We start from the raw sequence: 281,164 nt of genomic DNA on the forward strand, positions 1-281,164 counted from the left end.
CTAGCTGCTAATGCAGGGCAGCTGGAGCGCAGAGAAGATCCCCTCTGTGCTCCTCCTGCCATACATTAGGTAGGCAGTCACCTCTGGGTTCAGAGGCAGCCACCTATCCCAATAGGATTGTGCCCTCCACTGCTTATTCCATGAAATAAAGGTCAGACCACCGATTTCTTCATGTTACGGCAGCTACGGGAAACATACACAATTCTAATAAAGGTATGCTTAAGTTTTCTCCCCTCCCCTCTTTAAAAACAGGCTCATTTGGATACTTTTGCATTGGCTGTAGATGGGATGGGTGGGACGTTTAGCTTTTATATATTATAAAGGAAAGCCCATCCAAAAAATTTAAAATAAGAAAGCAAAAGGAAAGTAAATGTAGCATGCTTATCCATTTCACAATTTAACATTTACTCATGTGAATACACATATAGTTTTAATAGACTTTTGAGTTTAAAAATATACAAATAAAGTTTTATATTGTCAACATTTGATTACATACAGCTCTTTGCATAAAAGTTCACTCCTACTTTAGGCATCGTTTCCTGCTTTATCCAACTGGTGGCAGTAGAGTACATAGAACAAAATTTGACACACACTCAAATAGCCAGCAGCACATTTTGGAAGTAATGAGGAAGGAAGAATTCTTTTTTTTAAAAAAGCCTGGTTTTTAGTTTTACCAATAATAAAAAGCATGTTTAGTTTTAAAAGGTAAAGATGAATGAGCCATGCTTGAACCAAGTCAATGTGGTCTTAATTTGGGGGGCAAGCGGGGCCGGGGAATCTGATTTCAAGGTTAATAAGTTGAAAAGATCTTTAAAAAACATGTATTTAGAGTGCTGCAGTACAGATTACTCATGCAAAGAGAAGAGTACTCAAGACTAGGAGTAGACTTTGCAGCAGAGGTAGGGCTGCCCTGAAAAAAAAGCAGTTCTGTGCTACCACCACCTCTCTTCTCTGTAATGTTTAGTGTAGCCTTCCGCAACCTTGCACCCTCCAGATGTGTCGGACTGCAACACCAGCATGGCTGAACTGAGAGGGAAGCAACCCTCAAATAACCCAACAAGAATGCATGGGTTATTTGAGGGTTGTTTCCTCCTCAAAACAAGCCATGCCACCCAGACTCAGATGACATGACAAGCTGCGCCCAGGCAGGTAATTGGGCGAATGGCCACTGATTTAAATAAGCCACCATGGCTTGTTTTGATCCATATTCAGTGGTTGAGTGTGGGTTGTTCGTTGAACAGTGGGTTAGCGTGTTGTCTGAACCCAGGGTGGCTTGTTAACTATGCACTATGGCTTACTAACCACCCTGAACAACCCAACGACCATGGGTTCTCAAGGCGGCTTGTTTGAGAAAAACAAGCCACACTGCATGGTTAACAAGCCACCCTGTTCAAAATGTCCAGGGTTCAGACAACATGCTAGCCCATGGTTCAACAAACAAACCACACTCAACCACTGAGTCTGGGTTAGCTTGTTGGGCGAACCCAGTCAATGTGTACTGATATCATGCTGTGAGTTTTCCCTACCCATCACAAGCAGCAGTCAATGAAGTGGAGCAATGGTGGAGAAATTTTTACAGATTTGCAACTGCTATGGATTTTCCCAATTTGAACATTAAAGGTCTTTTTAAGATGATGGGATACACATGAATTAGATTCTGCACAATCATGAAGACAAAATAACATCGCATTGCCAGGTGCATTCAGCATTGACTTTGGGAATTGAGGAGCAGTGGCAGAGTAAAGTGTGTTGACATTTAGCTTATTTAGTGAAATCATTAACCTTTTTCATGCATTATTGAAGGTGGCCATACAAGATAACTGTACATAATATTTTAAATACACTTTATGTTTTTAATTAAACTTTAATAAAGCTTAAAGAACTTAAACACAGTACCTGTGGGCAGGCAGATGTTAAATGTGCATTATCAAGGCGGCATTTAGCAAAACAGTATGAAATTGTATTGCAGATACAGATGTCCTCTGCTGAATTTACACATGAATGTTGCCCCCTTAGTTCATGTATGCATCTTTGCCTGGCTCTTCTCTCCACTCAGGCTCCAGCAAGCCATACAAAATTGAAAGCAACCACAGAGAATCATCCTATTTTGCCATCATCAGCATCCTGAGTGGCAGGGTGTCTTCTACCCATGTGTTTGGAGAGTCGATCATCCTCTCCCATAAGCTGGTTTCATCTAATGTAGAGTCCATCCAGTCTACTGGAGTACCATAGCTTTTACCTAAGGAAGTGTTTAAAGAAATGAAATCAGTAGTGCCTGTTATCTATCATTTACATGGCAGTAAATGCAAATCTTGAAGATGAAGTTCAAATATTTTGGCCACCAAATGCGAAGAGAAAAGTCACTAGAAAAGACCCTGATGCTGGGAAGACTGAAGGCAAAAGGAGAAGGGGACGGCAGAGGATGAGATGGCTAGATAGCATCACCGATGCAATGAATATGAACTTGAGCACACTCCGGGAGAGAGCGGAGGACAGGAAGGCCTGGCATGCTGTGGTCCATGGGGTCACGAAGAGTCGGACATGACTTAACGACTGAACAACAACAACTGCAAATCTCCCTTAAACAAAGCACAATGCCTCTGGGTAAAATTCAATATAAGTCCTACTAAGCACAGACCCACTGAAATGAATGGTACTTAAGGTAGTCCTGAACAACTTAAGTTCCATTACTTTCAATGGGTTCTACTCTAAGCAGAACTTATGCTGGATTTTACGCTCTGGATGCAAGCCTAAACACTGCCACAGAATGATCTTCAGTTTACATTACTGCCACATCCTGCTTTCAGTTGTATTTATTCTGCTCCATTATTTATGTAGGTAAAGTTTAAACTGGCAATCCTGGAGATTTTTGCTGCTTCCTCCAGTAGGAGCATCCCATGAGCAGAACTCCACTCAGTCTGGATCCAACCCTATGCCAATTTACAAAAAGGCTACTCAGTGAAGAAGGGTTGCACCAGAATCAGATACAGGACAGGTGGAGCTAAGAATTGGACACGGTGTTTTAAAACTATTATTTAAGAGCACTTGTTTTAAATCCACTGGGTCTTCCTGATTCTTTTTGAAATAAATATCCATTTACATACGACTTGGATGGGGGGACAACTTCCACTCAGCTGCAAGTACCTGTTCCAAGTCCTATCCTGAGGCCTCCCAGGAAGTGATTGGCTAGCTTGTTGTGGTCCCAGACAGTGAGTTCTATGCAAGCTTCTTTCAAATCTTCAGGCCTGAAGCCATCATAGACCATTGTATGGTTGAAGACTGGGTTGGTTGTCTTTGCCACAGCTCTCGTTTTCTGACGGCTTTTTCTACTTGTATCTGGAAGAATGGTGCTTCAGACAAAGGGGGGGGGAATTACACTGACAGTACACTTAGACTTTAAGGCTTGCATTGGTACAATATGAGGTTTATAAAGCCATTGCCCCACTGATAATCTTGAGTCGTGTTTGGTGGCAGTTAGGTGCTGTTTCTGTATCCAAGAAGGCTTGGATAGAAGAGGCGGGGGGACTAAAATGCTCCTGTGAAGCTCTCTATACCAGGGTCGGGAACCTCAGTCCCGGGGGTTAAATCCAGCCCTCCTGGGGGCCAAATTTGTCCTTCCGGGGTTCTCCAGCTGGCTACACCACTTTTCTCCAACCACCAATCATCTGGTGGTTTCTCAGTTTTTGTGCAGTTTTCCCCCCTGTTCTAAGAGGCTGAAATGCCTTTTGTAAGGCTTAGGTACTGTCAGCAAGAACTTTAAACTACAGCATGCTGGAATGTTTTGTGTTGCTGGCCCCACTCCTTTGACCTTCAGCCCCACCCACCACTGGAATGCAGCTTCTCCAGAACTGAATGTGGGCTGAAAGGGGTTCCCCAGCCCTGCTCTATGCAATGCACTTTCCCACCCCTTTTAAGGTCTCCTCTTTCCAACAGCTGCTTTAAAACCTATTGTGAGGAGGAGTTACAGAAACAATTTCCTACTTTCCCAGCTGCCACCAATCACAACCTGTCCCCCATTTTTTACTCAGTGTTAAAGTACTGCTTTTAAAATGTCACCGTTTTGCTACAGCATCTAATTCTCAGCAAACAGAATGCCAGCACAGCATCTCACTTTTCCTCACCCGCTGGCTGACCAGTCACTGTTGCTGCCTTTCCCCCTTGCTGGGGAATGAAACCCCCAGCAGACAGTTGCACAAGGCAGAAGTGGAGTTGCATTGCTTTGTCTTGAGTCCTCAGCTGTGGTCGCTCTCTTCCCCAGAAACAGGAGGTGGCTGCAGCAGTAACGAGGGGCAAGCACGCCAGGAAAGTGCTCCCCAGTCAAGGGCCTGGGATGCAGCAGCACCAGCCTCCTCTTCCATCTCAGCCAGCTGCACGGTGCTTCATTCCTCAATAGGACGAGGAAGTGGTGATAGCAATAATCAGCCAGTGAGGGAAAGCAAAATGATATACTAGTGCTCAATTCACTGGTATGCTAACCCCATATGTAAGAAGAGGCTCACAGTGCTGTGAATGTGCTTGACGTCTTGCTTTTGTATTTCATCTATATGTTCCTACAGTGATTTCTCAACTGCGCCAGCTCAACCTCTCAAGAGAGAAGCTATGATGTCATGACTGAAGTTGCCACACATATGTGGGGGACAAATCACATAAAGAGCTTCCAATTATTTCCGTCCATCTCTGTTCCGAGAGACAGCCATATTGCCAAATTAAGCCTTAGTTCTGACAAATCAATGATCTTACCACTTGACAAAGGAGTTGAGTTTATTGCCCCTGAGGATTGGGAGGTCGTTGCATTCCTTCACCCAAATATGGACTTCTCCAGTGGCTGGAGTCTTCTTACCTTTGAAACAGACCCCCCGCTCCAATCAATCAGAAGCATATTTTTGTTCCTTCTTTTACAACACACACACACACACACACACCCGTATTAGAAAGAGGGCGGACATGCAAACCCAATACATATTTGGATCACAATAGGGATGAGGTACTTCTTTAGAGCCTTGTCCTCCTAAGCATCCTCCCTCCCCCAATTCCACCCCCCAAAAGCAAACTTCACCTGCTTTGTGCAACATCCTTCCCCCTAAAAAGCGTACCAAAAATTACTTAATTTGTAACCTTGGGAGGACAAAAAAGGGGAAAGATGGGCCTTGACTGTCTCTAGTACCACAAACAAGGTAAAGTCTAAAGATTGCGCCACTGACTGGGGAGAGTGATGTCAGAAATACAGAACAGCACATGCCAAGAAGTGAAAACATCCCAGACAAAAAGGCGATAAAGTAGCACATGGCAGTTTTCATGCCAACAACACATCTTCAGGGAGTGAGGGCTGTCAATTAGCAGACAGGAGACAGCCCAGGATTCTCTGATTCTGGTGTGTTTAACGGCCAGGGTTCCATCTTCAAAGATTGTATTCACACCTAACACTGAAAGGCTTACAGTAAAACTTAAGGTGGTGGTGTGCTTTCTTACATCAGGTGCCTCCATCTTGATGTTGGTCCTGCATTGTAAGTTAATTGTTCAGTCAGTGAACAAAAGATTAACTGCAGCAGGCAAGCAGGCAGTCAGGAGTAGAACCTCCTAGCAAGCAAGCAAAACAGTATTCACGATCCAATACTGTACAACACCTGCAGCTTCTGGGAGTCTCTCTTTAGGAATAAAAAAGGCATTGTCCCTCTGAAGTTCATAGCCAGATGAACTTATGGGCAGTTCAGACACAACCTTGTTTTAGCATTAGAAGCACAACCAGCCTTAGGCTGACTTACACTCTCCCATCCTCACCTTGCACTTGAACATTAGAGGCTTCTGTTCCAGATTTGCAACAAACCACATTTTGTACTATTTTGTCTGAATCTGGAATGCTGTAATTTCCCTCCAAACCACAACGGGAAGCCGTGGTTTTGTCCTGACTGGTTTGCAAGCTCTAATTTCTCAGGATTGGATGACATGGTACAAACTATGGTTTGCCACAAACCAGGAATGGAAGCGTCTTGTCTCCATATGAAAGGGAAGAAATGACTGAGTGAGCATGTGAGTTCAACTCTGCCTGCACATGTAAGCAAAAAGGCTAAGCCATGTCCCTTCATCTTTAGACATTCCAGGTTTATTCTCGGGAGGAGACTGAAGTTGGGAGCAAAACACCCCATGAAGCAAATCTGAGATGTGTGTAAAAGGAATACTTACCCCCTGCAGGCTGTGGGATGTATTGGAGTGCTATCTTTATCTCCCCTCGGTTCTCTAGGTCAAGAGCAGCTAGCGGAGTCTGACCGTTTATGAAAAAACAAAAAATAACCACTGATGGTGGAGTCTTCTGTATACAACTGCGCCCATTTTTGCAGCATCTCTTATTTATGTATTTTCTCAAACAGCATGCCAGAAACGGTTTCAAATTAGGCTTATCGTGACTAAGGAAATTTCAAACTCAATCAGCTAAAAGTCTTACCACTACAGCACAATCCCATGCATGTCTACTCAGAAGTAAGTCCCATTGGGTCCAATGGGGTTTACTCCCAGGTAATTCCATACAGGATTGCAGACTTGATCTACTAAATTTGCATCAATTTGCACATAAATTAAATCATAATTTTGAGTGGGGAAAATAAACATCTCTGGGCCACTTCACATGACACAGGGATGGTTAATAAGCCACAGTGGCTTATTAACCATCCCTGTGCATGCCATCCCTAACTAACCTCACCAGGCATGGCTTGTACGTGCAAACCCTGTGAGGGTGGGCAGGTGGGTGGTTAACAAACTACCCAGACCCCATGCTGTGTTGTAGGTTGCTGGGTGGTTTGTTAACCATCCCAGCCACCCACCCTCACCGCGTTCACACGTAACAACCAGCTGCGCCCAGTGAGGGTAATTAGGGAAATCAGCTGACATATGATGCGCAAGGGTGGTTAATAAACCAACATGGCATGCGCAGGGGTGGTTAACAAGCCACCATGGCTTATTAACCACCCTCATGTTGTACAAACTGGGTCAGTGTTTTGAAGTCAGCCTTACCCAACCTGGCGCTCTCCAGCTATGTTGAATTACAATTCCCATAATCCCTGAGCAGCATGCTGGCTGGGGATGCTGTGAGTTGAAGTCCAACACAGCTGCAGGGCACCAGGTTGGGGAAGGCTGTTCTAAGCAACATACCATGTGTCACAGCAAGTTCCACCTCTGTGAAAACTTCTAAGAATTTTTAACTACTATATTATTACGCTTAAATCTGATGCCTGATGAAAACTCAAGTCATCTTTTAAAATCAAAACATTTTAAATCAATCAGTGACATGCTGCAGTGCCAGTTTACTTCTTGACTGAGAAGTAGAAATTCTCCACACTGGGCAATGTTATTAATTTCACTTTTAACAGCAATCTGGTGTATGAAATGGCTTGGAGCCAGGTTATCTGAAGGAACTCCTCCTCCCATACATGCCTGCCTGGACCCTAAGATCATCCTCAGCAGTCCTTCTCCATAAGCCCCTGCCAAAGGAAGTGAGGCAGGTGGCTACCAGGAAAAGGGCCTTTTCTGCTGTGGCAACCCAACTGTGGAATGAGCTCCCTAGAGAGGTTCGCCTGGCACCTACTTTGTACTCCTTCCAGCGCCAGGTGAAGATCTTTTTATTGTCTCAGTATTTCAGCATTTTGGCTTCCCAGTCTTTTAGCTTTGGTGTTTTAAATCTGTATTTTCAATCTCTGCATTACTGCTAGGTTTTATTCTGGTTGTACTGTTATATGTGGTTTTAAGCTTTATATTGTTTCATGCTGTGCTTGGAGGTTTTAATTTTTGTGAACTGCCCAGAGAGCTTCGGCTATTGGGCATTACAGAAATGAAATGAAAGAAATAAAGAAAATGAAATTTATTGCTCACACTCCTTTAGGAAGTCGGAACATTGAGGGGCTTGGTGGGGAAGAAGAGTGTCTGGCACAAAGACTCATGAACTCACTCGTGGTTTAAGTGGGTACCAGTTCATCTGTTTCTTCTGCCTGTCATTCCAGTCCCAGTCGCCCAGGTCAAGCTCCACTTCACCCAAGAAACTATTGCGCCCAAAAGTGTCGTTGTGCCAAACGGAGATATTCAACCTCTGGGATGCCAAGAGGGCCTTGTCAACTTTATACTGCAAATAAGACAAATTGATGCTTAAGGACATTGACCTGGTTTGCATGTCACGACATCCCACCTTTGGCTTCATTTACCTCCAGGGGCTGTTGCGTTGTGCCGGGCACCCACGGGCACCATTTTAGCATGGCGCCCGCTGGTACCCGGCCTGCCGTCATTTGTCATGTCGTGCAAACCCAGGTGAGACAGGTTGCTTGCGGGTTAGACAACCCTCAAATAACCCTAAAACAAGCCATGGGTTATCTGAAGGTCGTCTAAATGTCAAACAAGCCCTGCCGCCTGGGTTTGCACAACACAAGCCACAGCAACTGCCAGCTGGGGCCTGCATGTGCCCCAGCACCTCGAGAGTTTATTAACCCATGGCGGCTTGTCGTGACATGCAAACGGGCCCATTATCTACAGTACGAAATTTAAAATCTAGTTTAACTTAAATTTTAAGTGTCAGCGCTTCTCCACAGGAATCTTGAGCACCGTAGTTCAAGGGATCTGTTCCAGGCAGCTCCAATAAAGGAGGATTGGATTTGCTTCATCAGCACATTGTATTAAAAAAAAAACCACACACTTCTTGTTGCCCCCTCCCAAAAAACACTGGATCCAAAGGTTTCCTCCTTCTGTTGGAGAAAGGGAAGCTTTGGAGGCAATCCACAGAACAGAATCTTCCTTTTCTTTTTGCTAAGGCAAGGTACCAAAGAGATCTGGAGTTTTCCTACTCTACAATATGTGGTGCATTTATTCTACTAGCATGAATTACAATTTAGATGGCTTTAAAAGGGGCTTATACAAATTCCTGAAGGGAAAGGCTATCCATGCCTACTTGTCCTGATGGCTATATGCTACCTCCCATATCAGAGGCAGTATGCCTATGTACACCAGTTGCTGGGGAACAGAGGCAAGAGGATGCTGTTGCACTCATGTCCTGCTTGTGGGTTTCCCATGGATAGCTGCTTGGCCACTATGTGAACTAGATCTGATCCACCACACTTTTCTTACGTTCTTAAGTGGGACCTGCAACAAAATGTTGTGGAGCGCTGCTGTTCAGGATTCCAGCCACTCCTCTCCATTCATCCTCATTCCTCCCCCCGGCCCACTACTCCACCCGACAGTCAGCCAACATTCTGCAGCCACTGAGCACACTCAGTCCTCACTAGGCTGGTTTGTGGGGTTTTGTCCCCTAAAGGTTTTTGTACTTTTGCCAATCTATGGGCTCCACTGAACCTGCTGATACCTCCCCTTGTGCGTGAATAGTGTTGTTTTGACTGGATAAGCAACAACACTCACAACCGGAACATCAATGATACAAGTTACCCGTAATATCTCATTATAGACAGGGTTCAATGTTTTTTTCTTCACAGATGTCTTTCTTTTGCCAAGCTTGTACTTTTCTGGTAGCAGGTAACTCTTCACATACCTAAAAAAGTTTTAAGAATCAGTCTGGTAAGATAATATTTGAATGCAGATGCTGATTTTCAACGGAGTTAAAAAGCAAAATAACAGCCTTTGGCTGTAGACCTCTTGTCTTAAAATTGAATAGGTCAGTCTTATATAAGACATTTCAAAATGGAATCTATCATCAACCCAATCAACTCAAGTCACAAGCTTCTTTACAGGTTTCTTCCCAAGACTGAAAGGCCAGAGATAGAATGCTCACTCACATGGGGAAGACTTCATTAGTAATTGTTCCACACAAATTCATTTCAGCCCTGTTTGGTTTGGCCTATTTATTACTTTTGTATCCTGCTTTTCCTCCTTGGTGCTCAAGGTTCGTTACATACTCCCAGTGGAGGCTGGTGGCTCCGATGTCAGCGGAACAGTGAATCTGCTCCAGTTTTCAGTCAGAACTAGTCAGAACTCTAAAGGAGCATCCGCACCTTCGATAGTTCCTATAGAGTTCTGACTGAAACCCAGAGCAGATCTACTGACATCAGAGCCACTGGTCTCCACTGCATGATCCTCTCCTTACAACCACTCTGTGAGATAGGTTAGGCCAAGACACAGAAATTGGTCCAATGTCAACCAGTGAGCTTCATGGCTGAGTCAGCATTTGAACCCAGGTCTTCCCAATGTTGATCTAGTACTACCCCACACTGATTCTTACATGGTTACTCCTGGGACATATGATACCCTCTCATAAGGCCCATGCCCCCTACTCTTTCATTTTAATCCTCCTAAAAAAAAAGTTTTAAAAGATAATACACCCTAGATTCCTGCCTTGAAAACTATGCTTTTTGGCTGTCCTTGGTTGCAGGACTTATGCCCCTTGCCTTCAAATGTCTTTTATTTCCCTTTTCTCGTATAAGTCAGGCAGCCTTTTTGTATTATTAGCAATACAGGTAAATAGTAGAGGTACACACACCGAGTGTCCTCCCTATGAAGCTAACTGTGGAGAGAAAAGGAGAAATTCAGCGATTATAAGTCCCATTCCCTTGTTTTGTACTGGCTTCAAACGTGCCCACACCTGGGCTGGAACTGCTCCATTTTCTGGCACAGTGAAGCTATCAACAGGGAAGTAGGCAGTGAAGGCTGGTGGCTTTGATGTCACTGGGACGATGAATCTGCTCCAGGTTTCAGTCAGAACTCTAAAGAAGCTATCCAAGGTTCTGTACCCATTTTGGTGGTAGGGTTCAGCACTTTGGATAGCTATTTTAGAGTTCTGACTAGTTCTGACAAAAACCTGGAACGGAAAAACCACCCCACTGACATCTGATCCACCAGTCTCCACTGGAAGTAGGTCTCTTGGAGTAGACTTAGAAACATTTCATTCCTCAAGGACCAAACATTCCTTGTTTCATAAGCTTCCTTGAGTGCCATCTTTTGGTAGAAAGGTGGGGTATAAATCAAATAAATAAATAAATAAAATGCAGATACAAAACCTTACATCTGGTAACCCCAAACTAACATAAAGCTTCATTTTAGCAGCTCACATTCAACTGATCATGTCACATAGATCACTGTCACCGTTTACAGTTGATTGCAAGAGCATACTATGCTACTGAGTAGTACTGGGCAATCAAGAACATAGGATGAGGAAAAGCTGAGGAAAAGGCCATCGATGGCTACTAGTCTCGATGGCTATGTGCTACCTCCAGTACCAGAGGCAGTGAGCCTATGTACACCAGTTGCTTGGTAACATGGGTGGGAGGGCGCTGTTGTGCTCATGCCCTGCTTGTGGGTTCCTGGTCAACAGCTGGTTGGCCACTGTGGGAGCAGAATGCTGGACTAGATGGACCCTTGGTCTGATCCAGCAGGGCTCATCTTATGTTCTTACCCATTGGGTCAGTCTGGACATCACTGGATCTTATCCCCCACTCACTAGGAGTCTACAGCAGGGGTGTTGAACCTCCTTCAGCCTGACAGCTAAATTTAATTTCAGAGAAGCTCTCAGAGGCTGCATTCGAGTGGTGGGCAAAGGCGAAAGGGGTGGGACAGACCGTACCAGCACATTTTAGCTTAATGCTTTTACTGCCAGTAACTAAGCCTCGGGAGAGGTATTTCAACCGTTTAAAATGCGGGGAGGGGGAGTGTGAAAAGCCAGGAATAGGCATTTGAAGGAAAGGGGGTGTGGCCAGGAGGAAGAGTCACGGCCATCTGGGGAACCCCAGAACGCTGGGCTTGGCCCACAGGCCTGAGGTTCAACACCCTTGGTGTAAAGGATTTTAGGCTGAAAGGCCCATTCGACTTTGTGTACAATACAGCAAAGCTTTTTGCAATGAAAGCCTCGGGTATCCGCCCCACCTCTCACCCTGCACTTACGGATCTGAACGTTGCTTCTTAACATCCGCGACTGCCAAGTCCTTGCCCTGGGCGATGAAAATATGGAGCTCCTTCAGCTGCTCCACATAATCAATGGCAAACTGGATATTCCCTTTCACATCCACATTGCCAAAATCTCCACTGTAGATACTCATCACACTAGTGCTCACCTGTAGACGTCACAAAGCGAAGAATAGCCGCTTTTAAAATTATTTATTGCTTGTTTACTTTTAAGGTGGGAAATAAATTTAAGTACAGGACAGAATTCCATCTGTGCACAGCTGGAGGCAGTTAAAAAAATTAAAAGTCCCTCTACAGATGTCACCAAGTGGGAGATATATGGTATATTTAAAAATGCATGCTTGTTTTCAAACAATAGGGGAAATCATTAATAACATACATGCAAAGAGTAATTTTATAGAGAGGATCCAACAGAAGCATTTTGCCTACTACTCTCTCTCTAAGATCTGCTAACAGGTTTCCCCATCTACTTTCCTGTCTGCATTCAAAGACTATTGGAAATTTGTCCTCAGACCTGTTACATTATAGTGGTAGCCTTATTATCCACCATTATGTTTAGTACTTTCAGTACTAAACAGTCAATATTTTCAGTATAGCAATTGCTCTACAGTCCTCATCTTATCTTCAAACAATGCTATGAAAGAGGTCACTACTATTACGGATTTTTTTTTAAACCTGAAGATCATAGGAGCTCACTTAAGCCTGTGCAGGAAATACATTGCTGAGATAGGATTTGAATGCTTGTCTCCAAATACAACCGCACACCTTGCCCCTTGATTATGCTGGCTGTGCAGGCATGGACTGAATGAAGCCTGGACAGAAAGATATAGGAGTTCATGAACTTTCTATGTTCACTCCTGCCTTCATAGTGCAGCGGCCTCTGCAAGTACAGCAATAGCCCTACCTATGGTTTGCAAATTCAGTCATCCTTCCACAAACCATAGTTTCCAATTCTGGTTTACTGGCCCATCAACAAGCCATGATTATTGGTTAAATTACACTAAACCACAGTTAAGCCTCCACCATCATTTGGCGCAATGTCTGCATTGAGCCATACACTAACTGGGTTTGCACAACATGCTAACCCACTCAGTGGTTGAGTGTGGGTAGCTGTTGAACCATGGGTAGTGTGTTGAACTATGGGTTAGCATATTGTCTGAACCCAGGACATTTTTGATATGGTGGCTTGTTAACCGTGCAGCATGGCTTATTTTTTCTCAAACAACAAGCCATGTTGTGAACCCATGGTTTGTTGTTGGGTTGTTCAAGGTGATTAACAAGCCACACTTCATGATTAACAAGTCACCCTACAGAAAATGTCCTGGGTTCAGACAACTCACTAACCTACAGTTCAATAAACAACCCATGGCTCAACAGCCCACACTCAACCACTGAATGTGGGTTAGCGTGTTGTATAAACAGTCCCACTCACTAGGAAGCCAGGATTGCTTGTAGCTCCCTGTCAAGAGTACTTTCCATGGAAAACTTGGGCACAGGCCTTCACAGGAGACCATAATTAGGAACAGTAGTGACAAGCACTTGGAAGGGTCCCCAAAGGTTAGGTGGAATGGGGAGAGACAAATGAGTGGTTAATTTAGATAGAAGCGTAGTACTTTTTAAAATAAGAAATCTGGGTGTTATAACTAATTAACACGCATTTGTAATGGCTTCAGGAATTACAACAGCAAACAGGAGCTCTGCTACTGATGTTGGGGTTACAGACATATGAATATTAGTAAAAGCAGTGTTGTTAACTGAAGCTTTTCTTTACATACAGAAGACAAGGACGCCAAGCCAGAAGAGCCACTAAGATTGGTTAGCGAACTGGGGCTCTTCTTGATTCTGCCAAGTGGGTAACTGCTGTCTGAGGCTGTATCGGTCTCTCTGTCATCGCTCTACAAGATATTACACAAAGAGGGAAAAAAGGTTTGCGCAGGTGTTCAAAAAGCGGCGGCGAATATTGCCATGTGGTGCAATTTCAGGGAGGAGATTTGCCGAGGCTCGCAGCTCTGGGACACAGCATCACTGGGCACAGAGTTAATGATGAAAGCCTCAAGTCGCATGCATGTTTTGCATGCAAGAATTTAGCTGTACTTTTAAGAAAAGACACAAAGCAATTAAGTAGAAAAACAGACAGTTCCGTGTTCGGTCTATATGCTGCCAACACTGCCACCGTTTCATTCTTCAAACAAATGTTTTAATTCCATTCCAGTCAACTAGAGCAGCAGCCTCAGTTTCATTTGTTAGTTCAGCAGACTAGTGACACATTTTATGCCTTGTATTTTTTGGTCCCCTTCTGGGCTCATAGAAATAAGCAAGCTGCATATCTATATCTAAATCTATCTGTCTAGAGGAATCAGTACTGCAATCTTTTTATTAAAAAACAACTGCAGTTGTTAATTATAAACCCAGTGTTTAAAATGCTTTTACATTCCATATTAACTAGGCACCAGTATATACTGAACTGGGACATATCGTCTATATGTCATGGGATGTAGGCCGTTTCCCCAAAGCATGTAAACATCCTATATTAACAAACGCCTATGTGCACACATATACAAGTATGTCCCAGCCACACAATGCGTGCACTCTTTTTTCTTTTCTTTTCCATGCTGTGGATTGACTGAGTGGCTGGGACATACTTGTATCTGAAGGTAATTACTAGGCCTAAGGTTCACTCCTGCACCATAATATACACTAGGTTTGGTTATTTCCTCAGGGTAACCAGACTGCTACAACTTGATGTAACGTGTTTCAGGGTACAGAAAGGGCAAAACCAAGTTAAATATTAGGCAGACCTACCTACCTACTAAGATCATTTCAGCAATTGGCTAAATGCCTTAAAAGGTTTTCCAGAGAAAGTATGGATCTGACTGCTTTTGTTCAGGTTTAGTTGTATTTTGCCTCTGGGCAGGATTCTCTACCCTAAGACATGTGAGGTCACTACGAACAATAACATTCAATTGCCTTGGAATATGTCCCTTACTTTCAATAGACCCCATCCACTTCATTGCCAACTTTCGCTCTGGGGTAATATTTTATATTAGCAATTATTATTTGATCAAGAGATGATTGCAAAATTGATTCGAAGTTTGATTCATTCATAGATTCAGGTTTCTGGTAAGCGGCTAATTTAAGTTGTGGTGTTTACGAAAGAACGCACTTAGGAGAAGCGGGGAGGCTTTTGTTCCAGTAATTGCAATAGTTATAAAAGCTGTTTAACACAAAACAAGAGAAAGATGCAAAAGCCAGAAGTGAAAGAATCAAGGGGGATCTGTTCTAGTTCACATTCACAACTATCATCATCTTTTCCTATCATGCGTTCTTCATTGTTCAAGGCTGAAATTATTGCCAACCCTGGTTCCTCACAGCAAAACCAGGGTGACAATAAGCAAATTGAGTAAATTCAGGGTTATCTTGAACACATGGTAAAAGCAGTCATAGGATTGCTTCACCTTGCACCTAAATCTACATTTTTCACTATGCAGCTACAATTTTAGATTGTGGGCTCATTGTCAAACCACTGTGGGCCTGGGCACATTATCTACCACATCCCTCCAAAATCTTCCTGGGTCCACTGAATCCCTATCTTGGTCAGTTTGGACATGAATAAGCCCCCAATAAGTCCAACTGCTACTTCAAGACAAGATACTCCACATTTATACCCTCCATGCCCTCACAGTTTAATCTGCATAATTCAGAACATAGTGCATCAAAGGCAGAAATCCCCAAGACTCACTTCTTCACCCCATCCCCTCTGGAACAAGTTTCAATACATTCTTACTTAGTGTCAGTCTCTACATTACAGCTTTTCTTCATGGGCATGTCAGCACTCCCTTAAAGCAAACTACTAAGATATTTAAGAAATGCAAAAAAGTAAGAACTTGCCTCATCCTGCAGAAATGCTGGGACTGATTTGCTCATCCATTTGATTTTTTCCGGATGTGAGAACTGGCTATCAGGGAAAGAAGGTGCTGTGGAAACTAAAGAGCAGCAATTCATGTTTAGAGAGCTAATTACATTCTAGTACAGGAAAAAAGTGCTTTCGAAACAAAAATACATTTACATGCATAAGAAACTTCAACATGCAAGATACACATACTATGAGCAGCAATTCATGCTACAAGGAAGCTGCAACAGAGGATGTGATAATGACTTGTTTTATGTTCTTTCCATATTTCCAGGTATCCTATCTACAAGGAACTCTCATCTCTCCCCCATGGGAAGATGTGGGCACATTTCTACTCCTGATACATGTACTGTTCAGCTTACAAAAGGCCCCCCAACACACGTTAACCAGAGCGCAGAAAAAGGATGCAAAAGTCTACAGCTATTGACTGGGTTCTCATGACATGACAACCTACAGTGGGTATCCAGCCATGGTTGGTTGTCGTGTTGTCCAAACGTGGAGTGTTTTCTGCGGGGTGGCTTATTTTTCAGGAACCAGCAATGCTGAGAACCCATGGCTTGTTGTAGGGTTATTTTTACCCACAAATGGTCGTTGTGTTGTGCAAACCCAGGAGATTGATTCTATCGTGGGTTGCAGCAATCGGCTACTGAGGTACTCCGCGAGAGCAGCAAAGAAGCCCATGCCACTGCTTTTTGTGATCTTGCCAGTGACTGTCTTTCCAACGTGCCAAAATGCACTTTGGAAGGTCCATCACTCGTTCCCAGCATTTTTTTCGGTGCCTCAAAAATGCGCAATTGGAGCCATAATTTTTTTGTTATTATTTCTGTTGGTGTTTCATAAGTGTGCACTTACAGCTGTCCGATATGTGTAGTCTTGCCTGGTCAATTTCCTTGTCTATTTCAGCTGTGAATGGGAGCCAGGAAGGGGAGTAGGTAACATACAAGGAACTGACTTGTCAACTGACTTGCATATCGGCTAATTTGCATACAGTTGTGAAGTACCAGGGGAGAAATAATACTATGGCGAAGGAGGGACCCAGTAGTGCAATTCAGAAGCACTGAAAATGGGGAAGGGGAGGCAAAGAGGTGCACCAAAAGGGGGGGACAGTATCTCTCCCTTGACAACATGATCCTCTCATTTTTAAGTGGTGGACTGACACTTTTCAATATCCTCCACCTTTTCAATGATTCCCCAAGTCTCCAGCTAGTCCAGAACAGGGGAGATATTAACTCCCCCCCCCCCTTTTCACAGCTCCTTTTCGGAGCACTTACTGCTGCAGTTACTGCAGTTCCCTGACAGTTTTTTTTTAAAGCCTCATTATTGAGGAGTTTGAATCCAGTCTCCTTCATCCAGGATCAACACACGTGTCCACTATACCACACTGGCTCCCCAGACATTTGATTCCAGATAATGCATTTCAAGTATCAATTCTTGGAAATCTATAAAGATGGATTCTCAATACAGAGTTAAATTCAGTTACAGTGCTAGTGTATTATTTATTCAGTGCCTAAAATAGCTACTGTCCCCCACACCCCAACAAAATAATAATACATGTTTATAATCCATGCTCACAGGCTTGCATTCCAACCCTCCCCCCAACAATTAACACAATAAAGAATGGAAAGAGAGAAGTGCTTTTCCCATAGAAGTGGATGTCTGCCATTGTCTCCTGGAGAGGGGGCAAAAAGCCTGCACCAGTACAAATCTGCAGTGGAGGCAAAGCTTGCAACTGACACCAATTGAACCAGCCCAGTGTCCACTGAGAGGGATACCCATGTGCCTTTGTGAAAAGAAATGGAGGCCCCAGAATTTCTTCCCCACCTGGGGTCCTAGCAATATACAGGGCCTCCTTCTGCTCCCAACTCCCATCAAAACAACCAAGTATTTTGCTACTATAAAGTGTCTTTCCTGCACTGGCACGCCGGTCATGCTTTGTACCAACATCAATGTTAATATTGCAAGAACCCTAGAGGTAGTTCTAAAATGTTTCATATGTGTGGTTGGTTCCTATTCCACAGCAAGTCAGAAAATCATGACTTTGGTTACAAACGGCAAATGGAATCACAGCTCACATTTAACAGACATGAGCTTTCAGCAATGCAGTTGCTTTATGAGATACAAACAGTTAATATAACAAGGACAGACTCCAGATATATCACTGGTTAGTCAAGGTGTGAAGCCACAAAACATTTTAGCCACTATAGGCAGGAAGGGGCTTATTACTCACTTCCTGGAGCATTCTCATTTGTCTCAACTGGCTGATCTCCTTTCTGGTCTAGTCAAAATGCAACATTAAAGAACACACAGTCACACTCAACAGTGCAGATATTGGGTGTGCTATAATTGCAGATGAACCAGATACTTTGCATGTGACGTTCCAGGTACTTCTCCCTGCCCTCACTTCAGAATCTTTGCATTCTGCGTTTCCAATCAACTGTAATCTTTTTATATTACATCAATTTGTCATGACAAAGCCCTATGAAGAGAGACTGCAAGAACTGGACATGTTTAGCCTTGAGAAGAGAAGACTGAGGGGAGATAAGATAGCACTCTTCAAGTACTTGAAAGGTTGCCACAGAGAGGAAGGCCAGGATCTCTTCTCGATCATCCCAGAATGCAGGACATGGAATAATGGGCTCAAGTTACAGGAAGCCAGATTCCAGCTGAACATCAGGAGAAACTTCCTGACCATTAGAGCAGGGGTCCCCAACTGGGCTGTACAGCAGGAGGTGAGTGTAGGGGTGTGCGAAACCCCCTTACCTTGGGTCCGCGGGGGGGGGAGGTGATCCATCCCTCCCCCTCGGAATCTTCCTCAGCCCCAGCCGGCTCCATGGCGAGTCCGCGGAGCTGCCAGCCGGCTCTGGCTGCTGGTGGACTTCCGGCTGCTGGGACACAAATGGCATCCGCGTAGTGGATGCCATTTGCATCCCTCCTCTTTGCAGTAATAGGCTATGTAAATCTTTATGTGGCCTATTACTGCAAAGATCACGGACGCAAATGGACCCCCCCAGTCCATGGAATTGTCTTCCACGAAACCAGTCCCTGATGCCAAAAAGATTGGGGACCGCTGCATTAGAGCAATACGACAATGGAACCAATTACCTAGGGAGGTGGTGGGCTCTCCCACACCAGAGGCATTCAAGATGAGGCTGGACAGCAAACTGTCAGGGATGCTCTGACTTGGATTCCTGCACTGAGCAGGGGGTTGGACTCGACGGTCTTGTAGGCCTCTTCCAACCCTACTATTCTATGATTCTATGATTTCAGAGGAGGACTAAAGGTAAGACAGACTGCCAAGTGCTAAGGTGGAGAAAAAACAGTGAAAAGAGGGAAACTGCAGGGCCTAGTTCCTGTTAAGATTGGCATGACTTTTGAGAATGAACCAAACCCAATTTTTGGTGGATGGCCCAAGTTAAGTTTCCAAGCTGGATAAGGGATACATCATTATGGTCAGCCCAACAGTGCTTATTCCAGCTAAGAAGTTGGCTCACTTGTAATGCAGCAGCTAGCTCCTCATTGTTCCACAGTAGCCAGTGATGAAAGAATGGCTACTGAGAACTTACTGCATGTCTATCAAACAAGCCCATAACAGAGTTGGCATGCTGGTCAATTAATCAAGGTTAAATATTCCATAAAGCTGAGAATGTTGCTATGTAGGTGGAGTCCATTTTAAATTTCATTATGGTATCATTTGTTATTTTAGCTAAGGCAGATGTAATTTTTGGCACACATTTATGCATACTTTAAGTCCTACTGAAATCAGCTGGGTTCAAGCATGGGTGACTTGTGCTAGACTGCAACTGATATTGTTCACAGGCAGTCTTTCGACATAGCACCATACCATTAACACAGATGAACATTATCCAAAGGTCTAAGTCATGCAATATGCAATATTCAACTATCTAAAAATCTAGTGATAAGCTATCATAGAAATTGGACAGAAAAGTCTCTTGCTGCTGAGAAACACTACTAAACACTACTAAAGCAGAAGGTTACATTCATGCAGCCACAAAAAAAATAGTTACCATCTTCAGCACTAAGCATTAAGTCATCCTTTGGAAGGTTTATTTTTCCTTTATCTGTGCAAGGGGGGAAATAGTGACACAGTTAGATATTTCATCTGTCCAGAGGTCACTGTGGGATCTCAACAGAAGCCTCCAGTGGTAGAAGAGAAGCAAGAAGAAAATTGGGAGCAAAGCCAAGGTCAAATGCCCAGAAGATGCCTTCTTATGAAACATTCTAATGTAAGGAAAAGTATCCTAAAAAAAAAAGAAAAGAAGAAGCAGCAATCCCATAATTTCTAGTCCTGTCTATCTGGCAGGCTATCAGAGATATTAGATGCAAGCAACAGCAGGTTATAAAAGGCCAAAGGTGTCATTAAGAAGAACCATTCTCGTAAGACATTTGACAGGATAGGACAAGCATCTTCTAAAATCCAGAATGGTACTTTGAAGCAATGAGATGAAGTTGCATTTAGCAGATGTACCCAACTCACCCATGGCTGGAGACAGACCATAGTTTGAGAATGTTGAAAGTGGGTCAAGAGAGTGATCATTTCTCAAAGGATACTCACACATATATGCACACTTTTATTTTGTCCCAGTGCAGCCTCTGGTCAAACAGATTTTGATTTCAAAAGCTTGCCTAAACCTGTTCGCCAGAGGAAGAAATAGGACTAGCATATGTGAACAGAGGTCCATCTTCCAAACCACCTTCAACACCTGGGAATGGGGGGATAACTATGGTCTGCCTCCAACTACTGATACCTAGCAAGACCCACTGCAGGGGATGCATCGTGCCTACAGCCTCTCCCCCTGGACTTTTCTATTTTCCTCTGAAATCAACATTACTACAGGCCAATTAAGCCATTCCATTACAAAGGCACTATTGACACACCAACAGATTCGCTGAGAACAAAAACAACATAGAGGTAATGAAGCCTGGCATACCAGGGACATGGCTCTGGGCTTGCAAGCTGTTACAGGATTGCTAGAAGCAGCTGGTGAGTCAAGAGCAACCCCAGAATCCTCTGCAACACTGGAAGTTACTCGAATAGCCCCAAACCCCACATATGCCTTTATATGGTTCCTTCAAACCCTAAATATGCAACCGTTAGATACATTTTTTAAAAAGTTGTTTTGGATGCTTAATCCTTCTAAAGGCAATGTTAAACTATTTCTTGACAAATGATGGGCAGATGGGAAAAGCGTTTTAAGAAGAGGCTTCAGGGACATGGAAGATGTCAGGCAAACGTTTTGCTCACTTGATGTGGCTGATGGTATGTCCTCTAGACTTTTGGAAGGAATTTGCCTATTTGAACTCCTTTTCAAAGCCTCCAAAACAGGGTTTATATCTTCTTCCGAACCTGTTTCAAGACAAAACACATGAGCACTGCACAACGCATATGTCTCAAGCAAGCATCGCCTAAATTTAAAAAAATGTATGGGGGGGGGAATACCACTACCAAAATGTTACAAGAAACATGGGGCTGCTGCCAAAACTGATGGTGTCACATCAAATCTCCTCCCATAACGTTCCTCCATAACATAATACAACTTGTACCTTGTCCTGATGCCATGTACTGTACATAAAATCGTATAATAGTAGGGTTGGAAGAGGCCTACAAGACCATCGAGTCCAACCCCCTGCTCAATGCAGGAATCCAAGTCACAGCATCCCCGACAAATGGCTGTCCAGCCTCACCTTGAATGCCTCCAGTGTGAGAGAGCCCACTACGTCCCTAGGTAATTGGTTCCATTGTCATATTGCTCTAACAGTCAGGATGTTTTTCCTGATGTTCAGCCAGAATCTGACTTCCTGTAACTTGAGCCCATCATTCCGTGTCCTGCATTCTGGGATGATTGATAAGAGATCCTGGCCTTCCTCTCTGTGACAACCTTTCAAGTACTTGAAGAGCGCTACCATATCTCCCCTCAGTCTTCTCTTTTCAAGGCTAAACATGCCCAGTTCTTTCAGTCTCTCTTCATAGGGCTTTGTTTCCAGTCCTCTGATCATCTTTGTTGCCCTCCTCTGAACCCTCTCCAGCTTGTCTACATCCTTCTTAAAGTGCGGTGCCCAGAACTGGACACAGTACTCCAGATGAGGCCTAACCAGTGCTGAGTAGAGGGGAACTAGTACTTCCTGGGATTTGGAAGCGATGCTTCTATGAATGCAGCCCAAAATACATTTTCTTGCCCAACATCACTGGAGAACCACACAGCATAATGACATCAGGTCATGGCATAACATGCACTAGATGTTATGGTTGGGCTAACTCAACAGTGGGCTGCTATTTTTGGTGGCAATCCCGTGTTTCTTATAATATGCAGTTCCACCCTTGTAATATGGTTTCGTCGTTTCTCAAACAAAAAACCAAAACAATACAGCTCTCAGGAGCTGGAAAGCCTGGATCTTAATGTACAGAATATTTTAAATGTAATCCCTTTACACTTGAACTCATAACTAAATATATTGGTCAGTATTTGGGGAGCGGGGGAATTCTATGCATGTGTGTGGAGAACCATGCCCCCAGCTGGAGCATCATTTGGTGCTTTTCACTACAGCAGTTCTTATTGCTGGAACAGACGTCATTTTTCAGTTTAATAAACAGTTTTGAGATCATGGTGGTCAGATCTACTACAGAAGAAAGTCCCAATGATGCTATCTATTCTTGCCTGCAGATGGATATCACTTCAGTGGGTTCTGGCCCATTTGTGGAGGAAGTGGGTGGGGAGAACCTGACTCACTAATTCAAGCTTGATGAACAGTTTCCCCATAATCTCTTTGATGGGTTGGTTTTGGGGGGGTCTCTTTTTTTTGCACAACAGTGATTACCAAATTGTGTGTCATGAGAGGGGCTAAAACGTGCCTTGAAAAATAACCACTTAACCACTATGTTAAGATGCATCACCACTTTATGCCCCTTGAAGTGAACGGCCCTGTCTGGTATTGATCCCCTCTCTCTGCTATCATATGGGCAGAAAAGTTATCTTGTGGGAGGAAGTAAGTATGCCTAGATCCCCTAACACAACCCATACTAGAACTGACAGAATTTAGGGAATTCCTAAAGCATCACTGTTGCCCAGAGTTCCAAATGACTGGACAACATAAGAGCTTAAGAAGAGCCCTGCTGGATCAGACCAAAGGCCTATGAAGTCCAGCATTCTGTTCCCAAAGTGGCCAACCAGATGCCCTAAAGGAAGCCCAAAAGCAGGACACGAGCACAACAGCACCCTCCCACCCATGTTCCCCAGCAACTAGTATACAGAGGTGTATGGCCTCAGGTATAGGAGGCAGCATATAGCCATCATTACTATTAGCCATTGACAGCCTTATCCTCCCATGAGTTTGTCTCATCCCCTTTTAAAGCTTTCCACATTGGTGGTTGTCACTACATCTTGTGGTAGCAAATTCTACAAATTCCAGTTAGGATGCCAGGAGGCAAACCTTAATTCAACTATTGTGGAATTGCGAGGAAGAATCCTGACCATTTTTCTAGGAGCTTATTAAGAAAATGCATATGTATCTTTGAGGACAGAGTGACATGGATCTCTCATTTCCATCTAGAGGGAGAAAACTGTGCCCCAAGTATCAAAATCTGGAAATGCTGCCTTACAGAAACGTTGCCCAAATATTTGGCTTGGGCGACTAAATTTGTACTATTCAATTGGTTTTCTAGTAATCACTATAAAAAATACACATACACACAAACTCAGAACAATTAAGGAATTCAAAACTGCTCACGCGTTGAACTTCTTTGGATTCTCACAAAGGAACTGCTTTCATCTAAAAGATCTGATCCAAAACTCCTGGCATCTTCATCATCATCATCATCATCTTCATCATCATTGTCACCAGCACGAGGGGTGGCAAGCAGAAGCTCAACTTTACTTGTTTTATGAGGGCTTTTGTTTTCTGCAAGTGGGGTGCTTGACCTTTGGGATCCATGTACTACATCCACTTTTTCGCCCGCATCATCTAGGGAAGCACTTGCACTAGAAACCTCTGTTTTTCCCTCTCTTTCAAATTCGTCTTCTCTCTTATCTGCCCTGGAAAGTCTAGGAGAATCTTCTCCTTTTTCCAGATGTGGTGCTTCAGTTGATGCTAGGTTAACATGGATAGTTTTTTGGAAAACCATCTTCCTTTCAGGGACACCAGAAATCTGTGCTCTCTCTCCTGTTTGGTTATCTTGTTTGAAAATCTTGCCCTTGAAAGGTATTTTAACCTCGGTATGATAGTCGCTTGATGCGCTCTCAACCAACGCTGGCGTTTTTACAGATAAGCTTTGCTTTTCTAATGGAGGTGTGGACTTAGTTGTTTCTTTTTGGTTGCCTTCCTTGGACAGTTGCAAAGCAGCATCACAGCTTTCCCTAATTAGCTTTTCTAAGCTGGAATTGTATAAGGCATCCTCTTTTGCTGGGGCAACAGATTTCATTATAGTTTCATTTCCTTCTTCAGGAAGGCCCACTGTGCTCTCTAAGCCATGACTAGCCTGCATGGTCTCTTTCATCTTGGCATCTACACATCTCAGTTGAGCAGGTTGAGTCCGGGCAGCTTCTTCAAGTAGTTCCAGTAAGCCAGAATTAAATTCTCTTTGCTTCAACTTGGATGGTGCCACAGTTTTGTCTACAGTTTCATTAATTTCTGGACCACAGATCATTTCCTTTTTGCCAACCAAATCTACAGTCCAATCAGACTTGCTCTCGATTTCCGACCCATTGCTATGGTCTGTGCTTTTCTGGCCATATGGGAGGATTTCAGAGCCTTCCTTGAGCAATTTTTGGAAGGTGGCTTTGAACCTGGCCTGCTTGGAATTGGATGGAGTGGTAGTCTTTTCTATTGTTTCAAATATTTCTTGAGGATATGGTTTATCTTTATCATGAACTGGGCTCACACTTTGACTGGGCTGTAAGGAAGCATGTATTGGTTTAGGAACCTTTGTGTCTTTGAGCAACCCAGAATCCTCATTAAGTAGTTGCATTAAACTGGGTTTAAACGCTGCATGTTCAAATAAATTTGGTTTAATGGTTTTCACTACTGTCTCTGCCACTTCCACCAGTTGCTCACCAACAGAAGCACCATGCCCTTGACCACTTGCATTTTTCTGGTCTTTAAATGGTAACACTACAGCTGCCTCTTGTGTTGGTTCACCTTGCACTGTAGTCAGTATATTGCCACAATCTTCATTTGTATCTCCACTTTTCTCAGTTGTCTCACAGATGGCCTCCCCTGGAGGATTTGCCATTTGGGGCAAAGCAGGAACTGTCTTCTCATTCACCTGGTAAAAAGACCTTTGCTGACTTTCTCCAGGAATACTGTCAAAGGGGGTTTTCAGAATATTCTCCATAATTGGTGAAACACAAGGTATTCTTGACGATTCTTTCAGAAGGCAGGCTAGTTTGGCATTCAAATCATTACATTCCCTTTTTGACGTAACATGAATTTCTGTCACTGTCTCAGAAACCTCTTTCCCAGGATGGTTTGCTCTATTCTCAGTAGTGAGACAAGCATCAGGTAGTATCAGTTTTGGTGATGGAATCTGGAAGATTTCTTTCTGAGAAGGAATATCATCAAGATATATTTGGCCTTTCACCCTGTTAGGAGCTTTCCCAGGCATTGAATTTGTTTCTTTTGTTAATCTAGGCAAACTCTCTACATCTGTTCTATGTTCAATGGGTTGATCTTTGGACAAGATACATTTTTGTTGAGTTCCTTCCATTTCTTGAGACTCCACCAGGGTCGTTTTTTGATCACTGGGAGAAGAATGATGGCTGCGCTCCATTACCTTATTAAAAAAACGCTTCTTCTCTGATGCAGAAACTGCTTGTTCAGAAATAGCCACCACTATAGGATGACTGGTTTTCACATCTGGGACTTCCTTTAGCATCCTCTCTAAGCTAGTGTTAAAAGCATCAGTATCAGCTTTTCGTGGGACCAAAGTTCTGTTTACAGTCTCTGTCAACTCACTTGCTGTAAGTTCAGCTTTTCTATCTGTGTCTGCAGGAACAACCCTATGGTCAGCCTGGTCAGCATAAGGCATTTGCCCCTCTGCCGCTAATTCCACCTGTGCAATTCCTTTCTCATCAGCCAGTGGGTAAACCAATGAGGACTCCTGAGATGATTCTATCAACAGTTTCTGCAAGCCATTGTTAAACAAACTACGTTGTACTTTTGATGGAACAACTGTTTTTTCTATATACTCTTTCACTGGAAGCACAGTTTTTTTCTCTGAGTGGTTGCCCTCTGTTAGGGCAAATTCTAAACTTCCCATCGGCACAGTACTCACTGATAGAGAGATAACTGGTCGTTCTGCTTGCTTTGAAGTCTCCCTTCTTGCTTCTAGAGGTGAAATCTTTGCATTTGGTTCCTTCATTCTCTCTTCTTGAAGGATCTGTTTTTGTTGTTCACCTTCCAGAACTGCCTGGCTAGTTCCTACTCTAAATTCTTTTAATTCCTCTGACTCTTTCGGATAACTTCCTGTACTACTATTTTTACTCCTCGGGACAACCATCTTGGCCTTGGCCTCATCCTTCTGGCCTTGCAGCTTAGTTCCCACATCCCAAAAACTTCTCAGGCTCTGAAACTGTGATGGACTGAGGATCTGAGCCTTCAACTCTTCATCTATTTTTTCCTTTAAAGAATGAATTTTAAAATGAGGCTCCTGTTGTAGAACAGGGGAAGCTCTCTCTTTCCCCAAAGCAGTTGCTTGTAAACCTCCATCCTCTTTGGAAAGTGGCACTGCATTGTGTCTTAGGTGCATATTATCTACATCCAGAAGTTTTGTACATTCATTATTCTTCTGGTCACTTGGAAGTATTTTGCCAGATCTGTCAACAAGATGGCTCCCTTTGGATTTAGCCATTAGGCTTGGTCTAGTTTTTCCTGAAGACAACTTCATGTCATTATCTTTAGGTTCGGAGTCATCGTCACTGAATTCAACTTTTCTGAAGGTAAACAGATTAGATTTGCCTTGTTCATTGTCAGATTCACCTGTAACATATCCTGAAGATCCACCTGTTGGCTTTACTCTGCTGGATTCCTTTTTATTGCTGGGAATCATGTTACTAACTGATGTATTTTCATTTAAAACATCTTCCTTATTTGCAAGCTTTGGAGTCATCTTCCCTCCTTCCCAGAAAGCCCTGATGTCCTTGACCTTTTTTTTATCACCTGTCAGAGACAACTGTTTGAATTCATCTTGCTGCAAAGTAAAAATATTCCCTTTGTTGGTATGTTGCATATTTTCCTCATCCAGCAATCCAGATTCCCTTCCTTTAAGTTCTTTAAGAGTCTCTCCAGATTGAGGCTCAAGGTTTCCTTCTTCCAAGAAAGATTTAACATCTCTCTCCCCATCAACATATCCACATGTACGCTTTCCCCCTTTCATTAATGTTCCAAAAGAAGAATCAACACTCTTCAAACCCAGCTTAATTGTTTTATCTTCAGCCTTCGGTTCTCTGCATGAAGTATTTTCACCCTCTACTTCACACTTGCCATTCGTAGCAGTTTCATCTCTCTGGTCCATGTCCTGATCAACAGTCAGGATATGTGTTCTCTCACCAATATGAATGCTTGGCCTTTGGTTGACTGCAACCTCTTCTGCGCTGCCTTGATTGAAGCTTCTTTGTTTTCCTACCAACAGGCTGCTTGGACGTCCATTCTTTGCAAATAATAACGGTTCATGGAACGGATAGCTCTTTCTGTTTGGCTCTTCTCTCAACACATCTGTACTTGATCTGTTATCTTCTCCAGTTATAGGCAACTCTCTCGCCTTGGGCATGCCCATCTCCTTCGCAAGCTCCCTCTCTTGAGGGGTTAACAGAACTGTTTCTTTACCACCAGTACCGGAACTTCTTTTAAACCAGTCTAGTACTTTTGATATGGACTCATCAGCTGCCTTCAAGATCTCAGCAGCATGTTTGTCAGGTTTGGAAGCGGTTTTAGCACTTTGACCCTCAACAAGAGCAGGCTTACCGTGTTCAAGGTCTGCAGAGCCAACCTTTGGCACCTGAGGCTCTTCTGTCTTAGCCAAAGGCAACTGCTGGCCTGCAAGAGACATAGCCAAATGTTGTTGTGAAACCAGGGCTGACATTCAATTTAAAAAATCTCAGTCCACCAAATGTATTTTAATAAATCTACTAAATCTGCCTAAATTTGTATATGGGAGAGTAATTTTAAGGGGGGAAAGTATACTTATTTTTAGATGGCACAATGTCACAGTGGCAGCTGTCTTCACAGAGGCATCCCTTCCTGTGTGTGAGAGAGAAGGGAAATGCCTCTTCCAAGGGGGGATCGTCACAACAATGGAATGAGAAGCGCGTTGGAGTAATACCCGGATTTTCATAGAATCGGCTTTGGTCCATCAGGGACACACGAAACAAGATAAGCCGAGTGCAGCATACCTTTAAAAAGTACTGGTTTTCAGTACCTGAAAGGAACATATTTACGGGTGGGGTGGGGGGAGTAGAACTGAACATCATCAAACTAGCAGGGGCTGCTCAACCAATGAGAGGCTTGTTTCCTGCCCCTGTCCAGGCTCCCCACTGCTACTAGATTATGAATGGAGAGCAACTAATTTTCCCCGTGTGTGCAGATTTCCCTGAAGAAACAAAAATCCCCAGTTCTCCAGTGTAACATCTGAAGGCTCCTGAGAGCTCACCGTCCAATTTCACTGCATCCCAACAGCAGACTGGTGACCATGTCATCTGTTGTGAAGGAACTCAAACTACTCTAACTTCGCACTAAATCACTCATGAAGACAGCCCTCAAGATGTTGCCTACTACCTGAAGAACTTGTATATAGAAAAATAAAATAAAACATGTTGCCTAATTTAAAAGTTTTTAATCAGTTGATTAAAGGTTGCAGCCCTAGTTGAAATACAAGCTTCCACAGGAAAGCTTACTTACCAATTATATGAAATGTTATTTTTGCCCCAGTAAAGGTTTAATAGCCTGCTTGTCCCAATTGTGATTTGATTCAAGTCATTTACAGCACAACAATCAACGGAGTGCATCCTAAACAGCAAAATAATCAGCAACTATGTGAGGATGTGGGTGGAGGAAGTTAGAAAAGAAGCAAATGGTTAGCATCCACGTTAAGATGGTAAAGCAATAGCATACTTCCAAATGGAAGATTGATAGACAGGATTATAGGCAGCTGAAAAAGTGACTAGTCGTTAACTCATTGGGATACACTGTATTTCTTACCAGTTGTGCTTTTTGAGAAGACATCTGGCTCAGGGCTTAGCTGTTTCGTTTCGATCTGAGGCTGCGTCTCATCAGTTTGCTCTTCCCTGGCACTGGGAAAGATCTTCCTGGAAGATTCAGTTGGAAGTATAGGTTCCACAGGAGGGCTTTTCACAGACTGCAAGGGGCCAGATGGCAGACCTGTGCTGTTAGTGCTGCAAGAACTTGGAGCCTTTTCCCCTTCTTGAAATACTCCTCTGTCCTCAGCATTACCGTTTAAAGCTGGAGAATAGGATCGAGGAGGCTTTACTGGCAGAGAGTTCCCACTCTGAAGTGCATTTACACCACCCACTTGGTCTTCATTGGTCTTAACACAGTCAGTGTCTAACAAACTGAACTCCCCAGATTCTTTGCCCTCATGTGACTCACAGCTCCGGGGACGCTCTTTTCTACTTACACTGGAGGAGAACCTGACTTGCTTTAGTCTTTCCAAAGAGTTTTGAGAGAATCCTTCCAATTCTCCTGCAGGAGGGTTCTTCTCCGCAACACCTTCAAGGATAGTCGAGGTCGGCAGTCCAGTTTTATTGGTTTGGTCCAAAGTTTGGTTCAAACGGAGCACTTCAGAATCTGTGGAACTTGAACTTGAACTGCGTTTCAGGATGCCTCTGGGCGGCGTCCCTTGGCCATTAACCTGCTTGATCCTTCTAGACGTTTTGGGGAAGGAATCTTCGTTTTTCAAGCTGACATCTGAGGTCTTGCGGATGTTTCTCCTAGCTCTTGGTACAGGAGGTTTTCCTGCCTCGCTCAGTTCTACAGGAGCCTGCTCTGGCCCTTCTACCCTTTTGTCGTGTGTTAAGCTTACCCTGAGTTGGTTTTCTACCGAAGGCAACTGAGTGTCTGCAAGACAAGACATGCAGACAAAGGAAAGGGTAAAAACATACCACAAATAAAGACTCATTAGTTGTAAAACAAAATACCATGCAGCTAAGTAAAGGCATTATTATAAGCCTTGGCGAAGAAGTGACATTAGCTTTCTTGTTAAGACAAGGATGCAGTGTAACAAGACAGGAGCAGTTTAAGCTTTAACTTAGGCTTGACCTACACTAGTAGCACAGTGAGGACTACCACTTCATGCAGCAGGTTGAGTTGCACCTTGCATAAAAGGAACTCCCTGCAAATTACCAAAAAAAACAAAAAAACTAGCAGAGAGAAAGATTCTAGCCCAGTTCTTGTTATGCTAGTTTTCTACTTTAAGGGAGGATTTTCTGCAAGGGAGTGTTCAAAAATGTGATTTCTCCAACGCATAGTCTGAAGTGGTACATTCCATTTCGACTACCATAGAACTCTTACCACCTCATTCTGCTGCATGCTTAAACTAAGCCACAGATTGAGAAAGGGTCAAATTAAGGTAGGTTATCTGATGCAGAGACAAACATTTCATAATATAAGAATAATATAAATGCTTTGGTTAGGATTTTTTGTAAAGCATGCTCAGATGATGGGGACATTTACTCACACTATACTTAAGGCAGCTCTACAGTGATACTTGGAGAGAGTGGCCAAGTTCGCACGATCAGCGGGGGAAAAAACACAGTATGGGTCACTTCCCCCTCCCCCACGTGTGCCGCTCACACACCCATCATTTCACTGCATCGTGGGTTGCAGTGGCATCCAAACCCAGCACACAGCATGGCAGGGGTGGTTTCTAACCCACCATGCACCCCCTACAATAAACCATAGGTTGTGGAAACCTGGCCAGTGTCTTAGGGTGCAAATCCTATGCATGTTTAGACAGAAAAAAGTCCTGCAACTCTCAGCAAAAAGCCAGCCATGCTTTTCTAGGACTTTTTTCTGTCTAAACATGCATAGGATTGCATCCTTAGACTGTTAATCTTAAGGATGGGCAGGGTCCCTGTCCCCCACTCCCAACTAATCTGATTTAGAAATTATCCAGAGAAATGGGATTAATTTTCTGGACGTCCCCTGGATGACAAGGAAGTCAGTCTAGACTCTGAATCAGGACCCTAGGCTATTCCCATCTCTTACCCAGAATATATAATTTTAAATCTTCTGACACAGAGAGAGAAGGCAGTTGTGGCTTGTGAGGGCAGATGAAGGATAGGAGCAGATGACAGGAATAGGGAGCTAATAGCTGGGCAAAAAGGGGGAAAGTAGATAGAAGCGTGAAGCAGTATTTAAAGAGGCCTCTAGTGGTCAGGCATCAGGATTTTCTGCACCCCACTAAGAAAAGTTCCCAAATCTTTCAATGTGGCTCAGTTTGATATTCCAGCTTGAATTCACGAAGTTAGCTCAACTTAGCCATCATCACTAGAAGCACTGAAAGATCTAATTAACTCTCAGCAACAGAGGGAGGGGTCAAAACTAGCTATCAGTGTTTATAATTTGGCATCATCATCCTATTATTATTATTATTATTATTATTACTGATTTTAAATAAATGAAAGAAAAAATGCAAATCATAGATCCCACATACAGACCAGTCCACTCAACTCTTAAACTGTACCCAATATAGCCAATACAACAGACTCTCCGAATCAAAGAGAGAGCCTGGTTCTAATATCGGATGAACAAAGTATTGGATAAATATTATACAGTTCTTATGCATATTATGTATGTTCAAATGTTTTGTTGCTATTTTGCACTGTGCATTGCTCATTAGCCACCTTGAACATGTCAACAGGAAGTATGAGTGTCAATCAAAGGACAGGCAAAAATACAGTATGTTTCTGGGAAACTCCTTTTGAAAACTGAGTCATTAATGCAACACAAAAAATGCCAATAAAAGGTTTTGTCACACTTGTTCAAGTTTTTCAGCAATTCCACAGAAGTAACACAGATTATTTTTTAAAAAATTCTTCACCTTTCTCTGTTGTCTCTGATAAACCCCTCATTCCATTTTCAGGCTGCTCACTTCTTGCATTATCTTCTGGTAAAGTTGAGTCATTAAATGGATTTTTCCTTTGCTGAAACAAATAATAACGTTCAGCTTAAATTTACAGTTTTAGAAAAGAGCATTTCAAGAAAGAAAAATGGTACACATCACAACGGAGAGATCCATCAGTTAGATTAATAATGGCAAAATTAAACAAAACAGTCAGCAGTGTGTTTTAACTCAGATGTAAATCCCACATTATTGAATGGGACTTGTTCCCTAGTAAGGGTGTTTAGGATTGTTACAGTTGAGCAAGATAAGCAGAAAGGCTATTGGGGGTGAGGTCACAGCATTTAACAGTGGAACAACAATTTCCTTCGTATAAATTAGAGGACAACAGATAGATAATGCAAGGATATTTTAATGGTACAGCTGCAGCCAGCTTTATTATGCCAAACATATGATCACATGTGAGATCTTGTCATAAAGAAGCAATTAAAAAGGCACAGGAGTAATTGTTAAACTACAGACAGGCAAATATTTCAAGAGGAAGGCTAATGCTTTATTGTTTGGGGTGGGGGTTGTTATTCATTCTATAAAAACAAACAATGCAGGTTTTAAAGGTGGGGTGCAAAGCCATGTTATGTCTAAAAAAGAAAAGTGGCCAATATCCATGAGTCCAGAAGTATGTCACTTCATCCAATGTTCCAAAATGAAGAAAACACAAGCAACAAGATCTAGAAGTTGCACACAGGCATCTAGGCATCCATAAAAGCTCAGCAAGACCTGGGCATTTTAGTAAGATAAACTTGATCATCAACTGATCACTGCATTGTCTGCATACCAGTGAGGACTTCCCCTTCAATAAATACTGGAGTGGGTGGGACACACATCCAATCTGTCCCGTCTAACCTGAACTTCCAGACTATAATCCATGGCTGTTATTTAGGCTTGACCATGGCTGTAGTTCTGTTTTTAGTTCAAAAAAGTGTTCTTTCTTCACTTCTGTATATACAACTCATGTCTAGGTATTATTTTTTTAAAGAGTAAAATGATGACAAGAAAACTATTGCATGTTTACTGATCCTGCAAGGTGATGGCAGCATTCCTTGCCCTGGTTGGACAAACCCAATGCTCTTTATAATAGCTGTAACCATGAAACTTGGGATATCCATTTGGGGTGTGGAGGAAGGGCCTGCTAAAACTGCTGAAGGACTCTATTGTTGGAAACCAACTTTTGCAGTTTACTTGTCCATATTCTGCTTTTAAAAGTGTTCTTGCTAAAACACTGACATCTGAAAAGACAGCATTTTTGTTTGTTTTTAGAGTGATCCAGGATATTCAGCTCTCCTTCAACCCCATGCAGAATCATTCAGGGCCTAGTTTGAGGCCCTTTTGCACTGCTTCGTTTGATAGCAAAAGGCTGATTCACGCAAGTATACTCAACATTCACACTGACTGTACATCAAGCGATGACGTGCATGGGTGAATAAATCACCACAGCCAGAACTCTCCTAATACCCACTGCCAACTCAAAAACATAAAGTTCTTCAGTGGAGACAATTTTCACACTTGGCCAAGAGTCAGTAATCAAATGTTGTACATGCATGTTTGAGCTGGGCCAGAGTCAGCCCACACTGCACTAGTAAGACTCCAAGATGGCCAAAGCACGGTTTGAGTGCTCAGGTATTAAAACATCAAAGCAGAGACAAAAGCCAGGTCTCTCTGGGAGGAACTGCATATATTCTCTGCAAACCTGTGTTCCTAAATCCTTATTTGCCAAGATAATGCACATGTGAAGAAAGAGGAGGCATTTACAGGGAGAGAGGCGAATGTGCTTCACTCTTCCTGCTCACACCAATTCTGCACTGCCCCGAAAACGTGCCCCAAGGCGGGTTCTTCCATTGGCCAGGCTTGCTTCCAATTTTGTCTTATGAGGAAAAGGAAGGGTTGGGGGACCCCAGGACTTGATGAGCATGTGGATGCAAGTAACGCTTATATGGTGATAAAAGACTATCATCCCTTCCTCCTCTGCCCAATGTTAAAATGAGCAATTGATTTTAACGGGTCATTGCCAATGAACCCACCTTAGATGGCGAGACAGCTGGCTTTCTTGCATCGTCCTTGGTCTTCTCTGATGTGTTAGAGGGTGCACTGAACACTTTAAGGCTGTAAAAGAAAAGAAAAAACAAGAAATAATATCCCTAACCATAGCCCATTACTTAGGCCCTGTCTATGTCACACACCTACACTGACTTAAATGTTAGGGCTTCCCAACAAGGAGCCATAAGCATTTGAATTATTGTGAGATGTCAAACCAAATTCAATAAGGAGTCAGCTTTATTTATTTGATTTATACCCCGCCTTACTACCAAAAAATGGCACTCAATGCATCTTACAAAAACAACAATAAAACACATTGAAATTCAATAAAAACACAACCATTTCAGAATAAAAACAGCACCCAACCCACAGACGCACTTACAGGCCAAAAGCCTTCTTGAATAAAGCGGTCTTTGTGTGCCGGCAGAAGGACAACACTGACACTGACAACACCTAGCCTCCCTTGGGAGGGAGCTCCACCGCCTGGGAGTGGTCACCGAAAAGACCCTCTCTCGTGTCACATAAATGTCCTAAATGGTTTGGGACCTGGATACCTAAGGGATCACCTCCTTCCGTACTATCCTGCCTGCTCCCTAACATCAGAAGGAGAGGCCATTCTCTGTGTCCCGCCTAGGGTGGAAGCAGAGCTGATGGCGATAAAAGACAGAGCCTTCTCAGTGGCTACACCAATATTGTGGAACACATTGCCCTATGAAGCATAGATGGTCCCCTCTCTGGCTGTCTTTCACTGCTTGGTAAAGACATTTTTATTCTGGCAGACTTCGTCTGCTAGCGTCTGCTGTTTTATGTAAATGTTGTATTTTATCAGTATTTTGTTCTATTTTTACTGTATTTCTATTGTTGCATTTTATTGTATTTTAAATGTATTTTTATTGTATCTTATGACATTGTGACTTAAAATTATTATAAGCCGTCCTGAGTAGTGCATAGGCACTAGAAAGGTGGGATAGTAAACTCTATAAAAATAAAATGAGAAACCATTTGAGCACTGACTGTGTTTGCAAAGGAGGGAACATGCATGCAGCTCAGGTGTGGTCCTGAATCACAGCCTACTTTTAGGCCACGTATACACAAACATAAACACACACGCACAAAGGGGCAGCACCACAGAATGGGAAAAATGGAAATTCAACAGGTACAGGAGTCAAAATAATGGATACCTGTTGTATTACTGTGTCTTGAGCAAACAGCTTTTCATTAGGGAGCCCTTGTAGCTTCTTAGCTAAGTTGCACCTAAAAGAACTAACCAACCTTCTGTCTTTTCCTGCATTTATATAGGCAAGTGATCTGTGGCTGGAAGTACAGTCCAGCAGCTGCATCCAATTCCAGGTAAGCAGCACCACTGTTGAAAGATGGAACCACACACCTTTCATCCGTTCTGTTGTGATCTCCTTGTTTGACTACCATAATGCTTTCTACTCTGGACCATCTCTGATATGTCTTTTAGGGTGCTATAGGCTCTCTATGGATGGGAGGCAGGCCTGGCTGCACAGCTATAGCCAGTTGACCTATCACATGAAAAGAACAGCTGCACCCTAGCCATTCAGGTGAAGGCAGGTACCACGGTAGTCTGGAGGAAAAGAGAGCCTCACGTTCTCTAAAAAAAAAAAGATAGACACGTTCTCTAAAAAAAAAAATTCAATTACATAGATTTCCATCTTCAACTTTGTGTAACACACCCATGAGACTTCAAACTTAAAGTACACCTTTCTCTCTCCACCCACAAAAAGGTAGGTAAATACTATTTTAAAGAATAGCACAGTTCATGAAAAAGGACAACCCTTCCCTCACTTTAAACAAGGGTGCTTCTTATTTATGTACCCTGGATTGCAGTCCTCATCTAAGGCACATTCATTTTCAACCTATAATATCTATAGGTGTGGATGGGAAAAATTTGCTCTTCAAAAAAAAAATCCATTTGACATGTGAACGTACTACATATTAAGTTACCATTAGGTAACACATTCATACCCATACAAGAAAAGTACAAGTCATTTTAAGAGACCACCAACAATTTAATCTACAAGAGAACAATAAAAGGAGCTTCTATATGTTTTATCATTAAACTTTAATGCATTATGCTGGTACTCATAATCAGGTAAAATGCGGCACTGATACAACACTGTTTCTGACCATGCTGCTCTGTGATTTTCCCCAAATAGTTTCAGTAATATTATGGAGGCTAGCAAACAGGCATCTGCAGCACAGAGACACAGGCCTTTGCCTCCCTTCTTAAGAACAGTAATCAGATTGTCCCACTTCAGTTTGAATTATGCCAAAACTGTGCATAGCCAATTAGAACAGAGCCCATGACAAGACCACCCCCAAAAAAGTGTACATCTGTACTGTGGGTAACAATGGTGCTATGTAAATGATCCCTCCCAATCTTGAAGCATCTTACCTTCTTCCAGCTTCAGTCTCTCTTGGTAAGCTTAGCTGCTTATCTGATCAACACATTTATAAAAAACAAAAATAATCAGCAAGTTTCTTTGGGCATCTAACCTCTGACTAGATTTTGATTCTCCTTCTGTCTCTCCTATGGCACCCAACAGTTCTGGTGGCATGAAGACTTCTTTATTGACATTGTTCACCCAGCTGCTCTTTGTTTTGTCTGACTTCCTTTGGCTCATCTCTGCTAAAAGATAATACATGTAGAAACGAAACAATGAAAAGGTTATTTTGCATTTTGGCTGTGCATGCTTAAAACTACAGCTGAGAAACACCAAAACACCATAATTAAGTTCAAATCCTCAAGATCTAAATTCTTAACGAGATCCTCTTAACTACCTTTCAGTACTACCATCAGCATATCCAAGATTCCAGATGTTTAAAACGCAATTACACAATTCAGTTACATTTGTTGTTTATTTTTTAACAATTGCACTGTTTTTAACCATGCAAAATGCTTTACGAGTGCTGGACACAATCCACTGGAACAAACCCTATTGCAACGAATGGGACTCATGCAAGAGCAGAGATGTCCTCTTATGTAGCCCCTATTTATTTCAGTGGAGCTTGGACACTAGAAATTATCAATACATTGTTCCTTTTATCTTTTTAGTCTCATGGTAACTCTATGAGGAAGGCCACCAAGTTGCCCAAGTCAGCCCAAAGATTCCAGTGGTGTCATTTAGCAAGGGCAGAATAGACAAGTTCTCCCTCCAACTGCTCTTCAGACAGCTTATATTTCAAGAGCAACTCTCTGGTTATTATGGCCTAAATACAACACCGATTTAGGCATGCTCAAGCCCTCTAAAATCAACTCTGTGTTGGATTTAGGCCAATGGATTGGATCCAACCTTCGTGTGACTGGAAATCCACATGCACAATGGGACGTCTCTATCTAATCTTTCCCACGGCTGTCCCCCACCATTCCCTGCAGTCATGTTCCATTCCATGTCATGGAATATATAATCCACTGACGACTTAAGTGCATTTGCTTTTGGTAACAAAAACATAGTAGGTTCTTGACTGAAGCTCTGCACAAAGCATCTTTCTTTGCCCCAAATGCCCTACTATTTTAAAAAAGTTAACACTCCATACCTATTGTCAAGGGCTTCCTCCTGATTGATGCTCGAATGATGTCTGCTCCATGTATTTTCTCTCTGTGCCTCTTGGATTTGGCTTCATAAAACCATTGCCCACTCATGTTCTTTACCTGGCTGTCATCTTTCACTTTTTCAGGTAAATGCCTGGCAAAAGTGGTTTAAAATATATTATGTTGTCTTGCAGCAAAGAAAAGTTGAATTATACTTCTATGGAAACTATCAGACCAGACAAGGAAAACACACTCACACAATTTTTTCTGACATGTTTTCTTCAGGGCAGCTTTTCCCACAGAACTACCCAAAATGTGAGACTTCTTTAAAGGAAAACTAGGAAGGAAAAAGCACACAGGCACTTGTGGCAGGCAAACTGGGTGCATGCATGTCCATCTAGGACAATCTTCCCCAACCCAGTACCCTCCTGATGTTTTGGACTACAAATCCCATTGACCCCAGCCACCAGGGCCAATGGTCATGGATGAGAGTTATAGCCCAAAATATCTGGAGGACACCAGATTGGGAGAGGCTGCCAAAGAAGCCAACATTTTAAAAGATTTAAGATTGTTGAAAAAATACCAAAAGAGAGAGTAGCCTATTGTTGTTGTTCAGTCGTTCAGTCGTGTCCGACTCTTCGTGACCCCATGGACCATAGCACGCCAGGCCTTCCTGTCCTGCGCTCTCTCCCGGAGTGTGCTCAAGTTCATATTCATTGCATCGGTGATGCTATCTAGCCATCTCATCCTCTGTCGTCCCCTTCTCCTTTTGCCTTCAGTCTTTCCCAGCATTAGGGTCTTTTCCAGAGAGTTTTCTCTTCGCATTAGGTGGCCAAAATATTGGAGCTTCAGCTTCAGTATCTGTCCTTCCAATGAGCACTCAGGGTTGATTTCCTCTAGGATGGACTGATTTGACCTCCTTGCTGTCCAGGGGACTCGTAAGAGTCTTCTCCAGCACCACAGTTCGAAAGCATCAATTCTTCGGCGCTCAGCCTTCCTGATAGTCCAGCTCTCACAGCCATACATTACTACTAGCAAAACCATAGCTTTGATTAGACGGACCTTTGTCGGCAAGGTGATGTCTCTGCTTCTTACTATGCTGTCTAGGTTTGCCATCGCTTTCCTCCCAAGGAGCAAGCGTCTTTTAATTTCATGGCTACAGTCACCGTCTGCGGTGATCTTGGAGCCCAAGAAAGTAAAATCTGTCACTGCTTCCATTTCTTCCCCTTCTATATGCCAGGAAGTGATGGGGCCAGATGCCATGATCTTAGTTTTTTTTAATATTGAGTTTCAAACCAGCTTTTGCACTCTCCTCTTTCACCCTCAACAAGAGGCTCTTGAGATCCTCTTCGCTTTCTGCCATTAGGGTGGTATCGTCTGCATATTGGAGGTTGTTGATAATTCTCCCAGCAATCTTAATTCCGACCTGTGATTCATCCAACCCGGCGTTTCTCATGATATACTCTGCATATAAGTTAAATAAGCAGGGTGACAATATGCAGCCTTGTCGTACTCCTTTCCCAATTTTGAACCACTCGGTTGTTCCATGTCCGGTTCTTACTGTTGCTTCTTGACCCTCGTACAGGTTTCTCAGGAGACAGGTAAGGTGGTCTGGTACTCCCATCTCTTTCAGAATTGGCCACAGTTTCTTGTGATCCACACAATCAAAGGCTTTAGCGTAGTCAATGAAGCAGAAATAGACGTTTTTCTGGAATTCTTTTGCTTTCTCCATGATCCAGCGAATGTTGGCGATTTGATCTCTAGTTCCTCTGCCTCTTCGAAACCCAGCTTGTACTTCCGGTAGTTCTCGGTTCGCATACTGCTGAAACCTAGCTTGTAGGATTTTGAGCATCACCTTGCTGGCATGTGAAATGAGCGCAATGGTGCGGTAGTTTGAACACTCTTTGGCGTTGCCCTTCTTTGGAATTGGAATGTAAACTGACCTTTTCCAGTCTTGCGGCCATTGTTGAGTGTTCCAAATTTGTTGGCATATTGCATGCAGCACTTTAACAGCATCATCTTTTAGGATTTTAAATAGCTCAGCTGGAATACTGTCATCTCCGCTAGCTTTGTTGTTAGGAATGCTTCCTAAGGCCCACTTGACTTCACTCTCGAGGATGTCCGGCTGAAGTTCAGTGACCGCACTATCATGGCTATCAGGGACATTCAGATCTTTCCTGTATAGTTCTTCTGTGTATTCTTGCCACCTCTTCTTAATCTCATCTGCTTCGGTTAGGTCCCTGCCTTCTTTGTCCTTTATCATGCCCGTCTTTCTTTGCACAAAACGTTCCCTTGAGATCTCCGATTTTCTTGAAGAGATCTCTAGTCTTTCCCATTCTGTTATTTTCCTCGATTTCTTTGCATTGTTCATTTAAGAAGGCCTTCTTGTCTCTCCTTGCTATTCTCTGGAACTCTGCATTCAGTTGGATATCTCTTTCCCTTTCTCCCTTGCTTTTCACTTCCCTTCTTTCCTCAGCTACTTGTCAAGCCTCATCAGACAGCCACTTTGCTTTCTTGCATTTCTTTTTCTTTGGGATGGATTTCGTTGCTGCCTCCTGAACAATGTTACGGACCTCCGTCCATAGTTCCTCAGGCACTCTGTCTATCAGGTCTAATCCCTTAAATCTATTCCTCACCTCCACTGTATATTCATAAGGGATATGATTTAGGTCATACCTGAATGGTTTAGTGGTTTTCCCTATGTTCTTCAATTTAAGCTGAAATTTTGCAACAAGATGCTCATGATCTGAGCCACAGTCAGCTCCAGGTCTTGTTTTGACTGGCTGTATAGAGCTTCTCCATCTTTGGCTGCAAAGGACATAATCAATCTGATTTCGATATTGACCATCTGGTGATGTCCATGTATAGAGTCGCCTCTTGTGCTGTTGGAAAAGAGTGTTTGCTATGATCAGCGTGTTCTCTTGGCAAAACTCTATTAGCTTTTGTCCTGCTTCATTTTGTACACCAAGGCCATGCCTGCCTGTTATCCCGGTGATTTCTTGACTTCCTACTTTAGCATTCCAATCCCCTATGATGAAGAGGACATCTTTTTTTGGTGTTAGTTCTAGAAGGTGTTGTAGGTCTTCATAGAACCGATCAACATCAGCTTCTTCGGCATCAGTGGTTGGGGCATAGACTTGAATTACTGTGCTGTTGAATGGTTTGCCTTGGATTCGTACTGAGATCATTCTATCGTTTTTAAGATTGTACCCCAGTACTGCTTTTCCCACCCTTTTCTTGACTATGAGTGCTACTCCATTTCTTCTAAGGGATTCTTGCCCACAGTAGTAGATATGATGGTCACCTGAATTAAATTCGCCCATGCCTGTCCATTTTAGTTCGCTGATTCCCAAGATGTCAATGTTCAATCTTGCCATCTCATGTTTGACCACCTCTAGCTTACCTTGATTCATTGATCTTACATTCCAGGTTCCTAAACAATATTGTTCTTTACAGCATTGGATTTTCTTTTCACCACCAGACACATCCACAGCTGAGTGTCCTTTCGGCTTTGGCCCAGCATAGCTATATGATGGAACTTTATGGAGTATAGTTCTTACTGCTATGACAGAATTTGTCCAGTAGTTCATGCATAAGCACTATGGAGAAGCATAGTATGAAGTTTGAACCAATGCAATTGAAGGAATTGAAGAGTAAAATTATTGTCATCCTGTTCTCTATTATCTGGTTGGTTTGTGCAGAGTACTTTATCTTCATCCTCAATTATGCTCTCTCTGTATCTTTATTGCAAATGGTTCTCTCTTGTCTAAGACAGCTTGGGATTTTATGGTCACTACCGTGAGCATGGTTCATTAATACCTTAATTAATACCTAGCCCACCACATGTGGCAGGACATACACTGGACTTGTTTTCCCCCCACACCAGTTTTCTGTACTGGTTCAGGGGGAAAGGATCCATGGGTGTGGGAACTAGAAGCAGCTCTGTTGTCATGGACAGTTAATAATCTGATCAAGTTTGACCTGTTGGCTGTTCTTAACCCTTGCAAGGGTGGTGGACCAATTTTAAAGGTCCACCTCTGGAGGCTGATGGATCCAGATAGTTTCATGAGGGGTCTTGGAGCGTTCCCTTAGTTCTGCCAAGGCCCTGATCAATTCTTAAAATGGGGAAATGCCTCGGGCCATAAATACGATCACTCCCAGGTGTCCTCGGCCCAGTCATAGAGCCATATCAGCATCTTGGTGTTCTGAGGAGCTGGAAGTCTATGAAACAGCTGGGTCATCATCCAGAGCACACGTGGCAATCCTGTGATAAGCACGATGAGAAACCACCTGTGGTGGTGATGGCAGTGAAGCAATCTTGTCTGCCACATTGCTTCTGCACAATGGAATGCAGGTGAGCTTTTTCCAGTCATGAAAAGCATCAGAGATGGATACAGCCAGGATTCCATCTAGTTGTGTTGTTTTGGGAAGGTTTCAACTTGTGCAACCTAATGATGTGGACAAGTTATTTACTGGTTTGAGACCCAATGCTTGCCCTTCAGCTCCATCCCTTCCTAGATTTTAATCTGCCAGGACTGGGTTTACCATATGGACCTCAGAGTTGGTTAATGCCTCTCCAAGAGAGGGTGTAGTTCCCAGTGCACTTAAAGAGGCAGTGGTTAAACCCTTTTTTATAAGTCAAATTGTAAGCCAAAGGAATTGCTTCAAGAAATACTCCAACTTGGACTTGCTGGTGTGTTTCCTAATGTCACCGTTGCATTGAGGATTTTTCTCAGTCTACCTGCATCAGTAGCTTCAGGTGAATGGTCTTTCGGTGTGCTGAAGCAGCTCAAGGATTACTAACGTTCAACTGTGGGACAAAATCATTTGAATGCTCTTGCTATGCTTAACATAAACTGTGACACTGCAAGAAAACCAAATTTTTCCAGAGTAATTGGTGAATTTGCACAGGAAAAAAAGCTAGAAAAGCACTCATTAGATAAAAAAGGAACATTTATTACAAATTATTGCATTGCATTTTTTGGGTTAAAAGCATTAATTTGTTAAATGAAAATATTTAAAATATACCACAATTTCAGTAACCCTTGTTTTGGCATTTCTTCATTTTTTAATATACCAAGAGCATCACAAAATGGAAGCAGCCCAGGCCGCTCTCGACCTCTGAGAGGGCCTGCAGGCAGCACATGCCGCAGACCCTCATGGGTAAATTAACCCACGATGGGCTGTCATGCCATGCAAACAGCCCCCCTGACTTCTGAAGGTATGTGTGCATTTGTTTTTAAAGGACCAGATTGTTTATTTTCCTGATGCTTTCGTCTTTTTAACTCTCCTCCTGCAATGGGAATGTCACCATCATACTTCCTGGCTGATTCCTTCTGAAGTCCCATTACTCACCTTCTCCTGCTTTCTGTTAGACGTGAAAGGACTTCAATAGCAAGCAGAGGAATGGGGTGGCTGGCTGAGGAATGCTGGGAGTTGCAGGACTTTTTTCTGTCTGAACGTGCATAGGATCGTGCCCTTAGTGATCTTGGAACCAATGGGGAAGCCTGTGATTTTTGAAGGCTTTTTCATTCTTCAAGATACCCCAACTATAGTGTTGACACAGCCCTGCCCTAAACGATCAACTTGCCTCCATGCACTGATGAACCTAATGTTGGATTTGGGGGCCAAAGTCCAAGGCCTCACAGCACAGAGGGCCCCAAATGTGCACCCAGACTGCAGCAGAGGATGAGGGCAGCAGAAGCAAACTCTCTTGTATTCAAAACTGCACAAGCTCGGGGTATTTCCTCTGCTTTTTATCACAATCCTGTTGACAGGAATATAGAAGCAGTTGCAAAGCATGCGATGACAGTGGGGTGGGGGAGATATATGTTAGTTGTGAACTTCACAACTAAAGTAATACACATCGCCATCTAAAGAGGACCCCCATAAGACTATTAAGTCCAGGGTCTAACATTACCTAGCTGCACCTCTGCTTCCAAGTCCTGGAGAACAAGGGGCAGAGCCCAGTGAACTGTCCTTGTGTTTTGCCATCACTGTCCCTGGTATGGTTGCCAATTCACCAGTAAAAGACACCCGGAGGGTTACTGTGCAGCACATTGCCACAAAATAAAGACTAGGGAAATGGCCAGTTGTGCCCCCATCTCACCCATTTGCTTTTAGCGGTACACGTTAGATGACTGGAACCCAGTGGCCCTCTTCACACGTAATGCTAAGCCATGGTTGTTAGGGAATCTGTGCTAACCACGTTGGCTTAGCATGTTGTGTGCGGGGAGAAAATAATGCTGACCATGGTTCCGGAACAACACTGGCTAACCACCCCCCTGCAGCATGGTTAAGGGGCCCTGGGGCGGCTTATTGTTACGTGTGGCGGGCTCATCAGTGGTTAAAATGGGCTCCTGGCGGTTTCTAGGCCACAAGCATAGAGATCGTGGCCTAGGGTGTACCACACTTCCAGCGACGCCTTAGCTAGCATAGACTTTCTCTATGGTCACCGTTGCATGCCGACAGATGGAGTGGCCAGCACACACGTTTTCACGGCGCAAGGACCACTGGAACCACCAGCAATGGCGGCGAGAGGATGGTTATGGTAACTATGGAGGGCATAGTTATGGGAACCACATGGCACCGTGTGGTTCCCGGTCATGTGACAGGTGCACGCACTGTGTTTTTGCTACCCCTGCTCCGTAGTTACCCTAACCGCCCTCCCCTCATGCACGTCTGAACAGGGCCAGTGTGTCAGCTGGTATATTTGAGTCACGTCAAAAACTTCTGGACTTCTCCCCAAAAACCCTCTCTGGGATTCCTGCCCCCCGGCCCCACCCAGTTACCAGAATTTTCATTTAAAGCATTGTCAGCCCTATGCCTGAGGCAGATGGAGGGAGGAGGCTCAGAACCCTGATTTCTCTTGATCTGATTATGTTGCTATGACAAATTGAGAATTGCTTTTAATAGAAAAGCTACTGACTCAGGTCATTATGAAACTGAAGAGTGTGATTCACTCCAGGTTCTTCAGGCTGACAAAAGGTGTGGCGCAGGTAGTCAGACAAAACCTGAGTCACTTCATTCCAAACTACATGCAAACATTTAAATTCACCTCTGCATTAAAATGCAGGGGTGTTGTTGTTTTAAATGCAAACAGTTGGGGAAGGGGATGATAGCTTATCTGGAGCATGTAGGGGGAATTTAATCCTTTCCTCCCCTGCTGTGGTCCAGAGGAAAATCCCTCTCCAGAAGCTGGTGTTTGCTTTGGTGCAAAGGCTCCCATTGCCACCATAAACAGCCCAGTTAGGACTGAGCATGCTCATTTACAGAATGCTAACCCACATTTGGTAGAGGTGGGGAGACAAATAACCAGGGTGAATGGAATGGAGTAAATGGAAAAGGGCTTGGCTGGCTGGCTCCCTGACTGGCTCCACACTGCAACATTTTGTTGCAGGTCCCACTGGTTACTACTGTTGTTGAGCCATTTAAATGCAAACCATGTTAGTCCCACAGAATAAGAAAGAGGGCAAGTGAGATGGCAGCATTTGCTGAAGCAATTCAACATCAAGACACACTGGTCTGCAGTAAGCCTTCAAGTTCAGAGCTCATCATCATGCATCACTGTCTATTTTATTTATTTAACATTATTTTTAGACCACCTTTAAGGTAAAACCCTCCCAAAGTGTTCAAAATGACAATTTAAAAAATCAAAGATGTTAACCTGAATGTTTGTAGTGATCTTCTGAAAAGAAAAGAAAAATGGAACAGAAAAATTTAGAATGATCTTGCCTAGCTGAGACTGGCCTGCCAATTATGACCCTTCCTGCAGGACAGAGATTTATTTATTTGGCCATGGAGACACATACCTTAGTTACATACAATAGTCCACATTATTGCAATGTGCCCCACATATAGCTGCATTTGAAGAGTACTTGGGAACTTCAACTGGTTCAGAATGCAGCAGCCAGGCTGCTAAATCCCACTGTTTTAACTGTTTCTGGTAGCTACCCTTCATAGTAACGACGGATACTTACTATGCACTGGGCAGAGACTGGTAATATTTGCCATAAATTACAGTGGCTTCACAGTACTACATAAACTCGTTACCTCTTACTGAACAATGAGATTTTGCAACTGTACGTGTGCATCTGGCAGTTTCAATGTTTTTATATGGTTTTACGACGTATTTATATATCACTGTTTTTATCTGAATTGCTGCACACCATCTTGGTAACATTTGTGGAAGCACAGTATATACATAATGATAACAACAAAGTAAAATGCCTTAGTTATATCCACACTGGACTACTGCAATGCTCTCTGCATGGGGCTGCCTTTAAAGACATTTCAGAAACTGCAAGCAATGCAAAACGTAGCAACCAAAAAATTGGTTCATGCTCAATTATAAGCACACTCCAACTGATTTTGTTGCCTATTACAAGAGAAGGCATTGACCTTTTCAATCCTTAACAGCCTGGGATATTACCTAAAGGACCGGTGGAAGAATTCTGCCACTGAACACACATACTCCTTTCTGCAGTCTGAAGTGATTGAGTTGAAGAAAAGTTTTACAGCCTCATTCAGGGTTTGTGTGAACTAACCCTGAAAGGATTTATACCTAGGAGGTGCAGATTTTGTAAGTATCAGGACTTATTTGCACAGTAATTTATACCAGATAACAGCCCTTTAAACAAATCGATGACTGAAGAGAAGTAACACTCCAAAAAGTAAATATTGATCTTAAATGCACACCACACCCTACCACATAGGCACAATGCCACTTGCATCCATGGGGGAGAAACTTGTAAAGTGATTTAACTGAAGTAGTACAAAACCTTATGCTTTCCTACTGCCTGGATCACATGTCAAAGGATGTCTTTTACCCCACCCCCATTGTTATGATCCCCTGCCCTCACACCTTCAGCTCTCCAGCCTCACAGAAGGCTCAGGCTACAAAATTAGGCAACAGCCCTTTAACAATGCAGTCAACTCCACCAGCAGGGGCAGAGCTGACCACACTACAGGCTTTCTCAGCCTACATAAAGCTTGACTTGGCTTTAGCTGCCTGCTGAAACAACATCCTCCTATTTTCCTAGTACAGGGTGGGCAACCTGTGGCCCTCCAGATGTTTTGGCCTACAACACCCATCACCTCTAGCCAGCATAGCCAATACAAGGGATGATGGGAGATATAAGCCAAAACATCTGAATGGCCAGAAGCTGCCAATGCCTGTCCTAATAGGAGAAAGTTCCAGCCAGGAAACCCCACTTGGAGCTATTCAAGTTCTTACTTTCTCCCTGCCTTGGCCCACTTTCCTGTTTGATCTTGCTCCCAGATTCCCCAGCAAGCCTCAAGGGGCCACAGAACAAGACACCCCTGTTTGATGGTAGCAATATTCTCTCATATAACATCGCAGGCACACAAACACGTTCCACAACTGCATTTTGGCACCTGCCACATTCATGAAAATTAAATGTTTTCTTCAGTGAATATGATACATCATGAGCAGCATCCAACAGGGTGCTTCCAACCCCGCCAATTCCGTTGCACAAGTGGCCCCCATCATTTGTGGAACAGCAATTTAGTGCTTCCAGGGCAATCCAAAAAGAGCGGAAACACTCATTTCTGGAAGGAGGCAGGTCAGCAGAGTTCACATAAGGGAGCTCTGCCAATCTGCCTCCTTCCAGAAATGGGGCTTCCCCTAGGAATCACTAAATCTCCTGTGCATAAGTGATGGGTCCCATTTGCCCAATGGAACTGGAACGACTCACCACCTGTAGAAGGGAATCGGGGGGCGGAAAGGAATCGGTGGGGGTATAAGCACCCAGTTGGATTCTGCCCCATGATTGCAAGCGTGATTAGTGCATGTATATATGCAGGGTGGGGGAGAGAAAGAGAGAGAATGAATGAACACACCCAGCCAGGACAGCTAGACTGGTGGGGACGAGGGAGAGGGCCTTCTCTGTGGTGGCCCCCACTCTGTGGAACTCCCTCCCTAGGGAACTCCATCATGCCCCCCCTTTAATGAGCTTCCGTCGTGCATTAAAAATGTGGTTGTTCAGGCAGGCATTTGGGGTGGGTTAGGGTATTTAAAAAAAAAAATTATGGTAAAATTTTACTGTTTTAAATTGTTTTATGGTGGGTTGTACATCGCCCAGAGTGGCTGGGTGACCAGTCAGATGGGCGATTAATAAATTTAATAAATAAATAAATAAATAAATAAATAAATAAAGGTAGAAAGCAGGTTCTGTGGCTCAAACTACACATCTTGGCAGCAGAACTGTGAGCTGAAAAGCAGATCTGCTTCAATCACATAGAAAGGAGAATTGGGGGTCTGATTTAAAAAAGCAAGAGGGACATGCAGAGACAAGGCAAGGGATAGTCTGTGTCCAGAGGCAATTGTCCTCCCCAGCCAGGCTCCAGTCCTGGAAGTAATCCCAGCATCAGAGGAGATTGCTCTGAGAGAGGGGCTGAGGGAAACTCAGTGGTGGATACAAAGAGTGCTCAGCACTCCTCACCTGTATGCACCTTTCATTTATTGTTGGATTATTCCCACCCCCCTCCTTACATTATTGGGGCAGAATTGGATTTAACACGCACAGATCTGCCACCATCACATATAATTTGAACCTATTTTGCAAGCTCCAAAAGCTCTAGTATACAGTTCTTCATTGACTACAGCAGACTCTTAGCACAAGGCTAACCAAAAAGCAAGGCAATGAAGCCAGCAAATGTTCAAGCACACAGGTTTCAGTCCAATGGGGTTCAGACTAGGCAGGAGTTGTTGAGATAGCAGGCAAAGGTCAAAGCACAGGCAAGCAGTCAGACTAAGGCAAGAGTGGTCGAGATAACAGGCAGAAGTCAATACACATTTAGGCAGTTAGATACAGTATACAGTCCAGAAGCAGAGACAAGAAGGAGCCCAAGGGTCAGTAACACAGAGCATCAATCACAGAGCAAGATCCAGGAGGCAAGGTAGATGACATGGGAGCTGGAAGAACAGCATTGTTTCCAGCACTGGCTAGGCAGACACTGAAGCTTTTAACACCAAGGCCTGCTGCCCCACCCAGGGCTCAGCTGCAGTACATTACAGCTCCCTGGTCAGAGCCCTACTCATGAGCAGTCACTTTCTCCTGAAGAGTCCTTCCTTGCAAGCAAGCACTCCTTCTCACAGGAGCCCTACTGGCCTGTCACTTGAGGCAACGACGCTGCTGGGGGCCAGGGGATTGCTCAGCCTCTGCCTAAGAGGCAGAGGCCCCTCCACCTGACAGGGACAGACCTGCAGCCCTCTCTCCCGAAGGCCCAGGCTCCTCCTGGTCTGGTGACAGTGACTGTTCGGGGTGCCCTCAGTATCTGGGAGTTCTAGCTCTTCTGAGGAGGACTCCTCTGGGGGGGGGGCATGACATACAAACAAATATGGCTCAGTCACAGACTTCCCACCACAGGAAGGGATAAGGAGAAGTGGGAGAGAGGAAGTGTATGACCCCAAGATCTACTCCTAATCTTGTTGCACAAAGGCTGTGGGCCATGTGGTGGCCATAATATTCTAAACCAGGGGTGGGCAACTTGTGGCCCTCCAGATGTTTTGGCCTATAATTCCCATCATCCCTCACCAGTGGCTATGCTGGATAGGGCTGATAGGAATTGTAGGCCAAAACATCTGGAGGACCACAAGTTGCCCACCCTAATCTGAGCTGGCCAGAAAGAGAGAGGATTAATGAGAGGGCTACAATCAACTCAGAGAATAAAAACATTGCTTAAAGCAACCTTCCCTAACCTGGGCTAGATCTACATGAAGTGCACTGATAACTGTTGGGGCACATTACAGACTCCACATATCGCTTCTGTAGCATTATTTCCCACTTTTTATTCTATATTATCCAAAATACCACAGAGGTCATTGTGTGTGTTATGAGGTATAAATGCACAAGAGGGATATAGCATTACCATGATGGGATCGTATTAGCAGGACAGGAGGTGTGAGTCCAAGCACACTCCAGATGTGTAGTCCAAGACATATGGAGGGCACCAGGCTGGAGAAGGGTGGCTTAGAGTATTGAACTGATTGATACAAGGCACAGGTTTATAGATAATGTTCCTATGCCACATCTATCGTAGGTGTGTTCGGGCAGTGCAATCTATTCTCTGCTGCTGCTTCACCTGGAGTGAGTTCAGTCAGGTCTCCTGCAGTAATCTACTACCTGGTAGGTCAGGTAACTGAAGACTAATGTGCACACTTTTCATTCAGGGAAGGCCGGAAGTCAGTGATGCAGAAAGTCCCGGGTTCAATCGTTAGCCATCTCCTCTCCAAGTAGGGCTGGGAAAGACCAATGCCTGAAACTATAGCTGTGCACAAATGGCCTCTCCAAATTCTCCAGCGTATTTGTGGGCAGAGAAATTGGGGGGGACAATTTCAACAAATTTCTCCAAGGGGAGGAGAAATTCTCCAACAATTTCTCATAGATAGGATTCACAATTGGCAGGGGTTGTAGCACAGGTTCTTTCTTTTTTCCTAATGTTTTTGGGGGGTTTCTACTGCCACTATAAGTGCTGAAGCTTCCGCTTTCCTGCATCATTCTCAGGGCATTTTATAATTTATTCTGGTGTTTTTGAACTTACCTAATCACTCCGATGCGGTGAAGGGTGCTGCGTGTATGTGTGTGTTTTCTTTCTATTACACATCTCCCAATTGCCCTGCAGCCTCCCAGGCTGCCTGTGCTTCCTGGTCTGAAAAAGCCCTATGGGAGGAATTATTTCATTATGTCTCCCCTTGGGCTTTAGTTGAAGTGTGGGAAGCTGAGGAGGCGACAGGCTGCCACAGAGATGATTGTACAATGACAGGACACTTGTGCTCACTCCTCGGCCACCTCCTAAGTAAGGGAAGCACAAGAACCCTGAACCCAACCCATGAGAATTTCTCCGAAATTTCTTCTCCTTTGAATTCCTTTTCGAAAGCAATTTCCTTTCTATCAAATTGAATGAGAATGGTTGAAAAAAATATGGGATAAATTTTCGGCACAGCACTACCTGAAACCCTGGGAGAGCAACTGCCAGTCAGGGTAGATAATGCCAAGGGAGCTGGACTGATGGTCCAACTTTGTAGAAGGCAGCCTTCTCAGTCTCTCATGTACATCACATTTCATTGAAATAGGTCTCCACTGAACATGTGAACGGCCTTCACTGAAACGTATTATGCCAGTGATTATGTAAGCCAATACAGAAGCTCCAACCTGCTGTGTTTACACTTTTTTTTAGTCATCCTTGTGATGAATATTACTTAATCTCACTTCTGCAGAAACAGTTAACAAAGAATTTAAAGCCCTGGTGTGTGTGCCAGATCTCCTGACTTGCATGCTGTATTTATTTATTTATTATTGCATTTATATCCCGCCTTTTTTCCTCTTGCAAGGAACCCAAGGCAGCTTACATTATCCTCCTCCTCTCCATTTTATCCTCACAACAACAACCTTGTGAGGTAGTTTGGGCTGAGAGTGTGTGACTGGCCCAAAGTCACCCAGCTGTAGAGCCACTAGACCACAGGAATTCTCCATCACTAATTCTTATGCCTGGGAAAACAATCTTTAGTTTTTGCATCCCTTCTCTGCAAACCACCTATCACAAACATCCCTAGAGTTCCTCATTTCTCATAACTGAAGAGACAGGCTTTATATGCAATTTTGTCCTCCAATATAATGGTGGTACAGCTATCCATGCCTGGTTTGTTTATCCACTTACAGAAATGGGATTAGCAAAACAGGACATGCATCAGCATAAAGCTCATGCAGATTGTGGTCTAAGACAGGATTCCTGACTTAAAGTGTTGTGCAAATATACCTTCTAAACTGAAGAATGGATTATTAGATAACGAATATCGGGGGGGAGGAATATCTGACTTTAATCTTTTTTCATAGTTGGGCGAAGAGTGGTAGTGCTAGATTTTATTTGTTAAGCATTTTTACCCTGCTTTTCAGCCAAAATGTCTCCCAGAGCACCTTATAAAGACCAGTTGTCAGACCGCTGCAGCCTGATGGAATTTTGAAAGCCAACGTACTGTTCTGAATAGCCCTGCAAGGAGACTTTTCAGTCCATGCTGAACCTTGAGCAAAAAGGCCTTGCAAAGTTTCCAGATAGGTGAGCTTCTCAATTTCACCCCAACAGTCAAAGCTTCTAGAGCTTATGCAAGTAGAAGCCAGAGCGGTGTGGTGGCTAGAGTGCTTGACTGGGAGTCGGGAGATCCGGGTTCTAGTCCCCACTCAGCTATGGAAGCTCACTGGGTGGCTTTGGGCCAGTCACTGACCCTCCACCCAACCTACATCACAGGGTTGTTGTTGTGAGGATAAAATGGAGAGGAGGAGGATTATGTATGCCACCTTGGGTTCCTTAAAGAGGAAAAAAGGTGGGATATAAATGTAATAAATAAATAGGAATGGAACTTTGAGGAGTTTTCCCATGCCTTTCTTCACTCACAGACCATAGAAAGTAGGACTTCAGTTGTGCTTCAGAGCCAGCATGAGTCAGGGGATGAGAAAATGCAACAGAACAGGAGGTGAACATCCTCTTTCTACAGACACCATGGCTTAGGGAAAACATTTCACCCCCTGCTACTAGCGTTTGTTATGGGGCCTACAAGGAGGACTGTACCACACTGAGGTAAACATTAAGGGTGTGCACAGGGATGCTATTGTAGGCCAAGCATCAGCCATGTCATTGTTCTCCTTCTCAGCTGACATGATCAAACAAGCAAATGAAAAGCAGGCTTGAAAAACAAAAAACAAAAAGCATTGCTTGCTATTCTAAGGGCTTCAGCCAGAGAGGAAGGCCTGAAAGACCAGAGGGTTTTTTCCTAATGTAAACACATCCACAACATTCCACTCTTACAGACTTCGTGGTGCCAGTGGCCAGGATGGTCAAAGTCCCAGGGCACCAGATTTATTTTTATTGTGTGTTTCTAAGTGTCAGGGATTCCTACACTGCAATTACTTAGAACCACATAACAATGAGTCTTCCACAGTGCGCAAGCTGGATCTGCACATCTTTCCATGTTTTATCATCCCAAAACCAACCAGTGCATGGATGGGACATTCTGCTACTGTCATCAAGAAGCATTTATTTTGCAAAAGGGGACATTTTGCAAAAGATAAAACATGGTGAGGGCATCTTGCTGTGGTTGATCATGCAAAAAGACCTAAAAGCTGGAATGAAGGCATTTGCCATTTACAGATATGATCCCAAGCAAGGGTGTCACTCATGTCCAACCCCTCAAAAAAGTCACAAGTAGCCAAAGAACATTTAGCTTAAAGTGAAGACAGGCAATAGTTTTTCCACAAAGCTAAAGGCATTATGAAATGGAGATCACTGCATGGGGTCTCTGTGCGCTTATCCTACCACCATCCCTGTTCATAGGTTTTGCAGCATTTCTCCAGATACAAAGAGTGGGACACGATAAAATTCTGTATGCCATGAGTAACAATCCTGTGTCATACTCCCTGAAAATAGTCGAAGAAATCATCACCATTTTCATCCATGCTTTCATGGACTGCAGCCCTGTTCATCAGATACTTGGAGTATTATGGAGAGTTTCAGGTTTGTTTGCAGTACAGATGGGTGGGGGGACAGGATGGTAAACAGTGAGGTTAGAAGGAAATTAAATGTAGAAAGTGACAATCACGTTGTTGACAGTAGTAATTCAGAGTCAAGGGGCTGGAGCATCTCTCCTATGACAGAAGGTTACAGCAGCTGGGATTGTTTAGCTTGGAAAAAAGGAGGGTAAGGGGAGACATGACAGAGGTCTACAGAATTATGCAAGGTGTGAAAATATGGATAGGGAGACATTTTTCTCCCTCTCTCAAAATACTAGAACCCGGGATCATCCTATGAAGCTGATTGGTGGGAGATTCAGGACAGATAAAAGAAGTACTTCTTCGCACAGTGCATAGTTAAACTATGGAACTCGCTACCACAGGGTGTAGTGATGGCCACCAGTTTGGATGGCTTTAAACAGGGGTTGGACAAATTCCTGGAGGAGAAAGCGATCAATGTCTACTAGTCTTGATGGCTATGTGCTACCTCCAGTACCAGAGGCAGTTAGCCTATGTACACCAGTTGCTGGGGGACATGGGGGAGGTGCTGTTGTATTCGTGTCCTGCTTGTGGCTTTCCTGTGGGCAGCTGGTTGGCCACTGTGTGAACAGAATGCTGGACTAGATGGACCCTTGGTCTAATCCACCATGGCTCTTCTTATGTTCTTAAAGTGCAGTATGCGCATTGGAAATAACGTGACTGTCACTTTCTACATGTAATTTCCTTCTGACCTCACTGTTTGTAATTCTTCACCCCACCGCCATATGTACCCTACATAAACCTGAAACTCTCCACAATGCTCCATGCCTCTGATGAAGTGGGCTATAGTCCATGGAAGCTTATGCCAGAATAAATTTGTTTGCCTTTAAGGTGCCACAAGACTCTTCATTTTGCTGCTACCCTCTGGAAATCCATCCATGCTGACTTTGATGCTACAGAATTCAAGAGCATTAATGCATGGATTGGCCTTGTATGCACAACTATTAGATCCATTAGAAAAACACTTCTTTACTGATGGCAATAAACACAGCAAATCTGGAGGGAGCCAAGGTTTGAGCAAGTTAATTTACGCACGCACGCACGCACGCACGCACTTGCTGTGAGCTACACCCCCAAGTTGCCCACAGCATGGAATATTTTGCAGTGCTCACCTGACCCTCTCCTCTTCGACTCTCTTCAGATCTGCATCCCGCTGGAGCACCTTCAAGATTGCCTCTTGCTCCTCATCCGTGAGAAAGCTCAGGTCAATCATCTTGCTAGTTTTGTATTGAAAGAAAAAAGAACCCTAGCAAGCCTTCACCAAGAATGTGCGTATGAAGTACCACAGTGCACCAGAGCAAACAGTATTTTAAAAAATCCCTGCATTTGGTTTTCTTGTTTGAACAAGGAGGTGCGCTTCTCTAGCGAAGAGTCTCTCAACAGGGCACTGCATTCCCAGATTGTTCACATCACATGCACGTTACAGGAGAGTCTTGCTTCATGCTTTGAGAACTCATTGGATTAGCTGCATGCTCCAGTTCAATGTGAGCATCCCCTACAGGAGAAGAAACAGGAGAGAAACATTAAGTTCATCATTCTATCTCAGTCAAGGGAGCAGAGCTTTTTGATGATTGTGATGGTGGAGAAATTAAAGCTTAATCACAAGGTTCTATGAACATGCCAGGAACAATTTACAGTTTTGAAACATCTCTTCAAATCAAAGCTGATTTAGAAAATGATTAATTTTACCTTTCCTGGGGTGGAGGAGAGAATAAAATATTCCAAACTAGGATTCTCTTCTGGAATGAGTTGCCACTTGGGGTCTGTCAGGCCCCATCATTGCAAGCTTTTAGGAAAACCCCGAAGACTCATCTGTTGGGGGGGGGGGTTGCTGCTTCTTGTTTGTGTTTTATTCGAGTGTTCCTGGTTTTAGCTGAAGTTGTGCCTTAGAACTGTAGTACTGTCTAGGCTGAATGTTTGTTATTTTTGCTGGTATTCATTAAAAACAAAATCAATAAACACCAGCAATAACAAACATCCAGACCAGACAGTAATAAAATCTAAGACACAAATGCAGCTAAAAATCAAGACCCAATTGCAGCTAAATTACACTGATTTTAGTGTTGATCTTTAGATATCTGCTCAAGGCCTACCTCTTCATGTGGGCTTTCCCTGAGGGGTGACACAGCCAGTACAGTTATAATCAACTTGTGATTATTTTATTGTGTTTTTATTGTTATATGATATGTTTTTATTATTCATGTACACTGATTTGAGAGTTTACTAGAAAGCAGTATATAAATGTATGTAATAAAATAAATAAAAAACAATAAAAAATGCAATATTTTATTAATTTTGGCTGTCTTGTTATTGTATTTCATTATGTAAGCCACCCTGAGAGAGTTTTTGCCCTTAAAGGGCATCCTAAAAATATTTTAAATAAATATTCTACTTACGCAGTTCATATGTAACAGTGGCAAATTGTGGGTTAATCAACTTGTGATTTGCCATGATACATGCCATCTCTATTTCGCATATGCAACCTCTGATCACCCTAATCAGAGGTTGCTCCGTGATGTCCAAACCCAGCCACTATGGGTTAATCATGTGTTAAATGGTTTGTTCTTAGCTTAACTGTGGGTTGTTTAACCCACAATTACCCCATAGTGTCCAGGTTCAGATCTCATGGAGCAACCTCAAGGTTGCATAGGTAAAATGGCAGCGGCACATACCATGGCAAATCATGGGTTAATTACGTACTAACATCCCCATTCCATACTTCTAAAATGTGCTATACATATGTCTGGGTGATCACTAAATCTCAGGAGGGAAATTTAAAAGATATACCATTATTAAACCTTGCAAGTATTATTACACTTACATCACACCCTTCCTCCCAGTAATTCTGTGGTATATGTGGGATTTGCACCCTTTTTCCTTATAACAACTCTATGAGGTAGGCTAGGCTGAAAGAGTAAATGGCCTAAAAGTCACCCACTGAGCTTCACTGCTGAGTGGGAATTTGAATTTTGCATTTGTTAAAGATCTTCTAAAGCGTGCTCCACATAGTTTTTTTCTTGTGATCATTACAACAACCCTGTAAGGTAGACTCAGACACATAGACAGAGAGAGAGAGAGAGAGAGAACAAACAGTTTGCCTAAGACTACCGGATGAGTTTGTGACAGGGGAGATGAGTTCTGAATCTCCAATTTCCAAAAACTTTTGCTCAGACTCGTAGCCACTACACTACACCACAGCTCTGAAAACAAGTCTCCCCAAATGAAGATCCAAATTGTGCTCTCTCTCAGCCTAACCTACCTCAGCAGGACTGAGGAGAAGATAACCTCAAGAGATGCCACCCTGAGCTCTTTGAATGAAAAGTAGGCTACAGGTGTGAAAAGTTAAAACAAGCCGTGTGACCACTGTCCTTCAGCATCCAGCAGAAAGGGGTTTTCTTTCAATGTTTTCACTTCAGCCCATTTATTCTACTTCAATGATACAAGCCTTCAAAAGAAAGGAAGCCAGAACTATCACATCATTTATAAATACACACATAACTGACCACAGCAAGCAAATGGTGCTCACCTCTATAATACACCACATCCTTGTCGGTTTCTGCCGTGCTAACCTGAGGGTGTAGATGTTGACTTAGCCGTTGGTGTGCATACACTTGTCAAGACAATAGCGGAGTTAAACCATTCTCAGAAACTTGCACAACTCAGAAAGGCTGCTTCTGTGGTTTGGTGTCTTTGCCAGCCACCCCCACCCTGCACCCAAGCCCACCGGCAGCTCCTGCAACTACTCCCTCTCTCCAGGGTAGAGCTGGTAGCACTACATCAACATCTTACTTTAGGACACTTACGTAGGAAGATGCCATACACCAAGGCAGACTATTAGTCCATCTAGCTTAGCACTGTCAGCACTGACAGGCAGCAGGATCTCAGTCCTGTGTTTTTTCCAGCCCTAGATGCCAGGGAGTGAACCTGGGACCTTTTGCATGAAATCATGGCTTCTATGAATCTGCTACAACTCCGGACAACGCTGTCCTCGCAGCGGACTGGGGTAAGAAACTGCCTACTATGCAGAGGTGTTGCTACACGTCTAAAAGAGCCAGGGCCCAATCTTTCCATTGGCATCAATGGAAGTTTTTTTTTTTTCTACGCTTCATTGCCAAGTGGAAGGGGATTTGGGGGGGGGCAGAGTGCACAAGGAGGGGAGAGTTAACCTTTTCCTCCCTGACTGTGATCCCCCAGGAAATTCCCCCTTGCTTGACAGTTAAGGTTAGAAAAAAAATGTCCCATCGGTACCAATGGACACTTAGGGCTCTGGGGAACAGACTTGGGCTGTAGGGAAAAGATTAGGGGCCAAGATGGAGATCCTCTCCAGGCATGAACCTACCTATACACTACTCTCATCATCTAATGCCCTCCTACAGATGCCTCCTCCGAGGGAGGCTCAGAAGGTGGCAACAAGGGGAGAGGGCCTCCTCAGTGGTAGGCCTCCATTTGTGGAACAATCTCCCCAACGAAGCCCACAAAATAATAATGCTGGCACCAGGTTAAGACCTTCCTCTACTCTCAGGCGTTTGGCAGCATATGATGGGTATTTTTATCAGGTCCTGGATTTTTCTTACTGTTGATTGTTTAAAATTGCTCAGGGGTGTGTGTGTGTGCACTGTCTTGTTATATGTTCGTATGAAAATGGCTTTTATGCTATGTATAATCTTCTATTTTTAAGGTTTTTAATCTTTGTAAACTGCCTACAGAGCTTTGGCTATTGGACAATATAGAAATGAAATGAGAAATGAAATGAAATGCCCCTTGGGCCCAGGCATAGCAATGCTAGCAACTTGTCCCTGCTGCATGTCATCTGCCATGACGCACATGTGCAAGGGAAGTGGGTGCAGCAGCAACCAAGAAATTCCTGTTCCTAGCTCTAGCTCCTCTCCCCCCACCCCATAATGAAATGGCCCACACAGTGCACTGGGAAATGGCCAGGAGGCAGTAGGGATGTCGGAGAAATCCACAATGGAACCAAATGAGTTCGAATTTTCATGAATCTGACCTGCAGATCCTGCAGTGGATTGTCTCCCCCTGCCCCCGGGGCGAATTCCGGAGATTTGTGGACCAGCTTTCTAACTCTCCGAAATTTTTTGTCATTAAAGAAAAAGCAACATTTAAAAAAAACAGCCAAAACTGTGCATTTCCCCCAAAGGCTAAAGCAGGAAAATGTGTATTGGGGGGAATTTGTGCACTTTCGCACGTGCGACATTACACAAATGTGCATTCAGGCACGTGCGAATTTGTGAAAATTTGGAAAACAAAACAAAAATCCAATTCCAGCAATAGACGGATGAAGGAATGAAAGGCGCCTCATGAGACACAGACAGAATGGATTTTACACAATCTATACATCCCTAGTAGGCAGTCTAGCTTTTTTCTGCAGCGAAGGGTAGGTGGTTGGCACAGAAACAGGTGTGGAAGGCAAAAGGATCCATGTAGCTGAGGATGGTGGTGAGTCCCAAACTTCTGCCCCAAAGTCCATCGCTAGCAGCACTACTTAAGTATATTGTGGCATAGCTCAATGGCAGGACACAAAAGGTCCCCAGTGCTATCACCAGCATCTCTAGTTAATAGGAACTCAGCAGCAGAGTTGAGACAGATCCCTGCATGAGACCTTGGAGAGCTTTATTACTCTGCATCCTAGAGTAATAAAGGAACTGGCAGAAGAACTCTCAGAACCGCTGTCTATTCTCTTTGAGAAATCATGGAGGACCGGGGAAGTGCCAGATGACTGGAGGAGGGCTAACGTTGTCCCTATCTTCAAAAAGGGTAAAAAGGAGGAACCTGGGAACTACAGACCAGTCAGTCTGACATCAATCCCTGGGAAAATTCTGGAGCAGATCATAAAGCAATCCATCTGGAAGCACCTTGACAACAATGCCGTGATTACTCGAAGCCAACATGGATTTGTCAAAAACAAGTCCTGCCAGACAAATCTGATCTCATTTTTTGATCAAGTCACCTCCCTTGTAGACCGTGGGAATGCTGTAGACATCATATACCTCGACTTCAGCAAAGCTTTCGACAAAGTGCCCCATGATATCCTGATGAGCAAACTAGCTCAAAGTGGGCTAGATGAAACAACGATCATGTGGATCCACAGTTGGCTACAGAATCGGACTCAAAGAGTGCTTATCAATGGGACCTTCTCAAGCTGGGGAGAGGTAACGAGTGGGGTACCGCAGGGCTCAGTCCTGGGCCCAGTGCTCTTCAACATTTTTATTAATGACTTGGAGGAGGAGGTGCAGGGAATGCTGATCAAATTTGCAGATGACACAAAATTGGGAGGGATAGCTAATACTTTGGAAGACAGAAACAAAATTCAAAGTGATCTGGATAGACTGGAGTGCTGGGCAGAAAACAACAGAATGGCATTTAATAGGGACAAATGCCAAGTTCTGCACCTAGGAAAAAGAAACCAAATGCACAGTTACAAGATGGGGGATACGTGGCTCAACCACACTACGAGCGAGAAGGATCTTGGAATTGTCGTCGATCACAAGCTGAATATGAGCCAACAATGTGATGTGGCTGCAAAAAAGGCAAATGCGATTTTGGGCTGCATTCATAGAAGCATCGCTTCCAAATCCCGGGAAGTACTAGTTCCCCTCTACTCAGCACTGGTTAGGCCTCATCTGGAGTACTGTGTCCAGTTCTGGGCACCACACTTTAAGAAGGATGCAGACAAGCTGGAGAGGGTTCAAAGGAGGGCAACAAAGATGATCAGGGGACTGGAAACAAAGCCCTATGAAGAGAGACGGAAAGAACTGGGCATGTTTAGCCTTGAGAAGAGAAGACTGAGGGGAGATATGATAGCACTCTTCAAGTACTTGAAAGGTTGTCACAGAGAAGAAGGCCAGGATCTCTTCTTGATCATCCCAGAGTGCAGGACACGGAATAATGGGCTCAAGTTACAGGAAGCCAGATTCCGGCTGAACATCAGGAGAAACTTCCTGAGTGTCAGAGCAATACGGCAATGGAACCAATTACCTGGGGAGGTGGTGGGCTCTCCCACACTGGAGGCCTTTAAGACGAGGCTGGACAGCCATTTGTCAGGGATGCTCTGACTTGGATTCCTGCATTGAGCAGGGGGTTGGACTCGATGGCCTTGTAGGCCCCTTCCAACCCTACTATTCTATGATTCTATGATTCTATTGCCAGTCACAGTAAACAATACTGAGCTAGATGAAATTATGGTTTGACTCAGCAAAAGGCAGCTTGATATGTCCATTGTTGTTGTTCAGTCGTTCAGTCGTGTCCGACTCTTCGTGACCCCATGGACCATAGCACGCCAGGCCTTCCTGTCCTGCGCTCTCTCCCGGAGCGTGCTCAAGTTCATATTCATTGCATCCGTGATGCTATCTAGCCATCTCATCCTCTGCCGTCCCCTTCTCCTTTTGCCTTCAGTCTTTCCCAGCATCAGGGTCTTTTCCAGGGAGTTTTCTCTTCGCATTAGGTGGCCAAAATATTGGAGCTTCAGCTTCATTATCTGTCCTTCCAATGAGCACTCAGGGTTGATTTCCTTTAGGATGGACTGATTTGACCTCCTTGCAGTCCAGGGGACTCGTAAGAGTCTTCTCCAGCACCACAGTTCGAAAGCATCAATTCTTCGGCGCTCAGCCTTCCTTATAGTCCAGCTCTCACAGCCATACATTACTACTGGGAAAACCATCGCTTTGATTAGACGGACCTTTGTCGGCAAGGTGATGTCTCTGCTCCTTACTATGCTGTCTAGGTTGGCCATAGCTTTCCTCCCAAGGAGCAAGCGTCTTTTAATTTCATGGCTACAGTCACCGTCTGCGGTGATCTTGGAGCCCAAGAAAGTAAAATCTGTCACTGCTTCCATTTCTTCCCCTTCTATATGCCAGGAAGTGATGGGGCCAGATGACATGATCTTCGTTTTTTTAATGTTGAGTTTCAAACCAGCTTTTGCACTCTCCTCTTTCACCCTCAACAAGAGGCTCTTGAGATCCTCTTCGCTTTCTGCCATTAGGGTGGTATCGTCTGCATATCGGAGGTTGTTGATAATTCTCCCGGCAATCTTAATTCCGACCTCTGATTCATCCAACCCGGCATTTCTCATGATGTACTCTGCATATAAGTTAAATAAGCAGGGTGACAATATGCAGCCTTGTTGTACTCCTTTTCCAATTTTGAACCAATCGGTTGTTCCATCTCTGGTTCTTACTGCTGCTTCTTGACCCTCGTACAGGTTTCTCAGGAGACAGGTAAGGTGGTCTGGTACTCCCATCACTTTCAGAATTTGCCACAGTTTGTTGTGATCCACACAATCAAAGGCTTTAGCGTAGTCAATGAAGCAGAAATAGACGTTTTTCTGGAATTCTCTTGTTTTCTCCATGATGCAGTGAATGTTGGCGATTTGATCTCTAGTTCCTCTGCCTCTTCTAAACCCAGCTTGTACTTCCGGTAGTTCTCGGTTTGCATACATATGTCCGTACATGGTCCTAATTAAGGGCTGCATCACATTTTCAGGCGTACCTGTGAAACATTTTGACATGCACTTGAAAGGTGTAAGATATGAATGTCCAGCATCCATTGTCTTCAAACATGTGCATCACACACATACATACACACACTTGTTAGGGAGCCAGAATTTGCTTCAACTCCCTGTACTCCATGCAATCTGTGAAACAGAATTGAATGTCAGTGCTGCAACTCAGCAAGGCTCAGGATTCTGCCCTGAATGACTACCACTTCTGCTGTCCAGAGAAAATACTTCACGTCAGAAATTAAGCAGGAAACCTACCAAGGCCTTGAGCAGTTGCTACTACTGATTAAGCCACTTTAGATAAGAAGTAGGAACAAAAAGCAGGAAGCCACTAGACCCTAGAGAGCTACTGCTAGTTAGACAATTCTGCTCTAGTTGGACCAATGGTCTGACACAGTATAAGGCAGCTTCATATACTTATAAGCTGGAGGGAAAGACAATTAAAATGTTTGCTGCAAGCATTTAAAATTAATGCAGTAAACATCCTGACTTTCCTTTCAGCATTTTTGTAATGATGCAGTTATTGTTTAAGGCAGTAGTTAACAGGTTATTCACATGTCACATTAGAGGTAAAGATAATCAAGATTTCAACAGTTGCCTTGGGATTTTTCAGTAAAACACATGCATTGTATTTGTGCAAGGCCATGGCTAAAAGGTCACATACTTGCAGGATTGATTAGTTAGTTGGTTGCCCTGAGCATCTTGGGTAGTGCAGGATAGAAGTATAACAATTCTGAATTTTAACATTGCACATCACCTTCGGTTCTTTCAAGCAAGGAAGCAAGCAAGGAATACTTAAAAATAAGTATTCCTACAACACCGCTGTCCAGGGTATTTGGGAGAACAACATAAACCAAACACAAATCCCTGCCCCAGAGAGCCTGCAATCTAAAATTTCAACACTGGAGGATGGAGGTAGATAAATAGGGAAGGCTAAGGCAAGAGAAAGGAGATGAATATGCCAAGTTGTAGCTGCATATGCTTTTGCTTCATTTCATTTAAGAATAAGGTCTGCACTAAAGGATTTTACAGGGATGGAGTTTGAAGAAACCTGACATGAAGATGCCCTGGAGCAGCATCTCCACAAAACCAGTTAAAATAAACAATCAAGTAAGCCACCGACTTGGATGCAACCTATTGGAGATTTTCTGCTCTGCTCTTGCACAACTCCCACTCTTTTCCAGGGGGTTTGAACACAGGAGTTCCCCACAAAGGACTTTACAAAATATGCAACCATTGCATGCCAAAGTGAACACCTCAAAACGGTGGCTCCCAGAGAAGCTGGCTCCCTGCACCACGGAGCAGGCTGCCACGGAGCTGGCTCCCAAGGAACGCCTGAAGTGTGCGTGTGTGTGCATAATTGTAAAAGGGAGAGAGAGAGCATGCGCACGCGCTCACGCAGGAGGGCTGCTAGAGGTGTGAGTGTTCGCACATGTGTGTAAGGGTCCACACAGATGTGAATGGTGCGTGTAAATGGAATGTGTGCACTTGGGATGGGAGGAAGAGTGGGGGTGGCTGCAGCCCCCACTCACTGCTGGCATATGGCCCCCATTATCCATCCCCGGTGCAAATGTGGCCCTCAAGGCAAAATAGGTTCCTCACCCCCTGCTTTAAATACTACACAGTATATGCAAAGTGGTATCTAACCATACTTTAAGTGAGGCCAACTACAAACATCCCTCACCCCAATGAAAAATTAAAGGAAAAATTACAAAAAATATTACAGGATAAGCAATGCAGATTGATAGTTCATGTTAAAAATCCTTTAAAGAAAATTAGAGCAACATCCAGGGGGGAAATTCCAACAGTGAATAACTGACTTTGAAGCAACATAAACAAACTGGAAACCAATCCTATCCTTCCGGGCTACCAAGCTTTTGGCAAAGACACAACTATACAAGACAGCCAGCTCCAGCTAGGAGGAAGGCAAAAATATTAACACATCATCCTGCAAGCTAGACTGATAAGCTGCTTATATATATATATATATATATATATATATGCGCTAATTACAACAAAAACTGCCTCCTATATAGTAATTCTTGGTGTGAAGGAGTTTGAACATTCAAAAGCGGGCTGAACACTGTTTTAGCAATCCTCACAACAAACCTGAAAAGGTAGGCCAGGTGAGGGGGGGCAAGGGAAGCAGTCGAATGCTGAGAGATAATGCCTTGTCTAGTTTGCCTACCAAGTTCACGGTGGAATCCAGGCTAGCACCACATGGAGGACACACCATGTAAAAAGACTAGCAAGTTCCATGAAAAGGTTTCAAGTGATCCAAGGCAGAAGGCACATTTCACAGAATCTACATCCAGACCAGCTGTTCCTATAGCTGACACACTTATCAGAAAGTTTGTGACAGGATCTAGTCCAAAGGCAGAGCTCATAAAGTATATCACAGAACTAACAGGGCCTAAGTTTATCACATTATATGCAGATTAGTCAAAGAGTTAAAGAATTTGTCCTACTTGCGTGGTATTTTTTGCTCTATTCCTCCCAGCTAATCATTTTACACACATGACTTAACGTTCAAGCTGGGTTCAGACTGGGGGGGGGGGGTAATCTACCACCACGGTCACTAAAATATTTCATATGAATTTAAAACAGAAAACACACACAGAGACAGGGTTTCACCACATGGATACCCCATGTATTCAGTTAAATAAACAGATGAATATTCTACCTATCCTGCTGAACCAGAGATCTTACCTGCTTAGTGCAACAACTGGATATACTGTCCTGAGTCAGAGAACTGGTCCCAAGTCACACACTCTGTAGCGTATATGGTTGCCAATCATCCAGAAAGTCTAGTCTGATTGTTTTGTTCACCTCTGGACCAGTTGCCAACAGACTATTATGAAGGTGGAGCTTTGGGTTGGTTGACAGAATTATTTTTGAATAAGTGTGTGTGCACTCAATTAAAAAAAGAACTTTCAGTTTAATACCTTGCGTTAAGGCAGGGGTAGGCAACTTTTTTGGACCTGTGAGAACATTTGGGAATTTGAGAAACTGTTGTCTTGGGCACCACAACAAAATGGCTGCCACAGAATCCATGGCAAAGGAAAAGACTGAGTGAAAGTCAGAAGTGGGGTGTGAGCTCCTGTCCTAGGTTTTAGGAAATAATTGGTTTTGCTTTCTTGGACAGGCTGGAAGACTATTGAAAAAATGCTAATCTTCCTGTCTTAAAACAATATGTCTTATTATGAAATGCAAATGTTAAATATTAATGAAAATTAAGTATGTGAAAATGTAAATAAGTAAGTATTGTATTGTTGTTGTTGTTCAGTCATTAAGTCATGTCCAACTCTTCGTGACCCCATGAGCCATGGCACGCCAGGCCTTCCTGTCCTGCGCTCTCTCCCGGAGTGTGCTCAAGTTCATATTCACTGCATCGGTGATGCTATCTAGCCATCTCATCCTCTGCCGTCCCCTTCTCCTTTTGCCTTCGATCTTTCCCAGCATCACGGTCTTTTCCAGGGAGTTTTCTCTTCACATTAGGTGGCCAAAATATTGGAGCTTCAGCTTCAGTATCTGTCCTTCCAATGAGCACTCAGGGTTGATTTCCTTTAGGATGGACTGATTTGACCTCCTTGCAGTCCAGGGGACTCGTAAGAGTCTTCTCCAGCACCACAGTTCGAAAGCATCAATTCTTCAGCGCTCAGCCTTCCTTATAGTCCAGCTCTCACCGCCATACGTTGCTACTGGGAAAACCATAGCTTTGATTATGCGGACCTTTGTCGGCAAGGTGATGTCTCTGCTTCTTCCTATGCTGTCTAGGTTTGCCATAGCTTCCCTCCCAAGGAGCAAGCGTCTTTTAATTTCATGGCTACAGTCACCATCTGTGGTGATCCTGGAGCCCAAGAAAGTAAAATCTGTCACTGCTTCCATTTCTTCCCCTTCTACATGCCAGGAAGTGATGGGGCCAGATGCCATGATCTTCGTTTTTTTAATGTTGAGTTTCAAACCAGCTTTTGCACTCTCCGCTTTCACCCTCAACAAGAGGCTCCTTAGATCCTCTTTGCTTTCTGCCATTAGGGTGATATCGTCTGCGTATCTGAGGTTGTTGATAATTCTCCCGGCAATCTTAATTCCAACCTGTGATTCATGCAGCCCAGCGTTTCTCATGATGTACTCTGCATATAGGTTAAATAAGCAGGGTGACAATATGCAGTCTTGTCGTACTCCTTTCCCAATTTGGAACCAATTGGTTGTTCCATGTCCGGTTCTTACTGTTGCTTCTTGACCCTCGTACAGGTTTCTCAGGAGACAGGTAAGGTGGTCTGGTACTCCCATCTCTTTCAGAATTGGCCACAGTTTGTTGTGATCCACACAATCAAAGGCTTTAGCATAGTCAATGAAGCAGAAATAGACGTTTTTCTGGAACTCTCTTGCTTTCTCCATGATCCAGTGAATGTTGGCGATTTGATCTCTAGTTCCTCTGCCTCTTCGAAACCCAGCTTGTACTTCTGGTAGTTCTCGGTTCACATGCTGCTGAAGCCTAGCTTGTAGGATTTTGAGCATCACCTTGCTGGCATGTGAAATGAGCGCAATTGTGCGGTAGTTTGAACACTCTTTGGCATTGCCCTTCTTTGGAATTGGAATGCAAACTGACCTTTTCCAGTCTTGTGGCCACAAATTTGAGTGTTCAAAATTTGTTGGCATATTGAGTGCAGCACTTTAACAGCATCATCTTTTAGGATTTTAAATAGCTCAGCTGGAATATTGTCATCTCCGCTAGCTTTGTTGTTAGGAATGCTTCCTAAGGCCCACTTGACTTCACTCTCGAGGATGTCTGGCTCAAGTTCAGTGACCGCACTATCATGGCTATCAGGGACATTAAGATCTTTCCTGTATAGTTCTTCTGTGTATTCTTGCCACCTCTTCTTAATCTCATCTTCTTCTTTTAGGTCCCTGCCTTCTTTGTCCTTTATCATGCCCGTCTTTCTTTGCACAAAACGTTCCCTTGAGATCTCCGATTTTCTTGAAGAGATCTCTAGTCTTTCCCATTCTGTTGTTTTCCCCGATTTCTTTGCATTGTTCATTTAAGAAGGCCTTCTTGTCTCTCCTTGCTATTCTCTGGAAATCTGCATTCCGTTGGATATATCTTCCCCTTTCTCCCTTGCTTTTCGCTTCCCTTCTTTCCTCAGCTACTTGTAAAGCCTCATCAGACAGCCACTTGGCTTTCTTGCATTTCGTTTTCTTTGGGATGGATTTAGTTGCTGCCTCCTGAACAATGTTACAGACCTCCGTCCATAGTTTCTCAGGCACTCTGTCTATCAGGTCTAATCCCTTAAATCTATTCCTCACCTCCGCTGTATATTCATAAGGGATATGATTTAGGTCATACCTGAATGGTTTAGTGGTTTTCCCCACGTTATTCAATTTAAGCTGAAATTTTGCAAGAAGTAGCTCATGCCACAGTCAGTTCCAGGTCTTGTTTTTACTGACTGTATACAGCTTCTCCATCTTTGGCTGCAAAGTACGTAATCAATCTGGTTTTGATATTGACCATCTGGTGATGTCCATGTGTAGAGTCGTCTCTTGTGCTGTTGGAAAAGAGTGTTTGCTATGATCAGCGTGTTCTCTTGGCAAAACTCTATTAGCCTTTGTCCTGCTTCATTTTGTACACCAAGGCCATGCCTGCCTGTTATCCCGGCTATTTCTTGACTTCCTACTTTAGCATTCCAATCCCCTATGATGAAGAGGACATCTTTTTTTGGTGTTAGTTTTAGAAGGTGTTGTAGGTCTTCACAGAACCAATCAACATCAGCTTCTTCGGCATCAGTGGTTGGGGCATAGACTTGAATTACTGTGATGTTGAATGGTTTGCCTTGGATTCGTACTGAGATCATTCTATTGTTTTTGAGATTGTACCCCAGTACTGCTTTTCCCACCCTTTTGTTGACTATGAGTGCTACTCCATTTCTTCTAAGGGATTCTTGCCCACAGTAGTAGATATGATGGTCACCTGAATTAAATTCGCCCATGCCTGTCCATTTTAGTTCGCTGATTCCCAAGATGTCAATGTTCAATCTTGCCATCTCATGTCTGACCACCTCCAGCTTACCTTGATTCACTGATCTTACATTCCAGGTTCCTAAACAATATTGTTCTTTACAGCATCGGATTTTCTTTTCACCACCAGACACATCCACACCTGAGTGTCCTTTCAGCTTTGGCCCAGCCGCTTCACTCTTTCTGGCGCTACTTGGAAATTCCCTCTGCTCTTCCCCAGTAGTATATTGGACACCTTCCGACCTGAGGGGCTCATCTTCCGGCATCATATCTTTTACCCTTGTAATACGTTCCATGGGGTTTTCTTGGCAAGAATACTGGAGTGGGTTGCCATTTCCTTCTCCAGTGGACCACATTTTGTCAGAACTCTCTGCCATGACCTGTCCGTCTTGGGTGGCCCTGCACGGCATAGCTTATGGCTTCACTGAGTTACGCAAGCCCCTTTGCCACAACAAGGCAGTGATCCATGAAGGGGAAGTATTGTATTAATGTGTATTAAAAGGAAGACACAAGTTCACAAGCAGGCTCATAATGAATTCTGGGTAACTGGCATAAAAACAATGGTCAAGTTGACCTGGTATCCAAAGAAAAAATGCTGATTTAAAGCCCTGTCATTTAGGCCAAAAAGTTATTTGAGTAATGAACAGGTATGAGACTGCATTATTCTAGATAAAAAGTGTACTTAAAGTTTTCATTTATCAATTAATGAGCAAAAAATATTGTAGAAAATATACATAAGTATACATAAAGAAGCTTGATATACAGATGTCTAGAAAAATTTATGTACTTAAGTTTAATTGGCAGATTTTGAGTAAGAGTTATCTTCTCACAGGTATAATTCAAAATTAATCTCATCTAGCCTGAAAGGTGTACGTGCAAGCCTTTTACATAAGTTCTACTTTTGTAAGACTGTTTAATAATAATGAAATAATTAAGACTGTGAGCCCTAATTTATGGGACAGTTGATAATATTAGTTATGAAGTAATTTCTACACAAACAGTGTAAATATGTGCTGAATTTACAATTCAGGAGCTTCTTCTTAGAAGCTCACCAGGCCTGCGTACCTGTTAGCTGAATAGGCTATTCAGTAGTGAATAGGGAACTTGGTACTTAGAAGGAGATCTCTTCTTTTTTTAAAAGTACAAAGACTAGAAGTCTAAGAAAAGAAATAGTTAAGAAATTCTATTTCTTGTTAAGCTATTAAGATCAAAAGATTTTTAGCAGTGCTCTGTTTTATAACAAAAATGGTTTATGTTATTTTATGCAAGTTATATTCTGATATGATGCTATAAGTGTAATTCTAATAAAAATAAGGCATGGATCAAAGGAGGTTTTCCTGTACTAATTGTCAGTACAAAACCTGGATTGCAACCCATGAAAAAATCCTAGGAGTACACTTGATTTAGAAGTATTTTATTTGCTAAAGGTGGTAAACAGGCAGCTAAATGATCCCAAAGTACTTAACTACAGACAGATAGCTCAAACAATGTCCAAACGGTAACACTCCAATGCACTAAACAACTCCTCTGAATCCAGTTTTCAGCACCAACTGAAATCTATTTCCCAGCGATCCTAGCCGCAAGTATGAAAATTGGGGGGGGGATTTAAAATGGGAAGAGTACCCCATCCATGAGCACCTAGTTGTCTACCCCTGTTTTAAGAGGTTTCAATATTCACTGAAGCTCCAAAATGCTGGAAAATTAAAGCTGTTAACAACCACACACTTAACAGATGCGTTATTCGGGCACTGTGCATATGGTATGGTACCCTATGTTGTGACTAGTTCCAGTTTCACCACTTCCTTGAAGCTGGGTTGCTGTCAGTGGCAGAGTGGTGGAGCTCAGTCCCAGATTTGTCTGTTTGTTGGAATACACACATGAAGTGTATGCAATTGATGCTAGCATTCCACGTTACAAGTACCCACCTAACCACCAGTAACATCCACATAGAATTGGAAGGGATCTCGAGTTTCAAGAAAGAAATATCGTTCCATATATGGTCTCAGAAAGTGGCTGTATCAGGGAAAACAACCACACTCACTCATGCTATACCTCCTCCTTCCTGCAGGATCATTCTAAGCATGCCCAGGGACAGACCTGATGAATTTCCATAGGATAAAATGGGCCAGAAAATCACATCTAATAAGAACTACAAACATTTTACGTTACTACTAGGGCAATATACATACTAGACCTTCCCTCTGATCTGCCACAATAAATTGTTTCCTGAAACATGCTGTACAAATGGAGAAATCAGCTGATAAAGTTTAACACCAGCAAAGTCTATAAAAAGAAAACAGACAATACCAGTCAAACTCCTGGGGGTCATCTCATCAAACTTTAAACTCCTATAAATAAGCCAATTCTTACCCTTTCTTACTCAAACTTGGCATAAACCCTCCCCAAACTGACCTCTCCTACATTGCCAAGTTTCAGATCAATCCTCATAGCCGCTTTCTGAGTATAAGCCACAGAACATACTGCCTCCCATTTCTGGTTACTAGGACAGAATGCAATTCATCTGATGCACCCTTAACTGTGGCCCTATAATAAACATGCTCATACGCTGATGTGTACCCATGTACATACATACTATGACATGAGGTAGACAATGTGGTGTCCTGCAGGTGGTTTAGACTCAGTTTCCCCACCCACTCTGGCTGGGGCTTAGGACAGTAAGGAAAACCAAAAGAAAGAGTTGGTGGCACAGAACAATGGCCATTTCCATCACACCTACATCCATGGGCAGTTTCTCCTGCCTGACCCGAGTCCACTAGGCAGTGCCCACTGGATCCGCCCAGGTACCAAGAGTTTTGAAAATCAGAAGTTGGCAATCCCAGTAGCACACTTACTTAAAAAAAAACACCCTTAAATCACTGAAGCAAGGTCTCCTGAAAAACAAAAGAGCACTTTTGTTACACTCCTGTAAACAAAAGGCATAATTTTAGTGTTGTTTCCAAAAAGAGCAGAAAACATAATCATATGGCAATGGGTTAAAATGTAACCAAATGGAGCAGCAACCTCAGATAACAAGATATTATGGATATGATTGTGAACAAGTCAGAAAGCCAATTTTGGGTCCAGAGACATTTAACAAGTATTTTGCAGTTAATCTTCAGTGCTATTTTGACATCAGCATTCCATGGGCGCCCTGGCTCAAGTAATCCAGACTAAAAACCACACTAGAAATTCACATTGGAAAGGGATTTTCAGATTGCTGGGTTTGTGAGATTATGTGAGTGTGAGCAAGCAAGCAGGAATGACGGAGAGCAAAAAAGATTAAGAGTGCCAGAAACTGCTCTCCCACAAACAATGGGAGGAATTTGTCACAGTCTGTAGTGTCTTTCTCTCTACTGTCTTCACATTTTCTCCAAATATATAGATACTATACTTTATCCTGAATCTCTCATGTTTTGCTAAAAAGGGGCATAAAAGTCAACTCTCCCTCTCTTCCCTCGTTCCCTCAATTCAATTAAGTCTTGTCACTGTCTTTTTTTCTGCCAGGTTGTTCTTTTTTTAAAGCCTTTCAGGCAGGTAATGTGCTTTCACATCAAAGATGCTAAATAAATAGTCATACTAGCCACTAACATTAAACTTTACATAGAAGTAGAACACTATTCCTTTCCAGACTGTCAACACCTCACATTAAAAAGGACTTAAGACATAGTCTTCTTCAGAATTTCTTACTGCAAGAAAAGCCCTTTTGTGCATGCTTTTCCACAGCATAAAGGACAAGACGTTAGGTAGTCTAAGGGACACACTAAAACAGGGGTGGGGAACATGTGGTTCTCTATATGCTGTTGGACTGCAACTCCCATCATCACTCACCATTGGCTATGCTAGCTGGGGCTGATGGGAGTTGTAGTCCAAACACAATCTGGAGGGCCAAATGTTCTCCAACCCTGTACTAAAGGATCTGGCCAGAGCATACAGTTACAGCATCAGGACTGCAGAATACAAGGCCCAGGTAAGTCCAAGCGTTACTTGATCCAAGAGTTTCCATAGACCAGTGGTAGAGTTTATACTTTTCATTCAGAAGGTCTCTGGTTTGATGCTTGGCATCTCCAATTTAAATGGTCTTGGGTAGAAAATATTTCTGATTGAGACCTTGGAAAGCTCCCGCTGGTCAGTCCAGACAGCACCCACTAGTCCATAATCCCTGACCATTGACCATGCTGGCTGGGGTTGATGGGAGTTGTAGTCTAAAACATCTAGAGGGAATGAGGTTACCTAACTGTGGACTAGATGGACCAACTGGTCCAACCTAACAGCTTCTTATTAGAGCTTGAGTTCAAAAAAGTCTAAGCTACTAGAGCAATGACCTTCTCAGTGGTGGCTCCCCAGCTGTGTAAAACCCTCCCCAGGGAAATCTGCCTAACACCAATATTGTTTTCTTTCTATCACCAAGTTAATACTTCGTTGTTCTCCCAGGCCTTTTAAATCTTTGCTATTTTAATCTCTCTAACATGTTGGTGGTTTTATCTCTTTTATTTCTTGGCTAGTTTTAGCTCCTACTTTTTTTCCTTATCGTTACATTCTGTCGGGTTGGCTTTGTATTGTATTTTTGGTTTTTGTATTTGCTTCTGTATTTTTATCATGTCAGTTTTACTGTTTCAGATTCTGGTTTTACTGTTTCATGTTGGCTTTACTGCTGTATTTTATATTGTATTATTGTGTTAGTTTTAATGACACATAGAGAACTTGTTTTATAAGAGTCGTATAAATACAAATAATAAATAAATAAGCTAGAGATATTTAGTCAGTGTAGAGAGGGATCCACACAGCTAACAGGAACTGAAAGATGCAACAACAGTACAGCAAAAGCTGACCAAGTTGCTAAATGGACAACTGGCAAGAAATGTGGTTCCCATTTTCTGTGGGTAACTAGGAGGCTAAGGAGGTATCCAGATAGGAGTGATGAAATCAGCAAACCTCGCCTGCAAGGTGTAAGATTGAATCTCCCATCACACAACAGGTCAAATAAAAGGAAGAAAGCCACATCCACAGCTTTCGCCATACAAGGTTATGTAGTTGACCGCCTTCAAATCCCACCTCTATATGCCATTCTTGTCATAACTATACCAGCTAGTAGAAGAGGTTGCAAAAGGGGGTGAGTGAACCGTGCAAAAAATTATGTGCAAAGAGAGCCAGTGTGGTGTAGTGGCAAGAGTGTTGGACTGGGAGTCAGGAGATCTGGGTTCTAGTCCCCACTCCGCCTGGAAGCTCACTGGGTGACTTTGGACCAGGCACAGACTCTCTGCCCAACCTACCTCACAGGGTTGTTGTTGTGAGGATAACACGGAGAGGAGGAGGATTATGTATGCCACCTTGGGTTCCTTAAGGAGGAAAAAAGGCGGGATAGAAATGTAACAAATAAATAAAAATTAGAGAACTTTCAGTATAGATGGACAGAACAGTCTTAATCTGTTTCATATCCATTTCACATTTCTTTCCCGAGACGTTTATTCCATCCCATTTCTGTGTCTTGAGGGAGCAGGAGACCCTCGGACAGTGGACAGTGATGGAGCTGGAGGAGAGAAGATCACAAGGAGGGATGTATCTGGTATAAGAGCAGCGAAATAACAAGCCCATGGAGAGATTTTAAGGCAAGGACAAGGAGCGTGTTCAGGACCTGGGAATGGACAGGAAACCAGTGTAGGGGTTTAAGGAGAGGCATCATGTGATCAGAGCAGCGGAGGCTGGTGGCGCCGATGTCAGTGCGGCAGTAAATCCACTCTGGGTTTCCGATGTCAGTGGAGTGGTGAATCCACTCCGGGTTTCTGTCAGAACTCTAAAGGAACTATCCAAAGTGCTGAACCCTATCTCCAACATGAATTCAGCACCTTGGATAGCTCCTTTACAGTTCTGACTGAAACCTGGGGCGGATTCACCACCCCACTGACATCGAAGCCACTGGCCTCCACATGATCAGAGCAATACCTGCACGTACATTTAGAAAAGATTTATAGTGGCTCTACGAATAACTATAAGAAGTTATTTGCATTTCATTATATGGGTAGTATTTATTTTTCTTTTGAGCAATTTGTATCAGTACAATGATGGAATAGGACCAAGTCCATTGGTTTCAGTCTTCCATCACATATGGTTTGGGTGGAGTTTTCCAGTTGCCACTCCCCCGGGGACTCTCCCTAAACCAGGAGTGGGCAACTTGTGGCCCTCCAGATTTTCTGGCCTACAATTCCCATCATTCCTCGCCAATGGCGATGCTGGCCGCAGGATGGGAGTTCAAATTGCCCACCCCTGCCCTAAACACAGTGCAAAAATGTTCCTCTTGCAAGGAACCCAAGGTGGCTGACGTAATCCCCCTCCTTTCCGTTTTATCCTCACAACCCTGTGAAGCTGAGAGTCAGTGACTGGCCACAGTCACCTAGTGAGCTTCATGGCTGAGTGGGGACTAGAACCCAGATCTCCCGACAATCAGTCCAACACTTTAACCACACCACCACACTGGTTCTCAATGGTATTGGAGTACAGGTAATGGAACACATGCATTTATTAACAGGCATGGCTCTATATTCAAAAACCGAGGGAGAAATGTAGCATTCCTGTGCACATTCAGCTCTCTTTCCCACAGCTGACACACACTTTTCTTTTTCTTATGAGTAAAACTGTGTGAAAACATTTTACCACACCTTGACAAAATGTTGTTTAAAGCTTGATTTGTTTTTAAAGCCTAGACTGTCGGCCTAACTGGGCCGGGCCTAACTGAGCCGGGTGTGAGCAACTTATTCAGCCTCAAAAGGGCCATACTAGAAACATATTGTAGGCTGGAACAAGTCTGCATGCTTTAATTGCACATAATTAAGGCTCTGAATGCACATTTCACGAACATGAATGATGCAAAATTACAGTTGGTGAGCATGTTGAGCTTGCTCTACAGTATTATTTCCTCCTCAGAAATCGTTACTCAGACCATTATGAACTCAGGGCAAACCATGAAAAATCTTGATACGCTGCCTTCTAAATTATAGGAGGAAGAAAACTATAATAATTTGGCCTTTTAAAAAAGCCAGCTTGTTTCCAATCCTTTAGCATGATTGAAAGTCTCCACACTGAAGTCCATTCATGAAGCCAGGAATACTTATTTTAAATAAAGCTAGTACGTGCAGCAATCTGTCCACACCAATATGCTTTGGGGGCTGTTGCATTTAGTCCACAAGGCTTCACATTACCCACCCTTTCACCCAGGAGTGGGGAATCTCTTTCAGCCCGAGGGTGAATTCAATTTCAGGGAAGCTCTCAGGGGTCACATTCCAGTTGTGGGCAGGGCCGAGGGCAAAGGAGGTGGGGGCAAACATATTTTAAAAGCCAGCACATTATAGCTTAAGGGAACAATCCTATGGCCCGTAGACAAAGATGGGGAGGGGGCACAGGATAGTTCTGATCCGTGGATCTGAGGATGGGGACAGAGCTCCAACTTCAGAGCCAGGAATTCAAGCTCCCCACCCCCACCCCCTTGCAGTTGGTGCAGAGAGAACCACGTTGACTCTGTCTCCAAACTCACAAACTCGGAGAGGAGGAAAAGGGGAGGTGCTGGTGGCGGGGAGGGGCGGGGAGGGGATTGGGGAGGTATCCCCAGGCCCCTCCAGCCTCCTTCCCTCCCATTCCACAAAGCCCCAGCTAGGCAGGCGAAAAAGTCCATCTAGCCAAAATGCAGAGTGGGAGGAACACAGAGGTGAAGATCGCCTCTGCCGCTCTGCCCACTCTGCACTGGATGGTTGTAAGCCTCTGAGTTAGAGGCTTACGGCCATCCCGATAGGACTGTGCCCTAAACCTCTTCCAGCCAGGAACGAAGCCTTAGGAGAGGCATTTCAACGTTTTAGAATGGGAGGAAAAACTACACAAAGGCCGGGATGCCAGCAAATGATTGGCAGTTGTGGGAGGGTGGAAGGGACATGCCATCTGGGGAAACCTGGAGGGCTGGATTGGGACCCCACACACACTGGACTGGGACCCCAGGCCTGAAGCTCCCCACTCCAGCATTGGCGGTTCTAAAACAACTGCGGGCTGTTACACGATCACAAGATCAAAGCTTGTGATGGTGTAATCTCTATCAGATTTTGCAGCCTCATGCAAAGGCAGATAACTTCTGTCATAGACAATAAAAAATAAAGGGAGAAAAACGAGCATGCGAAGCCTTGATCAGTCAGTCAACTGCATGTACACTTCCACAGAATGAAAAGCCCAAACCAGCCGTTGAAGCTGTGGGCATATAGCCTCATTCAGGTGGCCTGTGACAAGGCTAATCATCTGCATGGTAGGCAAGAGCGGAGCTGAAGGGCTGGATTTCTCTTCTCCACTCACAGCTACCTTATACTGAGTCCATTTAGCCCAGTATTGTCAGCACTGACCAGCAGAGACACTCCTGGATTTCATTGCAGGATTCCTTCCTAGTCCTACTTGGAGATACAGGGGATTGAATCTAGGACTTTTTGCATGCAAAGCAGGTGGTCTGCCACTGAGCTACTATGGCCACTCCCCTGTTCAACTCCCCTGAACAGATAATCAGAACTACTGCAGTCAGGGTGCCAGTACATATGTGCAGCCTCAGCTTCTGAACTGGCCCATCAGCCCAAGAAGTTCATACACAGCACTGCGCGTGCACAGTTCCTCTTCTAGTTGGGGAAACACCATGTACGGCCCAAGTGGGATCAGGGTAACAATCGGTTTTTCAGAGAAAGCTTACTGGTTGAAACAAAGCATACCAGACAATGCAACAGAAAGCTTTTCCTATCGATTTGCTTCCGCTGTATTCTCCAGTGACCAGAGCATGACTTTTGGTATATCTACCCTACAAAATGAAATCAGTTGTATATGATTTTTATTGTATTTACTTACTGTACTTTACACCCTACCCAACAGCCAATGTTCTCTGGGCAGTATACAATATATTAAAAACATACAGAACAAACATTAACATAAAAAAAATAAAACCAGTGCAGAATAAGATAAACCAGCAGCAAAAAACAAAAGAACAATACAACATTTTAGGGAGGTGGTGGGCTCTCCCACATTGGAGGAGTTCAAGACGAGGCTGGACAGCCATCTCTCAGGGATGCGCTGACTTGGATTCCTGCATTGAGCAGGGGGTTGGACTCGATGGCCTTGTAGGCCCCTTCCAACCCTACTATTCTATGATTCTATAAACCAGCAGCAGAATAGAGTACTAAAAGCACTAAAAACAGTACTTAAAATGCCTGGGAGAACAAAAAAAAAGTCTTCACCTGGCACTGGAAAGTCCATAACCTAGGCAGCAGGCCAGCCTCTTTGAGAAGAGCATTCCACAGCTGGGGTGCCACTGCTGAAAAGACCCTCTCTCTTGTAGCCACCCACCTCACCTCATTTGGTGTGGGGACCTGGAGGAGGGCCTCAGAAGATAATCTTAATGTCCAGGTAGGTAAATATGGGAGGAGATGCTTCTTCAGGTAAAGCCATTTAGGGCTTTAAAGGTTAAAACCACCACTTAGAACTGGACCCTTTTAACTAGCACAGCTTCCACTCTAAGATTCCTCAGAAATATTGCTTGATGTGAGGTGTTAAGAATACTCTGCTAGCTTTCCACCCATGCATGCAGAGAAATACAATTCCAAGGTACCCTAGGGAGAGGGAACTACTAAACCAGTTTATATCTGAAGTGCAGATACAGCCTTAAGATAAAAGTACTCCATATTCACTCAAGCACTCCTGAGAGGAGCAAGTAAAAAGATGGGATACTGTTCTGGAAATATAATACCGTCTTTGTTATAGAGAAGAGAATTTATTTTTATTTATTTATTTATTTATTTATTTCTATACCGCCCAATAGCCGAAGCTCTCTGGGCGGTTCACAAACCGCCCAGAATTGAGTAAAATTCTCAAATTTTACTGAGAATTCAGTAAAAGAACAGCACAGACACAACTGCTTCACACGCCATTGTGTGTTTTTTCCTATGAAATCAATTTTACCAATTTTTTTGCACAATCATAGCCTAAGTATAGAAGTGGACAGAGAGAAAAGCCATCATGCTACCAGTCAAAAGGCATTATGCAGCTATTCTGTCTTTCCTTTGTTAACAGATACTTTTGTGGTAAGAAAAAAAGACACAGAAAGGGTGGACAGCACGGGAAGGTTACAAATGGAAGCAGATAAAATTCCATGAATGAGGCAGGGCAGTTGCAGAATAAAAGCTTTGTCTGGAAACACCCCAAAAGCTCAGTCAGAGGAATGTTTAAAAGGAGGGGAAGAGAGAGAATAAAGCTGCAATACTAAGCACGCTTAAGGAGTAAAACCTACTGAACTCTGTGGGATGCCTCTGAATAAGCGTGCTTAAGATTGTACAGTAAGTATTTGAGCGTTTGGCAGAAGACCACAGGGACTTCATTTTGGTGTGGCGACAAGCACTGCTAAATACTTAGAAGTTGACATGTTAATGTGTACAGTAGAAAGAGACATTGAAAAAACGCCTAGCCATTGAAGAAATAAGTGACATCCTATTTTACATCTGGAAGGATAAACAAAGGCAGTCCTTCCAAAAGGAGAGCCCAATCTTTATTCTTAGTGCGGTGACATCTACATACATCCCTTGCCAAAGGCTCTGAGACAGTTAAACATGCCATGGCTTTAAAAGTATTTTTGAAGTTGACTGCCAATTCCTGTTCATGTGCAAAAACACATCACATCTGAGTTACAGAGATAAAGGGGCAGGAAATGTAGAGTTGTGATGATAGGTCTCTCTCTCTCTCTGAAATACGATAGGTCTATCATTCATGATGAATCTAAGAAGGCAGAGATTCTACTTTGCGTCTACCACTGTACCCATTTCCCACAAAACAACTGTAACACAAGTGCTCAGGTAAGCATAAACTTCCTGCTCATTCCCCAGAATCTTACAGCCAACAATACATTTACATTTGCACCAGGACTTCCTTAGGATTCTTAAAAGATGTCACTCCTGCAACAAGTTCCCAAACTGCTTCTTCTCTAGACCCAGAGTCTTTCCACTTGGTCCAGTTCATCATTACAGAGTTCACATACAGGTATTATACAAAGAAGAAGAGAAATGGGCAGCCAGAGACAGGTTTCATCTGAGAAGACAGTCTCTCACACAAGCAGGGCCAGCCCAAGACATTTTGCTGCCTGAAGTGAACAAAATGGCACCCCGCCACGTACAGAAGCCAACTGACCTGGTGGTTGAAGCTTACTTTAACACTAGGAATGGGACAGCATCCTGCACAATCATGCGAGTTTGCATGTGCAAAAATGCACAAATCCCCCCCCCCCAATGTGCATTTTCACACTTTAGCTTTTCACACTTTATGGACAAAATGTGCATTTTGGGCCTGTTTTTTTTTTTTCTTTTGCATATTTTTCTATGATTAAATTTGTGCAAAATTCAGGAAAGTTAGAAAACTGGTCCACGAGTCTGCAGACTCTGCCCCAAAGGGGAAAAGCCAGTCCGCTGCAGAATCCTTGGGCCAGATTCATTAAAATCTGAACTTACCTGGTTCCGTTGTGGATTTCTCCGACATCCCTACTCTTAGGCTGCAATCCTATACCGACTTACCTGGACCTGACTTCTGAACAGGTATGAATAGGATTGCACTCTTAATTCCCCTCTTCTGGATTTTCAGGGATGGGTTCCAAATGAGACTAACGAAGTAACCCCAGAAACAGCACTTTCCACCTACATCCAAATTGTTACCTGCAGCATTCCAAAAAGCTCTCTCTTCTCCTCCTGCCTATTCATTTATCTCATTTTCTCACTTTCAGGGTTTTTTTTCCTCCCTAGGACAAAGACAGCCTAAAAAAAGAAACTGCTTCCAGTTTACAGAAATTCCAAGTACACACTCCAGACCAACCTCTAGCAATTCTACATTTCCAAACTTTCAGCACTATCAACTGACCCTGTATTTTTCATGCTTTTGAAATGGAAGTTGGTCCCCATGGTCTAACAGTGACTGCCAAGTTTTAGGCACGGAACAAATTACTATCACATTATTCCAAGTGTTTTATATATAGTTTCAAAGCGTTAAAATGCTGGCAGCTTTGACTTCTCTGTGGGTACAAACCCTTATAAGAGCTTTCCCCAATGTGGTGCCTTCCAGATCTTTTGGATATAACTCCCAGCATTCCTGACCACTGGCCATGCTGGCGGGGAATTATGGGAGATGCAGTGCATCTGGAAGGTACTGGGGAAGGACACCTTATACATTTTCCTACCAGCACAGTTTCAGCAGCTTCCACAGGAAAGGATTCAGAATGGGCCCTGGCCTCTGAGGCTCCTCCCTCCAGGAATTCAGAAATCAAGCAGGAAACGTGGGTTCTCTTTCCATTTTGCAGTGATTTTTACAGCTTCTTGTGTAGTGGGAATTTAGCAACTAAATTCTGGAAGGAATCACGGAGGAACAGCAAAACACAAATCCTGAAATGATTTGGCTCTTACCGCTTGAGAGGAGAAATCTTTTTTGTTTTCTGTAATAACACCGATGCTTTAAAAAGAGTGATGGAGGAGTCCAAGCTACTCAAAACACTAAATTCAGTATCAAGCAGTGGAGGCTGGTGGCTCCGATGTCAGTAGGGTGGTAAATCCGCTCCGGGTTTCAGTCAGAACTCTAAAGGAGCTATTCAAGGTGCAAAGCATGCACCTTGAATAGCTCCTTTAGAGTTCTGACTGAAATCCGGAGCGGATTCACCTACCCAATGACATTGGAGCCACCAGCTTCCACGGGTATCAAAGAGGGCTCAGCCAAAATATCACCCATGAAAAAAATTAAGGCTAAAATGAGGAAGATGCAAAATCCCCCTAAACAAACATATGTTTTTTCAGGGGCTCTTCACAAGCTCTTAAGTCCCAATGATTTGCCCTTGGTGCCCCACGATACCTTTTTGTCTTCTCCATCACAATGCAATTCCAGCCAATCAAGAATCACATAGCAAGAGAGATTAGTTGCAATGTCAGGGCTGACCCAAGACAGTTTTCTGCCTCAAGTAAAGGACAAGATAGCACTCTGCCACCCCCATTCCACCTACAGAAGCTGACTGGACTGGCATTTGAATCTTATCTCAACACTGACAATGGGTTAATGTCCTCGACTAAACCCAAGGACAGCAGTCTAGTAGGGAATTTAGAATGGACTGTGTAGCACACACAACTTTGTCCTGCAGCAGGGGGGGGAAGTGGCCAGGGAGCTTAGGAGGAATAGTCAGGGGGCTGTCACTGCTGCCCCCCAGCATCTGTCACCTGAGGCAGTTGCCTCACTGTTGCCAATGGGTAGGGCTGTCCCTGCACAATGTCAGCGTCAACAGGGGGGCAGAAGGACAGCATCTCTGCATTGCCTATCCAATACCCAAAAATCTGCTCCCTTCCCTCTGCGCCTACAGAGGGGGCAAACTTCTCCCAGACGCTCAAAAGAAAGAAGAGGGCCCAGCTGTGAAGCCATGAAGAAAGCTGCGAAGCCAGAGGGTCTTTTTGGTTCACCCCTGGTATTAGCTATTAGAGGAGGAATGGCTCATTGACAACTTTTCCCATCTTAGTAATGATTCCTGCAGCACCAAATCTGGGAGCCAACAGTTCACACATAGGTCTCAAATGTGGTAACTGAAACCTCTGGTAAGGAGGTTCGCTTCTCCCGCAGACCCAAGACTGAGGGAAGACATATTATTACAAATATCACCAAAAGTCATTAAAACAGCCAAGGGTGATACATTTCAGGGATGCAAAAGAGCCTTCAACATTTCAGGCCCTGAAGCAAATGCCAGCTGCCTAAGGCTGGAATGATGACTTATGATTTGCATGTACTAATTGACTTATACAAGCAGAAATGCTCCACCTTCCTTGGAAGTGAGTGACTGGTAAGCAGGAACACCAGTCAGTTAACACCCAGCACCCAACAATTTCACCTGGGAAGAACCAGGCAGTTTTGGCATGCGACAACCTGCAATCTTTGCATACTACACTGAGTACACACCATAACCATCCCAGGCCAATCTTTCCTTATGCATGCTGACTCTTGCAAAAGCTGCAGTTAGCTACTTTTCAGCCTGTTATTATGGCCAATGTCTCTGTTAACATGACTAAAAGTTCCACCTTAGCAGATGACTCTAATGCACTCAAAACACACCCTGGCCACTGAGAGGTAATAGCTTGCAAGTAATTAAATAGCAAGCCTATTCCCATGTTGTATTTTACCAGTAGCACGGCAGTTGCTGAACCCAAAGCTATTGCAGCCTTTGAACAGGCATTAACTTTCTACAGCTCTTTTAAAGCTTTAAAGCATACAAAAGCTTTACAGTTTGTCTATTTGTTTGCTCTCTGCTACATATGCATGATGAGAAGGAAGCAGATGATACTGTAGTTATAGTCAGAGAGATAGAAAAATGTATGAGTCACACCCCATTGCAGTCCTCATCAGCACTTCTACTCCAAAACTGAGCTTGTTTTGTACTCATCGTAGTAGATGGGTTTTTCATCCTAGAGATGCCAAGGGATAGGGGAATATGAACACATGAATGACAAAGAATTACATTCAGCAATCACACACATGATGAAATGAACATCAGTCCATGAAAGCTTATGCCATAATAAATGTGTTAATCTTTAAAGTGTAACAAAAGTGTTTTTACAGACAAGAACAGTTTTAGTTTTTTTACTTATATTTAGACTGTGTCCTCTCTCCCCACTTCTATATTTTTCTATCCCTGTGGTTACAGTGGCTAAAGAGAGTGAACTCCAAACCAGGAAGATGCTGGTTCAAATCTTGTAAATTTAATAGACGGTCACCCTAGGCAAGCTACTCTTTCAACCTCAGGCCCCCAACTGCCATAAAGCGATATCAACAGTGCTATCCTATTTGGTTCATTCAAATCACCACCAATGCAGCAATAGCAGAAGAGCCTACCTTTGCAGAAGGCTGTGAATTGCAACCCTGCATGAGTTACTGCTCTGGGATTCTATTTGAGCAGCACAATCAGAACAGTGGGGTGTATCAAAAGGTGGCTTTGGCTTAGTGGAAAGGACTTCCACTCAAGGCACTGCATTAAGGGAAGGCCAAAACTATTGTTTACCACTTTGGTGAAGCTCACTGTGACACCACTGGAAAAACCTTGCTTTACCCCATTCATATTTATGGGGCAACAGGACAATAATTCTCATAATGCCCTATATGATAGAATTAGTTAAGAACTAATGCACTATGAGAACTTGTTGTTGTTGTTCAGTCGTTAAGTCGTGTCCGACTCTTCATGACCCCATGGACCATAGCACGCCAAGCCTTCCTGTCCTCCGCTCTCTCCCGGAGTGTGCTCAAGTTCATATTCATGGCATCGGTGATGCTATCTAGCCATCTCATCCTCTGCCGTCCCCTCCTCCTTTTGCCTTCAATCTTTCCCAGCATCAGGGTCTTTTCCAGAGAGTTTTCTCTTCGCATTAGGTGGCCAAAATATTTGAGCTTCAGCTTCAGTATCTGTCCTTCCAATCATGTAAATATGAAGATACTGAAAGCGCATAAAAAAAGCAAGCCTTAGGGTTATTTTTCTCAGAATACCTCTTCCTTTTACCACCATTGGTGCAACTAAGAAATCAAATCTAAAGGTTTCTTAAAACACACACATACACACACACACACACATACACGAAGGGGCCGCCGCATACTTTTGAGAGAGATTAGAATCGAGAACAGCAGGTTACCATGCCTGGGCAGTTAGATGACTGCCTACTGCAGGAATGAAGAATGAACTGAATTTGCTGCTTAAAAATACAGCACTAACAACCAATCCCACAAAGTACTCATACAAACAGGTAACTAGAAACAGCCAACATCAGTCCACTCGGATGGGAGAGGAGGGAGAGGAGATCATTCAAACAGCATATATTGAAGTAAAAGGTGGCTCATTAAAATGATTTGGTGCTAATGAGCAAGGCTTCTCAGCCCTAAAACAAATAGATTAACTCTGATCTTGTAAAAAGTGAACTTCTTCCACTTGGGTAAAGTCCTACAGGTCTTAATTGCAGGTTTCAGAAAGAAATAAAACTTGAAATTAAGAGTCGCATTCTAGACAATAATGTATTGCTCATGTATTAGATCACTCAGATTTTCATACCCTGAGTTTACCATGAACACTACCTCAACATATTAAGCAGCCCACTTTAGGGTGCTTTCCAAAGTACAGGCAGAACTCCAAGTTTGCTCTGGTCTAGTTGGCTTAAACTGCAGCCCAAAGTTGTGAATCCCAACTCGACCCAGACAGCCTCAGACTTTTGATTAGGTATCATTCCACAGCTGACTTCAATAGTGGTTTCTGAGCTAGTTATCTGCATAATGCCATCTTCCAGTTGACCTGTAACACAAGGCTTGTTCAGTTCATACTTCACATCCATCACCTGCCTCTGTGTGCAAAGCAACCAGTCTTTAGCTACTCCCAAACCTGCTAATACCCTGCTGGGGTGGAATAACACACTCAAATAAATCCAGCATCTCCAGCTCAGGCATCAGATTTTATGGGGGCAGATATGCACGAGCGCTAAAGAGCCTCTTGTTGAGGGTGAAAGTGGAGAGTGCAAAAGCTGGTCTGAAACTCAACATTAAAGAAAACTAAAATCATGGCATCTGGCCCCATCACTTTCTGGCATATAGAAGGGGAAGAAATGGAAGCAGTGACAGATTTTATTTTCTTGGGCTCCAAGATCACCGCAGGCAGTGACTGTAGCCATGAAATTAAAAGACGCTTGCTCCTTGGGAGGAAAGCTATGGCAAACCTAGACAGCATAGTAAGAAGCAGAGACATCACCTTGCCGACAAAGGTCCGTCTAATCAAAGCTATGGTTTTCCCAGTAGTAATGTATGGCTGTGAGAGCTGAACTATAAGGAAGGCTGAGCACCGAAGAATTGATGCGTTCGAACTGTGGTATTGGAGAAGACTCTTACGAGTCCCCTGGACTGCAAGGAGGTCAAATCAGTCCATCCTAAAGGAAATCAACCCTGAGTGCTCATTGGAAGGACAGATACTGAAGCTGAAGCTCGAATATTTTGGCCACCTAATGCGAAGAGAAAACTCCCTGGAAAAGACCCTGATGCTGGGAAAGATTGAAGGCCAAAGGAGAAGGGGACGGCAGAGGATGAGATGGCTAGATAGCATCACTGATGCAATGAATACGGACTTGAGCACGCTCTGGGAGAGAGCGCAGGACAGGAAGGCCTGGCGTGCTATGGTCCATGGGGTCACGAAGAGTCGGACACGACTGAACGACTCAACAACAACAACATGTGCATGAGCGCAGGATGCTCCTGAGCTCACTGTATGTAGAGATCCCACTGGGGAAAGGAAAGACTGTATCTTCCAAACGGTCCGTAGTCGGTTAGTTTCAGGAAGACCCAACAGAATGACAAGCTATCCCTTCCACTCATGCTCTCAGTACCAGGCCAACATCACATGGAGTGCTGTGGATATGATGTTTATCCTGATACCCAAGAGCACCCATAAAAGTGCACTGTGGGTCAATTTCAATAGCTCACTCCATTTGTCTGAGGTTCACATATACTGAGTCAGACTGTTGGACCATCTAGTCCAGAACTGTCGACACTGGCAGCAGCTCTTCAGGGTTTCCAGCAGAAATTTTTCCAGACCTACCTGGAAATGCTGGGGATTGAACCTGGGACTTTTTGCTTGCAAAGCATGTGCTCTGCCACACTGAGCCACAGCCCCTCCCGGCAGGTTTTGAACATCCTACTTGCTTAATACCTGTCCTCACAGACACATGCACATTCCAAGCCACTCATATAAAATGCACAATTTCACCTGCAGATATGCAGTGTGGAATTCCAGCCCTTAAGATTATACTGTAAATCAGAAAGAATATCAAACTTTTGACAAGCGAATCGAGACATGACTGTTCAGTTCAAACAGAAGGTAGATACATTTCTGTCATGAGTGACAGAAACTTGATAGGAAAGGCTGGAGAACAATGGACTCCCTTGACTTCATCTTTCTGTTTGGTTTCTTGGTTAATCTCTGTTTCATTCTAAAACATTAGCTGTGCCTCAGTCTAAAGCAGAACTCTCACACTGCCCTCCACCACAAAAAAAAGTAGTAACTTGGAATTAGACTTGTTGGGATGAGGGGAGAGGAGAGAGAGAGATAAGACAATCACAACCAGACAAACATTCAGATCAATCATTCCTCTCATAGCTAGAAGGCTAAAATAAGTTGACGCTATCGCTAGATAATGCACTCTAAAGAATTTTTGGTATTATTGCTTTCGACATTTGTATTTTTCCTTTAACTAGAGCATGAGAAAGAGGCAAACAGTTTGAATTTTATAAAGACTCTGAAGTAGGTAAAAGGAGATAACATTTCAATAAAAGTTATGTTCCACAGAATGTGAAAGTGCATGATAGATGCCGATCGTCTCAAGTTGGACACACGTTACACCACAGGGCCAGGTGTGCAAACATTTCCCAGAGATACACCCTTGCAAACACTAGGAAGTCGGTATGCAAAAGACACAGAGAGCACAAGGACTTCTTGAGTTGTTCAAAAGAGGTGGCAAGAGAGGAAACATAAGTGAGATACTTCCAGGTCTTATCTGAAAGGGTGCATGGAATGCACATTTCTCTCCTTTAGACAACACCCAAAGGCACAGGCCATTTTCATTTCCTCTTTTGCCACTTTTTAAACACCAAAAATAAAAGGAGCTTCGAGAACTCATTCGTTGCTATCACTAAAACCATCAAATAGTGATTCTCGCATAACAGGTAAGGATGCTATCATATGCCACAGGAGCTTCATGATCCATATTAGGACAATACCTTTATTAGGCCAACCCAAAGGACACAAAAATGTGCAAGCTTTCGAGATTTCTAGATCTCTTCATCAGGCAAGATGTTAGAAAAGCAGATAAGAAAAAGGGAAATAGGAAGGGGAATGAAGATTTGATGTTGAAGTCATGAAGTATGCATGGTCAGAGGGTTCATCCACTCCAACTACCAGCAGTCCCAGGTGCAACCTGAAACCATCACATCACCTGGAAGAGCCTAATATGAATGTCTGCAAACCCCCTCCCCATTTCATTTTAAGACGTTAGCTTAACGTCTGTTCTGGGTAAATTGGTTGAAGGCATTATTAAAGATAAAATTAGTAAGCATATAGAAGGACAAGTGCTGCTGAAAAAGGATCAACATGGTTTCCGCAAAGATAAGTCCTGTCTCACTAACCTTTGAGAGTTCTTTGAGAGTGTCAATAAACATGTAGACAGAGGTGATCCGGTAGACGTTGTTTACTTGGACTTCCAAAAGGCTTTTGACAAAGTCCCTCACCAAAGACTCCTGAAAAAACTGAGCAGTCATGGAATAACAGGACAGGTCCTCTTATGGATCAGTAACTGGTTAAAGAACAGAAAGCAGAGAGTAGGAATAAATGGCAAATTCTCCCAATGGAGGGAAGTAAATAGTGGGGTCCCACAGGGATCTGTATTAGGACCAGTGCTTTTCAACCTGTTCATAACTGATCTGGAATTAGGAGTGAGCAGCGAAGTGGCCAAGTTCGCTGATGAGACAAAATTATTTAGGGTGGTTAAAACAAAAAGGGATTGTGAGGAGCTCCAAAAGGATCTCTCCAAAGTGGGACAATGAGCATCTAAATGGCAAATGCGGTTCAATGTAAGCAAATATAAGGCAAAAAAATCCCAACTTCAAGTATAGCCTGATGGGATCTGAGCTAGCGGTGACTGACTAGGAAAGAGATGGGGTTGTGGTGGGTAGCTCAATGAAGATGTCAACCCAGTGTTCAGCTGATATAAAAAAAAAAAAGCCAACTACATGTCAGGCATAATTAGAAAAGGGATTGAGAATAAAACTGCCAATATCATACTGCCCCTATACAAATCTATAGTGAGACCACACTTGGAATACTGTGTACAGTTCTGGTCACCACACCTAAAAAAAAAGATATTGTAGAGCTGGAAAAGGTGCAGAAAAGGGCAACTAAAATGATCAAGGGGCTGGAGCATCTCCCCTATGAGAGAAGGTTACAACAGCTGGGATTGTTTAGCTTGAAAAAAAGGAGGGTAAGGAGAGACATGACAGAAGTCTACAAAATTATGCATGGTGTGGAGAATGTGGATAGGGAGATTGTTTTCTCCCTCTCTCAAAATACTAGAACCCGGGATCATCCTATGAAGCTGATTGGTGGGAGATTCAGGACAGATAAAAGGAAGTATTTCTTCACACAGCGCATAAAGTATGGAATTTGCTACCACAGGAAGTAGTGATGGCCACCAGTTTGGATGGCTTTAAAAGGGGGTTAGACAAATTCCTGGAAGAAAAGGCTATCAATGGCTACTACTCTTAATGGTGATGTGCTACCTCCAGTACCAGAGGCAATGAGCCTATGTACACCAGTTGCTGGGGGACATGGGTGAGAGGGTGCTGTTGCGCTCATGCCCTGCTTGTGGGTGCCTGGTCGACAGCTGGATGGCCACTGTGTGAACAGAATGCTGGACTAGCTGGACCCTTGGTCTGATCCAGAACCGCTCTTCTTATGTTCTTAAGACCCTGTCCATGCAGACTTCAGCATGAAGTCAGCCTTCTTTTCCCTCCTATTCCCCTCCTCAAAACCTACTATTTGTAACATCTTGCCTGATTAAGAGATCTGGAGATCTCAAAAGCATGCACATTTTTCAGAACTTGGAGTTGGAATTTTCCTTGTGGCCGAGTCTGATGCTGCTACCTTTGCTTTTTGTAGGAACTTCATGGATGGATTTTCCTTTGCACCAAATCAGTACTCAGAAGCCTTAGTCATGAGTATCCAATCCATAAAAATCTAATCCTACATCAGGTGCTCATATCTCAATCTACATCTCTGCATACTAGTCAAGATACTTTTTCCTTCCTGTTGTGATGGGCTTGTGTTGACCATTTCATTCTACTTTTGGAAGACTGGCCACTGAACTGTTTGGGTTTTTTCTTCCCTTTTTCTTTCAACCAGCTAATTTAGTTTTTCATTCAAGGAGCCATGTGCCAGGAATGCATTGCTATTAACATATGATCCCTTATCATACTCTGATTAAGACATTGTAAGACCTCAGCAAAGCCTTAAGTGCCAAAACATTCAACTTGTTTACCCTTCCATGGCAAAAATGGCTACTACACCATTGCTTTTACCTTTGTTTAACTCTTGACCCTTTCTGAATATGTTATTGCAGAAGCAGTAACAAGGGCCCAAACAGGCATTACTTTATCTAGCAGGTACATCTCTTTTCCGTTTTTACTTTAGAGTACGTGCAGAAGGCCAGATACAGATATTAAAAACCCCTTTACGCCCCCGCTAGAATCCCAATCTGGATCAGGCTGCCAGCACCTACTCTAGTGAAAAAAACCAGGGGTGGGAGGAGATGTAGCTGCTAGATAAAGATTTAATGTGCAATCCTATGCAAGTTTAGACAGAAAAAAGCCTACAACTCCCAGCATACCCCAGCTTGCATAAGATTGCACCCTTAGGACACAATCCTATGCATGTTTAGACAGAAAAGAAGTCCTACAAGTCCCAGCATTCCCCAGGTAGCCATGCTGGCCAAGGAATGCTGGGAGTTGTAGGGCTTTTCTTTATCTAAACATGCATAGGATTGTGCCCTTAATGTCTGTTTTGGCCTTGAAATGCGTTTTAATTTTTGAAGTCAGTTTCTTACTCTCCACTTGGAATACTTTCATCTACTGCACAAATTGTTGCACTGGGGTGGGATGGGGGGGACAGAAAAGGAAGTTCAGCTATTGGGCGGTATATAAATGTCATAAATAAATAAACAAGTTCCATTACCTTCCATGAAACAACGTTAGCGCAGTCTCATGAACACATCCACAAAATGCACTAGCCCATAAAGTGAAGAGCCTACCTGCCAAGATGCACATTTGTCATCTGTAGCACATTTCCTTCATTCTAGCCAAGTATGTTTCCATTTCACAAAAACTTTCTTGGTTGCTCACCTGAAGCAATGCTTACTCACCACAAGCAACCCAGTGAATTTCTGTTTGCAATTCACCCTACCAGGTTTTAGCCAGGCAGTGAAACCTATACTATTTCACCAGGCCTTTGGTTTTTGAGATTGTTTTAGCCTGTTTTAAATTGTGTTTTTATTGGATTTTATATAAACATACATTTTTTGAGAGACCAGGGGGCAGACAAATGATTAAGAAATACTTTTAATACAGAAATAAACAGAAGCCTGACAAAGCCTCCCCCCATTTGCCCGTCGGATGCACAGCACACTGTGAAAACATGAAACTTGTGTTTATTAGCTTGCTTGTTATTAGCTTGTGTTTATTAGCTTGTAGGGGCCGCGGTGGCTTAGTGGTTAAGACGCTGAACTGCAGACTGGAAGGTCGGCAGGACAGCAGTTCGAGACCCGAGTGCTGCGTGATGGAGTGAGCTTCTGTCTTCAGTCCCAGCTCCTGCCAACCTAGCAGTTCGAAAGCAAGAAATTGCAAGTAGATAAATAGGTACCGCCTCGGCGGGAAAGGTAACAGCGTTCCGTGCACCTCGGTGTTCAGTCATGCCGGCCACATGACCACGGAAGTGTCTTCGGACAGCGTTGGCTCTTCGGCTTAGAAACGGGGATGAGCACCGCACCCTAGAGTCGGACACGACTGGTTGGGGACACCTTTACCTTTAATGACATATATCTGTTGAATTTGTATCCCATGTTTCTTTTCCAATAAGAAAAAAAATCAAAGTGGCTAATAAAATAAATATACAACACAAACAGGTGCATGGAAGGGCCTTTTCATCCCTCCCATTCAGCATGGCTGGCTGGTGGAGGCTGCTGGAGTCCAAGAAAGAAAGAGCCAGAAGGCAGATGGAAGAGGCAGCAGGATAGAAAAGGCCAAACTTTGGGGTAAACAAAACCTTCAGGGCAAACAGCAGCCAGGCAGGGGCCATTTTCAGCAGAAAACTGGTACAGGGGCCCAAGCTGGATCAGAAGCATATTCCAGAAAGTAGCCCCATCCATGGCTTTTTCTCCAAAACAGATGTGGCCAAGTTAAGCACGCTTGTTTAAACACATGACTAATGTCATATGTAGTTTGGCCCTCACATTCTCCCCCTCTGTTCTAGAGGGCTCATTAGTTAACTGCAGAACATTTGGATTGCCACAATCTTTCTCTAGTTCTACAACTAGATAGGTGCATTCATGTTTTCATTTTATATAAGAGGAAAACCAAGATCCAGAGGGTATTTCAGTACATCCAGCTCATACTGATGTACTGAAATGCAGCGGTACACCAGTGTTCCATTAATGTTTGATGTGATAAACAGGTAAATGCCTGAAAGGGAGGCACAATGCCCCCAAATATGCAGCAAATACACTCCAGAGGGCTGGAGTCAACCATGGCTTCTAGCGCATACACTAATATTTAGAGACATATGCCTCTGTGGTGTTCCAAGCAGCCATAAAAAGTGAAGCAGCTCGAAGTTGAAGGGAAAGCAGGAATTTGGATCAATGCTTCCCAGATACAATTCTAGTGACCCATCCACTGGATCATACAGTGGTGAGAAAAAGTTTGTGAACCCCAATGGTAATTCTGGAAATTCCATAGTTTTACCATGATAGCCTTCGTGTATCAAAACCAGTCCTTTCCTAAATATCCAACAGGGTTTATATTAACCAATTCTGTGTCTTATGAAATAAAACAATGTATAAATTAGACAAACAATGACTGGGTTCACACGTCATAATAAGCCACGGTGGTTTACAAGCTACTCACAGTAGCTTGTAAACCACCATTGCTTATTGTGTCATCTGTGAGCAGTTTTCCCCTGCCAGAGAGGCTTATTAAACCAAAATAAGCCACTCTGATAAGCCATGGTCTGCAATGAGTTTTATTTAAACCACCATGGCTTATTGTGTCATCTGGGGCTCCACAGTGGCTTAAAGAGTGGTTTAAAGGGCCCCTACAGAGTTCCTTAGCAAGAGCAGTCAAAACCACTGCCGCTCTTCTCTGGCTGACAGATCTGTTTTTTTAGATCTACCTAGCAGCCAGGTACAGATAGCCAATGGGAAAAGCTCTAAACCACCCCTGAAACATGACAGCGTGAAGTAAAAAGAGAGCTGCTTTACATAGCTCCAATTGCCCTATCTTCCAAACATGCAACAGCAAGAAAAGAGCAGCGCACTGCCACAACACAGTGCGACGTGAAAAGACAGCTCCTCTGTATAGCGCCAATTGCCCTATCTCCCAATTGCCCACCAGCAAACTACCACGCTACTGCAACACAGTGCGAATTAAAAAGAGAGCTGGTCTATATAGCGCCAATCGCCCAATCTCCGAATCGTGCAACAGCGAAATAGCGCTACCGCACTACTGTGACATAGCGCAAATTAAAAAGAGAGCTGCTCTACATAGTGCTAATCACACTATCTCGCAAGTGCGCAACTACAAAATAGTGCTGCCGCGATAACACGACATACTGCAAAGTAAAAATAAGGAGCTGTCAAAAGTGTGCTACCGCCAGCGGGGGGAAACGGAAGGATTGGTAAATGGGAAAAAGGGATGCAGGGTTTTGACAGAACATGGGTGCCTCCCTACTATGCGAAGTTCTGTTCCGACCCTGCAAATTTCCAAGGGTTTATAGACACCACCCCCTTTTTTGGTGCACACAGGGGTTCTGCTCCTCTATGTGTAATTCTGCAGGGGTCTGATGGTGCTTCAGGTGCCTCCCTACTAGGGGAAGCTGTTTGTCAAGTTCTGTCCTGATCCTGCAAACTTCCAAGGGTTTATAGACGCCACCCACTTTGGGGTGCAAAATGGGGGTTTGGCTCCTTTGGGTGGCTCAGAAAGAGGAACTGCAGTGCGAGGGCAGGGAATGGTATCTAGCACAAAGGTGGCTGGGATACCATCCTGGCCAAGCGGGAGGAGGGGCGAGGGCGGTGAGGCTGGAACATGGAGGTTGGAACATAAGGACTGCCTTATGCTGAGCCAGAGCATCAGTCCATCTACCTTAGCATTTTCTGCACCGATTGACAGCGGCTTTCTGAGATTTCAGGCAGGAGCCTCTCCCAGCCCTACCTGGAGATGCCGGGAATTCAACCTGGGACCTTGTGCATGCAAAGCAGGTGCTCTGCCACTGAATGTACCTGGCATAGCAAATAGCTGTAGATACTGTATTAGGAGCAAGACATGGGATATCATTTATAAAGACATAGATGGAAGTAGGGGTGTACAGACTGTGTAAAATCCGCCTCATCATTATTTCACGGATTGTCAGGCACCTTTTGTTCCATCATCCGCTCACAGACAGACGCGAATGGCTATTTTTTCCTCATGCAGAAAAATACGCAAATAATTATGTGAGAAGTTTCGTAACAATTTACATAACTTCCGTTCATATGCAACATTTAGTGTATTGTCCCCCCTTTCATTCAACTTCTCTTCAGCAGAAATTTGTGAATTTTCCTATGAATAAATATGCATAAATTTCGGGAAAGTTAAAAAAAAAAAATCCGAAACTCCACAGACGTCACGTGGCCTGAGGGGGTTCCTCCGCAGTGGATTCCACAGGTCAGATTTGTAGAAATCTGAGCTCATTTTTGTCCATCCCAAATTTCTCCAGATGTCAGGGTGGACACTGAGCCCATAGAATCCCAGAGTAGTTCTGATTCTGAGGAAGAGCAGTCGCTCCTGGGAGAGGAGCGCGCTCCTCTTTCCCAGGGCCAACAGCTGTATGGAGATTCCTCCCACCAGCATTCCTAGTTTAGTTAGCAGTCCAGGGAGTGAACAGGCACAGATAGGAGACTTGGTGGATACACGACGCAGACGCAGAGAGCGGCGCCAGATGGAGGGCGCAGAAAGGAGGCGTAATGCCAGGTTGGCGCGGAAACAACGGCTGCGCCCAGAGGATCCAAGGGAAAAGGGGAGGGACTCTCCCTAGTCCTTAAGTTCAGGGGTCTGCCAGTAATTCCCTTTCAAACGGGGACCAACTGTTCCAACATAGGGCATAGGTACTGTGCTGCTCAGATCTAGTTGCCATCAGTATAGTTGTTAAGTTGTAAAAGAAGAATAAAGCTTTGAAAGGAATTCCTTTGTCTGTGTCTGGACTTGGCTACTGGATTAGACTGAGAGAGACCTCCAAGGAGCCCTTGACACCAGCATCCCTAGGTGGAGGACATACCAGCCAGACATCCAGACATTACTCTTGAACAAGGCATACACATATTAGTGGTCAGAGGTGACCCTATATTTCGGGCGAATGGGGCAGTGACCCTCTGCCTCTTCCCTACCCACTTGTGGCAGAGAAATCCCCCCACAACCAGGTACATCTGCTCCAATGGATGGCATGCAGCTGATTGCCACGCATGATGTTCTCCTGCCCTCCTCCAAAAATCTCAGTAGAACATTGTGTATCTGCCCTGCCCTCCGGCCCACGAGCCCCAAGGGCCACCAGCTGCCGATGCTGGTGGATCTTCTTAGGACAAAGCCCGAGGAATCACTACTGCGCACTATTGCCTTACAGAAAAACTGCTGAAAGGATCCAACTGCTAAAGATACCAGGGGCACAGGAGTGTCGCATCACCCCCCTCTCTATAGTTCACATATCTCTGAGAGTGTACAAGTGTGTATGCACATCAGTCCAGGCCTTACTAGGAGATGGGCTGCCCCAGCACTTGTCTCATTAATTCCTGCCCTGCTATATAAATAGAGCACTATATAAATCACCAAACAACATGAAGTACAGGAAATTGCAGTGTAACAAAGCAACTTCTACTTACTCACTCACCTCTCTTCATTTATAAAGGCAAGAGTTAATTTGTACCAAGCGGCTTCCTTCTCTCACCAGTCTTGTCATTGTTTCTTTATTGCAGAGAAAGTTCTATTTAGTTTTGTTTTCCCTTCCATGCCAAGCATGACATCATAGAAGTTTAATGTTGAAAGGGAGATCCCACAAGGCACCAAATAGTACTTGATTCAGGTATAACTGAAGCTATCATGCTAGATGCAAATTATAACTGAGGCTATCATGCTAGATGCAAATTATAACTGAGGCTATCATGCTAGATGCAAATTATCTCTGCCCTCTTCCAGCACACACACACACACACACACACACACAAACACACCATCAGTGTCAAGTGGTGTGCCTGCATGTGACTACTGAATATGGTGGCTTAGCTAAATTGTTGTTCTTCTACCAGTTTGAATTTGTTTTGCATTGGCGGGAAATGCAAGACACAAGAAAGCCACCTGAAAAAAGTGACCATCAGTAAATCTGATCAATAGTTCTTATACTACTTGTGTGTCAACACTCCTCTAGTCCTGTTTTATCCCTTGGATTTAATATTTGCAAAGAATAAGGAGTTAATGGACAACATTTAGGCTGGAATCTTATATATACTTACTCAGAAGTAAACCTCGTTCAACTCAATGGGACTTACTTCTAAGTAAACACTGCACTTTGCTTCAAACACAGATCAGTATTTAGAGGACTATAGCAAACCTTCTCCTCCTATTATATCAAACACTTGTAGAATACTCTCAAGATGCAAAATAATCTAGTAGTTAGGGCATCATGTTTTAAACCTACTTGCAATATGAAAATTAGGGAAGATACTCTAATAGCATAGTAACACTCAATATTGCCACATTCATGTTTAAAGCAATGACCTGGTTTGCATGTAGCAACAAACCATGGTTAATTAACCATGGTTTGTTGAGCTGTGGGTTGTGATTATGTGCAAACCTGAAACTATGGGTTAACTATGGGTTGTTAACCACAAACAACCCACAAAAAGAACCAATTGTTTGTTGTTGGGTTGTGAACTGTGGGTTTTTAAACCATGGGTTGTCGTTATGTCTGAACCTGGAATCGTGGGTTGTTCATGGGTTATTTCACCAGGCTACAGAGGCAGTGGGCAGGAGCAGTCAAAAAACTCAGCCTCTTTTCATGCCAGTACTGCAATGCTGCAAAAGCAGTTGGGATCCAGGGAGTGCGTGAGGGAAGGCAACAGACAGCCCAGGGGCTGAGAAAACAAAACACGGTTTGTTCAATCATGTGCTAGACAAACCCTGGGTAGAGCAACAAACCATGGTTTCAATAAGCCATGGATTTGCATTACATGCAAACCAGGTCAGTGTGTGCATTCCAATTCTCTTGGTTCCCACATACTATTAACCCATGGCATGGGTTATTAAATTCTGGGTTCTCGTTAACTGTGAACATGGCCAAGTTAACAAACCATGATTTTGTAACCACAAACAACCCAGAAAGAGAACCCATGTTGTGTTGTTGGGTTGTGAAGTATGGGTTGTTAAAACCATGGGTTGTCGTTAAGTGTAAACCCAGAACTGTGGGTTGTTTCATCAGGCTACAGAGGTGGCAGGCAAGAGGGGGAAAACAAACATCAGACACTCTACATACCAATCCTACAGTGCCACAAAGGCATTTGGGATACAGGGAGAAAGAGAGTGAAGGAGGAGGGAAGCAAACAATCCAGGGATTGAGAAACAAACCACAGTTTGTTCAAAAGACTACCAGACAAACCATGAGTAGGACAACCATGGGTAGGACAATTTGTGAACCAGCCCAATGAGTCATTCCAGGTTAATTAATCCAGAATAAAATATGGAAAGTAACAGAATTGTTGAATATTCCCATAAATACTATGAGGGGGGGATGACAACTGCTATTTCATCTGCTCTACAGTGGTGATCCTAATCCATGTTAGTAATTAAGAAAATAGAACTAAAAACGATATGTATTCTGTATTTTGTCAGCAATAAATCATAACAATGCCCTAGAGTGGGGAAAACACACAAAGAGAGACATGTAAAAGATATTCACCAAGTCTCCAAAGTGTACTTTCAACAGGAAATTCTTACAGTGTAGTGTAGCGATCCAAGTTTTGGATTTAGGAGAGACCTGTGTCAAATCCTCACCTAGCCATAAGATTTGCTGGGTGATCTTGGACCAATTACCATCTTTCAGCCTAACCTACCTCACAGGGTTGCTGTGAGAATAAACCCAATGTACACTAGTCTGAGCTCCTTGGAGGAAGAGTAGGATAAGAGTTAAACAGAGTCCAGGTTCAGACAATCAGCAGGGGAAACACAGAATCAGTTGTTTCCCCCGCCCCCATACGTCCCAGTCTTGCGACTCAGATTACCCTAATTACCCACACAGCATCATAGGTTGCCATGTTGTCTGAACCCTGTGCGCGACGTGGGCATATAGTATATTTTCACCCACCCTACAACCCACAGCTTCCAGTATGGGTTGTAGGGTGGGTGAAAATGCACTACTCCTGCATTGGGTTCGGACAACATGATAACCCACAATGTGGCGCAGGTAATTAGGGTAATCCTGGTCATGCAATCAGCACGCAGGGGTGGGCGAAACAACCGATGCTGCGTTGTTTCCCCTGCTGATCATCTGAACAACCCCACAAAGTTCTTAGTCAGATACTCCTGCACAATCTGTAATATAATTGCTGCTGACATGACAACAATCCAAACGATTAAAAGACCTCCTCCTTAGCCCAACACACACAGATTAACCCCAGTCCAGCAGCAGCAGCGTATCCTGTCCATATATGACTGAGGATCTACTGGTTGTCAATGGAATAGCCTGTTCACTAGCATTTTCTCCCACCAAAAGTTACAAGAGATTGTATGCTGTTCATGCAGAAGATCCCAGGTGCAATTCCCAGCTTCGGGATTCCTGTCTGAAAGCCTAAGAGCCAGTGCCAGTTAGCGTTGACAGCTAGACAGACCAATGGTCTCACTCAGCTTAAAGCAGCTTCCTACGTTCATGCTCCAACAGTGGAGAGCGGGAACATAGATGCTTCACAGACTTAATGCAATTTAATGTAAGGACATTCTTGTGAGGGGAGGAGATGGCCGTACTCACCTTCTACACATTGTCTTTTTCCTTGTCAAAGAGCAGTGCCAGGAAAATTCGAGACCTAGCCACAGAAGGATCTAGCACCTTGAAGACAATATGCCCGTTTGCCCCAAAACATGTTGTTACTTCCTATTTCATGAGATAAACACGTCTGAGTTGGCCCTAAGAAAGCATAATGGGCATAATTTTGCTTTGAGACCTTGAAAAGTTGCCACTAAGGCAATGACATTCATTTTGCGGGAAGTAAATCAAGTGCTGGCATTTATTCTTGGGTTACTATTCTAGGGTAACAATGTAAGGGTGGACTTATTATGCAACTTACACTATTAAGACGTGCCTTCCTTTTTCTTTACTCCCTCAGATGGAAACACTGGCAACCTTCTTACAGGACCTATGTGGAGATTTCCATCTGAGATATTGATTCACAGCAAATATCAGTTCTTTCTTCCCTTTGTACCTTTGCTGGAGAACTCGCTTGTGGTCTGAAGCATCCTTAGCTTCAAGTTAAGTTCCACAGATGCAGTAAAGGCACAGTCCGATGCATATTCCAACAGAAAAAGTCCTACAACTCCCAGCATTCCCCAATCAGCATGTTGTAGGACTTTTTTTCTGTCTAAACATGTATAGCAGCGGTCCCCAACCTTTTTGGCACCAGGGACCAGTTTCGTGGAAGACCATTTTTCCACGGGGGGGGGGGGTTTGCTGGTGGACATCCGGCCACTGGGACACAAATGGCATCTGCTACGCGGACACCATTTGCATCCCAGTGGCCAGAAGTCCGCCAGCAGCCAGAACCAGCCGGCAGCTCCGCGGACTCGCTGCGGAGTGGAGCCGGCCAGGGTCAGCGAAGATTCCGGGGGGGAGGGACAGATTGCCTTCCCCCTCGCGGACCCAAGGTAAGGGGGTTTCGCACAGCCCTACGGCCCGGTTCCTAACAGGCCACAGACTGGTACCGGTCCGCAGCCTGAGGGTTGGGGATGCCTGATGTATAGGATTGTGCCAGGCAGCTTGAAGATTAAAGAAAAGAAAAAGTCCTACTAATCTTTTCAGTGCTAAGTTTAGATAATTTCCCATGTGTTGCAGTTGCACTTGAGACATGAAGATGATAGGGTGGGGATGATGTGGGGAGACAAACACTATTTACTATTTTGTTCTAGGTCTGGGTTTGTTCGGTATTTGCTGCTGTTTTGCCTCCTGCGTTTTTTAAAGTATTAAAGAAACCCCACAGTACTATATCTTTGTCTGTGCAAGCCCTCTGAACTTGAATATCTATTTTGTATGGTTAAAGAAAAATGAACGTTTGTTTTATCAGTTTATTCAAATGGTCTTTTTTTAAATCTTTGGTTTATTTGGAAGGGGGGGGGAATGAACAAAGTGTCAAAAGAAAAAGAAAAAACAACAACATTCAAGCTCAGCAGTATTATCACCATCACCACCATCCCAAACCACCCCAGTGCATATCAACAGCCATTCTGAAACCCCAATGCATTCCAAAGGCTATGCAGAAGGAAAGCCCATATAGATCTATTTGGAAGTGGCTCCCAAAGACTACACAGCATATGCCAGCAGACATCCTCATATTAAACACTCAGAAAAGGAACGCTTCAGTGCATTCTTTTTCATGTGTGTCCCAGACAGGAGTGAGTTACCCAGCTGCAGCAAGTCCTTGAAGGGCCCTGTGGCAATAGTGATATATCTATACCACCCTTCCCCAACCTGGGCCCTCCAGATGCGTTGGACTACAACTCCATGCTGGCTGGGGATTATGGGAGTTGTGGTCCAACACCTCTGGGGGGTGCCAGGTTGTCGTCCACCACATGCTGTCTGAGGGATTATGGGAGTTGTGGTCCAACACCTCTGGAGGGTGCCAGGTTGTCGTCCACCACATGCTGGCTGGGGGACAATGGGAGTTGTAGTCCCACACATCTGGAGGGTGCCAGGTTGTCGTCCAACCATGCTGGCGGGCGGATTATGGGAGAGTTAGCCAAACACATCTGGAGGGTGCCAGGTTGTCGTCCAATCATGCTGGCTGGGGGATTATGGGAACTGCGGTCAAGCAGAGCCGGAGGACGCCAGGCTGGGGAAGGCTGATCCATACGCACAAGTCCCCTCTTTCCAAGTGAACGGGAAGCGACTCGCCCCGGCACCCTTCCGCTCGGCGGGACGGGTTTCCCCCGCCTGGTCCTCCCCTCACTCCCAAACGGGGTCCACCCCCTCCCTCCCCCCCTCCCCCCCCGCTCCCTCAGCGGCGCCCCTCGGAAACCCGCCTGAGCCGTCTCCAGGCAAGCCGCAGGGGCGCGCTGCCTCTCCCCCTTCGCCCCGGCGCCCGCCCGGGTGTCCTTCCTGCTTCAACAGGCTTGCGCGGAGAGGGACTTGGAGAGAGGCGCCGGCAGCCCGCTCCCCGCTCCTCCTCTCCCCTCCAGTTCGGGGAACCCTCCAGGCTCGCTCCGCCAGCCCCTCTCCCCCTGAGGGGAGCCCCGGACGTTACCTCCGCCCCGCCGCTCTCCTCCGGCGGCCGAGCTGCACCCTCTCCGGCAGCCGCCGCGCGCGCCTCTGCCGCCCTCAGGCGCCTCGCTCAGGAGAGGGGTGGGGAAGGTGCGCCGCGCGCCCGGCCCGCTCTCGAGGCGCAGCGCCGCCCGCCCGCCAGCCCGCCGTCTGCGCCGCGCCAATGGCACAGCAGCGGGGCCTGGGAGGTTCCCCGGCGGGCCTCTCCTGGGGCTCCGACCGGGGACTCCTTCCCTCTTTCTCTCAGCCAGGGCGCCCTTCTCACCTCGAGCGCCGCCTTGGCCCCGCCTGGCCGGACTCTGCCTTTGGCTGAAAGCGATCTGTCTAAAAGAAGTTCTTTCCGAGCCGCCTTTAAGGATGGAACCCGCTCAGGGCGGTGTGCAAGATAAAAACCACACAAATTGGGTTCTGTTTTTTTTCAGTCCATAAAAAAAGTTTTAATCCATAAAAGAGTGGCTGGGCGACCAGCCAGATGGGCGATTAATAAATTTAATAATAAATAAAATAAATAAAAGTTTCAGTGAAACCCATTGTCAATTAAAATCAATAGAAACTAAATAATAAAATAACTTCCCCACACTCACATGTCTGTCACTGTGGTTTTCTGCTTGTTTTTGTTAAATAATTTCTTCTTATCCAGATAACAGTCAACATAACCTGGTTACTGACTATATTCAGCCCCCATTGGGCTCTTGAGGGGGGGTGATTTTTGCCCCTTTAGGTTTCTATTTGTGTGTGTGTGTGTGTGTGTGTACCTGTTCAAATCTCAGGGTTCACCAAGCATCCTGATACTTCCCGTTTTTCAGTGGTTTCATTTTGGATCCTTTTCTGTTGGCGCTCTCTCCTGCCCTCCTCTTCGGAGGTTGCTATTGGAGGAAGTGATTTACTTGCTTATTTTTTTAAAAAAAAATAAGAGTTATACAAAGTGGCTTACAACACTCATAAAAGATACAATAAAACAGTCACAAACTCATCAGGGAGGGTGGTCGCATACACACACACACACAGTGTCTTGTACCTTTCACAGCTCTGCAACAAGCAGAAATCCAAATGGTGCAGCGTTCCCCACCATAGAGGTGATGTTGATTCCTGAATGTGTTTACTCTGGCCTTCCCTGATTATGTTTTTTCAGACTATAACTATAATTGTGTTGTAGGTTCTGTCTTATGCTGGTGTTTGTTGTTTTTTGGAACATTTGCTGTTCTTATTACTTTTATTATATGCATTTTATTGTTGTACACTGCCTTGGGAGGGCTCCAGCCCTCAAAGGTGGCCTAGAAATATTTTAAACAAACAAATAAATAATGGATTGATTGATCACTGCAGCTTGCATTCTGGAAATCTTCTTCCAACCTGGGGCTGATTCAAGTGTGTGAAGGGGAAACAGAACACTCTCAATCCAACCTTTCATCCCATCTGTGATTTGGTTTGCTTTGTGCTTGCCTCAGTCATGAAGTATTCATGTCCGGGGGGGGGGGGTTGTTAGTAAATTGGGTATCTCTGGATTTACACATGTACCAAATTTCGGCTTTCTGCCATGCATCTGTTAAAAGCATAATGTGTCCTGACGGGGAAAAAAAGTTGGCAACCCTACTCATGTCTAGGACTGGAAATAGAGCCATGGCTTGCTTCCTGAACCCTGACACTTCATTTTTCACAAATTAGACACTGGAAACTAAAATCCCAGAGCAGCTGGCCCAGTCAGGCCCAAATTTGACATGTCCATCACAGTAAAACAATTGTACTAAGGAGGAAACTTGTTAATAATAAATGGATTTGAGAGCATGCATAAATTGGGATAAGGAAGTTAAGTTGATTTCTGTTTGTTTTAGAAGGAACTAATTGCATTTCTTTCTTGAGCTTGAAACTGCTGTCATCATGGGAAGGTGGAATGCGGTCATACCAGTGTCCTGAGCAGAAAGGCAACTTCTGCAGATAGGAAGTGTTGTTGTTGTTGTTGTTTTTAACCAAGTGAGAATATTTTCAGCCAGGAGTTAAGAACTGGCTGGGTGGCAGTGGGAAAAAACTTTCCGAGTATTGTTAGGAAACATTTTAAATGCTTCCCCAGCAGACAGAGGCCTAATCTACATGTGTAACAGAATAAAGTAGTACTGAGGTGGCAGTCTTAAGATGGTAGAATCGGCTCTTACCATTTCAGATTGCGGATGAGGGGCACACTTTGGAAAGCTCTCCTACATTAAAAAAACAAACTTGCAATCAGAAGACAAGCATAGGAGACTGTGACAGCCTGCTTCTCATGGAGACACTCTCATAACTTAAGAATGGAGCGCAAGTGTCACAAAAGGGTTAACGTTTCTTCCTTTTCAGGTCATGCTTGTTCTTCTTTTTAAGTATTTTGATTAATTATGTACGGGAACAAAATCAGGATTCAAGGCTCTAGGGAATGCTTCACCTATGTGGCATCCTTCCCAATAGGGAAGGTGGCACACAGGTGAAACCCTGGAGTGGCACACACTGCATGAACAGACTTGGTTGGCACTGGGAAGATCAGCTCCTTCCATTGCTGGCTGAGTCTCCCACTGCCTGCATCCCCCAGTGTTATCTCCAATTGTGAGTGGAGATAATGGCAGGGATTCCTCCAGGGGGTGGGGTTTGGAAGCCAAGCACCACACCCTGGAGGGATCTATGAAGGCTTCATGGGCTAGATAGGGAACCTCCACGGTCCAGATTAGGTTCCCCATCCCTGCTCTAGGCCAAAGGCATGGTAGAATAAAACTATTTTTTACAAGGGATCAAAATGCCATCAATTACAGTTCAGCTGGGCCTCCTGGGGCAGAGGGTTTCAAAACCAGGGTGCCACAACATAGAAGACCCTGTCCAACTGAGCCTATCAATGGCCACTAGTCTTGATGGCTATGTGTTACCTCCAGTACCAGAGGCAGTGAGCCTATGTACGCCAGTTGCTGGGGAACATGGGTGGGAGGGTGCTGTTGCGCTCATGCCCTGCTTGTGGGTTCCTGGTCAGCAGCTGGTTGGCCACAGTGTGAACAGAATGCTGGACTAGATGGATCCTTGGCCTGATCCAGCATGGCTCTTCTTACATTCTTATGATGGGACACAGAGTAGGTCCTCCACCAAACACTTGAGTAGGCAGGCAGAATCATGTGAAGAGTTGGCCCTTTAGGTACCATGATCTATTTCGCTCTTTAAAGCGCAACAATCAGCACTTTAAATTGGGTTTGGAGAACAAACCGGAAGTCAGTTAACCTGGTACAACAACGGCAGAGTCACATCATCCAAAAACTCAGCCCTGGTCAAAACTTTGACTGTCACCTTTTCCACCAGCTGAAGTTTCCAAATGCTTTTCAAAGGTAAGCCCACATAGCATGTGTTGCAATAATCCAACCTGGTTGCAATTAGGACATGTACATCGACGGTATGTTCCAGACAATACATGAGAACATCAGAACTCACCTCCCAAGCAAATATGACTTGTTTTAAAGCTATTTATGAATACCTTTACATTATTAATAATGGATTGAAAACAAGGCATATTCGTAGGAATGTGGAAGATGAAATAGGAGGCTAAACCTGAAATGAAATCTGACACAGATTTGAACCTCGGTCACTTATCTCCGCAGACATCTTCTTTCTTTAGACTATATGTCACTCCTTTAATGACTTTTCTTCCACTTTTAAGGACTTCATAACAGACAGAAGATAGGTATGGTAGCCAAGTGTCAGTCTAGTGTTGCCTTCCCCAACCTGGTGCCCTCCAGATGTGCTGGCTGGGGGAAGTACTGGGAGATATGGTCCAAAATATCTGGAGGGCACCAGTTTGGGGAAGACTGCTCTAGAGTCTAGGTCATCTAACTAGTAATAGACAAAAGGGAGAAAAAAGAACCTGTATCAGTTTGGAAGGGGCCCAGTTAGAAAAAAAAAAACAGAAGCAGGGGCAGCTTTTCTTTTCTTTTTTTAAGGGGGACAACCTTACAGGCACCTAAAACTTACTTTATTTTCAAAGCATACCCTATTTAAGGTATTTTGTCTACATCTCTAATTTTATAGGATCGCTGTCCCACATTTTAAAATCCAGGGCCTGAGAGAGGTAATATGGATGGAGGGGATTTGTAGAGGGACAAACCCTGTTCTAGTTGCATTCAAGGTAAGTTTCACATTCAGGTGTGCTTGTAGGACCTTACTTCTTTGGGTTATTTAGCAGCTCAGGTTTAGCCAACCTTACTCAACATAATTTGTATTGCAACTAAAGTATTGCCAGATTGGAGCCTCCAAGCAGTTCAGATTTAGGGCCCACCAAACCACCCCCTTCTCCCCTTCTCTGAGGTCAACTTTCAACCTTGGAGAGCAACCACTGCAGTTCTTTCTGCGCTGGTTGCAAGGGGAGGGGGCGGATTTCCAGTTCCCCCTCCAAGGTCAGAGCATTGTCTCTGACCTCAGACCAGGGAATCCAAACTATCCTATGGCCCCCCAGACGCTGTCTAGGGGCCATTGGATTGCTCCCTCTGCAAACTTCACCCTAGCTAACTTGCAAGGAAGCTGAGGCCTTGCCAGGGACTCCTATTTGATCTAGCTGTTCAAGTTTCTACAAGGCAGAGGTGCTTTGCAAAATGGTTTGCTTTGATACAGCGACATTGAATGACATTGTTGTATCTTGATGAATATGAAATAGGCCAAAATAAAAGCGAAGTTGAGGTATTAGCTGTCACAGTGGAAAAAAGAAATCAGCCCTGGAATTAGGTTTCTCCACTTGCTGAAATTTGGGAAATTGGCAGGGCTAGCATTTGGGCCTGGAACTGGCAAATTTCAAAGTAGGAGTGAACTGTTGCATGTCCCAAAGTTTGCCCATCTCAAGTTTCTAGTTCTCATTATTTTTAATGGGCTGTATGTAATGTTTGGTTTATCACTCCTGCAAATAAACGTTTTAACCGTGGATTTTGAGCTTGCTTGTTCTGAGTCATCTGTTTACAGGCCAAGCCCAGCATATGCCACCTGATTAGAAAGTGACGTGCCGGCCATTTACTTGTGTTCTCTTTTTCCCTGTGACTCCCATTTTTGATGCAATAACAGACTCACACACACATACACACACACACACACACACACACACATTTGACTTCTCTGCTGAGTAACCCTGTGCACTGCAGATGATTATGGGAAGTGTTCCAAGACAGGGTGGGCAGAAGGTAGATCTCCAGATGTTTTAGATAGCTCCCAGAAGCCCCTGCCAGCATGGCCAATGACCAGGAACTGTGGGGGCTGAAGTTCAAAATTTCTGGAGAGCTATCTTCTACCCACCTCTGTTCTAAGACACCTGTTGTCAGGATTCCTTTTACCCACACTGAACTTCAAACACCGAATCAAACACAGACAAGAGGTTTCAATCTATAGCTTTTAATCCATTACCACAAAGGGTCATACAGATGCAAATTCTCAGTGACTCTCAGTCTGCAAGGAAATGCCTTCAGGGGGTTCAAAAGGTAGCCATGAAAGTTGCCCACCAATTGAAAGAAAGGCGGTCTCACTAGCCTAACTTAAGAGGTGGGGGGAGGTCTCTCTCTCTCTCATGAGGCTTCTAAGCACTGCTGTTCATGCAGGGCCAATCAGGTAGACCTTCTAAGTTCCGCCCCAGCCTTCTCGTTCTTGGCTCTGTGTCTGCGTCTTGCATCTATTAATTCAGACTCCCCAAACCCCACCTCTCCCTGTTCGCTGTCTCTCACAGGGGAGCGTGAAGAGGGACCTTCCTCCTCCAGCTGGACCTTTGAAACCTGAGGAGCCTGCCTAGCCATATCTTTCAATAAACTGAAACTCAATCTAGACAAGACGGAGGTACTGTTAGTGGGTGGTTCGTCTGCCCGGCTAGGTGATATTCAACCTGTTCCAGAGGGGGTTGCACTCCCCCTAAAGGATCAGTTTCGTAGTTTGGGGGTGCTCATGGATCCAGAGCTGTCACTTGAGGCACAGGTGAACTCGGTGGCACAGAGCACTTTTTATCAGCTTAGGCTGGTATACCAACTACGCCCTTATCTGGTCAGAGATAGCCTTGCTACAGTTATCCATGCTCTGATAACTTCTCCTCTGGATTACTGCAATGTGTTATACGTGGGGCTGCCTTTGAAAACGGTCCGGAAACTTCAGCTGGTCCAAAATAGGGCAGCAAGATTGTTAACAAGGACTGGCCTGTGAGCTCATATTACGCCAGTACTTTTCCAGCTGCACTGGCTGCCAGTCCATTTCCGGGCCCGATTCAAAGTGCTGGTATTAACATTCAAAGCCCTTAACGGCTTGGGGCCAGGTTATCTGAAGGATCGCCTCCTCCCATATGTGCCTGCCCGGACCTTAAGATCATCGTCAGCGGCCCTCCTCCGTGAGCCCCTGCCAAAGGAAGTGAGGCGGATGGCTACTAGGAGGAGGGCTTTTTCTGCTGTGGCACCCCGGCTCTGGAATGAGCTTCCTAGCAAGGTTCGCCTGGCACCTACATTGTATTCCTTTCGGCGCCAGGTGAAGACCTTTTTATTCTCCCAGGCATTTTAGCATTTTAGCTTTCTGAACTTTTAGCTTTGCTGTTTTAAATCTGTATTTTAAACTCCTGCACTGCTGCTAGGTTTGTGGTTGCATTGTTATATTGTGGTTTTAATGTTCTATATATTTTAAATTGTTTTATTGTGTGCTGTTTGGTTTTAATTTTTGTGAACCGCCCAGAGAGCTTCAGCTATTGGGTGGTATAGAAATAAATAAATAAATAAATATGTCTGGACTAGCCTGGGAACATACCTCCCCCATGTCTGGCGGTTCTTCTTCAGAATCTGAACTACTCTCCCCCTCCCTGCGCTCAGAAGCACTCCTGACATCTGTTCAGTTTATGCAGGGTGCTGACCAGGTTTGTAGAGCTTCACTGTGGTTCTGCATGAATTGAGGGTCAGTGTGTACTCAGCAAGGCTGGCTCCAGGCATGAGGAAGCCTCCCCTATGTTGGTGGGGCCCCTTACAGTTCATGGGGCCCTCTATTTTGAGGCACGGCAATGGGCTTTTTCCTGTTTTTAACTGTAAGCAGCAGCAAAGCTCCTGAGAGGCAGCTTCCTGGCAGCTGCCATTTTGTTTTCCACACAATCCACCAGATATTGTGTCTGCCCAGTGCATTGTGGGAAAACAAAATGGTGGCTGAATTGCAGCCACTAAAGCTCAATCCTGCTAGGGGAGGGGTGAGGAAAAGCCAGCCCCCTACCCCAATCTTTGCCAACCTGGCGCCCTCCAGGTGTGTCAGGCTGGAACTTCTGTCATCCCCAGACAGCATGGCCACTGAGTGAATAAGGGGTGGTTTGCTGGGACTGGGAAGCAAATAGAAACTTCATAGGGGCTGGAGTGAGCCCCACTTATGCCAGCGACCTATCCCTACCACAGAATATTCAGGAAAATGACAATGGGGTATGACTTAAAGGCATGATCCTTCCATCTTCACAGGATCCAGAAGCTGCAGGAAAGTGAACAGTTCATAGCAGAAAGCCAGTATAAACAAGAGTCCTCCTTCTCTTGCAAAGTGAAATTAACCTTTGGCAAATATTGATGTTGTAGGAGGGGATACTTGTAGAGAATGTGGTAGCACCGGTCAACCTGCAACACAGATCTTGAAAGGAAAAGATAGTTTAATGAATGACTCAGACAGGGCCACCTAGAATCTCTGGTACTTTTTACCAAACGGAAGGGCATGTTTGTGTATCCTATTTACAGCATTTCCTTTGAGACTTGACTGCTTTGGGTACACAAACATGTGTTCTCCAGTTCGATCTAGGCTCATTCATAGATTTTTTTTGTTGTTCAGGGGTAGGAAAATTGTGGCCTTCAGATGTTTTGGCCTACAACTCCCTAGACAAAAAAAAAATGGTGAGGAATTATGGGAGTTGTAGAACAAAAAAAAATCTGGAGGCCACCTCTGCATTGTTTCATAGAATCATAGAATAGTAGGGTTGGAAGGGGCCTATAAGACCATCGAGTCCAACACCCTGCTCAGTGCAGGAATCCAAGTCAGAGCATCCCTGAGAGATGGCTGTCCAGCTTCATCTTGAATGCCTTCAGTGTGGGAGAGCACAGTACCTCCCTAGGGAATTGGTTCCATTGTCGTATTGCTCTAAGAGTCAGGAAGTTTTTTCTGATGTTCAGTTGGAATCTGGCTTCCTGTAACTTGAGCCCATTGTTCCGTGTCCTGCATTCTGGGATGATCGAGAAGAGATCCTGGCCTTCCTCTCTGTGACAACCTTTCAAGTACTTGAAGAGCACTATCATATCTCCCCTCAGTCTTCTCTTCTCAAGGCAAAACATGCCCAGTTCTTTCAGTCTCTCTTCATAGGGCTTTGTTTCCAGTCCCCTGATCATCTTTGTTGCCTTCCGCTGAACCCTTTCATTAATCTGGGCATCAATCTATTCTACCTATTGTAGTCCATATGCTCTGAGGCATATCTTCACCATGCCTGGGTGTGTTAAAGCAAAAGAGAAGCAAAATTTGAGGTCTAGAAGGAACAAAGCAGAGCTGTAGGCTGTTCTTCAGAGGAAGTCCATGAGCCCAACTGCAGCAGCTGGCTTTTATGTCGGGATGGGATGTGGTCAGAAGCCTAACCCCATTTTAGGGGACTGAAGGATGGAATTCTGGCCACTGAAAGCTTCCAAAGATTATCTAGAGTTCAAGTGCTAGAAGCTGGTGTTAGGAAAACGGTTGTAGCAGCAAATGCTAATGCTAACTCTCCACTGAGGTTTAAGTTCAGCAGGACCAGGCCTGCTCCTGCTGTTCAGCAGGGAGGAACAACCTGCTTTGGGAGGCACCATGAGTGGAAGGGCATAGGTGAAGATAGGAATTTGTATCTATTGCAGCAAGGCTTTTTAAAGTGTTGGTCCGAGAAGGAGAGGGCTGTGCCATATGGGTTCCGCCTCAGGCAGCGAATATCAGGGTTGGATCTGAGCCCATAGAGCCCCAAAGCAGCTCTGATTCTGAGGAAGAGCTACAACTCGTGGGAGAGGAACCCACTCATCTCTCAGAGGCGCAGCTGCAGGGAGAGGCCCCTGCAGTTCGCATTCCTGAGAGAGATAGTGACCCTGGCAGCGAAAGAGCGGGAGAGCGGTTGTTGCTAGACGCTAGGTGCCGGCTCAGAGAGAGACGCAAGGTGGAGGGCACCGAGAGGAGGCGCTCGGCCCGCTTGGTGCTACAGGAACGGTTGCGTCCCGATGCCCCACGGGTAAGGGTGGGAGCCTCCCCTCCTAGCCCATAAGTTTCAGAGCTTTTCCCATCCTTCTCCAAATGGGGACCAACTGCGTACATGGAGCTTAGGTTACTCTGCTATGCAGTTCCTTGCTTAGTCGCTGGCAATTAGCATCTGAAAGAGTCATTAGGTTGTAAAGGAATAAAGCCTTGGAAAGGATCCCTTTTGTCTGCGTCTTGTTTTGGCAACTAGAAGGCACTTTAAGAGGCAGCTAGGGCGCTCCTGACAGTGAAATATCTTGGGTTGGCACTGTATATGTTCAGTTTCACCCTTTAAGTCCACAATTCTGCTAAGTCAGTGACTTGCTGGAAATTATCTTAAGGGAGGTGGTTCTGAGTAACAAAACAGATGCACCTTGGGCCAAACTACACATGATGATAAGCACACCTTTTTTAAAAAGTGTGCTTCACCAGATTTGGGCCTTGAAGCTACTTTTTCCTCAGAATCAAAGCGACTACTTTAACCAAAGTGACTACTTTAAATGTATATGTATCTTAATGTGTACATTTTCTCTCAGAGGTGACTCATCTGTCACCTCTTGTTGGCAACTCCATGAAAATAGGATGAAAAGGAGTCCTTTAGAGCCTGACTCCTATCACAGTACCAGGTCCAGATAGAATGGGTCCTATGCAGCACCAAGCATGCAGTGGCTAGGTCTGATCTTCAGAAGGAAACTGAAATGGATTGGGTTCAAGGTGGAGGTACAAAGACAACCAAACTTTTACAAAGCAAACTTGAATCAGCTGCTACCCTCTCATTTGTTTGATCAGACCTCTGAGAATACTTATATATCCCAAATAAAAGGGCTCCAAAAGAACCTAAATAATTCAGGGGAGTCCAAAACTTTTATAAAAGAATCCCCTATTTATTACAATTATTTATATGCTATTTACGGGATGCTAGGGAAAGTGGAAGGCAAAAGGAAGAGGGGCCGACCAAGGGCAAGATGGATGGATGATATTCTGGAGGTGACGGACTCGACCTTGGGGGAGCTGGGGGTGGCGACGGCCAACAGGAAGCTCTGGCGTGGGCTGGTCCATGAAGTCACGAAGAGTCGGAAGCGACTGAACGAATAAACAGAAATTTACGGGATACAAATACTACCAAGGCAGCTTACAACTAACATAAAAATAATAAAATTTTAACAAATAAAAACTTATCAGGTGCTTCACACAGGGCAACTGGTGGTAAATGCAAGGGAAGAGAGAGACCAGGTGGAACAGGAGCAAGTGTGTTCTGCATCTACCTCCCTCTCTCTCCTGGAATCCTTCCCACAGCATACAAAACACAACTCAGTTCTATGCATGTCTACTCAGGAGTAAGCCCCACTGCAGCAGCTTTCACTCCTGCAAAGTACAGCTCAGTTCTTCTAACCCAGTCTAGTCAGGAGAAAGACCCAGGGCAACAGCTCTCATGCCTGCAAATCATAGCTCAGTTCTATGCAGGGTATTGGAGGTTTAATTGCCTTTAAATACCCTTGTATCTCCAAATGGAGATAACAACAGAAGTTTGTGAGGGAACCCAGGGGCCAAGAGGGATATGGCATGTAGAGACGGGGGGGGGGGGGGGGTCTTTAACCAGTGGAGGCTGGTGGCTCCGATGTCAGTGGGTGGGTGAATCCACTCCAGGTTTCAGTCAGAACCAGTAAGAACTCTAAAGGAGCTATCCAAGCTGTGCCTTGGATAGCCCCTTTAGAGTTCTGACTGAAACCCAGTGCGGATCCTCCGCCCCAAGGACATCGGAGCCACCAGCCTCCACTGTCTTTAACCCTTTCCTTCTGCCACAGTCCCAATCCAAATCAGCCTCTTTAATTGGTTCCAGTGGAAGCTTGCCTCCCAGGCAACTAGCAGGCTTGGTTCAAGTCAGGGCAATGGGAACAAAGGCCTTTCTCCCGCCATGTCATAATCCCAACCTGGCTGCCCCTGCCCCTGCCCCTGCCCCTGCCCCTGCCACCCCATCCCCACCCCACTGCAATTTATTAAATGAAAAATATCACTCAAAGACTAATAACAGTATTAGGGGGCAATCCTATAGGTTGCACCCTCGATGATCGTAAGCCCCCGATCTCAGAGGCTTACGGTCATCCTATGCAGAGCGAGAAGAGTAGCAAAGGCAATTTTCACCTCCTCATCTTCCTGCCCTGTATTTTTTGCTAGATGCACCTTTTTGCCCGTCTAGCTGGGGTGTTTCAGGAACGGGGAAGGAGGCTGAAGAGAGCTCAGGATAGTTCATATCCTGGCCTCTCCAGACTCCTCCCCACCCACTGAAACACTCATTGACTCATAGGGTTGGAAGGGGCCTACAAACCATCGGGTCCAACCATCTGCTCAATGCAGGAAGCCTGATTCCCAGGTGGTCTCTGATCCAAGTACTAACCGGGCTGACCCTTCTCTCCTTTCCTGACTCAGAGGGCAGCTGGCGTGGTTCTTTCTGTGCTGGCTGCGAGAGGGCGTGGGAGGGGGTGGATGATATTGGTTCTCTAATTCCCCACTCCAAGGTTGGAGCACTATCTCCAACCTTGTGTTGGGGAATCCAAACTATCCTATGGCCCCTCAGACACTTCTAGGGGCCATAGGATTGCTCCCTCCATGTCACATCTAATTTGGCCCTCTGTCAAGGCAAAGGTGTTTTATTTTTTCCTTTTTTAATCTTTTCATGGCTAGAAACCTCCTTTATAATTTATTGGTTGGGTAGAAAGGGTTTAGCAGCCAAGTTGAGAGTTGATGAACTGACCCAATTGGAGTGAGGGAAAAAGACTAAACTCCTAATCATACAGGCTGTCCAGATGGCGTTGTCTTCAACCCATAAGCCTCCCATGTTTTCCCAATGTTTCTTCTAATTTTTCTCTCACTGCAGATAATCCATTAAGAAAGAACAATGCCTTCTCATTGGTAGCGCTAGGAACCCTTCATCTGGAAGCACCTACTTACCAGGGGAAAAGTCCCTGAGAACTCGGTTGGACTTGCTTCTGAGTAAATATGTTTAGGATTGTGCTATAAGGCTGTAATCCTATAAACGTGGGAGCAGTGGATTAATAAAATTACTGCCTTGTTGTGGCAAAGGGGCTTGTGTAACTCAGTGAAGCCATAAGATATGCCGTGCAGGGCCACCCAAGACGGACAGGTCATGGTGGAGAGTTCTGACAAAATGTGGTCCACTGGAGAAGGAAATGGCAACCCACTCCAGTATTCTTGCCAAGAAAACCCCATGGAACGTATCACAAGGCTAAAAGAGATGACGCCGGAAGATGAGCCCCTCAGGTCGGAAGGTGTCCAATATACTACTGGGGAAGAGCAGAGGGAATTTCCAAGTAGCGCCAGAAAGAGTGAAGCGGCTGGGCCAAAGCCGAAAGAACACTCAGCTGTGGATGTGTCTGGTGGTGAAAAGAAAGTCCGATGCTTTAAAGAACAATATTGTTTAGGAACCTGGAATGTAAGATCAATGAATCAAGGTAAACTGGAGGTGGTCAAACATGAGATGGCAAGATTGAACATCGACATCTTGGGAATCAGTGACCTAAAATGGACAAGCATGGGCGAATTTAATTCAGGTAACCATTATATCTACTACTGTGGGCAAGAATCCCTTAGAAGAAATGGAGTAGCACTCACAGTCAACAAAAGGGTGGGAAAAGCAGTTGTTGTTGTTGTTCAGTCGTTCAGTCGTGTCCGACTCTTCGTGACCCCATGGACCATAGCACGCCAGGCCTTCCTGTCCTGCACTCTCTCCCGGAGCGTGCTCAAGTTCATATTCATTGCATCCGTGATGCTATCTAGCCATCTCATCCTCTGCCGTCCCCTTCTCCTTTTGCCTTCAGTCTTTCCCAGCATCAGGGTCTTTTCCAGGGAGTTTTCTCTTCGCATTAGGTGGCCAAAATATTGGAGCTTCAGCTTCATTATCTGTCCTTCCAATGAGCACTCAGGGTTGATTTCCTTTAGGATGGACTGATTTGACCTCCTTGCAGTCCAGGGGACTCGTAAGAGTCTTCTCCAGCACCACAGTTCGAAAGCATCAATTCTTCGGCGCTCAGCCTTCCTTATAGTCCAGCTCTCACAGCCATACATTACTGCTGGGAAAACCATAGCTTTGATTAGACGGACCTTTGTCGGCAAGGTGATGTCTCTGCTTCTTACTATGCTGTCTAGGTTTGCCATAGCTTTCCTCCCAAGGAGCAAGCGTCTTTTAATTTCATGGCTACAGTCACCGTCTGCGGTGATCTTGGAGCCCAAGAAAGTAAAATCTGTCACTGCTTCCATTTCTTCCCCTTCTATATGCCAGGAAGTGATGGGGCCAGATGCCATGATCTTAGTTTTTTTAATGTTGAGTTTCAAACCAGCTTTTGCACTCTCCTCTTTCACCCTCAACAAGAGGCTCTTGAGATCCTCTTCGCTTTCTGCCATTAGGGTGGTATCGTCTGCATATCGGAGGTTGTTGATAATTCTCCCAGCAATCTTAATTCCGACCTCTGATTCATCCAACCCGGCATTTCTCATGATGTACTCTGCATATAAGTTAAATAAGCAGGGTGACAATATGCAGCCTTGTCGTACTCCTTTCCCAATTTTGAACCACTCGGTTGTTCCATGTCTGGTTCTTACTGTTGCTTCTTGACCCTCGTACAGGTTTCTCAGGAGACAGGTAAGGTGGTCTGGTACTCCCATCACTTTCAGAATTTGCCACAGTTTGTTGTGATCCACACAATCAAAGGCTTTAGCGTAGTCAATGAAGCAGAAATAGACGTTTTTCTGGAATTCTCTTGCTTTCTCCATGATGCAGCGAATGTTGGCGATTTGATCTCTAGTTCCTCTGCCTCTTCGAAACCCAGCTTGTACTTCCGGTAGTTCTCGGTTCGCATACTGCTGAAGCCTAGCTTGTAGGATTTTGAGCATCACCTTGCTGGCATGTGAAATGAGCGCAATTGTGCGGTAGTTTGAACACTCTTTGGCGTTGCCCTTCTTTGGAATTGGAATGTAAACTGACCTTTTCCAGTCTTGTGGCCACTGTTGAGTGTTCCAGATTTGTTGGCATATTGAATGCAGCACTTTAACAGCATCACCTTTTAGGATTTTAAATAGCTCGGCTGGAATACTGTCATCTCCGCTAGCTTTGTTGTTACTAATGCTTCCTAAGGCCCACTTGACTTCACTCTCGAGGATGTCCGGCTCAAGTTCAGTGACCGCACTATCATGGCTATCAGGGACATTCAGATCTTTCCTGTATAGTTCTTCTGTGTATTCTTGCCACCTCTTCTTAATCTCATCTGCTTCTGTTAGGTCCCTGCCTTCTTTGTCCTTTATCATGCCCGTCTTTGCACAAAACGTTCCCTTGAGATCTCCAATTTTCTTGAAGAGATCTCTAGTCTTTCCCATTCTGTTGTTTTCCTCGATTTCTTTGCATTGTTCATTTAAGAAGGCCTTCTTGTCTCTCCTTGCTATTCTCTGGAACTCTGCATTCAGTTGGCTATATCTTCCCCTTTCTCCTTTGCTTTTCGCTTCCCTTCTTTCCTCAGCTACTTGTAAAGCCTCATCAGACAGCCACTTTGCTTTCTTGCATTTCTTTTTCTTTGGGATGGATTTCGTTGCTGCCTCCTGAACAATGTTACGGACCTCCGTCCATAGTTCCTCAGGCACTCTGTCTATCAGGTCTAATCCCTGAAATCTATTCCTCACCTCCACTGTATATTCATCAGGGATATGATTTAGGTCATACCTGAACGGTTTAGTGGTTTTCCCTATGTTCTTCAATTTAAGCCGAAATTTTGCAAGAAGCAGCTCATGATCTGAGCCACAGTCAGCTCCAGGTCTTGTTTTTACTGACTGTATGGAGCTTCTCCATCTTTGGCTGCAAAGGACATAATCAATCTGATTTCGATATTGACCATCTGGTGACGTCCATGTGTAGAGTCGCCTCTTGTGCTGTTGGAAAAGAGTGTTTGCTATGATCAGCATGTTCTCTTGGCAAAACTCTATTAGCTTTTGTCCTGCTTCATTTTGTACACCAAGGCCATGCCTGCCTGTTATCCCGGTGATTTCTTGACTTCCTACTTTAGCATTCCAATCCCCTATGATGAAGAGGACATCTTTTTTTGGTGTTAGTTCTAGAAGGTGTTGTAGGTCTTCATAGAACCGATCAACCTCAGCTTCTTCGGCCTCAGTGGTTGGGGCATAGACTTGAATTACTGTGATGTTGAATGGTTTGCCTTGGATTCGTACTGAGATCATTCTATCATTTTTAAGATTGTACCCCAGTACTGCTTTTCCCACCCTTTTGTTGACTATGAGTGCTACTCCATTTCTTCTAAGGGATTCTTGCCCACAGTAGTAGATATGATGGTCACCTGAATTAAATTCGCCCATGCCTGTCCATTTTAGTTCGCTGATTCCCAAGATGTCGATGTTCAATCTTGCCATCTCATGTTTGACCACCTCCAGCTTACCTTGATTCATTGATCTGACATTCCAGGTTCCTAAACAATATTGTTCTTTACAGCATCGGATTTTCTTTTCACCGCCAGACACATCCACAGCTGAGTGTCCTTTCGGGTTTGGCCCAGCCGCTTCACTCTTTCTGACGCTACTTGGAAATACCCTCTGCTCTTCCCCAGTAGCATATTGGACACCTTCCGACCTGAGGGGCTCATCTTCCGGCGTCATATCTTTTAGCCTTGTGACACGTTCCATGGGGTTTTCTTGGCAAGAATACTGGAGTGGGTTGCCATTTCCTTCTCCAGTGGACCACATTTTGTCAGAACTCTCTGCCATGACCTGTCCGTCTTGGGTGGCCCTGCACGGCATAGCTTATGGCTTCACTGAGTTACGCAAGCCCCTTCGCCACAACAAGGCAGTGATCCATGAAGGGGTGGGGAAAAAGGGGAAAAGCAGTACTGGGGTACAATCTCAAAAACAATCGAATGATCTCAGTACGAATCCAAGGCAAACCATTCAACATCACAGTAATTCAAGTCTATGCCCCAACCACTGAGGCCGAAGAAGCTGAGGTTGATCGGTTCTATGAAGACCAACAACACCTTCTAGAACTAACACCAAAAAAAGATGTCCTCTTCATCATAGGGGATCGGAATGCTAAAGTAGGAAGTCAAGAAATATCTGGGATAACAGGCAAGCATGGCCTTGGTGTACAAAATGAAGCAGGACAAAGGCTGATAGAGTTTTGCCAAGAGATCACGCTGATCATAGCAAACACTCTTTTCCAACAGCACAAGAGGCGACTCTACACATGGACATCACCAGATGGTCAATATCGAAATCAGATTGATTATGTCCTTTGCAGCCAAAGATGGAGAAGCTCTATACAGTCAGTAAAAACAAGACCTGGAGCTGACTGTGGCTCAGATCATGAGCTTCTTATTGCAAAGTTTTGGCTTAAATTGAAGAACATGGGGAAAACCACTAAACCATTCAGGTATCACCTAAAACATATCCCTTATGAATATACAGTGGAGGTGAGGAATAGATTTAAGGGATTAGACTTGATAGACAGAGTGCCTGAGGAACTATGGACAGAGGTCTGTAACATTGTTCAGGAGGCAGCAACTCAATCCATCCCAAAGAAAAAGAAATGCAAGAAAGCCAAGTGGCTGTCTGATGAGGCTTTACAAGTAGCTGAGGAAAGAAGGGAAGCGAAAAGCAAGGGAGAAAGGGGAAGATATATCCAACGGAATGCAGAGTTCCAGAGAATAGCAAGGAGAGACAAGAAGGCCTTCTTAAATGGACAATGCAAAGAAATTGAGGAAAACAATAGAATGGGAAAGACTAGCCATCTCTTCAAGAAAATCGGAAATACCAAGGGAACATTTTGTGCAAAAATGGGCATGATAAAGGACAAAGAAGGCAGGGACCTAACAGAAGCAGATGAGATTAAGAAGAGGTGGCAAGAATACACAGCAGAACTATACAGGAAAAATCTTAATGTCCCCGATAGCCATGATAGTGCTGTCACTGAACTTGAGCCAGACATCCTAGAGAGTGAAGTCAAATGGGCCTTAGGAAGCATTACTAACAACAAAGCTAGCAGAGATGACAGTATTCCAGCAGAGCTATTTAAAATCCTAAAAGATGATGCTGTTAAAGTGCTGCATTCAATATGCCAACAAATTTGGAACACTCAACAGTGGCCACAAGACTGGAAAAGGTCAGTTTATATTCCAGTTCCAAAGAAGGGCAATGCCAAAGAGTGTTCAAACTACCGTACAATTGCGCTCCTTTCACATGCCAGCAAGGTTATGCTCAAAATTCTACAAGCTAGGCTTCAGCAGTACATGAACCGAGAACTACCGGAAGTACAAGCTGGGTTTCGAAGAGGCAGAGGAACTAGGGATCAAATCGCCAACATTCGCTGGATCATGGAGAAAGCAAAAGAATTCCAGAAAAACGTCTATTTCTGCTTCATTGACTACGCTAAAGCCTTTGATTGTGTGGATCACAACAAACTGTGGCCAATTCTGAAAGAGATGGGAGTACCAGACCACCTTACCTGTCTCCTGAGAAACCTGTACGAGGGTCAAGAATCATCAGTAAGAACCGGACATGGAACAAACGACTGGTTCAAAATTGGGAAAGGAGTACGACAAGGCTGTATATTGTCGCCCTGCTTATTTAATTCATATGCAGAGTACATCATGAGAAATGCCGGGTTGGATGAATCACAGGTCGGAATTAAGATTGCTGGGAGAATTATCAACAACCTCAGATACGCAGACGATACCACCCTAATGGCAGAAAGCGAAGAGGATCTAAAGAGCCTCTTGTTGAGGGTGAAAGTGGAGAGTGCTGGTTTGAAACTCAACATTAAAAAAACGAAGATCATGGCATCTGGCCCCATCACTTCCTGGCATATAGAAGGAGAAGAAATGGAAGCTGTGACAGATTTTACTTTCTTGGGCTCCAAGATCACCACAGACGGTGACTGTAGCCGTGAAATTAAAAGACGCTTGCTCCTTGGGAGGAAAGTTGTGGCAAACCTAGACAGCATAGGAAGAAGCAGAGACATCACCTTGCTGACAAAGATTCGTATAATCAGAGCTATGGTTTTCCCAGTAGTAATGTTTGGCTGTGAGAGCTGGACTATCAGGAAGGCTGAGTGCCGAAGAATTGATGCTTTCGAACTGTGGTGCTGGAGAAGACTCTTACGAGTCCCCTGGACTGCAAGGAGGTCAAATCAGTCCATCCTAAAGGAACTCTACCCTGACTGCTCATTGGAAGGACAGATACTGAAGCTGAAGCTGAAATATTTTGGCCACCTAATGCGAAGAGAAAACTCTCTGGAAAAGACCCTGATGCTGGGAAAGACTGAGGGCAAAAGGAGAAGGGGACGGCAGAGGATGAGATGGCTAGATAGCATCACTGATGCAATTAATATGAATTTGAGCACACTCCGGGAGAGAGCGGAGAACAGGACGGCCTGGCGTGCTATGGTCCATGGGGTCACGAAGAGTTGGACACGACTTAACGACTGAGCAACAACAAATGAGTATTATAAACTTACTCAGCAAGTGCAGTAAGCAAGGAATCCTAACTTAAGAATGATATTATGGCAACATGGTTTTATATGTGTGACTGTAACAGGAATTAAAAATAAGATATTATTTGACAATCTAGATGATATTAGGATTGTGTATTAAATTGTGAAGTATTTAATAATTCCTTCAGCATCTCAAACAGATACATAGGGTTGACAGATGGTTTTAAAGGCCTGTGTCTTTAATAGCGGATAGACAAAGAGCTCCTTCACACTGAGCTTTTATCCTGCAATTGAGATTGCTCCTTCACGGAAGTTTGCGGGCTCTTTCCATGATGCCGTGACCCTGCCGTGACCCCCCAGGGCATCTCCTGCACTAAATGCCCTTTCCTCCATTTTTAAATAGATTGCAAATAATGAGCTATCAAATTACCCCACTGTGTTCCACTTCAGTTTCCTGTGTGAAAACATTTAAAGTGGCAAGAAGAGGAGTGAGATCAATGAAAAATAATGGAAGACTCAGATGTGTGGAGAAGGCAGGGGGGAAAGGAAGCACGTGTAAAGGGAGTCAGTTGTGATCCTGCATTTAAAATGGAAGCAGAAAGCCCTGTTTTTAATGCAGGATTTTAGGCTGGTGTAGAGATGCCCAAAGACATGTAGCAGCTGAAACATTTTCCCTCCCCTCCATCTTCATGCCAGGAAAACCTCTGCCTGCTGCATGTGTGCAGGTGAGGCCAATTCCAGGAGTAAAGCCCATAAGAAAAAGTTGTGACCGTCCTCTGTTGTACTGTTTTTACTATGCAAATTTGTTTACATGTAACCATTTAATTATTGCAATCCTTGTAATCTGCTTTGAATGTGTTTCACAACAGAAATGTGGGAAGAAGAATCACAAAGAAATAAAAAGCAGCTGATGAATAAACTGAAATTCTTTAATTGGTTGGTGGACAGCCCTATGAGTTATTTTTAAAAGTTCACCCTAACAGTGGTTTCAAGGTGCTTTCTCTGAGGGATTCTGTGGTGTTTGAATGTTCGTCTTTTATTATGTTCGTGAAGTTCAAGTAGTTCCCTAACAGAAGCACAAGAGGGAGATGTTCCCTCATAAAAGCTTGTCCTTGTTCAGGGAAGGAAGGAAAGCAGAAAGTATAAACCAATGGGGAAGTCGGGCAATTGCGCTGGTGGTGGCCATCTTGGTGTGGTTACCGTGGTAACTGGGAGAGTTTGTAGCTGGAACCAGGCAGAAGGCAGCAGCCGGTAGTACAGGAGAAAGCTTTGGTAAGACGATGTTTGCCCCAGAGGGGTCCCCAAGGGACAGCCCTGGAGGGGAAGAAGCAGGGCTGATATTAAGGTATTAGACTTGTGTGCATTAAAACTGGACTTCTTGGTACATGGGGTGAAGTAGCATCTTTGCAATGTCGACCAATCCGAACCATGACAAGGGATCATTTTGGTGCTTCCCCCATTTTTACCTCTAACATTTAATGGTTAATGGATCCTGTTGAAGTAGAGTTCAATTAGGATTTTAAAAAATGGGTGAAATATCATCACGCTAGTTTCCATGGGCGGTAGCTTATGCTGCCCACGCACCAGCAGGACTCACCACTAGTGCAACAGAGAGCTAACGGTTGTTAAAGTAAGCGGAAATGCTTGTTTCCAGAATGGGACAGGTTAACGGAGCTTGCAGAAGGGAGCTCCACTGACCTGTCCCAATCCAGGAATGTGCTTGCTTTAGGCAGTGCTAACTGCCCATTGTACTAGTGGAGGGTACCACTGGCAAAACAGAATGAGCGGAAGCACAGCAGCAGTATTGGATACTGCCCAATATTTGCATCTCTGTAGTTACACAGAAAGGGAAACCCAATCAAGGATTTCAGAGACAAACATTTAAGTTGTTATAAAGAATTAATTATGAAGGAGACCAATAAAAAAATGATTATCGTCTAGATTTTATAATTCATTATTGACTATAGATGACTTAAAGGACAACACTTTTATGAATGCTTGGGGGAAATTACTGGAAAAGACATATCATAAGAAAAATGGTGGGATCTTTACTAAACTGGTACTAAAGGACCAGTTTTATCACAATGCTCAAACATTATAGAGAACCAGTGTAAGATTATGTATACTTACTGCATGGCTATTTAAGATTTATAAGCAAGGAACAGATCAATGCTGGTGCTGTGAAGCAGGAAATGCAATTTTTACCACAGATGGCAGAGTTGTCCGAAGGTGGTACAATTTGGGGAACAAATAGTAAGCACAATTGCGGTTGTATTAGGTTATAAGATACAATTACACCAAATTGTTATGTTATTAGGATATGTGAAAGAAGTAGTGTGAAGTAAACATCAGGAGTTAGTCTGGAACTTATTTACAGCTGCCAAAATATTAATAGCCACTGAATGGAGAAATAATGAAGTATCCACCGTTAAAAGCTGGTTATTGAAAGTATCAGAAATTACGAACATGATAAAATTAACAGAATAACTGGGTTCAGACAATAACCCCACTTGGGGGTTGTCATGTTGTGCAAACCCAGCGAACATGGGTTATGCAAGGGTTAAATAACCGTCGCATAATCCTAAAACAGACCATGGAGAGGTGGGGAGAAGAGAAGGAAGTAAAACATTTCAATACTTGGGGAATTTTTAGATTCTGCGAGTCAGAAATACAATTTGGATATTTGTAAATATAAGACAAATGAAGGAATGGTGAGGCTGAAAGATCAGATGTATGGTTAAAATAGTATTAAAGTTATGTATTAGTAATTAAATACCATTTGTAGTATTTTAAAGTTTTATGTAGAAGCATTAATCACGTTCTTAACTGTATATATTGGAATATTTACCAGTCTTGTAAAATTTTATTGGATTTACAAATTCACAAGATGTGTTTGTATTTTATAATAGTAGGGCCTCCAACATAGTGTCTGCGGGCACCAATGTGCCCAGAGACATCTCTCATGGTGTCCACCAGGCTCCCTAATTCTCCTGATTTTTATTTTATTTTTTATTTTATTTCTTAAGGGTTTTTTTTAAAAAAAACTGGCATAGTACAAAGTGAAAGGGCTGCTCTCCAGTGACATTTTTGTTTGGGTTCAAAAGAGTGGTTTTCCCTTTGGGGCCCCCACTTCTGTCTTGTACTTATGTTCTTGAGCAAGTTACTTTTCTTTCGTCTCGCTAGTGTGCCTTCTGGGAAATGACTGTTTTGTGTCTGGCCTTGCCCACCATGGTAGCCAATTTATAAATGGGTAAGCTCTCCCGCTACGGCAGCCATTTTGTAAAAGCACAGATGGCACTCTCTCAAAATTCCAAACATGCCCACCAACCCAAAAAGGTTGGAGACTCCTGTTATAATATGTAATAAAGTAAAATCAAACAAATGAGACCTACCAGAAAAACTTCCAGAGTGGAGTGCTTCTGTTCAGGATTCCGTTCATCTATCCTTGCCCCATTTCAGGACACTTGATTTCATCCCTCTGCCCCCAGTTTTCTGTCTCCCCCCCCCAACAGTCAGTCAGCTGACCCCCGAGTATGTTTAGTCCTCACTAAGCAGTTTGAATTTTCTTCTCTTTTTTAACCCTTTAGGGATTCTCTGCCCCGGCACAGAAAACCTTGAGGTTCCCCCAAGTCTGTTGACACCACCCTCTTGTGTGTGGGTGGGGCCACTTTGCCAACATAATGAGACACATTCATTATTAGCATATAGGGTGATCAAGGTCTGGATGTGCCTGATCTCGTCTGATCTCGGAAGCTAAGCAGGGTCAACCCTGGTTAGTACTTGGATGGGAGACCACCTGGGAATCAGGCTGTCAGGGTGGACACTGAGCCCATAGAATCCCAGAGTAGTTCTGATTCTGAGGAAGAGCAGTCGCTCCTGGGAGAGGAGCGCGCTCCTCTTTCCCAGGGCCAACAGCTGACGGAGATTCCTCCCACCAGCATTCCTAGCTTAGATAGCAGTCCTGGGAGTGACAGAGCATGGGAAGCAGACTTGATGGATGCGCGACGCCGACGCAGAGAGCGGCGCCAAATGGTGGGCGCAGAAAGGATGCGTCGCGCCCGGTTGGCGCGGAAACAATGGCTGCGCCCAGAGGATCCAAGGGAAAAGGGGAGGGACTCTCCCTAGTCCTTAAGTTCAGGGGTCTGCCAGTAATTCCCTTTCAAACGGGGACCAATTGTTCCAACTTAAGGCATAGGTACTCTGCTGCTCATATCTAGTTGCTAACGGTAGAGTTGCTAAGTTATAAAAGAGGAATAAAGCTTTGAAAAAAATCCCTTTGTGTCTAGACTTAGCTACTAGATTAGACTGAGAGAGGCCTCCAAGGAGCCCTTGACACAGGCTTCCTGCACTGAGCAGGGGGTTGGACTCGATGGTCTTGTAGGCCTCTTCCAACCCTATGATTCTATGATCTATCAAAGCCTCTCTATGTCTATGTCAATTTGCATAGTATCAAAACCTCAGCGGTGGTGCCTTTTAGAGATATTGGAGAAAGTGTGTGGTGACTTAACACATTAGTAGTCAGAAAATGGACCTCTACTTGTTATAAGAAAAGGTTATCTTTAATATTTTCTATTTTAATTTATTATCGAAAGTAAGACAGCAGAACCAAAATAAACCAAGGTGCCTTTACTTCACAAATCCACTGATTAAAGCTTGCCACAATTATTTAATTTTAAAAAAACATTAATAATTATAGTTACACTCATTAAATGGTTTGGGGAAAATAACATTCTCTCGCTCTCGCTCTTAGCTTTCCATCTGTAAAAGTGAAGTAAGACAGATCTTCCTCTCTCCTACAATTGCTATAAGGATAAGCAAAGTAAAAAAAAAAAATCAGAACCTTGCAGTTTGAAAGTGTTAGAGAGATAAATTGTTATTCAGGCTGCAATCCTATGCACCCTTTCCTGGGAGTATAGTGGCGTTTACTTCTGAGGAAACATACATAGGATTGCGCACTAAGTCCAGCAATGCATTACAGTATTAATCTGCCTTGTTTGCTCCTCCTAGATCTATTTCACTCTAAAAGACATAAACCATGGCAAAAGAAAAGAAAAAGGACAAGAAAAAAAAGGGTGCCTTACAGCTGTCCAAGGAACCTCGAACTTATTTTCCAGAAGCTCTACTGGCATATCAGTATGTATAACATGTAGGAAATTCTGAATCTCATTGTCAGAATGTCTGGTGGGCTGTGTGCCCTTTTGCCTTCTTGGTCATTTTTTGTGGACAGCAGGAAGTGTGCCCTCCATCCCATTTACCTTATTTTAGAGCAGTGGCAGCAGGTCTACAGTTGAGAACAGTGGCTTTTTTAGCATTCTGTTATTAGAAGTGGGACCTGTAGCCATGGTGGATTGCAGCACCCTTGGGCACTAGGTTGCCAATTCAAGCCCCCGCCACTGTGGCTTCTCGTGACGTCTGAACCCGGCAAGAGTGGCTTGTTGGGGTAGTTAGCAAACCACCGTACCAGAGGCCATGGATTCTGAGTGATTTGTTAACCAACCCAATAAGTCACCCTCGCCGGATTGGGATGGTATAAGCTGCACCTGCTGCAGGTAATTATGCAAACTGATCAGCACACACAGTTGGTTATCAAGATAAAATACACAATTTGTAATATCAGTAGGAAATTTAGTATAAAGAATCTGAATTGTAGGAGGCATAATCTCATCAAATTTTAAAAAATGTAATGAATAATGGCTACATTTTATCAGTCTGATATCTCTATTATGTTCACTTGAATAACATCCTGTTATTTTGTGATAACAGGAATGGATTACATTCGAAGTTTGTCGTAAGCATTTTGCCCCACAATGACCTAAGCAACAAAAGATGTACACCCCATATAAATGTTGACCTGTTGAACAACAATGGGATGTTATAACAAAATCAGGAATAATATGAGATAGATAATAGTAACGATAATAACAATAACAACAATAATAGTATAGTACTGGGCTGCTGTAAATATTAGTGAGATAATGGGCCATATCCAATGGGGCCATTGTGCTCCCACTGATTGTGTTGCTCCAGCAGGACCCACCACGTGTGCAACAGGGAGTTAGCACTTCAGAAAGGAACTGGATTGGGGCAGGTCAGTGGAGCTCCCTTCTGCGAGCTCCGCTGACCTGCCCCATTCTGGAAATGAGCATTTCCGCTCATTTCGGATTGCTTTAACGAGCAGTACCTCACCATCGTGCTAGAAGCTGGTCCCACTGGTGCACAGACAGCACAGGATAGTGCCCACAATGTATAAAGTGCTTTTTATAACTAAAATCCAACTGGGCTCAAGAAATTCAGTTAATTTTGCTCTTACGGGATGAAATTAACTGCCTTAACTTCCACAGTAAGGAAGCAGTAAACGTGTTCTACAGTCTGCTTATTTACAATGTATCCTCCATGCACGCACACTTTATTTATTACATTGATTGATTACATTTATATCCCACCTTTTTTCCTCCTTACAGAACCCAAGGCAGCATACATACTCCTCCTCTCCACTTTATCCTCACAACAACAACCCTGTGAGGTAGGTTGGGCTAAGAGTCTGTGACTGGCCCAAAGCTACTCAGAGAGCTTCCATGGCCAAGTGGGGACTAGAACCAGGGGGCAATCCACATTACAACTTTAAACTGGTTTCAAACCGGTTTATCTAAAGGGATCCTGCAGTTTCATGAGGGTACTGAGAATTCTTTGCTAGAGACCCCTGTCCCCTGCCCAAGCGGCCCCTCTTCCTAGAGTTACAATTCCCAGAATTCCTGTATTTGGTAGCCATAATCACTAAAAACAGGTTTTAAACCAGTTTAAAGTTGTAATGTAGATTGCCCCCACTGATCTCCCGACTCCTAGTCCAACCCTCTAGCCACTACACCACACTGGCTCTCTGAACTTTCCCTCGTTCTTTTAGCCCCAATGCTCTTCCTCAGTATGGGGAAAAACTGGAAATCAGGGCGCTATGTAAGCTCTCATTTTGGTTAGAGAGAAAGGCTGATGCTGGTAGTGATATGATACATATAGCGCAGAACAAGGCGGATAGATGGAGACTACAGACAAGAACACAAACATTGGGCAGCTGTCCATTTCATCGTGAAGCAATATTTTTAAATACATACTAGTTGGCAAGAGAAAGGAGGAGGTGACTAAACATGGTTTGTCTTGTCCTTTTCAACAGGTTGGCTTTGTTTAAAATGAATTAACTAAATCTTGCAGGGCAAGTCTGCAAGTTGGATATTCTGATAAGCTTTCATAGTTACTTAGGTGTTTTTTGAGTTCTGTTCCATATGCACATGATTGTACTTTGAAGCTTAAGATAAGCTATGCGAGGGGCTGGTTGTCAGAATTAAGAAGCAGAATTTAAAAGCATATATATGTGTGTGTTTGTGTGTATATATATACATGCACGTACACGCACACGCACACACACATGCACACACTACTGACCCCAGCTTCAGTGTTCCTCTGATCTGCAAAAAAAGGATTGGGGTTGAAAGACAAAAGGAAAGTGTGCATACGTGGAGGCTAAGTTGTACGCAAGCGCAACAGCTTTGCACACCTGTTCCTCAATTGTAAACCACCCCAAGGGCATTTGCCAGTTGGGCAGTATCAAAATCTAATAAATTAATTAATCTGATGCTCTCCGAATATTTTGGACTTCCATGAGCCCCAGCCAAAATGGCCAGTGATCAGGAATGTGGGAGTTGTGGTCCAACACATCTAGAGAACACCAGGTTGGGGAAGGCTGCCTTAATTTGTAATTTTCATGCTTTGGGGTACATTAATTTGTGAGCGCTTTAGTTCTTCTTTGAAATTGTTTTTGTACTTTTTTAATAATTGCATAGTTAATATATTTATTATATCCCGCCCTTCCAATAAGGGGCACAAGTAGGTTTCCTTGGTAACATGGAAATTCATTCTATGTGGGGTTTTTCAATCTTCAGAATTCAGATAAAGGAAGAGATAATTGATCAGCTTCTGTATGATATAAAGGTCCTGGAAGGCCAGAATGACAAATCCAAAGAAAGGGTAAGTAAACAAATCTCTTTCCTTTCGTTTGTGGGAGAGAACCATTGCTCAGTTGTGGAATCCCTGTTTTATATGCAGGTCCTAGGTTCAACTGCTGATGTCTTCAGATAAATGGATCAAATAATAGGCGATGAGAAACAATGCCAGCTCATGTTTGGGGGGCCCTTGGCGAAATGCCCTGAGTGGGCTCCCTCCTGCCTTGCTGACAGGTGAACAGGCAGTGAGATCATGGAGGAAGGACACCAGAGCCAGAGGACTCCAGGGTTTGGCAGCGGCCCCCCTGGTAGGGTGTGTGCCTTAACAAGTGCCCAATGATGCCTACCTGAATCTGGCCCTGATGGGAAAGATCTGTGCCTAAGAGCGTCACCACACAAGGCTACAATCCCACATTCTTACTGGGACATCTGCTTCCAGATTCTCTACAGAATTAAGAATGGCTCCTTTACACAGCTGGATATGTGCTTTGAACTGGGAATTCCTTTCTTGGCAAATTCTATATGTTCCATTTTACAGCCACTAGATGGCACTGTGCTCTGTCATTACACACAGCTGATATATTGGATTAACGTTCCTTATCAGGTTATCTATGATCTTTTAAAAAGCTGGGTAAAAGTCAGAAAGCACAGGAAATGCCCTGAAGGTCAACAAAGTCATGTAAAGGACCCGCAAACATCTGTGAATGACCAATCGTGAGCATGCAATAAAAGCCTCATGCAGAAATGCTCTAAGACCCAGGAGAGTTTCTGCCAGCCAGAGTATAAGGCAGCTTTCTATGACATATTTAACTGAGCTAATATACTGCAGTGGCTAAGAGCTTAGGAGCTCCAGTTGAATCTCAGGGTTTCAGGACCTGGGGAAGTCTATGTGCATAGGCTTCCCTGCCTCAGATGTCTATCATATCAACACTAACATGTAGACAGCAAGGACAGGGCCAGGGGGAGCTGCACAAGATGCAGCCCCTTTCTACCCCTTTGCTCCTCCACATGAGTAACATCTAGACTGTGGTAGAATCCAAAAAACTGACTCTTACATGGATAGACAGACAGACAGATGTGCTACATCAAGTTAAATGAGGGATATCCGTTAGATAATTCTGTCACTATAGGCTTCTTAGTTTGTTTTTAATATTGGTTTCTTAGAAGTTGCTGTGTGGATTTTGTCATTTATTATTTATTTATAATCACAGTTTCTATCCCACCTTTCTAGAAAACATTCACATTCTCTCCTTTTTCAGAATCAACACCTAAAGGAAGAACAGATTGGGCACATCCGGGCGCTCCTAACCAGCCTGAAAGAACAGGAGAAGGAACAGGAGAAAATTGAAATTGTAACCAGGGATGATGTAGAGAAAGCAATGAAGGACAAGTGGCAGTACGTTAAGGACCAGGAGAAACTGATTAAAGGTGAGATGCAAGTTTTGCGTTATATATGCTTGGCCTGTTACACTGAATATGAGATTTTCACATAAAATGTGGGGCATTTTAGGAGGCATTTAAGGATTCCTTTTCACATTACATTCTGAAAACAGAGGATGACCCATCCAGTTCACTCCCATGTTTGAAAAGGCAAGCAAATATTATAGGGCCGTTCCACACGATCAACGCAGCCCACCATGGCTTATTTAATAACCCTACTACAGACCGCGGTTTATTTGAGGGCTGTTTAACCCTCAAACAAACCCTGCCACCTGAGGTTGGATGACACGACAAACCATGGCAAACCCCCCCAGTTGGGGCTGAATACTCAAAATGGCCTCTGGAACCCACCGTGGTTTATTTAAGCCACGGTGGACTGCAGTGATCGTGCAGACTCGGTGCATGGGGGTGAGAGTCATGTAGATCACTGGCTCCAGATCTATAAAATATGGGATTCTTGGAGTTGTTCTGCAGATCAAAGCTGTTCTGCAGATCTTGCTGTGTAGGGAAGGGGCCAGGAATGGAGAGCTTTGTGGGTGCTGTTGGAGCTCCCTGCTGGCGCTGTGTTGAAGGAGCCCTGCGTTAAGCCTTCAGTGCTCTCCGTCCAAAGGAAACCAAACCTTATACTTCTGCCTCTTGGAACTTCTCACAGCTTGGGAAAGTGTGACGTCGTGCAACAGAAGAGACCTTATATTCATTTTACAGTAGCTGCCAGAACCACAGAGTGCATTGCCAATTAGCTGCCTTTGAAGAATCCATCTGTACCTTTTAACACTTGGATGATTAGGAAAAGTTTATCAGGGGCAGGATTTCTGCCTGACTCCATCTTATTTTGCAGCTATTAAAAGTACAGAAACAGTTTTGGCAGCTCTAAACCCAGGAGTAACCTTGCCTTAATTGTGGCAAGTACTTGCTTTTTTATATCTGTATCTATATAAATCAGGAGCTGGATTTATATGGGAATTAGCATTCAAAATCCTATTTCTCTCTCTCTCTCTCTCTGTTTTAATGGTGCAATGTCAAAAATAAACAAGCTTCTGTGAGCATTTCAGGTACCTTTTCCTTGAACTAAAATCCTAGGTGTAGATGACATATATAAGAATAATTAGTAATTCATATTTTTTTGTTAAGCAAAAGCTGTTACTAATGATGTGATTTTACAAAAAAATCCCCAATCCACAACCAACTGGCCTGATTCTTCCAACAAGACATGCGCTTGCAGATACATTATATTGAACAAAAACTTCTGCGGAAACAGACTGAGATGGATTACTGGCTGGCATACAAAAATGTGGGGAGTACTGAACATGCCAAACAGATAGAATTCCTGGAACAGGACATCCAGAAGCTGAAAGAAGATCTTGAAGAAATGACAGGTGAGTTGCCATTAGGTTAGTACTTGAAGTAGGAGCCTACTCAGAGGTTACTGAAGCGGGACATGAGTGCAGTCCACTCAGCTCATGCCTTACATACGTGCTCCATTCTACCTGCTCCTCCTTCGGCCAAGGTAGCGTTAAGGAAATATCCAAGGCAGCTTAGGTTGAAGAGTCAGAAATTTATTAAAGCACATCACGGCCGTGGGAGAGACAGGCAAAACCGTGTCTCTCTAAAAAAAATAAAAAAATCAGGATGCATTTATACCAACTGAAAGTTGGAGAACAAAGAAAGCACACTACGCATGCTCAGCAACAGTCTTATCAGCACAGTGGACGTCTTATCTTTAGGGATGAGTTACTTTGGTGGATAGGAATTCCTGCTTATGAGCAAGTTACAGTTACCTTCTCATGGTCAGACACACACGCACACTCTCTCAATCCCATCAGGCACCTCACCTGAACCAAACTACTTCCAAGGCCTAGTCAGGCCTACTTTCACAGTAGAAAGCAATGGCAGACATTCTGGATACTTCATCTGTACCCAAGATCTGCTGAGCTATATAGCTATCCCTGTGGGAATGGGACAAGGTCAGGGACACAAACAGACCACCCAACCCATCTGCTGGATAGACGTTGGAAGAATTGCACAAGACAGAGGCTGACATAGGTTGATAAGCCCTGAGCCACTCCCTGGAGAATGCCATCAACTGGAATGCTAGTGCAGCATAGTGGATAGACTGCTACTTGGATTAGAAAAATCTGGGTTCAAATCCCTGCTCAGCCATCAAGTTAAAGCATGACCTAATATGCAACATGCCCCTAAGATGGGCCTCTGTGCCAAAGGACTGGAAAGTGGCCCAGCTATCGCCAATTTTAAAAAAGGGATCGGGGTATTATTATGTTGAGACCATATGTTAATTATTCATGTAACTGGCATTGAATTATGTAGTAGACATATTTGGGAAAAGCCAGTATTACTATCTGAAGGTGCAGTCCTATGCATGTTTAGACAGAAAAAGTCCTACAACTCTCAGCATGGGGAATGCTGGGCGTTGTAGGACTTTTGTCTGTCTAAACATACATAGGATTGTGCCCTGAAATAATTATCGTTCTCAGTGTCTGCATAAATGTCCCTTAATTGCTGTTTGTTCCTCGCTTAAGAATTTTTCAGAATTGCTCTGGAAGAAACAAAGGAAAAAATTGACAAAAGCACTCTGAGACAAATGGAACAGAAGAAGGAATGGGCCACTGAGGTATTCTTTTTTCTTTGCTGTTCTGGGCTATTTCTAATCATGGGCATGATGCAGCCAAAGGTAGTTCAGCTGATTTTAACAGGAGAGATTTACAGCACAGTCCTATTCAGGTTTACTCAGAATTAAGTCTGACTGTGTTCAGGGGGTCTGTCGCACTCACACAAGTGCTGTGTGAATGGAACTGCAGGACTACATATGTCCTTACTTCTCCAATTGAAATCAGCGAGCTTTAAGAGTGCTTAATTGTGGTTGGATCATGCCCCATCTTTTATAAAAGCAAGTATATTTATGACACTCTTTAGAAATTAATGGAAATCCCTCTTCTGTGTATTTATTTTAAATGTATTCTTCCTATTTCTGTCCTGCCTTTCTACCTTAACATGACTTATAAAAAAAAGATATTAAAATAATAAAACAACAAAGAGTCTTGTGAGTTTGCTGCAGTAGACTATCATACTGCAATAGACTGTCACACACATCTGGAAATGATTAAAATAACAGTAATTCAAATACAGTTAAAATATGAACAATAAACATAAGCTACAGAAGCAGCATGGGAATGAGAAGAGGAAACTGCACTATACTGTAAAAGGTTAACTGCTAAGCCTTAGCGAAATATAATGTTGACCTCCTTCCTGATGATTCATAGAGATCTTATTCTATGACTGCCTGTTTATTTGAACAGGAGTGGGAGAATGGGTAGATTAGGATCTACCAGTAGATCTCAGGGTGATTTGTAGTGGATCTGCAAGGTTTTCTGACTCCCTATTGCTTAGCAATAGCAACAAAAGGCTTCCTTCCACTTCCACTCATTAGGCTGCTGATATGAAGAAAGCTTGGCTGGGGGGAGTGGGGGGAAACCAGAAGTAGATTTTTTTGTAGAAAAGGACTGTGAGCTCAGTTCTAATACTGAAAACAAGTTCTTGGTTTGAGTCAAGGGCACACTGTTCCTTAATTCTACAAGGTTTATGTCTTCCCAGAGCCACTATTTTGAATCTGACTCCAGTTGGTAGACGCGAGGTTCTAGGAAAAAAACAAAGTAGATCCCAGAAGCCTGAACTCTGCCCACTCCTGCCATAGAAGCCTTGGTCAGAGTCCTGTTAAGAGAGGTGAAGCTGGCTGGGCCTTGGGGTAGGGCCTTCTTTGTGGTAGCCTCAACCTTATGAAATCTAGCCTTTCCCAAAGTCCTTGGAGAAGTGAGGCTGCTTACGCCTTGTGGCGGGGCCTTCTCTGTGGTGATCCCAACACCCACTCTGAAGATATTCCATAGACAGCATAATGTTGTTGTCTTCAGACTGGCATTTGATATGGCCTAAATTGTACATGTCTTACTCTGGAACCTTTTTTTTCCTAATTAAGTGTTTTTATCTGACGTGACTGTCTTCTGAAAAACTGGCTGACATAAAAATTGTAAGTAAATAAATAAAAAGAAGTTTTTGTTGAAAGTTTGTGATGGTCCTCTGAGGGTCTTCCTGTCTAGACTCTCGCCTCTCACTTCCTTCAGTCCAAAGGTTCCAACTTCAGCTGTAGTTTACATTTACTCTCTTTCCTCAGAACGCCGTTAAACACATTGACAAAATCAGCTGCAGGGAGATTAAAGAATATGAGTGGCTAAAAGAAGAGGTAAGTGTGTCAGGAGGGGAAAGCTGAATTTCTCAATCAGCTTCCACAGTTCACCCACCGTATACAAACGCCAGACCACACAGCATGCATCTTGGCTTTCCTGTTGTACAAAGATGGTGGCTGAAAAGATGTCAGTTGACAGGCAACAAGGACAAAGATGAAAGGCGGTTCAGTGAGGTGGCTTGGTGGGTAGGTAGGAAGAGTCCACAATAAACAGGCGCTTTTGTGACTCAGTCACTTAAAAAAGGCTTTGATAGATCATAGAACCATAGGGTTGGAAGGGGCCTACAAGACCATCGAGTCCAACCCCCTGCTCAATGCAGGAAGCCTGATTCCCAGGCGGTCCCCCATCCAAATACTAACCAGGGCCGACCCTGCTTAGCTTCTGAGATCAGATGACCACCACAGCCAAGTGGTGACTAGGAGACAGCATGCTGTTATTGGTAGGCATGGCAAGGCAGTGGTGGAAGCTGGGGTGGCTGGCTTAGCACATGGGCAAACAGGTAGCAGCTGAGTGGGCAGCAGCACCCCATTTGGACTGCTGGAACAGGGTGGGGCTGGCACCTCTGCCTTTGCATGGGGCCTTTTCCAATAATGCCTTCTGTGACACATGGGGAGAAGGTGACTTGGTGAGACAGACAGCACCCTTTGTCCCCCCTGGCCAGCAACAAGCAAGCCTCACCACCTCTGGGAGCCTTGTCAAGAGAAACAGCTGGGGAGGCTGCTGCTTCAGCATCTGCCACCTGGGGCAGCCACCTTAATCTGCCTAATGGTAGGGCTGGCCCTGATCTCCAGCTAGAAGGATCTTGCGTAGCATGGCTGGGAAAGACCACAGAGAATCATTGCCAGCCAGATTACACAGTATAGGGCAAGCTCCCCAACCTGGTGCCCTCCAGTTGTTTTGAGGACGACTCCCAGCATTCCTCACCATTGGCCATGCTGACTGGGGCTGACTGGGGCTGATAGGAGTTGGACTCCAAAATATCTGGAGGGCGCCAAGTTGGGGAAGACTGGTGTCGGGGAAGATGAACAGTGGTCTGGCTTGCAATGAGGCAACTTCACAGGAGGATTTCAGTATCGGTTTTCGTATTTTATGGCAGGTTGCAGCTTACCGAAAGGAAGTGAGTGAATTGGAAGACTCTGTCCACGAACTAGAGAAGCAAAATATCTATCTCATCAACAAGCTGTTTAAGTGCAAACTACAGTTTCTTAAAGTACCTAGGTAAAGAGACCTCCTACAAGTTAAGTGTCTTTGAGCACATATATTTCAGCTCCTTTTGGGAGCAGAGAAGAAATATCCCCTCCTGCAAGTGAGTTTCATAATACCAGCCAATTATCAACAACAAAAACAAGAGTAGATAATACAAAACAGACTAGTGATTATATTACTGTAGCTGGAGATGGCCAGTGAAGAATGTATAAAGTGAATTGGACAGACAAGAAGGTTAGTAAAGAAATTGGGGTGTTAGATAGGATTGGAGAAGGAGGGCGACTGTGGCAAAGTGTGAAGAAGAGGTGCTCAAGCGTGATGGGGCACTTGCTAAGAACTGGTTAGAGGAGACTGAAGGCCAAGAGGAAGGCATAGATGTAATCAGGGCCTTATGGATGCTGTGATTCCTTGGGAGTGTACAACAACCTCAGAATGTAGTCTAAAGAGCAAGATTCCTGGAAATCTCCACTTTTATTTTTTAAAAGCACGTTTCTAGGCCTTATGGATGCAGAGATATGCTTGAGAGATGTAGGCAAGACTTGATGAAGCACAAGCTCTTTGCCCCTTAAGCTGAAGCTGACTAACAGCGCAACCTTATGCACGTCTACCTGGAAGTAAGTCCCGTTGAGTTAAATGGGACTTACTCTCAGGTAAGTGGGTATAGGAGTGCACCCTAAATTATACAAAACTGTTAAGATGGCAAGATACATTTTATAGTATAAAAAGGGGGGAAAAATGCAAACCGGACAACCCCTGTTATGGGCTCAGCCAATATTCAACATGTTATGCATGTGGGCTTTCAAGCAGTGGAGGAGGATGGTTCTGATGCCAAAAGGGTGGTGAATCCGCTCCAGTTTTCAGTCAGAACCAGTCAGGACCTTGGGTAGCTCCTTTAGACTGGTTCTGACTGAAACCCAGAGTGAATTCACCAGCCCACTGACATCGGAGGCACCAGCCTTCATTGCTTTCAAGTTACACATTTTCTTTAGCATAGTACTAGCTGTAGTGTACTTGATAGTTATGAAGAAAGGCATTTTTTCTCTAGAGGAGCCGCAGTGACATGGAAAGGACAGAATTAGCAACACCACGTTTTTTTCTTTCTGATTAATTTGGAATAAATGCATCACTAATTGTGTTCTCATAATCACTAATTTGGATGAGAAACTATCATGACACACTGATTGGAATAGCGATTAATTGCTCTTGGCAAGAACATTCCTACCCTTTTACTATAGTTTAATCATCCCGATTGTGAGAAGCAATGTTAAGGGGTAAACCATCTATTAAATTATCTCATAGGCTGTTTTATTATCTCCCCTTCCCTTTTAATCCCCAAGGGATGGAAAGTTAGATAAAACAACCCACCTATTTTTCTCTTCTACATTTCAAACGATTGGTATGGCAACTCTGTTTTGGGCCCAAACTTAATTTAAAATGAAGTTGTTTTCCTACCTCTCTCCCAAAGTTTACAACTGCGCATAAGCAAAAAATTTAGTCATCTTCCTTTCCTTTTGCATTCTTCTGGTCAACTGCACTTTTCTAAGCAGGAAGTGCTATGAAAACTAGGGGCAGAATCTAGCCCAAATTAAGCACTTGTAAGTCCCACTGATGTCAACAGAAGAGATTTACAGCCTGATCTCCTGTCCAGGCCAGCTGAATTCAATGAGATTTACTCCCAAGTGTGCATAGGATTGTACCCCTGAGGTCATGCTGAAGTTTTCCATTGATCAATGAGGCTTTAAGCACACTTAGTAGCCAACAGTGTCATTCTGCAAACTCAAATAATGCTAGCAGGGCTCCACTGAATCTTTCCATTGCACAAGTAGTTTCCCATTACGTTTTCGCAACCAGTTGTGCAAGCAGTTGTGCAAGTGGTTGCAGAACAGGTTGCACAAGCGGAATGTGCAACCAGTTGCACAAGCAGAATGCACCACAGGTTGGACAAGGGATTGCGCAGGTTGCACAGGCATAATGCACAACTTCTTGCACAACTGCACTTGCACAAACATCACTTTAGTTGGATTCTCCTTTTGTGCATAGTTCAGAACCTACTTTCCACTAGGGCAACGTCATTTGTGCTATCGGAATGTCACAGTTGGATACTGCCCTCAACTTGGATGGACTGTGCTCCATATCATTTTATTAGTTGTTATTATTGAAATCTAGTACCTTAGTACTTTAAAGCAGAAGTAAATGGAGTGAAAGACTTTCTTCCTGCGCTGTTTCCACAAGCATTAAACTTCTACTGTTCCTCTTGAGCAGGGGCCGTAGCTCAATGGTAGAGCACAAGCTTTTGGTCCAGTTAAAAAGGAACAGGTAGTAGATGATGTGAAAGACCTCTGCCTGTCACCTTGAAGGGGCATGTCAAGGGTGGAGGTAGAGCCCAGTGCAAGAGCTCTGTATTCATCTAAGGCAGCCTTCCCCAACCCGATGCCCTCCAGATCTGTCAGAGTACAACTCCCACCATGCCCCAGCCAGCTCTGACAATTCACTGGACCCTGTTCCATGATCTTCAGGACTTGGCAGATCACAGGAAAAGGTTTGGATAGGGGCTGGTTGAACCCTACAGTGATGTATCTTAAGGAACTGTAAGCCTCCAAAACCGTGGCCTTCCCCATGATCAACATCAGCAAATCCACCTAAGACATGTCCCTTCAGAAGGAGAAGGGCCATCCAATGGTCGAGCATATGGTTTTCATTAGAAGGTCCTAGGTTCAATCTCCAGGTAGGGCTGGAAAAGGTCCAGTCTGCAACTTTGGGAAGCCAGTGCCAGTCAGTGAAAACAATACTGCACTTCATTTATCAATCACATTTATATCCTGCCTTTTTCCCCCTGGCAAGGCGGCTTATATAGTCCTGCTCCTCTCCATTTTATCCTTGATGGACAAAGAGCCAGCTTCCTACAGGGCAATCTACATTACAACTTTAAACTGGTTTCAAACCGGTTTCTCTAAAGGGATCCTGCAGTTTCATGAGGGTACTGAGAATTCTTTGCTAGAGACCCCTGTCCCCTGCCCAAGCGGCCCCTCTTCCTAGAGCTACAATTCCCAGAATTCCTGTCTTTGGTAACCGTAATCGCAAAAAACAGGTTTTAAACCAGTTGAAAGTTGTAATGTAGATTGCCCCTTTGTTAATCTCCGCTTTGCTTTCAACCTGGCAGTGGGCGGGGTGAGGGTGGGGGAATGGTATATGAAAGATGCTGCCGTTGAAACATTTCTGGCCAGGAAGACAGAACCCACGACAGCAGCACCCCCAACGGTGTCTTTAAGCCCCGCGTCCCCCACCAGGAAACAGGAACTTCTGGTATTGTGGTAAGTGAATTGCATATTGGGAGTTGTAGTAGAGGCATGGAATGAAGTGGGGAAGAAGAAGAAGTGAAAGGGAGGAGTCAGGAGGATTGCAGTGGGAGACTGTTTGCTTGAGTTTCAGTTTGAGAAAAGGCCTAGAATAAAGCATTTAAGTAACTGTCTCTGGTGTCTTGGGATTCTTGCAATACAACAACTTGGCGACGAAGGTGGGGTGGCTTTTAGGGATGTATGAAAGTGACTTACCTTTTCGCGCATTCTGTTCATGGGGGGGGAGGCGTTCCGTCCCTCCCCCCGGAATCCTCAACGGGGGGGGAGGCGATCCGGTCCTCCCCCCTGGAATCCTCGACGGCCAGCTGTGCTCCGCGGCGGCTCCGCGGAGCAGCCAGCCAGCCAGGCCCAGGCCAGGGCCGTCCGCAGCCGGATTTCCAGCCGCGGAGGGCTCTGGGTAACAAAAAACAACAACATCGCGTATGCAAATGGCGGCGGCTACAGCCGCCGCCATTTGCGTTCCTTATTTTTCACCGTCTTAGTCTACGTCAATATTTACGTAGACTAAGACGAAGAAAAGAAAGGGGAATGCAAATAGCATAGTGGGCGCTATTTGCGTTCCCCTTTCTTTTCTTCGTCTTAGTCTACGTAAATATTGACGTAGACTAAGACGGCGAAAAATAAGGAACGCAAATGGTGGCGGCCGTAGCCACCGCCATTTGCATACATGTTTTTTTTTTTAAAAAAACCCAGCCGTGATAGGCTACGTAAGTCTGTGCTGGCTATTCACAATAAGGAACTTCCAGACGCAAGGAAGCGTGCATTACTCGTCCATCGCTTGGGAGCAGACGCTCAGAGAACCTTCTATAATTTACCTGTTGTGGATGATAAATATAAGACAGCTTTGGCTGTTTTAAGCAACCTTTTTGTGCCTAAAGCTAATATTGTGGCAGAGCACTATAAATTTCACCAGCGGGAACAGAAAAAAGGAGAAACTACAGATCAATATATTGCTGCTTTGAGGGAAATGGTTGTTACTTGTAATTTTGGAGATATGGCAGAGGAAATTATTAGGGATCAGTTGGTAGAGAAGACAGTGATGCCCTGCCTCAGGGAACGCCTCTTGTTAGAAACTGATCTTACCTTGCAGAAAGCCATGGCAATTGCCTGCCAGATAGAAACTTGAGTGACAGAGGCAAAGCTAATGGATCAAGGCAAGATAGAACCAGTACAGGTTGTACAGCCTTTCAAAAAGAATCCTGAGGTCTATGGACAAGTTTAAAGATGGTACAAATAAGTGCCCACAGCCTTCAAAATGTGCAGACAGTATGCTATCGTTGTGGATCAACACAACGCACAGCAAATTATGCTAACTGCCCTGCAAGGGAGGCTCAGTGCAGACAGTGCAAAAGGAAAAGACATTTTCAGTAGACCTACTGAAGGCCTAGAATAAAGAAGCATTTAAGTAGCTGTCTCTGATGTCTTGGGATTCTTGCAATGCAGCAGAACTCTGTAATATACTATGGCTGGTCATGAAGCTAATGGAAGGAAGAACATGTGCAGGAATACTTCCAGCAGTAAATCAGTGGTAACTTGCCAGCCTGAACATGTATTTTAAAAAGAGGCCAATGTTCTCTGTTTGAAGGGGAAACCAAATTTCAAACCTTTTGATGTTCCTTTCTGTCTTTTTAACATTTTTCTAGAAAGTTATTTCTTACCCAGGGAGCTGGCCTGCAGATTCCTGGAGAAGACTTGTTGACCATGCAAGGCAGTGACCATGCAGGTAGGGCACTTTTCACTGGGATCACAGTAAGAGTAACTGTAAATGCGACAGCGGTGCCTCACTAGGAAATGTGAGCTGGTCCCACTGATAGTTACCCCTTTCTGATCTTGAGCCCAGTTTGTCTGCCTGTGTAGGTCTCGCAGCCTGTGAATAAAGTCTGAGGAGAAAAAATGCCTCCAGATGTTGGCAGATTACAACTGCCACCGTGCCTGACCATTGGCTATTTAATTTAATTTGTTTATTTCATTTCTATAAAACCCAACAGCCGAAGCTCTCTTGCTAGACGAGATTGTTCAGATCCAACATCTGGAGGGCATTTGCCCCAATCCACCTAGGGCCAAACAATCATGGAAGCAGACTGATGCTTGTGCATATCCCCATCACGAAGAGGAACAGCACACACAAACATGTCCTGTGCAGTTCTTTGATCCAACTGCTGGGGCTGTATAACTGGAGCTCCCCTGGAAAAGGAATAATCTTGCTGATAAGTTTTGCAGGAGCAGGAGTGGAATGGGTGTGTGTGTGTGTGTCTGTGTGTGTCCAGATTAAATTCCTGCCCCCTGATGAATAGTTGGTCAGTGCACAATTGGATCAAGGCCTTTACAAAAAATGGTTGAATCACATGGCAGTGGGCTGGGCCAGATAATCTGTGTTGTGCTGTTTCAGCTGGCTGTGAAAATGAACACAGTAAATACCGTAATTACCAACAAGCCACAAACAGTTTTCCCAGTTGTGGATCAATGATGTTGGCATTTTGTAACAGGCAGACAAATGCCTGGTTTCCTTTAATTTTCACAGCTTTCCCCAAAGAACCTGGAAACTGCAGTTTTGGGAAGATGCTGAGAACTGTTAGATCCCTAGAGTCAGGGAGGCATGTATTTTGCATACAGACACTCAAAATTCTCCAGCAAGAAAAGCTAAATTCTGCAACTTGTATAAATTATGCAAAGTAAGCAGATTTCATGCTCTTTCTGCTAACCAGGGGGAAAGGCAAGGAGCATGGACTTAAGCCCTTCTCTCTGCCTGTTCTTCTTCTGAGATTTTACCAAAATTGCCCACACATTGCTTTTGAATTACTCTTTCAAAAATGAAAGCCAAGATTCCTTGGAACTGTGACGTACACATGGCTGTGCCTGAAGTTCTTTTCCTGTGCTGCAGCTTCCTGGGGGTGTCTCCATGACCACAGAAAGAGAAGGGAATGTAGGCTTACCCAGATTTTCCTAGGAATCAGCTTTGGTCCGTGCAGGGCTCCATGAGTGGGTGCACTGTACCAGTGTAAGTTGATTCACAGAATATACTTCCGAGTGTGTGTGTGGAGTGAATGTCATCTGACTGGCAGGGGCTACTCATCCCCCCCCCCTTCTCCTTCAATAAAATCCTTGGAGGTTTCCTCCTGTGTCTCAACAAAAATCACTCTCCTTCTCTGTCTCCCCCATGTCATTAATTACGTCCTTAAAGCAATGACTATTAAAGGTTCACAGTGTTCTCCCTCCCCTGAAGCTGCCAATGCTGTGAACAGTCGAAGCTTCGCATTAATTAAATGCGTTATTTCAATGCATGGGAATCTCAGTAACTTCGGGAGAATGCATTTCGGGGGCAAGCCTCATTGACCACAATGGGAGTTCTGAATAGACACACGTATGTTTGTGCTGAGAAAGACAGGGACAGGAAACCAGCCCCCTTTCTAACCCGATGCTGTGCAGGTGCGAATTAGTTACTTCTGAATGACAATAAACCAAACAATGGAGAATCACAGCTGTAATTGCGATGAAGCGGTGTATGGCCTTTAGGGAATTAGTGCTTTAAAATGTGCTATTTCGATTGTAGGGGATCTCTGAAGTACGCATTTAGGGGACAGGCCTCATTGACCACAATGGGAGTTATCTCTGAAAAGACACTAATTGGTTTGTGCTGGGAAACACAGGGACAGGAAACATACCTTGACTGGGGTCACAGTAGAAGGCACACCCCGGGGCTGCGCTAGCATATCTGAGATAAAGGGTTGGGGCACACAACTATACTGCAGAGAATGCTGCTTAAGGAAAAGAATCAGACTTAAAGTAGTCTCAGGAAATTCAGTTTTTCCACAAAAAGCTCCAGGGTGGCTGTGGGATGGCCACAACATGTGCCCTGAATGACCTCCAAACAGAGCCAGCTCGCAGTAAATCAAACGTGGAGACGCTGTCCAGGACTCCTCTGAAAGGGGCACAATGGTAGTTGAGCCAGTTGACATGTGCCCTGAGAGCTCAAAGACATTGATGCTTGCCTCCACCATTGGCATTTGCCTCTTCAAGTTCATACAGGGTGTTGAGTTTCTCTTTAACCTCTCCCTGGTCCAGTTCAGTTTCCTTGAAGATCATGAATGTTATCTGTGGGGCAGGGCCTTCTCAGTTGTGGCACCAATCCTCTAAAATGTTCTCCCAGGGAAGCCTGTTTGGCCCCATCATTAAGGCTGCAATCGTATACACCAGGGGTTGCCAATGCGCAGCTCATGATCCGCATGCACCCCCCCACTTCCCCCTGGTGTCCCCCCAAAAAACCACCTCCCCCCACAAGGCATCCGTAGTGGCTATGGAGCTCCCAAATGGCCAGATTTGGCTTCTTTGCTATAGAGCACCAAAAGGGTTAAATTTAGCTTGCAAACAAGCTAAATTTAGCCATCATAGTGCTACTGAGCAGTTTGCCACTGAATTTTGGCAATTTCAGCCCTTTACCCCTTTTGTGTGTGGGGGGGGTAGGGGGTGGCAGGTACCCTGCTGCAAGTGCACTCTGCGGAAGGGGTCTGGGGGTCAAAATGGCCCCTGGACCTTTGGAATTTGCCCACCCCTGCTATACACAGTTACTGGGAAATGGGTCCTATTGAACTCAATGGGACTTACTTCTGAGTAGACATGCATAGGATTATACTGTGTCTTTTGCCATATGGCCAGAACATGCTTCAGCTGTCTTTTTCTGTTGCTCTGTCCCTTTCTACTTATTGCCTTATCTGTTGCTGCTGTATGTTTTGGTTTACCGCTTTTGGATGCTCACGATGGTTTTAGTTATTTTATAAGCTACTTTGGTTTCTTTTTTAAAAAGCAAGATATAATTTTTAAACAATAAAAAATAAATGGAATTTGAGATCGTTAGCTTGTCGTGGTGCTGGAGCTTGAGCACCTCAATGACGTCATGAGCTAAACCGTGAAGGGACACCCAAGACGGGAAGGTCATGGCAGAGAGGTCAGACTAAATATGATCCCCGGGGAAGGAAATGGCAACCCACCCCAGTATTCTTGCCATGAAAACTAAATGGATCAGTACAACCAGAGATATGTCGGTATACCATCAGAAGATGGGACTCCCAGGTCGGAAGATGGTCAAAATGCTATTGGGGAGGAACAGAGGATAAGTTCAACTAGCCCCAGATGTGATGACGCAGCTAGCTCAAAGCCGAAAGGACGGCTAGCAGCCGATGGTGCTGGTGGTGAACAACGAATCCGATGTTCTAAAGATCAGCACACCATAGGAACCTGGAATGTAAGATCTATGAGCCAGGGCAAATTGGATGTGGTTATTGGGGAGATGTCAAGATTAAATATAGACATTTTGAGTGTCAGTGAACTGAAATGGACTGGAATGGGCTATTTCACATCAAATGACCACCAGATCTACTACTGTGGACAAGAGGACCACAGAAGAAATGGAGTAGCCTTCATAATTAATAATAAAGTGGCTAAAGCAGTGCTTGGACACCATCCAAAAAATGACAGAATGATCTCAATTTGAATTCAGGGTAAGCCATTTAACATCACAGTGATCCAAATATACGCCCCAACCACAGATGCTGAAGAAGCAGAAGTAGATCAGTTCTAGGAGGATCAGCAGCACCTACTGGATAGTTCACCAAACAAAGATGTTATTTTCATTACAGGAGACTGGAATGCTAAGGTGGGTAGTCAAATGACACCTGGAATTACAGGCAAGCATGGTCTGGGAGAACAAAATGAAGCAGGACATAGGCTGATAGAATTTTGCCAAGACAACTCACTGTGCATAACAATCACTCTCTTCCAACAACCTAAGAGACGACGTTATACATGGACTTCACCAGACGGTCGACACCGAAATCAGATTGACTACATCCTTTGTAGCCAGAGGTGGTGGACATCTATGCAGTTGGTAAAAACAAGACCTGGAGCTGATTGTAGTTCAGATCATGAACTTCTTATTGCACAATTTAGAATCAGACTAAAGAGACTGAAGGCAAAAGAAGGGGACGGCAGAGGATGAGATGGCTAGATAGCATCACCGATGCAATGAATATGAACTTGAGCACGCTCCGGGAGACAGTGCAGGACAGGAAGGCCTGGCGTGCTATGGTCCATGGGGTCACAACGAAGAGTCGGACACAACTGAACGACTGAACAACAACAAAAGAGAATAGGGAAGACCCACAGATCAGTTAGATATGAGCTCACTAATATTCCTCATGAATATGCAGTGGAGGTGAAGAATAGATTTAAGGGACTAGATAGAGTAGATAGGGTCCCGGAAGAACTATGGACAGAAGTTCGCAACATTGTTCAGGAGGCGGCAACAAAAAACGTCCCAAAGAAAAAGAAAACCAAGAAGGCAAGGTGGCTGTCTGCTGAGACACTGGAAGCAGCCCAAGAAAGAAGGAAAGCCAAAGGCAACAGTGATATGGGGAGATATGCCCAATTAAATGCAAAATTCCAGAGGTTAGCCAGAAGAGATAAGGAATTATTTTTAAACAAACAATGCGCAGAAGCAGAAGAAGATAATAGAATAGGAAGGACAAGAGACCTCTTCCAGAAAATTAGAAACATTGGAGGTAAATTCCTGGCAAAAATGGGTATGATCAAAAACAAAGATGGCAAGGACCTAACCGAAGCAGAAGAGATCAAGAAAAGGTGGCAAGAATATATGGAAGATCTATATAGGAAGGATAATAATATCGGGGATAGATTTGACGGTGTGGTCAGTGAGCTAGAGCCAGACATCCTGAAGAGTGAGGTTGAATGGGCCTTAAGAAGCATTGCTAATAACAAGGCAGCAGGAGACGACGGTATCCCAGCTGAACTGTTTAAAATCTTGCAAGATGATGCTGTCAAGGTGATGCATGCCATATGCCAGCAAATTTGGAAAACACGAGAATGGCCAACAGATTGGAAAAAATCAACTTATATCCCCATACCAAAAAAGGGAAGCACCAAAGAATGTTCAAACTATTGAACAGTGGCACTTATTTCACATGCCAGTAAAGTAATGCTCAAGATCTTGCAAGGTAGACTCCAGCAATTCATGGAACGAAAATTGCCAGATGTACAAGCTGGGTTTAGAAAAGGCAGAGGAACTAGAGACCGAATTGCCAATATCCGCTGGATAATGGAGAAAGCCAGGGAGTTTCAGAAAAACATGTATTTCTGTTTTATTGACTATTCTAAAGCCTTTGACTGTGTGGATCATAACAAATTGTGGCAAATTCTTGATGGGATGGGGATACCAAGTCATCTTGTCTGCCTCCTGAGGAATCTGTATAACGACCAAGTAGCAACGGTAAGAACAGACCACGGAACAACGGACTGGTTTAAGATTGGGAAAGGAGTGCGGCAGGGTTGTATACTCTCCCCCTACCTATTCAACCTGTATGCAAAACACATCATGAGACGTGTTGGGCTTGATGAAGCCAAGGCTGGAGTTAAAATTGCTGGAAGAAACATTAACAATCTCCGATATGCAGATGATACCACTTTGATGGCTGAAAGCGAGGAGGAGCTGAGGAACCTCATGACGAAGGTGAAAGAAGAAAGTGCAAAAGCTGGGTTGCAGTTAAACCTCAAAAAAAACAAGATTATGGCAACCAGCTTGATTGAGAACTGGCAAATAGAGGGAGAAAACGTGGAGGCAGTGACAGACTTTGTCTTTCTAGGTGCAAAGATTACTGCAGACGCTGACTGCAGCCAGGAAATCAGAAGACGTTTACTTCTTGGGAGGAGAGCAATGACAAATCTTGATAAAATAGTGAAGAGCAGAGACATCACACTGACAACCAAGGTCCGCGTAGCTCAAGCAGTGGTATTCCCCGTAGTAACCTATGGCTGCGAGAGCTGGACCATAAGGAAGGCTGAGCGAAGGAAGATAGATGCTTTTGAACTGTGGAGCTGGAGGAAAATTCTGAGAGGGCCTTGGACTGCAAGAAGATCCAACCAGTCCATACTCCAGGAAATAAAGCCAGACTGCTCACTTGAGGGAAGGATATTAAAGGCAAAACTGAAGTACTTTGGCCACATCATGAGAAGACAGGATACCCTGGAGAAGATGCTGATGCTAGGGAAAGTGGAAGGCAAAAGGAAGAGGGGCCAACCAAGGGCAAGATGGATGGATGATATTCTGGAGGTGATGGACTCAACCTTGGGGGAGCTGAGGGTGGCGACGGCCGACAGGAAGCTCTGGCGTGGGCTGGTCCATGAAGTCACGAAGAGTCGGAAGCGACTGAACAAATAAACAACACAAGAGGGTGATGCTATCCAAGAGGAGGGTGCTTTGCAGCAAGGATGGGCAACTCGTGGCTCTCCAGATGTTGGACTGCAACTTCCATCAGCCCTTGCCAGCAGTGGTGAGGGATGAAGGGAGTTATAGTCCAACTATATTTAGCTGCCCACCCCTGCTTTACAGAGCCTTATGAGGGGGAAAACATGGTATAGGTCTCTGCTCCCAATAAACCATCTAAAATTGCCAATAGGAAAGAAACAGAGGAAGAGCAAGAGATGGATATGAACACATGCAGTTTGTATGTACACATAGAGAAGGAGTTAATTTCAGATGGCGATGAGAAGCGACTCATGTTCTGTTAGGCCCATGGTCAAAGCAAAAAAAAAAAAGTTTGCTCAAGTAGCTAACTATATTTAGGGGAAAGGGTTACTTGATGTGTCTGCCCCTAGCACCTTTGATTTTCCTGTATTAGGGTAAGCTGATGAGAAGGAGAAAAGACTCCATCGCCTTTCATCATTGTACAAAAGAGGGAATTTCAAAGCAGGTGAAGCCTGTATGCCAAGCAGCATCTGCCCGGGTTCCCTCTTGCTACAGGACCAATACAGAGCGTTCTTTTTCCTCCCAAGGATTAGAGGCAGAAGCTGACAGTGGAGCCACAGTATCTGAAGTTGCCCTTGCTGTGCAGAAAGAGAGTGATGAGGATTTGGCGGCAGAGAAAGAAATCTCAGAAGACAACTGTGAAGTGGTTTATCTGCAAGGCAATTCAGCCAGTGGGTTTCTTCCCCCCATCCTGTATGAAGACACACATGATTTCAAGGTAAAAATTTATTCTCCTCATATGTATTTTTGGGGTGGGCAACTTGTGGCTCTCCAGATGTTGTCAGACTCCCAACTCCCATCAGGCCCAGCCAGCATGGCCAGTGGTCAGGGATGATGGGAATTGTAGTGCACCATCTGGAGGGCCATCGCCTGTCCTCCCCTGGTATAAAGGATGTAATGCTAACATACATAGTGTCCCAAGGTATTTTTGCTGACCTAGGGGACTTAACGTTTTGTCACAAATGCATTGTGCCTTATCATGTGCTGTGCTGCATAACAAGAGCACATTAAGGCTGCAGTCCTATAGCCACTTACCTGGGTATACGCCCCATTGAATGTAATGGGACCCACTTCAGTGTAGACATGTATAAGACTGCATTGTAAATGATCAAGAGTTGACCAGGATACTATTTCCTCATGCTCATTTTTAGAAATCTGTTGCATCTTTACTTCCTCCCCTTTAGGACAGTGGGTAAAACCATAAGAAGGGCCTTGCTGAATCAGCAGGGGTCCATCAAGCCCAGCATTCTGTTCACACAGTGGCCAACCAGCTGCTGGCCTACTTAGAGTAGACCCACAGAAATGAATGGGCCTTTAGTCATGACTAACTAGTCCCATTCATTTCAATGGGTCTACTCCAAGTAGGATTCTACCCAGGGTCTGTCTATGCCCTTGGTGGCTAGCTGGCAATCAGAAGGTTCTGATCAGTGAGCCCCCTGGGATGCAGGAGCTTCTCGCCCAGCTACCTCTGCTTAAGTAGGCAGGTGCACTCTGGCATTTGCATAGCTGAGGCAGGCACTCTTGGAATTTTGACACCAGGGACAGTTGCCTAGTGGCCTTTATGCTTGGGCCATCCGTTTTCTCCAGATGTCACAGCCTACATTTATTTTCTCTCTCTTAAGGTTATTTTTTTAATAACCTGCCTTTCCTTCAAGGAGCTTAGGGCACCATATACCTCTTCCCTACTCTACCCCATTTTACCCTCACAAGAACACTGGGCAAAATTTGGCTAAGAGCAACTAGCCCAATATCATTTAATGAGCTTCATGGGCAAATGGGGATTTGAACCTGCGTTTCTCTGGTCCTAGTTCAATGCAACCCAGGGGTAGGTAACCTGGTCCGCTCCAGATCATTTGAACTACAGCTCCCATAATCCCTGCCTATTGGCCATGCTGGCTGGGGCTCATGGGAGTCGGCCTCAAGATCTTTTGGATTTCACCAGTTTGCTTACCTGTGGCTTAACTACCCCATCATGATCATGATGGATCATCAACTGCAATTTTAAAGAATCAGGCCTGTATTTATTATCTAGATCAGCGACTGATTCTGATATTTTAATGTGAATGTATGGGAGTGGGGGTGGGATAGTAGTTTTTGAAGACGTTTGCTACGGAATAACATGACCATCTTTCTGTATTGAATTCCAGGAGTACAAGGATCTGGGGTCTTTGGAGGTGAAATTAATGAGTATAGTGGGCCAAGCCATGCCAATTCATCAAGACATCAAAGAAATGCCAAGCAAAACTCAGCTTGAAGAGAAATATGACACCAGTAGGTCTTCTCACCACATCACTTACCGGATGATCAAGTCTGTGTTTCCTTAAAAATGTGGAAGGAAGTAGAAACTAGTTCTTAAAACAATAGACAGGCTCTAGATTGTTGAGACTTTGTGTAACATTTCCAGTAGGCTTTGTGTAACATTTCCAATTGACTTATGTATTAAAAAGGTTTAAATTGGATGCTTTAGCAAGAATGTGGACATTGCGCATACTGTATATTCCCCAAATGCAAGATCAGAGTTACCATGGCAACTGGTTCTGAAGTGACCCCATGGGGTACTTTTGAATTGTGTCCATAGGGGATGATGATCACTTGACATTTATAAAAGTACTTTCAGGGCATTCAAAACCCTCCACATGTATTCTTCCAGTAATTCTTACAACCACTTAGCCAGGTAGGGCACAGTTAGTGTTCATATGTTGCAGAGGGGGAGGCTTAGGCTGTAAGAATTTGGTGGCTTGCCCAAATCCACCTTGTCAGTTTGCAAAAAGGGTGAGATCTGAGTAAGACTTCCTGGTTCACAATTCAGCCTTCGCAGTAAGTCCCATATGTTGAATAGAAACATTCAGTACTGATGTACACAATCCATAGTTGAAAGCTCATGCTGGTGTACGTAATAGTATTTCTTTACCCCTGTCCCCTACGTAAAATATTGTGAATTTTGCAGGGAAAATCTAGCAGCAATCCTGCTCACAGATCTTGTCAGGGGATGGGTGCATTTTTGTTGTCTATGCCTCTTCAGGATTCACTCGAGACACACTAATGTGAAATAAACAGTTCTCAAGCTGTTGATGATATTTGCAGATGTAGTTAGTTGCCCCTTCTTAGGGGTGAAGCCTGCCAAATTTCAGACAGATAGGTGGATTGGGTTTTGTGCAAGAAAAAGAAACTGTTGTTTGAGTTTGGGCATGTGCAGGGGAATAAGAAAATCATCCCCTCACACATGTTCTTTATGGGCAATTTACCATGTTCTTTGTTGCATGACCATTATACACAAAAGTTGCAGCCACTGCCAGGCACCAGCTTTAGCAGGAAGGTGTGCTACTAAAGGAAACCTTGTTCTTGTTAATACACAATGGGAAATCTGTCCCAGAATTCCTTCTACACAGTAGGGCTAAGCCTACTTGGGTGATTTTTTTCTGTAGTAAGTACCTCAGCAGCAGTAGATCCTCTTGCATACAAACAATTCAAGACATTTGTAAAAGTGATTCTTTTGGAAGGGGGCGGAGCACTTTTAACAATCATAAGCAGCTTGACAGACTATATGTACAGGAAATAATGGAAACTAAGTATTAGTGTAAAAAGACTGAGATTACAAGATGAACAATATGCGGGATCTCAAACTCATGTGTGCAGCGTTAGACACTCATGATGCTTCTCTTGCCTAAGTTACCAGAGAGGCTTGGACACTATGTTGATAGTTCAGACATCCCTATGAAAGAGGAGTGAGGGGGTGGGGAGGAGATGGGGCTTTCATGATTGAATGGTCTTCTGGTTAAAAGACGCCCTCTATCTAGAAAGCTAGAGATCAAGAAACAGGGTTCTACCATGCTCTTCTCCCTGACAATGCAGTTTGAAATAGTGCAGCCCCAACACGTTTACTACCTCAGTGAGAAATCACTTTTGATGATACCCTTCATCAAGTATAGCTGAACTAAAGAAAAGATGGCACAAACCCAGTGGTGTGAACCTGGCACAATTCAGAACATTATCCCCTTAATATTAAATTCACCTACCCTGCGTGGTATACTCTGACAAAAGGAATTGGGCATGTTGAATTCAGAAGGTTAGCCGACTGTGAGCACCTCCAAGCAAGGCATTCTCAGCTACCACTACCATTTGGGGGCAAGCAGAAAAACAGCAGGATTCAGCCCGTGGCTGGTAGTAAGAAATACTCTCCCCACAGATTACACATTGTTTCAGTAACGAAAGGACATTTTGCCTTGCAGCACTGCAAAAAAAAACCCCACCCACCATCAATTTAACCACTGCAGACCATCACACCATAACAAAAGTTCTGTGGAAGCTGCATTTTATTTGAAAATCCACCTTTTTTTGCTAACGTACATTTTAACATTTTAAACAAAAATAGAATCTGCGGAGACAATGCAGCAAGTATGCTTAATTCATGTACAGAATTGCTTTCATGCCTTCGACTATCCTTCTTAAGGCCCCAGATGGCGCCCAAACTGGTATGATGTATTTACACAAAGCACCGATCAACAGTGCTGCTTCGAATTCTGCAGAAAACTAAAGGATTCCTACACATTGAGAGGCCAATGAACCACGAAGCCCTCCCACACAAGCCTTTACTAAATTCTAACTTCTGCTGGAGAACTTCTTGGAAGATTATGCCCTTAGGTAAAGATGCTACTTCCCTTCTGAGATGTTATTCTATTTCATGGTACATGATCATGGAGATGGCACTAGCCAAATGAAGGGGGAAAAAGAGGTCAAGGTGTTTTTCACATAATACCTCAGAAGTTGTGTGTGTGTGTGTGGGGGGGGGGTGTACAGAAAAGAAGGAAAGTCTTTAAAAGTGAAAGCAATTCCTCACATTCATTTTGGAAAGGCCATATGTCAAGTGAAAGGTAAATGACATGCCAAGCACAAAGCAAGGAAAGTTCTCTCTAGAAGCACCAACATCTGGTCCAAAAATTACTGTGCTCCTTGTCAGCTGTCCCACCCACCCCAATTTTTTTTTTAACAGGACTGATGGTTAATACACTGACACCTCTAATTCTTGTGTAGATTTGACAATTGGTGTTCTCAGACCTTTGAACATACTCAGTGCTCTGTGTTTTGGTGCGTATTTGGTGAAGATGCACTCTGAATCAGAATTGTTCTTGTGGATAAAAATGGGAAGAAAGTAAAAGAACTGCAAAAGGGAGACATATTGTATACATCCACACTCATTTCTCCACCAAGGAGGCTTTGTGATACACTGTTACTTAAACTGATAATCATAAATAAATACAAACAATAATACATAAAGGAATGTCTATGCAAACGGAATATATAATTCTTTTTTTAAAAAGTTAAACTTTTCATTATTGAGTCTAACATTTGTGAGGACTGAAGAGAGGAAACTGTAGAATTAGAGAGTTAGGATTTGATCCCCTAGAGAAAAGTCATTGCAGTTAACGGTAAAAGGATGTCCAGCTCTTCATTCCAAATAGCAGTTCCAGGTACACACTTTACCCTTCATAGCAGAATAAGAGGCTTCTTTGTGTCTGTTTCGATTCAGGTTAAGAAACAGGTATTGAGATTTTCTGACATGTTAGGTTACCAGGAGGGTGGGGAGGAGGGGGAGAAAAAAGATCCCACACCAAAATTGTGGCAATTCTTGGTTTTATACCGAGTGCTGCAGGGTGCTGAGGCTTCCCTCTGTTGATGCTCCCACTGTTGTTGTGGGCTTGTGTGATTTTACTGGATCGTTCTACTGGAGAGTTCAAAACACATCCGTTTTGATTTGGCTGGAAAGAAGGGTTTTTGTCATCGAGCACGTGTCTTTCTGGAACTGTTCTCACCCCACTCCATCTGGCATGGTTACATGAATTGTATCTGAGGAGACAAGGTGGCATCAGTATTACCTCTTTGCACACAACTGAAACTCTACCTCCACCCCTCGCCCCAAAACTCTGTTTACTATACATAGGCTTAAACATAAAGATAGACCTCCATGGTGGTAGACCAGCAGTACAGTGACATCAACCTCTATATAATGAAGGATAAATTATTTGGAAGAACTTTCGAACTTCTCATAAAATATACAGGCAAGTACAGAATAAGGAATTCAAACTGTAGGTTGCAACTCTTGGAGCTACAGACAAGAGGATAGGAGATTGTGATCACATGCAGAATTGGCGAGAGCATCACAGGCCAGTTCTGCAGATAACACAGTTAACTGTACAGAAAACAGCATTAAGGAAACTACAAAAGAGATTGTAGATTTCTACAGTAAATTGAAGCATATCTCTTATAGTGCCTGGGGCTTTAGACCTAGGAGGCTATGCCAAAAAAAGGTGATGGCAAGAAGGGGATACTATCCTCCCTCTGAGGGCATGATAAAGTAGGGAAAGTGCACATTCTAGAGCATGACAATTCCAATGAACGAATTTTGCAATTACAACCTTTATTTACGTCAGCCTGCTGGTCATCTTTCTACAGTGTCCTCAGTTGCAGGTTTTGTAAAATTCTACAGAATGTGAGGTCGCGTTATTTCACAAGAAGGAATAGGGACGGGATACATGAGAAATCTAAGGGGAAAGAATAGCTCTCAAAAGGGGAGAACACACAACTGTCAGATGCTGCCTGTGGTTAAGATCCTCCCCACATGCACGCATGTGCACGCACACACAAACTCCTATTTATTACTGTCAACAAAAATAGTACAGTTGTTTTCAGTTTCTCTGCCATTACAAGGAAGCTTTCTTTAACACACACAGAGATGTTCCCAGTATTCTGCTCAAGCTCCTGCATTCCACATTAGATGCCATGGTTTATACCTTGTCACAGAATCACAACATGCAAATTTATAGAGCCCCCAAACATGTAATTTTAATGTGATAGTGAATATTGCTAAGGAGATGCTGATGTTTATGCAGAAGTGTTGACACACACAAGTCAGTATCCAAGCTGCCAATGCCCCCCAGAGTTAACATGCAATACCTAAATGGTCCTACAAGAAATCCTGGAAGGAGAGCTCTGCAAAAGGATCCTTTCCTGAAGCTCTGTGAGGACTCTGAGTGGATGGACTGGATGCTGCAGACAGCTGGGAGAGAAGATGGCAGAGAAGGAAAGAGAAAAAGAAGGCCTCAATGATAGAAACATGAAGGCAGGAAATGGAGAAGGCAGTTGGGAGGAAGGTAGTTTGGGTTGAAGTGGGCTGGTTAAAAGAAAAAGGGTCTGACTGCATGCAAAGTTGAAACCTGCTCCAATGGTATGACGGATGCAGAAGGTAGCAAAGGTGAATTCCTGGACGCAACTGACAGAAATCACCAGCACCTTAGACAGTAGTCTGGCAGATGATCAATAGACAAGGACAATAGACTCAATTAGATACAACAGCATCTCTTTCAGCAGACAGAAGCCCTACTAGAAGTTAGCTTTCAAAGCAGTGTTTGACATCCAGACTGCGCACTTAACTCTATTTATACCACCAGAGGTAGCCAAGCTGGAGCATTAGGTGGCAAACTCTGCATAAGCAGATGTTTGCAGCAGCATAAGGAGTGCCGCCAGGGTCTGGCTATGGCACAGAACCTCTTGTGTGCTTCTGCTTCTAGGCTAGAACCAAATCCACCCGAAGGCATGAGGGGAAGGATGCAATGGGGTAGGAATGCAACACTCTCACTGTGCTTTTGATTTGCCAAACATTTGGCCACAATAGTTTATTCTGTTTTGGCTAATCAACATTACTCTTCGCGCCTCTCTCTGTTTTCACATCACGTGATGAAAGGTCTCCTTATGCTCAGCCTGCAACAGTTTTTAACAGAACTGACCATGTAGGCCTAGCATAGCTCCACTGCTCTGACAGGCTAGCTTATTTGGGCTCGGTTCCTTCAACGTCTTACTGCAAGGGAGTTGACACCTTTGCAAGTTCTTAGAAGCTCTGCCTTCTTGGGAATTAGTTGATGACAAGGCACAATTCTCCGTGTCTAAGCTGATAGGCTGGACTAACGTATCAACAAAGCATCTTTAGGATTACTCCCACCCTTCAGTGTAGCCTAAGTCTAAGCCTACATACGGGAAGTTGGAAGAGTGTGCAGTAACTCTACATTGGGGGGGCGGGGGGGGGGAGACAAAGGGCACAGGCATCCAGTCATAAAGCCAAGGCTATCTGTACTTTTAGAAGTCAGGAAGGAACTGTAGCTCAGTGATAGAGCACCTGCCTTGCATGCAGAAGGTCCTAGGTTCAATTCCTGGCATCTCCAGTTAAAAGGAGCAGTTAGCAAGCAATGGGAAAACCCAGAACTATTGGTGGTTGGGGAAAGGGAATTTCAGAGAGCTGGCTTTGGCCCCCAGGCCTGAGGTTCTGCACCTCTGGAGAGGACAATACTGGACTAATGAACAGCTTGGTCTGAGGGCAGCTCAGGTGTCTCAGGTGAGCCAGAGAAAAAGTCAGGATCCTTGTTCCCAGAGCTGCCATTGCCACCAGGACAGTTACAGTGCGATCCTATAAATGTTTATTCAGAGGTACTCCCAAGTACATGTAAACAGGATTCCAGACTTAGGCACAGGAACTATAAAGCCAGAAGGGCCAGGATCCAAAGAATTGTGTACCTCACTGCTTCTCAAGGTTTGGGTCACAACATATTCCTGCGTAGGTCTCCAAAACAGGGGTATTCCCTCTGTTCTCATTTCCAGGGGTGGTTTTTTTAAAATCCTTTCACTGGGTTGACAACACACCATCATTGTTCTGCAGCCACTTTAAAAGGGAGGCTCACTCACTTGCTCCCTATAGGCTTAAATTCTATTAAAATACATACTACTTACACACACACACACACACACACACACCCTATATTCAGTGTTAACTGCTGATGTGATCTTCTTGCATTTTCTATTATAGAGGAGGAAAGCAGAGCTCAGAAGGTAGAGTTAGTTGACAAGTGGGCCCCAAAAGACAGAGCTTGAGAAGCACAGGCCTAACTAATTCCTCACATCCATACATGCAGTTTCCCAAACAGCAGCCCCACATTCTACATGGCAAACTTTTTTTTAATCTGAAGGGGGCTTCAACAACATTTATATAGCGTAGCTAAAAGGGGGGGGGGAGTCTGCTGTTAAAAGAAGAAAGGCAAATTCACACAGGAGTCCAAGGTTTCTAGTGGACAGGAGCTTCTTGGTGACTGTAGTACAGGAATAGGGAACCTCGGGTCCAAGGTCCACTTCTGGCTCTCCTGGGGTTCCAATTTGGCCCTCTGGGGTTCCGCAGAAGGCCATGCCGCCAACCTTTTCCCCAGACCACTAACCATTTGGTGGTTTCCCAGCTATTGTGCAGTTTTCTCCTTTCTGAAAGGTTGAAATGGCTCTGCTAAGGCTTAGGTACTGACAGTAAGAGCTTTAAAATACAGTATTCGGGGGGGGGGGGTTGTACTGCTGTCCCCACCCATTTTGCCTATGTCCATGCCTCCTTTGCCTTCAGCCCCACCCACCACTAGAATGCAGCCCCCAAGAGCTTCTCCGAAATTGAATTCGGCCCTGGGGCTGAAAGAGGCTCCCCACTCCTGTTGTAGTAGCTTAGAGGCCCTAAGAGCTGCTGCAGCCATTTGTAAAGAATCCCCTTCCAATTCTCTCTTCCACCTTGCTCACCTGCCCTCCAATACCATCCTGCTTCTTAGGACTGTGCAGCAAAGAAAGGATGAAGTAGCGGCTGTGGAGCAACGAGCTCTGCATAGCTGGCTGTAGCAGTTGTTGGAACCACTAGCAGTTCCAGTCTCTTGGAGGCTTCTCACAAGATGGAAGCTTGTTCACAGGCTCCTCTATGATCTGGGGCACAGTCAGCTGAGTGTGTGGGACCAGGAGGGAATACAAGACAGGAGCCAAAGCGTGTTTCTAGTATTGTGTGCCTGGAGGTGATCAAGTGGATATGGAAGAGAAGAGGAAGAGTAGTTGTGTAGATGGTTATGAAGGAAAGGCGGGAGGGTGTCATAAATGGCCTCTTTCAGTTTCATGGCATGGATGGAAGTCAAGGCTCATCCACTCAAGTTTATTTTGCAACATGTTTGGTTCACATTACGCGGAGAGCTCTCCCACTCGTGCAGCTTAACTAATAAAAAACTTGCCAACACCAACAGCTGACCAAAAAGGAGAGACTCCTTTGGAACCCTGTAGCAGGCGCATGATGCACAATGCATCTAGTGTGGAGGAACAGGAGGCAGGGTGAAGGCCAAACACTGCTAGGACTCATGAGAGCACACAGACTCCCACAACGGGCCTTTATTTCTTTCCCAAGAAACACTAATAAATGTCACACCAGCAAAGTAAAACCAAGCACAAGGAAGAATGACAAACTGCTCAATCCAGCAGCAAACTCAGCAAGTGCCTCAATTAAGGGTGTGCTTCCAATAACATCTGTGGTTTCCAGAGGAAACCTATTCCCTCACCCCTTAAGCACACAGTCAAGAGTCAATCTAGAACCAGGCTTCCCCAACCTGGTGCCCTCCAGATGTTTTGCACTACAACTCCCATCATCTCTTACGTCTAGCTATTCTGACTGGAAGTGATGGGAGCTGCAGTACAAAACTTCTGGAAGGCACCAGGTTGGGGAAGGCTGATGCAGATATTCAGAAGGGAACACGGTACAAGCTCTTCTGAGAACATACCACTTACAAATATGGGGGGGGGGGGGAGAGAGGACATGACTGAATGCTTCCCCATGTCAAAAATTATCTGGCTGAAAAAAGCAAGCTGTCAAGCAGTATTCTGCCCAAGTCTTTTCTTGGATGCATGTTTGTTTTTGCTTTAAGACAATGAACAGTCCCTAATCATGCTGGCACCTACCTGCATTCTGAAATGATGAATGTTACCACTTGCTCTGGAAGGCTTTACAATGCATGCATCCTACTGAATATCCAAATCCTCATTCCTCATTACTGAGGTATATAGGTATCTTACAAAGCCATTCCAGGCTTCATATGTGAAAACCAGCACTTCCTACTGCATTCTGAATGCTTTAGTACTCTAGTCCTCAGGAAATCAGACTTGCTTTTCTCCACCTGGACAGAGGTATCCATTTCTTTAGAGCTCTCTGACTAGCACACCCCTTTAGGAAATACATTCTTCATTCATTTTTACTGAATTAATGGCTCCGAGCTGTTCTCCAGCAATGCGTCCAATCAACCGTGCAGCCTCTACTCATTTAATCCAGGGATGCATCAAGGAAAATTCCATGCACAAGAGCTATGGAAGTGGAGGTTCTGCGGCAGTGCCTGGTGGACTGCACTTGCTGGAGAGGGCAAGTTGGGCCAGACATTTGTCACAGTGTTTTGAAACTTTTGGCAGATTTGAAAGACTTATATTAGTGTCCTAAGCTCAACTTCCAGGTACACACAGCTATGAAAGTCTGGTTATATTTATGTGTGAGGCAAGACAGGAACCACAGAATGCAGCTGAAAAGTAGGAGATGCAGATTTTTGCACGGGGGTGGTGTATGAAACAGAAAAAAGGAGCAGATAAGAAGCTGTAAAGGTACAACAGGCAAGACTCCACAAGGAAGGGTGAAAGTAAACAGCTGGATTTCCGTTCTACAACAATTCCATCTAAGAAGGTGGATGGTATGAACTAACAAGCAACCTCCTATAGAAACAAGTTTGAATCCTCTAACAAGCAAAGGTGAAAAATCCCCTGTACATTTGTGATGACTGCACACAATTGTATTCTGCTGTGTGCACAGGTAACCTGAACAATCTGAATCCACAACTGGCCACTGCTTCTCAGCATGTATACAAGCAGCCAAAAAACTGCATGCACACTGCCTATTACTACTTACACTGGGGTGGGCAACTCGTAGGCCGAAATATCTGGAGGGCTACAACTCTCATTATCCTGCACTATTGGCTATACTGGCTAGGGCTGATGGGAATTGGAAGCCAAAACATCTGGAGGACTACAAGCAGCTCACTTCTGACCTACACAGTTAGCTTGTGGTTTTGTACAAAGGAGGACTATCTATGGAGGAAATTTGTGACACCTGATGCAGTCGCTAGAAAAGTCAGGTTCTTACCTTTAACTTTGTCAGAGAACTCTCCTATCCCTTCCTGTGCTTCTTAATACCTTAAACATAATCTCCTCCCTTGTTAAGATAACTCCTTTTTAAACATTTGCTTCAGCAAGGACTCTTCCTAGACTATCTTCACATCAGTAGTTTCATGCCTTCTGACATTTTGTAGCCCTCCTCTACCCTATCTTCACTATTCCTATCTTGTCCTCTCCTTTTCTGCTTGTTTTACTTGGACAGCAAACTTTCTATGCAGAGCCAGCCTAATGTTTGAAGCAGACGTAGTGTGCCACCAGACAACACAACCAAATATACCATTACAAACATACAATAGTCATCTTTCTTGTTGACAGCTTGTGCACTGCCAGAACCTTAAGGCTTTATAGTCTAGTTCAACACTCACCTGGGCTCCCGATACAGGACCAAAAGGATTTGGAGGTCTCATGACAGGTTGGCTGTATATTAAGGTCGGTTGAGTCATTACTGGTACTCCTCCCATTTGGGATGGCTAAAAATCCAGAACACCACAGAATTAATTTCATGTACATCTCTTTAAAAGATCACCATCTCTTTTAAAAAAACAAAACAAAAAAACACCACCAGAAAAAGCCTCCAATTGTTGTATGTAGTTAGTGTCATTGTAAAGCACCCCTCCCCAACCACACACCCTCTAAGTGTGTTGGACTACAACTTCTATCATAACCATAATGGGAATTGTAGTCCAACAAAGCTGGAAGGCACCAGGTTGCTGATGGCTATTGTAGAGGAAATCTATGAAACATCAAGAAGGTTTAGCATTTAAAGCCACCTGCAAAAAAGGGGAACTGGAAACCCCTCCTCAGGGGGTGCTTTTTCCCATATATTCCTCTCCACTCCTTCAGGAGTGGCAAGTGAGCATCTGTTTCATGTTGCCCCACATACTGAGGTGAAAAACCAACTGGGTGACCAGCCAGATGGGAGATTAATAAATTTAATAATAAATAAAATAAAAACTCTGCCCAGTGAGACACTGATTTTAAATGCAATACTATTTTTGCATTCTTTGTGCATTTCTTTTAAACAAGCTCCCATTTTAAAACATTTTTAACATGGAAGCAACTATAGCTTCCATGCTTTTAATAAGAAAAACTAACTGAGGGTGCAATCCTATGCGTGTTCAGATAGAAAAAACAAAAACGTCTATCTAAACATGCATAGAATTGTGCCGTTAGTCAGTTTTTCATATTGAAAGTACTTAAGCTAACTAAGGGCACAATCCTATGCATGTTTAGACAGATTTTTTTTGTCTAAACATGAATAGGATTGCATCTGAAAGGAAGGATTCGAATATCGCCTTTGTGGTTTTGACTACACCAGACTACCAGATGATATCAAACTTCTCCTACTCCATGTACTAAAGACAGTAGATGAAATAACCATCTTTGTATAACTTACTCTACATTCGACTTGGAAAATTTATATCCTGTCCTTCCACAATTAACAGTGCTTAGGACAGCTTACATCATTTAAAAACAAAAGATATCATAAAAACAAACTAAACAGTAAAAGAACAGCAGTTAAAAAACCTTTAAAATAGCGGGAACAACAATTAAAAATGTAACCAGGCACATTTAAAGCTTGTCCAAATAAAACCAGTTTTAACCAGGCAGTGAAAGGCAAATAGAAAGATGGCCCAAATGGACCTCCCAAGAAAAGAAGTTCTGCAGTTCTGGTGTGACCACAAATACAGGTCAGCCATAGCTGGGATATAGAGAAGAGTCTCCCCACTCATATCTTAGGAAGAGGGCTGGATGGGAAACATTTAGGCAGACAGCAGAACACCTGACCTTTAGGTGATACAATGGGTGCCACCACTGTATCAACAATGTAGTTACTAAATTTGGCAATTGGCAAATTTGGAAAATGGCAAGCTTTGTTGGCTCCTCCACAACTCTGTGCTTAACCATAAAACACTTTGCTATGATGGCAAAATTAACATATATCAGAACTGCTGAAAAAAGACAAAGAGGGAATACAATTATAAAAACTGGACGTGCTTTATTCATTTCTGTAGATGTAAAGCAATATATCCAAATATTCAGTTTTGTTTTCCAATATCTTGATTTAGTTATGTATAAAATTTATAGATCATTTTTGTTGTTTATTGGAAACTTTAGATATAAGAAACATATAATGTATCTACAAGTGAATGTGAAAACATATATACCCTATTTAAGTTATTCAGAGAAGGGATGTCTTATTGATTTATGTAATATATATTGTATTACTTTTATTGTAAGGTGGAGAAAAAACATTTTAGGATGATTGTACTAGCAGAGCAACAACTTAATAAATATATATATTTAAAAATATTGAGCACATGTAAAAGAGATAGTAATTCACTTACATGTTCAGGGTTGTTAATTGATTTTCACTTAATTACGGAACACTTACATTTATAGTAATCATTCCATTGGTTTAGTCTCCCATTGCATTCAGCCCAAGACAAACCAAACACTCAAGGCTAATCTACAAGTGCATAGCAGTAATGGAGTGATTTTCAGCCTTCATAGTCTTCAGAGAACTGTTTACTGCTTGCCAAGGAACCCCTGTATAGTTGCCAGAGGACTCTAGAGATGTTCTAGGGTGCACAATGTTCATGCACAATGCTGGCTGCTCCATTTGTCTTCACCATTAGTCTTCTGCATAAACAGAGTGCACCTCAGAACACACACTGTGTGGCTGCATATTTTGGAGGATTTGGGGCAGAGGGAGACATTTTTCATAGAAACTCATCTTGCCCTTACTGATCTTTCTATTAAAGGATCCCAGTGCTTCCTGGAACACACTTTAAAGTAACTGTAACAAAGGACAGGACAGCAGAAGTTAAGGATGTTTAAAATTAGTTATTTTTCTGGCAAAATGAAGTCACAAACCAAGAACAAGTGGGGCTGAAGCAAGGAAGCACTGAGGATGTGGAAAGAGAAACAATGCTGCAAGCCAAGACAACACTGCTCCTTATATGATTTAAAATAAACATAAACATTTACTAACCATTCCATACCCCATCATTCCTGTTGGCGTTGTAGCAGGATAGGCCATGACCGGCGGTGCCTAATGGGAAAGAGACACTGTTAAACTGCATAGTAGGGGATAAGAGTTTCAAACACAAGAGGAAAGAGTAATGAATTGCCTTGACTGTAACTGACAGCCAATCAGCTGTTTACTGACAGTGCCAGAAATTGGCAACTGAGCAACTTACCAGAAAGCTCATGTTACTATTCTTGCAGGTAAGCCATTAGTGTTTACACTAAACACAGCTACAAATGTACAAGGCTGTACACTACTATGTGCCCAACCTGATCCAAATAAGATACGTAGGCATCTCCCTAGGCAAGATGAACCTAGCATTCTAAATAAAGTGAAGGTTTAGTTAGGGAGCTTCCCCAAAACACTAACCCAACTGCTATCAACTCATTCCTAAGCTGTATGAAAATTAAAGCCTACTTGATGGGCTTCACACAGCCACAAAATGGATGGTTAGAGGCTTGCTATGTAATTGCATGAAGCTGAACAGGTGCACATCTGATCACATCTGCCTAAAGAGGAGACAAATGGGACCACGTGTAAGCTTCTGCGTTTCCTAAACCGGAGGAGGAGGCTAAAGGGAAACTTCTCAATCAAAAGGCAGGTTATGAATTTTTATATGTAAGTGTATGACTAGATTAAGATTATGAGCATCTTCAAGTGGAAATCCCAACTTTCAAAACATCCACAACATTCAAGACCCTCTGGAACCTGCAAATAAGGGGAAAGCATGGGGACTTGTGTCCTTTTCTTTGCCTGGCATTGTTGAGCTTAAGAGCAAGCAGATAACTGACAAAGTATAACACCTCCACCTCCAAATCACTGAAGCTTAAAAATTTGCAGAATTTCCTTCTGCCTGCTAGAAGGAATGATGCTTCTCATTTATCTAATTGGAAGCTTTGCTCAAAACTGTTTTGGATGCTCTATTGCATCATATTGCACAAATCCTGGGAAGCTGGAGGAGTCCCACAAACTACAGTAAAACAGAGAAATACACAAGTGCACAATACACACTGGGAACTTCTCTTACACAAATCCCACTGAAGCTAAGGGGGGACTACAAGAATACGGTTGTGTATCATGCCTATATAGCAGCTATTTCCTTAGGTCCTAAGGAATAGGAGATTTAACCCTCTGAAAATATGTTCCCCTAGAGTGCGGGGGGTGGGGGAAGAACCACAAAGCTTTTAAAAAAAATGATTGCTCCTAAGAACTATGAAATCCATTGGACAATGGAATCCAACTTGCTATTGCTATCATGGTTAATGAAATGACAATAATTAATATTCATACAGCTGAATAAGCAAATAATGCATATGCATATGGCCATACATTTGCTGGGCTTGTAAGTGCTTAAGGGTGGCTTAGGATTTTCCCAACAATGAAAAGAATACAGGGAAAGACCAACAAGTAATATGGAAGGGCTGAAGTGACATACCACTATGATAAGAAGAGCTAAAGAATTAAAATCAGTAAGATTTTTGATGTAAGGCAATTCAGTCATAATATCCGTGTATAAAGCAGGCTGGGTAAACCACGCTCAAGGTAACTGTAAAAAAAGGGAAGATCCCACCATCAATTAAGAAACTTACCTTAAATAAGCATTTGGAATACATTAAAGCCATTAGTGACTTCATTCTTTAGCTCTTATTGACACTATGAGCAATTAGGCTGACCGGCCATTTGTGGGGGGTTGAATTGTCATTTTAACCACCATTATTACACCTTTTTTGTGCTAAAATGAGATGGAATTCTTCTTCAAAGGATATTTCAAGAGTTGTGATCAGCCCTTCATGAACACAACCAAACGGCTGGGGATTTTTCACTCCGTTTAGTATTTGGGGACATATTGGTCTCTCCCTACTTGAAATCAAGCCTACAAAGAGTGGAGTGTGAACAGAAGCCTGTGAGGTTTTCATGCAGTTATTCACACGCACAAATGCCTTTTTTATTTAATTTATTCAAATGCATTAAAAAAGGCAGTACAGACACGCACACACCAGCTATCTGGCAGCAAATGGTAGAGTTTAAAGCAAGAAAAATCATCTTAGTATTTTCCATGCCATAATTGGCGTCAAGAGGCCTGCAGGACACCCATAAGATCTGGATATGCTAGAAGCTGCTCAGGATTTCCATCATGCCCAAAGATCTTAACGTAAGAAAAGTGTGGAGTAGCAGGATTATGAGATTCTGCTGTAGTGGTTAATATCAGCATGCCAATTTGATTGCAAAAGAAGGCTGCAGGTTTGTTCACTTACGTATTGTGGAAAATGCATGCCATTCTGTTTTTCCCAGGAAGAACAATTACATAATGCAATAACACTGAATTAGAAATGAGTACTTACACAACAGAATATACACACAGCGTTTTAGTCACAAGTGCACTTAAAAACCCTGAAATATAAATTCTTGTAATCCAAAGTCACAAAATGAAGCATCTGGTAAAAAAGGCCACTGACAAAGTTCACAAGCCCATAACACAACCTCTGTGCTTACATGTATTAACGTGTTTCATGTGGGCAAGCGTTCCAAAAACATGGATTTCAGAAATACTGGAATCCACCAATTAAAGGCAAGCATTCTGAAGGGACCCAGAAGAGAAATGGAGTTAAGACAGAAGATAAAAGGAAGCGTGTTAGTTAGTCCTTCCTATCCTAACAGTTCATTTAAAAAAACCCTTAGCTTTGGATGCTCCATAGCACAGACTTTCTCCTGTAGCACAGACATGCTGGGACTAGACCCTCTCCACTCCACCCCCGCCCCCTAAACCCACATACTGGCTTTCTATGTGTAGAGAGATTTGGGGAAGCATTCAAACATGCTTTCCCCACATCTGTAGTCTGAAGTGGTACAGTCCAGGAAAGCTGTACCACATGACAGGTTGGCTCTTAAATTATTAAATAGTCTATTTAGAAGCAACACTCTTTGGGCATGAGAAGCTAAGGCAGAACAAGATGTTATGGGGAGAGTCAAGGATTCCCAACTATATTTCCCTCATCATGTGACTGCAGGGCTGGAGGCTTTGAAGGAAAGAACTGAAAGGTGGGAAGGGGTGCGCAGTCCTTCCCCCTTTCTGCCAACTCTCCCCAGAAAGTGCCTTCCAGGTAGTTTATGTTTTATCCTCCTCGCACAACAACTGGAGGGAAGGGGCATTTGCAGCACAGAACAACATTTCCTCTCTCCGACCCTTTCCTGTAAGTGCCCCTCCCCCTATCCTCACCAGTCCCATGATCTCAGCAAATGCATAGTTGGAATGTTTAGTTCAGCCCTCCAGTTCCTGTTTTAAAGAACAAAGACAGCAGCAAAGGCAGGCCAGAATATCCAGCAGATAGGCATACGCTTAACTCAGACTCATTTAGATGGCCTGCATACATGTGCACTAGATGATGATTGTCCTTTAGAGGGAAAAGGCTGTTTTCAGTAGCTTTTACTCTAACCATTAGTAATGTGATAATGCCTCCAATTGGGAACAGTCCTTTTAGGGTTATCACTAGCCCTGTTTTACATTTACCCTCTCCCCTGACCCATCCCCTGGGCACTGTACTACATTCCTAGCACAAAAGCTGCCTTAAGAATGTTCAGAACAGTGATATTACAATCCATACACATACTGGTAATACTGACAGTGATTATGAAAGGCAGGTTGCTTACCTGTAACTGTAGTTCTTCGAGTGGTCATCTGTGCATTCATACATATGCGCGCAGCCCATATGCGTGATGCACAGAGACCATGAAGAACCACCACTTCCATGCACATTAAAAATACACTAGGCTGGCATCCATTACCCATTAATTTTCCCTGCATACAAGTCCTCAGCAAGGTGACAGTGGGTGACAATGGGTCAAACACATGAGGCTTCTCTTCCCAAATTCTCTAACAAATTGTAAGACAATGTAGGCAGAATTAGTCATGAGGATTTCTTCTCCTGCCCCCTTTCAGTCGTACCATAGCCTCTTGTTAGTAGCAATTCAAATCCTCCTTTGTGGCCTCTGCACAATTACATAGGGATTTGCATGTCACAACCTGGAACCTTTCAGAGCACTCTCAGGACTGGGGCCCTCTGCCTCTCCAAGCTCATGCCCCGAGACTGCAACCATTCTCTTTTAATGGATTGTTCAGAAAAAATAATATACGTTGCCTTTGGCGGAGTTGCAATGCCTGGCACAGGGCTGTAATTTCACTGGAATTATGAATAAAGAAACAACTCAGAGCTGTCATTTTCCCCATCAGAATGACCCTTCATGAAAAGCCAGTGTGGGCAATCGATTGGTCATTTAACTCAGCACAGGGAGAACTGGGTTCAAATCCAGCTCAACCAAACTCACTGGCCGGCCATGGACCAGGCACTCTCTCTCAGCCCAATCTCGCTCACATGATTGTTATGGGGAAAAATGGGATAACTCTATGGCTAGGTTCCAGTGGCTTTCCCAGCTTCATAAACTATGGTTTACAAAGCCAGGAATGAGCACTCCTCCCTCACTCCTTCCTCTGTATGCTAGCTTTGATGCTTCATTCCTGGCTTGTATTAAGCCAGAGTTCCCCCAAAAGTCTGAATCATTCCTGGCTTCAGAAATCATGGATCATCTGAAGCAAGCCTATGTATGCTACCTCCAGTTCTGTAGAAGAATAGTGGGCTAACCAGGCGAAAAATTGAACCTGTTTGGGTATGGCAACCGTGGTTAGATGATTCTCATGTTCACTACCCTCTGATATCACTCAAGAACCATATTTCACCACTTCTAACCGGGGGAGCAGCCCCAGTCTTCTTTCAAGACAGATGCCGAGTGATGTATTATGAGATTTTTAATAGAGTTTAAGAAATTTAATAGAACTGATTTTAATACAAGACTGATTCCATACAGTGGCCAATAAATACCCAATCAAATATCATCCAAGTGGATCTATTAGGTTAATTTGGGCTCCAACTGTGGGTTCCCAAGTTCTCTGTATCTCCTATAGAAATTCTTGATGACCTCATACACTTCCACAATACATTGGGAGCTGCTGAGTTATGACCCCATTAGTAAGACAATGACTTACCATTGTCGGAGCATTCCATGCTGTCGTAGGTGCAACTTTAGGTTGCCAGTTGGAACCTCCAGTAAGTCTCTTTTCTCCTGGCTGTGTCCAATTCACATCACTTCAAATAAATGTTTAAAACATTAAAACTCAGGAATTATTTTCTAGCTGCTTTTCTTGTAGACATGTTAAAAAGTAGATTAAGTATAAAAAAGTTACAGCAAGTTCTCTTACTTGGTATCCCTACAAATCTCAGTATCTTAAAGAAACCTGTTTAAGCCTTCAAACATAGCTAAATAAAAATGAAGGTAGGCAAACCTCACTCATGTACATCTACTTGAAAGCCACCAGTTCACAACTGGCTCAAACCTCACATAAATAAGGTAATGGGGAAAGGTCTCAGGCAAGCAGGCATAAAAGAGTGAAAAAGGGGAGGGAATCATAGAATCATAGAATAGTAGGGTTGGAAGGGGCCTACAAGGCCATCGAGTCCAACCCCCTGCTCAGTGCAGGAATCCAAGTCACAGCATCCCTGACAGATGGCTGACCAGCCTCGTCTTGAACGCCTCCAGTGTGGGAGAGCCCACCACCTCCCTAGGGAATTGGTTCCATTGTCGTATTGCTCTAACAGTCAGGACGTTTTTCCTGATGTTCAGCCGGAATCTGGCTTCCTGTAACTTGAGCCCATTATTCCGTGTCCTGCACTCTGGGATGATCAAGAAGAGATCCTGGCCTTCTTCTCTGTGACAACCTTTCAAGTACTTGAAGAGCCCTATCATATCTCCCCTCAGTCTTCTCTTCTCAAGGCTAAACATGCCCAGTTCTTTCCGTCTCTCTTCATAGGGCTTTGTTTCCAGTCCTCTGATCATCTTTGTTGCCCTCCTCTGAACCCTCTCCAGTTTGTCTGCATCCTTCTTAAAGTGTGATGCCCAGAACTGGACACAGTACTCCAGATGAGGCCTAACCAGTGCTGAGTAGAGGGGAACTAGTACTTCCCGGGATTTGGAACCTATGCTTCTATTAATGCAGCCCAAAAGAGCATTTGCCTTTTTTGCAGCCACATCACATTGTTGGCTCATATTCAGCTTGTGATCGACAACAAGTCCAAGATCTTTCTCGCTTGTAGTGTTGTTGTGCCACGTATCCCCCATCTTGTAACTGTGCATTTGGTTTCGTTTTCCTAGGTGCAGAACTTGGCATTTATCCCTAGTAAATGTCATTCTGTTGTTTTCTGCCCAGCGCTCCAGTCTATCCAGATCACTTTGAATTTTGTTTCTGTCTTCCAGGGTACTAGCTATCCTGCCCAATTTTGTGTCATCTGCAAATTTGATCAGCATTCCCTGCACCTCCTCCTCCAAGTCATTAATAAAAATGTTGAAGAGCACTGGGCCCAGGACTGAGCCCTGCGGTACCCCACTCGTTACCTCTCCCCAGCTTGAGAAGGTCCCATTGATAAGCACTCTTTGAGTCCGATTCTGTAGCCAACTGTGGATCCACCAGATCGTTGTTTCATCTAGCCCACTTTGAGCTAGTTTGCTCATCAGGATATCATGGAGCACTTTGTCAAAAGCTTTGCTGAAGTCGAGGAATATGATGTCTACAGCATTCCCACGGTTTACAAGGGAGGTTACTTGATCAAAAAATGAGATCAGATTTGTCTGGCAGGACTTGTTCTTGACAAATCCATGTTGGCTTCGAGTAATCACGGCATTGTTTTCAAAGTGCTTCCAGATGGATTCCTTTATCATCTGCTCCAGAATTTTCCCAAGGATTGATGTCAGACTGACCGGTCTGTAGTTCCCAGGTTCCTCCTTTTTGCCCTTTTTGAAACCAGGGACAACATTAGCCCTCCTCCAGTCATCTGGCACTTCCGTCCTCCATGATTTCTCAAAGAGAATAGATAGCGGTTCTGAGACTTCTTCTGCCAGTTCCTTTATTACTCTAGGATGCAGTTCATCTGGCCCTGGAGATTTGAACTCATTCAGAGTAATGAGGTGTTCCTTGACCATATGCCTGTCGATCTCAAGCTGCAATCCTGCCCCTTCAGCCTGCACTTTGCCTTTGCCAGGGGGGTCATAGATCCTCTTTTGGGAGAAGACCGAGCCAAAGTAGGAATTGAGCACCTCTGCCTTTTCTTTGTCATCTGTTATCATTTTGCCATCCTTATTTAATAGCTGAACCACCATTTCTTTCCTCTGCCTTTTACTATGCACGTAGCTGAAGAAAGCCTTTTTGTTGTTTTTAGCATCCCTCGCTAACCTCAGCTCGTTCTCAGCTTTAGCCTTCCTGACACCATCCCTGCAATTCTGTGCTACCTGCCTGTACTCTTCCTTTGTTACTTGGCCTTCTTTCCACTTCCTATATGTGTCCTTTTTTGTTTTCAGGTCATCCCTAAGCTTTTTGTGAAGCCACATTGGCTTCTTCTGTTGTCTTCCACCTTTCCGTCTTGTTGGAATTGTTTGTGATTGTGCCTTGAGAATTTCCTTTTTTAAAAGCTCCCACCCATCTTGGACTCCTTTTCTCGTTAGCATCGCTTGCCATGGGACCTTACTGATCTGTGTGGAGTGATCAGCCCCAAGGTAACAAATGTGGAGTGATCAGCCCCAAGTTAACCAAGTCCTCTTATCTGGAAGCCTGGAATTTTGGGGTGTGCTGGTTGTTGCAAAACAAGGACAGATCTAAGATCCTAAAACCCACTTGCTTATCTGCAGCTTCCTTCAGAGACTGAGTGCTCCTCCCTCACCCCCAGAGGTTGCTATCCTATCCAGAAACAGAAACCCATGTAGAGGCATTGTTACTACTGCCCCTATGAGTTTCAACAGGATACTCAACAGCATGCACTGGCCATACAACGTTGCTGTGAAGATATGCTTAGAGGTTAAAAAAATCTTTGTATATTGCTGGATTGAGAAACACTCACTTTTTAGTTGTTCCATTTCCAATGCCCAAATCTGTTGCAAAACAAGAAAATAGTTGGAAACAACTCATTCATTAACAAAATGACTTAAAGAGTTGGCTCATTAAAGTTCCCAGCAAAAATACTTACTGCCCACAAGGTTGGCTAAAGATGAATCCAGATCATCCAATACTAACTTGTTAGGTGGCGCTCTGGAAGCTGGAAGACTCTGGTTTTGAGAAGCCACTGTTGGTTTTAGGAGTCCACCTAATTCATCAAACCCTTTGAAAAACAAGGTGTAGTAAGTGCAAGGGAATCCATTTCAGTATAGTATCAGACATTTTAAAATCTGTATTTTATCATCTGAATGTATTAAAGCTGCAAATACCTTAGAACAAAATAAGCTCTTGTGCTTCTAGGTCAAGAAGCGGGGCTAGTATTGACCTATTTTTTTGCAGTGAAGAAATGACAATCCCATAAACTCAGCATCCAGGAGACAAAGAAAAATTCCAGAAGAGTAGCAGCACTAGTCTCCTGCAGCAAAGATTCTTGTGGGACTTTACAGATTTATTGCAACATAAGCTCTTGTGGTCTAGGAATCACTTCATCAGATGTGTAAAGAGGTTCAGGCACTTGATGAAGTTGTCCACAAAAGCTTATTCCAAAAGGAATCTGTTAATGTTTAGGATGTGGCAGCTAGTCCCAAGAGCTGTATTTAGGCATGCCTAGAGGCTAGCATATAACCCAGTGAAATTTTTAACAGATGAATAGTATTAAATAATGGCTACTTAAAAGACCTACCACCAGAATCCACTGGGGCATTTGAAGTTTTGTTTCCAAACACAGACTCAAAGTCAACATTAAGGCTTGCTGAGGGCTGCGACGGAGCAACAGGAGATGGGGTGAACCCTACGGACAGACATTGAAATATTGTTAAAGTTGTTTCTATGCTGTGTGTGAACTCTCAGCTTCCATACGAGGAGTAGTTTTTATGGCTATAAAGGATTATCGGCATTCAAACACTGGAAGAGATGTCTGCAGAAAGTGCTTAGCTTTGTGACCCAAGAGGAAAGGTCCATGATGCAAAAAATGATACATGCAAGTTTTCATGTTGCATATAGAACTGGGGTCATGGATGTAAGTAGGTACAGGCTAGGGGTGAGGACCCTCAGGATCAGGGGCCAGATCTGGCCCTCCTGGAGTTCCCATCTGGTCCACAGGGCTCCACAGATGGCCATGCCTCTTGCCCCTGGCCCCAATCCCTTTCCAACCAACCACTGATTGATTGGCAGCTTCCTGGCTTGTGTGCCATTTTTTCCTCATTCGAAAAGGCTGAAATGCCTATAAGGCTTATTTATTGAGCTTTAAGCTAAAATTTGATGGTATTTTGGCCCCATCCACAACTGGAATGCAGGTTCCAAGCACGTCTCCAAAACTGAATTCAGCCCTTGAGTTGAAAGATTCCCCACCCCTGGCATAGTCAGTCTCCATAATTAGAATTCTGCATTGCTAATAGGTTTCTCATTCCCAGGTTCATCCTTTAATGCAGAAAAGGCAAAATCATTCAAAACAAGATATAGTAATTCTCTGTACCATGCTATTTTGACACTGCTATACTATCTGAAACTGTACAATTGCGCTCATTTCACATGCCAGCAAGGTGATGCTCAAAATCCTACAAGCTAGGCTTCAGCAGTATGTGAACCGAGAACTACCGGAAGTACAAGCTGGGTTCCAAAGAGGCAGAGGAACTAGAGATCAAATCGCCAACGTTCGCTGGATCATGGAGAAAGCAAGAGAGTTCCAGAAAAACGCGTATTTCTGCTTCATTGACTACTCTAAAGCCTTTGATTGTGTGGATCACAACAAACTGTGGCAAATTCTGAAAGAGATGGGAGTAGCAGACCACCTTACTTGTCTCCTGAGAAACCTGTACGAGGGTCAAGAAGCAACAGTAAGAACCGGACATGGAACAACCGATTGGTTCAAAATTGGGAAAGGAGTATGTCAAGGCTGTATATTGTCGCCCTGCTTATTTAATTTATATGCAGAGTATATCATGAGAAACGCTGGGTTGGATGAATCACAGGTCGGAATTAAGATTGCTGGGAGAATTATCAACAACCTCAGATACGCAGATGATACCACCCTAATGGCAGAAAGCCAAGAGGATCTAAGGAGCCTCTTGTTGAGGGTGAAAGCGGAGAGTGCAAAAAAAGCTGGTTTGAAACTCAACATTAAAAAAACTAAGATCATGGCATCTGGCCCCATCACTTCCTGGCATATAGAAGGGGCAGAAATGGAAGCAGTGACAGATTTTACTTTCTTGGGCTCCAAGATCACTGCAGACGGTGACTGTAGCCATGAAATTAAAAGATGCTTGCTCCTGGGGAAGGAAGCTATGGCCAACCTAGACAGCATAGTAAGAAGCAGAGACATCACCTTGCCGACAAAGGTCCGTCTAATCAAAGCTATGGTTTTCCCAGTAGCAACGTATGGCTGTGAGAGCTGGACTATAAGGAAGGCTGAGCGCCGAAGAATCGATGCTTTTGAACTGTGGTGCTGGAGAAGACTCTTACGAGTCCCTTGGACTGCAAGGAGGTCAAATCAGTCAGTCCTAAAGGAAATCAACCCTGACTGCTCATTGGAAGGACAGATACTGAAACTGAAGCTGAAATATTTTGGCCACCTAATGCGAAGAGAAAACTCCCTGGAAAAGACCCTGATGCTGGGAAAGATTGAAGGCAAAAGGAGGAGGGGACGGCAGAGGATGAGACGGCTAGATAGCATCACCGATGCAATGAATATGAACTTGAGCACACTCCGGGAGAGAGAGCAGGACAGGAAGGCCTGGCGTGCTATGGTCCATGGGGTCACGAAGAGTTGGACACGACTGAACAACAAATACTATCTGAGAGCAGATTTCTGCTGTGGGTGACATCTTCTTAGTTTCCTGTGTCTGTCCATTACCTGCAAAACCATCATCTCTGTTGTGGAGAAGTATTCAAAATTATGCACACTGGTGCTCCTTTGCTCTCCCCACCATCATCCCTCATCCCTTACAGGTTTAGCAATTCTCTGGCATCTGAACTGCTAAACCACAAACACTTCAATGAGATTTAGGACTGACATCACATCTACTTTAATCCTGAGCTTCTGAATTAAGTGCCCATAAACACAAGTCAGCCATGAGCGAAGCACATGTTTTAAACTCTATTTCCATCTGGCACTCATGATATGCATCCTGCAGCTGCCTATACACCCTACTTTTTGCCTTTTATAAAATCAAGCCTTTTGCTAAAATGTACAGATGTTTTAAAGAAATGTATATACCACTACTCGTACTACATGAAGGCTTATGGCCATTGGCATCATAATTGAAGTGGGGGTGGGGAACACACACATCATTCATTTGAAATACAAGTGCTACCAGTTTCCTTAGGCAAAATGCTAAAGTGACATGTACAGTGTTTTTCTTTTTACTGAAAATCACTACGTTGGTAAAATCCCAAGCATATTGACGGCTCCAGAAGGATTCCCTAATCACATCAGTCTGAAGCAGGAAAACAGTATTACTGGTATTATGAATAATAAGGCAAGGGACTGAAAGAGAAGCAGCAAATACAACTGTGGTATATAAATATACGCCACTTCCCACAACTAGGATAGTGTATGCAACTGTGGGTGCCCCCTCTATTTTTGTTTGGGTAGAGTTGGAGATGGTATATAGATGGTATACTAAAATCATTAGAGGGTGGAGCATCTTTCCTACAAAGGAAGGCTGAAAAGCGTGTGCCTTTTTAGGTCAGAAGAAGAGACAGAGGGGCAAGATAGAAGTTCATAATCAGGAAGCGTATATGCTAACAGAATATTGAAAGTTAGACACTAGAGTCTGGTAGTTATCCTGTGAAACATGTAATACAAAATGTAATACCACAAGAGGTTTTAGCTGTCACTAGAACACACAGATTTCTGGCATCAACCAAAACTGAAATTGACAGAGCCTTAATAAATGCACCTCAGTTTGATAAATGCAGCATTATGCGGACTACCAGATGCCATGGACACACAAGGATGGCCATCTCCACCACACCTGGCTTGTGAGCACCCCAAGATGGACTAGACAGACTTTTGATCAGATCAAAGCAATTCTTATATTCTTAACACTGAATAATGCATTAATACTAGCACTGCGGTAGTGACTTCAAAACAAAACTGCATGGACCATTCCAAACAGATGTTGTTGTGTTAAGCAACTTCCCGCGCCATTAACCTATTTCAGCCAGGGCAGTACGTCTGCACACATGCCCACACAGAAAGATCGGGTTGCCCTGGCATGGCTGAAGTCACCCCAAGCCATGCAGACTGCTTCCCACACAGTTCCATTTTCAATCAGGTGCGAGTCTAACGCTGCGACTGAATCCCAGTTAAAGTTCTTCGTACTTCATAAAATTATTATATAATAAAAGGATAATAGTAATAATAGATTTGAATACCACCTGCAGACAGCCTTATTCAGAATGTTTTAGAACTGAGCTTTTCGGTGGGATCCCACTCCCTACCCTCAATGTGCATGCACAGAGGGCACGCTCCTGCTCGGTTCCTCTTCAACCATCACGGCAGCAGTGAATGGAGCATTCTCTTAGTGAGATACTAAGCTCAGGTCTTCCTTTGATTCTTTCCTCCTCGTTTCTTATTCCCTTCTCTCTCTTCTGTTTTGCATTTTATTTTAGTCTAGTCTAATGGCGTCCAAAGGCAAAGGTCAGAGAGTCTCAGGTCTGATGGCTTCACACATAAGTGTGTGAAGCATGGGAGCACACTTCCCCCCAAAGAAGGGCAGTCTCACTGCCTGCTCTGCCTGGGAAAGTGCCATCTTGTTGAGTCCTGCCTCCACTGCTAGGGCTTTACCCAGCAGGCTTGCCAGAAACACACATTCAGACTCAAAGCACTCTTGTGGAACAGGAGCTCCAGGCGGCTGAAGCTGTAGCTGAAGACTGTTCAGCCACCAAAACTATGATGTTCCACACCGGTATATGCCATGCCACTACTGGCAAAGGACACAGGAGCATCTGCTGCTGCTGCAGTGCCTCAGACTTCCCTTCTGACAATGTCCACAGGGGCATTTTCAGTCCCTGCCCCAGTACAAATGGTGATCTCTTCAGTGCCACTGCATTCTTCAGTATCAGGGTGGGCTCCTTCATCCAACGTGGATCCCAACTTTTACCTACAATGTACAGCCTCTTTTCATTAAAACCAACAACTGTTTCTTGGTCCTAATGAAGGGTTACACTATATCTGCTCAGGGCTTATATAAATGGAAGACATCCCTGATTTATCTGTATTATGAGATTGTATGCGGCCATTCTATCAGAGTGATGGCTTCTTCTGCAGCGTTCCTCAGAGGTGGTCCTCTCCAGGAAGTCTGCCATGCTGCTACCTGGTCTCAGCCTCCACCTTCATATGGGTTTCCCAACTGGATGTCTGTGTGCGGACTGATGAGGCTTTTGGTCAAGCAGTGCTCTCTCAGCTGATGTCATAAGTCACCAGCCCATCTTCCAGGTAACCTAGCTTGCTAATCACCCAGATGTGTAGTTCTTTGAGTGGTCATCTTGCATTCACACAACCCACCCTCTGCTACAGGTGCCTTGGACCTTTTTCTTCATCTCTTGTGTTCCACCTGGCCACTATGTCAGTCTCAGGAACTGAGTGGGAACCACACCCTTTGTGCGGGGGGGGGGGGGGGGGGGCTCAGCTCTAGAACGTTCTGAGAGTCTTCACAGGCACAGAACCTATACAACATGAATGCACAGCTGACGACTCAAAGAACCACAGTTAAATGTATGCAACTTATCCTTTTTCTTCAGTGTATTACAGCCAATGAACAACAGGTGTTACTTTAAATAAGAAGACTATGTATTTTTATAGAGCTAGCGTTTGCTGAGCTTTTTAAAAAAGATTTAAAATAATTTTGCAGGAGACAGTAGCTTTAAGGTTACTTATTAGGAAAGTAGAAGGCAACCTAATCTTCCCAGGTGCTTTAGAAGAGCATGATCAGCAGTCGTTGATCACTACTCCTTTCAATCTTTGGTCACTCATCACCAAAAGGTGAGACATTAACAGTGGGGAAGTTGATTTTTAAAAGTCAATATTTGCAACCTTTGCAGCAAAGTCACGCTAAACTATTTTTTAAAAACAATTTGAACCTATTGTGATGCTTTAAATAGATTTTTTAAGCGTTGACCAATGATGGGAAATTCGCACAATCCTACAGTCTGCTTCCAAACCTTAACTATGGTTAAGGGATCAGGGATTTTATTTCTGCATAGGCTCAGAGATTCAGTTCTACCCACATGCTTTCAGAAGGAGGTGTTAAGCAATTAGGATTTCTGAAATTGACATGATGTAGTCTACCCGACTTTGCATAATGAACTGAAGGTTCCTGGGTTTTGAAAAGTTTCTACCTACCTCCAAATAGACCAGCTACAGTTGAGGACTCACTGCGGAAATGGGAAGCATTAGAGTAAGCTTGCGGACCACAAAATGTATCTAATAAAGGCATACGAAGCAGAAGAGCAAAGAAGGAATGTTACAGAAAGAAAGGAACAGGACATACTCTATTTGCTTAACCAAATGTTTGGACTCTTAAGTTAAAACTACATCTACACAACTTCTAACACAGACAGACATACACTCAGGCAATCTAGTTAACAACTTCTAAAAAGGGTAAATTTTCTACTATCCAAAGACAGAAAGGTACAGCAAATGCCACCTTTTACACCTCTGAAGGCATGAGCAAGTGTAAAAACCCTTAAGGCATTTATATTATACCTGAAGTAAAGTGACAGAGCTGAACAGTGGATGCATATTTGGTTGTCACAAAGGGGTTTGACTCAGTAAATGGGTTGAAGCGATCTAGAGAACCAGAAAGAGTTAAACTGAAAGTCATATGCATGACATGGCAATCTTGGGATTTACGCTTCTGAGGGGAGACTAGTTACGCCACATCTAGCTTGGAATTTGAATACTACTTTTAGGGAGGTCCAAGTGCACACAAGTGGACACATTTACTACCCTAAGGGCTGTGTGTGACCCATAACAGCCTGTTGTGAAACCTTTGGGAGCCTTCCTAAAGTGGCTCATCTAGATGCCCAACACTGTGGCTAACACGAATACAGCAAAACCTTGCCCAATTTCAAGGGAAAACTGCCCCAAGTGCGGTAACCACTGGGATTCTCTGTCAAATATTAAATATACCTATAGGTCTGGGAATACAAAGCCTCCCCTCTCTTCCCCCGACCCTTGCACTGCTCTCTGTAGATCAGGCTACGTAGCTGGCAACATTTGGCTATAGTTTAAACTAGATCTTGTCATTACTTTAGTTTTTATTATTTCTTCTTCTTCTTCTGAAAATCCTAAGTTTGCCTAAGGTAGCCTGATTAAGTTAGGGAAACGGAAAAGCCAGTCAGACACTACTTTACCAACAAACATCTCATGAGTAGGTGTCCTAGAAGTGAAAGTGGGTAGTACATCAGAGGAGACAGAGAGGTGATTGCTAGATTTTGTGAGGAAAGGATTTAGGCTCAGAATGGCATCATCATCAGCAGTAGAAGTGAAAGGATCTGTGCAGCCCAGGCAGAGCAACAAGGAGGAGAAGGAAGGGGAGGGGGAATCAAGTTAGCTATGCATTAGTAATCAGGTATAGCATAAGTGAAACAAGAAGTTAATTATGTTTAAGCATATCAGTTTGCACCCTGAATGCATACTATGCTTTCTTTGTAGATTTTAAGGAAAGGGATACCTCCTCTAAATAGATTATTGGCAAGAATTAACGGGCATTCTATAGGTTACCATTTTGGAGTTACTTCCTGAAAAGGGTCTCATCTTAATACTGTGATCTCTAGAAAATACAATCTGCTTACGACACACTGCACAACACTTTTGTGTTGTGCCACTCCCCTCACCACAGTGCCACTAACCTGAGAGCATCCTCCCCTCCTGACTTCAAGGCTTCTCTTCTGCCCTTTGCTATGCCAATGCAATTCCCTTTTTAATGCTTTCTCCTCTCCCAGGTGTGTTGCTATGGCTTGTACAAAACACTAAAATATTTCCTTGCTACTGTTTTAAAATTGCTGTAAATTTAATCTACAGACTTACAGAGCTAATATTTAGGATACAGCGAAAGAGCAGCTTCTGCCAGGCTTGTTTTAACATTAGAATACTAAATGAGAGCTGGCTGAAGATACCTCAAGGATGAGGTACATACAATCCTAGTACTGTTGGAAGGAGACAGCAGCACTCCAGTTACTGCTTTATATACCAGCTATATACTGATTCCATTAGGCTTTGGTCTGGCACTCGGATTAGAAATCACAAACACTGGGACTGGTATAGTCACCGTGTGTTTTGCATATGTCAAGCACACCAAAATTAGTGTGCCTAACACTTGAACCTTTTGTGGAAAAACAGACTTCCATGAAGGTATCCATTCAGAATCCTATTCTATAAGCAGCTATTCTATGTTACAATTATCTTTATCAAGGAAGAGTTTCATGAAACATTACAAACATACTTATTATGGCATAAATGTTTGAAGACTAGTGTCTACTTTATCAGATGCCTGAAGTGTTATCCTGAGTTCCTGTTGTCAGGCATACCTGGTAGAAGATGCAACAATGACTGCGTTCACACGATACGCTTACCCTTGAACAACTCATGGTGGGTTAGTGTGTAGTGCGCACCAGGACCCGTGGGTTGTTTTTCCCAAACAACCCACCCTGATAACCCATGGTCTGTTCTAGGGGTTGTTTTGCCCACGATGGGTTGGTGTGTCATCCAAACCCGGACATGCCAACCTATCATGGGAAAAGGGCACTGGACAGCAAGCCGCTCAGCAAGCGTGGCAGAAAGCCCTGCCACTCTTCCTGAGTGACCCTTGGGGGTGCCCCCCTTCTAGTCCACTCCACCCAGAGTCAGCAGCATCCTGTTTTCATATAAATGGGCATTCCACCCCCTTTTTGCTGGTTTTCTATTAGCCGAGCTGGCACTTGACAGCTGTCAAAGGAGCTGTCAAACTTTGGCTCAGCAAGTGGAAATGGGAAGGAAGAGGGGGAAACGACGGAACCTGCTCGAAAAAAGACTCTTTGTCATAGTGGGGATTCCTAGCAGGGCACCCCCAAGGTTCCAGGCAATACATTCAATTCTGGGGATACTCTTGCTAGCGGGGTGATCTACACCCCGTTTCCCCACCTGTCTACTGTGCAAGGCTGTCAAAACAGCCTCGCTATAGTGTAGCCTTGACTGTTACCTTGTGTTTGACATACAAGGCAGCAACCAAGGTAACCCCTATATTTTGGATACCCGCAGTTGCTCAAGTACACAACTGCAAATAACTGATTTTTTTATTATTAAAGAAAAAGAGGCCATTTGTGCACATAAAACAGGACTTGGAAAATGTGAAAAAAAATTCCCAGCCCCATTTTTGCGCAATTTTTTTAAAAAGGCTCTGACTGGTCAGAACAGGGTCAGGGTCTTGGCAGCAGACAGGAAGTAGTGGGGAGCAAGCTACGTACTGTGGGTGGTATGCCTGCCTGTCTGTCGGGCACACAAACCATGCAGTGTGGACTGTTCACAGAACACTCCACAGTGTGTGGCCAGTCACCATCGTGGGTTAGCGTGTCGTGTGAACACACCCAATCTCTCCATTCACATTTTCACTATTACATCTGAGTGCCTGAACACTCATGGATAGTAACAGCCAGTCAGTCTGACCCTCATGGGCTTCTTTCCTGGAACCCCACAGGCCCCATTGTGCCCTTTAACTGTTCCCTCCCATGTGGGCCAAGAAGCAAGCAAGGGGCTCTTTAAATCTGCCCATCTCCCACATGAGCAGCAATGAAGAACTCTCTTCTGAAGCACCTCAGGTCTTCATTTCAGTGACTGGCAAGAGCAACCAGTCGAGTTGAATATGGGGGAGAACTTTACGAAAACCTCTTGCTGGTCACAACTCTCTGCCCAATTCCTGCTCACAAAGGAGTCAGTGGGTTGAGCCAATGCTGATGACCTTTGCTTAATGCAAAATACAACCCATATTACAAATAAATGGCCAATCATAGCTGTAGGGGGTACATTTAAGTAAAACGTGTTTCTCAAGTGACAGATAGTAAACAACTTTTCAGTTTTTACTCTTATCTTCTAAGAGGAAAACCCTCAACAGCAGGATTATGGTCTTCATACAGAACATTTCACTCCAGTTTCTAAATAATTCTTGCATTAATAACTTCAGCAAGGATACAGCATTAGCTACAAGAACTAAATTGGATACTTCTACTCCAACCATCATACAGAATACAAACAGCTACTATAGAAACATGCCTGCCATCTTGGCTGCCCCTTTACTAGCCTATAAGACACTTTGCAGCTTGAGAGAAACACAAAGTTCATATGATCGCCACAGCTCATCACAACTATTTTAGCCATGATGAGTCGCGATGCCCACAGGTGCCATCCTGAAAATTCAAGCTGTGACTGCAGCATGTTGTGTCATCCAAACTCAGCAGGAGTACATTGTGCGAGGGTTAAATGACCCTCGCATAAACCCTAAAACAAGCCATGGGGTCTGTGAGCATTGTTTAACCCTCGCACAACCCACCTCTGCTGGGTTTGGACAACTCAACAAACTGCTTTTGCAACTTGAATATTCGAAATGGCACCCACATGGACTGCAGCCTGCTGTGGCTTAAGGAAGACACAGCTGAGCTGTTTGATCATGCAAACAAACCCAAATAGAACAAGAGGCCTATATCAATGGACGAGACAGACCAAGTATTAAAAGGGCAAGTGGCCCAAATAAGTGTATTACTGCATATAAAGGAAAGAAGAAAAGTGAAATGAATTGCTAAAAGAATGCTCAATTAAAATGGGAACTAAGGCACAATGTGAGCAGTTTTATTATTATGTAAATGCCTCTCTCTAACCTGTTGCCAGGACTTCTTCACAATGTCCAAAATGGAACCCTGTCATCTCCCAACCTTGCCTTACATGAGTTGTGCAGTATCCCTACATCTAGAGCAAGCACATCTTATGCAAAGAGATAGTAATAAGGTCAGTCAGGAACTGAATATTTACATATTTTAATAACAGGCTATAAAATTCCTAATGGTTCTCTGAAGATTGTATTTAATTATTTAAAAGACGAGGTGAAAAGGGAAGTTCTTGAAATCAGTTAATATGTTAACTGCCACTAAAACCATTATAGCTTCTTACTGGAAAAATATTTCCCTTCCTTTTATTTTAACATTTGTGATATAGATTGATTTACTACATACATCATAGAGAAAAATAAAATCTACGAATAAAATTCTGTGAAAAGACAGATATTAATTTTTTCTTTTGGAATTACAGGTGTGGAAATAATTTACATCCTTATTTATTTATTTAAATTTATTTATTCTTTCTTTTAGAATATTTGAATACTGCTTCCCATTTTAAAAATGTATTATGGTCTGACCGAAATATCTCTAAGGTAATATGTATTTATATTGCATATTTTGTATTACCTGCATATATTATTTTAACATACTATTTGCAAGAATATTTTTGTTGATATTGGATGTTAAATGGAAATATAACACCTGTAGAACATTCATCTGCAAATATTGAACAAGATTGTGTGTGATAACAAATGTTAATTAAAAAGGTTGAGGACTGTGATAAAGTATTAACTAACATTTAAAAGGCATTTGAATTAAAATGGCTTAAGCAACTGAAAATGGTCAATTTCTTTTTAACTCATGTAACTGAATACAGAACCACGCAACCTTTCAATTAATATAGACAGGCAGAAAGAAAAGCCAGAGCTCTCTGTGTACTGATAGAAATAGTAGCTGAAAATACAAGTATTTGTTCACTGGATAGAAAGTGTCTACCGCTTAAACACTAATGGTAAGATTTCTTCATCTGCCCACAGTTAAGAAAAGCTGCCAGGAACTCCAAGGCCTTCTTCTCAAGCCATTATCTTCAAAGCCTAAGTTCCTTGGAAGATGCAGGGAGTGCACTAGCTTAGTTCTGGAACCAATTACCTAGGGAGGTGGTGGGCTCTCCCACACTGGAGGCATTCAAGACGAGGCTGGACAGCCACCTGTCAGGGATGCTCTGACTTGGATTCCTGACTTGGATTCCTGCATTGAGTGGAGGGTTGGACTCGATGGCCTTGTAGGCCCCTTCCAGCCCTACTATTCTATGATTCTATGATTCTCTATGAGCAAGGAGGCTTTTAATAGATCTTTGAATATAGAAGTTTGAAAGCAAAAATTGCTACAGGTCCTGCTGTCTCCTCATCCTTCAGATTCCCAGATCTTTGCCTTTTTTTTTAAAAAAGGAACTCCTTCTTGTATGTTTCTTGTGGTCCGCATACACGACAGCAGGCAAAGACCACCACCCCTAGCAAAAAAAACCCATCGCTATCACATCATGTAAGTTACAGTACCAGTATTTTTTTTAATACTTGAACATTAGCTATGCCACACCACGGCCAAGGGACAGGGCTTGTAGACAACTCTACTTGCTTCTATTGGCTTATTCTGCTCACTGCAAATCAAGTGAGGTAGAGATTTTAACCCTTTCATGAACAAGCATTTGTACAAGATCCAATTTTAATTTCTATGTTCTGGTAGTTGAAGGATAAAAGTAAGTAGACTCTGTCAGGCATATTTAAGCTTAGTGAGCTCAAACTGGCTTCATGACATGGCTAACCATTTTCAACTATGTCTGAAAGCCGTTATTTAATACTTCCTTCCATATGAGTTCAGTGGGGCGCAAGAAGCCTCCTAAGAGAACCCTCAGTTGCTAAAGTTAGATTCTGGGATGACAGAGCACAAGCTTTTCAATTGTAGCTTCTTCATTTGGGAGCTAACCTTCCCCTTACAGAGTTTCCTGTTTGTTTTTAATATGTTTTCACCACTGTTTTACAAGCTAAGCATAGCTTGCATATTGTTAATGATTTAGTAATGTTAATAGAGCTAGATAATTGCTTATTACTGCTCTTGAAATGCTGTAAGATACTGAGAGCTAGTGTTTCTATTAAATAGCACAGAAAGCTAGTAAACCAGCTACACTTCAGTATTTCAGTTTGAGTTTTATTCTCTGCCTGCAGCTACAGGGAAGGACCTTACCTCTGTTGCAAAACACCTGCTTTTCATGCATCTCTGGGTAGGGGTGGGAAAGACCCCAGTATGAAACTTTGGGGCCAATTACAGTAAGTGTAGACAATACTGAGCTAGATTGACAAATGATTTGACTTTAAAACATGTAACCAATTAGGGTCCACCATCTTCTGAGGCAGTCTGAAGTTTTTGACGCAGTTCAGATGATCCTCCAAAATATGGTTTGGATGACTGGAAAAAAGTTGTGGTCTCTTTCCTGCCCTCTCTGTCATGGCTTTGTTTTCCATTTTCTATTTAACATGAACCAGATATTTTGCTACCATACCGAAATCCCTTTCTGCATTTTGCAGTTATTGTTTGCAGAGCAAAGGCAAACCACAGTTCAATGAACTGGACATCAGTCCAGACTTGTCTTACAATATTGTTATGCCACTTTCCTGCTCCATAGTAGTATTCAAGGCTCACAAGAAAATCAAATAATTACCACAAAAATGCAACTATAGTTAATGCTAAAAAGAAGAGTGAAAGAGAAGCTACATGAAAGATCACAGTTAGAAGAACTACCTTACCCAGACATTTAGAAAAAGTCTGGTTAATTTAGCAAGAAAGTATAGCTGAGACTGTGAAATCTTGCTATTGGTAAGGAGTGGCTATGCAGGGATTTAACAGAGTTTCTTACCTCCCCAAGTCCCTCCTACTTGTGGTGCAGAGGATATAGGATGCACGGATGGATGAAAGGTTGGCTGCAAATCAAGCAGGTCATTTGGCAGCTTTGATGTGCTACAGAAACAGATGAGGGCAACTATCAAAGATTCAAGCAAAGCTGTCATTATTTCATTACGTTTACCAACCTCTTCAAGACTACCATTATGGACAAACACACAGAGGCATAGGGTACAGAACTCAGCTTCTTGGGAATCCAAAGCCAGGATCTAAAGAGATACTTCAGGCAAGCTCAACAATGTACTCCCAGAGACATTGACTTATTCCCCTTGGAACAGTAGACCACCCAATATTGTATTATAAAACTACTTTAAAACCCTTCAGTTCCCAAACAGCTTTCCATATGTTATTGCAAAGACTGTTGGGAGAAACAGAAATGCAATTACTCCTTGGACTCATGGATACCAGCCCAAGTTCTAATTTCATTTTGTTTTGTTAAAAAAAACCCTCATTCCTCAACTGTTATAGCTGCAAATATACACTTGAAAATATATGGGTAATGTCTGCTGAAGTGTTCAAAGCTGGTTGCTACTAGAGAGGGGGCCTTTTCAGTGTTGGCATCCTGGTTATGGAACATGCGCCCCAAACAGGCTCACCTAGAGCCTTTTCAGTACCAAGTGAATACCTTTTTATTTTCCCAGGCTTTTCAGTTTTAATGAGCAGTTTTAAATGCCGCCATTCTGCTTAGACCACTGAAATAGTACTAGAGGTCGCCTATGCTAGCGCTACATCAATGACTTAAGCGAAGCAGCAGTATTGAATACTGCCCAATATTTTAGTATTTTTTAGATCTATTATACAAATGTTATTCTCTGTTACTTGTTTTATTCTGTTGCTCTTTTGGTTTAGATTTTATTTTCACATTGTATTTTGTCCGTTATCTTTTACTTTTTTTCCTTGTAACCTCCCCCAAAACATTTGTTATTCTGTGGTTATAAATATAGAAAATAGATAAGACAAATATATACCTGTTTGAAGAACTAGGGGTGGAGAAAATATCAATGGCTGGCGTAGTCATTATGCTTCCTGCTGTATTAGACACAGGGGAGGAGGCTGTTGTTAAGGAGGTATGAGGTTTCTTTGCAAGTTCTTTTAGACGCTGCTCCTGTTGAGAAATGAAACTAGCATAAGAAACCCAGAAACAAGGTTTGCTTACACGGCTGCTGAGATTAAGCAGAACAAGCCCCTCAAGCAATGGTGTCAGTGTAAATCTCAGTTATGCAAAGATTTTTTATTAACCTCCCCACCCTCAGCAATATACAAGTCAATATATAAGTAAGTCTCACCAAATATATTTACATACTAATTGTGAAGACAGTTGGATGCATTAAAGGAAAAACGATGTGGGAGCCTATTTGTTCATTTAGCTCAACATTATTTACTATGACTGGCAGAGGCTCCCCAAGGTTTCAGGCGAGTCTTCCCAGTGTTCTGCTGCCCAAGTTCCTTTTAACTGGAGGTGCCAGGGATTGAACCTGGGACTTTCTGCATGCTAAGTGGCTCTGCCTGAAGCTATCTATACTTGTGCTGAACTAAACCACCAGGAACACGGAGACTTTTATTTGTTGGATTCCAAGAGTTCTCTGCCACTGGCTCCTTCTGCTACTCAGCCATGGTTTCAGAGGGGTGAAGGAAGCCAAACTGAAGAAAGCTGTCCAGATGCTATGCAGCGTTGATTCCGGCAGCAAGTTAACAGTTCAGATCTGCTTTCTGCTGCCTGTGAGCATGAATCAAGTTTTGCCCCAGAGACACCAACGATATTAAATGGTAGTCTAGGGAACTCTCCTTGTCCTCTAGAAAGAAATTCTATTACGGCACCAAAAGGGGCAAGTCAAACTTCAAATGAGTACTCAGATATACATTGATTTATAATGGTCTCGGCAACGTAACATTAAGGCTCAATGCAACAAAAATTTCTGGCTATAGGCCTGGTAACTAGAAAAGCTAGAATATACATCACTCCTAGGTATCGTCTATACCCCAACTCTTGGATGCCAGCGGACTTGCTTTCCCCCAAATTATTCAAGAGCAGTTTTGACATTAGTACATAACAAGCCACCCTTGTCACTTGGGATGCACTGGGCCAGCTTGTAGGATTGCTGCAGCCCACCGTGGCTTATTTTGCCATGGTGGGTTGCAGTGCGTGCCAGCAGCCATTGTGGATGTTCAATCCATGACAGGCAGATGCTGCAGCTTATGATGTGCAAACCTGATGCAGGGTGGGTTGTTGCAGTGGACCCACCCACAACCCCAAAACAGCCGATGGGTTGTGGGTGGGTGGAATATTCACAAAGGCCACCAGGACACACCGCAACCCACCCACCGTGCCTTAAATAAATCAAGGTGGGCTGCAGTGATCATGTGAACCTGGCCTCTGACTGGATACCCAGCCCGTCTCCCATCTTTAAACACCCCAATTAGTAAAACAGAAAGTATATAGAACTCAGCCTAGAGAAAAAAATCATGCCCACCTTTAAAGCTTTTAAACGTGCCTGCTCTTCCTCTAGTGCAGCTTGTTTTTCCCTTTCATCTACTTTGGTGAGCGACAGGCCAGTGCTTGCAAGGGAGGAGACTGCATTGGAAAGAGTGGTAGCCCTAGGAAAAGTTGACAGTAGGAAACCTGGCAGTTATATAGATGACTTGAAAGGAAAAGATGCTCAGCAGTGCTTTGCTTCATTTTATTCAAAACTTTAAACATTCAAGACATTTTTCTTTCATAGACTTCTGAACATAACCTAGGAAGCAGCATTTCCTATGCCTCTGAATAGGCAATACACTTAAACACCTTGGCAAGGGAGGCATTTATTCTATGCTCCAGCCAAAAGCAACGGATGTTTTATTACAGTTTGGAATACCTGCACACAGGCCAGAGATGTTACCAAATCCACGAACGCTGCACATGTTCTGGCTATGTTCAGGATTGAGTTAATTCACAACAGAGCACGCCCCACTGGCATGACTTTAAAGCCGAGCTACTCAAAGTAGCAAGTCTCCTGGACTTTAGAGTGATTCAACAGGTCAATTCTGTCAGCCACTAGTCTAGCATAAACCACATGGCATGTTCTTCTTACTGTTCTTATTTAAACATGTTTAGAAATAGGCACCAACATCTAGAAGTTCTTTTCATACACTTTCAAGGTAAAAGTTTGTGAGGAATGCCTTCCACTTTGGCTCCATTAGTGACAAAGGCAAGATTAGACCACCAGCACCTCCTGCATTGCTCTGGGGTTGGTTTGAAGTGATAAGCAGGCATGGCCTTCAAGAAGCTAGAAACTTGAGTTAGTAGTGTAACAAAATAATCAGCAGCTAGGAATGTGAAACATTCCATGTCACAGGGGCACAGATATGGATGGATATTTGGTTGACTAATACAGGAACTGAAAGATAGGAGTAGAATCAGCCAGAGCTCGCCCTGATCATCTTAAAACTGCATAAATTGCTCCACTGTAATCTGGATGATCCAGGGTTCTTTGAAATTCAGAGGACCTATTCAGAAAATCTCAGCAAAAGCAGCCATATTGACCATAAGAAACTTTCCAACATCCATGTTGCTGTAATGCCTTTATTAGGCCAACCAAAAGATCACTAAAAAATGTGCAACCTATTGAAAGCCTCAGATCTCTTCATCAGGCAAGATGTTATAAAAGGAAGGGAGGTGACTAGATGAAGTCACATTGTCTGCAAGTTCAGACTAGTCTCAAGATGTAGTGCGGAAGGAGGAGTCTGCTTGTATTCAAGTTAGGCTCAGTTTCTGGTGGCATAAAATCCTCCTTCTCCATTGTAGAGTCCTGCTGTAGAACGTCTGAAGTCCCTTAAGATCAAAGCATGCAAAGCATATTCAAGGAAGCTTCAAGCTCTATCCAACATCCAATGCCAACTACAAAGAGGATTTAAAACATGCCTGCTTGCAGCAGTGGAGTCTTTGATTTTCTTTCCTTCTAAGGAGGCTAAGTGCTGTTCCAATGCATCAAGGAGGCTGCTTGGTGCCTACAAAACAAATCAGTAACCTTTCAGAGATTCAAGACAAATAATGTCACATCCCCCAGTTACCAGTTTCCATGATATGAATGCTCAAGAATACAATGATAGTGCAGTTAAGACCTGCTGGCTATATTCAGCTGCCTATGACCACAAATGTGTTACGTGTTGAGCATGGTATGTAGGGCTCCATTGTTTCATTAGACAAGACTGCTCATTTAAGAAGACATCCATGGAGATACATACAAGAGAAAGGCACAAGGAAAAATGGCACACTTATGAATGGTTACTCTATGTTTCAAGGGATACAACTTGAAAACAGCTACCACTTTGAGCCATATAGTTAATGCGCTATAAATCTTTGCCATCCTGAGTTGGCATTTTAAGCTTTAAGCTTACTAAAAATCAAGAGGATGCAAGTGCTTATATATGCATAAACAAATGGGCCTCTATCACAACATTTTCATAGACTGAAAGTTCAGCAACCTACTACCTTAAGGTATAATCCTTCATCAGATGTGAAACAAAGGAAGTGAAAATGGTCTACACTGAAGTTTGAAGATGGGTAGAACAGCAGATTCAAGCCTCGTTAAAAAAAACCCTCCTTCAAAGAACATGGTGACAATTAAAGCATTAGCAATTACACCAAGGTCTTCTGATTATGAAAGCCCAAAACGGACATGCATGACAAATGCATAAAATCATCTACCTGAGAAAGATCTGGTATGTCTCCTCTGTCTATCCCCACTTGCTGTAACAACAAATAGATGTAATAAGATATAGGCCTTAACCATGTTTGGCTAAAGACATGATGAAAAAAGCACATTGAGGGAGATCATGAAGGGAAAGACGATTTACACACCACTAAGATTCACATAACTCAGTCTGTATACTCAAGTTACAAGAAAAAAAATTACAAAAAGAGAAGGAGAAAACAGTTATTTTAATATGTCAAGTAAACAATGTGCATTTGTAATTCCCCTAGCAACCTGCATCACGGTACAGCCTGGTAAATCATTTTCTTTGAGGGCACTGCCAAAAACAGATACATAGATTTTCCAGCTCTGCAGTCCTTGGCTTTTTGGTTAAAGTTTACATAAAACACACCGAGGGTCAGAAAACCTTACATTGAGGAATAAAGTGATCAAATTCAGTGATGATTACAGTAGCTAGGAATGGCCTTTGGTCGATGAGATGGTTTATTTCAGCAAAGTTGAAACTCAAGCTGTGAGAAGGATCCTTCCCCCAAATTGGGGGGGAATGGCTTTTGGGGAAGAAGGAGGAGTTGGGTGGGGGTGTTTAAGACCCTTCTCCTACCTCCCCCCCCCACGGGGTGGGAGAAAGGAGAAGGGTCCCAAACACCCACTTGCCTGTGGGTTCCCCATTCATGCCAGGGTGGGCCAGCATGCTAGGGAAGGTCCCACACTTGGGCATCCAATATCCCTCTGCTCCCCTCCTTTCCAAATTTGTTTTTTATTTCTTCAAACTGTTGCACGCTGCTTCTTCTGAAGAAGCAGAGGTGTCAGGTATGGGAGGGGTGGCAGGCACCCCCTCCCAGTGCCAGGTACCCTACGTCTTCAGTAGAAACGAGGTGTTTTCCCACCTCCCCATAGGGATCGCTATCTCTGCCTTGCTTCCGACAGCTGTCAAAACTGGCAGCTGACAGCAGCAAAGCAGAGACAGCGATCACTATGGGGCTGGATACTGGCTCTCCCTGCCAGCACCCCTGCATGTTTTGTGCACATTACCCGGTTTTCCCCATTCCCCGATTACAGGGAAGTGCGGAAAATGTTTGCACAAAAACGGGACCAGGAAAATAAAAAAAGGAATCCAATCACGATCAGAGCCAGGAAGGGGAGACTGGCGAGGGCAAAGAGGGTGGATGACAGCCCCTCCAAGGTGCTGTTTGGGCACCACTGAGGGGGCTGTCACTGGCAAGAAGAGGCATGGGAATTGCAAATGGTGATCGCAGCCCCGCTGGGAAAGAGCAGCAGGGGCTTCTGCCTCTCTGGCAAAGTGGCTGGCTGCCCAATGCCCTTTACCCATGATGGGTTGGCAGACGACACACCAACCCACCATGGGTAAAGTAACCCATTCTGCAGACCGTGGGTTCCCAAGGGTGGGTTGTTTGGGAAAAACAACCCACACTGAGAAGCACAGTCTGGGTTTGCACAACACGCTAACCAATGATGGTATCATTGGGAAACAAACCATCGTTGGTTGGCATGTCATGCGAACCCAGTCAATGATAAAGGCATAGACAATAACAATTGCTGTTATGTACAAACCAGGTTACTGAGACTCAATCCAAACCAAAGGGGAGTACTGTGGGTCATCCACCAAGTAAATGTTGTTCAGCCTGTTCTAGATGGGGTAACTCTCCCTCCAAAGGATCAGGTTCACATAAGGTAGGTACTTCTTTACTGACCCAGCAATGTCATGAAAGGTCCAAATGGCTTATGTGGCTTGAAACGCCTTTTATCAGCTTTGGCCAATATATCAGCTGCAGCCTTACCTGGATGGAGATGGCTTTGCCACCATTATTCATACTCTAATACACTCTCATTTAGACTATTGTAATGCACTGTATGTGGAGCTGCCTTTAAAAATTGTTTGGAAATTACAGTTCGTCCAGAATAAGACTGGAATGTTACTAAGTGGGACTGGCCACATTATGCTTATGCTTTTTCAGCTGCATGGGCTCTCAGTTCTGTTCTAAGACCAATTTAAAATGCTGATTCTAACCTTTAAAGCACTAAATGGCTTGGGGACCAGGCTACCAGAAGTGCTGCCTTCTCCCATATGAACCTACCTGAATCTGAGCACTACTCCAAATGAGGTGAGGCAGGTGACCGCTAGGGACTTTTTGGTGGCGACAACCTGGTTTTAATTTTTTAGTTTGCATAGTTATTGTTTTAGAACTGTATTTTACTATTCTATTTGTTTGTGAGCTACTCAGAGAACTTCTGTTAGGAAGGGGCTATATAAATACAGATCACTTCAGCGATTTCAATCAATGATGCTGGCAAGCAGCTGCTGCCTTGAGTGAACCACTGATAAAACCTGTGTCTGCAACAATATCCCTTCCTCACCCATGTGAATTGCTCCCTGACAAACTTTAACCTAAGCATTCTAGCTCCACGAGCTAGATCACTATTTTATTCTCCATAAAATTCTCATTAACAGCATTCTGTCATTATGAGTCATGATGAAATTCAAAATGGACATGCAATTTTTACCTCTGCAACTTTGAGAAACTCAGAAATCCTTGTCATTCTGGTCAGAAACTTCTTGTATATGTCAAGGCCTTCTTTGCATTGATTCTTTTTCATGTCAAAGTATTTCTCTACAAAAGAGAATTTAGGAATGTGAGCACTCAAGATAACTTATTTCCTGTTTACAGCATACAACAGTAATGTGTGTGAAGCAGTTACAAAGATCAGGGATGTGTGCCAACGAATGAATGGATAACCATTCCAAATTAAGAAATAGTGGGAAGTTCACTGATGGAATTAAGCTTGGAATCCTAAAAATGTCTACTTTTTAGTATTTAAACAGTAAAGTGAAAACCTGCTTTAACAAAGGTAATATTTCAATCGCTCTAGAATAGTTAGTGAGGCTATCCTTAAATACACACAAAAATCTGAACCCAAACCCCAAAACCCTCTTATTCAAGCCTGCTTTTTAAAAGGTGCCAATTTTCCCTGAAAGCGACAGGCAAGAAACTAAGAAATGATCACAAGGAAACTCCTTCAGTCCACGTATCTATTTTACAACCAATGCCCAAAATACAGAGGGGGTCAATAGCCAAGAGGAAATGTTAGCTATCTTGTACAGATCTGATGAATGTCGAATTGTGGAGTTAAACCACTGAATATGGATAATCACCTGGTTATCATTTTCAACGTTCACTAATTTTGCTTTTGTTTTGTTTTTACATTCACCAATTGTCAACATTCATTGCAATGCATTATGGTATCAGATGGATATAATCAGCAGTCTCCAACATGGTGTAGTGCAGGGGTCCCCAATAGGATGCCCACAGGGACCTCTAACAGCGCCTACAAAACTCTCTACTCCATGCCCCCTTCAAAAATGTTTTTTTAATTAAAAACGTTTAAAACAGTAGGGTTTCTGAAACTGCCACTGATCAGCTGTTCAGTGGACAGGAAGAGAAAGTAGGAGTTGCTTCCTGGCCCTACCCAGTCTTCTTCCACCCACACAGACCTTTCTCCTCTCTCTCTCTCTCAACTCCTAGCCTCTAGCTTTGTTATTTCTCTCCTGCACAATAGCTTTCCTTGCCATTTCTCTCCTTTCCCCATTCCCTAGCCTTGCTCCTTCTCTCCCACTCACCCCCTTTGTCTTGCTGTTTCTCTCCAACCCAGCCTCTATTCTCTCCCCACCACTTTACCTCACTGTTCTTCCCCCCTCCTAGCCTCTAGCCCCCTCTACCCATTTGCCTTGCTATTTCCCCCCTCCAATGCTCTAGCCTTGCTATTTCTTCCATCTTTTTGTCTCCTGTTTCTCCCTGTTCCTAGCCTCTAGCTTTGCTCCTTCTTTCACTATTTCCCCCCTTCCCTGTCCCTAGCCTTGCTTTCTCACTATTTCTTCCTCTTCCCAGCCCCTAGCTTGCTCTTTTTCTCTCTTTTCCCAACTCCTCCTCTCATTATTCTCTCTCTCTCTCTCTCGCGCACACACACACACACACACACACACACACAGCACCTTCCCAGACAGGGACTCTGATGGCGGGGAGGAGACAGAAATGCCAGGTGGGGAACGGACTGGCTGAGCCAGGAGTCAAGGTAGGGAAAACCTTTTCTTTCCTTTTGGGGCTGGGGAAAGGTGTGTGTTGGTAGCTAGGATGAGTACAGCAATCCTATGTAGGCTACTCAGAAGTAATTCCCATGAGTTCCATATAAGCTTTCATAGGATTGCAACCTGAAATGGATATTTTGTTGTGCTTCTGTGGGGTTAAATATGTGGATTGGCTTTGGAATTCAAACCCTTCCTGTACTTGTGCTCAGTTTCTTAGGTGAATTACTTGTCTTGGGTGAATTACTAGCCAGGCTCCCACAAGAGCCATCATGTAACTAGCCACATTGACTATAGTAGCCATTTTGTAGTTGTCCCTACAGCTGTTTCTCAAATTCCCAAATGTGCCCATGAGTCCAAAAAGGTTGGGGACCCTTAGTGTAGAAGAATGGGCAGAACTAAAAATAGCTTCCCCATAAAAAGACACCCCTCTATACAAACACACACACCCCTCTTTTTCAAATCCACAAGAACCATAGCGGCTTATCAAGCAATACCTTGCAGGTAGGCTTTCTACTCCCCCCCCCTTTTCTTTTTTAACTAGCCTAGCCTGGCAGCTACCAAATACAGCAGTTAGATAGGTAGGTGCACTGAAGTTAATGGCACAGCAGTAGTCAGGCCATATTGCACCAGACACTATTCTTCCTGCAGAAATTTAGTAAGTAAAGAACTTGAAAGCCCTACTGGATTGAACCAAACATCCACCTAGGACAGCATCCTGTTTCCTACGGTGACAAGACAGATGCCTCTGAGAAGCCCACAAGCAGGACACCATGGCATTAAACCTCTCTCGTCCCTTTAATAGCAGCCTGACAGGCAGAAATACCACTGGTGAGATTGAGCATTAATATATACAAAAGCATACAGCAGCCATGTTGGCTTGGGGATGCTGGAAACTGTAGTCCAACACATCTGGAGGGCACCAAATTGGGAAAGGCTGCTGTATGCAAACACCATGTACTACAGTGTTTGCCCTTCACATGGGGCTGGATCCAGACTTGGTCATGCTTGGTCACACTGAAATCAATAAGAAATCAATTATTTCAATGGGTCTACTCTATGCATGACTAAGTCTGGATCCAACCCAACGTGTATGGGATAGGTCCTATTCAAAATGATAAGGAATGCCTGGCCTCCTCAAGTCTTGAGGTTTGGCAGCGCTCCATAATCAAATGGAGAGAATCAATCCTACTAACTTAATTTATGACAATAATCCTGAAGACAGTGTGCTAAAGGTTAAATTTCTCAACAAAATTGTCCCATTCCCTAAATAAGATGTGAAGACAAAATTGTCAGCTTTGCCGTATGGCTATGTGGTAGCTGGACATGAAGAAAATTATAGTTCAAGAAAGTCACTGTTCATGCCAAAAATATTCAGGGTAAGCTTGTATTTACGCATATTTCTGTTTACATGTAAAGAAAAGCAACTCCTAAAAGGCAGTCTAAAATTGTCTTGCAGGAAGTCAAAACAAAGGTCACTGTCTTGCTTACTAAGTACAAGGAAGAGATGTAACAGAGGAAGTATTTACCCAACAGGTTAATAATCCCTTCATTATATGCTGCAAAGAGTCTAATGGCATCTTTGAAGAGAAGCATGAAGGCAGCGTTAATTACACCATTTGTAAGTTCATTGCTATTGACCTGCAGAGAACAAGAAAGGAAGTTAGCTGAACTGGAAAGCTATCTTCTGTTACAGTACTCGGGACAAAGACCCTTGGCTTTTAAGACAATGAACCTGTGACATCGGAGCCTGCTGAAATAAAAAAAGATCTCTTTGGCTTCGAGGACTCCACAGCAATTACACACGCCTAAAAATCCACACTTCAGTTGCAAAGTGCCAAGAGGGTCGAGCCACTGTGCTTTAACGTCCAACTACTGTGTTAAGTGTTGGAAAAGTTGGTACTGTCATTAGTGCTCCTATTATTTAGGTGGTTCTTTAAGTCAGTTGCTGCACTTTGTAATCTATCCTCATCAGGAGAACATGTAGCGATTATGACACAAAATGTACTAACTCAATTCTGATGTTCTGTAATTCAATTCACTATAGCAAGTGTTCCATCACCCTCTGGTGAAGGTGATGAGGAGCCCCCAGTTCCTCTCCAGCTTGGAGTTGGGGAAGGAGCAAGGATTGTCCACCACAGCTGTGCTAAGCTTCTAATGGCACAGTGCAACTATGGGGAAGATTCCTGACGCCTGGTCAAGCTTCCACTAGAGAGGAAGGCTGGGTCTTACTACTTTGGCACTCCATACCAAAAGCACCTCGAGTAGCCTGCTACCTTGCATCAGTTGGATCCAGCATTTCCTTCCAAGTTTGGATGGAAAGACTGGGGATGGACATTTGGGCGATGGACAACTGGTGCTACGAGCACCTCAGCTGCCCAGTGGCAAAGCAAGATCCAGCTCCCCTCCCCAGTTCCAAGTTTGTTGTTGGAGAGAGAAAAGCAGGAATCATCCCAGCAGGTGCTCTGGGCTTTGAAGAGTCTCCAATACTCAGTGCAATTGTAGGGACTCTATGCACCCCACCCCCTCCATTTCCAATTTTGGCTAAGGGCAATGCTATGTACACTTACTTGGGAGTGAGCCCCACTGAACACAGTGGAGATTTCTTCCAAGTAGGCACACACGAGATTCAGTTGAAAGGAAGGGGTAAAGTCTTGGCAACACAAAGTTACCAAGGCCAATCAAAATTTGTGGACCACTGCTCAATTCAGACATCATGTCAAGCCATGTTTAAGGAAGCTTAAACAGCTCTTAAGCCATGATTTGCCTGTAATATCTGGAAGCTCAAACCACAGTTTGAGTTCTAAACAATGGAAACCATGGTCTAGTGAGATGTCTAAGTTGAGCCACTAGCACTGACTGCAGTGTTGCTCAGGTGTGAGACCCTATCTTCTAGAATCTAGTAGTGGGCCTGATGCATGCCCAGATGCCACAAATACATACAACTCATACCACATGCACATTCTTACTATATGGTAATCTTACTTACCACCACCAATATAGTTTAATACCCAACAGTTTACCCACAGGCAAGCACAAAGCAGCTGAAACAAATCCAACCTTTCACTATCTATATTTTACTATCTATATCTATACTTAAGTATAACAGGATGTTTAGAAGGCATTAAGTAGTAATGATTTAAGAAAACTTGACTAGGCAGCCTCAATAAGTTGGGAATAAAAGTACAGGTTTAAGACTGTCTATTTCCCCGATTCTAAAAAGATCATTCTTTATAGCAAGTGTGTGCAACTTGTAGGCCAAAACATCTGGAGGACCACAACTCCCATCATCCCCCACCACTGGCTATGTAGAGTAGGGCTGAAGGGAATTGTAGGCCAAAGAATCTGGAGGGCCACAGATTACCCACCCCTTCTCTATGGCCATTATCCATGCAGTAACTTAAAAACTTACATTGAAATCAAGAAGTGCGTCCATCTGATTTTGTATAATTGGTACAGTTTTTAAGAGTTTCTCTGTATTCATTGTCCTCATGACTCCATCAGCTCTAAGACAAATGGAAAATAAAATAAGCATTAGCAAGTAAAACGTATCTGGCATGATCCCCTTGCCCTACAGACACAGTGCCCGCATAGATAATTCCTACATGGATCAGTAGAGTCCTGCTTTTTCCCCTCCTTCCCCCTGCAGAACATAAAATAAGGAATTAAACAAGCAGAACTATCTGGGGTGTTCAGAAGATCATGGGGGTAAAAGAAACCATTCTGGCTTTTCCCCTCTGCCTGTGCTGTGCATGTGCCCATTGTTTGCATAATTACCCATGCTGCAGTGTGGGTTGGCATGTTGGCCAAGCCTGGCCCGCAGTGCGGGCTTTGTATCCACTCTACAGCCCCTATTGCAAGTCATGGGTGGGTACGAAGCCATCTACTCCTGCCGCATGCCAGGTTCAACATGCCAACCCGTGCTGCAGCGCAGGTAACTATGCAAACAACGGGCATGTGCGCAGCACACACAAGGATGCGGGGAGAATCCACAATGGCTTTGTTTATCGCTGTTGTCGTCCGAACCCAGACTCTTTCTGCAGCCCCTGACAAAGACTATGCTTGCAGAACCAGTTTGGAGCATTAAACTACTTCCTAGGAAAGCAACTCAGAAGATAAACACTTACAAAAGTATTAGTAACCCAAGAAGGTCCAAATATGTTTATCAAAGTTTCTAAGAGTGTCGATGAAATTTAAAGGTGCAATGTGACTGCTTAAACATTTTACAAAATATAGAGAATAATTCCACTGTTCACTCTGTTTTTCAGACACTTTAATGTTTGTGCTGTCAACTTTTTGCTTCCATAAACACTGAAGTTAGAGACCTATAAAAATGTTCGAGTATAAGACATATTATATCTAAAGCAAGTCACAGGGAGATCATTTCATCAAAGGAGATACATACCAGAAATCTCTTATCATTAAATATTTTCAATATGTACACTGCCTTTATAATATCGAACAAGGGCCACATGTCTTTTTCTCTCTCGGGCACCTCTTCTGTTCCTTCCCACTGGTTACTCTCTCTCTCTGGCTTCTCTCTCTCTCTGGCTTCTCTCTCTCTCTGGCTTCTCTCTCTCTCTCTCTGTTGCCCCAAGGGTCTTTGGTGGGAAGTGGACTTCACCCCGCTCCAGCTGTTTTCCAGCAAGAAGGACTCCCCCCACCCAATACAAGTGGAGAAATTGCTCCACCCACTTGCAGAGGGGGAAAACAGCGTGGCAGGCGCCTCATCTGGCCTCACATGTGCTGCATTGGAGACCCCTGCAATACGGCACAGGGGACAGAGAAAAGAGGAGCTGAACTTCCATAGAAATACAAATATTTTAAAGACTGGTACTTGAACAAAATACCAGTCCTTAAAATATTTGCCTCCCCTCTTATCTCAGTCCACCCCAGGCATCAATATTTAAAAACGAATGAAACAAACCCATGGATTTGAAGTCAATTTTGGTTTTAAGAATTTTATATGCTAATACATTTTCAAGGATTGCCCTCCTTCCTCAACCATCATCAGTTTAAAAACCCTTGCTGCCAGCCTTCAAGTGGCCAAAAAAAATTTAAGAGTACAGAATTTGCATATCCATGTTTTGACAAAATGTGTTTTGTTGAAGCCTCATAATTCTAGAATGGTCATTTTATTTATTTATTTATTAAATTTATTAATCGCCCATCTGACTGGTCACCCAGCCACTCTGGGTGATGTACAACCCACCATAAAACAAATTAAAAATTGTCATGGCAGATATCTGGATCAGCACTACATCAATCCAGTGAACTTGCAAGATTTTTGCTTTCCCAAAAGAAAGCATGCATGCACACACACCTATCTTAAGAAAAAAACCTCCTGGAAACCAAATCATTACCTAGCAGAACACAAAGTACAGTGGTTATTTAGAGTAGTTCTAGGCTGCCTTTCAGGACAAGTCCTCTCCTGGGTGCACAGATAATCAGGCTGTAACCCTATCTGCCGGTCAATTATTTGCTTCAAGTTGCGTTTTTATATCTTCAAAAACCTGAGTATTTGGAACGTAAGTTATGAACAAGCTAGATCCTTAAATGATTGGTTCCAGCCAGGGAGATTCTTACCCTCTTTTTACTTTTGTGAAGTCAAAAGCAACTTGTCTGTAAGAAACTGCTTTTTCATTCAAATACCTGCTATACCGCCTGATAAATGTGGACATATCATACCCTAAAGAAGGGAAACATAAAACAAATTAACTCTATTTCATATTCAAATTTTATAAACATTAAAAAGATATAGTATTCAATTCAAAACATCCTCAATTGGTTGCTTTAGGTAAGCACAAAATCTCTAAATTATTGTGAGAAGCAGTTGAGACGATTAAGAGCAGAAATATCTGAGAGGTTATGGCTTGAGTTTCTAGTTCTCCCTTATTTCCCTTATCCAAACTAGAAGGTCAGATTGCTTACCTGTAACTGGAGTTCTCTGAGTGGTCATCTATGCATTCAGACATATGGGCTCTGTGCCTGTGCAGAGCCTCAATTCGGGAAACTTCTGTAGCTGAGTACATTTTGGCGGGGACCCCTCCTCCATCATCCCATTGCACACACCTCAGTGTATTTCTGCTCAATTCCTCAGTTCCAAGGAGACCACCAATTATGGCCCACTTATAGACTGAGGGCCTTGCTACCAACACCAAACATGACATTGACACTGAAGTGGGGATGGTGGGTGGGTTGTGTGAATTCACAGATGACCACTTGAAGAACTCCAGTTACAGGTAAGCAACCTGACTTTTTCCTTCGTGGTCTCTGTGCTTCACACATATGGGCGAATAACAAGCTTATGTACCAGGAGGTGGGTCGGTGTCATCACCTAAGAACCTCTGACAGCACCGTCTGGCCGAAGGAGCCGTCTCTACGAGCGTGAACGTCAAGGTGATAATGCTTGGCAAAGGTAGGAGGGGTGGACCAGGTTGCAGCCCAACAAACATCTGGTATCAGCACCACTTTCTCAAACACCACTGATGTCGCTACTGCTCTAGTCAAATGCACCATAACAAGACCAGGCAAATCCAAGCACAGTTCATTAGACAGTTTAATAGCTTGGACTACCCAAGATGTCAACTGCTGGGAGGAGACAAGAAGTCCTTTCTTAGATCCCCTATAACAGATGAACAAACACTGCGATCGACAAAATGACTCCATTCTATCTTTATAGAATGCCAAAGCCCTGTGAACATCTAAGGTGTACAGCATCTTTTCAATTGCAGATGAGGGCAAGGTGAAAAAGGCGGGAAGAATTATTTCCTGACCAAAATGAAAAGTTGAAATAACTTTAGGCAAAAAGGCAACGTCAGGACCAAGTACCACTTTGTCCCTATGAAAGCATAAGTATGGGATGTCCACTTGGAGGGCTCAGAACTCTCCAGAGCATCAGGCTGAGGTAATGGCCACTAAAAACACCACTTTCAGGGGGAGAAGACGAAAATCCTCTGTAGCAAGCAGCTCGAAAGGTTTTCTGGTAAGCACATGCAGCACTACAGACACACTCCATACAGGCACCGGAGGTTTCACTGAAGGAGCAAGATTCTGAACTCCCCTCAAAAACTGATGGACTAGAGGATGCAAAAAGACTGAGGGTCCATCATCACCACAACGGGCAGCCAAAACGACTGCTAAGTAAACTTTAAGAGATGAACCTTTAAGTTCTTGCTCATGGAGCGACAATTAAAATTTCAAAATGTCTGGTATAGTAGTGGACAGGGTCGAAGTCGTACCCACTTACTTGCATAAGACTTTCTGGTAGCTGGTTTCTTAGCTGCCTCAAGAACAGCTTGAAGCGGAGCAGTTAAGTTTATTCTATCCACCGGTGGATCCTCCACACCATGAGATGCAAGGTAAGTAAGCCTGGATGTCTCATGTTGCCCCTGTCCCTGGACACCAGGGCTGGTGTCGACAGGAGCCAAAGACAATCTCCCCTGGACCAATGCAGGAGTTTGGCAAACCAGGGCTGCCTGGGCCACCATGACACAATCAGGATGCCCTCTGCATCGTCCTTCTCCACCGTCGCTATCATCCAGGTGAGAAGAGGGAATAGTGGAAACATATAGAGGAAGCATCCACTCCAGTCCTAGCAAATGCATTGCCGAGAGACCACACACCTCTGCCCACTTGGCTGCAGAACCTGTGGCACACTGCGTGCTGTTCGGATGCGAACAAGTCCACAGAGGGATGACCCCATTGCTGAAACAAACAGTTGTGGACACTCGGATTGAGCTCCCATTCATGGGAGACTGGGAAGGAGCGACTCAGATGGTCAGTCAAGGTGTTGTCTGCACCCGCAATATGAATCGCAGTAAAGTCAATGGCCTGGGCAATACACCAATCAAAGATCCGTATCATAAGCCGAATCACCGCTATCAAGTGAGTCCCTCCTTGTCTGCTGAGGTGAAAGACAATGGACGTGTTCTCGGAAGCAATCTGGATGCGACGACCACAGATGACCATCTCGAAAGCCTTCAAGGCCTTGTCAATAGCAAGAAGCTCTAGACCACTGATGTGACTGCTTGCCTCTGTCTTTGACCATCGGCCCTGCACCTTGAGGTGCCCGTGGTGAGCACCCCAACCTAGCATTGAGGCATCTGTTGTGACTGTTAATGTTGAAGTGGGAAGCTAGAAAGGCACACTGTCCACCAGCAAAGCGAAGCCTTGACAATGGAAGGGAGCTGTAACCTGACCCTCTGTGCATCCTGCCCTAGGTTGAATGCCCTGATGAACCAGTTCTGCAACGTCCTCATGCAAAGGAGGACATAAGGGACCACTGCTGTTGTAGCCACCATCAGCCCAAGCAATTTCTGTACCATGTAGGTCTGCACAGTACAGGAAGCCTGTACATCTGTTGCAAACTTTACTAGCAATACTGCACAATCTTGAGGAAGGAACACCTGGTCCTTCAGAGAATCTATGGAGGCCCTGATACACTGGACAACTTGGGATGGCACTAAGACCAACTTCTTCATGTTCACACACAAGCCGAGGTCTTGCAGCAAATCCAATGTAAGCAGAACGACCTTCTGCAAGTGGCCCTTCAACTGGGCAACTAGAGGCCAACCGTCGATGTAGGGATAGATCTGGACCCCTTGAAGTCTAAGATGGGCGCACACCACGGCCATGCATTTCATGAAGACCCATGGAGCTGGAGTGAGTCTGAACGGCAACACCCTGAACTGGAAAGCAAGACTGTTGACTGCAAACCGGAGAAAACACTGGCTGAACTCCTCTATTGCAATATGGAAATATGCATCCTTCAGAACGATGGGTGCGAACCAATCTCCTCTCTGCATCAAGGGTAGGATCAAAGTCAGTGTAGTCATTCTGAACTTTCTGGGTGGAACGAACACATTGACCCCTCTGAGATCCAGCATCGGGCGAAGCACACCATCCTTTTTGGGCACTGCAAAATAGCAGGAATAGAAATGCTCATGCATCTCCAATGGAAGGATTGGTATGCTTGAGCCCTAAGAAAGGAGCTTGTCTACTTCTTCTAGAAGTATTGGAAATGAAGGTGCAGTTGTGATGTCTGAGAAAGGAGGAAGAACATTGAACTTGATTCTGTAACCTCGATGAATAATAGCAAGAACCCAAGAATCCGTTATTATTCTCTGCCATGCTGGAAAAAAGGCTGCAAGGCGGGAGCCAAAGGGAGGAGAGTGGTCTTGGAGGAGGCGCAGTGGAAGACAACAGTCAAAGACGTTATTTCTTTGCACAGTCCTACCTCCTACGGGAAGATTGGAAACGTGACACTGAAGCTAACTGGCGTTTCTGCTGGGAGCCTAGGTGTTGTCACACTGATTGATCCGGATGAGGTCGAGATTGGGGGAAAGCCGACTGACAGTACCAACGGTGCGGTCTAAAAGGTGGTTGAGCCTGCAACAGACCCATCTTCCTTGCCATTGTCTTGGCTTTCTGAATAGCGTCCATGTCCTTGCTGGTCTTGGAATTAAATAAACCTTTGCTGTTGAATGGAAGATCCTCAATTCGAGAATGCACCTCCTGTGTAAGGTCCGCCAACCTGAACCAGGCATGTCTGCAGAGTGCAACAGCCCTCACCATGGCTTTGGTGTCATAGTCGACTTGGTGCCTGGCAGCATTAATTTGTTGCCTCGCTACTTCATGGCCTCAGACTGAAACACCCATGCCAGTTCATGCTGATCATTGGGAAGGTAGTCACACAGGGAGCCAACCTTCTCCCACAAAAATGCTGGTACTGAGCCATAGTTGCTTGATAATTTGTAACCCATAACGTAAGGGAAGCAGAGGAGTAGATATGCCTGCCCATCAAATCCAGTCTCCTGCCTTCCTTATCCACCATAGAGGAATGAACTCGATGAGACCTGCCTTCTGACGACTCCACAAGAACCAAATGGGGTGGAGAGTAGGTGAACAAAAACCTCGTATCTTTCTCCTGGATCCTACACATGATCTCTAGCCTTTTAGAGATCGGAGTCATGGAAGACAGTGCTTTCCAGGAAAGCTGTACTGTTTGCAACAAAGTAGGAAGAAATGGGATAGTGACTGGAGTGCTAGCACAGGCATGGGGAACATGGAATACTGGATCCTTAACTCTCTCCACAGGTTGTTGAGTCTCAAGGCCAAGTGACTGGGCCATCCTAGACACCCATTCAGCAAAATGACCCATATGATCCTAAGGTGAGGATGGGTCCTGAGAGCTTACTGCGCTGTCGGGTGACAAAAGTGACAGCACAATGGATGACACTGAGGCTGAGTCAGATTGGTAATCCTCCTTAGGGTAGCAGGAAGAGCCCCTCTAAGCATCTGGTTGTCAGGATCTTGATGACTACACTCACAGAAGCAGCTTCTGCCTATCAGAAGTCTCATGAAGTGGCTGCTGAAGAGGAGGCAACAGACACCGTGGAGCAGGCATTGGCAACATTGGAGGAGGTACCCTCACAGCTGGTGGAGGCAGCATAAAGGTCTCCGTAACCAGTGGTCGTGACATAGAAGCAGATGGAGAAGCCTCCCAGTGGCGCCGATAAGCTCCTGGGTAGACATAGTGTCCATAAGGATGCTGATAATAATTCCAATCATCCCACTTGGGGTGACGATCCGGAGGAAAAGATCAGTCCGATCCGTGCTCCCAGTCGGAATGGGGAGAATGAGACCTCTCTCTATACGATATTTGTAGAAAGCCGGTGCTTCTCCACCCCTACGAGAATAGGCAGAGCAAGCTGATTGTGGGGATAATTCATCATGATTTGCGCATGCCTTGGGCCATCCCAACATACCCTCAATCCCGAGTCGGGGTCGAGTCTCTTATCTCCCCCTCCGAAATAGATGCTATCGGTGGCAGTACTGAGGTTGATACCGAAGGAGAGGAAACCACTGGAATCGGAGAATCTAGCATCAGAGGAGGAGACGGCAGCCGGACGGGCATTTTAACTGGAGAGACAATCTTTTCTGAGTCTTTCCCCTTTTTCTTTTGCACTTCGGAGGAATGAGAAGACTTCATCTTTTTTGACAATTTCTTAGCAAAAGAAACTGCCAAGCAGCACCCAGGGATAGGAGGATCACAACAGCCCGTGGCTAGAGTCAGAGCTGACTGGGAAGGTGAGATCACTGCCTTCTCCACTGCATCTTTATGAGGATGGTTATCCGCACAACCCACTCGGTGGTTGATCAGACCCCGATGCCATAGGTTGGGGGAGGGTGTCTACCACCTTCAACGCCTTCTCCCAAAGAATCACCTTCAGTCTGTCAGCGCAGTTCTTCCTTGCTTGCTAGCTAAACAACATGCAATGGTGACAAGCCTCCACAATATGACCTTCACCCAGACAGAGAGGGCATCAGGAGAGTCCGTCTGTGGGTGGAAGCTTTCCCCCACAACCAACACACTTCCAAAAAGGGTCCTTAACTGCCATACGCCCAAAGGCGCCGCGCAATCAAAGGATTGCAAAGGACTGAAATAAAGTATAACTAAAAATGAATAAACAGTAGAAGGCAGAAAAAGCTAGAAGAGGAAGGAAGAGAAAATGAGAAATCTCCTCAGCAAAGTCCAAAAACGAGAAGTCCCTTCAATTGAGTACTACCACAATGGCGGTGGATGAAGAATTGAGAGATTGAGCAGGAACCTGCTGGAGTGTGTGCAATGGGATGGTGGGGGAGGGGTTCCCACCAAAATTTCCTCAGCTACAGAAGTTTCCTGAATTGAGGCTCTGCGCAAGCACAGAGCCTGTGTGATACATAGAGACGATGAAGAAGAATGTGCACATTTACTCCATTCCCCCAACTGGGAAAGCAAACCCAGACTAGCAGGGATCAGTTTTCATGGACTAGTTTAATTGGCTTGAACATATACTAAAACAATGTCTATGCCCTCTCCTTATTAATGTTAACTCCATTATATCCTGGGGGAAAATGAATGAATTTCACTACTCAAATGTAGCCTGTTTTCCAGGATGCCATATAGAGAAGTTCAAATACTGTTTAACGTGCTAAAAGCTTTGCAGCTGAGGTAACATTACACTTCTTGAAACATTAACTTAGCTCCAAAGAAATAATCTTGCTAAAATACACCTTCTAGAATATAAGTTGCTTGAAACAAGCCAAGTTTACCTTGCAATCCACTTTTGTCCAAAAAATTGCTCAAATTAAACAACGTGTTTCTGGAAGCCAGATACTGGATAAAACGCTGAAAGGAATAAAATAATTGAATTACTTGGCCGGAATTGTAACAGTTCAATGTGCACATTCCTCATAAAGACAGGAGATAAAAGTGACCTAGGTGAGTATTCCTAGTATAACCAGGCCTACCACTCTACAGAGAATACAAAGTCCTCAGTTCAGGGCTTTTTATGAACAGCTGTTTTTAACCCCCCCTTGAAAGGATAGTGGAAGTGGAAATGCCTCCAGAGTGCAGTACTCTGCTACATTATCATCCCACGTATCGCCCTCAATCATCTCATCTTCATGCACCTACTCTGAATGAAGTAAGAACTGTTGTGGCTAAAACCATGGCCTTTACATCAATTGCTCCAAGGCTGTGGAATGATAGCCCCTGACAGTTGTGCACTTCCCCTTCCTTACTGGCTTTTCGAAGGGGCTGCAAAGCACATTCATTTCACTTTGCTTTTAGTTTGGCTGGTGTCAAGAATGGGTTAATAGAGTAGGAGCTATAAGAGCCGCTGGGGTGGTCAGGTGATGCGGCAGCCACCTGGAGGTTGATTGTTTTTAGCTGGTTCTCAGCCTGCAGCTCAAAGTCATGATTTGCCTGGCTAATTGGGAAAATAATAACAGCCATGCTTGGTGGGAAGATGCAACCTCGTTGGAGGGTGGAGTGGGGTGTCCCAGGCCTGGGTTTGGATTGGGTGCTTAGAATCTGCCTTGGGTTGCTAGGGGTGGGCAATAAAAGGAGAGCTAGAGAAGGGGCGGGTGTCTCCTCTTGGACCTGACGGTGCCAGGGTGTGCTGCTGGTCGATGGCTATCCTGGGAGGCCCATACTTTGGTATGTATAGGATAGACTAGCTAGTTCTATTGTTTTGCTTTGGTGAGTGTGTGCCTTGGTATTTGGCATTTCTGGTTTTGTTTGGAGTTTTGTGCCTTGCTTGTAATTTCCTGTACAACCTACTACCTCTCTCTGTTCCTTCCTCTTTGTTCCATTCCCCTAATAAACTTTTATCCAACTTCCAGTTGGTGTGGTGTGTCCTGAATAACTTCAGTGCTAAATACAGTGCCTGTTGGCCTGGGAGGGAGCTACTGGGTTAAATTTGGGGAAAATTGAGGCCATGTTTGGCCTGGTCTACCTTGCAGGGTTGTTGGGGTAAATACCCCAATCCTTCACAGCTGGTTTGTTGGGGTTGTTTCCTGGATTGTTCTATCTTGCTTGCTTTTAATGAATTTTATTTATTTCAATAATTACTGTATGCCACTTTGAGCTATGGAAAGGCAACTAGAAATATTTTAAATTGAGACATGGTCCCAAACCTTAGTTAATGAAACTTAGAAACCATGGTTTGCCATGATGTCTGAATTGTTATTGTTACCAGGCATCTCTCCAGAGATGTGTCAATTTATGTCGCTGAGAACAGAAAATGAAAGCTGACAACCAGCTTTAACCTGCTGCATAATTTAAACATATCTATGCTCAAACCATAGCTTGGGTTTTAAACTATGGTTAACACAAACTATGGCTTCTTGTGATGTTCAAATTCAGTCAATGCAGCCAGCTGTTTCCTTGCAACCTCTTCCCTTACACTGTGTAATTTGGAAAGAGGTGGTCTGTTTGTGTGCAGTACAACGAAGCAGCCAGGCTAGAGTTTGCTAAGGTTTCTGCTGAGTGGGCTTTGTGGAAGTGCCAAGACAAATTTTGGTAAGATCCAAAGTTTCTGAAAGGTAAGAAATCCTAAAGTTTAAATTGTCCAGTAATATGTAAATTTGTTCATGGTACATCAGTGGGTGGGTGGATCACAGAAATAAAGGCTTTTGCTTTATTTACTTGGTTTGGACAATTTGAGGGCATTTGCCATGTTGACCTGAAACACACAAGATAATCCATAGCTACTTTCATATGACAGCTTTTTAAAATCAAACCTCCCAAGTTGGTGGGCCAGCGAACAGAGATCTTTAGTCAAGAATACCAGCAGACAAGTTTGCTAGCTCAACTCAGTCCAGTAATAAATATTTCATTTGCAAATCTTCCCAGAGTGGGTGAGAAGTCTGTAAAAGCACCAGGCACATTCCAGTGCAATTTAAATCCCATTTCAACAATGAGACTTGATCATTACAACACTGATCTACTCAGAAGAGCCAATAGGATTACGTGCATTAAAGGCAAGCCAAACTGTCAACAATTTAACCACGTGGTAAATGATGCACACTTCAGATGACTCACATCAGTCCCATTCATTCCTCAACCTTGGGCAGCCCACAACTTCCTTTCCCTTCACAGATCAAACCCTCATCAATGCCAAAAACATGAAGTACACAGTATAAATAAAGCTTTTGTAATAGCATAGCATGAGGTAAGGAAGAGTTTTAAGAATATGATCCCGGATATATTTCACATGGTGATGTGGCACCATTGTTGTGCAAACATACTCAATTGTCCCTCTCCTCTGACAGGGAAGGTTATGGTTCTGTGGAAAAAGTTAGTACAGGCACCATTAGACCAATAAAATGCAAAGAAATTCTTCCTGTTCCCAGAAGATTATCCCCTGCCTTCTCCCAAGATATGGCCACATCCATGATAATGCACAACTGACCAAATATAGTAAAGTCTGAAGTACTGAACGTAAGCTTTGGTATTAAAAAGACAGATTACAGAGGGTATGCCACCTAAATGATTTCCACCATATAGGAACTGAGCCAAACATTGGGGGGGGGGGGGGAGAGGCGAACAGACGTTTTGCTCACTTGGCTTTTAAAGGACAGGCTATACTAAAAAACAGCAACACCACCTCATGGATTTATTTAAAATGAGGCTTCAGAATGCTTACCAAAATCCACAGGTCCAGGTCCACACAAATTGCTTCTGTATGCATAGCTTGAGGGCTACCACCACCCTTCTAGCCATAACTCTCACAATCTACTCAAAGGCATGTGTACACACACACACACACACACACACACACACCACCTTCTATCCCCAACAGTTTTAAGAAGGATCTATGGTAGCAGGGCTGGGAAATACCTCTTCTAAAACTTTGAAGAGTTCCTACCAGTCAGAGTAGGTAACACTGGGCTAGATGGACAAGCGGTCTGACTTCATATAAGGCAGCTTTGCATGTTCATCCATCCAACTTAAGGAAATCTTAGAAGTAGCCTCTCAAGAAACACAAGGTGTAATCCAAATAGGAAGATAAGGGAAGCCCCAGTGTGCACTGTGGAACAGGCTGGCCATGCATGCAAGATTCTTTGGATCCAAGACATTGATTTCAACTGAAGAAATCAGCTGTGAAAAAGACAGCTGCCAAGTGATTTATCTTTATTAGATTTTGAGAGCACCCACTTTATCTACAAGTGTGGTGGAAGAATGGGATAGCCTTATTCTGTGGCAACAGACAACAGTCTAGGCCAGGAATGTAAATCTTTCTAGACTGACAATTACCGTATAAATGACTACAGCTGTGCCTTATTATATATGACAGATCTTTAAGCCCATGACTGTTGTACAAACTTTTTGTAGTTTCTAATTCGTAATCAGTAAAATAGGTAATGTATAACTATTATTGTTCCCCTGGCCTCTTTCTGGTTTTTATATGGTTCAATTCTGTAGTCATAAAAAAACCCAGAAACACTAAAAAAAATACATAGTTGAAACCAGGATGTTTGTTTACTTTGAGGCTAATATCCGCAGCATCTTTAGACCAACTTACAGGCTTGTTTGTGCCATTTAAGTGGTCTTAATCTTATAATTATGCATTACACAGTACTTTGCCAAGGAACATGCATTAGTTAGGCATTCCTCTTCAACATTTATATTCGCAGGCTGTTGAAACACCAATGCAGGGCATTAATTCTCTCCAATGCAGGGCAAAACCCAAATTACACCAAGAAAGCTAATTCTCTAAAATATTAGTGATCTGCAATGTAATCAGTTACCTCATTTCCATACACCATTAGATGGTGGGTTGTGATGAGTGACTTGAATACCACCACCCAGCTACTGTTCGCTGTCCTTTCAAACAAGCTGTCCGCCAACTGTGGGATATTTACGTTCATCTCATTTGTGCACTGTATTAAATCTGCAATATAAAGAAATGCTTATTGGTATTTCTAATTAATAGCAACAGGTTCCATTCTATGGGGGAAATTTCTCCAGACTACAAACTACAGAGGGAGGGGGGGATGCAGACTGACTTTTCTAGGGCACACTTTCTGATGTGCCCTAGAACTGTGAGGCCCAGCATTAACTATGTGTACACCCTGGAATATGCCCCAGAACCCTCCACAGAATGCAGTGGTTCCATGGCATATGTTCAGGGATTCCTCTGCAGCCAAGATACCATAGAAAAGGTTCCCTGAAGAAAGCCAGTTTGGAAAAATACAAAACCGAGCACGTCTGCACAATAGGGAATTACGGCTTTAGAATGATGTAAGAACAGGAAGTCCTAAGCTACTGAAGCTTTTTGTTCAGGAAAGAGGGGAGGAGACACCAAGATTTAATAAAATTATGAACAGCATGAATAATTTCTGTTCATTACCAAACACCCTAAAATTAAATATTCAATGAAATTGATGGGTGATAGTTTCAAGAAATACACACTCTTCATACACTGCATAATCATCTTACGGAATTTATTAACATCACTCTTTAAACTTATGCCAACAAAAAAACGACATAAGGCATCCATAAAAACAATTATAAAGTACAGTAGAAGATCTACACTGACACATCAAGGACAGACAAACTGAAGTTAAGAGATTTCTTGCACAAGGTTCCACCAAGACCCTTCCCCTTAACCCCCCCCCCCCGCCGCTCAATAACAGGGCATGCCATAAAGCACAGCACTGGCCTAAGCTGCAGCTGTCCAGCCATCTTAATTTCCCTCCAGCGCTTCTGGGGCCTCATGTGATTCTACATGGTCCCCAAAGCACTCTGGGGAAAATCAAGACAGCAGGATATCTTCAGCCTGGCCCAGCACTGTGCTTCCCAGTATGCCCAGATGCCCTGGAAAAAGAAAAAAGGAAATCCCTTCTCACTGGGGCTATTTACACATAACAGCAGCAAATTGTGGGTTAATTAACCATGGATATGCTACGATGTCTGCTGGGCATGTTCCACAGCCTTTTTGAATATTTATCTCTTGATCAGGCCAATTGGGGGTTACTACATGATGCCCAAATCTAGACACTATAGGTTAATCATGGGTTAAACAACCCACACTTAACCTGCAATTAGTAGCTAGGTTAACTGTGGGTTGTTTAACACACAACTAACCAATAGACCTGGTTTACATGTAACGACAAGCCAGAGTACAGGTTGAATATGGGTTGTAGTTTAATCATGGGTTCTTTACATGAGAACCCTGCGCTATGGTATAACTATGGGTTGTTAACTACAAACAACCTGGAAGAAAACCCATGGTTTGTTGCTGGGTTGTGAACTTTGCTGGGTTGTTCATCGTTATCAAGCCATCACTGAACCACAGCGCGGTGTTCACACGTAACAACAACCCACAATTCAACAACCACCCATACTCTGGGTTGTCGTTATATGCGAACCAGATCATAGTGTCCGGATATGGATATCACATAGCGACCCCTGATCAAGGTTTGAATAGTCAAAATGGCAGTGGAATGATCCTGGCACATACTGCAGCAAATCTTGCATTCATTAAGCCATGATTTGCCACCATTCCATGAAAACCAGGTCATGGTCACTTGGTAAGCTACTGGGGGAAAGTGTGTGGAGTGACTGTGTGTGCATGAGTGTGTGAAAGTGTGTATTTATGAGTGTGTATTTGTCTGAATGGATGGTGTGTACTTTATGTATTGCATTTCTATACTTCCCAATAGCCAAAGCTCTCTGGGTAGTTTATAAAAATTTAAACCATAAAAATACAATGTAATAACGTAATATAAAACCATTAACAGACCAACATAAAACAATTTTACACAAACAATAAAAAACCGAGGACCCAATAAAAACAACCTTATCGTATGCTGTCAAATGCCTGGGAGCAGAGGAAAATCTTGACTTAGCGCCAGAAAGATGACAATGTTGGCACCAGGCAGACCTCAGTGCAGAGAGCATTCCACAATCAGGGGGCCACTACAGAGAAGGCTGCCTCCCTTGTGCCAGAGTACATATAACTCTAGCTAGGCTATCCAAGAGCAAACTATGAACCTGATCCTTTAGGGGGAATGCAGCCCCTTCCACAAGAGATAGAATAGCACACAGCCAGGCAGAAGAACCACCCACTAAAAGTACCTCTGTCTTTTCTGCATTGTATCTGAGGGTATTGGCCCTCATCCAGTCCATTACTGCACCCAAGCACCAATTCAGAACACCCACTACCTCACCGGGATTTCATGAAAAGGGGGAAAGAGTCCACATCCCTAGATAACCTCTCCCAGCAATTTCATCTCGAACAGCATGGGGTATAAAATAGAACTCTGAAACTCCATAGCGTAACTAACCAGGGACAGAGCAATAATTTCCCAGCACCACCTCCTGGAATCAGCCATCCAAGTAGGAGCAAGGCCATCTAAGTAGGAGTGAAACCAGACCTGAAGCCTTATTGAGACAGATCTAGATACTCAGTTTAATTCAAGAGTGTCTGGAATTGGCTGGCAATCACCTGTTCAAGCACTTGCTTGAGAAAGCATTACTACCAACCAGTCTATAGTTGTCTACATCTTCTGGATCCAGGCTAGGCATCTTCAGGAGTAGCCTAATTGCTGTCTCCTTTAGAAAGGCACTGCTCCCTCTCTCAAGGGCAAATTCACAGCATCCTGGACACAAACACACACATCCCTTCCTGATATAATATGTAATGAAGGACAAGGGTCAAGCACACAGCCATTCTGTGATATTGCCCATGCAAGTTTATCAAATTTCCAAAATGTGTCCACAGACCCAAAAAGGTCCGCAGACCCAAAAAGACCCTGCAGTAACCAGATAGCAGAGACTAAACCAGTGTATTAACAATCTGACCCTGTTAATGAAATAGGCACCAGCATCTGGCACCAGCTGTAGTTACTTAACTAATTTCAAGCACAGCCTCACTGTATGATGTTACCAAGAGATGGATGGTGGCAAAAATCTCTCCCCTCAAGGAAAGGATGCAACTACGATACTGGATATGACAGAAAGTTGTTTTTCTGCAAGTGTAGTACAATGCACTATGTCCGAGCACAGTTTCAAACCAAAATGGAATTTTATGCAAGCTGCTTTGTAGCACTACAAGATTTATTTATTTAAGAACATTTATATATCACTTCTCATTTGAAAAATCTGGAAGCGGTTCACAACATATTATAAAACAACACATCATTAAAACCATAACAGACTTTAGGTAAGTTGATGGTTGGGAATAAACAGGGTAAACAAGTTTTTAGTAATCATTGAAAGCACATGATGGTGCCTGACATTTCACAGAGGGGGGGTCATTCCAGAGGGAGAGCACCACCACAGAGAAGCCCCATAACTGTATTACTGCCAGATGGACTCTGCAGGGTGCAGCACACAGCAAGGCCTCACCTGAAGTTCATAGTGGTCTAAAGGATTTATATAGGGGAAGATGATCTTTCAGGTAACCTAGTCCTAAGATGTTTAGGGCTTTATGTCCATAATAATACCTTGAACTTGGCTCAGTAGCAAACTGGCAGCCAGCGTAGCTCTTTCAGCACAGGAGTTGTGTGCATGGCAAGACACAGCACTCCATTCAACATCCTTGGTGGAGTTTTCTGCTCTAACTGCATCTTCCAAACCAGCCTCAAGGGCAGCCCCACATAGAGAGCATTACAGTGGTCCATTCTAGAGGTTAACAGTGCATGGATCACAGTGGTTAAGCTACCCTGTCTAGGAACACGTACAGTCCATGTACCAGACAAAGTTGGTAAAAGGCACTCCATGACATAGAAGTCACTTGTGCTTCTAGGGGCACCCCCAAAATGCATACCTGCTTTTTCATGGGGAGTACCACCCTATGCAAAACAAGTAAACTCACTAATTCCTGGACCCAGGAACCATTTACCCACAGTGCCTCTGCCTTATTTGGATCCAGCTCACCACTGCGTCTAAGCATAACCTCATAAGATGACACTCAACTAGTGCTGCATTAGTACAACCCGTTTAGGCTGGTTGCTACTATACTGGAACAGAACAAAAAAGGGAAACCTGCAAACAGTAGTAGCTGTCCCACCAAAATTTGACTAAAAAATGTTTTTCAAAATGATTTTTTTTTTAAAGAGCCCTCTTGGTAGGCATGATTCTCAGTTTCATAGACTTGATTATACACAAGGAAGCCTCCAAGCCAAGTGCTGTGCAGCTGAAGGGAACAGAAATTTAGCCATGTTGGAGAACTTTAATGAGGATCAAAAAGCCAATGCGGATTCAATAGACTAAACAGATAGCATGCAAGTATCTCTAGTGTGCAAAACAAGTATATCTCAGACGCTCATTCATAGTGGAGTGGTTCGCATGATCATTGTGGGTTAAACAAACCATGGTGGCTTGTTTTAGCTGTAGTGTGTGGTGGGTGTTATTTACCTAATCACTTGCCCAGGCGCAGCTTACTGTGTTGTCTGAACCTGGGCAGCATGGCTTGCTTGAGGGGGAAACAATCCTCAAATAACTCAACAATACCCCTTGGGCTATTTGAGAGTTGTTTCCCCCTCCAACAAGCCATGCCACCTGGGTTTAGATGACATGATTAGACAAATGGCACCTGACATCTTCTACTGCTTAAACAAGCCACAGTGGCTTAACCCACAGTGATCGTCCAAACCAGGTCAGTGTTTCCTTTTCAACCGATTGTACTATAACAGACAAATGAGGATGATGTCCAATTCTCATGCTCCCTGTCTGCAGCAGGAGTAAATAACCAAACTGGGAGATCTTAAAATTGTTTGGACATATGGTTCTCTCTATTCTGCAATAATAACCCTTTTTCTTGTAGAGCAGGGAAGGAATCCCCTTCATGGATCACTGCCTTGTTGTGGCGAAGGGGCTTGCGTAACTCAGTGAAGCCATAAGCTATGCCGTGCAGGGCCACCCAAGACGGACAGGTCATGGCAGAGAGTTCTGACAAAATGTGGTCCACTGGAGAAGGAAATGGCAACCCACTCCAGTATTCTTGCCAAGAAAACCCCATGGAACGTATCACAAGGCTAAAAGAGATGACGCCGGAAGATGAGCCCCTCAGGTCGGAAGGTGTCCAATATGCTACTGGGGAAGAGCAGAGGGTAGTTCCAAGTAGCTCCAGAAAGAGTGAAGCGGCTGGGCCAAACCCGAAAGGACACTCAGCTGTGGATGTGTCTGGTGGTGAAAAGAAAATCTGATGCTGTAAAGAACAATATTGTTTAGGAACCTGGAATGTCAGATCAATGAATCAAGGTAAGCTGGAGGTGGTCAAACATGAGATGGCAAGATTGAACATCGACATCTTGGGAATCAGCGAACTCAGATGGACAGGCATGGGCGAATTTAATTCAGGTGACCATCATATCTACTATTGTGGGCAAGAATCCCTTAGAAGAAATGGAGTAGCACTCATAGTCAACAAAAGGGTGGGAAGAGCAGTACTGGGGTACAATCTTAAAAATGATAGAATGATCTCAGTACGAATCCAAGGCAAACCATTCAACATCACAGTAATTCAAGTCTATGCCCCAACCACTGAGGCCGAAGAAGCTGAGGTTGATCGGTTCTATGAAGACCTACAACACCTTCTAGAACTAACACCAAAAAAAGATGTCCTCTTCATCATAGGGGATTGGAATGCTAAAGTAGGAAGTCAAGAAATCACCGGGATAACAGGCAGGCATGGCCTTGGTGTACAAAATGAAGCAGGACGAAGGCTAATAGAGTTTTGCCAAGAGAACACGCTGATCATAGCAAACACTCTTTTCCAACAGCACAAGAGGCGACTCTACACATGGACGTCACCAGATGGTCAATATCGAAATCAGATTGATTATGTCCTTTGCAGCCAAAGATGGAGAAGCTCCATACAGTCAGTCAAAACAAGACCTGGAGCTGACTGTGGCTCAGATCATGAGCTGCTTCTTGCAAAATTTCGGCTTAAATTGAAGAACGTCGGGAAAACCACTAAACCGTTCAGGTATGACCTAAATCATATCCCTGATGAATATACAGTGGAGGTGAGGAATAGATTTCAGGGATTAGACCTGATAGACAGAGTGCCTGAGGAACTATGGACGGAGGTCCGTAACATTGTTCAGGAGGCAGCAACTCAATCCATCCCAAAGAAAAAGAAATGCAAGAAAGCAAAGTGGCTGTCTGATGAGGCTTGACAAGTAGCTGAGGAAAGAAGGGAAGCGAAAAGCAAGGGAGAAAGGGGAAGACATACCCAACTGAATGCAGAGTTCCAGAGAATAGCAAGGAGAGACAAGAAGGCCTTCTTAAATGAACAATGCAAAGAAATCGAGGAAAACAACAGAATGGGAAAGACTAGAGATCTCTTCAAGAAAATTGGAGATCTCAAGGGAACGTTTTGTGCAAAGACGGGCATGATAAAGGACAAAGAGGGCAGAGACCTAACAGAAGCAGATGAGATTAAGAAGAGGTGGCAAGAATACACAGAAGAACTATACAGGAAAGATCTGAATGTCCCTGATAGCCATGATAGTGCGCTCACTGAACTTGAGCCGGACATCCTCAAGAGTGAAGTCAAGTGGGCCTTAGGAAGTATTAGTAACAACAAAGCAAGCGGAGATGACAGTATTCCAGCCGAGCTATTTAAAATCCTAAAAAATGATGCTGTTAAAGTGCTGCATTCAATATGCCAACAAATCTGGAACACTCAACAGTGGCCACAAGACTGGAAAAGGTCAGTTTACATTCCAATTCCAAAGAAGGGCAACGCCAAAGAGTGTTCAAACTACCGCACCATTGCGCTCATTTCACATGCCAGCAAGGTGATGCTCAAAATCCTACAAGCTAGGCTTCAGCAGTATGCGAACCGAGAACTACCGGAAGTACAAGCTGGGTTTAGAAGAGGCAGAGGAACTAGAGATCAAATCGCCAACATTCGCTGCATCATGGAGAAAGCAAGAGAATTCCAGAAAAACGTCTATTTCTGCTTCATTGACTACGCTAAAGCCTTTGATTGTGTGGATCACAACAAATTGTGGCAAATTCTTAAAGTGATGGGAGTACCAGACCACCTTACCTGTCTCCTGAGAAACCTGTACGAGGGTCAAGAAGCTACAGTAAGAACCAGACATGGAACAACCGATTGGTTCAAAATTGGGAAAGGAGTACGACAAGGCTGCATATTGTCACCCTGCTTATTTAACTTATATGCAGAGTACATCATGAGAAATGCTGGGTTGGATGAATCAGAGGTCGGAATTAAGATTGCTGGGAGAATTATCAACAACCTCCGATATGCAGACGATACCACCCTAATGGCAGAAAGCGAAGAGGATCTCAAGAGCCTCTTGTTGAGGGTGAAAGAGGAGAGTGCAAAAGCTGGTTTGAAACTCAACATTAAAAAAACTAAGATCATGGCATCTGGCCCCATCACTTCCTGGCATATAGAAGGGGAAGAAATGGAAGCAGTGACAGATTTTACTTTCTTGGGCTCCAAGATCACCGCAGACGGTGACTGTAGCCATGAAATTCAAAGACGCTTGCTCCTTGGGAGGAAAGCTATGGCCAACCTAGACAGCATAGTAAGAAGCAGAGACATCACCTTGCCGACAAAGGTCCGTCTAATCAAAGCGATGGTTTTCCCAGTAGTAATGTATGGCTGTGAGAGCTGGACTATAAGGAAGGCTGAGTGCCGAAGAATTGATGCTTTCGAACTGTGGTGCTGGAGAAGACTCTTACGAGTCCCCTGGACTGCAAGGAGGTCAAATCAGTCCATCCTAAAGGAAATCAACCCTGAGTGCTCATTGGAAGGACAGATAATGAAGCTGAAGCTCCAATATTTTGGCCACCTAATGCGAAGAGAAAACTCCCTGGAAAAGACCCTGATGCTGGGAAAGACTGAAGGCAAAAGGAGAAGGGGACGGCAGAGGATGAGATGGCTAGATAGCATCACGGATGCAATGAATATGAACTTGAGCACGCTCCGGGAGAGAGCGCAGGACAGGAAGGCCTGGCGTGCTATGGTCCATGGGGTCACGAAGAGTCGGACACGACTGAACAACAACAACAAGGGAAGGAATCCTAGGAGCCCAATGCCATTTCCAATCTTACCCTACAGTCCTGTGAGGGAAAGTAACATCTTTACGCTATCCAAGCAGGGTTTTTTTTTTAACAGTTCTCCAGGCAGATTCAGTTCCCCCACTCAAGTGCTACATAAAATGAGTCATCGTTGGAACTTATCTGTATACTCCAAGGGCCACTTCCAACTAAATTCTTCCAGATGCAAGCCCTGAATGTAATACTATGTTCCAAATATGACTACCTGCCTAATGTGTGAAGTGTCTCAGATCTGCTTATTGGTACTGGAACCCTTTGAGAAACAACCCAAAAAATGGAGACAAGGAAAGAAAAGCTAACTACGGGCTTTGACTATTAGCAAGAATAAAACTAAGCTACACCAAGAATTTCTCCAAAGTTAGAGACTTATGTTTGGCAGCCATAGAAATGCTTAAGTGATTTAGCAGATTAAAAAAGTTAAAGCAGCATTACAGCCATCTAAGCTAGACATACTGCCAAGTTTTCGTTTAATGGTTTTAATGTTAGAGAGCCCAGGAAGAAGGAGGTGTACGAGGCAGGGATACAAGAGACAGCAAATGGTCTATAGAAAAAAGTCAATCCTTAGGGATTTTTCTTCCCTGGAGCTTCTGTAAATGGAGTCTTTCAGAAATAAAGCCTTAGAAATGTTCATTGGAGAGGTATTCACCATTTCCTTAACCAGCCCAAATAGTTTCCCACCTCCAGCATTCATGACTAAATATTAGCTTATGATTGCTGACAACTGAATTAACTTGCAACAAATCCAACTACTGCTCAGCTTTATAAAAATATGCACTACTCTATACATTTTGTTCAAAAGGCTAGAAGGTTTCTAAAGTTTCCAAAGTCCTTTCAAGTTTTTGGCCATGGATTTTCACATGTGCTGGTTCAAGATGAGGGGTTGTAAAATAGGTAGGGCAACCTGAAGCTGTTTGCATTCAATTTTTTGTTCGCAGCTATAGGGTTTACATCATTCACACCTACAAAAGCACACTGCAGACCAAACACATGCCAAAACTATTAGTTTTGTGCACGGTGTCTGCATATTTTCTGTGTTTTCACAGAAGCCTCCAAGTTTCACTTCATACAATGTTCCCATTCATATCCAATAATCTGGAAGTGTTTTCAAGACTCCAATCTACCATTCTCTGGAAAGGACCCCCCCACACACCTTTAGACAGTTTCAAGCAAACTGGTCACATTTCATAACCTCATAAGGCTTCACAGACCATTTAATATTTCAACAAAAAGCGGCATATTTCATCTTCCATACTTGCCCAGAAACAAAGATTCTGTGATGTCTATAGATGATAGAGCCATGGAGTACTGAAGACCTATCATGTCAAGTCTCAGGGCAGTACTCTTATTATGCACAACATGGGGTTACTACCTAAAATGGCATCCCGTATAATATTCTTCCTCCCTACTCTGCCCCCAAACGTTTCAGCACACCTACCTACCTACAATATGTAAAGAATGGTTTTAGCCAATGATGCGGCAGGGCCTGGGCAGGGAAGTATGAAGTACAACACCTTAACACAGTTAAGTATATCTAAATGTTACAGGAGAAACTTGACAGAGGGATGCAGATACTAGAGATCGTACTGAATATAATGCATAGTTCTGGCCCAACTTCAAATACTTTCAAATATATGTTATAAACTCAAGTATTGTCTCTACTTCTTGACAAAGCTGTCAAATCATTTCTTATTATTTATTTATTTATTTCATTTCTATACCGCCCAATAGCCGAAGCTCTCTGGGCGGTTCACAAAAATTAACACCAAACGACATACAATAAAACAATTTAAAATATATCAAACATTAAAATCACAATATAACAATACAACCACAATGAAACCTAGCAGCAATGCAGGAATTTAAAATACATTTTTAAAACAGCAAAGCTAAAAGTCTAGAAAGCTAAAATACTAAAATGCCTGGGAAAATAAAAAGGTCTTCACCTGGCACCGAAAGGAATACAATGTAGGTGCCAGGCGAACCTCACTAGGGAGCTTATTCCACAGCCGGGGTGCCACAGCAGAAAAAGCCCTCCTCCTAGTAGCCACCCGCCTCACTTCCTTTGGCAGGGGCTCACGGAGAAGGGTGATCTTGAGGTCCAGGCAGGCAATTATGGGAGGAGGCGATCCTTCAGATAGCCTGGCCCCAAGCCGTTAAGGGCTTTAAATGTTAATACCAGCACTCTGAATCAGGCCCGGAAATGGACTGGCAGCCAGTGCAGCTGAAAAAGTACTCAGCACTGGAAAGAGAATATTAAGAATCCAGATTTAAGGATGGATGGATGGATGGATGGATGGGGAAAAGACTCTGGTTACCTGGACAAATTGCATTTTGGCACATGTTAACTTAAGGTGTCCAGAAACATTTTAGCAAGCAAGACACAATATTTATAATTTTTATATCCAATATCCAATTTTTATAATAAAGTTGATACAAAGACCTGTAGTTAGGAATGTATAAGAATTTTACACAAATCACAAAAAAATGCCCCATTTGCAACCTCAAACATGAATGTGAAGAAGAGCGCATATTCTCTGAAAATGTTCACAAATTCCCAAAGTTCACCCCCTTCAAAACTTTTGCATTTTCTTGCTTTAGTCAATGGGGGGAAAGTGTGCACTTTTGAAAAATGTGAATTTCCCATTTGCATGAACTGAAAAACCAGGTCACAAACGAGAACGGGAGCAAGCTGAACCAAGCTTTAAGCTGAAGTTCAGAGAATTTTGGGGAGCTTGAGCATCCCTGGATCTCCCATTACTACCTGTAGTATTTTGTGCAGAAGGTATTGTGGTATGCTAAGCTTTAAACCAAGTAAATCCAGATGCCTCATTTGTCTAGAATAGAAAGTGCAGTGTATAAGTCTAGGACATCTCCAAAACAGGTGGTAACAAGATCTGCCCAACTGCTTTAGGGACCGACTCAAAGGGCAGGAACCGAGTTCCACTTCCCTCCAGTGTGCTAGGTTCCTGGTTCTGTCTTCTCCCTTGCTCTGTGCCCCCCCCCCAAAAAAAAAGCTACCAGGGCTTTGCTATAGGAGAAAGGCTGGAGGGAGAAACAGACTGTGAACTCCCTAATTAAGAGCAACACCCGGTGCTACTAGTCTGACAATAGCAAATATGGGTCATTCCCAGACCCAACACTCTCAGCCACTTGCCCCCACAAGTGCCTCACTCCCCTGGATAGGGGAGGCACCTTCTATCCAGCTCAAAAAGGTATACTAGAAGAGCATCAATCCAGACTGACAGGAGCTCTCCAGAATCTCAGGGCTTACTGATGTGTCATATAGTAACATGCACATTATACCTTGGATATTCGGTAGAAATAATGTGTGAAGCCTATTTTTTTTTTCTCATCTTGTGAATGCTGTGGAAACATGGAAAATGAGAGCTGTAAATATGAAGACATCAGGCAGAAATACTTTACTAGTGATGCCAGATTGAATTTAGGCTTCACACAGTCTGTAGAATTTAGTTGCAGTTTCCCCATCCTGCCGTCTTGAGATTCCATCCTTATTCACAATGTTTGTGCATCAATATTGTGCCTCTCTAAAACAAGCTATAATATTCCAGAGCAATCATGATCCTACTCTTGATGTCAATCTATTGCCATGGAAACAGATATCAGAATTCTGTATTAGGAATCCATTTATGGATTAAGTGGGTGGGAGAGGCAAACACGCTTTCACAGAGGAGCATACCTAGGTTTGAGAGTACTGAACATATCTGACATTTTGAAGAAATATCCCTGGGCACCACCAATTGCTACGAGGGGGTACACCTTCCCAAGCCCTTGCCTTCTGGATCTCCCCCCACTCCCGCCTGGATTTTCTCTTCTTCCTCCCCACCCCTCAGGATTTCCTTCTCCCCTTCCCCCGGCTAATACTACCATCACACTCTCCTCCTGCCAAGATTTCGTCCTCTTATGTTTAGAAGCAGTAAATGCAAGTACACCTCTGTTTTTATTGCTGATTTTTATAATATCAAAGTCAAAAGGTAACATTAGATGAATATGCTAACATTCAGCTACAAAAAGTTATGTTCTAGTCAAGTATGTACATTTACAGAAGAGGGACAGAGGAAGCTTGGTAAAGGTAGGTTATTTGCCTTTAAAGTTTGGTCTCCTCAAATTCTTCCAACATCACGATGTTAGCATTAAGTAACAGCTATTATATACAGTCAGGGCCAGAAATACTGGAACAAGGATAACTGTTTTGGCAGTTGGCCTCTGTACACCACCACATTGAAGTTTCAAGGAAACACAACCAGATGAGAGCGAAGTCAGGACTTTCAGCTGTAATTCAAGGGGTTTGACAAAAGTGGGGCACTAACCATTCAGGAAGGACAGCCAGTGGCATACACAGGCCCCCATTGTTGGGGGCTCATAAGTAATGGAACAAACCAACATCATTTCAAACTTAAGGATTGCCCTTAATACCGGGATGAAAATCCTTTGCAGTCAGTGACTGCCTGAAGTCTGGAACCCATGTTGGGAGTTCCGGTGAACAGCTACCAAATGCGAATGTAACACTCAGAACCACCTCCAGGCCTTTTATCTACTTGATTGGTCATGGGGTACCCAGGAAACAGGCCACACCTGGCCATGCAGCTGCTTGTCAGCCATTCGTTCCATTACATATGAGCCACCAACCATGGGTGTGTGTGTATGCCACTAGCTGTCCTTCCTGAATGGTTAGTGCCCCACTTTTGTCAAACCCCTTGAATTACAGCTGAAACCCCTGACTTTGCTCCCATCTGGGTGTGTTTCCTTTCAACTTCGATGTGGTGGTGTAGAGAGGCCAACTGCCAAAACAGTTATCCTTGTTCCACTATTTCTTACCCTGACTGTAGATCAGCAAATAGAAATGCCAGATCAAACCCAGCCCAAAGTAGCAGCTAAGTCCCCAGTTGCCCACCCAAACTGAAACACGTGCACACATACCCCATGTCAAGGAGGAATCCCACAAGAATAAAAATGTGGAATATAAATTGGGCAACTCGTTTGAGTTGCAGAACTTTTTTGGGAGGGAGCAAAGACCATGCTCAGTTTTAACACACTATACGATACTATTAAAAAGGTGGGAAACTTGAGGCACATAGCATATCAGTCCACCCCGTCTTTTCATCTGGCACTTTGAACTTTATGATCCCTATTAATTTGGTTTCACCTTGATTTTTATCTGGCCATTATCTCATCTCTGTTGAGGATTATTAGCCAGGCAAGACATTAAAAGGATGCAACTGTCCAAAGGGCAGCGCCAGTGTTAAGACTTGCAGAAACAAACACGTTTCCACTTCTTCAAGTAAAGGGGGTAGACATCTGTAGAAGTGTTATGCTTAAACAAGTTTTGTACAGTACAAGTTGAGAAATAAGAAGTGTATTGCTATTTTGTGCATCACTATAGGTACCTTTTCTGTGCACTTTTTATAAGGGAGGTAAGAAAGGCCGAGGTAGGGAATTTCCTCAGAATGGTGGAAATTGTTCCCCGTTCCATTTCTGGCAGCACGTTCCTCAACCTGTTTTGCACAGGTTCTAACATGCACTGCTGATGAGAAAACAGGCAATTGTGATTTTGTGTGTGCATGCGCATACGCTAGTTGGGGAAATGATGTACACGCATATCTCGAAGTTCTTCTAGAGCAGGGGTGGGCAGAAGGTAGATCTCCAGATCTCCAGACTTCATCTCCAGGAAGCACCTTTCTGCATGTCCAATGGTCAGGAATGCTGGGAGTTGAAGTCCAAAACATCTGGAGATCTACCTTCTGCCTACCCTTGTTCTAGAGTACCGCCAGCAGGCCAATTGAGGAAGTACCCCTCTCACAAGCAAAATTAGTTAACAGCCACAGAAGTACCTTAGTATCCATAAGGCTGTCCCACTATTTCTATGGAGTAGCCCCTTTAGCACTTCATTAGTTCAACCTTTCAATTAATTTCGCTATCTGTACCAGAGAACAATTTTTATTTCATGCCTGAAAATCATTCTGCATCAAAAACTATGACTGGGAAGTCATTTATCATACTGTTGTTTTCAGCATGACAGTATGATAAAGTTAGAGTGGACATTTACCTCTATTACAAGATCCAGGAACTCTCAGATAACAGGTTTGAAGCAAATACATGATTGTAGACTTTTCTCTAAACTCTTTGAGCAGCAATATCTTTCCCCAATAGCATGGAGATGCAAACACTAGCATACTGGGCCAGTTTAATTTAAAAACGGGTAGCTAGGTTATAACGTTCTATACTCAATGACAGCTTTGTTTAGCCCAGCATGCCACCTCAAACAGCAACCATTATGGACAAAGAAGCTTGCTTCATACGTAATGGCATCTTTTTGAGACAGACTGCTCCGTAAATCCGTAATGGCCACCAACAGCCATTGTCATTATGGCTAATGGAACCTCTCATGTTCAGATGTAGTATGCTACTGAACTGCTGGCATTCCCACATGCAATTCAATTTTCCAGTATTCTGGATGCAACTGGGAGAAATATAGCAATAAGAGTCTAATCTGAGCAGACATTCACTAGAGCAGGGGTGGGCAGAAGGTAGATCTCCAGATGTTTTGGACTTCAACTTCTAGAAGTCCCTGCCAGCATGGCCAATAATGCTGGGGTGGAAGTCCAGAACATCTGAAGCTCTACTTTCTGCTCAATTATCTTACTCAAGAAAATGGACTGCGGAATGAAGTGGGAGCACGCTGAACGGCACAAAGTTCACACCACGTGGATAGTATTAATACTAACCTGCTAAGTTGGATGCCCTATGTTGCAACTTTTACTTCTGTGCTCATTTAATACCAAAATGAACTTTGAGTCTTGACAGTCACCTTGCAGCAACACACAAGATTTCAACTCAGTAACACCCTGGGTTGTACCCAATGTTAGCCCTATTTAGAGCAGACCAACTGAAATGAATGAGTCAAGATAGACTGACATTAGATACAACCCACTCAACCCATCATATGGCCTAGAAGCCATGGCAGCTGGAAAAGTAATGAATTTAGGTGCCGCTTTTTAACTCCAGTTCTTTATTTTTAAAATAGTATGGCAGAAATGCTAAATGGTGATGTTCAAGATTCTAACAAAAACAGAGGTGACACAAAGGCCGCACGCCTATCTAACACAGAATTAGGAACAATTTGGCTCTGTTTGAGATAGGGAGAACATGGCGGCTAGCAGCTGTCAGAGCATCCAGCAGCATTTCCTGAGCTGATTAAAGACAACACAGTGCTGTGACAGGCACCAGGAGCTGCATGAGCCAGTAGGGATGCTTGCGCATTGCTACTCTTAGGGCAACTTACTAAAGGAGAGCAGCCAGTTTCAAAGCAGAAATAACTGCAATGTATGTACATGTCTTTCAGTTGTACCTTTCAGCTCAAAAGCAACTAATTAAGATACAGCTACTTGAAGTCACTGGTTATAAATGTATTTGATAGGAAAATGCACATCACTCATGCTGCTTTCAATTTTGGTTCAAAAGTGAAGGTCACTCCAGGTTAACATACCTAGTCATGACAATTATACATACAATTCATTTTAAAACTTAAACAACTATTAAAAATACTCAAGGCAACATGCATGTTTTTAAGCCAATACATTTAAAGAAATAATAAAACACGGCCTAAGAGGTATTCTTTCCCCAACCTCTGTTTGAACAGGAGACACACAGACAATACTTAAGCAGATTAGGACTTGCAAACCATTTTTGCAGGCATTGCTCAAAAAATTCAAAAATATATACAACGCCCACCCTACCCCCGAAACCTGTAGTTTACTGACAAAACAGAATCCTGCAAGGATATGAGTACAACAATGCACATTACACAAGAGGCTTGTCATCCTGAGACTACATTTGGGTAAATCTTTTGCAGGAGGAAGACAAACAACATTCCCAAGGGCTAAGCAGCAGAGGCAAGACAGACTTTGACATCAGAAGTCCTAAATCCAAATACCAGGAAGCTTTCGATGATAAAACATGCACCTGATCAAAGTTTACCTCTCTTCCTGTTACTAAACAATGGGAATGCAGGTCTGAGTGTTAATTATAAGCCTTTTAATAGTCATTTAGCATCCTGCACAATCCCAGCAGGTAGATATTATAAATGCACACAGAGTTGTTCATCACGCAAGGAGCAAGATTTAGCATTTGCTTTGGCGGCACCACCACCCCAACATATTAATAATCCAGCTTGTTCATCTAGGGCAGGGGTGGGCAAGTTGTGGTCCTCCAGGTGTTTTTGCCTACAACTCCCTATTTCACTCCCTATTCCCTTCACTATTAGCAGGGCTAATAGTGAAGGGAATTGTAGGCCAAAGTACTGGAGGGCCAAAAGCTGCCCACCCCTGATCTAGGCATCTTGGGTTCATTCCTCAGACAAGCCCAAGCACTGGAGAAAAAAAAGAGGACACACATTTAAAAAAATGACACTGTGCAGTGGATGGAGTGTTTGACTAGGATCAGGGAACCCCAGGTTCAAATTCCAACTCTGCTATGAAACTCTGAGTGACCTTTAGCCAGTCAGTCACTCTCTCAGTCTAACCTACCTGACAAGGTAGCTGAGAATCAAGTGCGGGAGGGAGAACCAGGCAGATGGCCTTTTTAATTTTAAAAAAAGAAAAAGAAAATCAAGTTCTCCCCTGCCTCCTTCTCTATAACTTAGCTCAAGCTGAGGAAGCCCCGAAACTCTGAGTGACCTTTAGCCAGTCAGTCACTCTCTCAGTCTAACCTACCTGACAAGGTAGCTGAGAATCAAGTGCGGGAGGGAGAACCAGGCAGATGGCCTTTTTAATTTTAAAAAAAGAAAAAGAAAATCAAGTTCTCCCCTGCCTCCTTCTCTATAACTTAGCTCAAGCTGAGGAAGCCCCGCTGTCATCCCCCCGCCCCCACGAATCAGACCAATCTAGTTCAGCACTCTGTTTCCAACAGCAGCCAGGTTGGTGCCTCTAGGTGATAAAAAGCAAGGCATGATTGTGATAGCCCCCACACCCCTCCAAATTTGTTCCCAGAACCTGGTATTCATGCTACACCATTTAGTTACCATGGCTAAAAGTCTCTGACAAGCCTATCTTCCATCAAGGTGAAGTAACCCTTAAATGCACGAACAGCAGCAAGCACAGCCACGATAGCGTAAAAAGCACTGATTGGCTGAATGCTCCTTGCGTTTGTTAAATGCTGCTGTGGGCAAGTTACCGAGTTAAGCTGTCCTTATCGAGGATTGTCCCCTTCCCCTTATCCCATTGCAAGCTCTAGTACAGGGCCAGCAAAACCAATGGTGAGGACTGATGGGAACTGTAGGCCAAACATTTGAAGGGGCACAAGCTGCCCACCCCTATTCTACAGCGTTTACTTACACACACACACACACACACACACACACACAGTCTCAATGGCTATTCCTCAGCTTTGCAACTCTCCAGAGCAGAGGTGTACAAATCTGAGACCCACTTTTACATTATTTTATTAAGAGGTCTATGCCTCTATGATAACTACACACATATTTTTGCCTTATTTTAAATTGTCTTTTTATCTTATTCTCCATTAACTCTTTTCCTTTCTGCATCCTGCATACCTCCACAGATCTTTCAGTGAAACCCAACTATGTCTGTCCATTACACCATCACCAAAGCGTTAGCCTCCACACATTCCACAAAATCTGCTCTGCAGGGCATTCCACTGTACAAGTGGAAGCCAGCTTGCATAATGATGGATGCTGCCCACTGTACATACACCTATTAAGCCTCTTTCTCGCCATCTCATGATGGTCTCCCCTCTCTGCACCACCATCTTATTATCCCTATCTGCACAGGCCTCTGCTGCACCCCATCTCTTCTTCCTCTTCTCTGTACTGGCCCAACACATCACTTTGCAACCATCTTTCTCCTGTTTCTATTTCCCACTGCCTTATTTCTTTCCACATCCCCAAACTCTGTGGTAACATACAAAGTTTTCACTTTCAGCAATTCAAATGTATGGAGGTCGGTCATACAGTATGGCTGCCACAGGCTAGAAAAACCAGCACCAACCACTACATGACTCTGAATCTAGAGCAGATGAGCAACACCTTCCTATCCCCATTGTTGATGGTCCAGAGTGGGCACAAATTCTCCATAAAGAGGTGGGAATGGGCAACAATGTGTTTGATGTTCCCCCAGAAGACAAAACATAGCCAGAAAGGGCAACAGTTAGCTTTCAGGTCTTACAATGGGTATACTTGCTCCACAGCGCCACTGAAACCCTAGAAATTTCTAGAACAAGCTGAATGGGTGTTTTAACAGCAGAGAATAATCAAAGCAGTTATAGTAGCTTTATAAGCCTGTTATAACCTTTTTTTCTTCCTTTAAAAGACTCTGACTGGGTTTGCACAAACACAGGGGTAGATGAAGCCATTGTGGCTTCTCCCCCCGCCCATGCCAATCATTTACATAATTACCTGCGCTGCAGCGTGGGTTGGCACGTTGTCCAAACCTGGCGTGCAGCACAGCAGGGGTGGCTTCATACCCACCTGACAACCCACGACGTGCAGTAGGGGTGTAGGTTGGGTACAAAATCACCCCCACCGTGCCGTGCACCAGGTTCAGATGCCACCCCAACCCGCGCTGCAGCCCAGGTAATTATGTAAACAACAGGTGCGGGCAGGGGGAGCAGACACAATGGCTTCTTTCACCACTGTGATCGTGCAAACTCTGACTAAGTTGCCCTAAGACAATAGGACAGCTATATTAAGTTCAGCCAAATTATCTTCAAAGCTTTCAGTTAAAAACTATTTTTTCCAGTCCTCAATTGTCTCCACTAACAATACATAGCAATAGCTCTCCAGAGTTTCACACAGAGGTCTTTCCCATCTCTTCTTGCAGATGCCAAGGACTGAACCAATGACTTTTTGCAACGAAAGCACACATTCCACTAAATTCCCAATGTAAGCTATATATTTTCCATATCTGTATGAGAACATGGGCAGATTTTTCTCTTCAGCTCTACTCCACTGACAAACAATTAGCCCTTTACTTGGGCTTGGGCTTAATCCCATGATTAAGTTTACTAAAAGCCATAAAGTGTAAATATAAGACACCCAAAAATCTCATAAGAACTATTTCCTGACTTTGAAGAGGATCATAAAGGGAACGAGCAACACTTGAATTGCAACACTATACAGACTACAGTCACGTTTCCCAACATAACCACATCAGATGAGGACTTTGAACAATGAAGCTCTGAGGTGTCAGGAACTGATGTGGTTCTTCAGAAAGTAAAACTGACAAGTTTGAGAATTCACCATGTAGGTTACTGATCCAGTTTTCCCTATATTGACCACAGCTGCTTTTCAGATTCATGCCCTTCTCTCAAAAAAAAAAACAAATTCCATTTGTGCTTCTAGATATTCTGTAGAGGCAAGGGTCAATAGTGAAAGTATATTAGCCAAGCTCTCACTGAAGAACTGCTTGATATACCTAAGGATCTTGGGGTGAATAACCTCTTACTGATGAAGAACTCTGCCAGAGGTTAAATGCTATGTATATTCCCAGGCAAAACTCTACTGAAACGACTTCATACAAAGTAAGTAACTCAATAATATTAAATTTATTACATTTCTATACCACCCCAATAGCTGAAGCTCTCTGGGAGGTTAACAGTATGGAAAGTACATGAATAGAAAAGTATGCACAATAAACCCTATGAAACCAGCACTGAGAATCTAAGCAAAACCAAGTTCACCATTTAATGTGAACTATGCTAATACAAGGGGAGAGGAATCCTATGCCCCCTAGACAGCATCAGGGAAACATAGGATTCTTCAGTTTCCTGGCTATGAGGTCAGAGCCCTGTCTCCAACCTTTTAGCCAGAAAACTGCACTCTCCACCCACACCCCTCATAGCTGGCGCAGTTCTCTCTATGGTCGGTAAACGGAGCACGTAGGAGGAGGAAAGGACGCATTCCTGGGAGTGAGGAGAGGAGGAGACCAGGACAGCTGGCTTATGCCTTTTCCTACTGCCACCCCAGCCTCCTTCCCTTCCACTCCTTGAAGCTTCGGCTAGATGGGTGAAATCACCCATCTAGTTTAAATGCAGCGCAGGAGGCACGAGGCATCTCCTGCTCTGCATAGGATACTTGTAAGCCTCCGAGTTCGGGGGCTTACAAGTACAACCCATAGGACTGCACCTTAAGATCTTAAGCACAATTATCTGTGAGTAAGTCTTAATGAACTTAATGATACTTAGCCTCTGGATAAATATGCATATGATGAAGTTGCATGGCACCCAACTACCAGCGTTGCAAGTAAAATTGTTCAGCTACAATTCTGATGATGGCCATACCTCCTGATCACCTCACTCATGCTCCCCGTCCCCACTTGGTAGGGAAACTCTGCCAAAACATGAGTGTATATGCAATTCTAAAACCCCTAAGACACCTTCACATGGGAACCAGGAGCCATTTCAGTTGACTACATTTAGTTTACAGCTTATTTCTTGCAGTGTGCACTGTTTACCAGAGTGCTTAGGAACTCCAAACTAGCAACACTGACGAGTTCAATGTCTAGTTTTCCCTTCTTCCTTTTATGTGCAAGTACATATATTAAAATGCACATCCATGTATTTCAAACTGCTGTGTAGAGAGCCCACCAGATAAACAGTAAGGCACAGGTTCAGCAAGTCAATGCCATTTTAAGATGGAAAAAATTCCAATTTATCTTAATTCCATGGGACAATGGAGACATGGGTGTTTTAAATGGCATCAAAACCTGCCAGTGTCACCCAACAATGTGGGGAGTTAACAAGCCATATCATTTAATCAGGGGCACCCAGGTATTTGTGTGGTTGGATAATACTTTAAGAAACGACCTTAAAGTTTAGGGAGTTTACCCAGTATAGGCAATTCTAACCCTTAAGTACAGTCAGGGCCAGAAATACTGGAACAAGGATAACTGTTTTGGCAGTTGGCCTCTGTACATCACCCCATTGAAGTTGAAAGGGAACACACCAGATGGGAGTGAAGTCAGGACTTTCAGCTGTAATTCAAGGGGTTTGACAAAAGTGGGGCACTAACCATTCAGGAAGGACAGCCAGTGGCACACACACATACCCATCCATGGTGGCTCATAAGTAATGGAACAAACCAACATAATTTCAAACTGAAGGATCACCCTTAATACCGGGATTTGCCTGAAGTCTGGAACCCATGGACATGAGCAAATGCTCATTTGCTCCCTTGAGATTCCTCCCTCGAGATGCTTTGCCAGGCCTTTACTGCAGCTGCCTTCAGCTGCTGCTTGTTTGTGGGTCTTTCTGCCTTCAGTCTTGTCTTCAGTAAGTGAAAAGCAGGCTCTATTGGGTAGAGATCAGGTGACTGACTTGGCCATTGAAGAACATCCCACTTCTTTGCCTGGAGAAACTCTGGGGTAGCTTTTGCTGTATGCTTTGGGTCATTATCCATCTGCAATATCAAGCGGCGTCCTATCAGTTTGGCAGCATTTGGCTGAATCTGAGCAGAAAGTATAGCCCTATACACTTCAGAATCCATCCCGCTGCTTTTCTCAGCAGTCAGGTCATCAATAAACACCAGTGACCCGGTTCCACTGGCAGCCATACATGCCCATGCCATAACACTGCCTCCACCATGTTTGACAGATGATGTGGTATGCTTTGGATCATGAGCTGTTCCTTTCCTTCTCCATACTTTTCTCTTCCCATCATTCCGGTACAAGTTAATCTCAGTTTCATCAGTCCAAAGAATCTTATTCCAGAACTGGGAAGGCTTTTTTACTTGTTTGCTGGCAAAGGCTAATCTGGCCTGTCTGTTTTTGAGCGTTACCAGTGGTTTGCACCTTGTTGTGAAGCCTCTGTATTTACATTCATGAAGCCGTCTCTTGACTGTAGATGTTGACAATGACATGCCTACCTCCACAAGAGCGTTCTTGTCCTGGCTAGATGTTGTGAAAGGGTTCCTCTTCACCATGAGCAGAATTCTGCGGTCATCCACTTGAGTTGTCCTCCGTGGTCTTCCAGGCCTTTTGCTGTTGCTGAGCTTGCCAGTTAATTCCTTCATTTTCAGGATGTTCCAAACTGTTGTACTGGCCACTCCCACTGTTTTTGCTATCTCTCTGATGGGTTTATTTTGTTTCCTCAGCTCAATGATGGCCTTCTTCACTCGCATGGACACCTCTTTGGACCTCATGTTGGGAGTTCCGGTGAACAGCTACCAAATGCGAATGTAACACTCAGAACCACCTCCAGGCCTTTTATCTACTTGATTGGTCATGGGGTACCCAGGAAACAGGCCACACCTGGCCATGCAGCTGCTTGTCAGCCATTCGTTCCATTACTTATGAGCCACCAACCATGGGTGTGTGTGTATGCCACTAGCTGTCCTTCCTGAATGGTTAGTGCCCCACTTCTGTCAAACCCCTTGAATTTCAGCTGAAAGTCCTGACTTCGCTCCCATCTGGGTGTGTTTCCTTTCAACTTCAGTGTGGTGGTGTACAGAGGACAACCGCCAAAACAGTTATCCTTGTTCCAATATTTCTGGCCCTGACTGTATGTTTTACTATTTGTCCTTCTTCTCAATCTTACTTATGACACACACAACAGATACAAGCTGTTTTGTTTTTTAGAGCAGGCTTTCCCAAACCTGGTGCTATCCAGATATGTAGGATGACAACTTACCATCATGGGAGTTACAGTCCAACACATCCAGAAGGCAGCAGGTTGGAGAAGGCTGCTTTAAAGGATAATCAGGGCTTTATAGCAGTCTATTTGAAAGATCAGTTCATAAATTCCTTTACTTATAGCTAGAAACACTGACTACTTCATCCACAGAGATCAGCTGAGGCTTAAAGTTTAAGCAGAATTTTATTTTACTATTGGCATACCTTACTGTTTATTTCCTAGCTAAATTTCAAATAAACAAATACTTTATCTTAAGAATTTTTCATTTATATTGTTCAAGACAAAAGCAAGGCATGGTGAGGTAACTCAAAGCAAGTTTGTACAAGCAATATTTAGCATGGCATAAAGGTGAAGCATAATGGATGGGTTGGGTAAGATTGTGAGTGACAACCAAGGATTTTGGTTTCATGATGTGGGTGTATGCATAGCATTCCATGAAAGAGAACGAACTGCAAGAGTTTTTTTTAAAGACGACTCAAAGCTTATACTGTCACTGCATAATGCTGCTTGCAAAGTGTATGCATTAGGATCATATACATGCCTGCAGGTCATACACCTATGCACGTTTTCAAGCTTGTGTTCCACCACAAACCTAACTGTACTTGAAACACTGGATCATAAGGATACAACAACCCAAAAGTTATCTTTATCTAGGCATTCTATTTTCTGGTGTTTGCTTATGGGAGAGCGAACTGTTGCTGGCATTCTGATATTCTGGAAAAACAGAATACAGGTTATACCCATTCTAAATATCCTAAAATCCAAAGAGCACTGGGAATTATTCAGTGCAGGGATATGGGAATTTCATAGCCTGGAAGACTTGGATTGTATTCAGTTAGTCAGGATAGAACAAGGGATAGCAGTGAACCAAAATGACCCCCAATTTTCACTACCCCACTTGGAGACACTGAAAATGAAGACCACTGTGATTCTTCAAGGGGTTGTATGAAACAGGAGGTGCAAAACCTACGTCTGGTGGTGGGAGAAGTGCTGTTCTTGGCAGCTACTACCTGGCAACAGTGAAGAAAGATGGAAAGTAATATGTGGTTTTGAACCCTGTCCTTTCACCCCTGAAATTGCCCAGAGATTCTCAGAACCTTTGGTCCAACTAGGGATCAAAACAAGCCCCTCCATTATGCTTAAAATTGGAAACCAGGTATTTTCAGTAGTTGAAATCTCACCAACAGATTTTTTAACTCCAATATATTTTTATACAAGATGGTTCTTTCGTTAGTAAACCCAGTTCGCTCCCTTGTTTAGTATGAGTATAAATATAGGTTAGAAGGGTATCTAACTTTCTTTAAGTATAGAATTCACACTGGCATAATTGCAACCAACACAATCTTTATTAGCAGAAAGCACATTTTTCTAAGACCCCATACAGATGTTGCTTTTCTTATTGTGGTGATAAAGCTGAGGCTCTTCCACACTTTTCATCTGCCCACTATCACAAAGACAAATCCTTCCCTGGTATTTTGAAGAACTATGATTATTGGCATACCTTTAAAAATTGTTTTTAAGTGTTTACAACATCCATTATGCTCACTTTCAATATCTAAGCAGGAATGAGATTACTTCTGAGCCTGTTTGACTAGCGATAACCTTGATATGCAGAAGTGTAGCTGAGTAGCTGGGAACACTCAAGTATTCTTTGTTCCTCAAGTGCCATGCCAAAAAAAGGATCTCAAATTACAAATGTAGCACACATCCTGGAAGACTAGAAATAAGCACATTTGCATGCAAAAGGTAGTATGGTAAAAACATGGGGTAGCCTTATTTACATTAGTTCCCTATGTGAGCTCCATATTGATTCCTAAAACCTAACCCAATACTGCTCCAGTCCCTTTATTGTTGTCCTTTTACCACTCTGCTTATTTTAGCACCACCATGTGCCAAGGGTACACAGACACATGGGCTCATCCTTAGACAAGTCATTTGGGCATGGAGCAGGAAAGAGATCAGACACTTCACACTGTCTTGGGCAACTTTTTCGGCTCAAGAGCTACGTGTGGTACCAAGAGGTGGGCTACACCCACACAGGATGGGATCACTGCAGGAGGCTAAAGCCAACATGTTTAGCTCTCCCACAAGTATGCGTTCATAATAGGGTACATATACTGCAAAGACAGATTACTATTTTCAGAATCCAAGTTCCACAAAGAACATGTGCATTTTGGGAACACCTTTAAATGCATCAAACATTTATGTAGAACACTGATCAGAGACCAAGACTCAAACTGTAGTAGTCTTCGAAATAACTTGGGTTAGAAAGTAAGCATGACTGATCTATTTGAATCTCCATATAAGAATTATATAACAGCATAGAAAAACAGATGCTTTTAAAGTGGAAGACACTGTCCTGGTTCCCACGATCACTGTGGCTTGTTTAAGCAGCAGTGCTTGCTGAGCACCATTTGCCTGTTGGAGGGGAAACAACCCTCAAATAACCCAACAACAGGCCATGGGTTATTTGAGTATTGTTTCCCCTCAAACAAGCCATGCCACCCAGGTTTGGGCAACACACGTGGGCAAGTAATTAGGAAAAGGGCACCCATGGCTTGTTTAAGCTGTGATGAACATGCAAACCGGGACACTGAATACATCAGATAAAAATATTCTGAGAAGCAAGCTAAATGCAAATTAATTGATGGTACTTCCAATTAGCAAAAAAAGCAAAGTATTATTCCCCAGGTATTCAACAGAAGGTATAGCAAAAAGAAAGAAAGAAAAGAGCTGAAGCTTAGGAATATGTTTTTTTGTTTTATAAGCATATACCAATCTGAAGGTCACCAGGTAAGAGGTATCTTCCTTTCTGAATGATGTCCAGATCTCTAAATTATAGGTAAACAACTTAAAGTTGAATGCATCAGCTACTATACAGGATATTAAAAAGCAGAACTGCTGGCTCTGACAACTTTCCAAGTGAACTGTCAAAGTTAGCCAAGTGCTGGAAGAACAGTTTAAATACAGTTTCTCAGAATTATTCTTCATTCCTTGGAAAAGGTGAAAATATTCTTGATACTAAAAGAAAGCCTATTTCTAAGAGATTATAAATTTTTGACTGGTATCTTAACCCAGAGGCTCAATAGTATTACAGAGCCAGATCAGCCTGGCTTTATTTAAGGCAGGGGTGTGGCTAGCCATATAGGAAAATAGTAAGTATCATTGAACAATACTGAAATTATACCAATACTACTACTTTTGGATGCAGTTAAGGACTTCAATAGGTTTGAGTGGCCTTATTTAAATGTTAGAACATTAAAAAAAAAAAAGCATTCAACCTGGTAACCAATTTCATAACACAGGTACACATGATATATTCTAATCTGAAATACTGGCAAATTTAGAACTAAAATACAACAGGATAACATGTGGAACAAGGCAGCAATCTTCTATCCTCACTGTTTCATTTGGCATTAGAATCTCTAAGCAGTTACAATTTAAACTAACCTATATATTAAAGAGGAAACAATCAAGAAAGTATTTCAACGTGGATGCCATTATGCAATCCTTAGAATCTCAGCTTCCTCATACAACTGTCAGATAATTGATGACTACAGTCCCATTTCAAGTTACATGAAGTCACACACAGTTGAATTTACTGGGAATGTAACTATACAAGTGAAAATCCAGAGCAGTACTTTTGAGTTCCATGAGTTTGAGGTACCTGATATGGAGTGGCCACTTCAAAAATAAAGGTTTGAGAGTTGGAGTCATTTAAAACTGTCTTGTTTCACTAAAATTTCTATAATAAATAGGTCTGTTTATTCCTCCCAAACTCCTGTTCTTATGACTTTATTATTGCTAGTAAGATAAAACCATTTTATATGTGCAGGAAACACCCTAAGGTTAAGATATCTACTATTTAACATTCAAACATCCATGAGGCTGCAGAGATTTATCGGTTAGGGTAGGAGTTCCCTAGTCTGAGGACATCAATAGTCTGGTAGGAATAAGAACAGATTCTGAACCATCTGGATTCATTTTGGATGGATTAAAGCAAGTGGGAAGTTTTTCTTAGATAAAAGGTTATTCCAGTTTAAATACTGACACCATGGTTGATAAACAGGAATTAAGCTCCAGAACCTCTCCAACAGCTGTACATAAATTCAATCTGGAAGGCAGCTTGGTTGTTGTAATGGGAGGAAAACATGTGCAAATTTAAACATGGGGTATTAAGAAATTCATTATGTGGGAAGCAATCAGGTAAAAAAAGGATCCCATTATAGTTTCAGTACTTTCTGCTACATAAGTGTGTCATATTAGAGGACAGAGAACACTTTGATTTAAATTAAACAGTGAGAAACATACGGAAGAAGTGCAGCTAAAGAAGGCACATGATCACAAATGCAAAAGTTCAGAAGTTATAAACAGGTCATAAACAAGGAATTGTGGGTCCAAGGTAAAATTCATACCTCGGAAACAACTATATGACCATTGTTAAAAGGCATAAATGCAAGATCACATCTCATCAGAATGACTCCAGCTAAATTAAATAAGATCAAATAGATTTAAATGCTAGAAACTTCAAGCAGGCTATTGTTGATGTCTTTAATTTGTGGTGAGGATTTTCGTATGTTCAAAAGTATGGGACTCAAGTATGTTTGTTGTTTATTCGTCCAGTCGCTTCCGACTCTTGGTGACTTCGTGGACCAGCCCATGCCAGAGCTTCCTGTCAGCCGTCGCCACCCCCAGCTCCCCCAAGGTCGAGTCAAGTATAGAATTTAACAAATCGCTGATGTTAACTGATTAATATAATAGGTTTAGGGAGCAACCCTACCAAGATAGGCGGCTGTTTCTGAACTCGGAAGCAACCACCTATCCAATGCAGGGCAGGAGAAGCACGGAGGGGATTGTCCCCTCCGCGTTTCAGCCACCCTGCATTTGCGGCTAGACAGATTTCAGCTGTCTAGCCACAGGAAAGCAGAGTGGGGAAAGCGGCGGCCGGACAACACGTTGGATGTGTCATACTGACATTTCTGCCTTCCCCGCCCTAGAACGCACCCAGGAACAGCCCGTTTTCGCCACTCCACACTCCTCTTCTGAGCACGGGGCCTTTCCAAGCTGCCTGTGAGGCAGCGCAGGAGTGGGGGGGGGTTGGTTCTCAGGGAACCGACCTCGGTGTGCAGGCTCGGAGGTCAGTTTCCAGAGACCAACGCATCCTGTGGCCATCTAGCCACTGACTAAAAAGTGGCATTTGATTTGTAAAGGAATTTTCAGTGTTATGAACTCATTCATAGATGCAATAAGGTTCCCACTTCAGATGGGAAACTGACACACGACAATGACTTGCCAGTGTCAATAAGTCAAAAATTCAAATGGAACTTAAAAACAGATCCTATGGACCGTACTGCCTTTTTTGAAGAGCAGACTGGAGTGGTTCTGCATGACACCATTTAACTATCTGTACTCTAGATGTAGGTTTCTTCACAGCTAAGGATGGATACAAGGTGACTGATAAGAAACAGCTTAAGTTTGAGAGAAGAATGACAAAGCACAGTTTTTTTGCCAGTGCAAGCAGAAAACAATCCTCTCACATTTTCCCACAGTACAGAGATGTATGACAGTATTCTGGCAAACTCGGAGATATCGTTGAGACAAAGTCTTTTAAAACAAGGTAATTATACTTCAACTTCCTTCTTAACCAACAATGCTCTCCGCTAAGCTATACTGAGCCCAACACCAAACCTACCTTACTTGCGCTGACAAGAATCAAGTCCACAAAATACATTTTACATGTGATTTACCTATGATTTCAGTATATTTCTCCAGAAGGTTTTTATGCTGGTATGAGCTACCATAGAGCATAAGCAGTTTTTGCTGAGTTCAGGAGCAGCTCAACTACTGGAATACAAAACATATTCATACTTTACACTCTTGTATAAGCGGTAACTTTTTCATGTTGGTTTCAACCTGTTTTGTTCAGGAAGTTTAACCACATCTCCTGCTGCCCATGTTCAAACATCCCCTGCTGTCCGTGTTCAAATGACACAAACCATAGCAACCCCCCACTGGGGGGTTGAATATGCAAAATGGCCACTGGCATGAGCCACAACCCGTAGTGGGCTGCAGTGATCCAGTGATTGTGCAAACCTGGTCAAAGAGTCCCTGCTGATTGAGAGGACAGCATATGCTTGCGGATCAAATACAGAACACACAGAGATCATCTCCAAGAACCATGAACACGAAATATTTAAGTCACCTAAAACTAGAGCCACACATTAGCTTTTACAGTCCTGCATGTCTTCTAGGGAATATCAGAGCCAGCGAATGAAAAAGCACTCTAAAAGCTTCAGAGTAATTGTACATGCTGTAATTTAAGTGGTGAAGTATGTGAGGTCTGGAGTTATACAATCCATCTAGACTTCAGCAGCAGCATCCAAATTGCACAACTCAGGTCTGGCCCAAGTTGCAAGAAGTCCTATAAAAGCAGCAGCACAATCCTGCCAGGGCAATTGCTTTTGCCAGACTCCCCTCTCAGCAAGAGATTCTCTTCCCTCCAGGATGAGATCCTCTTGCTCTCCAACCCACAAAACAATTATAACTGAGACACAGACAATCCAAGCATGTACTGTGCATGCATAGTGTACTTTTATTCCACTAATAATAATGTGTTGAGCTGGGGGAGAAAGAAAAATAAGGTGTTTGGTATTATAAAAGACTGCAACAGAGGAATTTTTCAATCCCAGGAATCCAGAGTCAGCGGAGCATATGGTCAAAGGCATTACTGGGAATCTAGAGTACTTCTAGTACCAAATGAGCATAGTCACTTAAGGGATTAGCCATTCAATATCTACATGCTGCTCACAGAAAGCAAGTAGATCAATTGCACAGAGAACACTGTACAGTCAGGCTTTCAAAGTCTGCAGCATTCATAAACCCAGATGTTTCACCTTGAACTTTATGATCCCAATTTTGAAAAGATTCATGAAGTTTATTACTTGGTTATAAGAAAACTTTGCAAGACCTAAATGCAAGAGCTAATGCATTTGAGTTAAGGTGAACTTTTTATTTAATGCTAAAGAACCAGGTTTTCCCCCATAGCAATGGTAATACATGTATGAATGTAAGTTACTTTAGTAGGGTAAGAAAATCAGACTTCTGTTACATTGGGCTACATCTCAGTTTACTACTATGACCCCACAACCACCACAATGAACCAACCTCTAGAGAAATCATAAGAGACAGAAACATACAAAAGTGGCTGTTCAGTTACTAGCTCGGGGTCATATCCAATGGCATCATTACACTGACAGAAGCTCAATCTGCAACCTCTTGCATGCCTACGAAGTGTGTTTGACACAAGTAGGGATGGGGGAGAATTTCTCCCCAAAACTTCGGGGGGGCGAGTGCCAACGCATTCGGCCCCCCGAAATCGGCGGTGAAATTCTCCGCCACCCCGCCACCCCCCCGGGATGGGACTTACCTTTCACGAATGTCCCTCCCGGCAGCGGGTCCCGGCGGCGGTTCATCGGGTCTTCGTCAGGGGCAGGGGCGGGGGCGGCAGCCGGTCTTTCGACCGGCTGCCGCCGCTGCCATTACAAGGAAAGTAAAAAACAAAACAAAACCCCGTGATAGGCTACGTTAATCATTACGTAGCCTATCACGGCTAGATCTCCAAAGTCAGCCATGATAGGCTACATTAATCGTCACGTAGCCTATCACGGGTGACTTTGAAAGAAAAAAAAAAGCACGTACGCAAATGGCGGCCCCCATAGGGAGCCGCCATTTGCGTTCCTTATTTGGTCCCTGTAGTCTACGTAAAGATTTACGTAGACTACGGCGAAAATAAGGGCAATGCTATTGCGCTATTTGCGTACGCGCTTTTTTTTTCAAAGTCACCCGTGATAGGCTACGTGACGATTTACGTAGCCTATCACGGCTGACTTTGGAAATCTAGCCGTGATAGGCTAAGTAAATCGTTACGTAGCCTATCACGGGGGTGGTGTGTTGTTTTTTTCTCCCACGGCCGGGTAGACGGGGCGCTTCTACCCGGCCTGAATTTCGCCGGCGAGGGATGGGGCGCCTCCCGCCCGGCCTGAATTTCGGCTGGGCGAGGCGGGGCGCCTCCCCCCCCTCGCATGAACTTCGGGGGGAGAAGCGAAGCGCCTCCCCCCCCACTGCGAAGCAAGCTTCGAGGACAGGTAAGGGACTTTCGTCCATCCCTACACAAGAGGAGGGTGGGGAAAAGGTCCCACCATGCTAGCAGATGCCTGCTAGAACAAAACTGGATTTCAAAATCCAGGCCTTCGTTTATGTAATCTCTAGCCAGTGTGGTGTAGTGGCAAGAGCGTTGGACTGGGAGCTGGGAGATCTGGGTTCTAGTCCCCACTCGGCCATGGAAGCTCAGTGGGTGACTTTGGGCCAGTCACACACTCTCAGCCCAACCTACCTCACAGGGTTGTTGTTGTGAGGATAAAATGGAGAGGAGGAGGATAATATAAGCCGCCTTGGGTTCCTTGCAAGAGGAGAAAAGGCAGGATATAAATGCAATAAAGAAATAAAATCTAAACTAGCCTAAGGAAAGGCATTTAACCACTGCTACTTATGGGTGGCAGCAAAAAAGTTTTTAGATGGAAGTTAAAAGGGGACCAAAATACCACCTACAGCTCCATGTTGGAAGGCAGAACTACTCACCAGCCCTCTGCAGCTCATTCCAAACAAGTCAAGCCACAGTGTACCAGCAGCAAAGTACAACTGCATCGTGTTCATGACCCAACAGTGCAAACAGCTTCCAGATACTCAACTCTGTCAAGCTACAAGGGAAGGCACACTTTCTCACCAACTCACTCAACAATCTGACTTGGCTGAAAATTCCTTTTTTACATCAAATATGGCAGTCAGACACTGCACATAAGCAAGTTCTGTCCACCAAGCCTTCCCAATGAGATTATTATAGCATGCACCACCTAAGGTTATTATTGAAATAATTCCACATTAGAACCACAAATGAGTTTTTTGCTACCTCATGTGGATTTGTCAAACATCAAAGCATAAACTCAATTTGTCTTCTTCTGCTGAATCCTAGAGAGAGCAACTAGCTAATTCCCCGTAGTACAAAAGCTCTATGGCAAAGCCAGGGCTTGAAAGATTTGTAGGCCCAAGAGATAAAAGAAGCCAGCTGGTACCCTCTTCAGCTGCAGCAGACCAATCTTCAAAACAGATGAGAAGAACATGTTTTCTTCTCCTGCAATCAGAAGGAATGTTTCTACAGGAAGTGTTCAAAATACATCTCATTTACCTGCTGCTCAGATGCACACAAAACAGTGTTCCCAAGCCCAATGTAACAGTGTCCACTAGCATGACAATTTTCCTTAAATTCTGTAGGCTAGCCCACCAGCCTTTAAAGTCAACAGTAATATCAGCTCTTTGTATAAATATTCCACACACAAGAAAACCCTGTGCCAAGGAAACCTAAATATTGTAGCCAGAATATTTGCATGCAAGCATTCTTTTTCATAACAATCTGTTTTAGACTCCATTTTTATACATTTTGGAAGGAATCAAAAGGAAATGATGAAGAAACGAACATGCAGTTTGGGGCCAATGGCCTATAAAGGTGGAATGAAGGATGCAAAAACAGGTCAAAGGAAAAAACAGCATATGCGATCCTTTCCCAAGTTGCTGGCTCTTCACCAGATTCTGCACAAACATTTGAGCTTTCCTCTGCAACTTCAGTGCCAAAAGATAGCATGTTTGAGAATTAAAGCTGAGGTTCGCAGAATAGCAAGATCTGTACTCAATGGCAGATTCAACACCCGAGATGCAATTTCATGAATGTGGAGAATATACACAGCCCCGACTATATATCAGAATTAAGAGCTACTCCTTCTTTGGTGCTGCCCAAACTCATTCAATAAGAAGTCATGGCTTATCCTCCCCGACTATTATGAGCTTCCTAATGGTAAGATTCCCACCAGGCATGTGCAACCCATTTACTCACACACCAATTCCAGGGGCAGAAGCTCTCAAAGTTATTTTCGCCATGCAAACTCGTTACTTAGGAGTGTACAGGCTTCTCCACTGTATTACAATCCAGCCAATGAGATACCAGGACCTTTATAAGAGGAATCAAGTACCCTAGAGTAGCACTTACAGTCTATTTTATGAAATGACAAGAAAAGGAGTGCAAATATGTCTGCCGAGGAGTCCTTTAGAGAAGCTGAATACTTTTTTCTCATGCACCGTACTGAACATTAAAGGTTTTACAAGATACTAACGCAGAAAGATTCCCATGAAAGCAAGGATCCTGAAAGGATGGGGTGCTTACCTCCACCCACCATATTGGATGGCTATACTACATGTTAAGGCCCTTGGTATTTAGATGTATTTGTAGGCAAACAGAAAATTAAGAACAGACTGGTGAATATTCAAATACTTGTGGCTCATATGGTCCCCAAGCAGTAGATTAACAAGACAATATTTCATAGCACAAGAAGAAAGGATGACATCTCAAGTTCTATGGTAGTCATTCTCTGAAGTCCCCAAAAGGGTACTGCAGAATGAAGACTTTCAACTACCGACTAAGCCTCTCATGCAGGTGCAGAGACTAAAAGAAAAGGTAGGCTCAGGCTCATACATATAGAATGCACAAAACACAGAGGAATGCCAAGAATTTTTTGCAAGCAGGTAGAGAAAAGAGGATTGCAATCTTTCTAAACTGCTGAATGTCCTTTATTATGAAATTGTCACAGAGAAGCGTGAATATAAAAATACAACTGCTCTATAAATACACCTTAATATTTGAAATACTTTTTGCAACTACTCTAGCCTAATTCAAGGGATGCCAAGTTCAAAGTTATTTATGCCTTGCTAAAGACAGGGCAAGACCAGGGGAGGGTGGTGCCAACGTCTCCCCTTGAGCAGAATTTCCTGAATATGAGCAGCCAGCCAAGTTCCAGGAAAAAGTTTTTTTTTTTAAAGGAGTAAGATATGAACTAGAGCAGAGGTGGGCAACTTGTGGCCCTCTGGATGTTTTGACCTACAACTCTCATGATCCCTCATCATTGGCTATTCTGGCTAGGGCTGACGAGAAGCGTAGGACAAAACAGCTGGAGAGCTACAAGTTGCCCATCCCTGATCAAAAGAGTAGATCAAGGCTACAATGAAGAGTGAAGCCACCTTGGGAGGGGCCTAAAATTAATGTTAAACAAATACGGAAGCCTGAAACCATGGATAGTTCAGAGGTGGTAGCGGGCTCAAATTAGAGATATACAGAGGTCGCCAAGAGAATAAAGGCAGGTTTGTGACATTTGAAACAGAACAGGCATGAGGAAATGGACTTCATTTAAAAGTAGAAAGTTAGGAGGGAGATACCGAAGTTAGAAGATGCAGCATGCCAATGATGAAGGCAAGACGCGGCAAAAAGTGTCAATGGGCAATCTGGTGTCACTTTGAGAAATAATGTCAATTGGCTTGATTAACTAGTGGGGGACTATAAATTAAGAGCACACTTGATTTCTGAACCTATATTGTATTCAGTATGCTAATGCAATAGGGAAGAAAAATAAAACCCTGGGCTGGCCTAATAAGGGGCAGTTTTCGCTAACTGAATTTTAAGTCCATACACTTCTTTTGTTAAGTCAGAATGGTACCAGTATTAAGGATTCACTGGTTAAACTTCCGGAGTTTGAAGACGAACTAAAATTTGTTTATTCATTCACTTTACAGGTCCAGCAACGTGGGGCACTGAGCTGGAAAGGACTCAAGGAAAGATAGTGGGGTGACAGCCAACAGATCAAAGAAAGGTTTTTGAAAAAAGAGGATGAGAGGTTGGGGGAGACAAGTTCGAAGGAAGACTACCACTGAGATTGGGAATCAAATTTTTGTCAATGTAAGAAGCCTGCTGGATCCAACCAGAGGTTTATCTAGTCCCACATATAGGGCATAAAGGTATTAATCTCTCCCCACAGCCCCCACCAATCACCCTCAGGCAAATGTTATTCGAATGCATACTATCCCTGAGCTTGGGGATTCATTGGCTTTTGCCAGACCTCTTCCCTGCCGCAGCCTCCACAAATGCATCTGACCCCCTTACACGGCCATATAAACTAGCTGCCGGTAACACATCTTGGGGCAGTGAATTCCTTAAGTTTTGTCGACGGGGTACTATGCAGGGGAAATAAAGCTTCAAAGGAAAAGTGCCAGTAGAAACTGGAGAAACGAGATGGGGAAAGAAGAAAAGCTGAAAAGAGTGGAGGGGGGGGCGCAGAACTTAAACAGAGTGAACTCCTCAGAGGATGCCGAAATAAGCGCGCATTTCAGACGCGGCAGCAAGCGGCCCAAGAAACGAGAGGGGGGCGGGAGGGGAAAGGGGTCCAGGGGGAGGTGGGGGAGGCCGATCTGACTTACTGAAGGACGCATAGAGGCGACAATTCAGGCACCTGGTGCGGCCTGGAGAAGGGATGTTATTTGGGGAAGGGAGGGGGGGAGGCTGGGGGAAGCGGGGGAGGGGGTCGGGCGGACTCACAGTCGAGGTGCTTCTTCTTGGGGCCCATCACCTCGTGCGTGGTGGCCTTGCAGACGGTCTTGGACACGGCGGAGCCGGTCACGCTGTGCTGCGCCGCCGTGATGCGGTCGGTCAGGCTCTGCCCAGACATGGTGCCAGATTCCGAGCGCCGCCGCCGCCGCCGCCGCTCTTCCTTCACCAGGCTTCTGAAGCTGGGGCGGCGACGGGAGGAGGGAGGAAGGCAGGCAGGCAGGCAGGCAGGCAGGCGGGCGGGCGGGCGGTCCCGGCCGGACCCAACAGCCCCACCAAGCCCTGGACGCCCGGCTGCGCTCCGCCCTCCGGAAGGGCCGGGCCTGTCACCCGGGAAGGGGCCTCCTCCTTCCCCGCCCCACCTCTACCGCGCCCTCCCCTCTCGCTGCCGCCGCCAGAGCGCCTCTGCCTCCCTCGCACGCACGCATCGACAGCTGGCCGCCGCAGGAAAATGGCGGCCGGAGGGGCCGCGCTCAGCTCCGCCTCAGATCTTTCCGGGCCGCCGGGATCACGTGAGTAGCATTTTTCCCCCTTTTTTTGAATCTCAACTCCCCGCCCCTCCGTCCGTCACCCTCCGTGGCCACGTGACACGTTACACTTTCAGGGGCACACCCCCGCCACGTGACATTCCATCGCCGCCTCCCTTCCCCTCCCCTTCCCCACCCGCACGCTCCGCTCCGGCCTTTCCCTCTTCCTCGTCGCGCCCTTCGCTGTCGCGTAACAAGCAGGAAAGGGCTGACGAAATCAATCGGGAGTTGCCGCGTGACCATTTCCTCTCTTCCACGCCCCACCCACCCCGCCCGCGCTCTCTGCTTCGTCACCATCTACGTCATCGCCGCTTCTGCGGGGGGGGGGAAGGGCTCGTAACCGCCGCTGGGCTTGTGAGGGAAATCGCAGCTGCAGCGCGTTCCCGCCAAAAATAAAAGTCGCGCATATCTCCGCGACTTTCTCCTGAAAAATAAAGTCGTACATATCTCCATGAGGGCCCGGCTGTCTTCGTTTCGGCCGGCCCCCGCCGTTTCCTCGGGACCTCGAGGGGGGGGGCCTTCGAAACTGACACGTGGAAAATTGCGCGTTCAAGACTGACACGTGAAAGGCAACGACGTGGCTCGCTGTCCCTACTTGCGTGAAGTGTTTCTGTGTCACGAACGTGGACCTCATACAGTAGCAAAACCTCCCAAGTGTATCTTTCCAGATTTGGGTAGAATATAGTCTTGGCTCTAACCCCACATTTAACAAACCACTTACTGAGTTTTGAAAACAACTGTGTTTCGAAGGCTGGGTTTCTACGATACAAAGGAGGTTGGGGTGACAGTTTTGTTGTGGCTGAACAGGAAAACGTGCCTCATTTAGCTACATTTCACTCATCCACAGAATCTTATAGGGGGGCTATACGACGTCGTCTTCCACCCATGTTTTCCCATTGCTCCTTCCATCTTTTTCCTTACTGCAGAAAACCCGCTGAGGAGGAAAAAGACAGAATAGCTACACAACGTCTTCTAATCGGTAGCTCTGGGAACCCTCTGTCTAGTGGTACCTAAAATTCCTTTAGGATCAACACTGGTTTTTTATGCCTGTACCCTGAGTGCTCATTGGAAGGACAGATACTGAAGCTGAAGCTCAAGTATTTTGGCCACCTAATGCGAAGAAAAAACTCTCTGGAAAAGACCCTGATGCTGGGAAAGACTGAAGGCCAAAGGAGAAGGGGATGGCAGAGGATGAGATGGCTAGATAGCATCACCGATGCAATGAATATGGACTTGAGCACACTCCGGGAGAGAGCGGAAGACAGGAAGGCCTGGCGTGCTATGGTCCATGGGGTCACGAAGAGTCGGACACGACTTAACGACTGAACAACAACAATGCGAAGAGAAAACTCCCTGGAAAAGACCCTGATGCTGGGAAAGATCGACGGCAAAAGGAGAAGGGGATGGCAGAGGTTAAGATGGCTAGATAGCATGACCGATGCAATGAACATGGACTTGAGCGCACTCCGGGAGAGAACGGAGGACAGGAAGGCCTGGCGTGCTGTGGTCCATGGGGTCACGAAGAGTTGGACACGACTTAACGACTGAACAACAACAACAAATGTATGGCTGTGAGAGCTGGACTATAAGGAAGGCTGAGCGCCGAAGAATTGATGCTTTCGAACTGTAGTGCTGGAGAAGACTCTTACGAGTCCCCTGGACTGCAAGGAGGTCAAACTAGTCCATACTAAAGGAAATCAACCCTGAGTGCTCATTGGAAGGACAGATACTGAAGCTGAAGCTCAAATATTTCGGCCACCTAATGCGAAGAGAAAACTCTCTGGAAAAGACCCTGATGCTGGGAAAGATTGAAGGCCAAAGGAGAAGGGGACGGCAGAGGATGAGATGGCTAGATAGCATCACCAATGCAATGAATATGGACTTGAGCACACTGCAGGAGAGAGCGGAGGACAGGAAGGCCTGGTGTGCTACGGTCCATGGGGTCACGAAGAGTCGGACATGACTTAACGACTGAACAACAACAACCTTTAACAAGGCTAGAAAAAAAGGCAAAACCTAGTAAAAGTGCTCATAGAAAAAGTCCAGTGCATTTCAGTAGGACCTTCTTCAGGGGCACAAAAATGAAGTTTTCCTATTAAGACAACTACTACTACTTCAAATAAGTCTGTTTTTACTATTTTATCAAATTGATTTTTCAGTGCATTTTTGTAGTTTCACCTCTCGTTTTTTTCTTTGCATTTGGTGCTACCTCTTTTTTTCTCCTTTAACAAGGCCACCGATATCTGGATGCTTGAGGTGAAAATTTTATTTGCTTATTTATTAGCTGCCATTCTAATGTTTAAGGCAGCTAACAAATTATTGTAATAAATAAATGACTAAGCACCCAGATATTTCAAGTGGCCTTGTTAAAGAAAAATAAAACGCCTCCCTTGAGGAGGGAGTGATGCCATCAGCTCTCAAGGAGGCAGTGATAAGACTGCTTTTTAAAAAGCCCTCCTTGGATCCCCAAGTTCTGAACAACTTTCGCCCAGTTTCGAATTTGCCATTTTGGGACAAGGTGATTGAGCGGGTGGTGGCAATGCAGTTGAAGGCACACTTGGAAGAAGCCAATTATCTAGATCCATTTCAGTCAGGCTTCAGGCCTGGGCATGGGACAGAAATGGCCTTGGTCGCCTTCGTAGATGATATGAGGAGGGCTTCGGATAGGGCCGAATGCTCCTTCCTTGTTCTCCTCGACCTCTCAGCGGCTTTTGATACCGTTGACCACAGTATCCTCCTGGACCACCTGGAGGGGTTGGGTATTGCAGACACTGTATTACAGTGGTTCCGGTCCTTCTCCTCCGGCAGGTACCAGAGGGTAGCACTGGGAGAGGAGGTTTTGGACCCGTGGCCGCTCACTTGTGGGGTGCCACAGGATTCCATCCTCTCCCTGATGCTATTTAACATCTATGTGAAGCCGCTGGGGGCTATCAGGAGGTTTGGGGTGCGGTGTCATCAATATGCAAATGACACGCAGCTCTACCTCTCATTTAAATCTTCACCAAGGTTGGCCGTAGAATCCCTGTCCAAATGTCTGGAGATGGTGAGTGGCTGGATGGGGAGGAATAAGCTGAAGTTGAATTGGTGGGGGACAAGAGGCGGTTGGGGGATGTTGATCTGGTGTTGAATGGGGTACGGTTACCCTTGAAAGACCAGGTCCGTAGCCTGGGGGTCATTTTAGACTCTCAGCTGTCCATGGAGGCTCAGGTGTCAGCTGTGAGCCAGACAGCGCTGTACCAACTCCATCTGATATGGCGGCTGCTCCCCTACCTTCCTGACCATCTGCTCCCATTGGTAGTACATGCCCTGGTCTCCTCTCGTCTACTATGTAATGCGCTCTACATGGGGTTACCCTTGAAGATGGTTCAGAAGCTGCAGCTGGTACAGAATGTGGCGGCTTGCCTGATTAAAGGCAGCCGCCGGCATGATCACATCACTCCAGTGCTGAAGGAGTTGCACTGGTTACCAGTTGTTTTCCGGGCCAAATTCAAGGTGTTGGTTTTGACCTTTAAAACCCTATATGGTTCTGGCCCAGCCTATCGTAAGGAGTGCCTCCAGCCACACCAGACAGGGCGCTTAACAAGATCAGCCTCGGATGGCCTTCTCTCTGTCCCATCAGCCAGGACAGCTAGGCTGGTGAGGACGAGGGAGAGGGCCTTCTCTGTGGTAGCCCCACTCTGTGGAACTCCTTCCCTCGGGAACTCTGCCATGCCCCTTCTTTAATGAGCTTCCGCCGCACATTAAAAACATGGTTGTTCAGGCAGGCATTTGGGGTGGGTTAGGGTATCTTTAGAAATATCATGTTTTAAAGTAGAATTTTATTGTTTTAAAATTGTATTGCTATACATCACCCAGAGTGGCCAGGTGACCGGCCAGATGGGCGATTAAGCAATTCAATAAATAAACAGATAAAACAGTTACCAAAAAAGCTGCAAAGCTTAAAAAAAAAAATCCAAAACAAAATAAAAACAGCACAGATAAAAAAAAACAAGCAGAACTGGTCAGCTTAACTGAAGGCCAAACAGAAGAGATGTGTTTTGTATGCCTACCACAAGGCCAGTAAAGGAAATTACACACCTTTGGGGGGAGTTTGTTTCACAGCTTCAGGGCAATTAATGTAAAGGCCCTGCTTTTTGCTGCAACAGTTGCTTACAGTCAAAGCAAGGCCCGAGAAAATCAAGACTGATGTGTGGGACAATATAAGCACAGGTATCCCTGAGATGTGTGAAATCCAGCACCAGCATTGTAAATCAAACTCAAATGCATGTTGGCAGCCAGCCAGGGCAGCTGAAACAAAACTGGCCAGATATGTTTGCAACACTTTACATCCATAAAGCAGCAGCATTTTGCACTAGCGGAAGCTTCCAAATTGTCTTCAAGGGCAGCCCCACCTAGAGCATGTTACAGTTGTCAAGCCTGGAGGTTATGAATACATGGATTAGCATTGCAGTGTCTTCTGCGCAAGAAGAGTAAGAATCTGCACAGCAACCTGCTTATTAAAAAGTGGGGCTGGATCACAAATAACTCCCAGGCTCCAAACCTGTTCTGACAGGTAAATTACACACTCATCAGTCACAAGAAAATCTACTTCTTTCAAGACTTGGGACTCTATTAGCATCACTGCTGACTTATTTGAGTGCCTTTTTAACCATTATCCACAGTGGCTACAGTTCCCAGACACTGATAGTAGCACCCGGATGTTTAGTAATGAAATGGGGTCATGAGCATATCGATGACATGCAGATGATCTCTCTCAGTGGCTTCATATAGATGAAAATCCAGTTTCCAGGAGGCTGGGGCAATATCTCCCACAACCACTCTCTGCATCCAGTCTGACAAGAACCATCAGAACCACTAGAAAGCAAAACATATAGCATTGTGGGGGGCGGTCTTGTAGGCCATCTAGTTCAACCCCAGATAACGGAGAGTCACCCACTCCCAGGTAATTGGTTCCATTGTTGAACTACTCTTACTGTCAAGTTTACCCTCCTGTAACTTAAGCCCATTAGATCTACTCTTGCCCTGTCAAGCAGCAGGAGAACCAGTATTTTTCCTTTTCTGTGGGACATCCCTTCAGATATTTGAAGAGTGCTATTATGTCCCCCTTAGATTTTTCCAGGTTAAATATACCCATTTTCTTCTACCTTTTCCCCATGGTTTCCATACCACTGGCCTGGCCATCTTGGTTACTGTCCTCTGAACCTGTTCCAGAGTATATACATCTTTCTTAAAACATGGCACCCAGAACTGAGGTCTGATTAGTGTACAATAAGGTGGAATCATTACTTCCTGTGGCCTGGAAACTATGGGGTTTTTTTTAATACAGCCTAAAATCACATTGGTCTTTTTGGCAACCACATCACACTGCTGACTGATATTCAGCCTGTGCTTGCCTACAATCCTAAGATCCTTTTCACATGTACTGCCATCAAGCTAGGTATATTCTACACCTGTGCACTTTATTTTTTGCCTAAATACAAAAAAATTGACAGCTGGACCAAAACTATCAGATCATTTTGAATTGTATTCCTATTTATGAGGTGTTCATTTTCCTTCCAGTTGTAGGTCATCTGCAACTGAAAACTGAACCCAACATACCAATGAATAACATACATCACTGATTAACGTATGACATAACTTACTATGACATTCTGTACAAACCCCATCAACATTAATCAGAGCTGTGCAAGTGCATTGATAATTCTCCTCTGCTATAGACCATCCCAGATGTTAAGATCAGCACGGGACATCTTGTTATCAGTACCACCAGCCTCTGAATTTCATGGGGCAGCTTTCATGTAAGAGCCTTCTGTGTGCTGGCCCCAAGATTGTGGAATTCCCTCCCCTCTGACATGCATCTGGTGCTTTAATTATATGCATTTTGTTGGCAAGTCACGACACACAAGGCCTTTGGAACTGGCTGAAGGATGAGATCCTGTTGTTTCCCCTGTAGTGAAGCTGTGTTCTGAATTAGTATAAACTGAACTTTTTATAATGGTTGTAAGTGGCTTTATTGATATGTACATTGCCCTCTCCTGGGACCATAAGCCAAAGGATGGCTGTAAATTGAAATAATCACATAGCAGGTGATGTGAAAGACCTCTGCCTGAAACCCAGGAAACTGCTGCCCATCAGAGTTTCTCAAACTGCTGCTCATTAGACAACACTCAGCTAGACGAACAAATAGTCTAACTTGGTATAAAGCAGTTTCCTATGTTCCAGACTGAGAAAAAGTAACTGGCCCAAAGTTACAAAGTGAGCTTCAGGCCTGAGGAGGGATTTGAACTCTGGTTTTTCCAATCTGAGAACAATTATTATAGGTTGACTAATCAATTGAATAAATACATAAAAATAATCGACGTTTAGTGCTTTGTACTGTGCCACTCTGGTCCTCAGGTACTGCATGGGGTTGACCAAGTTTTTAAATCAGCATCTCACATACTCCAAAGTGAGACTCATGCCTCCAGGCTGAATCACCACATGAACAAGCAGAAACCTACGCTACATGATAAAGTTTATGACAAGTGGCAACCCTAACCATTGAAATGGAGACTTCTTGGGTGTTAATCATCCTGCTGGCAATTAATGGGTAATGTGTTACATTTGAGTGAAACAGTTGTATGTGCAACTGCAAGTACTTGTGGACCTGAAAAAGAGGAAAAAGAGCCAGTGTGGTGTAGTGGCTAGAGTGCTGGACTGGGAGTCGGGAGATCCGGGTTCTAGTCCCCACTTGGCCATGGAAGCTCACTGGGTGACTTTGGGCCAGTCACAGACTCTCAGCCCAACCTACTTCACAGGGTTGTTGTTGTGAGGATAAAATGGAGGAAGGAGGAGGATCATGTACGCTGCCTTGAGTTCCTTGGAGGAAAAAAGGCCGGATATAAATGCAATAAATAAATAAATGATGAAGAAATTACAATGCTTGAGGCTGCAATTTGCATGAAGGCTGAAACAATTTAGAACATTACGTCTTAGCAACAATGTATGGGTGGCCAACACCTCAGAATATACAAAAATGCTACTGTAATAAACTTGAGTGGCTTCCATGTGCTTGTTCTCTTGCTTGGCTCTAATCAATCCAAAAAACTTTGTTATCTGTTATCCTCAGCTGCTGCTCTAACCATGACCAAGCCCATTTCCAGATGCCTTTGTTGGCTCTCACTCATCTTCTGCATCTTATTATGCCCCTTGTTTTCCCCAGCTAGGCCCCATAAATTCCATAGTAAGTTTGTTCTTGCAATTATGCCCATGAGTAGTTTCAGACTAAAGCAGGGGTGGGCAGCCTGCAGCTGTTGGCCTAATGTCAAAAAAAACCTCTGCAAGCAAATAGGTTCAAATCACTGCTAGGAATGAGTTGTTCCTCCCCTGACAGCCTACAGGACAGGAAGGAGGAGAAAGAAGGTGGCAAAGAGAGAGAGAAGGGGTTACCTTGCCCACTTTGGGCTCTGGCTCCACCTGTCACTAGCTTCAATGCTGCCCACCTCCCTGACAGATTATCCCCAAGGGAATGTGGCCCTCAACATTAAAAAGGTTCCCCATCCCTGGACTAAAGTATGAGCAAAATAACATTTTACACTCAAATGGGATTTTAAATGAATAGTACTGCGTCAATTGGCCTGCCTCCCCATCCCCCACACCTCTGTCTTCTTGTCTTGTTGTTGTTGTTGTTCAGTCGTTCAGTCGTGTCCGACTCTTCGTGACCCCATGGACCATAGCACGCCAGGCCTTCCTGTCCTGCGCTCTCTCCCGGAGTGTGCTCAAGTTCATATTCATTGCATCGGTGATGCTATCTAGCCATCTCATCCTCTGCCGTCCCCTTCTCCTTTTGCCTTCAGTCTTTCCCAGCATCAGGGTCTTTTCCAGGGAGTTTTCTCTTCGCATTAGGTGGCCAAAATATTGGAGCTTCAGCTTCAGTATCTGTCCTTCCAATGAGCAGTCAGGGTTGATTTCCTTTAGGATGGACTGATTTGACCTCCTTGCAGTCCAGGGGACTCGTAAGAGTCTTCTCCAGCACTACAGTTCGAAAGCATCAATTCTTCGGCGCTCAGCCTTCCTTATAGTCCAGCTCTCACAGCCATACATTGTTGTTGTTGTTGTTGTTCAGTCGTTCAGTCGTATCCGACTCTTCGTGACCCCATGGACCATAGCACGCCAGGCCTTCCTGTCCTGCGCTCTCTCCCAGAGCGTGCTCAAGTTCATATTCATTGCATCGGTGATGCTATCTAGCCATCTCATCCTCTGCCGTCCCCTTCTCCTTTTGCCTTCAGTCTTTCCCAGCATCAGGGTCTTTTCCAGGGAGTTTTCTCTTCGCATTAGGTGGCCAAAATATTTCAGCTTCAGCTTCAGTATCTGTCCCTCCAATGAGCAGTCAGGGTTGATTTCCTTTAGGATGGACTGATTTGACCTCCTTGCAGTCCAGGGGACTCGTAAGAGTCTTCTCCAGCACCACAGTTCGAAAGCATCAATTCTTCGGCGCTCAGCCTTCCTTATAGTCCAGCTCTCACAGCCATACATTACTACTGGGAAAACCATCGCTTTGATTAGACGGACCTTTGTCGGCAAGGTGATGTCTCTGCTTCTTACTATGCTGTCTAGGTTGGCCATAGCTTTCCTCCCAAGGAGCAAGCATCTTTTAATTTCATGGCTACAGTCACCGTCTGCGGTGATCTTGGAGCCCAAGAAAGTAAAATCCGTCACTGCTTCCATTTCTTCCCCTTCTATATGCCAGGAAGTGATGGGGCCAGATGCCATGATCTTAGTTTTTTTAATGTTGAGTTTCAAACCAGCTTTTGCACTCTCCTCTTTCACCCTCAACAAGAGGCTCTTGAGATCCTCTTCGCTTTCTGCCATTAGGGTGGTATTGTCTGCATATCGGAGGTTGTTGATAATTCTCCCAGCAATCTTAATTCCGACCTCTGATTCATCCAACCCGGCATTTCTCATGATGTACTCTGCATATAAGTTAAATAAGCAGGGTGACAATATGCAGCCTTGTCGTACTCCTTTCCCAATTTTGAACCAATCGGTTGTTCCATGTCTGGTTCTTACTGTTGCTTCTTGACCCTCGTACAGGTTTCTCAGGAGACAGGTAAGGTGGTCTAGTACTCCCATCACTTTAAGAATTTGCCACAGTTTGTTGTGATCCACACAATCAAAGGCTTTAGCGTAGTCAATGAAGCAGAAATAGACGTTTTTCTGGAATTCTCTTGCTTTCTCCATGATGCAGCGAATGTTGGCGATTTGATCTCTAGTTCCTCTGCCTCTTCTAAACCCAGTTTGTACTTCCGGTAGTTCTCGGTTCGCATACTGCTGAAGCCTAGCTTGTAGGATTTTGAGCATCACCTTGCTGGCATGTGAAAGGAGCGCAATTGTGCGGTAGTTTGAACACTCTTTGGCGTTGCCCTTCTTTGGAATTGGAATGTAAACTGACCTTTTCCAGTCTTGTGGCCACTGTTGAGTGTTCCAGATTTGTTGGCATATTGAATGCAGCACTTTAACAGCATCATCTTTTAGGATTTTAAATAGCTCGGCTGGAATACTGTCATCTCCGCTAGCTTTGTTGTTACTAATGCTTCCTAAGGCCCACTTGACTTCACTCTCTAGGATGTCCGGCTCAAGTTCAGTGACCGCACTATCATGGCTATCAGGGACATTAAGGTCTTTCCTGTATAGTTCTTCTGTGTATTCTTGCCACCTCTTCTTAATCTCATCTGCTTCTGTTAGGTCCCTGCCTTCTTTGTCCTTTATCATGCCCGTCTTTGCACAAAATGTTCCCTTGAGATCTCCAATTTTCTTGAAGAGATCTCTAGTCTTTCCCATTCTGTTGTTTTCCTCGATTTCTTTGCATTGTTCATTTAAGAAGGCCTTCTTGTCTCTCCTTGCTATTCTCTGGAACTCTGCATTCAGTTGGGTATATCTTCCCCTTTCTCCCTTGCTTTTCGCTTCCCTTCTTTTGTGAGCTACTGGTAAAGCCTCATCAGACAGCCACTTTGCTTTCTTGCATTTCTTTTTCTTTGGGATGGATTTCGTTGCTGCCTCCTGAACAATGTTACAGACCTCCGTCCATAGTTCCTCAGGCACTCTGTCTATCAGATCTAATCCCTGAAATCTATTCCTCACCTCCACTGTATATTCATCAGGGATATGATTTAGGTCATACCTGAATGGTTTAGTGGTTTTCCCGACGTTCTTCAATTTAAGCCGAAATTTTGCAAGAAGCAGCTCATGATCTGAGCCACAGTCAGCTCCAGGTCTTGTTTTTACTGACTGTATGGAGCTTCTCCATCTTTGGCTGCAAAGGACATAATCAATCTGATTTCGATATTGACCATCTGGTGATGTCCGTGTGTAGAGTCGCCTCTTGTGCTGTTGGAAAAGAGTGTTTGCTATGATCAGCATGTTCTCTTGGCAAAACTCTATTAGCTTTTGTCCTGCTTCATTTTGTACACCAAGGCCATGCCTGCCTGTTATCCCAGTGATTTCTTGACTTCCTACTTTAGCATTCCAATCCCCTATGATGAAGAGGACATCTTTATTTGGTGTTAGTTCTAGAAGGTGTTGTAGGTCTTCATAGAACCGATCAACCTCAGCTTCTTCGGCCTCAGTGGTTGGGGCATAGACTTGAATTACTGTGATGTTGAATGGTTTGCCTTGGATTTGTACTGAGATCATTCTATCATTTTTAAGATTGTACCCCAGTACTGCTTTTCCCACCCTTTTGTTGACTATGAGTGCTACTCCATTTCTTCTAAGGGATTCTTGCCCACAATAGTAGATATGATAGTCACCTGAATTAAATTCGCCCATGCCTGTCCATTTTAGTTCGCTGATTCCCAAGATGTCGATGTTCAATCTTGCCATCTTATGTTTGACCACCTCCAGCTTACCTTGATTCATTGATCTGACATTCCAGGTTCCTAAACAATATTGTTCTTTACAGCATTGGATTTTCTTTTCACCACCAGACACATCCACAGCTGAGTGTCCTTTCGGGTTTGGCCCAGCCGCTTCACTCTTTCTGGCGCTACTTGGAAATACCCTCTGCTCTTCCCCAGTAGCATATTGGACACCTTCCGACCTGAGGGGCTCATCTTCCGGCGTCATATCTTTTAGCCTTGTGATACGTTCCATGGGGTTTTCTTGGCAAGAATACTGGAGTGGGTTGCCATTTCCTTCTCCAGTGGACCACATTTTGTCAGAACTCTCTGCCATGACCTGTCCGTCTTGGGTGGCCCTGCACGGCATAGCTTATGGCTTCACTGAGTTACGCAAGCCCCTTCACCACAACAAGGCAGTGATCCATGAAGGGGCTTCTTGTCTTGACCAGTTGGTAATATCTGGACTTGAGTACATTCAAAAGACCAGAAAAGGCAAAGGGAGGACATACCCTCATGTTCAGTCACATACATCATTATTCAGTTTCCTGTTGAGCTGATTCAGTGAGGAAATAAAGCAAAATGAAAACTTCATGATTGGTTGGCAAGGTGTCCCTATGCAAATTTCTTTATTGCTTTATTTCTTTATTTTAAAACATCCAGTTGTTCAGGGTGGGTAATAATTAGAAACACAGAATCAAAAGGTCTTAAAATGTAAGGGTGGGGAAGGTCACTGAAGAACTCTCTGCCAGACGACATTGGCGTAAATAAAGAGGCATATACCATTGCTAAGAGGAGCATAATATGGGAATAATGACGATGATAACAACAACAGCCTACTTTATAGGGCTGTTTTAAGGCTTGCTGAGATAATGTATGAGGCAGAGCAATCCCATACTCATAATGATGCCATCTCACAGATAGGCTGCTGTTACACTGTGGAAGTTCCACCATATTCTATGTTCATTCAGCATGGGGTGGAAGGGTAGACATCCCCCCAACAAATAAAATATTTAATGGGTGCAAAAATGACAGACACGCTCCCCCAGTGTAGCTTGAATCTATCCACAGTCACCAGTCAGAGACAGAGCTGGCAAAAACACCTAATTGCCATATGGAGACAAAGATGCCACAACAATTCAGCCATGACAATGTTCAATGGTTCAATGTTCTATGGACGGAGGTCTGTAACATTGTTCAAGAGGCAGCAACTCAATCCATCCCAAAGAAAAAGAAATGCAAGAAAGCAAAGTGGCTGTCTGATAAGGCTTTACAAGTAGCTGAGGAAAGAAGGGAAGCGAAAAGCAGAGAAAGGGGAAGCGATATCCAACTGAATGCAGAGTTCCAGAGAATAGCAAGGAGAGACAAGAAGGCCTTCTTAAATGAACAATGCAAAGAAATCGAGGAAAACAATAGAATGGGAAAGACTAGAGAACTTTTCAAGAAAATTGGAGATCTCAAAGGAACATTTTGTGCAAAGACGGGCATGATAAAGGACAAAGAAGGCAGGGACCTAACAGAAGCAGATGAGATTAAGAAGTGGTGGCAAGAATACACAGAAGAACTATACAGGAAAGATCTGAATGTCCCTGATAGCCATGATAGTGTGGTCACTGAACTTGAGCCGGACATCCTAGGCAGTGAAATCAAGTGGGCCTTAGGAAGCATTACTAACAACAAAGCTAGCAGAGATGACAGTATTCCAGCTGAGCGATTTAAAATCCTAAAAGATGATGCTGTTAAAGTGCTGCACTCCATATGCCAACAAATTTGGAACACTCAACAGTGGCCACAAGACTGCAAAAGGTCAGTTTACATTCCAATTCCAAAGAAGGGCAATGCCAAAGAGTGTTCAAACTACCATACAATTGCGCTCCTTTCACATGCCAGCAAGGTGATGCTCAAAATCCTACAAGCTAGGCTTCAGCAGCATCCGAACCGAGAACTACCGGAAGTACAAGCTGGGTTTCGAAGAGGCAGAGGAACTAGAGATCAAATCGCCAACATTCGCTGGATCATGGAGAAAGCAAGAGAATTCCAGAAAAACGTCTATTTCTGCTTCATTGACTACGCTAAAGCCTTTGATTGTGTGGATCACAACAAACTGTGGCAAATTCTGAAAGAGATGAGAGTAGCAGACCACCTTACCTGTCTCCTGAGAAATCTGTACGAGGGTCAATAAGCAACAGTAAGAACTGGACATGGAACAACCGATTGGTTCAAAATTGGGAAAGGAGTATGACAAGGCTGCATATTGTTGCCCTGCTTATTTAACTTATATGCAGAGTACATCATGAGAAATGCCGGGTTGGATGAATCACAGGTCGGAATTAAGACTGCCGGGAGAATTATCAACAACCTCAGATACGCAGACGATACCACCCTAATGGCAGAAAGCGAAGAGGATCTCAAGAGCCCCTTGTTGAGGGTGAAAATGGAGAGTGCAAAAGCTGGTTTGAAACTCAACATTAAAAAAACTAAGATCATGGCATCTGGCCCCATCACTTCCTGGCATATAGAAGGGGAAGAAATGGAAGCAGTGACGGATTTTATTTTCTTGGGCTCCAAGATCACCACAGACGGTGACTGTAGCCATGAAATTAAAAGTTGCTTGCTCCTTGGGAGGAAAGCTATGGCAAACCTAGACAGCATAGTAAGAAGCAGAGACATCACCTTGCCAACAAAGGTCCACATAATCAAAGCTATGGTTTTTCCAGTAGTAACGTATGGCTGTGAGAGCTGGACTATAAGGAAGTCTGAGCGCCGAAGAATTGATGCTTTCGAACTGTGGTGCTGGAGAAGACTCTTACGAATCCCCTGGACTGCAAGGAGGTCAAATCAGTCCATCCTAAAGGAAATCAACCCTGAGTGCTCATTGGAAGGACAGATACTGAAGCTCAAATATTTTGGCCACCAAATGCGCTGAGAAAACTCTCTGGAAAAGACCCTGATGCTGGGAAAGATTGAAGGCAAAAGGAGAAGGGTACAGCAGAGGATGAGATGGCTAGATAGTAGGGATGGCGGAGAATTCTGCCACAGATTTCAGTGAGGCCGAATGCAATGGCATTCGGCCCCCCAGAATCCGTGGCGGGACGGCCTCCTGCCCCCCTCCTGCCCCGGGACAGCACTTACCTGGGGCGGATGCAGCAGATTCGGCGGCGGCTTTGGTGGCGTGGCGGCGGAAGGTGCGGCGGCGGTGGCGGGAGGGGCGGTGGCAGGGGCAGCAGGGGTGGCGGCGGCGGAAGGGGCAGTGGCAGCAGCGGAAGGGGCAGCGGCGGAAGGGGCAGCGGTGGAAGGGGCAGCAGCGGGGGCGGAAGGGGTGGTGGTGGGGTGCGGCGGGGGCGGTGCGGCGGCGGCAGGTACAGGGGCGGGGCAGCGGTAGCGGTAGCGGCTGGTCTCCTGGCCGGCCGTGGCTGGGCGCAGTGTACGCAAATGGCAGCGGCTACGGTGGCCGCCATTTGCGTTCGCTATTTTTAGCCGTTCTAGCCTACGTAAATATTTACGTAGGCTAGAACAGCGAAAAATAGCGAACACAAATGGTGGCCGCCATAGCCGCTGCCATTTGCATATGCGTTTTTTTTTTTACTTTGCCGTGATAGGCTACGTAAATATCTATGTAGCCTATCATGGTTAAGTACAGGGATGCAAATGGCGGCGGCTATGGCTGCCGCCATTTGCATCCCTGCAGGCTGCCCAGCGGCCGTATGTCCGGCTGTGGGCGGCCGGAGCTAGCCGGCGGCTATGCGGCTTGGCCGCAGAGTGGAGCCAGCCAGGCAGGATTCCAGGGGAGAGGGACAGAGCGCCTCCCCCCCCCAGCGGAAACAGAATGGGATGGAAGGTAACTGTTCCGTCCATCCCTACTAGATAGCATCACCGATGTTTGAACTTGAGCACACTCCGGGAGACAGCGCAGGACAGGAAGGCCTGGCGTGCTATGGTCCATGGGGTCACGAAGAGTCGGATATGACTTAACGACTGAACAACAACAACATACCCATTGAGTGAATTTCCATGACATGAAGACCCACCCTGGCAAACAAGCTATGCGGTGTTCACAGAACAACCCACCATGAGCCTGACAGGTGATCGGGCTTATGAAGCGTTGTTCTCCTGCTCCTTCCCCTTGGTCCTCCAGCCAGCTCCAGCACATGTCCCAGGGGACGTGGCAGCAGAACCTGTCTTGTCTTCCAGTCCCATCCCTGTCTCCGCTCCAATCGCCATCCCATTTGCATTCCCCAGCTTTTGGGGGGGGGGGGGCTGCCATTTGCACAAATGAGGTTGGATTTTTTTCAGCCCCAGGAATTTGTGCAAATGTCTTATTTATTTATTTGCCAGGTTTTCACATTTGCACAAGTGTGTACTTCCATCTGTCAAAAACATATAGGCTTGCCTTGTCTATTGTCTTGTATGTTTCAGCTGTCAGTGGAACAAACTGCAGTATGAAACATACAAGGTAACTGACAAGATGAGATGGCATGTAGGCTGATTTGACAGCCGTTGACAGATGGGGAAGAGGGGATGAGATCACCCCCTTAGCAAGATGATCCACAGGGTTTTAAGTATTGTGCTGACAATTGGGGGTGCCCTGCTTCCATTGCACACTTCTCTGAGTCTCCAGGAAGTCCTTTTAACCAAGATCTACACTCCACCCCCTTTTCACATTTCTCATTTGCAGTAACCAGAGCCCTCCACTCTCATACACCCCAACAGCATCCCCCTACAGTACCCTGACAGACATGCCCCGTCATAGTCCTGCAAACCTGAGAGAGCACAGAGAAAAGAAGCCACCGATCTTGATCTCATCAAGGTCCCTGCTCACCCCCACTTGAAGCCAAATTATATTAGGGTAGGGAAAGGAATCCCTATCAACCGCTCCCTAGCAACAAAGAAGCGACACATGTGGCAAGATTAAAGCCTTTATTGAACAGCATCTGGCATGGAGAATATCCTGTAAGGAAAAGACACATATCAGGTTGCCAACCAGTCATTTCAGCATGGCTCCTGTACCTTGGACATGGATTTAAGAGACAGCAGAATGACAGTCCTTCATGGCAGTTGCCTGAATCAAGTACGTAAGCAACCCCACAGGAAAAAAAACCTGAGACCAGCCCAGTCACTGCTGCTGCTAATGGGATGAGCTATGCTTGTGGTCAGCAAAGAATGGGGCATGGCATGGATCAGCAGATGGTGAAGAGAAAGGGGAGATGTAGAGAGAGCAATCAGCTGCTGGAGTCCATGGTCCCTGATTCTACAAGTACAGTAAGGAAGCAGTTCTATACATACTTACTTGAGAGTAAGTTCCCTTAATCCAATGGGACATACTTATGAGTGCATTGCATTTGTGAGGGAGGGACAGAAAGAAGAAGTGGTGCCACTTGAGTGCTGTGCCAGTGTTCATGCCTCATCCTCCCCGCAAACTCACACCATTGGAAGGGGAGAAGGAGACTGTAGTGACTGCGCGTATACTCACCCCTTCCCCCTTCGAGGTTGCAGTAAAACACTGTGTGCAGTGACTACTTCTACATGCATCTGGGCTGTGATTCTGCAAGGCAAAAATGTTTGGCCAGCATTTCCATTGGTATTAGTGTGCCTTTGCCAACAGAAAACTTATCTGCAGGGGAGGGATGGTCATCTCCCCTGTGTTTGGAAGACACTGCTCTCTCTTGATGGGGGCAAGATTGCTGGAACAATACAGTTCAGACAAGACCCATGGGGGCATCTCTACACCAGCCGAAAATCCTGCATTTAAAATGGGGCTTTCTGCTTCCATTTTAAATGCAGGATCACAACGACTCCCCTTTTCATGTCCTCCCTGCTCCCTGTATCTGAGTCTTCCTTTATCTTTCATTGACCTAGCTCCTCTTCTTGCCGCTTTTACTCTTTTCACAGAGGAAATTGAAGCAGAACACAATGGGGTAATTTGATAGCTTATTATCTGGGATCTATTTAAAAACAGATCAAAGGGCATTATTTATTTATTTATTTATTTATTTATCTCATTTCTATACTGCCCAATAGCCAAAGTTCTCTGGGCAGTTCACAAAAATTAAAACCAAAGAGCACACAATAAAACAATACAAAATATATAAAACATTAAAACCACAATAAACAGTACAACCAGAGAAACACCAGAATAAAACCTAGCAGCAGTGCAGGGATTTAAAATACAGATTTAAAACAGCAAAGCTAAAAGTCTAAAGAGCTAAAATGCCTGGGAAAATAAAAAAAGTCTTCACCTGGCACCAGAAAGAATAAAATGTAGGTGCCAGGCGAACCTCACTAGGGAGCTCATTCCACAGCTGGGGTGCCACAGCAGAAAAAGCCCTCCTCCTAGTAGCCACCCGCCTCACTTCCTTTGACAGGGACTCATGGAGAAGGGCCTCTGAAGATGATCTGAAGGTCCAGGCAGGCACATATGGGAGGAGGCGATCCTTCAGGTAACCTGGCCCCAAGCCGTTAAGGGCTTTGAATGTTAACACCAGCACTTTGAATCGGGCCCGGAAATGGACTGGCAGCCAGTGCAGCTGGAAAAGTTCTGGCGTAATATGAGCTCGCAGGCCAGTCCCTGTTAACAATCTTGCTGCCCTATTTTGGACCAGCTGAAGTTTCCGGACCGTTTTCAAAGGCAGCCCCACGTATAACGCATTGCAGTAATCCAGACGAGAAGTTATCAGAGCATAGATAACTGTAGCTAGGCTATCTCTGTCCAGATAAGGGCGTAGTTGGTATACCAGCCTAAGCTGATAAAAAGTGCTCCATGCCACCGAGTTCACCTGTGCCTCAAGTGACAGTTCTGGATCCAAGAGCACCCCCAAACTACAAAGTGATCCATTAGGGGGAGTGCAACCCCCTCCAGAACAGGTTGAATATCACCTAGCCGGGCAGATGAACCACCCACTAACAGCACCTCTGTCTTGTCTGGATTGCATTTCAGTTTATTGGTCCTCATCCAGTCCATTACTGTGCCCAGGCCCTGATTCAGAACAGCCACTGCCTCACCTGGTTTTGATGAGAAAGAGAGGTAGAGCTGGGTGTCATCCACATATTGATGGCACCTCAGCCCGCACCTCCGGAGCGCCAGCTCCTCCCTGTGTATTTCTCCCCTAGTGTGAATGAAGCACTGAGTGTGGTTGTTGGGGGCATGGTCATGATGTCGAAGGTGGTGACGAAGGTCTGATGGGTGTTCAGCTTTCCTGCTCCTGCGCTATTTTGGCTCCTTGCCATTTTCAGCCTCCCCTTCATGGATCACTGCCTTGTTGTGGCGAAGGGGCTTGCGTAACTCAGTGAAGCCATAAGCTATGCCGTGCAGGGCCACCCAAGACGGACAGGTCATGGCGGAGAGTTCTGACAAAATGTGGTCCACTGGAGAAGGAAATGGCAACCCACTCCAGTATTCTTGCCAAGAAAACCCCATGGAACGTAACACAAGGCTAAAAGAGATGACACCGGAAGATGAGCCCCTCAGGTCGGAAGGTGTCCAATATACTACTGGGGAAGAGCAGAGGGTATTTCCAAGTAGCGCCAGAAAGAGTGAAGCGGCTGGGCCAAACCCGAAAGGACACTCAGCTGTGGATGTGTCTGGTGGTGAAAAGAAAATCCGATGCTGTAAAGAACAATTTTGTTTAGGAACCTGGAATGTCAGATCAATGAATCAAGGTAAGTTGGAGGTGGTCAAACATGAGATGGCAAGATTGAACATCGACATCTTGGGAATCAGCGAACTAAAATGGACAGGCATGGGCGAATTTAATTCAGGTGACCATCGTATCTACTATTGTGGGCAAGAATCCCTTAGAAGAAATGGAGTAGCACTCATAGTCAACAACAGGGTGGGAAAAGCAGTACTGGGGTACAATCTTAAAAACGATAGAATGATCTCAGTATGAATCCAAGGCAAACCATTCAACATCACAGTAATTCAAGTCTATGCCCCAACCACTGAGGCCGAAGAAGCTGAGGTTGATCGGTTCTATGAAGACCTACAACACCTTCTAGAACTAACACCAAAAAAAGATGTCCTCTTCATCATAGGGGATTGGAATGCTAAAGTAGGAAGTCAAGAAATCACCGGGATAACAGGCAAGCATGGCCTTGGTGTACAAAATGAAGCAGGACAAAGGCTAATAAAGTTTTGCCAAGAGAACACGCTGATCATAGCAAACACTCTTTTCCAACAGCACAAGAGGCGACTCTACACATGGACGTCACCAGATGGTCAATATCGAAATCAGATTGATTATGTCCTTTGCAGCCAAAGATGGAGAAGCTCTATACAGTCAGTCAAAACAAGACCTGGAGCTGACTGTGGCTCAGATCATGAGCTTCTTGTTGCAAAATTTCGGCTTAAATTGAAGAATGTAGGGAAAACCACTAAACCGTTCAGGTATGACCTAAATCATATCCCTTATGAATACACAGTGGAGGTGAGGAATAGATTTCAGGGATTAGACCTGATAGACAGAGTGCCTGAGGAACTATGGACGGAGGTCCGTAACATTGTTCAGGAGGCAGCAACTCAATCCATCCCAAAGAAAAAGAAATGCAAGAAAGCCAAGTGGCTGTCTGATGAGGCTTTACAAGTAGCTCACGAAAGAAGGGAAGCGAAAAGCAAGGGAGAAAGGGGAAGATATACCCAACTGAATGCAGAGTTCCAGAGAATAGCAAGGAGAGACAAGAAGGCCTTCGTAAATGAACAATGCAAAGAAATCAAGGAAAACAATAGAATGGGAAAGACTAGAGAACTTTTCAAGAAAATTGGAGATCTCAAGGGAACATTTTGTGCAAAGACGGGCATGATAAAGGACAAAGAAGGCAGGGACCTAACAGAAGCAGATGAGATTAAGAAGAGGTGGAAAGAATACACAGAAGAACTATACAGGAAAGACCTTAATGTCCCTGATAGCCATGATAGTGCGGTCACTGAACTTGAGCCGGACATCCTTGAAAGTGAAGTCAAGTGGGCCTTAGGAAGCATTACTAACAACAAAGCCAGCGGAGATGACAGTATTCCAGCTGAGCTATTTAAAATCCTAAAAAATGATGCTGTTAAAGTGCTGCATTCAATATGCCAACAAATTTGGAACACTCAACAATGGCCGCAAGACTGGAAAAGGCCAGTTTACATTCCAATTCCAAAGAAGGGCAATGCCAAAGAGTGTTCAAACTACCGCACAATTGAGCTCATTTCACATGCCAGCAAGGTGATGCTCAAAATCCTACAAGCTAGGCTTCAGCAGTATGCGAACCGAGAACTACCGGAAGTACAAGCTGGGTTTCGAAAAGGCAGAGGAACTAGAGATCAAATCGCCAACATTCGCTGCATCATGGAGAAAGCAAGAGAATTCCAGAAAAACGTCTATTTCTGCTTCATTGACTACGCTAAAGCCTTTGATTGTGTGGATCACAACAAACTGTGGCAAATTCTTAAAGTGATGGGAGTACCAGACCACCTTACCTGTCACCTGAGAAACCTGTACGAGGGTCAAGAAGCAACAGTAAGAACCAGACATGGAACAACCGATTGGTTCAAAATTGGGAAAGCAGTACGACAAGGCTGCATATTGTCACCCTGCTTATTTAACTTATATGCAGAGTACATCATGAGAAATGCCGGGTTGGATGAATCAGAGGTCGGAATTAAGATTGCTGGGAGAATTATCAACAACCTCCGATATGCAGACAATACCACCCTAATGGCAGAAAGCGAAGAGGATCTCAAGAGCCTCTTGTTGAGGGTGAAAGAGGAGAGTGCAAAAGCTGGTTTGAAACTCAACATTAAAAAAACTAAGATCATGGCATCTGGCCCCATCACTTCCTGGCATATAGAAGGGGAAGAAATGGAAGCAGTGACGGATTTTACTTTCTTGGGCTCCAAGATCACCGCAGACGGTGACTGTAGCCATGAAATTAAAAGATGCTTGCTCCTTGGGAGGAAAGCTATGGCCAACCTAGACAGCATAGTAAGAAGCAGAGACATCACCTTGCCGACAAAGGTCCGTCTAATCAAAGCGATGGTTTTCCCAGTAGTAATGTATGGCTGTGAGAGCTGGACTATAAGGAAGGCTGAGCGCCGAAGAATTGATGCTTTCGAACTGTGGTGCTGGAGAAGACTCTTACGAGTCCCCTGGACTGCAAGGAGGTCAAATCAGTCCATCCTAAAGGAAATCAACCCTGACTGCTCATTGGAAGGACAGATACTGAAGCTGAAGCTCAAATATTTTGGCCACCTAATGCGAAGAGAAAACTCTCTGGAAAAGACCCTGATGCTGGGAAAGACTGAAGGCAAAAGGAGAAGGGGACGGCAGAGGATGAGATGGCTAGATAGCATCACCGATGCAATCAATATGAACTTGAGCACACTCCGGGAGAGAGCGCAGGACAGGAAGGCCTGGCGTGCTATGGTCCATGGGGTCACGAAGAGTCGGACATGACTGAACAACATTTTCAGCCTGCCTGTTCAAAACAGAGCAGGAGTGCAGCAGCGCAGCAGCAAGGGGGGGGGGCGGCAGAGCGGAGGAGCAGCAGAGGGACTGAGTAGCAGGGACTGGCCAAAAGCATGGAAGAGGGAGGCAGGGCCCAGGGAGAAGAGGGAGGGCTGTCAATATGTTAGTCCCCACCCACCAGTAATGTGCAAGGGGAGGGAAAGAGGCAGGAACCGAGGAGCAAGTATTGCTGAACCTGGAGTGTGTGTAATGCCTCTTCACGGAAACATAATGCTATGGGAATGGCCATCTACAGAGACGGATGCGCGTGTAAAGGGAATCGTTTGTGATCCTGCATTTAAAATGGAAGTGAAAAGAGAAGGGGCTGAGCCAGTAGCTCACTGTTCAGGATGTTGCTTCTTCTGCTCTAACACCTCTTCTTATTGGCTCCAGAAAATCTTACAAGGTCTGGATGATAGGTACAGAGAAACAAGAAAATAAGTTTCCATTGCTATGATGTGTTTAGCCTCGGTTTCCCCCCTAACTGGGTTGCAGTCTGGAGGGGTGAGGCTCAAATTCTAGGCCCTGCTAAAGTGTACCCCACCCCACTCCAGGGCCTGCTTCAGGTTTTTGTGGGCCCTTGGGCAAGACACCCTCAATGGGCCCCCTCCCTCAGTGAGTCTACCTTCTCACCACCATTGTCATCAGCTGCTATTGCTCCTTATCCTCTTTCTCATAACTGCTACCACCTGCCTGCTTGATAGGCAGAGAACAGTGAGCAAGTAAGCTGTGGCATCTACTGCATCTCCTTCTCACCATCTCCGTTGTCTGGACCCAAGCAAAAGGCAGATGAACAAGCAGGTTGTAATGATGAAGAAGAGGAGCAAATCCAGGGGGCTCTTGTCAGTAGGGCCTCCAGCAGGTGCCGGACCATGCCTACCTTTGACGCTGGCCCTGGCTGCCTCCCATGACTGAGCTCTGAAGGGCAGGTTACAAATAACAGGGACTGTGAATAGGGACGGTTGGAGCATGCAGACTTACTTGCTAGGCATACATCTGTGATTTATTTTAAACATAAAAATAGCGCTGCTGACTGTATTCCTTATTCTTATTGGCCTAGCTGAAGGCTTGCCAGCACAGACTTGGACATCAGCAGATGTACAATATGTCCCATTTTTATGGGAAAGGGGGCGGGGGAATGTAATACTTGGCAGATGAAATTTTAACCAAAAGTATTTTTTTAAATAGAACACACATAGCTAAATATGTTGGCTTTATCAGAGTTTAAGCCAAACGTTCTAACAAAACAGTAGTGTTTAGTGAGATGAGATGGAGCAAACAGGCATGAAATGAAGACTGAAGTTCCTTCAATAATCTTGCACAGATTTTTAAGGATAAGAACATATGATCAGAGCAAAAGCCCAGCTCTAGATCAGAATTCTATTTCCACATTGGCTAAACAGATGCTTCTGGAAAGCCCATATGCAGAGCCTCTGGAAATCAGAAGTATGCCTAGGTAGGCACAGGGAAAGCTGTATTTTCCACCAACAAAATATTACAACTTGAGTGCTAGGGAAAATGTCACCTCCCCACAATAAAAGCAGTAACTGAGGGAAAACATCTGGATCCTGCAAAACAACAGATGAGAAAGAATTGTGCAATTCTTGCACTAAAGAGCATTGTTGGAAATGGCCCTTAGCCAAAAACAAAACACACAATCAGCAGCCCCATGTGATGTATCCATAGCTAGACTGTACTAGTTCAGAATATATCTCAGAATAGACAGAGAGAGAGGGAGAGAAAGAATATGTTTTTATATTATGTTACAATATTGTATTCTTTAGGGTTTTAATAATTGTAAACTGCCCAGAGAACTTTGGTTATTGGGTGGTATAGATACATATGTCATTAATGAAATGCAATGATCCTGGGAGTTGTAGTCCAACACAACTGGAGATCAGCAGGCCAGTGAAAGTTCTTGAGCTGAGCGTGCAACTTCTGAATTCTTTTGCGAACCCTGAGAAGAAGCACTATTTGCAAGGTTCGCTATCTAAATCTATTTTTAACCAAAACTGTGATTATCACAATGTGATTGTGATGCTCATTTTAACAATTATTAAAAACCTTAAAAATACAATATTGTAACACAATATAAGAACCCGGTCTCTAAGAAGAGCCATGCTGGATCAGACCAAGGGTCCATCTAGTCCAGCATCCTGTTCCCACAGTGGCCAACCAGCTCCCCATGGGAAACCCACAAGCAGAACCTGAGTGCAACAGCACTCTCCTGCCCATGTTCCCCAGCAACTGGTGTACATAGGCATAATGCCTCTGATACTGGAGGTAGCTTATAGCCATGAGGACTACTAGCCATCAATATCCTCATCCTCCATGAATTTGTTCAATCCCCCTTTTAAAGCCATCCAAATTGGTGGCCATTACTACATCTTGTGGAAGTGAATTCCACAGTTTAACTATGTGCTGTGTGAAGAAGTCCTTCCTTTTATCTGTCCTGAATCTCCCATCTTCATGCCAATCTTCATGGCATGACCCCAGGTTCTAGTATTATGAGAGAGGGAGAAAAATGTCTCAACCACTTTCTCCACACCATGCATAATTTTCTATCATGTTCCCCCTTACTCACCATTTTTTTAAGCTAAGTAATCCCAGCTTCTGTAACCTTTCCTCATAGGGGAGTTGCTCCAGGCCCTTGATAATTTTAGTTGCCCTTTTCTGTATTTTCCCCAACATTTGTAGATGTGGTGAACAGAACTATACATGGTATTCTAAGTGTGGTCGCACCATGGACTTGTGTAAGGGGAGTATGATCTTGGCAGTTTCATTTTCAATTCCTTTTCTAATTCTTAACATGGAATTTGCCTTTTTCACTGCTGCTGCACACTGGGTTGACAGTTTCATCAAGGTGTCCACCACAACTGCCAGATCTCTTTCTTGGTCAGTCACTACTAGCTCAGATCCCATCGTCTTATACTTGGGGGCCATCTACACAGCACCGCTTTCAACCTTCACTGTCATAACTGTGCAGCAGTGCAGCTACAAATTGGCTTCTGCTGCAGTGCATGTGCGATTTACTGCAAGGGATGTACGAATCCCACTCACCCGTCCATTCCGGGGCATCCGCACTGGGGGGGAGGCGCTCTGTCCCTCCCTCTCGGAATCCTCCCCGGCTGGCTCCGCTCTGCGGTAACTCTGCGGAGCTGCTGCCGGGCTGCTCCGGCCACAAATGGCGGCCGCTACGCCAGCTGCCATTAGCATGGCTGCCAAGTCTTGATAGGCTATGTAAGTATTTATGTAGCCTATGACGACAAAAGGCAGCCACGAAAATGGCGGCCGCTACGCCATTTGTGTGGCTGCCTTTTGCCGTGATAGACTACGTAAATACTTACGTAGCCTATTACGGCAAAGAGCAGGGGCGCAAATGGCGTAGTGGCCACCATTTGTGCCCCTGCTGTTTGCCGTGATAGGCTACGTAAGTATTTACGTAGCCTATCATGGCAAAAGGCAGCCACGCAAATGGCGGCTGCTATGATGGCTGCCATTTGCAGCCACAGCAGCCTGGCAGTGGCTGGGAGACCAGCCAGAGCTGCCGCTGCCGCATCTGCCGCTGGAGCCCCCGCCGCATCTGCCGCCAGGTAAGCTCTGTCCCAGGGGGATTCCGCGGGGTGGCGGGGGGGAGGCCGTTCCGCCACGGATTCTGGGGGGCCAGATTCTAAAGAATCCGGCCTCACTGGAGTCCATGGCGGAATTCTCTGACATCCCTATTTACTGTGGACTTCTCCAACGGGAAAATCTGCTGTGCTCTGACACATAGCTATTGAACTGAAGTAAACTGTGGCAGTCATGCTGTCCCCCTTTTTTTACCATTATATTTAAATGTGCAGCTGCGTGGGCATGTGAGGGTGGGGGTGAGACACTTTGGGTTTTAGTGGCTGTTTTGTATTTTAGGGGTTCTTTTGCATCTGTCCATTCCTCGTTAGGTAAAATGTGGGTGGTTTGCTCCTTCGTTACCATGCCAACTGTTTGGCAGTTCTCCAGCCTGAGACTCTCACGATGGTTCGTACATGCCAAGGCGTTTGCCCATGAGAGGTACATGCCTACCCATCATTCCAAAATGGTGGCTGGAGCGAAGTTGGTCCTGGACCTTCTGCTCCCCAGAGACCCCCCAGCCCTTGGCCACTGACTCCAAAGCAGCCATTATGAAGATACAAAGCTGCGAAGGTGGGTGAAAGTGTGGTTGAAGAAATGAGCACACTTCCCCGTGCCTCTGTAACTGCATAGCCCCAAAGGAACAGGTAGGAGTGAAGGGTCATTACAGAGTGACACAAGCACTCTGTGACACAAGCATGCCTACTACACACCCACCACAAAATGCAAAGTCAGTTCAGGGAAGGGACAGACAGCTCGCAATTGTGGGAAACCCACAGCAAACCAAAAACATCGCCACAAAACGCATCTTTGGAAATCCGCATTTTCCGGGTGAAAACTATGGTTAGGCTGCGCAGTGCTGACTGTGTCATATGTCCCAAAGGACCTCAAATTGCAGTGGCTCTGGAGTAAATGGCTCGTGTAGATGGGGGCTTGACGTTAGGATTTTTTTGCCCCAGTGTGCATCACTTTACACTTGCTTATATTGAACTGCATTTGCCATTTTGATCCCCATTCTCCCAGTTTGGAGATATCCTTTTGGATCTCCTCGCAATCCTATTATGTTTTATCTACCCTAAATAATTTTGTGTCGTCAGCAAACCTGGCCACTTCACTGCTCGCTCCTAATTCCAGATCATTTATGAATAAGTGCAAAAGCATTGGGGGTCCCAATACATATCCTTGTGGGACTCCACCACTTACATCCTTCCTTTGGGAGAATTTACCATTTACTCCTATTCTCTGTTTTCTATTCTTTAACCTACTTCTCCATTCATGTAATAGCCTGATTCTAGTATCCATGCGTATTAATAAGTACAGCCAATGAAGTTCAATGGAATTTACTCCCAAGTTGGTATGCATAGGATTGTAGTCTTACAGCTTACTCATATGTACATCCCCACATGTGTTCAACATAGGTTACTTTCAAATAAATGTGGACAGGACTGTTGGTAGCTTTCTGCTAGTTATTGCATGTGATTCTATGAATGCATAAAACTAATTCAAACCCTTCCTCTCTTCCTCCCAAGAGTCTTGCTGTCTGCCTCAGAGCTGTGCTGATATTGGCTTCATCCTCACAATTCCCCTAAAATTTTATTTTGGTAAAAAACACACAAAAACACACACCTCAGCACAAAAAGAGGAAGAAGCTTTGATTTGTCAAAGCTGAAGACAACAAAGAACTTAGAAGCAGCTTGTTTAATTAAAATATTCTGTTGTCGGGCTGAACATCTGACAAGCTTTTAGCTTGGGATTTTGGGTGGCCTGCACATCGAGAAAGTAGCTGGAGCAAACTACTCCGGCCTCTTTATCTTGGGCCTCTTGTCCCATTCCAAGATGGTCTAGAGAAGCTAATTTCCAAATGTTAAGTTATACGTTTATTCTGGACACTTTGGGAGAGGTCTTACATGGAAGGTTGCTGTCTTTTTTCTTTTCTTTTTCTGGCCCTAAGGACATAAGAACATGAGAGCCATGCTGGATCAGACCAAGGGTCCATCTAGCCCAGCATTCTGTTGACACAGTGGCCAACCAGCTGTTGACCAAGAACTCACAAGCAGGACACAAGTGCAACAGCACCTTCCCACCCATGTTCCCCAACAACTGGTGCACATAGGCATACCGCCTCAGGTACTGGAGGTAGCACATAGCCCTCAAGCCTAGTAGCCACTGATAGACTTCTCCAGGAATTTGTCTAACCCCCTTTTAAAACCATCCAAGTTGGTGGCCGTCACTACATCTTGTGGTTGTGAATTCCATAGTTTAACCATGTGCTGTGTGAAGAAGCACTTCCTTTTATCTGTCCTGAATCTCCCACCAATCAGCTTCATTGGATGACCTCAGGTTCTAGTATTATGTGAGAGGGAGAAAAAAGTCTCCCTCTCACATATGGAGAGGGAGACAAAAGGCCTTGCTCCTACATTTTTAACATAATCTCCGGAAACTACTAATACCAACTTTTCATTGTTCCACCAGGCTCTTGTGGCCTACTGAGGCAAATGAAGCCCACCACCAGCCACATACTGTTGGCTAAACTCCCAGGACAGAAGAAAAGCCAATCTTATCAGATCCAAAGTCCTATTTAGTCCAGCATTATGTTCCTACAACAGCAACCAGATGCCTATGGAAAGGCCGGAAGTTGGCCAGGACTCCTACTTTACCCAGGACAGTCCTCTATTTTGGAGAGCTAGCCAAGGACAGTCCTCTTTTTGAAGGTAACCTCTTTTTGAAGGGCTGTCCAGTCCACATCTGGTTTGAAGAGGTAAGTGGGCTGCAGGAAGCCCAGGGGGCTGTCCTTTATTCTTCTGAGTCGCTGTGAGCTCACCAGGTGCTTCTGAGAGCTCCAACTGAATTGGGTGTGTGTGGCCTGAGTACTCCCAGTAGCTGTGTGGGCAGGAACCTTCATATATATCCGATAGGATATCTCCAAGCTGCTCCAGTTGGTCCAGGGACTACAGAAGCAAGCAAGCTCCCAGAGAGCGAGCGACCAGAGCGAGCAGACAGCGGGAGCAAACAGGAGTTGGCCAGGGGAGTTCGGCAGGGGAGGTCAAGGGGGAGGCCGCTAACATCTTTTTCTTTTTTAACAAACTTTTTTTTTCATTTATTTGTCTTGTAACACACACTTCCACATCAGTGGGACTCTGCTTTTAACCTCTACTGAGTAGAGGAGCAGGCACAGGCTAGTCTAGAACAATCATAAAGCTAGACACAAAAAGGGAATGGAGGCTATGGAAGGACAAGACTCTCCAGTGGGGGTGACCTGCAAGGTGTGTGCCATGTTTGTTTTCTTGCCTGAGAATAACGTGGCCTACACCTGCAACAAGTGCAAGTTGATCACGCTGCTGGAAGAAAAAGTAAGTGGACTGGAGGGGTGACTGTTGACCCTCTGGGGAATAAGAGAACACGAAGAGTTCTTGGACAGAATGGGGGAACTACAGCAGCAAAGGGAAGACCAGAAGCTTGAAGAGCAACAGCAAGCTGAGGCAGAAGTGGGAAATGCTGAGGTGGGGAAAAATGGAGTAGAGAATACTCCTTGGAAAAGGGTGACAGGAGAAGAAGAACTAGATTCCACTCTGCACCAGTGGAAGCAGTGGAGCTGTGGAACCGATTCCAGGTACTTGAGGATGAGACTGGAGGACAGCCTGCAGAGGAAGAATCACAGGGGAACCTGCATGAGAGTGAGCAAGAGGCTGAAGGTCAGTCAAGCAGAGGCAATGAAACTCAGGCTTACAACAAGAAGAAGAGAAGAGTAATAGTAGTAGTGGGAGATTCCTTGCTGTGTGGGATCGAAACCCAAGTATGTCACGAAGACCCGTAGACTCACCAGGTATGTTGTCTCCCAGGAGGACGGATTAGAGACGTGACTGAAAGGTTGCCTGCACTCATAAAGCCCACTGACAGGTATCCCTTTCTTCTCATCCATGTGGGAACAAATGATACCGCCAAGTTGAGCTACGAAGAAATCACGTCAGACTTTGAATCTTTGGGAATGAAACTCAAGAACTTTGGGGCCCAGATAGTTATCCATCCTTCCAGTAGTTAGAAGAGGGATAGAAAGGGAACGAAAAATACTCCGGGTGAATGACTGGCTACGAAGGTGGTGCCGACAAGAGAGATTTGGATTCTGGGACCACGGCCTATACTTCCTGGAACATGGGCTATTGGCAAGGGATAGGTTGCACCTCACAAAGGCTGGGAAGAATGTGTTTGGCCACAGCATGAAGAACTTCATCAGGAGGGCTTTAAACTGAATTCTACGGGGAAGGGAGATGTAAAGTTGGGGGTAACAAGGGACAAAGGCTCATGCACCGCAACGGAGAGAACAGCTCTAATAGCACCCAATAATAGTCTTCAGACACATGTAGGAAGAAAGCCAGACTATGAAGCACATGGTCTTCAATGTCTACATACTAATGCCCAGAATATGGGAAACAAACAGAACGAACTTGAACTCTTAATACAGGAGGGAAATTATGACTTGATAGGTGTAACTGAGACTTGGTGGGATGGCCCTCATGACTGGAATACATCAACTGAAGGATATAACTTGTTCAAAAAGAACAGGAGGAACAGAAAGGGAGGTGGGGTTGCACTGTATGTGAAACATACATATCTCTGCACAGAAATACAGGAGCCCCATCGAGAGCATCTGGATCAAAATAAATGGAGCAAAGAATAAAAGGAACCTGGTGGTCGGAGTCTACTACCGGCCACCCAATCAAGGAGAAGACGAGGATGAAACTTTTGAAAAGCAAACAGCCAATGTTTTAAGGAAGCATGAAGTAGTAGTAATGGGGGACTTCAATTTCCCCGATATTTGTTGGGAGACAAATTCTACAAAACATGGCCCCTCCAGGAAATTCCTGATTTGTGTGGCGGATAACTTCCTCCTACAGAAAGTAGAGGAAGGAACTAGAGGATCGGCTATCCTTGACTTGATCCTAACCAACAGAGATGACTTAGTGGATAAAGTAGCAGTTACAGGAACTCTGGGGGAAAGCGGCCATGTTGTACTTGAGTTCTTGGTTCTAAGGGAAGCAAAAGCCGAGTGTAGTCAAACGCGTACCCTGGATTTTAGGAAAACTGATTTTAATAAACTCAGAACAATGATCAGTAAGGTCCCATGGAAGCAACTCTAACAAGAAAAGGAGTCCAAGATGGGTGGGAGCTTTTAAAAAAGGAAATTCTCAAGGCACAATTACAAACAATTCCAACAAGAAGAAAAGGTAGAAGACAACAGAAGAAACCAATGTGTCTTCACAAAAAGCTTAGAGATGACCTGAAAACAAAAAAGGACATATTTAGGAAGTGGAAAGAAGGCCAAGCAACAACAGAAGAGTACAGGCAGGTAGCTCAGAATTGCAGGGATAGCGTCAGGAAAGCTAAAGCTGACAACGAGCTGAGGTTAGCAAGGGACGCTAAAAGCAACAAAAAGGCTTTCTTCAGCTACGTGCACAGTAAAAGACAGAGGAAAGAAATGGTTGTTCAGTTATTAAATAAGGATGGCAAAATAATAACAGATGACAAAGAAAGGGCAGAAGTACTCAATTCCTACTTTGGCTCAGTCTTCTCCCAAAAGAGGGTCTATGACCCCTCTGGCAAAGGCGAAGTTCAGGCTGAAGGGGCAGGATTGCAGCTTGAGATCAATAGGCACATGGTCAAGGAACACCTAATTACTTTGAATGAGTTCAAATCTCCAGGGCCAGATGAACTGCTTCCTAGAGTAATAAAGGAACTGGCAGAAAAACTTTCAGAACCACTGTGTATTCTCTTTGAGAAATCATGGAGGATGGGTGAAGTGCCAGATGACTGGAGGAGGGCTAATGTTGCCCCTATCTTCAAAAAGAGTAAAAAGGAGGAACCTGGGAACTACAGACCAGTCAGTCTGACATCAATCCTTGGGAAAATTCTGGAGCAGGTCATAAAGCAATCCATCTGTAAGCACCTTGAAAACAACGCAGTGATTACTCGAAGCCAGCATGGATTTGTCAAGAACAAGTCCTGCCAGATGAATCTGATCTCATTTTTTGATCAAGTAACCTCCTTTGTGGACTGTGGGAATGCTGTAGACATCATATACCTCGACTTCAGCAAAGCTTTTGACAAAGTGCCCCATGATATCCTGATGAGCAAACTAGCTCAAAGTGGGCTAGATGAAACAATGACCCGGTGGATCCATAGTTGGCTACAGAATCGGACTCAAAGAGTGCTTATCAATGGGACCTTCTCAAACTGGGGAGAGGTAACGAGTGGGGTACCGCAGGGCTCAGTCCTGGGCCCAGTGCTCTTCCACATTTTTATTAATGACTTGGAGGAGGAGGTGCAGGGAATGCTGATCAAATTTGCAGATGACACAAAATTGGGCAGGATAGCTAGTACCCTGGAAGACAGAAACAAAATTCAAAGTGATCTTGATAGACTGGCACGCAGGGCAGAAAACAACAGAATGAAATTTATAGGGATAAATGCCAAGTTCTGCACCTAGGAAAAAGAAACCAAATGCACAGTTACAAGATGGGGGATACGTGGCTCAACAACACTACAAGCGAGAAGGATCTTGGAATTGTTGTCGATCACAAGCTGAATATGAGCCAACAATGTGATGTGGCTGCAAAAAAGGCAAATGGTCTTTTGGGCTGCATTAATAGAAGCATAGCTTCCAAATCCCGGGAAATACTAGTTTCCCTCTACTCAGCACTAGTTAGGCCTCATCTGGAGAACTGTGTCCAGTTCTGGGCATCACACTTTAAGAAGGATGCAGACAAGCTGGAGAGGGTTCGGAGGAAGGCAACAAAGATGATCAGGGGACTGAAAACAAAGCCCTATGAAGAGAGACTGAAAGAACTGGGCATGTTTAGCTTTGAGAAGAGAAGACTGAGGGGAGATATGATAGCGCTCTTCAAGTACTTGAAAAGTTGTCACAGAGAGGAAGGCCAGGATCTCTTCTCGATCATGCCAGAGTGCAGGACACAGAATAATGGGCTCAAGTTACAATAAGACAGATTCCGGCTGAACATCAGGAAAAACGTCCTGACTGTTAGAGCAATGCGACAATGGAACCAATTCCCTAGGGAGGTGGTGGGCTTTCCCACACTGGAGGCGTTCAAGACGAGGCTGGACAGCCATCTGTCAGGGATGCTGTGACTTGGATTCCTGCATTGAGCAGGGGGTTGGACTCGATGGCCTTGTAGGCCCCTTCCAACCCTACCATTCTATGATTCTATGAAGTCAAAGAACCTAAGGAGGGAGAGCAGGGGCTGTGCTGTAATCTCCCCCTAAGACTACCTGTTTCCCAGCACAGCTGTAGAGTATTTAACTAACCCATGTTTACAGTTAGCCTTTTCCTAGCATAGAGGTTATGCTGGTGCTTGGTTCGTATTTGGATTAAAGAATAAACCTTTTGTCTGCTATATGGGAGCCTTTGTTTTTATGTGAGCTTATTCCACGGAACCCTTAAAGGACAAGTCATTACAGGGGCCTTAAAGCTACCCACAGTTAACACCTGGACAGCAAACTGAGCAGGCACACAGGTCACCTGGTCACAGTCCCCACCTTCTTGAAATCTGTTGTATTTCTGTTTAAATAAAAGTCATTATTTCAAAATTTACACCTGAAGACATAAATTAGCATATGAAAATATTATGAAAATTGGTGCCCTCTTTTGGTGATGCAGTTCTCCTTTTCTGGCAATGCCTAAGCGGCTACCTTACTGTTGGTCTTTGACTACTGATTCAGGCTCCACACAAGTGTTGGTAATGTAGCAGCTTGACGAAATTGGGTTTAGATACAGCTCCCTGACAGGGTTCTTAATACAGGCCTGCAACAAGGTCTCTCATAGGTCAAGGGAACTGAGAGTCTGAGCTGTATTTAAGGAACAGTACAGAGATAATTCACTGTGATTATAACACATGGCTCATATCCATTACCAGCATCTGTGTAAAGCCTGATTTCTATAGTCAAGATTCAACAGACAGACCCACCCCCACCCCCTCCAAATTAGGGGTTTCAGCTTCAAAGCCGGAGATCATAAGAAGATGCCTTATACCAAATCAGACATTAGTCTATCTAGCTCAGTATTGTCTGGATTGTGTCCTCTCCATGGTTTCAGACACAAGTCTTTCCCAGTCCTACCTGGAGAGGCCAGGGATTGAACCTGGAACCTTCTGCATGCAAAGCGTGGGCTCTGCCACTGAGCTAAATGGCCCCTCCCTGCTGCATCGGTTTTGATGGGGCTGAAAGTTGTGCAGATATGCTATAAGAATTAAAGATGGAGAAGACTAGATTAGAGATCTCTGGCAGTCTTCTTTTCTTTTGAAGAGAGCTTTGGCTATTGGGCGGTATAGAAATGAAATAAATAAATAAAATAAAATTTTGCGGTCATGACTTCGTATATGTTGTGTATTCCATTCATAGAATCATAGAATCATAGAATAGTAGGGTTGGAAGGGGCCTACAAGGCCATCGAGTCCAACCCCCTGCTCAATGCAGGAATCCAGGTCAGAGCATCCCTGACAGATGGCTGTCCAGCCTCGTCTTGAACGCCTCCAGTGTGGGAGAACCCGCCACCTCCCCAGGTAATTGGTTCCATTGTCGCATTGCTCTGACACTCAGGAAGTTTTTCCTGATGTTCAGCCGGAATCTGGCTTCCTGTAACATGAGCCCATTATTCCGTGTCCTGCACTCTGGGATGATCAAGAAGAGATCCTGGCCTTCTTCTCTGTGACAACCTTTCAAGTACTTGAAGAGTGCTATCATATCTCCCCTCAGTCTTCTCTTCTCAAGGCTAAACATGCCCAGTTCTTTCCGTCTCTCTTCATAGGGCTTTGTTTCCAGTCCCCTGATCATCTTTGTTGCCCTCCTCTGAACCCTCTCCAGTTTGTCTGCATCCTTCTTAAAGTGTGGTGCCCAGAACTGGACACAGTACTCCAGATGAGGCCTAACCAGTGCTGAGTAGAGGGGAATTAGTACTTCCCGGGATTTGGAACCTATGCTTCTATGAATGCAGCCCAAAATAGCATTTGCCTTTTTTGCAGCCACATCACATTGTTGGCTCATATTCAGCTTGTGATCGACAACAATTCCAAGATCCTTCTCGCTCGTAGTGTGGTTGAGCCACATATCCCCCATCTTGTAACTGTGCATTTGCTTCCTTTTTCCTAGGTGCAGAACTTGGCATTTGGCCCTATTAAATGCCATGCTGTTGTTTTCTGCCCAGCGCTCCAGTCTATCCAGATCACTTTGAATTTTGTTTCTGTCTTCCAGAGTATTAACTATCCCTCCCAATTTTGTGTCATCTGCAAATTTGATCAGCATTCCCTGCACCTCCTCCTCCAAGTCATTAATAAAAATGTGGAAGAGCACTGGGCCCAGGACTGAGCCCTGCGGTACCCCACTCGTTACCTCTCCCCAGCTTGAGAAGGTCCCATTGATAAGCACTCTTTGAGTCCGATTCTGTAGCCAACTATGGATCCACCGGGTCGTTGTTTCATCTAGCCCACTTTGAGCTAGTTTGCTCATCAGGATATCATGGGGCACTTTGTCGAAAGCTTTGCTGAAGTCGAGGAATATGATGTCTACAGCATTCCCACGGTCTACAAGGGAGGTTACTTGATCAAAAAATGAGATCAGATTTGTCTGGCAGGACTTGTTCTTGACAAATCCATGTTGGCTTCGAGTAATCACGGCATTGTTGTCAAGGTGCTTCCAGATGGATTGCTTTATGACCTGCTCCAGAATTTTTCCAGGGATTGATGTCAGACTGACTGGTCTGTAGTTCCCAGGTTCCTCCTTTTTACCCTTTTTGAAGATAGGGACAATGTTAGCCCTCCTCCAGTCATCTGGCACTTCCCCCGTCCTCCATGATTTCTCAAAGAGAATAGACAGCGGTTCTGAGAGTTCTTCTGCCAGTTCCTTTATGACTCTAGGATGCAGTTCATCTGGCCCTGGAGATTTGAACTCATTCAAAGGAATTAGGTGTTCCTTGACCATATGCCTGTCGATCTCAAGCTGCAATCCTGCCCCTTCAGCCTGTACTTCGCCTTTGCCAGGGGGGTCATAGACCCTCTTTTGGGAGAAGACTGAGCCAAAGTAGGAATTGAGCACCTCTGCCTTTTCTTTGTCATCTGTTATCGTTTTGCCATCCTTATTTAATAGCTGAACCACCATTTCTTTCCTCTGCCTTTTACTATGCACGTAGCTGAAGAAAGCCTTTTTGTTGTTTTTAACATCCCTTGCTAACCTCAGCTCATTCTCAGCTTTATTCATTCTCACCTGATGCCATCCCTGCAATTCTATGCTATCTGCCTGTACTCTTCCTTTGTTACTTGGCCTTCTTTCCACTTCCTATATGTGTCCTTTTTTGTTTTCAGGTCATCCCTAAGCTTTTTGTGAAGCCACATCGGCTTCTTCTGTTGTCTTCCACCTTTTCTTCTTGTTGGAATTGCTTGTGATTGTGCCTTGAGAATTTCCTTTTTTAAAAGCTCCCACCCATCTTGGACTCCTTTTCTCGCTAGCATCGCTTGCCATGGGACCTTACTGATCATTGTTCTGAGTTTATGAAAATCAGCTTTCCTAAAATCCAGGGTACGCGTTTGACTACACTCGGCTTTTGCTTCCCTTAGAACCAAGAACCCAAGTACAACATGGTCGCTTTCCCCCAGAGTTCCTGTAACTGCTACTTTATCCACTAAGTCATCTCTGTTGGTTAGGATCAAGTCAAGGATAGCCGATCCTCTAGTTCCTTCCTTTACTTTCTGTAGGAGGAAGTTATCCGCCACACAAGTCAGGAATTTCCTGGAGGGGCCATGTTTTGCAGAATTTGTCTCCCAACAAATATCGGGGAAATTGAAGTCCCCCATTACTACTACATCATGCTTCCTTAAAACATTGGCTATTTGCTTTTCAAAAGTTTCATCCTTGTCTTCTCCTAGATTGGGTGGCCGGTAGTAGACTCCGACCACCAGGTTCCTTTTATTCTTTGCTCCATTTATTTCAACCCAGATGCTCTCGATGGGGCTACCAAGCTCCTCCTCCTGTATTTCTGCGCAGAGATATGTATTTTTTGCATACAGTGCAACCCCACCTCCCTTTCTGTTCCTCCTGTTCTTTTTTAACAAGTTATATCCTTCAACTGCTGTATTCCAGTCATGAGAGTCATCCCACCAAGTCTCAGTTATACCTATCAAGTCATAATTTCCCTCCTGTATTAAGAGTTCAAGTTCGTTCTGTTTGTTTCCCATACTCTGGGCATTAGTATATAGACATCGAAGACCATGTGCTTCATAGTCTGGCTTTTCATAGTCTTCCTCCTCTTCCTCCTCCTCCTCCTCCTCCTCCTCCTCACAATTTCACCAACAAATGAACTGAGGCTGAGTTTTGCAGGAAGCTGTTTTAAATATACAATTCAAATATTAGCTAATTTTACTTGAACTTTCATGAGTAAAAAAGAGTAACGACCCAGAAGGTTATAGCAAATATGTTCACATGATTTTTTGCTGAGAGGGGAAAAATGTCACTGCTTTCTCACAGCTTGACATAAAAGAGATGGGGGAAATATATGGTAGACGCTAATAATAGCCATGTCCTCAGAACCTGGAGAAAAAAAGCTTGAACAGCCTAACATGTAGTTTTGCCTTGGGTGGCAAGTTACAGGATATTTTACAGTTGGTATAGGCAAGACTTACAGGTTAAGACTTGACGATCCTAGTTAGTAATCACGTAGGTCAAAAACATTTTGTTTGTTTTCAGGCATTGCTACAGAGTACTATAAATTATATATGAAAATGTTATAGAAACAGCAGGGGGATTTCTTGATATTATCTCTACTGTTAATGTAGCATGTAAATTATCCCCCTGTTACTAGGAACAGATATTACGCCACATTCATCATTAGCTAGTTGAGACTTCCTATATTCCCACAGCCATTTTAGACAGATAAAGTATTCTCCATTTCCTTTCCTAAATACTTCTGTGCAATAATGCTGGCATACACAGAATGTCTGCTATGCTTCCTTCCACAGAAACAGCTGCAGTCCAGCACTGGGCAAACTGTTCTTAACATAAAGAGGCACACTAATAATCTCGAGTTCCTGTTTTTACTTAGTAAGAATTGCAAGGCTGATAGTAGAATAATAGTGCCAAATCCAGGCCTGGAGAGGGCTCCTGTACATTGGCCAGTTGGGCAAAACAGGGAAAATTCCACCAGGCGCAGTTTCTCCTGTGACTGCAACGACTGTGAAAAGCTGGATCAGATTAAATTCTCCCTTCTATGAAGTTTGTTCGGCCTAATCATCTGCATCTTTACTCAGAACAAATCCTGTTGTGTTTTGAAAGAGCTGAGGTCTGGTGAGGTAACAGCTCATCTGCATCTTGTCCAGCAGCCTCTGTTGTAGATGGCAGAGATGGCTGCAAGTTGATTGAGGCTCAGGCTCTTTTGCACCCTGTGCTCTCCACGCCAGCAGGCCATCAGTCAGAGGTTGGAGGGCCACTGGGAGGCTGCACACCCTGCATCCCAGGAATAACATCAAGCCAGAGGGGATTAACCTGGCCTGTCCGTCTGCAACAGAAGGAGCAGCTGCAGGGAGCTTGCTTAACCCTCCCAACCCGAGAGAACACTCAGCTCCAAGCACCACATGCCCTGGGATACAGAAATACAGGGAAAGGACATTCTGGCCCCATTCATTGGCCAAAGCAACAAGAGCCACCAATTGCTACCAAGCAAGAACACCAGCAAGAGATCAGCCTGACCCACAGTGCGTTGACATGCCCACTTATAGCTCATCACTTTGTTCTGGCCTTGAAAACGTGATTTCCCTCCTCTTCCCTTTCCCTCTGCTCCTCTTCCCTTCTGTCTTGTCTTTGTTTATAAGCTGAGGGCAGGGGATGTCCCTCTTTGTTATTGCTGTGAGCTGCTTTGGGAGACAATAATTGTCTGAAAAGGAGGATAAAATACAGTTGTTTGTTATTATTATTAGTAGTAGTATTAATATTGTTATTATTCAATAATAATGCTGCTGCTGCTGAGCTCTATTGAGATGGCAGCTTGTCTGCATCTCCTACTAGCAGTCTCTCTTTTTGGAGAGCTGGCAGGGGAGAGTCCTCTCTTTGAAGGTGCCCTCTTATTGACAGGCTGTCCACCTCTGGTTTAAAGTCAAAGAAGGGAGAGCAAGCAGGGGCTTTGAAATAACCCATCAACAGTTAGCTCCTGAACAGTGGACTGAGCAGGCAGAC

General features: G+C 44.1%; 3 protein-coding genes across 10 annotated transcripts; 1 reads left to right on the top strand and 2 right to left on the bottom strand.

Annotated features, from left to right (window-relative positions):
• Positions 1 to 375: 375 nt before the first annotated feature.
• SYTL2 (synaptotagmin like 2) lies at positions 376 to 100,056 on the bottom strand. 5 transcript variants are annotated; one of them, XM_084842511.1, is made up of 20 exons: positions 99,990 to 100,056; positions 54,206 to 54,588; positions 37,536 to 37,684; positions 36,495 to 36,624; positions 33,956 to 34,037; positions 31,857 to 31,959; positions 28,997 to 29,872; positions 27,764 to 27,835; positions 21,054 to 21,155; positions 19,816 to 19,869; positions 18,018 to 18,065; positions 15,769 to 15,863; positions 13,656 to 13,775; positions 11,860 to 12,029; positions 9,415 to 9,517; positions 7,937 to 8,107; positions 6,181 to 6,259; positions 4,741 to 4,840; positions 3,145 to 3,350; positions 386 to 2,239 (listed from the first exon to the last, which is right to left on the bottom strand). In XM_084842511.1, exons 2-20 carry the CDS (start codon positions 54,304 to 54,306, stop codon positions 2,103 to 2,105), a joined length of 2,898 nt encoding a protein of 965 aa, XP_084698637.1. In that variant the 5' UTR covers positions 54,307 to 54,588; positions 99,990 to 100,056; the 3' UTR covers positions 386 to 2,102. The 5 variants fall into 5 exon arrangements, with proteins under 5 accessions (XP_084698639.1, XP_084698638.1, XP_084698637.1 ...); XM_084842510.1 differs by having other exon boundaries at positions 36,495 to 36,627; XM_084842509.1 differs by having other exon boundaries at positions 23,534 to 27,835; positions 36,495 to 36,627.
• A 19,770-nt stretch (positions 100,057 to 119,826) lies between these two features.
• On the top strand, positions 119,827 to 149,990 carry CCDC83 (coiled-coil domain containing 83). Of its 2 annotated transcripts, none has more exons than XM_084842522.1 (11): positions 119,827 to 119,984; positions 123,720 to 123,845; positions 126,644 to 126,728; positions 127,963 to 128,131; positions 129,352 to 129,519; positions 130,681 to 130,772; positions 132,327 to 132,395; positions 133,496 to 133,617; positions 138,605 to 138,684; positions 145,803 to 145,993; positions 147,423 to 149,990. In XM_084842522.1, exons 2-11 carry the CDS (start codon positions 123,748 to 123,750, stop codon positions 147,597 to 147,599), a joined length of 1,251 nt encoding a protein of 416 aa, XP_084698648.1. In that variant the 5' UTR covers positions 119,827 to 119,984; positions 123,720 to 123,747; the 3' UTR covers positions 147,600 to 149,990. The 2 variants fall into 2 exon arrangements, with proteins under 2 accessions (XP_084698648.1, XP_084698649.1); XM_084842523.1 differs by having other exon boundaries at positions 119,884 to 120,057.
• Positions 149,571 to 242,768, bottom strand: PICALM (phosphatidylinositol binding clathrin assembly protein). 3 transcript variants are annotated; one of them, XM_084842518.1, is made up of 23 exons: positions 242,444 to 242,768; positions 207,015 to 207,157; positions 203,031 to 203,106; positions 196,521 to 196,623; positions 194,347 to 194,440; positions 192,464 to 192,575; positions 189,359 to 189,465; positions 186,829 to 186,870; positions 186,043 to 186,128; positions 184,613 to 184,736; positions 183,110 to 183,246; positions 182,098 to 182,198; positions 175,737 to 175,877; positions 175,087 to 175,170; positions 174,724 to 174,804; positions 169,060 to 169,167; positions 168,409 to 168,540; positions 168,283 to 168,313; positions 165,384 to 165,483; positions 162,601 to 162,624; positions 160,310 to 160,369; positions 157,680 to 157,784; positions 152,146 to 152,329 (listed from the first exon to the last, which is right to left on the bottom strand). In XM_084842518.1, the coding sequence occupies exons 1-23, from the start codon at positions 242,571 to 242,573 to the stop codon at positions 152,237 to 152,239; spliced, it is 2,214 nt and encodes a 737-aa protein (XP_084698644.1). In that variant the 5' UTR covers positions 242,574 to 242,768; the 3' UTR covers positions 152,146 to 152,236. The 3 variants fall into 3 exon arrangements, with proteins under 3 accessions (XP_084698642.1, XP_084698643.1, XP_084698644.1); XM_084842516.1 differs by lacking the exons at positions 152,146 to 152,329; positions 174,724 to 174,804; positions 175,087 to 175,170; positions 175,737 to 175,877 and adding an exon at positions 149,571 to 151,119; XM_084842517.1 differs by lacking the exons at positions 152,146 to 152,329; positions 162,601 to 162,624; positions 174,724 to 174,804; positions 175,087 to 175,170; positions 175,737 to 175,877 and adding an exon at positions 149,571 to 151,119.
• Between the last annotated feature and the right edge of the window lie 38,396 nt (positions 242,769 to 281,164).

Source organism: Heloderma suspectum, chromosome 3, assembly GCF_057233095.1.
Source record: "Heloderma suspectum isolate Gila_16-S chromosome 3, 16-S_ref, whole genome shotgun sequence".
Classification (NCBI taxonomy): domain Eukaryota; kingdom Metazoa; phylum Chordata; class Lepidosauria; order Squamata; family Helodermatidae; genus Heloderma; species Heloderma suspectum.

Excerpts from the sequence above, each read along its gene's own strand:
- SYTL2 (XM_084842509.1), bottom strand. The coding sequence starts at position 54,306 with ATGATTGACCTGAGCTTTCTCACGGATGAGGAGCAAGAGGCAATCTTG. Across the intron at positions 8,108-9,414 it reads TCTATAATGAGATATTACGG|TATAAAGTTGACAAGGCCCT; the intron begins GTAACTTGTATC and ends TCTTATTTGCAG. Across the intron at positions 6,260-7,936 it reads GGTACCCACTTAAACCACGA|ACTCCGCTAGCTGCTCTTGA; the intron begins GTGAGTTCATGA and ends ATAAACGGTCAG.
- CCDC83 (XM_084842522.1), top strand. The coding sequence starts at position 123,748 with ATGGCAAAAGAAAAGAAAAAGGACAAGAAAAAAAAGGGTGCCTTACAG. Across the intron at positions 126,729-127,962 it reads ATGACAAATCCAAAGAAAGG|AATCAACACCTAAAGGAAGA; the intron begins GTAAGTAAACAA and ends CTCCTTTTTCAG. Across the intron at positions 132,396-133,495 it reads ATGAGTGGCTAAAAGAAGAG|GTTGCAGCTTACCGAAAGGA; the intron begins GTAAGTGTGTCA and ends ATTTTATGGCAG.
- PICALM (XM_084842518.1), bottom strand. The coding sequence starts at position 242,573 with ATGTCTGGGCAGAGCCTGACCGACCGCATCACGGCGGCGCAGCACAGC. Across the intron at positions 186,129-186,828 it reads ACATACCAGATCTTTCTCAG|GCACCAAGCAGCCTCCTTGA; the intron begins GTAGATGATTTT and ends TTTGTTTTGTAG. Across the intron at positions 175,171-175,736 it reads TACTCATGAGATGTTTGTTG|ATCGCTTCAACCCATTTACT; the intron begins GTAAAGTAGTGT and ends CTGGTTCTCTAG.